The 288,358-nt window shown below is 41.1% G+C and overlaps 4 protein-coding genes, 1 long non-coding RNA gene and 5 pseudogenes across 6 annotated transcripts; 5 read left to right on the top strand and 5 right to left on the bottom strand.

Annotated features, from left to right (window-relative positions):
• Nucleotides 1-8,170: 8,170 nt before the first annotated feature.
• Nucleotides 8,171-59,503, top strand: LOC148091643 (uncharacterized). The gene is made up of 4 exons (XR_015715524.1): nt 8,171-8,369; nt 9,294-9,413; nt 46,814-46,976; nt 58,992-59,503. It is a non-coding gene; the product is annotated as an uncharacterized LOC148091643 (long non-coding RNA).
• On the bottom strand, nt 16,222-19,401 carry LOC107537902 (neuronal PAS domain-containing protein 2 pseudogene; annotated as a pseudogene).
• FAM161A (FAM161 centrosomal protein A) lies at nt 51,977-73,835 on the bottom strand. 2 transcript variants are annotated; one of them, XM_087823590.1, is made up of 7 exons: nt 73,662-73,835; nt 65,342-65,577; nt 62,689-63,840; nt 62,139-62,306; nt 60,176-60,275; nt 53,109-53,257; nt 51,977-52,651 (listed from the first exon to the last, which is right to left on the bottom strand). In XM_087823590.1, exons 1-7 carry the CDS (start codon nt 73,833-73,835, stop codon nt 52,513-52,515), a joined length of 2,118 nt encoding a protein of 705 aa, XP_087679716.1. In that variant the 3' UTR covers nt 51,977-52,512. The 2 variants fall into 2 exon arrangements, with proteins under 2 accessions (XP_087679716.1, XP_087679717.1); XM_087823591.1 differs by lacking the exon at nt 62,139-62,306.
• Nucleotides 73,836-76,622: 2,787 nt separating this feature from the next.
• On the bottom strand, nt 76,623-90,795 carry CCT4 (chaperonin containing TCP1 subunit 4). Its single transcript, XM_016214048.2, has 14 exons — nt 90,535-90,795; nt 86,799-86,851; nt 85,350-85,439; nt 84,551-84,659; nt 83,094-83,236; nt 81,981-82,102; nt 81,506-81,638; nt 80,828-80,967; nt 79,321-79,417; nt 79,126-79,236; nt 78,902-79,032; nt 78,325-78,559; nt 77,077-77,190; nt 76,623-76,830 (listed from the first exon to the last, which is right to left on the bottom strand). Exons 1-14 carry the CDS (start codon nt 90,659-90,661, stop codon nt 76,816-76,818), a joined length of 1,620 nt encoding a protein of 539 aa, XP_016069534.2. The 5' UTR covers nt 90,662-90,795; the 3' UTR covers nt 76,623-76,815.
• Nucleotides 90,796-94,047: 3,252 nt separating this feature from the next.
• LOC107537910 (large ribosomal subunit protein eL21 pseudogene) lies at nt 94,048-94,542 on the bottom strand (annotated as a pseudogene).
• Nucleotides 94,543-97,573: 3,031 nt separating this feature from the next.
• COMMD1 (copper metabolism domain containing 1) lies at nt 97,574-164,813 on the top strand. Its single transcript, XM_016214039.2, has 3 exons — nt 97,574-97,750; nt 111,969-112,250; nt 164,596-164,813. Exons 1-3 carry the CDS (start codon nt 97,574-97,576, stop codon nt 164,701-164,703), a joined length of 567 nt encoding a protein of 188 aa, XP_016069525.2. The 3' UTR covers nt 164,704-164,813.
• On the bottom strand, nt 109,075-109,543 carry LOC107537913 (nuclear transport factor 2 pseudogene; annotated as a pseudogene).
• LOC107537915 (large ribosomal subunit protein eL6 pseudogene) lies at nt 146,291-147,175 on the top strand (annotated as a pseudogene).
• A 28,098-nt stretch (nt 164,814-192,911) lies between the features above and the next one.
• LOC107537900 (phosphatidylinositol N-acetylglucosaminyltransferase subunit P pseudogene) lies at nt 192,912-193,325 on the top strand (annotated as a pseudogene).
• An 18,228-nt stretch (nt 193,326-211,553) lies between these two features.
• On the top strand, nt 211,554-239,764 carry B3GNT2 (UDP-GlcNAc:betaGal beta-1,3-N-acetylglucosaminyltransferase 2). The gene is made up of 2 exons (XM_087823842.1): nt 211,554-211,640; nt 237,233-239,764. Exon 2 carries the CDS (start codon nt 237,242-237,244, stop codon nt 238,433-238,435), a length of 1,194 nt encoding a protein of 397 aa, XP_087679968.1. The 5' UTR covers nt 211,554-211,640; nt 237,233-237,241; the 3' UTR covers nt 238,436-239,764.
• The last annotated feature ends 48,594 nt before the right edge of the window (nt 239,765-288,358 follow it).

Here is a 288,358-nt window from a genome sequence, read left to right on the forward strand (position 1 = left end):
GTGAAAAAAGACTGTGAGAAGTAGAAAGTCAGTCTTTCATAATTCCACAATCCTAGAGATAATCATAGTTAGGGTAAATGGGTATTACTAAAATTTTAACAAGTATTGCTAAACTGTCCTCCAAAAAGTTTGTATCTATTAATACTTTCAACAATAGTGAATGAGGTTGCCTGTTTTCCCTCATATTTGCCAACACTGGGTATTTTCATTCTTTTTAATCTTTGCCAAATCTAATAGGAGAAGAATAACATTTCATTTTTGAGCATCTTTTCATTTTGTTGTGGCCATCTCATTTCTTGATCCCTAATTTGAAATGTTTCCTTTATCAGAACTCATCCGTGCATCCTCAAGCACCTAGCACAAATGAGGCACTTACTAAATGAAGAAGTATAATAGATAGGAATGGATAATCGCTGCTCTTTTTGAAGAGGAAAATGGTATGATCATATCTGTGGGGGTTTTTGTTTTTTGAATATACCTTTATTGATTTCAGAGAGAGAAAGGGAGAGGGAGAGGTAGAAACATCAATGATGAGTCATTGATTGGCTGCCTCCTGCATGCCCCCTGTTGGAGACGAGCCTGAAACTCAGGCATGTGCCCTGACCAGGAATTGAACCGAGATCTCCTGGATCATAGGCTGGTGCTCAACTGCTGAGCCACTCCAGCCGGGCATACCTGTGTTTTAAGACCATAGTTCTGATGGCAGTGTGGAGAAAGGGCTGGGAGCAGAAAGCTACTAAGTTCAGAGTCTAGTCAAAAAATCATTATAGTATTCCAGGCAAGAAAATGACAAATGCCTTACCTAGAGTAGTAGCCAGTGGGGATGAAAGATGGGAATGGATATGGAGCATTACAGGGATGGAACTGAGAAACTTGATATCCATTTAAGCAGGCAAGAAGATGAAATATAAGGAGGTGCTAAAGAAGACTGGAGCTTCTAGCTTGGATGCTTGAATAAATTTTTATAGTTAGTGGAAATATGGAACCCATAATGAGGAATAATCTGTTCGCAGAGAGTTTGAATGAGTTTAGTTTATTCGTTATGTGCGACTTGCCTCCTCCTATTCTACTATTTATGGCCTTGTTCTCACTCCCTCTTGCTTCAATTTTGTAGTGTTCCATTAGTTTTCCTTATTTTGCATCTGATTTCCACTTTTCCATTTAAGTCCTCTGTCTAAAAGCAAGTTCAAGTTGCTCCTTTCGTTAAATACAATTATTCTAGTCTCTCCTTTATCACCCCTACTGCCTCTACTTTTTTTTTTTTAACCAGCATTTATCCATGTATTAAATTATTTAACTAATATTTATGGACACCTTTCAATATACCAGGCATGGTTCTATATGTTGGGGAACATCAGTAAGTAAAAATCCCTGCTGTCTTGGAGCTCACGTACTATTCTACTTATTCATTATTTTCATTTTATCTGCTTCCATCATTGTCCTGGAATTGTTCTTCTGAAATACTGACTTCAAGGTTGTTAAATCTAAGAGCCATTTCTTGGTTTCTTTGATTTCTCTGCAGCACTTGGCATTGTTGACAACTCTCTCTTCCCTTGGCTTAACTGTTATCCCCACTTCTTCTGCTTTTCTATTTCCTGGAATGCTTCATTTATGTTTCTCAGCCTTCCCTTCATTCTTTTCTCCAGTCCTTCCAACTCATATTTTAAGGATTTATTCTCAGTTATGACATTCTAACTTGCACTGCAATTACTTGGGTGTTTGTTTCATCTACACCACTGTTTCCTGAAGTGTGTTCCACGGAAGGGAAGTTCTTTGGGTTTTTAATAGATGTTATGTAAAGAAAGAGTTCTGTGGTCAAACACTTTTGGGAAAACACTGGGGTAAACACTGGGCTTCTCTATGGCAGAACATCTTAGAGCAATTAACATGCCAATGAGAATTATGAATCACCTACAGAAGGAATGATATACAATGTTTCCCTCATGTCTTTGACCATAGAACCTTATTTTTGAGTTACATCTTGCAGGACTTCTGAAAAACATATTTTAGGAAATATTATGCTAGACTATAAGCTCTTCAAAAGCCAAGACCTTATCTATCTGTCCATGTATTTCCTAAAGTACTCTGAGGAATGTTTTGATCCCAGTAGGTATTCAATACATTTCAATAGGTAGAGATTATGTCGAGGGCATTCCAAGTGCAAAATGGAAAGGACAGGAAAGTATGAGTCATGTTTAGGAGCATTTAGTTCCGTTTAAAGGAGTGATAAGATTACTATGAGCAATTGTACACCAACAAATTAGATAACTTAGATGAAATAGATAAATTCCTAGAAAGACACAAACTACCAAAACTAATTCGAGAAGAAATAGACTATTTGAATAGACTGAATTAGTAATTTAAAAAAACCAAAAAACTACCCACAAAGAAAAGCCCAGGCCTAGATGGCGTCACTACTGAATTACCAAACATAGGCACAATAGGCATAATCAAGCCTGGTGCTGGAGAAATTCAGGCTTTTCCCTATCAGTAATGAACTGCCAAAGGTTAGGAGAGTCGCATAACATGATAAGGGCAGGGTCAAATTCCTCTTTCCAAACAGAGATGCTGCTGAACCACCTGAGTCATCTACACTCCTAAACTGGCCTAAAGCCAGCTTGGCTCTGGATCTCTTGGGCACAGGTTCTATGACGTTTACTGCTTGATTGGACATTGAACATAAAGGTATCAAAAGCAGTCATAAATATTCTGAATCCAAGAACACCAGCAACAGGGCCTTAATACCATCCACCTGTCTAGAAACTAGCCTGAAAGTAGGTTATGATGGTATGAAGTGGGCAGCTTATTGTTGCCTCAGGAAACTGGTGTCCACTTTGGCTAACTCAGGCCAAACTTGCTTTCACAATCTTTTAGTAGAGAACTAAAACTACTCAGAAAAATGTGACCAAAGTTCATGCCCAACCACGACCAAAACCAATATCCAAAATTGTCTTACATATTATAAGCCCCAAAATGAGCTTTCTACCTGAGGGGGAGCAGAGTTTGCCACCCCTAAAGATGTTTTTTTGGGGGGTACTGATTATTTTAAGCTGGTTATTTTTAAGGAATGAAAGACTAGGAAAAACCTTTGACCTACCTAAAACAATTTAGACAGAGGACCTACTCCAGAAAGAGAGCTATCTGTATCTCATATGAATACAGATGCAAAAATCCTCAACAAAATACCAGCAAACTAAATTCCAAAACTTATAGGAAGAACTATACACTATCACCAAATGGGATTTATCCCAGGAGTGCAATGTTGGTTCAACATATAAAAATTAATTATTACATCATTTTAGTGGAATAAAAACCAAAAATCACATGGTCATTTCTGCTATGGACCCAATTAAGTCCAAGCCTCTCTCCCCACCCCCGCAAATTCATCCTTGAAGGCCTAACCCCAATGTGATGGTATTTGGAGATAGGGCCTGTAGGAGGTAATTTGGTTTAGATGTGGACCTCATGATGGGATTAGCACTCTTATTAGAAGAGACACCTGAGAATTTGGTCTCTCTCTTCCCCCATGTGAAGATACAGTGAGAAGGTAGGTGTCTGCAAGCCAGGAAGAGAGTTCTCACCAGAAACTACCTATGCTGGCACCCTGACCTCAGATTTCTAGCCTCTAGAACTATGATAAAATAAATTTCTGTTGTTAATGTCACTCAGTCTATGGCATTTTTTTATGACTGCCCAAGGAGACTAAGGCAATCTCAATAGACACAGAAAAAAACATTTGACAGAATCCAAAACCCTTTAATGATAAAAACACTCAACAAACTAAGAACAGAAGAGAACTTCATCAACTTGAAAAAGGGCATCTACAAAAAAATCCAGGGCCTACATCAGACTTTATGGCAAAAGACTGAGTGCTTTTCCCCAGTGATTAGGAATAAGACAAGGATATCCACTCTCACCACTTCTATTTAACATTGTACTAAAGATTCTGGCCAGGGCAATTAGTCAAGAAAAAGAAATAAAAGGCATCCAGATTAGAAAGGAAGAAATAAAACTATCTCTAGTCACAGATAATATCATCTTATATATAAAAACCCCAAGAAATCCACTAAAAAACTATTAGAACTAGAAGATAATTTTACAAGGTTATAGGTCACAAGATTGATATATAAAAATTAACTGTAGTTTTATATACTTGAAATGAACAATTAAAAAATGAAATTAAGAAAGTAATTCCATTAACAACAGCATCGAAAAGAAGAAAATACTTAGGAATAAAGTTATCAAAAGAAGGTCAAAATTTCTACTCTGAAAACTATAAAGCATTTTTGAAAGAAATTAAAGGAGATATAAGAAAATGGAAAAATCCATGTTGTTGGACCAAAAGACTTAACGTTATTAAGATGCACTACTCTTGCTCTAGCCAGGTAGCTCAGTTGGTTAGAGTGTTGTCTCCATATGCCAAGGCTGAGGGTTCAATCTCCAGTCAGGACACATACAAGAAGCAACCAATGAATGGAACAAGAAATCAATGTTTCTCTTCCTCTTTCTCTCTCTAAAATCAATAAATTTTATATATATATATATATATATATATATATATATATATATACACACTCTTGAAACTTACCTACAGATGCAACTCAGCCCCTATAGAACTGCCACTGACTGACTTCTTACAGATATTTACAAACTGATTCTGAAGTGTATATGGAATTGCAAGGGACCCAGAATAACCAAATTAATCCTGAAAAAGTTGAACAAAGTCACAAGACTCACAGTTCAAAACTTACTATAAAATAACAGTAATCAAAACAGAGTGGTACTGGCATAAGGACAGACATATAGATCAATAAGATAGAACTGAAAGTCCAGAAATAAACTCATACATCCATGATCAATTATTTTTGACAAGAGTGACAAGACTATTCATTGGGAAAGATATTCTTTCAACACTGGGAAGCCCTGCCCGGTGTGGCTCAGTTGTTGGAGCATCATCTGGCCCATGCACCAAAGGGTGGCAGGTTTGATTTTTGGTCAGGACACATGCCCAAGTTGTGGGTTTGATCCCTGGTCTGGGTGCATGCGGGAGGCAACTGATCAATGTTTCTCCCCCTCTTTTTCTCCCCCTCTCTTTCTCCCTTCCTCTCTCTAAGAAAAACAAAAACCAACAACAACAAGGAACACTAGGACATCTCGACCTCCACAGGTAAAAGAATGAAGTTGGACACTTACCTTCCACCATATATGAAAATTAGCTCAAAATGAAAGACCTAAATGTCAGAGTTAAAACTATAAAGCTCTTATAAAAAACATAGGAGTAAATCTTCATGATCTTGAATATAGCAAAGGGTTCTTAGAGATTATACCGAAAGAACAAGCAACAACAACAAAAAAAGATAAATTGGACTTTATCAAAATTAAAAACTTTAGTGCTTCAAAGGAGACCATACGAATTTTATTTAAAACTTCAGTTTTAGCTGTTTTCCTCTGACATTGCTCCAGCAGGAAGATGGGGGGTAAGGGAGTGGCCACCTCACTATTGCCAGTTGGGGGTAGAGGTCCAGTTGGGTACTGGACTCTCTCAGCCTCTGTTGACACCTAAATTGAGGGTACTTTTCATTACTTATAGGTAGAGATGGGAGTTTCAGCTCTTCACTAGGCCTCCACTGACACCTTCTTGGTAGGAAGGGATAGGAGAGCCTTAATGCTGCTCCTCACTGGACTCCACTGACACCACAGGGGTGGGGTGAGTGGCCTCTGGCCTCATGACTACCAGGTGGAAGTCTCCATTAGGCTTCCCCTGACACCACACTGGTGGTGGTGGTGGGATGGGGAGGGTTGGTGCACTTCATTCTAGCATGGCAAAAGTGGAAGTCTGAGCTTTCCACTTGGCCTCTACTGGTGTGGGTGGGGCTGGGGCCCCAGCTGTGTGTTTTTTTGTCATGTTTGGCTAGAGTACAGCGCTTATTGCCTAATGGTTTTCTGTCTTGCTAGGATGTGCTTTTCCAGGTCCTTTGGCTAAAGAGACTAGGCTTTTGTTGGGGCTTTCTTTTATTTGTGCTAGTTGCCAGCTTCTTCAGCAGCTATCAGTTTAAGCATTCAAAGATAGCCGGGTTTGGCACTTGTGAAAATAACTGAACTATTCTGTGCCCTGTTTCTACATATGTATGGGCAACCATGATTATTCAGAATACCCAATTCACAAAATGTTTAATTTATAAATTTTAATTAAAGCTTTAAATTCAAAATGTTCTTGAAACTGGTAAACTTCAAAATGGAACATCATAAAATGAGTCAATATATTCTCTTTAAAAACAAACACATACTTCAAACACAAAAGCACTAACAATTGGTGGCTTTCTTATTTTGACAAACTGTCCAAATAAATTTAAATTGAAAATAAAATCGTGTATGTTCTGCTGCACAGCTTATAATCACGCTTAGTAAAATACACACTTCATTATACACATAAAATGTGAATTTAACACATACCCCTCAGAAAAGTATCTAACTTTTTAATGCCTTGTACTTGTAACGTATTTTTGTTAGTTCTGGTATCATATTTCAGGTGTCTTTTCCAATTCTGTGTTCGCTTGGTTGATTTCCACTATACTACAGACTTGCATGTCCCTTACCATGGTAGCATCCTGGTTGATATTTCTATACATCTGTATCTGGTTTGGGAAAGTCATATAGGTGACTTTGATTATAGGGTTACCAGTCTTTCAATGTGATGTTACTAACATATTTATATCACCTCCATCTGTTTTTCTTCAGAAACTGTCATGTGTCAAATCATGCTATTTCTTTGATGAGTTTTATAATAAAAAGGTCATATTCATTCTGCATGATTTTTAAAATTTAACTTTACTGGGATATACTTCAGATAAAATGCACCCGTTGAAACAGTACATCGTGGTGCACTCATGGGGACCCGAGTTCAGTGCTACACTGGTCACTTACTAGCCATGTGACCTTGGGCAAGTTACCATAACTCTTCAGAGCCTGGATTCTTCTCTGTGAAATGAGAGGATAATAGTGATCTCAGAGTTGTGAAGGTTCAGTGAAATAATGAACAGCAAGTGTCCGGCATACAGCCTGTTCTCAATTCATCATTACTAGGTGGGATAAAATAATAAACTTTATATTTCTAAATTTTTACCTGGGGCCTCTCAAATAGAAATCTAGGAACTCATCATTTCTTTCTTTCATGATTTCATGCTTTTTTTTTTTTTAATTCCTCTCCAAAAGATATTTTTTCCAGTGCTTTAAAGAGTAGAAGGAAGAGAGAGGGGGTGGGGGGAGGCAGGGTGGGGGGAGGGAGACAGGGGGAGAGGGGGAGGAGGGGGAGAGAGGGAGATGGAGAGAGAGAGAAACATGGCTTGGTTGCATCCCGCACACGCCCCAACCAGGGCAGGGTGTCCAGCCTGCAACCGACATATGTCCTCTTGGCCAGAATGGAACCCGGGCCTTCAGGCCACAGGCCACGCTCTAACCACTGAGCAACCGGCCAGGGCGACTTTACACTTCTTGATGGTGAGATTCTCGCCATTGAACTGCCAGTGAACTTGCCTCTAGATGTTTTCCGTGCTCTCCTGTCCTTGCTCCCTGCTTTTCTCCGGCCAGGCACCTCCCGGTTCAGGAGCCTCCTCCTCTTTCCCGCAGTGCCTTTCCCCGGGCCCCTGCCCGTCACTCCCCCTCCGGCGCACCGCGAGGGCCTGGAGGAAGGACGCCCAGACGGACCCTCCGCGCGCCCGCGGACCGCGCCCCCGACGGAGAGGCCCTGGGGGAAGGGGCTCCGCTGGAGCGCCGTGTCCCCCAGCCCGCACGGGGGCCTAGGTAGAAGGCACCCGGGCTGTGCCGGGCCCGCTCTCCGACGAGTTTGTGGGACTCAGCGACCCTCGGCAGGGCGGGGAAAGAGCAGCAACGCGGGGAGCGGGAGCGCGTGAGGGGCGCGAGGAAAGAGGGCGGGGAGAGAACGCGCGCGGCGACGCTCCGCCCCGCGCCGCCCAGCTGAGCGGAGCCTCGGGGGCGCCGCGACCCCCCAGAGGGCGTGGCCTCCGGGGACGCCGACGGCGCAGGAACGGGGCGGGGCTTCAGGGGCCAAAGCGGCGCAGCGGGGCGGGGCCGCAGGGCCCCCCCAGGTGGGCGGTGGCGCTGTGCCAGCCGGCGGGGGACTGGAGAGGGGACCCTTGCCCCGGAGGAGAAGGCAGACTTTGAAGAGGGCCGTAGTCCGGGAACTCGCGGATCTTCCCGTCCCCGCACACTGCCTAAGTGACCCGTGCGAGTTGCCAACCCGAGAGGGGGCAATCAGGGCAGCTTCTTTTTCATTTTCACTTCCCTGCCCTGGCCACAGCCTTGGAGGGGTGCCAGCCCCGGTGTCATCGAGGCCGAGCCCAGGCGAGATGGTGAGGGCGCAGGAGCAGTGGTGGGGGGTTAGCTGGTCTGCGGGGCGGCACCATCCGAAACACTGCCCTATCCCCAGGTTTCCACCACTGAAGCAGCCCAGCTTAAGATGAGTTTCTCATTTCCTCCCAGATGTTAGTGCGTGACACGGCTCCACTCTCAACGCCTTGCAAATGATTCCGTTTTTCTAGTTTTGTGACAGCTTCTTAACTGAATTCCTCCACTTCTAGTTCAGCTTAAATCTCGATTGTATCATCTACCCCAATGCTAGACAAAGAATTAAAGGGCCAAAAGGCAGTAAGCCTTTTCAAGACAGAAAAAAAACTACACAACTGCCTATGCAAAGCATATTTCAGCTTCCGCAACTGCAAGATGTGTTTGACATAGCCAACCAAATTCTGTGCTAGGCCTTGAGAAAAGACATACATAAAACACACACTCCAAGAGAGAAGATGGAAAGATAGAAAACCAACTATAATTCAGTGTTACACACTTACTAATAAAATCACGTGCTAGGTAAAAAGTAGCATAACTGAAGGAGTAACTATTTCTAGGGTATATAAGGATGGAGGCATAAGAAAAGGTTTCACCCAGGAATGATGCCTGTCTGAGGGGTATTTGAAGTATAAGCAGGAATTAAAAACAAACTCATGAGGCAGATATTAAGAAATGACTACAAAATGCTGATTGACAGCACAGAGAAGGAAATAAAATATAAAAAGGCCCAGAATTCTATTAATTTTAAATTGTCAGCAAAGAGATTCGTTGAAAAAATGGGGTGAAGGGGTAGAGAATATATTTTACTCAAATATTGCAGAAATAAAATAACAGACCTCCATAATTCCCACTGTAGGAAAGACCAGTGTTGTTACATCGGTGCATATTCCTCCAGGTTATGTATTCATAATTGATACTGTTTTCTACAGAAACAGAAGCTGCATACACTGGAGGCAGTATAGGAAAATGGTTGAGTGTGCTGGCTTTGGAAGTCTGGTGTCACCTGGGCTGGAATGGAGGAACCACCACTTCTCAGTTCTATCATCTTGGTAAGTTATTTCTCTTTACCTTAGTTTCCCCCTCTGCAAAATAGGGCTATAACTGTCAACTGTCGGTTGAGATTTTAAATGTCAGAGGCAATTTTTGTGCATGGGAAGGAGCCCGTCAAGCTGTCTGTGTTTTAATTGATATTTAACTTATTAGGGTTGTAAATTTTAAGCCTAGCTGTTATTAAGTATTTGAACACACAAATCTCAATTCATTTATAAATCTATCAATTTTATGTTAAAAATAAAACTTTCACTTGTTTTTTAATCCTCAGTGAGCTTATTAATTTGATATATTTAATGTTCCATTTAAACACTATCTATAAATGTGATAGAATTTTCTTAAACATTACGTATTAAAGTCACAAAAGCATACAAATGTAACAAATCAAAATTTCTTACACATTTACACAGTTTATAAATTTCATTAAATATGTCAAATTCACACATTGCTGAATCTGATTGTCTCAGGTACTTTAAGCCCCTAACAAGGCATATTTATACTCTGCATATCATCTTGGCCTATTGTCTGCCCAGTTCTGAGTCCTTAAGAGTATTCCTGTAGGAGTCTTCCTGCACACTGAATGGGTATTGGTTAGGAGTGTGGGCTCCCAGCAAATTAATAGAATTCTGTACTAGTTGGCTGTATAACCTTGGTTAAGTTATGTAACTTTTTGTGCTTCTGTTTTGTCATCTGAAAGTGGGGGAAGCAATAGTATGCAACTCAGAGTTGTGAGCCTGACTTGAGTTGGTGCATGCAAAGCATTTAAAACAGTGCCTGGCAAGTAGTAAGCCCTCAACAAATGTTATGGTGTTAGTGTAAATCTAGTACATCAAATTCTCTTAGGCATCTGTGCAGCATGAAACTCAAACCTACACATTAAATAAAATTCACTTAAGTGTTTAAATATCTACTACAGCCCTAAATGGTCAAATCCTAAATATTTCAATTAAAAATTAGTCTAATTAGTCAGATTTTTTTCCAACTGTGAGATTCTTTAAAGCATTTCAGGTATCTTAAATACAGAGCATAATATGCAAGCAACATGAGTTAAGGTTTTTACTACATCTTGTAAATGTAAGGTGTCATTAAAATAATATTAATTTCTTTAACTTTTCTAAATAAAAACTGAGGGAAATAAAGGTATATGTATAAAAATAGTAATTTCTTCATCAGGTCTATGTTATTTTAGGTTGCAGTCACTAACCAATGACATCCAATGGAGGGGAACAGATTTATTTTAGCACTGTTAATCTGATGTTATGTCAGATTCAAGATTGTCAGTCAAAGGCTTGAGATTGGGATTATAATTTCAGGGTTATTGGTCAAAGATTCCATATGGAGGCCGGAGGATGGGGGAGGTAAGGGTTCATCTTTTGGGGGTTCCATGTAGTCTGTCAGTTAACAGGCTGAGTCCCTTGTAACAGATGGGACAGGGGACAAGCAAGCTGCCTTGCCATGTAGTGGGAACTCAAAGCATTTCAGATGGAATTTATTTTCACAACCTAGGGCATCACCTATCCCATAGGAATCTTACAAGCTTCACCTTTAGTTAATTTAAAAAATTTTTAAGTTGATTTTTAGAGAGAGAGAAAGGGAGAGGGGGAGAGAGAGAGACATTGATGTGAGAACACAACATCCATTGACTGCCTCCTGCACCCCCCCACTGGGGATCGAACCTGCAGTGGGCATGTGCCCTGAACGGGAATCAAACTGGCAACCCCCAGGTGCACAGGACAACACTCAACCAACTAAGCCATATTGGCCAAGGTGGCTTTTGTCTAATTTTTATGAAAACTACTTTTAACTTTTTCCTGCTTGATTTAAGAGGATAGAATTCTGCACTTCCCACTGGAAAGTTCAGCTAATCTCTTTGCTTATTAAAATTAATTAAATTCTTTATCTCCTTTATATTTAGTTTCTTGTATGTCTAATAAACAGATTAATGCCATAGTCCTACTTCATAGGATTGCTGTAAGCCTTAAATGAAATTTTGTAAATTACAATGTCTGGTATATTAAGTGCTCACTAAATGTTAACTATTATTATTATTATTATGGTTATGTGGTTACTTTTTCAGCTTAGTTTTTATTCTTTAAACATTTTCACATTCTTTAAATATTTGATTAAAACACTAAAAACAGTTGTCCTTCAGTCAAAACTCGAACTTGCACTGCTTTATGGTAAGACAGTGTGTTAATTTAGTATTGCTGCTATAGCAAATTAGCATAAACCCAGTGACTTATAAAAAACACAAATTATCTTACGGTTCTGGAGGTCAGAAATCTAAAATGGTCTCAAGGGACTAAGGTCAAAGTGACTGCAGCGGGCTGTATTCCTTTCTGGAGGCTCTCAGGAGAACCCATTTCCTTGCCTTTTCCAGCTTCTAAAGGCCTCCTGCATTCCTTGGCCCATGGTCTCTTCCTTCAGCAACAGTATCACTCTGACCTCTGCTTCTGTCAACATATCATCTCCCACTCTGACTCTCCTGCCTTCCTTTTTCACTTTTAAGGACTCTTGTAATTACATTGAACTCACCTGTATGGTCCAGGATAACCTCCTCATCTCAAGATTCTTAATCACATCTGCAAAGTCTCTTTTGCCATGTAAAGTAAGATATTCATAGATTTTAGGAATTAGGTCGTAGACATCTTTGGGCAGCCATTATTCTGCCTCCCACAGATACTATTCCTGACATTACTGATGACGAAACCAAAGGTGGCATTATATATCAGCAAAGGGATGGAAAAGGAGTCTTATTTCACTGTCCTTTAAATAGACCTTGGCCAAATGCTGACAGCATTGACTAATTGTTTGACCCTTTGACTATTTATTTCCTTAGAATTGGGCAAATTTTTAAATCCAAAGGGCTCTGAATACCTTCAGGCATTCAGCAATTTGATATTACATATAATATTTTATAAATATATATTTATATTTATATATAATATCAACTCATCTATCCAGAACATGGCAATATGTTCCTAAGCTGCTAAAATTAGGAAGTACAAATGCACACACACATGCATCCGCACACACACAAACTGTCCTGAGTGGCCGAAATAGCTGACAAAAAGGTAGTAAGACTCTTGTGTTTCACTTATATGAAAACTTTAGACTCACACTCAGATCCCACCACTTGACATATAGTTCTAATAAGCTTAGTTATTTAATATCCAATCCTTGGCTGATTTGAAGTAGAAAATCAGAAGGGCAAGAGGGAAAACTCTAGGCAGGTAACCTGACAGAACTAAGACAACTTGAGGAAACATATCTCAGGCAATAATATGCCTTGCTTATGAAGTAATCAAATTAAATAAAATTATACTAAATTTGTGCCTTCAAGTCAAGAAAGGAAGGTGAGCCCAGCCAGCGTGGCTCAGCAGTTGAGCATTGACCTAGGATCCAGGAGATCCTGGTCAGGGCACATGCCTGGGTTGCACTCTCAATCTCCAGTCGGGGGCGTGCAGGAGGTAGTGGATCAATGACTCTCTCATCATTGATGTTTCTATCTCTCTCTCTCCCTCTCCCTTCCTCTCTCTGAAATCAATAAAAAAGATATGATTTAAAACAAACAAACCAAAAAAAAAAAAAAGAAAAAAAGAAAGGAAGGTGAGAAATAAGAGATGTTTTAAGTAGAATCTATTACTTCCTAAACCTATGGTCAATTGCTACCTCTATAGCCTCCAGAACTGCGAGTGCTCAAAGGTATCTGTTCAAAGATACTTCCTTACCCATCATTTGTAATAGTAAAACACTGGAAATGATCTAAATGTCCATCAATAGAATGAGAGAGACCTGTATATACCAGCATGAAAAGATGCCCAAGATATAGTGTTAGATGGCAAAAGAAATTATAAGACAGTATTTTTGTTGCTGTATATGGATATAAGTAAATGCATAAAAATAGCTCATGGTTATACAGCAAAGTATTAAGGGGCAAGATTACCGAGATTCCCCCCCCCCCATTTTTTATCATGTTCACTTAAAAAACAATAAACACATCACACAAGAAAAACAAAGGTAAAACAAATAGAATAATACAAAACAAAAGGAAAGAAATAAAATAAGTTTTAGCAATATTTTCATGCGGAAGTATCGAAACTATTTAAAACATGTTTTCCAAGAATTTGGAATCGCTAAGTTGTTTCACCTGCAATTTTCTGAGTAGCTAAAAGCTGTGAACTTTCACTCAGTTACTCCTCTCTTCATCCTGGTTGGTTTTGAGCTTTCAGTAAAGCTCTTCACCTGAACTTGCTCTTTAAGAGAACTGGATTCCAAATATATGATAATAGCAAGCGCATGCATGCCAATTTGTTTACCGAGAGTCTCTCAGAGGAAATCATGTGCATCTGTCTGTTTACTTTTCCTTGGAATCTAGAAGGTCACCTCTAAAAATAATCTTGCTCAGTGTCAGAGCTTCTGTGACACAGAGGTACATGCCTCACATGCTCTCTGTAGTTAGTGCCCTATTCCAGGCGTATCCAGTTCCCCAAAGGACTCAGACCAGAGAAGTGAAGGAAGCAGCTGCCAGCTAAACTGTCCAGCTGTTGATTCATTTAATACTGGACACAAAGGAAGCCCTTTAAAAAATGGTACACACCTTTTCTCGTGGCTACCACTCTAGTAATGTTGAACTTTTAAATGTTTATTGGTTATTTGTATTTCTTCTTTTGTGAATTTCTAAAGGAAATATTAAAAGAATTTCTGAACTAGAGCCCATGCAATGGTTACTTGACTTGGTAATAGACATATTTGGGGTGCCTAACCAGCCTCTACCCTTTCTGGAAGGGCCCTGAAGCTCTTTCTGAATGAGTGGGCCTGAGGAACTATGCTTGTACCAGGGAAACACAGTCCATTTGCCCCTGTCCTTCACCTGACTCCTCCCTGGTTGAACCTTCCATTAACCCATGCTGGGCTGGGACCACATTGTGAAAGGTCTTCAAAGCCAGACTATGGATTTTGAACTGGGGAGTAAGCTGATGAGAACTCTGCTTTGAGAAGATTAACCTGGCATCAGTGTGAATGGGGAAAGTGAGGAGAAAGAGAGATCAGTTGGAAATCTGTTGTACAAGTCAGATATAATGAACGCCATGTACAGAAGAGAAAAGAACAGAAAGATGGTAATTGAAAAGATGGAATCTATGGAATTTTATAGATGATTGGACCCAGGGTGCAAAGGAGTTCCACATGTTCCAGAAGTTTCTAAGACTTGTGCTAGGAAATTGGTGGTGCCATTATGGAGGAGAACTCATCTTCTGCCTCTCCAAGGACCTCACGTCAACAACTGTTTTGTCATTTATCTTCAATTGTTTACTTTCATTGATTCCTTTCCATTTAAGCCTAATCAAGAATCTCCCACATTGCCCGGCTGGCCGTGGCTCAGTGGTTGAGTGTTGACCTGGGATCCAGGAGATTGGGGTTCGATTCCCGGTCAGGGCACATGCCCAGGTTGTGGGCCCATCAGTGACTCTCTCATCATTGGTGTTTCTATCTCTCTCTCTCCCTCCTCTCCTTTCCTCTCTCTGAAATCAATAAAGATATATTTAAAAAAAAAAAAAATCTCCCATATTTAAAAAACAAAAGAAAAACAAACCTTTCCCCTTGAGAGGTGATGGGAAGTGTAGGCTACTAACACCCTCCTCTTATATGTAGGCAGTCAAGAGATGCTATATGATTAATGGAATGAAAAGTGGAGCTTACATAGGTTTCAAAGGCAGTCAATGGAGAAACCGAGAATGGTGATACAACCTCTTTGGGTGAGAGAGAGGAAAGAGAGAGAGAGAGAGATGCAAACTAAATTCTCATTCAGCACATCAGGAAGTTAATAAAGTCTAGGCTGGGAGTCAGTTGCCAGCCAAAGATGACTGTGCCCACCCCCGCACGTTGAACCAAGGTTGCAGTAAACCTTAGCGGCTGAGGAAGACGGGATGGAGGAAGCACCGCAGCTGGGAAGGGAGCAAGAGGCTCAAGATAGAAAATCATGAACCAGTTGATACTGTCAAGGAAAACCACATTTTTTATATCATAACCAGAAAAATTAACCACATCTAATAATATGTAATCGATCACCTGTACCGTTTCAGTTCTGGATTTCTCTCCACTCCTCATCTAGGGGGCCACTACCTTAATTCGCACTGTCATCCTCTCTTATCTGGGCTATGGCAGTGGCCAGATCATTGGCCTCTCTGCTGTCCCATCTTTGGGCTCTTCTAAAATCCATTCTCTACATTGCAGCTAGAGTGAATCTTTCTCATATGAATATCTGAACCTGTCTCTCCTCTGCTGAAAGCATTTAATGGTTTCCTGTACTCTCCACTTAGATGCTAGCTGGCCTATGCTCACCTCTGTCTCATGCTGCTGCTCTGGCACCTGCCAGGCAGAACCGCTTGCAGCCTCCCCACTCTCTTTCCCTATTTTCAGGCATTTGCACTCACTGCTACCTCTGCCTGGCATCATCCTTCCTGCTCGGTTCTCTTCCTTTCTAATTCTGACTAGTCTTTCTTGATCCAGCCTTAACACAAGTGAAAGGGATGTCAGTAGATTTGGCTGCAGACCCACTTCTACATCACCTCCCACCGGTGGAACTCCCAGCCCGACCGAGTTCATCGTGTGCACACACTCAGTGGTCAGTGACGCAGTATTTTCTCTTTGATGGAGGCTTTTTAACCCCAAAGGCTGAGTTAAGTGCCCCTTCTGTGCATTCCCATAGGAACCCATCTTAGCACTTGCCACACCACTGTATTTACCTGTATTTTCTCTGTCTCCCTCACTAACCTGCAAACCTTTATGGGGTAGATGGTATACTAGTTATCCTGGCTGAGTGTCAATCCATTGAATGATATAGAAGGTGGTCCTAAGGATTGGAAAGAACATGAGTGGGGACTGGGTCTCTGGGGCTGACCTCTGCGAGAGCTGCTGTTAAGCATTGGGCTGCTGGGCACTGCTGAAGCTCAGCGATATAGTTGGCTGCTGCAGAAACATCTGGACATTGGAGTCCTGGACCAGTCAGAACTACCACTAGGTCTTTTGGAGCTCCTCCTGCTTCCACCGGATATTGGCTTGCAGGATCCATGCCCGCTGCTCCAGCTGGTCTTTGATGGCCTGGAATATACTGAACTGTGCTGGAAACTGTGTGAGTGGGGCAGATAGGTTCTGAAAAATGGTCTGAGGCAGGAGCTGCTGTGTGAAGTCACAGGAAGATGGAACAGGCAGGAGAGTCAGCATTGTGGCTGCCTGGCTGAGCCCTGGCACAGGGAGCTCTTGGGGCAGGGTGGCCAATCTTGGCACAGCCGTGGTGCTAGCCACTGCCGTCAGCCTGCTTGGAGTGGAGGTGGATTATGATATGGCCGTGTGCAGGGGTTTATGGGAACTTCTTAAGGTGAGTGACTTCTGATGGTGAGTGACTTGTGTTAAGGCCTGAGGTGCCCACCTCAAGTGCATTAAAGTGCTGCTGAAGCTCCAGGCTTGAACCCGTGTCCTTATAGTGCTGAAGGGTGGATTAAAGTGCTGCTGAAGCTCCAGGCTTGAACCCGTGTCCTTATAGTGCTGAAGGGTGGATGACCTTGGATGGTGGGTCTTGCAAAGCCATCTCCTGCCTCCTTTCCATCCGGACAGCTGCATAACTGACCACCGAGTGTGTGCATACGATGAACTCAGGCTGGGAGTTCCACCGGTGGGAGGTGATGTAGAATTGGGTCTGCAGCCAAATCTACTGCTGGCCTTTGGTCAGAAACCAGTAACAACATGACATCCCTTTGCCAAACTGCATCAGGTGCTGGTGGCACCTGGCCAGAAACTCTAGATCATCAATGTGGTAGTAGTTATAGCCTGAGGTTCCCAAAACTTCAAAAAGCAGGTATCCTATGGTTGGAGGGGCTCTGTGATTGAGAAATAAAAATCTTCATTCCAAGCTGTGCCTTGAAATGAATTCCTCTAAAGGTTCGTCAACTACGCATATTTCCTTTAAGAATTGTGGTGTTGCTAGGCAAACAGGAGTGATGAAGCAGACCTTTCCGAGTGGCACCCGGCAAGGCTTTGAAAGGGTGCTGTCAAAGTAATTAGAGGAGGGACTAGGCATATTATTGAAGGAGTGAGAATTCCCTACAAATGTTATGTATTCATAAGCTGGAAATTCCTTTGGGTTCAAACTGCCTCTGAGAAGATGGCAAGAAAACTCTAAATCGTTGTCAGATTTTAAGTATCTGGGGAGGGGGAATCGTCACAAGCATCTTATAAACTTCTGAATGTTCTTGTTCTGGAAGGAAATTTAACAAATGCTGATCCATGATATCTGACGGTAAGTGCCCGAGGAGAGGTGTGATACTGAGAATGCTGCCATCCTTCCTTATGGTGACGATGAAGCCATCTAATGCCTCCAAAGTCAGTTGTGTGAATTCTTCGTTAGTAAGGAAGGAAGGTTTCCAGTTCTGCTGAATAGCACAGATTTCCATTTGCTCTGTTTGTGTTTCTGCAAAAATCCAATGACCTTTTCCAGCACGGTAGTTTTGTCCATTTCCCATGTTGCCAGTAAGCATGGAGCAAGCTCTTTGATGAGAACATTGAACTGGTCCCGACGTTTCTTCTCAGACATGTTTCAAGAAGCTCTCTTTGCCCCGTCTTTCTCATCTTCATTAGATTTTCTATGCAGTTCCTTGGAGCGGGCCGGGGTGGCCGGCGCCCGGGTGCGAGCTGGGCTGGGCAGACAGGCCTCCCGCCGCCGCTGGGAGCCAGAGCCGGAGCCCGAGCGGGTGCAGGGAGCTGCTCTTGGGCCAGCGCCTGCACTGGCCCATGGGCTCCTGCGAGAGGCAGGCTGCTCTTGCTGCAGTCTGGATTCAGATAGACCTAGATTTTGGTTCCTTCCTCTTCTGAGTCTTTTTCCCCCCAGCTATAAAAATGCAGGTTGCAGTTCCTTCCTCACAGAGATGTCCTGAGAATTGAATGAGGTGACCAGCATAGGGTGTGGCACACAGGAGGCTGGGGTCAGTGTGTGTTCCCTTCTCCCACTCACAGCAACCAGAGAACCTGGGTTCCCCGGGAACCTGATTTGAGAGAGCAAGGATGAGTTCAGAGTTAGATCAAGCAGCAGAGGCCAGCAGGGGGTAATGAGTTGGGCCTGAATCCGAAGTGGGAGCTGCAGGTACAGGTTTAGAAGTCCTCAGGTTAGGGCCACTGATGGGGCCTGGGAATAAATGAGACTGTAGCTTGGGGAAAGCTCAGGCCTAGGACGCAGTAATGAGAAGGTTTGCCTTTGCAAAAACAGGAGGAATGGTCTGTGGGATCGATGTTAGAGAAGAACCAGGATATGGAGGGAGAAGCAACAGTGTTACACACTGCAGAGAGATGGAGGAGTCTGTGGGTTTGAACTTAATGAGGTCATAGATGTCCTTGGAAAGAATGTTGATGGTTGTTTTGTGAGGTTAATCATTTGTTCTAGTTCAGAGTAGAAAGAAGGGGCCATGTGGGACTTGGAGTTTCAGAGCAAAAGCCATCTGAACAGATAAGCAGGAAAGGGCTGATGATAACAGTAGCAGCAAAAACTGTTCACAAATTAAACACAGGGCTGAGCTGGGGCACTCCTTACAACAATTCTTTAAAATATTATAGATAATTAATGATTGAGAAAACTAAGGTTTAGAGAAGTTAACTGTTGCAAGTGAACTGGTAAGTGATGAGCTGAGATTAAAACTGGAATCTCTGACTGGAGGCCTTGCTCTTCCCTGGCCTGCTGGCATAGGAGTGGGCAGAATGGGAGAGGGGACCTGGAGAAGTCTTTGTTTGGGAGTCAAGGGAGGGGCACAGCAAGGCTTTTGAAAAGTTACGGAACCTGTTTTATGTACCTAACCCACTTCCCTGACTCTGCCGGGCCAAGTAGTGAATGAAGTTTACTGTACACCGAAGAACTATCTAGAGCTGCACAGTCCCATACCACATTCTGCACTCATGGAATGTTCTTTACCTGTGTTGTCTAATGTGGTAGCCACCAGCCATATATGGCTACTGAGCACTTGAAATGTGGCTACTGTGACCAAGAAACTGAATTTTTAATTTTACTTTATTTTAATTAGCTTAAATTTAAATTTAAAAACTGATATTTGATTCAGTTATTGGAAAAATTTAAGTGTATTTTGAACAACTTAGTATATGAAACTCCTTTTTTAATTTTAAATTTTGGGAAATCTAAATACAATTAGCATTGAGAATCCAAATTGATATTTGCTGTACATGTAATATACACTAGATTTCAAAAACTTACATGAAAGAAATGAATGTAAAATAGCTTATTAATTTTTGATTGACTACATGTTGAAATAATATTTTTGATACAGTTTAAATACATATGTTATTAAAATTAATTTCACCTGTTTTTAGAAAAAAACTGTGGCTACTAGAAAAATGTGAATGAAATGTGTGGTACATTTTATGTTTCTGTTGGATAGCTTTGCTCTAGAGGTAAGGTCCTGGTACCAACAGACGTCTCAGTTAAGTGGTGGGGTTGGAAGGCTTTTCCCCACTCGTTGCTCCTCCCGGCCTCTCCGTTATTCCTTCCCCTGCATCCGTTTTGCTCCTCTTACCCTGAGGTACAGAAGGCATTCTGCACTCAATTATACCTCTCCAGAGTGTTTAATTTTAAAAAACAGTAGAGGTTATGTGTATGCTCACATAAAAGGGTGACTCGTTGTCACTGGATTTCAGGCCTCAGTGAGTGAGGCACTTGGCCTTCCAGAAGTCTCTGTTGGACTTCCAGGATTGTCCCCATTTACATGTTCTGCCCATGTAAGTACTCATACTTGTCAAACCTTGAGTCCCAGTTTAAGGTTCTAAAATGTGTATATGTAGAAAATTATTAGTTTGCTTGTGTATATTGCTACTCTCCTTATTTCAAAGTGGGCCTTGCTAAGGTGTTAAAGGACACTTGCAGTAAAAAGCCTGTCTTGCTCAAGCCACAGATCTGAGCAGGCATCACTGGGCGAGAGACTAAAATGCTAAAGATTGCATATCTCAGATGTCTGCTCTCCAGAGCCTCTATTAAAAGGATTTGTGGTAGAATATCTTATTTTTTTTATTTAAAAATAAAGTATCCTTGTCCTGGCCAGTGTGGCTCAGTTGGTTGGATCGTTGTCCCATACACTAATGGTGGCAGGTTCAATTCCCCATCAGGGCACACACCCAGGTTGCAGGTTTGATCCCTGGTTGGAGCTTGTATGGGAGGCAACCGACAGATGTTTCTCCCTCTCTTCCTCTAACATCAAATAAATAAATAATAAATAAATAAATAAATAAATAAATAAATAAATAAATAAATAAATAAATAAATAAAGTACCCTTGGTTTCCTTATATGTAAATTGGGGAAAACAATAGAGAAAGGGCATTTGGGTTCTTCTAAATGTGTGACAGAACTTATGTGACATCTGACTTCTATTAGAATATTTATTGGAAGCATACTAGACTACCTTACTCAATAGAAGAAAAAGGTTGAAACAATCTCTGTACCCTAGAGAGCTGGGTACAGCTGACATCGAGAACTTGAATGGTGCAGGCACTCTCTCTTGTCTCTGTGCTTCTGTTTGTGTTAACTTCCTCACATGGCCAGAAAACAACAGCTCCCAATTCTAGTTTTTACACTTTCCTCTACTGGAGAGTCTCTTTTCAATTATAGATTAAAAAGAAAAAAATCCAAAGGAAGGACTATGAGTGGCCTAGCTTGGGTCAGGTACACATTCTTCTTCTTTTTTTTTTTAATGTTTTTATTGATTTTAGAGAGAGGAAAGGAGAGGGAGAGAGAGATGGAAACATCAATAACGAGAGAGAATCATCAATTGGCTGCTTCCTGCATGCCCCCTACTGGGGATTAAGCCCACAACCCAGGCATGTCCCCTGACTAGGACTCGAACGGTGACTACCTAGTCCATGGGTTGATACTCAACCACTGAGCCACACCAACCGGGCAGGCACCCATTCCTTAACCAATCAACCTTGGCTAAAGGAGCCAGGACATATAGGAGCATGACTGCTCATGTTGGAACCCCATAGTTAGAGTTTGGGTAGAGAAATTCCCAAACATAAGTGAGGGTGTTGGGCAGATCTTTGCCACGCTCAGCCATTGGCTGGGTACTGCTGGGGAAAAGCATGGCCTCAGCTCAAATACTGTAGCAGATCCTAAAGGCGCTGCAAATTGAAGCTGTCGGTTAACTGCTCCCTTTGCAGCTGATCAGTTCTTGGAAGGACATTTGAACAGCATGCCTGTCCACGGTTGCCACAGTCCATCCTTGTGCTGCACAGATTTGCCTCTCTGCATAGGTTCAGGGAGCAGCTCCTACCTGTTTCTCCATTCTGAGGGGTGTGAGCTTTTGTTAACCATACCTTTCTCAGGCTGGGACTACTACACTGTCCACTCAAGGTCACAGTTCAACACTAGAGTGCCAGAGGCACCCATGTGAGTTACCTGAGTTACACATATATTCCTCCCTGCCCCCTTGTGTAATAGGAGCCCTGCCTCCACTTGCTGATCAGGGACAAGGACCTCTGCCAAGATGGTGACTATTTATTTATTTATTTATTTATTTATTTATAAATCCTCGGACAAGAAAAAGCTAAAGGAGTTCATCATCCTCAAACCAGTACTACATGAAATGTTAAAAGGTCTTGTTTAAGAAGAAGAAAAAAGATAAAAAATATGAATAATAAAATGGCAATAAATACATATCAACAACTGAATCTAAAAAAACAAAATAAACAAACAAGCAAAATAAAAACAGACTCATAAGAGAACATTTTGATGGTTGCCAGATGGGAGGGGTTTGAGGGATGGTTGAAAAAGGGGAAGGGATTAAGAAGTACAAATTGGTAGTTACGGAATCGTGATGGGGATGCAGAGTACGGCACAGGGAATATAGTCAATAATATTGTAATAACTACCTATGGTGTCAGACGCGTACTAGATTGATCGGGATGATCACTTAGTAGGTTGTATAATGTATAATCACTGGGTTGTACACCTAAAGCTAATATAATATTGTATGTCAGCTGTAATTGAACAATTAAAAATTTTAAATTATTTAAAGTTAAAATACATTTTTTTTGGTATCTCCATGACCAGCTAAGTGCTTGACACATAGTAGGTATATATTCAATAAATACTGAATTAATTAATAAATACTATGTATTTAGCCAAAGGATGATTTCTTTGGGGAAGTGTAATGCTTGCTTAATTACAGAGCAACTTATTTGGGAAGAGATGAAAACTCCATTAATTCTGCTGGCCACATACCTGAGCAAACAGACCAGGCCTCAAGACAATTTAATCAAGCATATTTCTTATTGACCAGAATGGACCTGCTGTTGGAGAGGACACCTGTCTTCCTGAGGTCAGTGGCTCCAGCATTAGATTTATTAACTGTAACCAGATCTGGCTACAGATACTGCCAAAAACAGGGATATCCCAAGGTGTTGTTACTGGATGCTAATTTTGGATAAATACCTCCTGGAGGCTTTAAGTCTTTCAAAATGAAGACTGCATGCTGTAATAAGTCATAAATATTACTGGAGTTTCCAGTTCAGTGAATAGTTAAACTCATCACATTTTTTGTAGTTGGGACATGTAATGTACATGGCATTTAAATACTTACATTGAGTTCAAAAGTCAAATATTTTACAAGGTCCTAGGAACCTGTTTTCAAAGAAATGTGTTATGAAAAGTGACCCTGATTGCAATACGATCACTCCCTTTGGAGAACTTGCAAATAAATTTAGTTAGTAAAAGCTCCTGCCAGCATGATTCCAGCTCAGAGAATAACAAGGATATCTCCAGTTCCAGCTGCTCCTATCTGTTGCATCTCCTAATGCCTAATTTGGAAAAACTCCATTCTGCTGCAGGTTCTAGTCTCTGGGTTATCTTAGCCCTGGACTTTCTTCCAACTGTTTGATTCTCTGGAGCTTTCGAGGAAACTTGTGGTCCATGGTATAGTGACTTTCCCTCAAAATACAAAAGGGTAAGCTGGTTAAAATATCAATGGTCAAGACTTTGTAAGGCTTTTTTTTTTTTTTCTTGACAGGAAGAGTATTAATAGACCTTATTAGTTAAATGAGGAGATTAAGCCTTAATAACAACTTTGGCTAATCTTCCATCATTAAGCTGGAATGTGGCTAAATGTTTTCTACTATCATGCCAACATGAAATGGATTTTCTTGGTTCCAGTTTAACTAGCTATAAACTTCAACAAATAAAGCTTCAATCTTAAAATGAGATGGTTTTCTTTTGACCCTCTAGGGCAGAGAATGGAGAAATGAAAAGGAAGGGGGCCAATTTATTCATCCTGGTCACCAAGAGGCTTGGAGCTTTAGGGAAAGATTTCCTGAGATGATAGAATGTCATTTACAGTGCTCTAAAAAATTAATAAGGCAATTTGATTTTTAATGCTTCTTCAATCTTAGTGTAGTGGCTTTTTATAGCTCTGAGCTGTGTGTTTAAATGCACATCAAAATGTCAAAGAGGGCCTCTAATATCACCCCTTCTTGCTGTCTCCAAAGTGGCTTAATTATTTGCAGACTTACAACTTCATTTGAGAACAACTGGAAATGCCCCTAACTAGTTGTGGGTCACCTGGTGCCTTCAAAGGCAGTTAGGAGCAAATGCAGCCTGCCTGAGTTTGGTATCTAGGAATATTCGGGCGGGGAGTGGGGAGGGCGGAGTTGTCTAGTGGTAAAGAGCACCAGCTGTGGAATCTGATAAACTGGGTTTGAGTCCTGGGTCCACTACTCACTAATTATGAGACTTGTGCAAGTTACTTAAACTCTCATTGGTGAAAAGGAAACAATAATAGCAGCAGCTGAGCATAACACAGTGCCTGGCACAATAGCAAGGGCTTGGTAAATCTTATTAGCAAAGAAGAAAATAAGCATCATCATCAGCAAAACATTATACCCACAAGATTTTGTACTAGGTCCTGAAGATACAACAATGTGTAAAATATGGGTTCCATCCTTCCCAGGCTGATTGGAGAGAAGAGGTATGTATACATACATATGTTTATTAGACATGTACAATAAGCTGATGTGGCACAGCTAGGAGTGGGCAAGGAGCCAGGGAAGGTTTGCCAAGGAAGAAAGACAGGAGCTTGGCCTTGGAGGAAGGGCAGTCTCCAAATAAGCTGACTACAGGTTGAGGGCATTCTCAAGGCTGCCACAGTTGCATAAATGACTCTTCTTGTCGACCTGAGTGTCTCACTACCTCAATAACTAAGGAATCATGGAGCAGTGGGGTAAGGGGACGAAAAAGGTTACTGGCTGTTTTATTATTATTTTTAACTGAATGTTTTCAGTTTGGTCATTTGAAAACAAAGATTTGTTGCTAGTTTAAAAATATTTCTTTTCCTTAAGTAAATAAATACTTTGTCAAATGTAGAACGGAAATAATCCTCTGTCACAACAAAACAAAAAATTACTTATCACCCATCTGTGCCTAGCTTTGTTTGGAGATAGCATAACAGATATAATCCTTGGCCCTGAGATACAATCAAAGCCGAACCATACAAGTTTATATACATTTTAATAAATCATGCTTAAAGAAAGGCATGTAGCCTGGCCAGGCGTGGCTCAGCGATTCAGCCTCGACCTAGGATCCAGGGGATCATGGTTCGATTCCCGGTCAGGGCACATGCCCGGGTTATGGCCTTGATCCCTAGTTGGGGGCATGCAGGAGGCACCCAATATAAGTTTCTCTCTCATCTATGTTTCCATCTCTTTCCCATTCTCCCTTCCTCTCTCTCTAAAATCAATAAAAACACATTTTTTTAAAAAAGAGCTTGCTAAAGCTCCCTTTTGATATTCTAAAAAATAACATGAAGCTTCTATTTCCTCTATAATGTAGGAGGTGAGATTTGCTATTGTCAATGAGAGGGTATAAAGGAACGATCAGAGCTTTGAGAAGTTTGAGATGTTAAAGTTTGAAATAGCTGTTGTAGAACAAAACTGACTCAAGTATAAAGGGCACAAATAAAGTGCTATCAGGGAATGTTGTTCTCATTGCCTTTCCTGAGAAATATATTAGAGAATGTGCTTCAATCAAAATGACTAGAAAGGCATCAATATAAGGCCTAGTGTCGAGCATTAAATACACAGTTACTTACAGAACTACCACCTATGCCAATACCAGCTGTATATCCTCCCATCCCCATCATTAATATAAACATCATTTATTCAACAAATATTGAGTAAATATCCTCTACACACTAGATACTATGCATGTCATGTATCACACTAGACACTATGCTAGGTTTCAGGGTTGGGGATGGGTAGGAAATAGAGCCTGGGAGAAGAAAGCATTGGGAAAACAATTGTTAGAAAAGGTGGACCCTCTCTTTGCTGGGAAAATGCATAGAAATCTTAACATCCAGGCCCAGGGAGAGTGGCTAAACTCCACCCAGGCAATGGCATTCAACAGGTAGTCTGATCTTAGCAGTAAGATGGGGGTGGTCGCATCTGACTTTGGGAGCTCTGGGCAATTGTCATGGCACCAGGGGCAGACCTGGAGTCAGATCAATTAGAAGTTAGGGTGCCTGGAAGAGTAATCTAGCTGTGGAGATAGCACGTGCAAAGTTAGTGGGCAGAACATGTTTCAGGAGGCCTGCTTCCTACTTGGCTGATTCCTCAAAATGCCAGTCTCAAGAGGCTGCAGGAACCTGGATGTTAGATCCTCAAAAGTAAAGGACCCTGATAGGCTGACTCAAGGAAACTGCATCTGAATAATGCTGCCCGTGTCAAGAACTACGTTACCCTGCATACATGTCTATCTTAGAATGCCCACTGCAATCGAAAAATATTTCTATATTCAACTTCCCACTAGGAATATTTTTATATTCTACTTACCACTATAGAGAGAACACAACATACTCAGTGGGGCAGATGGCAATAATAACAACGACCATTCACTGCACATGCTACGTGCCAGACACTGTTATAGATACTTAATGAGCTGCAGTCTCATTTTATCCTTACAATAACCTCCTGAGTTAGCTATTATTGTTCCCATTTACAGAAGAGGAAATTGAGCCTGGTCTAGTAAGTTTAATTTGCCTGAGATCACATGGCTATAACTGGCCAAGCCAGGATTCTAGCACATGTATGACTCCAGACCTACCATTGTGCCATAACTGTTACATCACACTGTTCCAGTACAGTGTTGAACCCTAATGAGTGTCACTGAAATAATAATTGGTCTGCTTCTTTGGTAAACAAAACTGGGATCACAGCCCATTTCTTAGGATCTATTGCTAAAATGACAAGACCATGCTGCCCTCTATCAGCTTCAGTGGCATTGGCCCCTGGTAATTTTCAGAATGAATAAGAATATCTGACATTTGTATTGTGATATACACTTCCAAAAATATTTTACTTAAGCTTACAACTTACTCTAAGGTAATTATCATTTTATAGATTTAGACTTACTGAGCTGTATTTCAAGCTACTTAGTGAATTACTTGGTTCATTAATAGATGAATGGATAAAGAAGAAGTGTTACATGTATAGAATGGAGTATTACTCAGCTATAAAAAAGAATGAAATCTTGCCATCCTCAACAGCATGGGTGGGCCTGGAGGGTATTATGCTAAGTAAAGTAAGTCAGACAGAGAAATACAAATACCATATGATTTCACTTATATGTGGAATCTAAGAAACAAATGAACAAACAAAACAGAAAAAAATTCATAGGTACAGAGGACATTTTGATGGTTGCCAGGTAATAGGGGGGCTGGGAGGATGGGTAAAAAAGGGGAAGGAATTAAGAAGTACAAATTGATAGTTACAAAATAGTCATGGGGATGTAAAGTACAACAAAAGAATACAGTCAATAAAGTTGCAGTAGCTGTGTATGGTGTCAGATGGGTACCTGATTTATCAGGGAGATCACTCTGTAAGTTATATAAATGTCTAATCACTATGTTGTACACTTGAAACTAACATAATATTGTATGTCAACTGTAACCAAAAAATTAAAAATTATTTTAAAAATAAATAGAAAAAGAGATTCACTAATGAGAAGTTGGATATAGCATTTATTTATTTATTTATTTATTTATTTATTTATTTATTTATTTATTTATTTATTTATTATCGCAGTTACTGGCTAAGATTCTCATTTCCTTGCTGGCTGTGGGCCTGGGCTCACTCTTAGCTTCTAGGCATCTCCTGCATTCTTTGCCTAGTGGTCTCCATCCCCCAGTTTCAAAGTCAGCATTGGTGGTTGAGTCATTTTCACATTTCCAATCATTCTGACCTTCCCCTCCCCCTCCCTCTCCCTCTCCCCCTCCCTCTCCCTCTCCTCCTCCCTCTCCCTCCCCCTGTCCCTCTCTCCTCCCCATTCCTGTCCCTCTCCCTGTCCCTGTCCCTCTCCCGGATATAGCATTTTATTCTCATTATTCTACTTGGGTATTATTTAGTATAGCACTGCAGTACTGTTAATATAAAACTGTTTCATGGACTAAGCTTTCTGAAGACAAACAGTAATAGCAATGACTTCCTAAACCCATTGTATCATCCTTGCCTATTCCCACCCAATTGCCTGTAGGATCCCCCATAACTCGATGAGTACCAGTTCCAGTTTCCCCAGTGTTTATCTACTCACTTTCAACAGACTCTAGGCACATTCCCTCAAGCCTCTACTTCAAAACTAGCACTGAATAAAACCAACTACACTTGTAACTGTAGCTCAATGAACTTAAAAGTCAAAATCCTTGATCTTTCTCAAGGCCAGTGATATCTCTGCCCCAGCTTGACCCTTTGCAAGTCTGTCCATATCAGCTCCAGTTGGATTCCACCACAGGCCCAAACTCAGCTTGAATTGCCACCGAATGAGAGGTTTCCCAGGTTCCTGGGTCTTCAACCCATTTTATAGAGATCTCCAGGTCTCGAAAGGAAATAATTTTTATCCTGTCTGAAATCTGGCTGATCTTTTCCATTATCTGAAGTTCCCTTTGCAGAAAGAAGGAAGAAAACAGGGAAGTGAAAGAGAATTAGGTAGCATAGGTAAGTGACTCCAGGTGGTAGCACTCCAGCACTGGGTAGGGGCTGCTGACGTCCTTCCCTCATGCCAAGGAGATCTCACTGGGCTTAGACGGAGCTTGTACAGGGGAGGGAGTCCTGAAATTTAAGCCCCATTTGCCTCAAGTTAAATCTACCTGTCTAGAAGCTTTCTATTACATTTCCCCCCAATTATATGAAGGTACCAATCATTGGGTACTTACTTTATACCAGCCACATATATACTTATCACTTTTTCTCAAGAGTGTCAATATATTAGAATAACCTGGGAAGTTTTTAAAATATACCAACCTGGAACCAATTGACACCACATCTCTAGGGGTAGGGCTTGAGTAGCTATTGTTTTTAAAAGCCTCCTAAATGATTCTAATGTACGACCAGGGTTGAAACTCTTGGCACATTATGCTACTTTACAAAAGTTAACTTCTTAAATCCTTACACAAATCTGACGTAGGTTTTGTTATCCTTACATGTGAATAAACTAAAGGACAGAGAGGTTTAATATCATACTCAAGATCAAATCAGAGTTGCAATTCAAACCCAGATGGTATGACTTCACAGAACACTTTGCTATACCAGTTCTCATCTTTATATATCTCTATGAGGAAGAACTACCTTTAATTCAAACTTCTGCAATTGACAAAATGCAGAGATGAATAAAATATCATGTCATTATTTTCATAGCAAACATAGCCTCCTTAACTCTAATCCTGTAAGAATATAGTGAAGCCATATTCCAGGGTTTGGTTTTGAGTTGTTGGAAGAGTCCTTTATATACAACAAAATGTCTGATTATATTCATTGAAGACAAGCTTGTTGGTGATGAAAATCCTAAATACCATCTAGAATTGGGATGGGTCTGTGTGGTGTGGGCTTAAAGATCCTGGACACAAGGTAATTAGTAGTAACCTAGAATATACTGTACCTCAAGCCTACCCAGTTTTCCCTCACATTAGTTCCTAAATCCTACAACTTCCTTTCTCTTGGATTTATTGTTCACTTTGCTAGAACATCCCCAAACCATTACTTCATAAAGATCTAAAAGAGGAAATTTTTTGAATCTTTGCATATGCAAAAATAACTGCATTTCATACTCACTTGAAAGCTAATTTTTCTCAGTATCATTTTTTCTCTGATCTTTAAGATATTGCTCTGTTGTCTTCCAGCAGTGTTGTAAATAAGAAAACCGAGGCCACCTGATTCTCATTCCTTTAAGCTTAACCTGTTTATCCCTTTGGAAGCTTTTAGGATTTTATCTCTGGTGTTCTAAAATTTCACCATGACATGTTTAGGTGTTGATTCTGTTTCATTCATCTTGGTTAACATTTTTTATTTGAAGACTTGTATCTCTCTCAAACTTTGAGAAATCTTTTTATCATTTTCTCCTCTGCATTCTCCCCTTTCTTTCTAGTGCTGCTATTACATGGATATTGAAACTTCTAGATCTATTTACTTTCTTTGTCTTCTGAACTGCATTGGGGGAATTCCTCAGCTTCTATATTCTGCTAATTTATTATCCAGCTACCTCTCTTCTACTAATAGATCATCTACTGATTTTTCCAAAAATAAAAAATTTGGTTTCCAAGTTAACTCTTTAATGTGATTATGGAATCCTTTCATATCACACTGAAAAGATTAATTTTGTATATGTACTCAGAGTCCCTCTGTTTACTATATTAACTCTCTTTCCCTGAGTGTTTAGTTCTTCTGCTTGTTGAGTTCAGTGCTTTTCTTACATGGGGTTGGCTTTCCATAAAATTTTAATGATTCTTACATATATATATTTTTAAAATTTTATTGGTGCCCTGATAGGGAATCAAACCCACCACCTTTTGGTGTATGGGACGACACTCCAAACAACTGAGCCACACTGGCCAGGGCATGATTCTTATATTTTTATCACTGTATGTATTAATCCTTAGTTCCCTGCTCATTGAATTCAGTATATGTTACTATAGTTTGCCTTTTGTTAACTACAGGGAAGAGATACGCTACTGGGAAGAGTGTGTTAATGACTTCTTTCCTGAGGTGGGGTTTCCTGTCCATCCTGTTGGCCAGGAGCTGAGGCAGCATGAGCCTCTCTCTGGCTTCGGTTCGCACGTCCTCCTTTAGCCTATGAACACGCATTTCTGCTGCTTGTTATTGAGTAGAGGAGTGGGAGACAGGTTGGTGGTCATCCAGCATAGTCACTCCTTACATAGTCCCTTAATTAATAGCTTTGATGAATGTCCAGAGCTTGTTCCTCTCACTTGTTTTATCCATTGATTCTAGAGTTGGTATGACACTGAACTCCTATCTTTATAGCAAGTTTTTGGACTGCAGTTTCTTTCAGTTTTGTTCCTAGATATATCTGATCCTGTCTGCTCTCTCTCTGGAACTCATTTCTGATAAAGCTCTTCCTTGTTTTCCCAAGCTGTTGTAGTGTGTGTTGTAGTGTAGTGTAGCATGTAGAAATGTAAAACCAGAGTAGTAGTAGGTATCCAATAATACTGTATATTTTGAATGCATGAAATGAATCAGGTATGTGTTTTATACACATACACACACCTTTCTGGATTTTAGGTGAGAGGTAATGTAGATGTATATTCTTAGCCCACCACCTGTTATTGTGAATTACTTTTAGATTTGGGGAGCATGGAAAATAGGCAAATTATTTTTTGTTTGTTTAAAAGAAAAATGAGGATTTCCTATTGCTGTAGTTAGCCAAGATAAATATTCTAGACCAATTGGAAGTTATATTTTATTTATTATACATTTGTTTCATAATTAATTTTTGAGTCCTTATGTATAAGACATGGGCTTGGCACTGTGGACAGGTATAATTATATTATTCTCAGTGTCTTTGTCTTTTCATCTAGTCTACCTTGACTCCAAAAAACACAGTGGCCAAAATAAGGCTATTGTAGTCAGAAAGATCTGGATTAAAATCTGTCATTTATTAGTTACTGTGCACCTTTCAGTATATTTGGTTCTGTCCACAGAGATATTTGGTCCACATCAAATGTTCCTTGATATTTAGTCCTGTCAAAAAGGTCCATGCTTGGAAAACATCCCTGGGTTCAAACAGCCTATCACATTTATGCTTTTGGTTTACTATAGGATTAATACATAAAACATACTATTGTGTTTTAGTGCTTCAAAAATTGTGGACAGTCTCGACTCTAGAAAGGTTTAAAGGCAACATAATCTAGTGTCAGAAATATAGATTCTTCAACCAGACTATTTGGATATGAATCCCAGCATTACTACTTACTAGCTGTGTGACTTGAAGTAATTTAACCTACATGGACCTTACTAAAATGGAGATGTAATAGTAACTACCTCATAGTGTTGTTAAATGATAATTATATAAGTTAGTATTTATAAAGAAACTAAAGAATATTAAGTACTATAAAAGTACTTGAAAAATAAATATAATACTAAATGGATAAAAAGACCTGGAATGTGATGTCTACCTTAAGCTGCAGCTTAAGCTACTCCAGTACACAAAAAAGTTTAGAACTTACTTCAATTGTCTGCTCACATTTATAACTGACAAGCCAGCTTCTAAGCTGGTAGAGGGCAGGAACTGTACCTTATCTATCATTATATTTTTAATGTCTGGAACTTGGTAAACACAGAGACAGAAAGAACCTTGTTCATGGAATCCAAAAACTCGGATTTCGATCTTTGAATCCACTACCTACTATTTGTCTTAGAGCAATTTACTTAACTTCCTAGACCCTCAATTCAGCAACAGTAAAATGAGAGTAATACCTCTTTCAACCATTGTGAGGATTAAAGGAGGCAATAATTTAGGGAAGTATTTGGAATGTATGTGTTCAATCAATATGCTAAAGTTTATAAATATTTTTCAATATTATTTTTGTAAATATTTTTCAATATTATTTAAAGGAGTATCCATCAACTTAAGTATTCTATAATAATGCAGTTTTGCAGAGTTTATCTCTCAAGTGTAGGGGACAAGTTCTTTAAGAAAATACATAGAAAATAAATTTATGGACTTATTAAAGGAAATTAATTTGCTAACTCCTTGGCCAGGACTTTTAACTTTGAAATATAATCAGGTGAGATTTTTTTTTTAATTACTGGTTGATATCTGATTATAAATATCCCACATGGGACATATGGCAATAAATTCAAATTTATTCATTCATTTATACATTTAAAAACTATTCTGGCCCTGGCTGGTGTGGATCAGCTGGTTGAGCATCATTCCATGCACCAAGGGTCAAAGGGTTCGATCTACCCCTCCCCCCAGGAGTCAGGGCACATATCTAGGTTTCCAGTTCAATCCCTGATCAGGGTATGTATGGGAGGCAACCAATCTGTTTCTCTCTCACATTGATGTTTCTCTCTCTCTCTCTCCCTTCTCTCTCTAAAATCAATTTAAAATACATCTATATCTATATCCTTGGGTGGGGATTTAAAAACACAACGAAACTAACACAGATTGCTAGGGTCACATCTAGAGTTTTTGATTCAGTAAGCCTGGGCTAGGGCCTGAGAATCTGCATTTCTGATAAGTTTTCAGGTGATGTTGATGTTGCTGGTCCACGGACTACACTTTGAAAATCAGAACATTTTAAAATTTCTCTCCCCACTTCATCTGCCTAATTTCTTACTTAACTTTCAGTCCTTCCCTGATCATAGAACACAGTGTTCCATGGCACAGAATACTTAACCCTATCACATAACTTATCACATGATATTGTAATGTCCTACTTATGTATGCTTCTCTCCTACCAGACTATTATCCTCAGCATCAAACAGTCTGCCAAAGTAAGCACTCAGTGAACATGATGACTGAACAGGTTCCTTAATTTTGACACTTTAGAAGACTCAACTGAAACAGTATCTTTACAGTCACAGGATATTTAGAAGGAGGTGCTTCTATTGCTAGAAGTAAAAGATGAAAACATCAAGGATCCCTTTATTGATAGGTCGAAGGAAAAATATGGCAATTTTTTAATATTAACGTTTTCTAGGAAGTCTGTCTATTGCAATTCTTTTCAACCAAAACACCACACATTGAAAAAATGACTAACAACAAAGGTCAAGAATGCAAGTTAAGATACTTTATTACTCTTCCAATAATTACTTCAAAGTCTGTATTTTGTTCTAAAAACGCACTCTTTTCCCTTTAGACTAAACACTCAAAACCACAAGACTATCTAATATAGCCAGGCCTTCAAATAACTCTTTAATTGTTCCCAGAGCTGGCCAGATATTGAAATATCAACATAATTTGCTTTCACAGGTCTATAAACCAATCTAAAATTACAAAATCCAAAAAAGCTCTAGAAACATCAATTTTTCATAAGTTTAAGGCAAACTGGTTAGGCAGCAAAATCTGACCTGAACAGATATGTGCTTATTATGTAGGTTATATAATCTTTATTTATCCTAGTCAGTGTTAATACTCATGCATTTTTGTGGCATGCATATTAATATTATAAAATGCTGCTCCAGACCATGCTTAGGTTTGGTACATGCATATATTCCTGTCTAAAATTCCAACAACTCTGAATTCTGATACACATCTGACCCAAAGGATTTAAATAAAGGATTATGTGCCTATATTAAGAGTGAGCTATCAATTTCTCTTAATCTTTTTTTTTTGCCTACTGTATTGAAAATATTTATCCAAATAATGTCCTCTATTATTTTCTATCTGAAGAATTGGTCTTATTGAAAATAGTCTTCCTCATTTTACGGGTTTTTTTTTTAATGTTTTTACTGATTTTTTTTTTTTTAAGGGAGAGAAGGGAGAGGGATAGAGAGATGGAAACATTGGTGACAGAGAAACACTGATCTGCTGCCTCCTGCACGCCCCCTACCCCCACTGGGGATCAAGCCTGAAACCTGGGCATGTGCCCTGACCAGGAATCAAACCAGGAACCTCTTGGTTCATGGGTCAATGCTCAACCACTGAGCCACACAGGCAAGGCATCATTTTGTTTCAATATTAGCCAAATATTGTTGGAAACTCAATGTTTCTATTTATATATGAGACTTTCTTTTTAATCTAGGTTATAGGAAATTCTATGCTTCTTTGGGATCCTTGTGGCTCATTTCCATCAGATGAATTACCGTCATCCTCACATGAATTGTCACCAGAACTACTAAAGTTTAGAACTAAAAAATATATCTAGTGGAAAACATATTATTTTGAAACACATTTGAAAGACTAATGTCACATTTACAAGCCATTAATAGCAGTCTCAACTGATAAAAGTAGAATTTTTGTAAACTAAGATGTAAAGGGACAACAATAAACAGATGTTACCATTATAGAGAGCAAAAAACACCTAAAATGTATTTAGGAATGAACTGAACAAGAAATGTACAGAATCTATGTGAAGAAAATGCTACTGGGAAACTTGAAAACTTGGGAAAATAAAGGGTCACATGTTTGTAGATGATATATTTGGTTTCAAAGGGAAGACAAGTCATTCAGGTGAGCTTAAGCTGAGTTATCTGAAGGGAGGTATCTTCTTTATAGATCCCTAAGAGCAGAAAGGGTAGCAGGGCCTTAGTAAGGGCAAAGCAGAACCTGGAAAACCTCAGACGCCCAGGCAGCTACCCCACCACCCTCTTCTGGGGCCACAGAACTTCTTAGCTCTGCTTCTCTCTGTTAATCTGCCTCTCTCTGCAGGCCTGCTTTCTCCCTGGGTGAAATGTCTCTCCCTGCTTTACCTTTGTCTAATCACTTTGTAGGTCAAGAGACCATGTAAGACTATTTGCAAATTTCTAGGATAGTCCAGTTGGACCAGCCTGAATCAGTTTTCCACCTACTCCTAGCAATCAGCTATGGCAGGGGAGGGGAGAGTTAAGTAGGTATCTGCTCATTAACAAAGGACAAGGGTGCAGACTGAGAGTTGGGGGAGGCAAATTTAATCACATGTTCATTACAGATAAGCAGATGAGCAGATTCCATATTGTGGAAGGGCAATATAACATAGAGGTTAAGAGCAGAGGCTCTGGGGCTAAACTGCCTGAGTTTGACTTTTATTGATTTTTTTTTTAGAGAGGAAGGGAGAGAGAGAAGGAACAGGAGAGAGAGGCATACATTGTCCTGCAGGCCCCCTACTGGGGATCGAGCTTGAAACCTGAGCATGTGCCCTGACCTGAAATGGAACCTGTGACTTTTCGGTGCAGGTGGGTATGCTCAAACAGTGAGCCATACTTGCCAGGGCCTGAGTTTGACTTTTGACTTTTCCACTTATTAGTTGCTTGGCCTTCAACAAGTTATTCAATCTCTAATTCAGTTTCCTCATCTGTAAAATGAAGATGATAATAAAATAGTTGTGTGGATTAAATGAGTTAACACAAAAACTACATATTTATTATTTTTATAAAGCTACCCATTTTCTCTAAATTAATCTATAAAATTTATGCAATTCCAGCTAAAATCACAACTTTCAAAAAAAAATATATGTGTGGGTTTTTTTAAAAGAATTTTTAAAAATTGACTTTAGAGAGAGAGGAAGGGAGAGGGATAGAGAGATAAAAACATCAATGAGAGAGAAACATTGATCGCTGTCTCCTGCACACCCCTACTGGGGGCTGAGCCCACAACCCAGGCATGTGCCCTGACCAGGAATTCAACCAATGACCTCTTGGTTCATGGGTGGACACTCAACCACTCTTTTTTAATGTGACAAAATGTTAACAAAAAGTTACTATGGAAGAAATATCTATGAAGGTGGCAAGAACAGAACGGGAAGAACACACAGACTGATGTGATTTATTGGTAAGGTTCTAGATCTTAGGTTGGCAGTTTGTTTCATATTATGTTAAACAGGGATTTACCTTACCAGAAGTTTTAAAATAACTAAAAAGTGTTATTAAAACAATATTACTATCCAGTAACAAATAAATCAATGGGGCAGAAAATAAGGTACATATGGAAATTTAGTACTGTATAAAGTTACCATTTTGAATTTGTAGGGAAGACTGAGTATTCAATAAATGGTGTGGGGCAACCAGCAACTTGTTTAGGGAAAAAAAAAAAAAATTCAAGCTAGATTCTTCCTTTCCTCCTCATAAATAAATTTCAAATAGATTAAATGTGCAAATATTTTTAAAAGATGCCTATAAATGCTAGAAGAAAATACACACAGGTAAGCATGACATAAAACTAGAAACAAAGAAAAAGATTATAGATATGCCTACATAAAAATTAAAAAATTCACAATAACCCATAACCTTAAACTTCTACTGATTTGCACTTATTTACAGGTTCTGATTAATTCTATATAAATAGTTTTTATATAGTACAAAGCCATATAAGTAATTTTATGGTATACATTATATAACTTTTCCACATACTTTTTCTTGTACTTCTTATTGTCTATTTAGTCTACACATTATGTCAGGATAGTTCATTCTCCTCCGCTCTAATTCCCTCTCCCCTTTTTAAATAACTTTCATTGAAAGTTGACCATTTACTTTTTTTCCTCAAGTGAATTTTAGTATCCTTTTTTTTTAGATCTATAAAGTATCATTTTTTGCATTTTAATTGAAATTGAAAATATACAAATAACTTATAGATGAATTGTATTCTTTACTAATTTAGTCCATCTCACATCGTATGTTCTGCCTTTTTGCTTGACTTCCCTTTTTGCCCTCCAATAAAAGTTTTGCTGAGTGGAAGCCATAAAAAAGAAAAGCAAAGAAAAACTTCCTTCAGCAAATAAACACCATGGGCCATATTAAAAGATGAATTTAAAAATGGAAAAAACATGCCCAGCTGGGTGTGGCTCAGTGGTTGAGCACTGACCTAGGATCCAGGCGATCGGGGTTCGATTCCCGGTCAGGGCACATGCCCGGGTTGCGGGCTCGATCCCCAGTTGGGGGGTGCAGGAGGCAGCTGATCAATGACTCTCTCATCTTGATGTTTTTATCTCTCTCTTCCTCTCCTTTCCTCTCTCTGAAATCAATAAAGATATATTTTTTTTAAAAATGGAAAAAACATTTCTAACTGTATTTCAAAGCTTAATATTAGTAATATACAAAAAGCACCTGTAATTTCAGTTTTTAAATACACAGATATCATAAAGTGGCAATTCACAAAAACTGAGCCAATATGTGAAAGATGTAAATTAAAACAAGGGACAAGGCCTGGCCTGTTTGGTTCAGTGGTTAGAGCGTCGGCCCTCGGACTGAAGGGTTCTGGGTTCTATTCCAGCCAAAGGCACCTACCTGTTGCAGGCTCTTCCCTGCCCTGGTTGGAGGGGGGGCAACCAATTGATGTGTCTCTCAACCAATTGATCTGTCTCTCTCACATAGATCTCTTTTTCTCTCTCTCTCCCTCCTACTCTCTCTGACAGCAATGGGAAAAGTATCTTCGGGAGAGGATCAGAAAAACCCAAGAGGATAAAAACGATGAAAGAGTTTTTAAAGGTGATAAAGATCATAAAGATTGACAATACTCCAGATTAGCTGTTGTTTACATAATCTGTTGGTGGAAAAGTTGTACAGGGAAAAGTTGTACAGAAGTCCCCTCTTATCCATGGGGGATAGATTCAAGACTCACAGTACATGCTTGAAACTACAGATATTACTGAACACGATATATACTATGTTTTTCCTATATGTGCACACCTATGATAGAGTTTAGTTTATAAATTGGGCACAGTAAGAGATTAACAGCAGTAACTAATAGAACAATTATAACCATATACTATACTGCAAGAAAAGTTATGTGAATGTACTCTCTCTCTCCCTCAAAATATCTTATTGTACTAAGCATACAGCATGGAAACACTGGTCGAGGAGATGATTCACATCAGGGGCAAGACAGAGCCAGACACCAGAGACTTAATCACACTACTCAGAACAGCACCCGATTTAAAACTTATGAATTATTTCTGAAATTTTCCATTTAATATTTTTGGACCGCAGCTGACCCAAGTAACTGAAACTGTGGAAAGCAAAACTATGGGTAAGGGGGGACTACTGTAAATATATTTCAAGGGGGGAGTCTGGTAACATTATTGAGAATCTTACAAATATGTATTTCCCTTGACCCAGTAATCATATTTCTATGAATTTATTAGAAGTAATCACGTATATGTATACATTTCTGTATAAGAATAGTCATCTAGTATTGTTTGTACACATGAAAAACTGTAAGTGCCCTAAAGTCCAACCATTTGGGGGCTGGTTGAACATATTATATCTACTAAGTGTCATTACACCCTTTAAAAATGATTATGTACTCTATTTTAATTTTCCTGGAAAGAAATGAGACATTACTGGAGAACATAACATGCTCCCATTTTTTTATTTAAAAAAAACATCAAAAAAGTTCACGTGTACACACAGGAAGTCTCCAAGTTTACATAGCACTACTTTAAATTATTTCTGGATGGCGAGACTGGGGCTGAGTTTAACTTTCTTTTACATACATTTATGTACTTACTACTGTACAGTTCTGCTGGGAGCAGGCATTTTTAAAAAGCAGTCTTCTTACAATCAGAAAATACAAGGAAACTATGGGCATCCGGTGAGGATCCCGCCCACCCGCGGGGGCTGAGGGAAGGTGAAGGGGCTCAGCGCCCCAAACACGCCACGTGGGCCCTCGGGAATTCTGGGTAACGCACGAACGCCGCATTACCTCACGAAGAAACTTACCATTTATAAGAAAAATATATTTTGCCTTTAACGCATCAATTAATCTGAGCGCAGTCTAACGCCGTTTCTACCCTGATGAGGTAGAGCGGGAGGTCGGGAGAGTGAAGGTATTTGTCTTGAGAATGAAAAAGCCTTCCTCGCTCCTCCCCGCCCCCCGTGCCCGTCCCCCTGAAGGGTCTCCGCTCTCCCCTTGGAGGAGGCCGTTTCTAAGGGTGACCGTTTGCGGGAACGCGCGGAGGAGAACCTCGGCAAGCCGACTATTGTGTCCCAACGCCGCCCTGAAAGGAGGACGCAGGCGCGGCGCAGCCGGGGGCGTTCAGGCGAGGCACGCTCTGATTGGTCCACCGCTCCTCAGGCCCCGCGCGCCGCTGCCGGGCGGGGGCGGAGCCGCGCGCATGCGCAGAGGCGTATCTGTGCGGCGGCCCGTTCATCCCGGCGCCCTTGTAGGTGCTTGGTCACGGAACTGGGATGGGAGAGGGGCGTGGTTAACGCCTGTCCTGGAGAAGGGAGCGGCGTAAATGTCCTCGAACCCATAACTAGCAGGCTGCAGGAATGAAGCGAAGCTTTCCTCTAAGGTCTGGCCCACGGCGGGCGTGAGACTGAGGGAGAGGCGAGGCCCAGGCGGAAAGGTCATGTCTGGGGCTGGCCGCTGACCCGTAGCAAAGGGCTGGGGAGGCCTGTGCTGGGGGACAGCGGGAGAGGAGGGACCGGCTGCCCCCTATAACCTTTGCTAGAGACCTCAGGGGATACTGAAACCGCTAAAATAATCTTTGAGGAGCCAGAGAGGCCTCTCGTTACTCTGGAGGGTCAACTAACTAAGACCTGACTAAGCTTAAGCTTGTGTTTGGAGTGGAAGTTGATAACCAAATTTTGAATGACTATCATTCAAAATAAATGGTCGTTGAGTTTGAGGTATCAATAGGACATGTGGGTGGAAATGTTTACCTGAGGCCTTTTAAGGCACTCTGTGAATTACCTATAGAAAATGGATCCTTGATTTGTTACTTTAAGATATTAAAAACAATTAGTAAAGTGTTGTAAAATTAATTCTATTCTCTGGCTAGTTATCTAACTTTATGATGATTAATTTATAGCTTTGTTGTAATAGTCTAACATTTTGAGTCCCAGAGAGTGAAGAAGAATCAAAGTTTTGGAAGAGTAAAACTTCCACTGGAGGCCAGGAAACTGGGTGGGCTTCCAGATCGAAGATTTCCAGATCACATGGTAAATGATGTTCAAAGGAAAATTAGGAGTATGCTCATCTATGAAACTTCAGACTTAAGTCCCTGTTTGTCTTAAACACGAATTACATAATTAAGCGATGGAAACTTTAAGGTAGAATGTATTGATCCATTAACTACTAATTATAATTTAAAACATCTTAATTTGTAGGTATCAAGGAGCCGTTTACTATTTTATTCTTGGAATATTATTTTAAATGAAAAAATTTTATTTCAAAAAGAAAATGCAAAAAGGAGAGTTTGAATATAATTACACATTTTTAAGAAAGAGACACAAAGTTTAACATTGTAAGTAATTGGATGTTTATTTAGGCACATTAGAAAATATAGATAGCCTGTCCTGCGTGGCTCAGCAGTTGAGCATCGACCTAGGATCCAGGAGATTGGGGTTCGATTCCTGGTCAGGGCACATGCCCGGGTTGTGGGCTAGGCAGCCGATCAGTGACTCTCTCATCATTGATGTTTCTCTCTCTCTCTCTCTCCCCCTCCTTTCCTCTCTGAAATCAATAAAGATATGTTAAAAAAAAAAGAAAATACAGATAAAAAGGGCGAACTCTATTAATCGCACTATCCAGAGTTAACTGCTGTTAATATTTTAGTGTTATTTTTCTATTTTTTCCTATCATATATCTTAGAAATATAGAATCATTAAACAGTATATTCAATAGAGACCAACCTGTGACTTTATCTAGGGGTTAGACTATAAGAGACTTCACCTTTGTTAGATATTTCTGTATCATTAGGATTATCATCGTCAACTTCAGAAACGTCCAAACCTATAGCCAAACTGACGACAATTGCCAGGAAGCAAAATTACAACAGATTGAGAAAATGCTTCAGAGAATGGCAGTTTTGCAGCTTAATTTATACATTAGAATCAAAAGAGACATAAGGAGGGTTACATGAAATCCATTGGTGGTACAGATGATGTGGTTATCTATAAAGAAAACTCCAAGGAATCTAAAAATACAACAAACCTACAACTAATAAGTGAGTTTTGTTGCAGGATACAAGGATACAAGGTCAACACCCAAAAATTAATTGTATTTCTCTATAGTACTAATACATTGAAAAACAAAAGTTTAAAAATAATATTTATAATAGCTCCAAAAAATTAAATACTTAGGTGTACATTTATCAAAACATAGTATCTTTGCTCTAAAGTGGCAACTATTTTAATTTCTCTGAGATCCCCTATGTAAATAGTTTTAGGATTATTGAATATGTTTTTATTTATATTACATTTACATTTTTCATATACAGTACATTTTCTTTGTTTTGATAGTCATATTTATTATTTTAAGGGCTGCCCAATAGGCTATCATATTTATATATTAGTATAATATAGAGAGAACAAGTTTTTTAAACAAGCCTCCATTTAAATTCTAGTTCCCCAAAAACAAGCAGCGTGACTACAGGCAGTTAACCTTTCTCAGCCTTGGTCATCAATAAAATACCAAATAATCAGGTGCCCAACAAAGTAGCTGTTACTAATACCATAATTTTAACCTTTCTCCTCTTTTTGGACATTTAATATTGTTTCTTGTCAGAGTCTTTATGCTGGAGTCCAAGAATTGTTAGGATCCTGATTTTAGAATCTTGACCCCCAGGCTTTTAAATTCCTTTTTGTGATGTTTATCTACAGTGACTAAACCTTAGGGAATTGACTTACAAGTGCTGACTTAAAAATGCCAATTCATTAATAAACAGCAATACTTGTATTGGTTGCTCAGATGCATTGTTCTTAGTATTTTGCTAAAAGCACACGTACTGTTTCTTCCTTTCTTTCTGTCTATTTTGAACACTATTGTTCAGTTTGCATTGATCACGAGTAATATAATCTTGGCCATGAAGTATTCCAGAATCTTACTGGCAGAAGTCCATGTAGGAGTGTAGGAGGCATGATAGCTGGAGGAAAATTCACCCAATAGGCATAGCCTCCGAGAAAGGGCTATCAGTCCAAATAGAAAGCTCCAAGAGAATCATCCAATATGATTCCCATCTGAGGGACAGGGTAGTGTAACGGAAGGGATTTTGAGACAGTTTTTGGGTTCAGGATCAGGGCAAAAACAGTGACAAGGAGTTCCATTTTGGTGACATAGAAAGCAGCCAGCCACTGAAAGACAATGGGAAAAAGCAAATCTGCAGGGAAAGTATTGGCAAGACTTACAAGGCAAGTGTTCAAGGTCAGTCTCCAGTCCCAACTGGAAGCTGAATTTGAAAACCAAGAGTCAGGACTGAAGTTTAGTCAAACAGACTGGCCACACCTTGAGGGAAAGCTACAGACTCATTGTTTATAAATATACCCAGGGTTGATTGCCTGGATAGAAGGAAGGACTGTTCTCAATCCCTCTCTTGCAGAGACAGAAAGCAACTCACCTCAAGGATCAGCTCAGGGGCTTGGGAAGGTTTTAGTCATAAAATACGCCATGAACAAGGAAACATCTCCATAATATGAGTGTTATTTATAGTCAAATTGTAATGTAGAGCCCTGGCCCGTGTGGCTCAGTAGTTAGAGCATCAGCACACTTACCAAAGGGTCACGGATTCAATTCCCAATCAAGGGCATGTGCCTGGGTTGCAGGTTCAATCCCGGAGGAAGGCAACCAATCAATGTATCTCACATCAATGTTTCCCTCTCTCCTTTCTCTCTCTCTCCCTCTCCCTTCCACTCTAAAAATCAATGAAAAAAATATCCTCAGGCGAGGATTTTTAAAAAATTGTAGAATTATGTTTCTGAGATTTCTTGTTGAAAATCAGTACCATCTGATCAGTCAAGATTCAGGAAGCAGATGGTACCATCAAACTGGGTAATTAAGGATAGTTTAATAAAGAGATTATTTATAAAGACAAAGTTTAGAAAAAACAAGGGGGGATGTTGTAGTATCCCATGGCTAGTAACAGCAGGAAGCTATTTCCACCAGTAAGCTAGAAAGGGGAAGGAATGTTGGCTGAACCCTTGAGAGAGACCCATGTTATGAGGGCCACCTGACAGGATTGGTCATTTTAGCAGAGGGGAACAGCCAACCTATGGCTTCATGGCAGGGAGGGAGCCAGGGAAATAAACATCCCTTCCTCACTCTCTTACCAATTTCCTACCAATACCAGCCCCTCTCCACATTCTCTGAACACAGCTAGAAGTCAGAGTGCAAAGTGATGTGGTCCACATAGGTCAGCCTCTCTGGGCACAGAGTAAGCAAGAGAATGAATCTGAAGGGAAACATAGATTATCGATGGTGTATAGATTCTCATTACATCTAATCGAAGTGTCACTTTCTAGGCCTGAGTATTTTGGCTTTTTCATCATCCTTTTTTGCCTCTGTCATCACATCTTGGATATTAGGCTTACCTTTCTTTTGGGCATATGACCCTCTGTCCACTAAACTCACATCCCCTGTGGAAGAGTCAAAGTTTAATCACATCTGAGCCTCTGAGCTGTCACTTGCTTCAACCAAAGCCACAGCTGCCCCAGAAAAGGAAATTTGGTTCCTATAAGTGGGACAAAGTCTATAACTGGAGCTCCTCCTATTCACTTAAGCATGGCTGCCAGTAATTTGGTTGAAGGTATAGGCAGTCCTACAAGGGCCTGTAAGGAAACAAACATAGCTCCAGGAGGCGACCCTCCCCCAACTGGAGAAAGTGACTGAGCATGTAGCAAACCTATCTGAGGGGATGATTATCATTCAGCCTTATTCTTCCTAACTAGGTAGAGGCTTCATTCAAATTTCCACTGGAGCATAACTATCAGAGAATAATTAAAACTGGCCAAATGGAAGGGATACTCACTTCTCCACTGATAGCTTTCTGCTGCCCTTTTTTTTTTTTTTTAATTGATTTTAGAAAGATGGAGAGAGAGAAACACTGATTTGTCGTTCCACTTACTATGCATTCATTGGTTGTTTCTTGTATGTGCCCTGACCAGGGATTGAACCTGCAACCTTGGCATATTGGGACTACTCTCTAACCAACTGAGCTACCTGGCCAGGGCTCTGCTGCTTTTTTGACATTTACCTTCTTGCTTTTTCGGTTTTGCCCTTGGCAGAGTACGAGATGTGGTCCTTTTTTGCAAGATAAATTTTGGTTAGAGAGTTGGTCTACAAAGAATAAGCTGTGTTGCTAATACATTTAAATTGCCTTCTACCAATGCACTTTCATTAACATTAAAACCCAACAGGTGTTATGATTGTGGAACAAGTAATATGTGATTTAACTTCTTTATAGCCTATGTGCACATTTTCAACAAACAGGAGGTAGAGCTCTTATGATTATTTTTCTTTTTTCTGTGTTCTGTTGGTTCTATTTATTGAAATGTAAATGTAAAAGTCAACAGTTGATGTGGAATTTTAAGAAAATCCTGAGCTGTATCTGATACCCCTCGAATATGTTTAGTTGTAGGAATAGATTTCTAAGAATTTTGAGGTATAAAGATAGATTCATATTCCAAAGAAAGATTAGAAAAAAGATAATCTCCAAGAATACAGTATTTCTAGTGATTTTAAGTTCCTGGGTAGGTTTTCACAGTGCTTAGGAAAAGAATACATTTCTCAAATAATAAGGACAGTACTATTTATTGAGTAAAAATATTTTCATCTTTTAGTTTCTATACATGTATTTTAAACAAACTGTCCCTATTTGATTAGTCATATTTGGAATCAAAAGTGTTCAACAGCTCATTGCTAGACAACAAATTTAGAACCAGCAGGCTTGAAAAATAGTATATTTGAGGGACGCGGTGGGTTTAAAATATTTCCACAATTTTTTGAAGTTCTTTAGGAGGTGCAGACTAATTCTCCTCCTTTGAGTGTAGGCTGGATTTAGTGACTCACTTCTAGCAAATAGAATAAGGCAGAAGCGATGGCACACCACTTCTCCTAGCTAATAAAAGGCACTGGGACTTCCTTCTTCCTTGCCTTCTTGATTCACTTGCTCTGGGGGAACCCAGCTGCCATGTTGTTGCTAGACAATAAATTTAGACTAGAATGATACAATCGAAGGAATTATTTTATCTATAGACCAAAAAACAGCAACACTACCCTTTTCGTGTTGAGCATTTCATTTCTTTCCCTTTTCTGCACTAGCAAACAAGGAAATGGGTATTTGATTTGCCAATAGTAATGTACAATTCAAGAAATTTTAAAAATTTTTTATTTTCTCCCCATATTAATAAAAATCTTTAAAGCTGATAGCAGTTATTATCATTTTTCAAAAAGCATTAAATATTATGTCTTTACTTAGTTAATTTTTAAAAAAATATGTATCTTTATTGATTTCAGAGAGAGGAAGGGAGAGGGGGAGAGAGAGAAACCTCAATGATGAGAGAGTTGTCATTGATCGGCTGCCTCCTGCACGCCTCCCACTGGGGATGGAGCCCACAACCCCGGGCATGTGCCCTGACAGTGAATCGAACCTCAATCTCCTGGACCCTAGGTTGATGCTCAACTGCTGAGCCAAGCCCAGCCGGGCTACTTAGTTGATTTTAAATCATAGTTTCCCTGCGCACTCAAATATTTAGCACAAATAGCTCCATGGAGATGACAAAATGCAGTTCAAACACAAGTCAATTCCTTTCTTCTCCGGTGTGTGTGATCTGTTTCCATGGAAATTTCATGTTGACCGGAGACTGTAAAAATACTATATGCAAACATATCTCAGAAGCAAACCTTTTGGAGAATAATCACAATTTAATTTGAGTCACCTCATTAAAATTGTTCAAATAATAGGAAAAAAGACTGTATTCTTTTTTAGCAGAGACTATATTAGTCTAATAGAGTTAGAGATTATAGGGACTTTAATTTGCCTTTTGATGAAAGTAAAATTAAATCTTAATGATTTAGGTAAATTTATTCATTCAAAAAAAGATTAAGAACTTAGTATGTATGAGCAAGGTATTGTTGGAGTGCTGAAAGGAATACAAAGGTATACACCAACACAATAATGGTGTAAAACGGGATGATTACAGTGAAGTTCACAATGTGCTCTGGGAGTGCAGAGGAGAGGGGATGTTTCTGGTTGGGAAGATCAGGAAGTTTTCTTGGATGAAATGGCAATTGTACTGGGTCTTAAACCATGAGAAAGTGAGGAGGGGTCTTCCTGGTGAGGGAAATCATCTGAGCAAAGGCCCAGAGGTGGGAAGCAGAGGATGTGCTTGGGGAATAATGAGAAGTCTACCTGGATGAGATGTAAGGGAAAATGAGGGAGAGAAAAATGAGACGGTCGGCTGTGGCTAGGTTTTGTAGGGCTTTGAATCTCATGCTAATCTGAATGTTATGCTCCACAGCAGTAGTGTTCAGTTAGGTGATAATCATCTGGACTGTTGACAATTGAATATTGGGTAATGAGAAAGTAAGAGAAGAGAATAATTGAAAGGAGTAAGGAAGCAGAAAAGTAGCTTGAAGGACTAGCAGGCTTGAAAAATGGTATATTTGAGAGATGTGGTGGGTTTAAAACATGTCCACAAAATTTTGAAGTTCTTTTCTTTAAGAGGTGCAGATTAATTCAGCTGCCACATTGTGAGGAAACTCAAACTTGGAAGTGGATTCTGCAGCCCCAAGTTAAGCTCTGAATGACATCTTGATTGCAGCCTCATGGGAGACCCAGAGCCAGAACGACCATCAACTAAGCTGAACTTATATTCTACAGACACTGTGAGATACGTTTTTGTTGTTTTAATCTGCTATATTTTGCGGTACTTTGTTATTCAATAATAACTGATGCAGGAGGTGTGGGAATAGGGTCGTTGCAAACATGTTTGGGGTTGAGAAGAAGGAGCCAATGGAGACTGAGAGAGTGTAGATCCACAAGAGAGGGGAAATCATGGTTAGGTCAAATTGTGAAGGAAGTTTGTAGGGGAGAGGATCATCAGAAAGGGGTAGAGAAGTTCTTTTTGGAAAGGGAAGAGTGAGGATCAGAAAATAATTTCAGGTTGGAAGGATAAAAGGTGAAATCAGGCCTGATGCCCTTGATTCCTACAGCAAAGGAGGTCATGTCACAGGCTGATATCAGGAGTTCCAGGAGAGTAAAATTGGAAGATGTGAGATATCACATAGAGAATCAGGTAAAGCAAAGAACATAATTCCTCTCCAGCTATGCTTAGCACCCTGGGGAACAAACTGAGAAAGCAGACAGCAGAGTTTACTCAGGATTGAGGATTGATGAGGCAGATATGAAAGGCCGAGTGGGCAAAGGATTCTGAGATGCTGGTGTAATTACAGTGGCTGGGCATGAAGTCTAGACTGGGTACAAAGGCACATGAAACTATAAAAGAGTTAATGAACTGAGAATATGAAAGTGTGGGCCTTCTATGGCAACTATAATCTGTACCACACATTTCACATTTTATTCCAAACTACCTTTTTGGGGAGTATGCCTAGTTGCACTGGTCAGTTCATAAACTCAGGGTAGTGACCATGGTTTATATACGTTGTACTCCCTTAGGAACTAGCACATTGTTTCATAGGGATTCATTTATTTGTTGAATCAATGGGTAAAATCACTTTAGCATTGTGTGTTTTCTACAGAGTTTTTTTCTTCCTTCACAATAAGCATCTGATTGAGGCTAAAGAGCTGCTCCTTTAGATAGTGTGTTCCATCCTTGTCTCTAAAGAGCCAGGATTTCTGGATGCTTTTAAGAAGCATTATATAATTATGAAAAGAAGGACAATACCTGGTGGGCTAAAAATAATAAGCCTAATTATGCCTATGTGAAACAACCTTGAAATAAACCTTGGATGATTTCTCTTCAATCTGACAAAAATCAGAAAAAAAATAAAAAGGTTGAGAGTAAAAAAAAAGACTAGCATTCTCCTGGAAAATCAGGGGGAGCAGAGGCTCTCACCAAGCTTAGATCTGGAGTGAGAGCTCTGAGAGGAGTGTCTGGTTTTCCAAGATTACCAGTACAAATGGCTCCTTAGCCTAAGTGGACATTTACCTATTCTTTTCTTGGTATACTCTCCTTTCATTGTTTTCCTGGAAACAACAGGCTTACTCAAGTCTGGTAAAACTATTAAGAAAAAGTTGGCCTGGTCTGGCATGGCTCAGCAGTTAAGCATCGACCTAGGATCCAGGAGATCACTGGTTCGATTCCTGGTCAGGGCACATGCCTGGGTTGTGGGCTTGATCCTCAGTTGGGGGCGTGCAGGAGGCAGCCGATCAATGACTTTCTCATCATTGATGTCTCTACCTCTCTCTCTCCCTCTCCCTTCCTCTCTCTGAAATCAATAAAGGTATATTTTTTAAAAAATTGAAAATAGGCTTCTAAACCACTGAAGAGAGTCACTGATTGCAATGATATATAGGTGGTTCTTCAAATATTCACCATCTGCCATTCTATGTACTTTACAGTCAAACCCCCACCCACCTTTCCTTCAGTTCAGGTTTTTACATATCAGTTAATAAATGAATATTATGAAATATTATATGGTGATACAGCCAAGAGTTTCAGTTCAGTTTTTACACTTTGTTGATGAGTTTGTTTCTAACATTCTGCCCTTCTCATTAAAATGAAGGGAAACAAAAGTGAAAGTGCTGATCCCAGTAATAACAAGTTTAGGTCTCATACACTTAGTGCAATGAAGACAAATATGAAAGTCATTCAACCATCTAAAAGGACTTAGCCATAACCAGATGCTCATTGTAAAGGGAAAGAAGCCAATGAAAGAACACATGTGAAGTATTAGTACTAAATTACTGAAAATTGTGTCTGAAATTGAGGTGTAATTAGGGATTTTTATAATTCTTAAGTCTTATATCATGTTAGTTCTACTTTCAGTCAGTAATATATTTGAAAACATATTATGTTAGAAAGAGAGAAACTGCCTATATTGTATTGTGCTCCACAAGGCCACATGGGGTGCCACAGAGGCTATGGTCAGGGCCAGTGGTCAGAGGTGCAGGCCTCCCACCCCTGTATCAGCTTTCACCAAAATGAAGTTCCTTTCCTGCTTTACATTCTGGATTCTGAAAAGGATTTCTTTCAAGAAAGGGTTCCCATGTAACAAAAGTCTGAAAATCACTGCCTTACCCTGATACAGTGTTTATACAGGAATATATAATGGCTTAGCCTTTTGAAGGGACTGCTTGGCAATATCTGTTAAAATCTAAATATTTGCACTGTTTGCCTCAGCAGTTTTACCTCTAGCAACTGATCTTATACAAATAATCATTCAAGGGCACAAAGATATACGTACAGGATATTTATATAATAGCAGAAGACTGCAAACACCTATAAACATGGAATTGGTCAGCAGGGGGCGTTTAGCAAACTGATTTTTTTTTTTTTTAATACTCACCTGAGGATATTTTTTCTATTGCTTTTCAGAGGGAGTGGAAGGGAGAGAGAGAGAAATATCGATGTGAGAGAGACACATCAACTGGTTGCGTCCCACACGAGCCCCAACCAGGGCTGGGGATCAAGCCTGCAACCGAGGTACGTGCCCTTGGCTGGAATCGAACCCGGACCCTTCAGTCCACAGGCTGACACTCTAACCACTGAGCCAAACCAGCTAGGGCACAAACTGAATGTCTCTATAACCATGTGAGGCAGAAAATATCAGGGTAAATTTTACAAATCAATTAAACCAATAGTACCATAGATAAGAACAGATAAATGAAAATTACATATTTCTTAAGTCTCATACCAAATGAGACATTCCACTAGAATACATCATGGTTTTACTTCCCATCTTCTAATTAGGAAGGTTGCTGTCTTACACTATATATTGTTGATTCCCTGAGAGATTACAATGGTGAGGCCATGGAAAGCACAAGGAATGCTCATCATCTGGAAAGCAACTTAAGACATATGTTGTCATGCAAGAGAGCTCAGGAAAATTTACAATGTCACAGACGAAGGAACAGGCTTTGCTAGGAACTTATAAGCCAAGATTCTGCGAGAAGGCACAGGGGATACAGTGGGGCCAGGGTGCTCTGTTGGACATGTCATACGTGAGCATTCCAGCGAAGGGACATCCTCTCCCCTTTTGCTTTCTCTTCTTCAAGACCAAAGTGGTGAACATCCTTATCAGTGGGGTCCACAGAGACCACTTGGTATCAGGCTGTCTGGGTTTAAATGTCAACTGTCAGGAGTTATCTGAGAGAACCAGATGCCTGTATCTGGACTCCTTGGGTGTCTATGGGAAGTTGCAGCCCCTCCTGCCAAGAGGGAGAACGCCACTAGTGCCATGGGAAGTCAAATTTGGAAGAAACAGGGAGGCCATTGGTCACAGCTGGTTCATTGTTTAGGCAACCCAGAGTAATCTGCTGGGGTCATCTATAGACTATCCTGTCTATTTTACCACTTGCACTGGTCAATAGCATCATTTTTTATATATTTTTTTAAAAATTTATCTTTATTGTTGAAGATATTACGTGTGTGTGTGTGTGTGTGTGTGTGTGTGTCCCCCGCTGATCCCTTGCATCATCTTTTTTATATAAATTTTTGATATAACATTAAGGGTTCTGTTTCTATTAAAATTTTAAGATGCCTGCTTCTGCCATAATAATTTGCAATTCTTAGGACCTTTTGTGGGCCTTCCATTTTATGTCATTTAAACAAAATTTAAATACTTTAAAAGCTGGCATTTTATTAAGAATTTTAAATATTCAGCGCCATTCTGGCTTTGGCTAGACTAGTTCTCTTAGGAGTTACTCATTGCCACCTGCTGGGGAAGAGAAGAAGTGCAGTTGGACACTTCACTCAGGCAGCAGACCTGAGGATTACTCCTGAACCAGTCCCACACTCTCCCCATGAAGCTGGAATAGGAAGCAAGTCCTTGAAAGCAAGTCACGTAAAATATTACACTTTGTCGTTGTGTTTCACAGGTTCCCAATAAATTGGGAGGGAAATGTTTTTAATCCCATGTGTACTCGTTTTGAAGTAATTATAATTAAAAAACATATTCATCTACTTATCATTTAAACCTTTATTAAGTACCTACCATATGCACAATCCTGGGCAAAATATTAAATGAATACAAAGATGAATTTTAAAATGGTGCCAAGTCTCAAGGAGTTTACAATCTAATGATAGTGACAAGTACCTGAACACAAACTATAGGAAAGGAATTACAAATAAACATTTGCCCTTGATTGGAAAAAATCACTTTATTCCTTCATTTAAAGCATAAACTTCCAGTAGGAAAACACTGGTATTATATATACCTTTATAAGTTCATCCTCTTTAAAGGAAGTTGATTGTTTTTATAAAAGAAAATGTCTCACCCTGTCACATCTTTATGACTGGTTTGAGTTCTTATAACAAAAAATTTGCTTTAAGAGAAAAAAATGATAGATTCATAAAATCAAATTAATATGCGCAGAAAGACAAAGTGTATCTGCAATAATATGTAAAAAGTTGAGCACCACTGGGTCTAGTATTAAAGAGGCAAGTCAGAATTACTTTGGAGACTTGCCTTGGACAAGTTATTATGCACAATTTCATCACATTTAAAACAGGGTTGATATTTATTAAGATTATAACTCAGATACTATCATTATTTCCATCTGTCATAATACGCAAGGTTAAAAAATAGTATAAAAACTTTTCTAATAATTTATATATCAAAAATAATTTGAAATAAAGCTAGAGATAAAAAGTGGTGAATTTAATAGTATACTTTTGGTGCAGAAATAAATATAAATTTGAAAGTATTTTTTCTATATTTTATTGCTTTTTAGAAATGGTTCAGATAAGAAACTTTATAAAACAAGCTTGAGGATTCATTTTGTGAGATTACAGAGAAAAAGAATGTGCAAATAGTATAATTTAAAAATATGTATTGATTCATGCTTCCCAGAGAAATTTTTTCAAACAAAACACCAAAGGCCAGTACTTCTCTCAATGCTAAGCCATTTTTTTCTACCAAAAATAATGACGTAATGTATATTTTTATGACTAATCAGTTTGTGACAGCTGTGATTCTCAACCACTTTAAAAAAATACAAGATCAGAGTTGCAAACAGAACATGTGTAGCAATTTAAAAAACTGAACAGGCAAAGCCTTACTTCGACCAAATGACCAATCAGCAGGATTCGGCCTTTTCGGCTACAGATGACTTTGCTCAAGAGCTCTGCACACATCAGAGGGCTCCCATCCATATTCCTAACACAACAAGCAAGGCTGCTAACACTGGATGCTGCAAACCGCAGCTCAGGCACAGAGAGGAGGTCTTGCTGATTCTGTTTTATTCTTCAACAGATTTCTCTTCTCCACTCTCTTCATCGGATTCATCTTTTTCTTTGCAAGAATCCTGGCTGTTGATTTCAGTAAAATAATTTTCTTCCCCATTCTCTCCCTCTTCTACATTTTCTTCTTCATTAAAGCTAGAGGAAAAAATTTATCAGTCATTCAAAGGAAAATTGATTTGGTTTAAAGGTAAACAAACCCTTTGCAATGTATGTCATCATGATGTCAGTCTTCCTTAAGTGTATGAGCTCCAATTTACCAAGAAACTCTCTATATAAGTCCCAATTGGGAAAGTAAATGTGCCCCTGAGAACTTATTTCAAAACTTGGTTGACTCTTTAAACTTCACTTGAAAGCATGTTATTTTCATTATTTATGTCAGTCAGAAACTTACTCTACTTAAAAACAAGATATTTCATCACCATGTAATATTTTGGATTTGTCAAAAATATTAAAATATAAATGTTTGATAACAATTCACATGAATTTATTTAGGTAAAAGACCTTTGAAAAACATTATAGAACAGAATTTTTGCTTTCCTGCAGGTAAGAATTTTTTCAGAGGTATACCATTCAGACATCTTATATATGTTACCTTTCTTCAGTGAAACTTTTCATCTCTTGATTGCTGAAGGACTCGAATATTTTTCCACTTTTGCCTTTCTTTGAAACAAACTCATCAGATATCCCTAGTGCTTTTAGGGTGTTAGAATAATGCTTTTCTGCTGCCATTCTTGCATTTTTCTATAGGAAAAACAAACCTTTTTAGATGAGAGCAAAAGACTTTAACTTTCCATTAAAAAATGTATGGGTTAAAAGTTCCAGTGAATATTAAATTCAGTAATCAGTTGGTTGAAAATATGCATCCCCTCTGACCAGCAATTCCACTCCTAGGTATATACCCAGAGAAACTCCTACATGTGCCCCAGGAGACATGTATAAAAATGTTCAGGACAGTACTGTTTATAACAACCCCAATCTGGAAACAACCCAAATATCTATCAGTAGGATGGATAAATAAATTGTAGTCTATTCATACAATAGAGTAAAGTAATGAAAATGAATGAACTCTAGTTATACACCATAACATGGATGAACCTCACAAACATAATCCTGAGCAAAAGAAGCAAAACATAATAAATATATATAATTTCCATTTACAAAAAGCCCCCAAAGAGGCAAAACTAAACTATATTGTATAGAGATAAATCATAGGTGGTAAAACTGCAAAGAAAAACAAGGAAATACCTGTCTCAAAAGTTAGAATAGTGGTTACCTCTAGGGGAGAGGGAGAGGGTTTTGACCCGGGAAAGGTGCGCAGGGTGTAGGGTGCTGGCAACGCTCTATTTGTTAACCTGGGTGGTGGCCACATGAATTCTGATCTATAATTATTCTTTACACTGTGCCTGTTTTATATACTTTTATGACTGCTTAAGGATATCTGGAAAAACAGTAAGAAAATATTTCATGTGATAGTTGTCAGAGGGTTTTTTTATGTGCCTACTGTAATTTCTGCTTTTTATAAGCCATATCTCCACTCCACAGATAATACAATCATCAGTGTTGTTATCTTTACTCTGTGGAGGAAGCAAAAAGGTACAGCAAAAAGAACATGAACTTAGAACTGGGTTCAAATCTCCAGAAAGTTACTTCCTGGCTTTGGGGTCTGTGGGAGTTATGATGACCCTCTCATATCAGAAGCAAGTTGGAAGTTGTCACAGTTCCTGAGACCATAGGCTTTATGGAGCCACAAGATGACTGGGGTTCACACTAGGGCCTTGGCTTTAGTCCACTTTTAGCTCCCATGAGTGGATATGAACTAGTATAGGGCCAAGAGTTGCCACCTGGACCTCCAGCTAAAACAAAGTGACTAGGAATGGCCCAGTTCCCGTGGCACCCAGTCTCACCCCCAAATTTAAAAAATAAGGAAACCAAGATGTCCCCACCACCCTCACTGAGGTTAAACGGTTTGCTTAAGGTCACAAGAATGGTTAAGTGGTAGAAACAAGTCTCTTGACCCTTTCCTGGGTCTTTTCCACTGTACCACGCTGTTTTTATCTAAGTGGTAGCCTAAAGCCTGACTTCAGCAATGCAGTGGTCAAATATTTGCCCAATCCAGGTACTCCAGCATAATGAGGGGTCATGGAGTCTAGTATTTCATGGAAGAGATTAAAATAGCAAAGACTGATTACAATGGATTAAAACGATCAACAGTGCATTTTCTGACACTCTGGAAAACTGAAAAACAGCACTTTAGCTGCTGCTAAAATGCACCAACTGTGAATAACAACCGTTTTTTTTAAAAATCCTCACCTGAGGATGTTTTTTCCATTGCTTTTCAGAGCAATGCCCTTGGTGGCAATTGAACCTGAGACCCTTCAGTCTGTGGGCCAATGCTCTAACCACTGAGTAAAACCGGCTAGAGCAATAATACTTTTTAGAAAACAAAGCGAACAAGCATCCAGAGGCTATATTCATAGACTAGGCTTGGGGGAACTGAAAGGCATGGCAAAGTAAGATGAGAACTGTGCCCAAAGACTATAAAGCAGAATAAAGAAACCCCAAGTCTAACTCTGAATGCATTAAGAACAGTATATTCTGATTTAAGCAAATTAAATATAAAAGAGATTAAAATACTAATCAAAGTTAGTACTCATAAATGTTCATCTGAATTTGGTTTAAAATTCAATTTAACATGTACTCAGTTAACAAACCTTGTAATTTCCAAGAAACAGGACAACATGGTTTGTTCTGTACTGGATCACAGGCCTACTGGTAGTGGATAACTCAACAACAGCAAGACCACAGTTAACACTTACAAATGAGTAATGCATAAAGTTTGAGTGAATTTATTACAATAACAGCTTTTAATTAGCACCAATAGTCACAGCAAAACAGACTGCAAGAAAAATGTACTAATTTCTGTTAACAAAAGCAAAGCAGACTGATGAATTTCAGAGGGAAGGCAGGGGTAGGTGGGTGGGGAGAGATTAATGAAAGAACTTATATGCATATATGCATAACTCATGGACACTAACAATAGTGTGATGAAGGCCGGAGAGGGGGGTGCGGGGTGGAGGGGGTCATTGGGGGGAAAAAAGGGGACATCTGTAATACTTTCAACAATAAAGATAAAATTTTTAAAAAAGCAAAGCAATGGTGAGTCACTGCCAGTCATTCTGTATATAGAATTAATTACCTTTTAATATTTTATATCAAGTTGAATAGTGTGTAATTTTTCCTAATTGAAACAAACATTTCCCCCTTGCATTTCACCATGCAAAAGAATGATAAAGACTGCCCTAGCCGGTTTTGCTCAGTGGTTAGAGCATCGGCCCGCATACTGAAGGGTCCTGGGTTCGATTCCAGCCAAGGGCACGTACTTCTGTTGCAGGCCCAATCCCCAGCCCCTGGTCGGTTGCTTGTGGGAGGCAACCAATCAATGTGTCTCTCACGTTGATGTTTCTCTCTCTCCCCCTCTCTTCCACTCTCTGAAAAGCAATGAAAGAAAAACCTTTGGGTGAGGGTTAAAAAAAAAAAATTAAAGACTGAGCTAACCCTGGCTGGTGTGTCTCCGTGGCTAGAGTGCTGGCTCATGCGCCCAACGGTCTCGGGTTCAATTCCCAGTCGAGGGCACGCACCTGGGTTGCAGGTTTGATCCCCGGCCTGGGTCAGGATGCATGTGGTAGGCAACCAATCAATGTGTATCTCTCACATCAATGTTTCTCCCTCCCTCTCCCCCCCTTCCTCTCTTCCACGATCTAAAAAATAAATGAAAAAAATATCCTCAGGTGAGGATTAGCAACAATAAAAGACTGAGATAAAAAAAGGAACAGTTAAAATAACTAAGATTATTTTACTATCACACACTTTATTTAAAAAAAAAAAAAAAAGGCTGTTTCTTCAGGAAACCAAAATTAGCAAATGATAAGTTTGTCTACTATCAGCACCCTAGATTGAAGGGGAAAATATACTTATTTTTTATAACTATAAATTTAGTTTATAATAATTCATTTATTTAGTAATTGCTAAATACTTATTTTGTGAGTAGGGGGTATATAGGAAAAGTATGTGGGGCAAAGGGAACAGCATATGTGAGGGCCAAAAGTGGTAGAAGAAATATCAGCTATGAAACTAACCTGTTTTCTACATTTAAAATTTTTTTATGGGTTTAAATTCATACACACCGCTTGTTTTGCCACATTTTCTCTGGTGCTTAGAAACAGTGGGAATTCACAGCATGGCAAAACTGCTTGTTAATGCTGAGACTCATCACTAATTCGTCAGGGTAGTAGTCTCAGTCTGGGCTAATCCCAGAAAGAAAATGACAGCTCATTATCTGGCTAATTTGTTCATAACAGTTCAGTTTTGGTTCAACAGATGTTTATTAACATCTCCTCTGTGCCAGATGTTGTCCTAGGTGCTAGGTGCTGGAAGGGAAGAGAGATCATTAAGATAATTTCCACACAATGTGGTAGGAGCAAAGAGAGGTACGCAAAGGGCAATCAAAGATCAGAGCAAAGGGCACCAACCCCACCAGAGGAAACAATGTAAGAAGTGATTTTACACTGACTTGAAAGAGTGGGACAAAAGATAGGAAGAGGCCCTAAGGGTGTCCAGAAACAGCATGAATAAAGATTTCAAGTTTGAAACTAGTAGTCTAGTATGGTCTGAGAGTAAAGGGTATATAAAGTGTGACTTGGGGGGAGCACAGTGGCATGTGAACTAAAGAGGTTAACGGGTCAGATCATGGAGGATTCTGTATGACTTGTAGGGATATCTTCTGGGAGAAAGCAGGACAGCTCAGTGGTAAGTGTTTGGAAGCAGAGTGATTTGGGCTCCAATTCTTGTTACCTTATTTAACTATAAATCTTATGAATTACTTACCTTCTTTGAACTTCAGTTTCTTCCTCTGCAGTATAGGAATAACAACCTTGTAGAATTTTTTGGAGAAGTCAATGACAAGACCTCTTGATACCATTCATTGAAAACAAGAATGGTTCTGTGAATGCATGTTATCAAGGGTTATTAACTACCTACCCAGGGTTAACATTTTCACAAGGGAATGGGAATGGCAAAATAAAGATATGACCCATGGCTTTGCAAAGAACAGAACAGGAAAATCAGTCAAACAATTATATTAACTCAGATAGGAAATAATAGAGGTTTCACCTAGCATTTCACCATCAGGAGTGGAGAAAGGCAGATCCAAAAATTATTTAGGAGCAAAGAGAGGTATGCAAAGGATAATCAAAGTTCTCTCAGTGACAATTGAATGGGGAGAAGTGGTTCTGAGTCACCTAAATAGTGGCCCAACCAAAACAGGAAATCAAAGAGGAGGATCTAGTTTGGGGCAAGATGAATGTAAGATGCCAGTGGGAAATCTGGGTCGATATCCACCAGACAAGAGGACATAAAAACCTGCAGGTGTGAGCTACAGATAACTGCTTTGAGCCAAAGTCAATCTCTTTACACTGAGTCATATAAAACATCTTATGACTTTTCCCTCCTAAAGTTGAAACTGAGATGTTAAAAGAAACCCACCCCTTAAAATGACAAGCACTACATAAAATTATATCCAAATCAGTAAGTAAAAGGTTCCCATAACTTTGAGAGATTATAATATGTAGATTAACCCATAATACATGTCCCTAGTCCTCAATGAGTCATCGAAAGGACAGTCTTGTAATGACATCTGTCCCAGGCACATGCTGACAAAGCTCCAAATGTAACAGCCTGAAATTCACCTTAACCTCCAGTGATTCTGTCTATTGTTAAGCTAAGTCACCCATAGGAACCTTTCCCTTATGGATACTAAGGAAATTATCTGAAATTGACAAATCTCTCTTAAGGGAAAGATTGTAAAATTGAGTATAAATTTTGTTTTTCCAATAAAAAGGAAATCCTTTCAGTAATTGTAGATAACATTGAAAATTATAGACTCACTTAAAAAAACCTGATCAACTAAATGAAAAGGCAACCTGCTGAATGGGGGAAAATATTTGCAAATCATATATCTGATAAAGAGTTAATATCCCAACTATATAAAATACTCATACAAGTCAATAGCAAAAACAGACACCAATTTAAAAGGTGGCAAAGGATTGAATAGGCATTTTTCCAAAGGAGATATTCAAATGGCCAACAGGTCCATGAAAAGGTGCTCAACATAACTAATCATAGGGAAATGCAAATTATTTGGTGATATTTCACAATGGGGTAATATCTCACACTGGTTAAAATGCCTATTATAAAAAAGACAAGAGAGAAATGCTGATGTAGATGTGGAGAAAGGGAACCTTTGTGTACTGTTGGTAGGAATGTAAATAAGTACAGCCACTATGGTAAACAGTATCTAGGTTCCTCAAAAAATTAAAAATAGAATAACTATATGATCCAACAATCTGACTTCTAGATATATATCTAAAGAAAACAAAATCACTATCTTAAAGAGATATCTGCACCCCATTCATTGCAGCATTATTTACAATAGCCAAGAAAGGAAACCACCTCAGAGTGCATTGAAAGAGGACTGGACAAAGAAAATGTGGTGTATATACACAATGGAATGCTATGCATCCATAAAAAGAAGGAAATCCTGCCATTTGCAACAAAATGGGTGGACTTTGAAGACGTTATACTAAGTGAAATAAGTCGGACAGAAAGACTAATACTGTATGATCTCACGTATATGTGGAATCTAAAATTTTTAAAAACACCCAGCTGGGTGTGGCTCAGCGGTTGAGCATCGGCCTAGGATCCAGGAGATCGCGGTTGGATTCCCAGTTGGGGCACATGCCTGAGTTTCGGGCTCAATCCCCAGCAGGGGGTGGCTGATTCATAACTCCCTCATCATTGATGCTTCTGTCTCTCTCTCTTTCCCTCTCCCTTCCTTGCTCTGAAATCAATAAAGACATATTTTAAAATAATAATAAAATAAATTAAAAAAAACTCATAAGAAAAGAGATTAGATTTGTGGTTACCAGGAGGAACTGGATGAAGGTAGTCAAAAGGCACAAATTTCCAATTATAAGCTAAATAAGTCCTGGGGATGTAATATACATCATCATAACTATGTATTGGATATTTTCAAGTTGCTAAGAGAATAAATCCTAAAAGTTCTCACCACAAGGAAAAAAAATTGGGAGGGTAAGTATATGAAGTGATGGATGTTAGTTAAACTTATTGTGGTGATCATTTTGCAATTTATGTATGTGAAGTCATTATGCTGCACACCTTAAATTTATCCAGTGCTGTATGTCAGTTATATCTCAATAAAATAAAAAATAAATCTGATTCAAGTAGCCATTTTGTTTCATTTTTTAATTCTTCAAAGACCTCCAAATCATATCATGAAACCTTAACTTAATATTTGGCCAAGCTGTTACTGAAAAAAGACCAGCCATTAAAAACAGGTTGTGAAACTATTATTTTGAAAACGATTAGATTAGTAGCATGTTCTTCATCAAGCTTACGTGCCTCATCAACAAGATTCAATGCTCAGATTTCAGCAAACTTACTTACTTGACTGATTTGATGAAGCTGTCACAGAAACAATGTCTTAATACATTATATAGCACACAAGAAAATGGACTGTAAATTAAGAGCTGGAGATGTTTAAAAAAAACCTGACAATAGCTCTCAAATTCCAACAAACACAACCTGAGCAACTCTTTCAAACAGTAGCGGCCTGTATTTTAATTTTTCTTCTCTTTCTTCTAGTTCTCGTCGGTATTCTCTCATCCTTTCCTTTTCACTCTTTCTAAAACCAAATAAAAGGAATGGAATTTTAAAAAGAAGAACTTGCATATATACCATTTTAGCTTAGATGACAAATCAGAAATTATGAGCACAATTTACAGTTTACCACCATTTCTTTTCTAGACTGGTACATTTTTATGGAAGCAGAATAAAAATTCCAGGTTCTGAGAACAAACATTTTAAATCCTGGGAGCAATCTTTGTACTTTGCAGATTCTGAAATCTTCAAGACATAATGTTGTAAGGGCTTGAAAAAAATTACTGAATGCCCTCTTATCTCATATATAAGTGTATAAAAAAGAAAATTTGGTCCAAAATAGGTATCTTCTCTTTAAGGAATTTCTTCTGAAAATAAGACCTTGCTCTTCTTTATTCCCTTACATAAGATCTGCCCTAGGTTGGTGGCAAAGTTAATTATATTGGAACAGGTCAAGGGAGAAATAGGGAGTATGGGACTATAACAGAGGAATAGGAACCAAAATGCATAAATTCATAGTAAGTGTACTTATTATTTGGGCAAGATCCTATAATGAATCCTATGCTCTTTTTCTCTATGTAAAATATATGAATTCTACCAAGATAATAAGATTTCATGGATTAAAGAAAATAGTTATACTATAAAATTATAATTATGCTTAATTATATAAAGTTGGTATTATGAAAAATCTAATTTACTTTTAAGGATGAATAGCATATTTTTAAGGAATTTTTGCTCAAGCTCATCAAACTCCTTCTATCAATGAATTATATTTATAGACATTATAAGGAATATATATATATAACATACATTATAAAAGACCTCCAAATATAGGAATATAATTATATACAATATATATTAAAAGAAATACTTATAATTAAAAGGAAATATAGATTTGGGGGGATACTTATAGATCAGACTAAAAATTAATAAATCATATTACTTACCCAGCTTTGGGGGAGTTATTTTCCTACTTAAATGTGAACATTTTTATGTTTACTTGCAACATAAAAATGTTCCTTTGGAACACTGGTTTTCAAACTTTGTTCTGCAGAATTCCAGTGTTCTGTGAAGGGGTTCTGTGAATATTTTTATTTACTTATATTAAAACTGTGACAAAATGCAACACATATCACTAAACAACACACCTGTTAATTGACACTTCACATAATTGATGTTAATTAACACCAATGTGTTAATTTGTGCTATCAGATTTCGAGCAAACCTTAGAACAAAGCTCTTTTACATATCTGTATATTGAAGAATATGCTGAGATTAAATGGCAAACTGTTAAAAAGCTTTATCTAGCCAGGCCAGAGTGGCTTAGCAGTTGAGCATCGACCTTTGATCCAGGAGATCACAATTTGATTCCCTGTCAGGGAACATGCCTAGGTTGTGGGCTCGATCCCCAGAAGGGTCGTGCAGGAAGCAGCTGATCAATGACTGTCTAATCATTGATGTTTCTGTCTCTCTCTGTTTCCCTTCCTCTCTCTGAAATCAATAAAGATATATTTAAAAAAAAAGCTTTATCTATGTGACTCAAGATTTTTCTCAATATTATACTGTGCAATCAAAAAATAATATAAAGAAAAAGATTAAATGCTGACATAAGATTATATCATATTAACCATGGCCATAATATAAAACATTTCTGTTCATCAACATGGCTTCATGGTCCTCACCATCAGGTGAGTATACAGGTTGGTTCTTACCATAAGGTGAGTGAATGTGAGTGTGTGTGTTTTGAGTATAAGTAACTAATAGTAACTTGAATCCAGAAACTAAAATACTAACACTCTTCTTAATCTGCTCATATATTGGTATCCACTGATTTTGAAAAAACATTTGAAAACCAATGGTCTGGAGGTTCAAGGTTCTTTCATGATACCTGAGAGATTTTATTCTGGATTTAGACATCTGAGCTAAACTTTGATGTGAGTCATAAGCCTTAGTCCGGGTTTTCAGAAGTTTCTGCAATTCTTTCATTCTTTGCTTCTGTTTAGTTAGGATCCGATTTCTCTCTTCTTCCAACATTTTCGTTTCCTCAAGTGATCTCCTGAGGGCAACAAACTAATGCTTAATTCACTTTAAGCCAATGAGAATGTTGCTTAGCAAAGATTTAATACAGGTTAAATTCAACCTTTGAATTTAACACAGGGTAATTCAAAGGTTGAAAAAAGGCAACCTTTTGAGAACGACCTGACTTGTGAAATTGGAAATCAATAGCCTGACTATAACCTTTTCTATGCCCAAGGATTCATAAAATGGACAATACATTTCTTAGCACACCCTCTTACAAAATGTCCTCTATTATAGAGTAAAATATATTACCAGATACAATAACTTCTTCATATTTTCAAATTCACCAACATAAAACAGTGCCGCATATACTATTTTAGCAACCGTAAGTCAGTCAGTGCTGTGTCCTAGTTACTTACCTGATGGCTTGCTCTCTTCCTCTGGAAGAAACTGTGGGCATTGGAGGGTTGTAGTAACAAGGCACACGCTTTGCATTTGGACTTCTAACTGGTGACCTGTGCCTTTGAGACTGATAAGGAAAATGTGTTTCTTTTAAATTTTCTTCATATGCTTCTTTATCTGCCAAATTTTTCTCTCTTTTAGTGGATGCATGAAGATCAGGTTGTTTGTAGATTGTTAGGAGTTTTGGACCTTTCTGTTCCAAGAGGTGTTTCTGATTTGTCTCAGGAAGTTCTCCAAGATCAGCAGTCTGGTTCCTAGACTTGCCTTTATACTTCAACTTTTCAGCCTGTTCAGGGCCCTTGGGCTTCCTTGCAGCAAAACTTCTGTGAGCTGGTCTATAAGGCGGAGGGGATGAATTCGATAAAAATTCCTGGGCTGTCAGTTGTGTCTTAATGTTTTTGCAGAGCTCTTCTTGTAATCTGTCATTGGCAGCTGAACTATAAGTAGATCGAGGTATAGGTCTGGCTTTAAATAGATTTGTTGTCTTTTTAGACTTAAACAAGTCTCTCAGCTGCTTTTCCCGGATTGCTTGCTTTTGTTCCTCCCTTGCAATAAACTTAAATGGCTTTTGTGAGGCCAAGAGGGTTTCTTTGTTTTTCTCCTTCATAGTCCGCCTCCGTTCTTCGTTTTGCTTGACTATATCCTGATAAAGGGGGAGAAAGACAAATGCTGGAACTGGGTTGGCTCGGAATTTTTTCTTACACTCTGGATCTTCTTCTTCTTTTTTGAGCAGTTTGTGTACCATTTCAATATCTGATTTAGATTTCATGTTCTCTTGTCTTTTCTTCTGTTCTCTAATCATCATTTGAAAAGGCTCAGGTACTGTAATCTTTGGCACCCATTCTTTTGGTTTCTTCTTTGTTTTTTCAACTGCTAGGAAGTCAGCATCTTTACACTGAATGTAATCTTTAACAGAAAAGTTGGTCCACATGTTGTTGATGAGCTCCTTGGCATAGGTCAACATCCCATTTTTCTCAGGAAACTCTTTTTCTAAGTTGGGCAACTCATCTTCAGAGGAAGACACAATCAAGGAGGAAGAATGACATAAATCAGGTTCTGAAAGCGATGTGAATAAGGAGATAGGGTGACAGTTCTTTTCTGATACAGACCTAAGCGAGAAGAACAATTAGGTTACACTTTCAGTTGTATGTGACTAAATTAAAAATTAAGAATTATATATTTTCTTAGATCAAGGTATAATCAGTTAGAAGATAGGAGTTGGATGTGGCTTGTCAAAGTTATCACTTTTATTTAGAATAGAGCTGGAAAATGCCTATAAGTTATCTAATCTGATTTCCTCATTTTATAAGGGAGGAACATGAGATAGTCAAGGCTCCTTGTGTCTAACCTCTGAATTGAATTCTCCACACATTTTCCATAGTCACCATCTGAAAACATACATCTGATCATATCACTGTCTTGAAACTTTCCCATGATTTGTCACTGTTATGAAGTCAAGTATAGATTATAAAGCCCATTAATATTAGCCCATGCCTACCCTTCCAGTTTCACCTCTGACTTCTCCCTACCCCCATCGCCATTCTAAGTCACACCCAGTTGCGTGAAGTTCCTCACACACACCACCTCTCTTGCTGCCATGCCTTCGCACACATGGTTTCGGCTGCCTAGAAGGCCACTCCTGGCTTCCTGCATCTGCTGCAGCTACACCCCCCCCTTATGACTGAACTCAGGTATGACACTTCAGTAGAAAATTCCTGCCTGCGTCCCTCCAATGACACCCTGACATGATCAACTGCTTTTTCCTCTGTCTCCATAACACTGTTATATCACATTGTACTGCAAGTTTTGGTTCTGAGCTAGTCTTTGAGCTCCTTGAGGGCATCAGTGTCCAGGCAAGGTGTGGTACCCAGGAGATACGCAATCAGTACTGAACAACTAGATGAGTTAAGGGATTTGCCGCACATTTCAAAACAAGTGAGTTTATCACAGAAATAGTGAGTTTATCTTGAAATTAAAGACTATTTTGAAAACTTGAAGCAGATTTATGTCATAGTCCTAAACTCTTCATACTATATCTTTAATGAGCTCATGTTAATCCACATATTATAAAGGGCTTTTAAAATTTTAATATTCATCATCTAAAAATGGCCCAGACTAAATATTCTGATACATGTCTACAGTTGTATGAATGATAGGTCAGAGAGAAAAGACCAAATGGCCACCAAATGACTCTCAAAGCAAGAAGCCACCTAGTAGGTTGATAAACCGTTAAACATTTTGAATAAAATCTCACCTCTGTATACAATTAAAAATACAAAGGGAAATATGAGAGAAAATATTCTAAAATAATTTTGTTCTGTACTTTTTAAAAGATTTTTAAACTGATTTTTAGAAAGAGAGGAAGGGAGAGGAAGAAAGAGAGTGAAACATTGATGTGAGAGCGCAACATCGATTGGCTGCCTCCTGCACACCCCTCCGGCGATCTAGCCTGCAACTTGGGCATGTGCCCTGACCAGGAACCGAACCAGCAACCCTTCAGCACACAGGATGACGCCCAACCAACTGAGCCACACCAGCCAGGGCTTGTTCTGCACTTTTAAGTATACATTTTATTTTACAGTCCACAAACAACATTATGTACAAACTTACGTGGAAGAAACACTAGAAGATTCATCTCTGATGATCACTGGCTGAACTTTCTTTAAATTTAATTTATTCCGGTACATTTTCTCTAATTTTGACATAGTTTCCATGTGGGCAGCCTTCAGCTCTTCTAGTTTCCTGAAATATTCTTCATTAGAGTGGTAAATATCAGAAAAGTCCACAAAGTCCTCATAGTTTATAGATGTTTGTTTCTTCAACCCAGAAATGGTATTAAAATCAGTCTGATAAGAGGAAAAAAACCTGTTATATGGTGTTTGGAATTGAAAGACAAATGAAGTTGATATTGATTCCCAATACTGCTTCTTACTTGTGGGCTACATACATATATTAATGGATTATAAGTTATTTGTGAGCTATGTACATTTTCCCCTCACAACATTTTATTAAGAACAAGAGAGAGAGACCAAGTTGCCAGAAAACAAATGCTATTTGGTCCTTTTTATAAAGGATGGTTAGATTCATGGATCATGTATGAACCCATACACTGTAATAGAATAGAACAAAACTATCCTTTATCAAGATGCTCCTTCAGAGCTGTGATAATTGAGATGAAGAAGGAAGTTCCTCTTGCTGCAAACCAAGCAAACACAGCCCAACGCCCTCCCGGAGCTGGGCTCCTACAGTGTGGGCCACAGGGTGTGCCAGTGGAGAGAAGACAGGAGTGCAGGCAAAGGAGGGCAGGAGATAGAGGGGACACAGTTCTCACTGGCTCAACCAGAACCCGGGAAGAAACCCTCCTGGATGTGCAGGGGAGACCTCAGGAGGAGTAGGAGGGTGTGGAAGGCAGTGGGAGGTACCTTCAGAACAGCCGCTCCTGGGGGCATCAAGAGCAGTAGCTCTCCTGGGTGACAGGGACTTTGGGAGTGAGAAGAGAACAAGAGTCATACAGTATAGTATTGTAACCACACAGAGTGTAGTTATTCTATATATAGATCATGCCTGGGAGGGTCTCACTGATCTTTCCCCCAACTCCTTTCAAATACCTCTCATAGTTCTTTTAATTGAAGCAACTAGAGATGTAAAACCTCACTTTCTCCATATAGAAATTCAGTATCTTCTCAGTTGAGAAACAGTTGAAGTTATTCATGATACTGTGCATAAAGGGCTGCTGACCATGGTCTTCAATTTAGCCTACTGCCTGAAATATACTCATCATGAAAAAAGTGTATTTGCCTTAGAAAATTATAGAGCCAGTCTGATAAGACACTAGGAAATAAATCTGAGTAGCTTTTCCCAATGGGAAAATGCAGAAGAGTCACTTGTATACAGAAGTTATAGATACAGTGTTTTTAAAAATGGGCTAAAAACAATGTACAAGAGGCCAGTATTATACTACTTGGGCTAACTCAGAGAAAACAAATGAAGGAAAACAAATTTCCTTCAGCAGAACTGGTATGCAGAAATGTATTACCAACAAATCTATGACTCAGAGAACTGCTTTATGGTCATACAACTCAAGAGAATTTTCTGATATCTTCTACTGTTTCTATATGTGCTCCTCACCATTTTTAGCTATGGAAATGAGTACTTTGTTAACTTATTCATTAACTACTTAGGGACACCCAGCATTCATTCAGCAGGCTGCTTAAAGATACAAATCAGATAAAAACTCCGCTTCGAGAAGCTTCCAGCCAGTTTGGGGGAGGATGTGTACATAAACAGTGAGTAACAGACTTTGAGACACAACTCCTGATTCCTCCCAGCTGAGCACGAAGACAGATGAGTGACCATGTGTGTCACAATGTCAGTTACCGTGACAGTTCAGAGAAGGAAGGCCTTACTCTGACCAGGGGGAAAGACGAGGCAAGGGTGCGCCAGAGAGACATTATGTTAGATGAGGGAAAAGTCTGTCAGATTAGGGAAGCAGTGAAAAAGAAACCCGAGGCACAGTGCCAGAACATTCATCAGATGCTACCTCACGGTGATGCAGCTGGCAGGCACTCTGCTCTGGATAAGGAAACTGGGCTCAGAGGATGTAGGTGACCTGCTTGCAATCACAGCTAGTAAGCAGTAGAGCTGGGATTTCATCCAAATCCCAGTGTTAGGCTCCAAAGACACGCCACATTCCTCCCAAGGGCAGGAAGGGGTTGTCAGCCACGCGAGGAAGGAACAGGCATGGTGTGCTCAGGGAGAGGCAGACAGTGTGGGGGCTAGTGGAGAGCAGGGTATGGAGCACAGGGCAGGATGGGAAACAAGGTGAAAAGGCAAGTCAAGAGCCTCAACCAGGCAGCAGGAGCCTTGAAGGATGTGAGCAGACGAGTGACATGACCAATAATGCTCAGAAGGATTCTTCTGAAAGCAAATAGAGTGAAACAAAGGAAGAAAGGTTAGCAGCAGTTAATGAGCTACTGCAAAAGTCCAAGTCTGAGATATTAAGGGCAGAATTAAAGAAGCAGAACCAAGGCAGCTGCCTTTGTAGATTTCGGAGACTGAATCATCAACTCAATTATGGCCTGTATTGTGGGCAACAAATTCAAGATTTCTGATTGGAGTGCTGCCTGTCTGGGTAGATGCTGCTGCTGCCGTTCATCAGTACAGGGAGTACAGGAGAGGATAGTGCTTTAGGAAAAGAAAACTAATCTCTCTCTTAGACACACTGAGTTTAAGGGATGGTAGGGCAGCCCAACGTCCAGGAAACGGGGTAAATATACCTGGAGACCCGGTAAGGAGGCTGGGCTGGAGATGAAGGTATGGGAGCCACCAATGCGCACAGAAGTAGCAGGTGCAGCCTTGCATGTGGATGAGGCTGCCTGGGGAGAGCGTGGGCAATAAAACAAAAACCCAAGGATGGAAATGTTGGCAACACCACCATTTAAATAAGCAGTGAGCCCGGCCGGGGGTGGCTCAGCGGTTGAGAGTCGACCTAAGATCCAGGCCATCGGGGTTCGATTCCTGGTCAGGGCACATGCCCGGGTTGCGGTCTCATCCCCAGCAGGGGGCGTGCAGGAGGCAGCCGATCAATGACTCTCATATTTGATGTTTCTCTCCCCCTCTCCTTTCCTCTCTCTGAAATCAATAAAGATATATTTAAAAATAAATAAATAAATAAATAAATAAATAAATAAATAAATAAGCAGTGAGAGGACGACTAATAAGCAGTGAGAGGACTAATTGAAAGCAATCATGAGAAATACAAATACCAACTGATAAGGGTATTCAAGTGAAGGGAGCTTTTGTTTGGTTTCAGTTTGTAAGATAACTGAAAGACTTCCTGGAGGAGGTGATATTTAACCTGAGTCAAAGAATGGAAGAATTTGGAGGATCGAGAGAATACAGGGAGAAAGAGGGAAAAGGTACTGCAGACTAAGAAAATGACATTAACAAAAGTGCCAGGGGTGAGGGGCCCGGTGGAGAGCAAGGTGCACACAGCTGCAGGGTAAGAGGAGAGTAAAATGTATAAAGCAATTCTGGGAAGCAAGCCTGGAAAGGGAGGTTATGGCAAGAAAGAGGTGGTTTTCATTTCTTGTCTACTACTGGCTCCTAACTACTCACAGGTCACCTGGTCTCAGCCCCCCTTATTACCCTTCAAAGATAAAAGGGTTGGGTGGAAGCTAGTATCTTTTCCGTTTGGAGCACTCTTAAGGCTTGAGAGAAGGATTACAGATATGGTGTCAAATTCTTATTCAAGCCTAGGTTCTGCACTTCTTAGCTATGTGACATGGGCATTAACCTTCTGAACATCAACTTTACGATACATAAAGTAGGTATGCCGGGCATTAAACTATTATCTCTTGGCTCCAATGCCACCCTTCTATACCCTGCTAGGTGAGGCTGGGGATGGGACTCCATAAGCCATGTTTCTACCCTGCGAGTTGCTCCCAGGTCCACTCTGCCTAGAGGGAGACTGCAGGGCTGGGGGAGGAAGAAGACCGATTCCTTCCGGTTAGCTCTCTGTCTGCTTGTCTGCTTGAGTCACCCCTGCAGTGGTTCTTCCTCGAATCGGCAAAACCACCTCGGGGCCTTTATTCAAATGTCATCTCAACAAGGTCTTCACTGGCTACCCTATTTGAAATTGCAACCTCTCCACCCACTCACTGTCAGCTTCCCTTTTCTGCTTTATTTTTTCTCATAAGTACACACTACCAACGAACATTCTATATATCTTTATTTATTTGTGTATTGTATGCCTGCCTCTTCCACAAAGTCAGCGTCACAGAGACAAGGATTTGTTTGCTTTGTTCATGGTGGTGTCCCCCACATCTAGAAAAGTGGCAGATGCTCAATAAATATTTGCTGGACGAATGTACATCTAAAAAAATATTATTTCCACCAAGAGAAGAGGAGAGGTATTCCCTCACAAAGGACTGAATCATTCTAAGAAATACTGGCTACTCTAAAGAGTTATTCTAGGTATTAAGGAAAGGGCTTATTTAAAAAAAAACCAACTAACTAAAACGGGGAAGACATTCCAAAGAACCGTTTTTAGACAAAAGCATCCTGGTACTCTCCATTCATTCTTTTAGAAGAAGACCTTATAACAATCATTTTCCATTAAATGATAAAATTTATTTGGTCCTGAAAAAACTGAAAAAGATGCTGAAAGATGAGTAGCTTCTGAAGAGATGTGGCAGGTCTGATAATTTACACTTAGGCATTGGGTTTTAACAGTATCTGTTCCATTTCTGTTTAATACTCTTAACACTAGCCTGAACTTTTCAGATAAATTGATTCCACAGTGTTTTACCAGAAACAGATGAGTGGTTAATAAGGGAATTCTAACTCTAATTTCATCTTTGTCTTCACACAGAAGAAAACATTTTAGTACATCAAATAACCTAGACCAAGGACATTATTTTCTAAGGGCCTGAAATAGCACCCTTTTCCTTTAATTGTTTGGCTTTTTGTGGAATGTTGTACACACAGCCACTGGATTAGAGGATAATCTTCCCTAGATTGGCTTGACCCACTTAGAAGATGATTCCTTCCAGCACATGTACTTCATTAGTAATCAGCACTCATAATTATTTGTGGTATAATCTATCTAGTATCATCTGCAATTCTGGAATTTTTACTAAAATTTTCTCTGCATTGAAAAGAATTGTAAGGAATGAGGCAGAGCTACATGAACTAACATGGGTAAACCCCCCAATAAGTAATGAGTAAAAAGCAAGTTTCAAAACACGTATATGTAAAATGCTACCATATATTAAAATAATATGTACACAGGAGACAGGAAAAAGCCCAGAAGAATGCATACACATATCAGTTTCAAAACAGTTGCTACCAATGGGGAGGGAGAAGGGATCCAGACTTTCTTTTGGGAGGAGAGATAGTAAAAGGGCCTAAACCTTATTTGTAACATTTGAAATTTTAAAAGGAGAATGTGTTCATGTATCACTTCCATAATTAAAATATAACTTAAAAAAAAGAAAAAGAAAGTTTTGTGAGTATTAATATTAAATTAAAAACTGAACAATCTCTAATGACTACTTGATCTGTTTGGCACCCTCTCTCACGCTCCCCTAGCAACACTGCTTACCTTTCCCTTGCTCTTCTATCTGCTCCGACCCCCACTCCCCAACTGCCCATGAAAACTTATTTCTTTTTTAAAATATGTTTTTCTTGATTTTTTTTTTAGAGAGAGAGGAAGAAAGAGTGAGAGATAGAAACATCGATTGGCTTCCTCCTGCATACCCTATACTGGGAATGGAGCATGAAACCTGGACATGTGCCCTGACCAGGAATCAAACCAGTGACCTCTTGGTGCATGGGTCAACGCTCAACCACAGAGCCACACTGGCCGGGCTAATTCTTTTATTTCTTTTGGAAACCAGAAACCATCAGAGGAAAGTTCTCTCATCTTCCCATCTTAGGGCCTCTGCATATGCTTGTTCCCTCTGCCTGGAATTCTTTTCCCACACCCACTCTTCAAATGGCTACTCTTTTTTATCATCAGGCATCAGCTTAAATGTTAATTTAAATAGGTTCCCTCCTACTTCTTTTTAAATCATAGTAGCCTGTTCATTTCTTTCTCAACATTTCCCATCTTATGATCACTTGACTGTTTGTTTTTTTATTGTCTAACCTCCCCACTAGAGTGGAAGCTATGTCTACTTCATTCACCAATGACTAGTCAGTGACTAGTACTTAATAAATGCTCAATATTTATTGAAATATATTTCAATAAGAAAAAGAGAAAGCCACCCCATTAGGAAAGTCAGTGAAATTTTAATTGTGGATTATAGAATACTGCTTTACCCATGTCATCATCAACCACATAGCAAGGCCTATGAACGGTTATCTTCAACTAAGGCTAGATTCAAGGAACATGCTTCAGTCCTGCAAGGGATGTGGTGGTGGGGAGAGAGGCTTTGGCAAAGCAAAGGACTGACAGGAACCTACTGTGAAGTTGGTTCTCTAATTGATCTTGTGTGGTGGGTTAGGTATCTGAGTTTACTATATTTTACAGATGACAAAGTGCCATCAAATTAACCTTTAAGAATTGGGGTTGAAACCCAGGCCAGCCTGGTTTATACACTCTCTTTCTTTTTCAGTGATTTTTTCCCCATCAACAGTGTCCTCTGGATATCAGGCAGTGACAGCTCATCAGGCTTGCTTTTGGATTCTTCAAGTGTAGTGGTCTCAGAACAGTGTCAAATTTATAAGATTATCTCAGCTGGCGTGGCCTAGCGGTTAAGCATCAATCTATAATCCAGGACAACTAGGTTTGATTCTGGGTCAGGGCACATGCCCTGGTTTCGGGCTTGATCCCCAGCAGGGGACGTGCAGGAGACAGCCGATCAATGACTCATCATTGATGTTTCGCTCTCTCCCTCTCCCTTCCTCTCGGTGAAATCAATAAAATATATTTTTTTAAATTATAAGATTAGCTTCTTTTTTTCCCCTCTCTCTTTTTTCTTGGTAGGCTCCTGTCCCTTTGAAACTAGCTCATTAGATAAATTAATCTCTCCTAAAGTAATATGTTTCTAATACAAATTTGCAGTTTAACAAGGCATTCTGGAAGTATACTGCAACTACACAAATGACTGACTCCTCTACCACAGCAAGACAAAGTAGAATTTAATCTTTGGGCAGGTTGTTCAAATGACAGTCCCACTGGCAGTAGTTATTGTAATTACTAATTTATACAAACTGTTCTTTAAATATGACAAACATTTTCTCATTTGGTTCTCATAACATCTGAGTGAGACAAGAAAGAGAGACAGTTATTATAGCTCCTTTACAGACAGGGAAACCTCTTAATATCATCTAGCAAATCACAGAGAATGAATCATAATCCAGGACTCCAAAAACTTTTCCTCCATTCAAATCTTCTTCTTCCATCACTTTGTCTCCCTTGTTGGCTACTGAAACTTGTGTTGAGGGGAAGCTTTATCATGAATGAAACTGGTCCTGACTCTCACCCTGCTGCATGTTCAGGGTCTCCGTCTGCCTTCCTCTGGATAACCTCAAGTAGTTTACGTCTGTTGGTGAAATGCTGACCATAAAAGGTATTGCTACAGATTTTCTCATTAACAGTTTCAGCGTAAAGAGATTAGAATTCCAAAATATTCAGTGATTTCTATTAGCCCTAGACCATAATGTTTTTTCTTTATGTATCTGAGAGGCTTGGGAAAATGGTATTAAGAATCTTTAACGGAGGGTAAGGAGGTTTATATCTGCAGATTCAAGGTGTCTATCCTTTAAGGGAATAGAGCAGATGGCAGACTGGGCCCCTCTAACTGGTGGACAGGTGTTCAGGACACGTGACACTGAAAAGGCCATCTCACACCACCCTGAAGGGCCCTTTTGGAAATAACGGGTCCTCTGGATGCTTATCCATATCTGTCTCACCTATCCACTGAACTCTTGACGGTTTTAAACATCGCCTCTCATGTATCCTGCTAAAATGCACTAGTAACCGAGACCTTAAGACGACAACAAAACACACCTCTGACAGCACAGTCGATGCACCTGAATTTTATGGGCTGCGCTCCGTGCTGTGGGGGAGCAGATCAGTCCTCCCCAAGTTAAAGAGAAAAGGGAATACCTACTTCTGAGACGCTGGAGGATAGAGAGTGAGGTTCTGTACTTTGCACCCTCTAAACTAAATAAAGTAAATGTCCTCCAAGAAATTTTTACAACAATCTCTTTGGTGAAAATTAAGACCTGTTAACGCCTCGGTGTTGACTGTTTTCCATAGAGGCGGAGAGAAGGCGGAGGGCCCCGGGGCCCGGGTAGGGAGGGTCTGGCCCGGGCGCCCCGTTCGCCCGCCCGCGGCTCGGCCCGGCGGGGACGCGGACCCGCCCTCGGCCGGCGCCCAGCCCCAGCCCCAGCCCCAGCCCCGGTCCCGCCCCTACATTACCTGCGCCCGCACGCGCCGCATGGCCTTCGCTTCTTCTTCCTCTTCCTCCTCCTCCTCCAAATCCTCTAAGGAATCCCCCCGTCTGTACTGGGCGACCCGCGCTCCGGCTTTGGGATTTACCGGGGTTTGGAGACTGGCGGCCGCCAGCTTCGCCGCTCGGTGCGAGCCGGCCATGGCCGCGCCGCCGAGGCCTGAGCGCCCGCGCTGGCCCGGGGCGGGGAAGCTGGCGCGGCCTCCGGCTCCCCCGCCGCTCCCTGCTTGGCGCCGGTGGTTACTAGGGGCGCGGTAACTAGGGACGCTACAGGGGCCGCTAGGGGCCAAAAGTCACTCAAATCCTCACACGCTGCGGGAGACCCAAAGCGGGCGCTTCCTGTATAGTGGGAGTCAGTGCTGAATCTGCTGGTTTAGAGGGTTGGCGGGCGGAAAGAGGCACCTCTTCCCAGCTTCGCGCCTCACCACCTGAACTCAGACTTCTCACATTGTACTAATAAAACAAATGGTTTTGTTGGGGGGGAAAAAAGCGCATTTTTATTCACTGAAATATCATGTCAGAAGGAGACGGCGGTGGCCAAGGAAAGCAGGGGATGTATTTGTGTGGCAGACTCAGAACAGCGACAAGATTTTCATCCTGCTCTCTAACCTGGCTCCCCCCACCCCAGAGCCAGAGCATGGAAAGAGTGCGTACCATTCTACTCTAATTGACTAGGCAGCTGCAGAAATCGACCAATCAGAAGGAGGCTGCTAAGTACGCGTTTTTCTCGGTCTGATCAATAAAAGCCAGTGAGTGACAGTTCAGGTGTACGAACCCGGCGTGTGCTGCTTGGCTTCATCAACTTTACAGTGGTAGGGCTGGAGGGCAGGGGTGCCCAACAGTAACCAGACATACCCCATCTCCAACTTACCCCATCAACATTTCCACTCGAGATTTGGACGCTTCAAATAGCACCTTCTACACCACGTGGCTGTTAAGAAAGACCTAGTCTAAAAGTAGCAGGCGTGGTGCAATCAGCCACCTGCTATCTAAGCCCCGACTTCCTATCCTTCAGCCTCCTCTTGCTCCCCACCCTGCAACCGCCACTATCACCATAAAGTTAGGGCATGCGGCGCGCGCTGTCTGGAACCCATTTCTCAGGCCTGAGCCTTTCTTACCGAGCCTTTGTTAGCAGGTCTGGAGTGTGAGCATCTGCAACGTGCCCCACTCCGGTGTCTCCTTCAAGTTGCTCTTGGTTTAAACTGAGATTTGCTTCCCCACTGAACAAATACTGGCTGGATTCTGAGCAGAAGCCAGAGTTGGTAGCCAATGAGGTAGGGACGCCCCAAGGGACTTTTAGTTATTCACATGCAGCTGGTTCTGTGCCTCTCTTGAGATTTGGTATAAACTCAATCCCAAAACAGCAAGATAGGTCTACATGTTGAAGCACCGCAAAAGACTAGGACAGGACAGGACAGGACAGGACAGATGCGTGGGAGAGCTGAAAAATTTCCATTCACGAGCAATAGTCTAATTTTCAGATATCTAATAACATAGCCTCAAAGTACATAAAGCAGAAATGGATGAATCTATAAGAAAAAGGACATACTAAATAATCATAGAAAGAATTGTTTTTGCCCTTTAGTATTGAGATGTAACAGTGCTTATTCTTGGAGAGATTAGGATTATAGGATAGAGAGAGCCTTTCATATACCTTTGTATCTTTCCGTAAATTTTTCAAGCAGCATATAACTACTTTGACATTTTTATGTAAATGGGGATTTACCAGGGTGATGAGCATATTATACTGGGCCTTTTTTCTTAATTATTGTTTAAAAAACAACATTTATGATACATCTGATACGGGGTTAATTTCCAAAATATGTAAGGAACTCATACAACCTACAAAAGGACGGCAAACAATCCAATTAAAAAATGGGCAAAGGAACTAAATAGACACTTCTCTAAAGTGGATGGCCAAGAGACATGAAAAAATGCTCAAAGTCACCAATCATCAGAGATGCAAATTAAAAACACAATGAGGTATCACCTCACACCTGTCAGAATGGCTACCATGAACAAATCAGCAAGTGACAAGTGCTGGCGAGGGTGTGGAGAAAGGGGATCCCTAGTACACTGCTGGTGGGAATGCAGACTGGGGCAGCCACTATGGAAAACAGTATGATTTCCTCAAAAAATTAAAAATGGAGCTGCCATTTAACCCAGTGATCCCACTTCTATGAATATAGAAACCTAAAACACCAATCAGAAAGAATATATGCACCACTATGTTCATAGCAACACAATTTACAATAGCTAAGATCTGGAAACAGCCCAAGTGCCCATCAGTAGATGAGTGGATAAAAAAGCTGTGGGACATTTACACCATGGAATACTACGCAGCTGGGGACAAAAGGATCTCTCTTACCCTTTGAAATAGCATGGAGGGACGTGGAGAGTGTTAAGTGAAATATGCCAGTCAGAGAGACAAGTATCACATGATCTCACTGATATGTGGAATCTAATGAACAAAATAGATCTAGAGACATAAAAGCATGGAACAGACTGACCAATCTCAGAGGGAAAGTGGGGGAGAGATTAATCAAATAATTTATGCATAAGTTTATGCAAAAACAAAGCACTCAGGATTAAGATCCTAAGGAAGTCAACAAGTAAATGTGAATCCATTCCCCTCCTTTAAAAAAAAAAAAGTTTTATTATTTCAGAGAGAGGGAGAGGGAGAAACATCAATGATGAGAATCATTGATCGGCTGCCTCCTGCTTGCCCCCAGCTGGGGATTGAGCCCCAAACCCGAGCATGTGCCCTGACTGGGAACCGAGAAGGGATCTCCTGGATCCTAGGTCAATGCTCAACTGCTGAGCCACACCAGCCGGGCTCCCCTCCTTCTTATATAGGTTTTTCAAGTGTCTGAAATAACAGAATATTTGGGGGGGGGGGGGGGGACACAGATGGCAGCAATAAATTAACCTTTTTGAAACCAAATATTTAATATTTTTATTAAACTGTGTTAATACAATTTCAAGTAAATGCAAACTGGAAGACCAGGCCCAGGAATTCATAGAGGAAACAATATTCCAAACAAGAAACACCAGTGATCATCCTTCCACTCCAGCTGCACTATTAGTGGCCACGACCGTGCCAGTCAGCCAGTGTTATCCAGATTACCGAGTGTTTACCTGACAAGAGAAAAACTTGAGTTACAAAACCTGCAATAATTTTTAAGAATGGAAGACATTTAAGACAATTACCGAAATCACCTATTGTTATAAGTGAGAAAAGACTGCAAAAGTATGAACTGTTATCACCTTGATGACTAGCAAACTATTATTTACAGCCCTGACCCCACAATCTCTTAAAAAAAAAACCAAAACAAAAACATCCTTTTGACCTTGTAGGAAAATTCACAGTCTATACATACTTACCACATCATCAATTTTCAGGATGCTCCGGACAGTTTCAGTTGCTAGAGTCAGTGCACTAACTGAAACCAACAGAGGTTGGACAACCAGTTCCTCCAAAATGTTGGAAATACCACCCTGCAAATTACAGTACAATTTGCTTTTAGTGTTTGTTATTATACACACCACAAACTATACTCTTAACAATATGACTCAAGGCCTTTTCTAATGTAGTTTTCCCTTAGTCTAGTCAAGGATAATATACTCTCTAAGTCAGCTCTTCTCTACACTATGGGTTGTACTTCAAATCAAATTTGTAAACGATAAAATTCTTTCTATGTATCTTGCTCTGCCTTTACATCTCTCAAATCTCTTTTAAATTCTTGCCACTACCATAGTCCCATTCTCCTAAGAATTACTGCTGTTGGCCCTAAAAAGCAACCCCTTCTCTTGTGTTCCCACCTTAAAATACTCTCCATCATCTTAGCCTCTTGGTTTTTTCAGTAGTGGCTTCCAACTACTGGAATAAAAACCCCCATACCTGCCCCAATACTCAAGGGCCTCCTCACTTTAATTTTATCTGATCTTTCCAACCTTAAAGCCCACTGTATCACCAACATATAACCTCTGCTCTAGACAAAATTAGGAACTTCTTAGTCTCTCTCACTTGGAAACCATATTTGCTCCCTCTTCTGAAATTTCCTCATATCCTATCAATGAAAGCTGCATTTTCGTAATGTGCCCTCCTTTGGAATTCTGTTCTATTAAAAAAATATAACCTTAGATTGTCAGTTTTCCCCCCATTATTATTGGTCTTCCCAATAAAAAGGGACATTAAGAAAACATTAATACAAAAGGGGAAATTATTACATTCTATGTTTACCCTAGTAACTGATTACATTAGGTTGGTGGTGTTTACTCTATGCCTCGCGTCTTTGTAAGAGCTTTCTTGTCAGTAATACATTTAATCCTCACAACTGACCTATGAGGGAACTATTATTGTCTCTGTTTTTACAACTGAGAAAACTAAAGCACAGACTATGTAATTTGCCAAAAATCAGTTAATAAATTGGCAGAGCTAATGAACAAATAATACTTTTCACTTAAGGCATCATCCATCTTCATTCTCATTCAATGACATCCTGCGGGCCTCATACTTAAATCCAATTTTACTTTTAATTACAAAGCTTTTCATTCAACAAACAATTACAAAGCTTTAAAAAATTTATATTAATCAACATTTTCTACAATAATTAAAGATTAAATTATTACCTTTCGGACATTAATGCCTGTAGTTTTTTCTCCTTGTGCATGCCGGTTCCTTAGTTCTGTTACTGTAGAAATTGGATTCAGGCCAGCATTTTCAGCTAGTGTAGATGGAATGACTTCCATGGCATCTGCAAAAGCACGAACGCAGTAGGATTCCATACCACTCAATGTTCGTGAATATTCAGTTAACCGTAGTGCCAACTCTATTTCTGGAGCACCACCTCCTGCAATAAGAGCTCTGAAAATCACAAACATATTTTTAGTTTATTTTATTCAAGAGAAAGCCATTTAAAATAATCTACCATTTATACCATGGGCGGGGAACCATTTTTCTGCCAAGAGCCATTTGGATACTTATAACATCACTTGAAGGCCATACAAAATTATCAACTTAAAAATTAGCTATGAAAAAAGCTCCAAGATTTACTGAATTTCAAGTCCAGCCTGTGGTTGCCTTGGCAGGGCCAGATCAAATGATTTTGGCCCACAAGGCAGACGTTCTGCACCTGATCTATATCTTTAAAATAGTCAAAATACAGAAGCTTTAATGTCCTACATGTTACTTAACAATTTATATTACCTCTTTTTCACTAAACAGCGAATGACACACAGGGCATCATGAATGGAGCGCTCAGCTTCTTCAATAACCAATTTGTTAGATCCACGAACAACAATTGTAACAGTTTTTCCAGGGCTTGTACAGCCTGTAACCTTTAGTAAACAAATTCCAAATTAGATTATTTGGAATAAAGATGAAAATAAACAAAAGCCCAGGCAAATAAAGCTTAATTATAATATTGTTACCTTGAGCAGTTTGCCAGAACCATTTAAATTGACCTCCTCAGCTAACTCAGCTGATCCCAGCATGTCAGCAGTGAACTGGTCAATATGAGCAACTGGCTTGGTTCCAATCGTCTGGGAAAAACAGTCAAATCCACAAATTAAAACATTTGATTATTGGACATTTTCACACATACAGATGGCTAGGGAATATTTTACCTTACAAATGAATTCAATATCTTCTCTTTCAATATCCTTAACCACCATAATCTTCATTTTGTTCAGGAAATGTAATGCAAGATCACTTAGAGCATCTCTAAATAAAAGAATCAGTCATTATGTCAATGCTAGGTTAAAACAAACTTGCTGTTCAACCACTTTTTAAGGTTTTCACTATTTTATTGTTGTTTAAATGACTTAAATTATTTGCGTGGAGATAATTTCCAATGGATAATATTAAAATGTACCCCAATGACACTATTTGTAAAACACACGAGATAATTATGTCATTACCTATTTATTTATTTTTAAATATATCTTTATTGATTTCAGAGAGAGGAAAGGAGAGGGAGAGAGCTAGAAACATCAATGATGAGAGAGTCACTGATCGGCTGCAGCCCACAACCTGGGCATGTGCCCTGACCGGGAATTGAACCCTGATCGCCTGGATCCTAGGCTGACGTTTAACCACTGAGCCACACCCGACTGGGCATTATGTCATTATTTAAAAACAAAACAAAACTAAGTATACCTCTGATAATGAAAACTTTGATATTTCCTGATTTAGAATGAAGTATGATTAATTCAAGACCACAAATTTACACTTTCCCACAAAAATTACCTGGAATGATCTTGATGACCTTGTGATACCAGAGGAGGAATATTACCACCCCTGTTGTAGAACAATAAATCACTGCCCCCCCCATCAATCAATAAAAACTAATAAAATAAAAATCTGAATCTTTCAATCCCAAGACTTTGATTTTTTTTTTTTTTAAATAAAAAAGATTACTAGCTATTACATGACTTGGGATGAGAACCAGGTATTCCAACTCTTCAAGGTTTCTATATAAAATGAGCATCCACAGCACTTTCTGACATAACATATTAATAGAGTACATGGGAATGTGTCTACATATATTAGAACACTGAAAAACAAAACATTCCACTTACTTAACATTTAGGATACTGGTCTACAAAGATTATACATCCCACATTTAAATTATCACAATGGGAAGAAAATCCATTTTAGAGGATTCATCAGAATGGTCCAAAATGCAGATTCATTAGCTGTCTAGTGGTTTATCCACACCAAATGGTTCTTTAAAAATTGCTAGAGGGGCCCGGCTGGGCGTGGCTCAGTGGTTGAGCGTGGACCTAGGATCCAGGCGATTGGGGTTCGATTCCCCGCAGGGCATTTAAAAAAAAAAAATTGCTAGAGGGGATCCAAAATCAATTACTATTAGGAGGTGAACAGCCCGGCCAGGTGTGGCTCAGGGGTTGAGTGTCGACCTAGGATCCGGGTGATTGGGGTTCAAGTCCTGATCAGGGCACATGCCCGGGTTGTGGGCTTGATCCCCAGTCGGAGGCAGCCGCTCAATTACTCTTTCATCATTGATGTTTCTATCTCTTTCTCCCCCTCTCCTTTCCTCTCTCTGAAATCAATAAAAGACATATTAAAAAAAAAAAAAAAAAAAAGAGGTGAACAAAATAAATATTCTCACACCTTAGAATAGACTTCTGTATGAGAAGAACATTACATCCTGTTTTTTTAATTTGCTTCACTAAGTTTAGAATGTAGGCTCGTTCTTCTCGCAGGACTCGGTCCATCTGGACATAGTCAGAAACTACTATCTGATTATCCATCTGTTTAAAAAAGAAATAATGTATTAATAATTTGCATATAGGAGTTTTAAAGTAGATTTTTAACAAAAATATTATAGTATAAATTCAACCAAAATCATAGCAAATATATAAACATGCACAGAAAAGGTCTGGAAAGATGAATATACACCAACCTTAATGCAGGTCTTTTCGTAGATCTATACACCTTGCTGTGATATGAGTAATGAATATATATACACACACACATACACATACATATATATACATTTTGATCATAAAAAAATGTAAAATGATTATGTTATTTCCTGAACATGCCAATTCTCTTTATACATATACATTACTGAAATAGCTTCACTTACATCCTTGTTACTCTGTCATGTTTTGGCATTCAACAATTTCTACTTTCGTTTCAATTTTACTAATTCTTTTGAGATATATGCTTTTTATCACTAGTATACTGATACTAGTGATTTTCCATTTTTACAATAATGAATAAAAGCTGAGTTATTAGAAAGTTAAACACATAAATAAAGAACCAATTTTATTTGGTTCTACTTACATCTGTTTTGGGAGCAGATAAGCAAAACTGAATAAGCCCAATCTTAGCCTTTTCGACTCTGGTTATACCAGAATTTGCCACCTTTTGAGTGAGAACCAGCCCTTCCACCAACTCACAGTCATCAATTGTCCCACTAAGAGAAAAGGAAGCAAGGGGATATAGTTAACAGGGAGTAGAAATCTGTGAGTTTAGATTTCTAACAGATTTTAAAAAATCATCAATCCAATAAAATGTGTTTCAGCCTCACTCACATTTACTAGTGCCCCATTCCTGAACCTCTCTGATCACACTACTGTCCTGCCATCATAAGGGAATACAAACAAATTCTTGAGATTCCCAGATTAATACCAGTTCTCATGAAAATCAAAAAGAAGCTTTGTGACTTTCATCTAGATATTTTTCATTTATTTTTAGAAATAGCTTAAGTTTACTTTCAAACTTTTTGTTCATTAAAGTTATAAATAGGTATGCTTACCCGAGTTTCTTAACTATTTTAATATCTCTAAGATCTACACTAGTAGCTGTGGCTGGGTCAATCACTTTCATCACTGCATTTACACTCATTGGAGAAAGCAGACTTGAATACTGAGAGACAACCTAGAATTAAAATTAAAAAAAAAAAAAAAAAAGTCAGCTTCACAATAGAAATAGTTCTATTTCTTTATTGACAAATCACTTTTTTTTTGGATGGCAGGGAGGAGGGAAAGTGAGAATATATAAGAAAACATTCTACACAAACTGTCTTTTCAACTTAGGTCATCAGTCACCAAGGGCACAAAATAAAAAGATATACTAACAACTCTAGAGAAAAGCTAAAACAAAATTAATTTTATGTGGAGGTTTCCTATCTAAAATGAATTTGTGATCAGATGCTACATGTATGTAACCCTAATGCTGAGTAGGCTGGTAAATATAGTTAATGGCTAACATTTATTGAGCACTTATATGGAGCACTTATAAGAAACTGAAATACTCAAACAGCTTAGTTAAGTGGAGTCAGCACTGAACCCAAGCAGTCTAGACTCTATGATCAGTGCTTGTAATCATTATGCTATTTTGTCTGTATTACTTCTGGGAACATTCAACATTATTATCTAGCTCTTCACTTAACATTTGAAGAAAATGAATTGGGTATCAATATAATGCCAATGAAAAGAAAATGAAAGAATGTGTGTGACACAGGACATGACAGAAAACAGAAGGTAACATGATTTCCCAAGAAATTTAAAAGAACATCACTGCTTTAAATTTGATAACTAAGAAAAGCAGCATGGATATTAGGTAAAAGGACCATGGATGGGCCACCCCGTCCTGGTTCAAATCTCAGCACTACCCCTCATTAGTGGGTCTTAGATAAGATTTTTAACTTCACTAGATCTATTTTCCATCTGTAATATGGGGATACAATTTATCCGAAAATCTTGGAGTAAATTTTACTTGAATACAAATTGCTTTAGTTACCTACTCTTGGAGACTTAACATTTATGAACTGTATGCATAGCATCAAACAAAATCACAGCATAAGAGTTGCAGTTCTTAACAAACCTTAACCTGTAATTTTACAATGATCCCTTAGTGCTTGTCTCACCTTTGAGTTCAATGAAGTGGTCGCACTATTTAACAAAGTTTCTCTGTCACTCAGTTCCACAGGTCTAGACATGTCATTCAAGACTTCAATACCCTTTTCCAAAGCCTTCTGGAATGACTCCGAAATGATAGTTGGATGAATCCCTGTCATTTGTGAAAATCTAGTTACTTAATTGTAACAAATAAGCCACACATTTGACACACTTAAAAATATTCTATTCATTAAAATTTCAAAGCAGTCATAAAATTTAATTACTAACTATAGGTTATGCTTCAGTTATAAATATAATGGTTTGCATAACCTTAACTGTTAATGGCTAATAATTTATTTCCATTTAATCTGGAACAGATCACACACAATATTTAAAAGTGAAACCAAATTTTACACTTTTAAAAACATCACATATGACCGGGAGTGGCTCAGCGGTTGACCATTGACCTAGGATCCAGGAATCGGGGTTCGATTCTCGGTCAGGACACATGCCTGGGTTGCGGGCTAGGCAGCAGATCAATGACTCTCTCATCATTGATGTTTCTCTCTCTCTCTCTCTCCCCCCCCTTCCTTTCCTCTCTCTGAAATCAATAAAGATATGTTTAAAAAAACAACAACCAAAAAAACCCACATCACATATCTACATAAGTAGAATGAGTAGAGTCACAACTATATTAAGCACTATTTACTAGAGCAAGAACCCATACCTTCTCTCACAAATCACTATTCCCATCTAGAGCCTAACATTAGTAACACCACTACCACTTATTTTTGAAAAGCAAAATTTTACTAAGTTCCATCAAAAAGAAGCTTGGCTAGTTGGGGATGAGGGAGTGGGTGGGAAGAGATTAATCAAAGAATTTATATGTATATATGCATAACCCATGGACAGAGACAACAATATGGGGAAGGCCTGTATATTTGTGTGGGGTGGATGTGGGGTGGAGGGGATCAATGGGGGAAAAAAGGCGATATCTATAATACTTTCAACAATAAAGATTAAAAAAAGCTGGCTGGAGCAACATCCTGAACACAGAAGGTTGGTGGGTTCAATTCCTGGTTGGGGGCATTCCAGAGGCAACCAATCTATGTTTCTCTCTCTCTCCCTTCCTTTTTCTAAAAATCAATAAGGGGGGGGGGGAGCAGCTTGGCTAAAGAGGGTATAGGGGGACTAAACAGTGATGGAAGGAGACTTGACTTGGGGTGGTGAACACACAACACAATATACAGATGATGTATTATAGAACTGTACACCTGAAACCTATATAATTTTATTAACCAATGTCACCCCAATAAATCCAATAATAATTAAAAAACATTTCTAACTCATAAAATAAACAGCAAAATTTAATCTAGAAATTCCTAGTTTTTTTTAAAAAAGATTCCAAATTAAATCTTAAATCAGACATTACTTAGTAACTTTTTGCCTTTATTTAGTAATAAGGTATGTTCTATGTTCTACCTACCTTTCTGAAGAAGCTTGGTACAGGAATCTAAGAGCGAGCCAGCAATGATGACCACCGATGTGGTGCCATCTCCTGCTTCTATATCTTGTGCCTTAGACAACTCTACCAACTAAGTGAACAGAACATGTTAAGTTGTTCAATGAGAAATGTGAGAACTTAATAATATCTAATTCAAATATGAAACAAATGGCTTTCACATCAGTGTGACGATTTATTATCAACACTATAAGATTCAATATAGCTCATGACTTTTGATTTGTTGTCTACTGTGCGTTTCATTTTAAAATGAACCACATATGTGGCATACAAAATTCTACTTATATACTCTGTAAGAAACTATAGTATGACTTCTGGTCCAGACTGTGGATTGCAAATATTTGCTTCCCAGCTACTTAAGTTTGTCAGAAAGCATAATGTACCATAGGTACCCTGTAGCCTTGGAAGCTATGAAATGGGGAATTTCATATGAGAGCAGTGTCAGTTTGGAGTCCTTTGCCAAGTTTATCTAACTAACCCTGTATGAGCATAATCTGATTCACTTAAAAAGTCATCTTTACAAAATTAAAAGGGACTTTTTAAAAGAAATTTCTTTTTGCTAGCATGGTGATTTCTCACTTGACACTGGAACCATCATGATTCTTAGCTGAACTGGCAATTGTTTTAAATATGCCTATTTAGCCTAATGAGAAAAAATTTCATGATGCTTAAATTATACCATGTGATCAAATAAAGCAAATTTAACTTTACCAAATACCAAACCATACACTTAAAATAAACACCTATCTAAAATTATACTTACCATTCTCGCTGCTGGATGTAACACTTGCATTTGTTTCAGAATGGTGGCACCATCATTTGTAATGGTCACATCGCCTTTCCCATCTTGAATCTGGAAAGTTTGTGTTGGTTTTTTTTTTAAAAAAGCTGTGATTTCAAAAATTGTTCTCTTTACCCAGCATTAATGTGCCAACCTAAAAGCTCTATTAATTTAATACTTCTTTGCAGAGAAGTTAATTTGTTTCCATAGCTTACAATTGTGCTTAACTTCAAACTTTATACTAATATAAATCATTGTACTAATAGACTATGCATAATAGTCCAACTTTACACATCAAAAAGAGAAGGAATCTAGACACTGATACCATGAATGCCCCAAAATAGAGAACCATGAATGTGGTAAACACAATTCTTTATTTTCATTGAATATTAGCTATTATTTTTTTAATGTTTTTATAATTTTCAATTACAGATGACACACATAATTCTTATGGTCAACACATAACTTATTTTTTTTTTGTATCCCTGGGAAAGAACAAAAAGCATTACCATTAGGGACAGGTATTAAAATATTCAGAAGGAATAATGATCTGTGTATGACCCAGACAATCCTCTACGTTGGAAGTTAATTAGCACTAAATTTGAGGGTATATTACTTAAAAGTCATTGGAATCCACCTGCTTTATGCTGCCAGTCAACAAAACCAGAAGTAGAGTTGAAATCCGACCTATTTCAGGTCACAGAGCTACATCAATAAGGAACACTGAACTCAAGCCCTTACATCTAGCTTTACTATATTTTCTAACACAAAAGAGAAGGTAACTACTTTTGTGTATATACTTTCATTGTTTAAAAAGCATTAAACAAACAAAATATGAATTATAGTTAAGTCCTATTCCCCCACACTCCCCTCCCCCAAGTAATCTATCATTCTTCTGAACTCTCAAAGTGCCTTTCTAACACCTTTTACTTTTTAAACAACATATCTTAACCCTCTATCAAGATCTTGCAGTGTGAGACCCTGGTGGGTAGCTCAGTTCATTAAAACATCAGCCTGGCCTGGCCGGGCATGGCTCAGCAGTTGACCATTGACCTAGGATCCAGGCAATCTGGGTTCGATTCCCGGTCAGGGCACATGCCCAGGTTGCGGGCTCGATCAATGACTTTCTCATCATTGATGTTTCTATCTCTCTCTCTCCCTCTCCTTTCCTCTCTCTGAAATCAATAAAGATCTATTAAAAAAAACACACACCAAAAAACCCATCAGCCCGATATGCCAAGGTTTTGGGTTCAAGCTTCAGTTAGGGCACATATAAGAAGCAACAAATGAATGAATAAATAAGTGGAACAACAAACTGTTTCTCCCTTTCCCCTCCCCCATCTCTCTAAAAAGCAGTAAGTAAAAATTAAAAAATAAATCTTGCAGCATAGACAGTAGCATTCAGTACGTAATGAATGATTTCGTTTTTACCATTTTATCCATTCCTTTTGGTCCAAGGCTTGTTCTAATAGCATCAGCAACAGCTGCAAAGGAAGAAAAAGAAATCAACTCTTTAAAGAGCAAAGTAGCCCGGCTGGCATGGCTCAGCAGTTGAGCGTCGACCTGGGATCCAGGTGATCGGGGTTGAGTCCCAGTCAGGGCACATGCCCAGGTTGTGGGCTCGATCAATGACTCTCTCATCATTGATGTTTCTATCTCTCTCTCTCTCCCTCTCCTTTCCTCTCTCTGACATCAATAAAGATATATTAAAAAAAAGAAAAAAAAGAATATTGTGCAGAATAATTCACTGTTTCCACTAAAGAAAATTCACTGGCATGGCTCAGTGGCTGAGGCTCAACCTATGATCCAGGAGATTGTGCTTTTGGGTTTGATCCTCAGTAGGGGGAGTGCAGGAGGCAGCTGATCAATGGCTCATCACTGATGTTTCTCTCTCTCTCCCCTTTCCTCTCTCTGAAATCAATAAAAAATAATTTAAAAAAAATTCAGTTTCATAATAATTTACTGGAAACAGGATTAACTTTCCCCTTTAATTGTATGACATACACTGTATTTTGTTGTTCAAGTACATAATACTTATGCTCTGCCTATGGCAGAATAAATTTTGAGGATTTATTTAATCTTCCTTTAAATGTCAAAATGATACTATCTAGCTCTGAATGAGGACTGCATTCTTTTCTCTATTCTTTAAAATAAAACAAGCAGCAATAGGACAGGCTAGACCTTCTACCACCATAGTATGTAATTAACTTATTTGTTTGACACCCCCCCCCAAAATAAGCAACTCAAACATAGACTAAAAAAACAAAACTAAAATCACAACTCTCAGTCATTATCAGTATGTTATGAAACATCTCTGGATATAGTCTACCATACCAAAGTTACTTATTATTATCTGTTCATCAGAATGTTTCTATTTCATTAGTCCACTTACTATCTTCTAAGAGAAATTGCAATTGATGAACAATACATGAACCCGTTTCTTTGACAAAGTCCGGACAACTGATTAAATCTTCCCTTTTCTCACATACCATTTCACTCCACATACATAGGGTTGAGGTTGTGCACTAATAGTTTCTATGTACTTCACAACTAGCATAATGCTTCCCTCCACAGTAGTGTGTGAACAAGAATACATAACCTTAAAGAGATTAAGAGAAAATATTTGGTGTAATTTAAAAATTGTTTTCTTACCTAATTATTTCATAATTTGGGGCTGCTGTTCCTAATTACCTAGTCAATATTATTACCCTTCCAGGCAATTTCAGTGGACCCTCATAGCCATAATTCTACAAGCAGACCAATTCACTTTAAGAATGCCCTTAATTTGCCCTGGCTGGTGTGGCTCAGTTGGATGGTCAGCCCGGACACTAAAAGGTGGCAGTTTCAATTCCTGGTGAGGGCACATACCCAGGTTGCTGGTTCGATCCCGGTCAAGGTGCATGCAGAAGGCAACTGATTGATGTTTCTCTCTCACATGGATGCTTTTCTCTCTCTCTCAAATGAATTTTTAATAGAATGCCCTATTTCGTCTACTCGAAGACACTAGAAAGATATACACTATCCAAAGAATGGAAGATTTCAGACTGCTTACACCTCCCAAAGTGTCTGAAGTTTAACATATATCATGTGGCACACAGTACTGTCTTTTAAGTAACTCATACAGAATAGTACTGGAACTACTACTACTTGTGTGTGGTTTTTCACACACAATATCAAAATAAAAACTGGATCCCCGACTGGTTGCATCCTTTTGCTCTGAACTTTCCTCATATAATCTAGGTGGTCTCTCCTTCCTACATGCATACCTCCCTTGCCCAGTTTCAATCCTCCCTTGTCCAGCTTCAAAGGTCACCTAAGTAAACCTTCCATGCTGTATCTTCCTTGTTAAAAATCTATCATATTATATAGCTCTTTTGACCTTCCACATGGCCCCAGAACTTAACATCTTGTTTCTAACATAATATACCTAAGTTTCCACTATGCCTCCTAGACAACTATCTACCCCATCTTTATTTCCAGGTATATTCTCTCCTGTATTTCTAAATGACTCTCTAAATCTACTCATCTGGTCATTCTGACCTCTCCAACTGATTAGGCCCAAATTTGAACCTCTTCTCTCTTATTTCACCATTCTTCCTTCAGTGTACAGTAAGTTCCCACTTAATGTCATTGATAGGTTCTTGGAACTGTGGTCAAATGACCTATAATGAAACCAATTTTCCCACAGGCTAATTGATAAACACAAGAGTGAAGTTCATAGGGCATCTTATCAACAATATAAAGAAACCACGTTAAACAAAGACATCATTTAAGGACCCGCTGTACCTATTTCTTCAGTATCATCACACACCCTCAGCCACTCGAGAGGATGATGACCTCAAGTATTTTGTTTTTTAAATATATCTTTATTGATTTCAGAGAGAGGAAAGGAGAGGGATAGAGAGATACAAACATCAATGATGAGAGTCATTTATCAGCTGCCTCCTGCACGCCCCCGATTGGGGATCGAGCCCGCAACCCAGGCACGTGCCCTGACCGGGAATCGAACCCCGATCGCCTGGATCCTAGGTCGATGCTCAACCGCTGAGCCACACCTGGCCGCGCGACCTCAAATATTTGTAAGGCTGTATTTTATACACATGGCTCTTCATATACTTTCTTATTTATCCTTCACAGCAACCCTATAAGTTAGCTATTAACTCACTTTACTGAAAAATGACCTCTAGCCAGGGAAGTTGTGCCAAATCCTTTCCAGGACACCGGGCCCTTAAAGATTTGGCCCGGCCCTACCCTTCCAATCTCACCTTCATGCTCATTTTCTAACCCGAATGAAATACTCATTGTACTCACTACACACCACAGTCAAGATCTCTAAGCCTTTGTTCCCATCTTTCCTTCCAGAATCTATCTGAACTAGATTTCTCTTAATCCTCACAACTCTAAAAAAAGAACATTTTCCTCCTCAATTTTATAGGTAAGAAAACCTCGGCTACAGGTTGAAGGTTACAAAGCCACGAAGTAATGACAACAGAGAATGAAATTCAAGTCTGATTTCCACCACGCGCCAAAGTGTTCTACAACACACACACACACACAAATCCAACTCCAGCACACTGTCGGTGTTTCCTGATTTGCTTGCGTTTGGTTGCACATGCATGGAGAACATAAAAGCACAATGTAGCATTCCACAATTATTCTCAAACAAAACGTGTAAATCTGTTCCCCCCAGCCCAATATAAAGGGCCCCGCCCCAACTTAAGCATGAGGAGTTTACTCAATTCGTTTCAATAATTGTGAGAGGAAATCTTATTTAAATGGCATCTAAAAAAAGTAAGATCAAGATGTAAGGGTCGTGTGAACATTTTAGTAGTGGAGCCAATAAGCAGGTAAGCGACTGGGTTTAACTGTCAGAACCCAAGCGAGCGCCGCAGGCGGGCCTCGGTCTCTTTCTGAAGTGTGGTGAGCGACCAGATGAAACATTATGGGCGTCTGGGACCCAGGATTGGGCAAAACCAAAAGCCTCCATACTCGGGGTCGAGAATTATCGAAAGAAAACAGTAAGGATCCCTCCACAGAGCTGCTTCTGCTTAAGGACAAGAGGAGAATCATCTGAAAGAAGAGAAAATGAGCCATGCCCACCCAAGACCAGGGAGAGAACGCAGAGCTCGACCCCGCAGGGCCGCGGGCCAGGCCCGGGGAGCGATACCTTTGGCCGCGGAGATGTTGCTGAAGCGGATCTGGGCCGGCTTATCGCGGTCCTGATAGGCGCTTTTGTAGCGGCCGCCGGCAGCCCCTGCGGGCGCCCCGCTCCGGGGTGCCACGTTCTCGGGCATGGCGAGCTGGGTTGGGTCTGAGCGGGCTCGGGAAGAACGGATGGACACGGATTCCAGCCGGCTTCGGAGGAAGAGTGCGAGCCCAACGCCTTCACGAACCTTCCAGAATGCAGCGCCAGCTCCAGGAGGAGGCGGAGGCGAAGAAGAGGACCTGCCTGGCCGCGCGGCGCCTGCATGACGTAGCAGGCTGCCCGCCGCGCGCCTGGTGAAGGAACCGCGCCGGGGAACTCGGGGGTTGCAGGGGAGGTTGGCCCGCCACTCTGAGGGTCGGGGGTCCGGGCCGCGGGGGAGCGGACTCTTGCGAGGTAGAAAGGACAACTATGTAAGGCAGGCGTTGGGACACCCACATCTCCCACTTCCGGGTCCTTGGCCGTGAGGTCCCTGAACTTGAGGCGTGTTTCCGGGTTACGCCCTCCGGCTTTCGGCTGAGCCGGTTTTTTGTCCGGCTGTGTATTTTTGTATTTTATTCATTTTGAAAGGGAATCGGAAGAGAGAGATTTGGGCTTTGTGCCTGGTTTCCTTTGCTTGAAGTGTTGGGGTTGTCTCCTGTTGATGGATACTGAATGGTAGTTATTGATTTAAATACACCCACGTTAAATGCTAAAGAATCTTAGAAGTTTTGGACCAGTGATTGGCTGCCAAACCTGGACTGCTTCACAACGCCCTCGTTTTATACTAGTTTTTTCTACGTAACATAGCCACTGGCTCTCAGGGAGTCTAAGCATTTTAATAACGATCATTCAGTTCAGCCCAGTCATAAACGCTTTACATGTTTTAGCTCTTTTAATCCTCACAACAATCCTATGAAATAACTCTTCCTTTGTTCTGCCCTCTCTTACCTCATTCTAAATCTGCTAATTTTACCTTCTTTATATCAAGAATCTCATTTTCTCCGAAGTAAGTGCCACTGCCTTAGACCCACATCATCGTCTATTTTATTACTGTGATAGTCTAGCTTTGAGCTCTCCCGGCTCCTCCAGTGCGTTTTCCATACGGCTACCACAGACGAATCTTTTAAAAACTCAAATCTGACGTTATTACTCTCCTGCTTAAGACTTTCAGTAACTCGACCTGACTGGTGTGGCTCAGTTGGTTGGAGTGTCCCCTGCACTGCAAGGTTGCAGGCTTAGAAATCCAATTTATGTGCTATCTTCAGTCAAAGAGGACAGAAAGGTGTCAGGAAGGCCAGTGATGGGGGAGAGGACCAGGGAATGCAAGGTAAACATGAGTTAGGTTTGTTATGCAAATTTAAATTAGTGCCTTTTCCATTGATAAGGTTTTAAAGTTGTCTCCTGGGATTAACTTTGTTCTTGGTAGGCAGACCAGGTGGGACACCTTGGAAAATTTATGTCCTACTTTTGGGCAAATAAAAGGGCATGAAGCTTTTCTTGAATCTGCTTTTTCTCACTCACCTTCAGCTCAAAAATAATCCTACATCAGAGCGGCATATTTTAGGGTGGCATATTTGTTACCTTTCATTTACATATTATTTTCCCTTACCAGAATGTAAGATTTTTAGGGCAGACTGCCTTATGTGGTTCCATATCCCCTGGAGCCTAACAGAATGACTCTAAGCTCTCAATTTATACATCTGTTGAGCAGCTGGTTAAGTGGAGAATGAATGGTAATTGTTAGATGGGCCAGATACAGTCCGGGGTACAGAGACTTACCTGGGCAGAAAGCCCTAGATGCCTAGCAAGGGGCAAAACTGGGAAAACAAGAGCCTTGTCCCCAGGGTAACCTAGCCTCCCCTAGCATATCTCTAGTCATGCGCTTTAGACCCCCTGAACATTTCCTCCCTAAAAATGACATGTAGGCTTCAGTCGTATTTCAGCTCCAAGCCCAGAAAAGGACCAAAACCAGACAAGTGGTGCCAGGTCTGCCTCAGGACCAGCTACATTGACTATTGACCCCCTGCCCTGCCACGGACCAATTAGAGGAGACCAGGACCCTGAAAGCACACCTGGAAAACTGATGAATATTCTATTGAGTCACTCCAGAGACCTCAAGATTGCCACTTGCAAAAAAGCGATAAATAGCTCTGGACAGAGGACCCAGTGCGCACTCCCCATTAGGGGAGCAGAAAACCTGCGCTGTCTCCTTACCCCTTCTCCCCTCCGAGGGGACCCCAGGAGACTTGCAACCAGGGGAGCAATGGGCAGGGGTAGCTGGTCCCAGGCTTACCCCGTGAACCTGTCTCCAAGCCCCCCTTCTCTCTCTCTGACTTCTCAGTGAGCCAACACAGCCCAGCCTAGGTTCTCCTGTTACTTCTTCTATGCTCTTCCTTGTTTCACTGTCCCAAGTATATTTTTGCTGCCATCATGGACCCAAAACCCTTTGACTCAGTGCTGTGCAGCCCTTTGCTTTGGATACCCCCATCCTTCATCCCCTTTTCCTTAAGTAACTTCAATTTTTCTTTTTTCACTGTCTGAGATGGCTATTTAGCCTGCCCATGCACCACTGACCTTAACCTTTCAATAACTGGAGTAGAATTGGGCAGGGAGCAGGATGAGTTCATTGCAAAACTTTGGGGCCCCTGTGTTCGCACATTATTTCAGTCCACATTTAAAAATCTAACGTTTTCATAAGGAAAACCTTATGAAAAAAATACGTATTGCTGGCCTGGGACCAAACAGCCTGTGAGCCAATAAAAAGGTAATTGAATAGGAGAAGCTACCAGCTGTTCAATGGAACGTTTGGCAACAATGAAAGGGAAACCTGTTTACCAGGAGGGCTGCTATCAGGTGCTTGTAGTTTCTCTTTGCGCCAAGGCTTCAAGGTGTTTTTTTTCTTTGCTGTTGCCTCACCCTAAACAATTCTTTCAATAGGCCTGTGCTCAGATTTGTTGTCTGTGAAAGAGGTTTTGAGATTTAATAAAGCTTTGTGCTCAGATCCTCTTGTTTCAAAGGCATTTTTAGCTGTGGCCAAACTTGAACAGTTACATTGGCAAACAGCCCCTGGCGGCACAGGATGATTTTCTTTTATTGATCACTTTTGTGTTTTGGAACTTGCTGTAGTTTCAGACAAGCAGTGATATGTCCATGTATTACATGCATTGGAATAGGAGTTAAATGATGATAGTGATGTACAGGATTGCCCTCCTGCTTGTAAAGTCTATTTCCTGTGAAGACTAATTAGAACTGGGAGTTCTTAGGGCAAGTGGAAAACTAGGTGGTTTATGAAAAATAGGTAAATTAACCCTTAGATGTTGTAAGCTACATGTGGTATATATTTTCTTTCTTTCTTTTTTTTTTTTTTTTTAGGACACAAAGTTTTCTTTAACTATCTTTTGGGGGGAAGGGACACAACACTTCTACCCAATTAAGAGAAACATCTTTATCAGCACAGAGGGTTTTTTTGTTTGTTTGTTTGTTTTTAAACACTTATCATGCCATGAATTCATAGGAAATGGGTTCCAGCAGCTCAGGTTCCTTTCCACTGGCTCTCACAAAGTGTGCTTCTCTGGGTGGAGCAGGCTGATGTTTCAGTTGAGCCCTTGACTCTTCAGGTACCTTTCTCTTTGGCTTCCTTTTTTTTCTGATCATTTTCCTCCACACATTATTGGGAAGGCCATCTCGGCTCTTAGAGTGCTTAATATGCTCAATACGTATATTCATTCTCTTGGCAAGAATCTTGTCCTTAACTTGTTTGTTCACAACAATGCCCACCGCATGCTGGGTGACACTGTAGACTCTTCCAGTTTTGCCATGGTAACATTTGTGGGGCATTCCTTTTTGGACAGTGCCCATTTCCTTGATGTCTACAACATCACCTTTCTTGTAGATGCGCATGTATGTGGCCAAAGGAACAACTCCATGTTTTCTAAAAGGCCTAGAGAACACGTAGCGGGTGTCTCTCCTCTTTCCCTTTGTGTTGGTCATTTTGGCAGATTACCGGAAGATGGCGGTCCCAGCTGAGAGGAAGCTATATTTGCATTTTGAGGGGAAAGTATCTTAGGCTTCTATCAGATTCTGAAAGCATCTAATATTATCATAATGTTTAAGAAACACTATGTATGGTGCATAGTTTTTCTCAGTCATGTAGAACACATGTTCTTTTAAAGAGGTTCTTTTCATTAAAAGTTTGATTTTAGGATAACTACTTTTATGTCTCATTACATAACTTTATTACAATAGTATTACATGTACACTGTAGACGGTTAGAAAAATCAGATAACCAGCTCGGCCAGTGTTGCTCAGTTGGCTAAGTGTTGTGCTATGCACCAAGAGGTCACTGGTTCTGTTCCCTGTTAGCGCACACGCCCAGCTTGGGGCTGGATCCCCAGTAGGGGGCGTGCAGGAGGCAGCCAATCGATGTTTCTCCCTCATAGATGTTTCTATCTCTTTCTCTCTCTCCCTTCCTCTCTCTCTCAAATCAATAAAAACATATTTAAAAAAAGAAAGGAAAGAAAAAACAGACAGAAGAAAATATAAACCATCCTCAGTTACTTAGAGATGTATTCTATAACCACGTTGGTGAATAACCTTCCAAACTTTTTCTTTTTTTTTGTTAATTCTCACCTGAGGATATTTTTTCCATTGATTTTTAGAGAGAGTGGAAGGGAGGAAGGGACAGAAGGAGGAGAAGGAGGAGGAGGAGGCGTGAGAGAGAAAGAGGAACATCAATGTGATATGGAGAGACATATTGATTGGTTGCCTCTCACACAAGCCTGGGCCGGAGCAGGGATGGAGCCTGCAACCAAGGTACGTACCCTTGACAGGGAATCAAACCTGCAACCCTTTGGTGCATGGGTGGACGCTCTAACCCCTGAGCCACACCATCCAGGGCCTTTTTATACTTTTTCTATGCAGGTTAATAGATTAAACTATATGCACCCAAGGAAAATATTGAACTATAGGTGACAAACATTAATATTCCAAATATATAAAGAGCTCTTAGAGATTACTGAAGTGACAGAAACTCCCATAGAAAATTGTCAGGAAAATAGGAAGAAATTCAAGCAGTCAATAAATACATAAAATAGTCACTCTCAAAATTTAAGAAAAACAAATTAAAACAAGATGTTTCTCATGTATCAGATGGCAAAAATTATAAAGAATAATACTAGTCAGTGTTAGTAAGTTTTCTTGGAAATAAATAAATACAGCCTTTCTGTTGGATAATTTGGAAATCATGTGCTTAATAGTGCTGTTTCTTTCCATTCACAACCCTTTAATTTTTCCATTACGTTGCCCATTCTTTGAAACTCCTGTAGGCACACTAAACACAGTGTATAGTTTATCTTAGGCTTGCTTCTATTGGAGTCGTAAAAGCATCTCTGAATTTGCCCTTTAGAAAATTAATTCTTTTAGGGAAAGAAGTATCATATCTTTTCTATTATAAAGAATGCCTCTTGACTTCAGGCAAACACTGTATAAACATTAACTAAAGCAGTCTAGATCAGTGATTCTCAACAGTGAAACAAGGTGGCACTCATAATGAATGGGGAGGAATGGCTCTGGCTGGATAGGGGCCAGGGATCCTGCCATGCAGGGGATATCCATGTAGGTGAAAAATCTACCTGTTTGTTATTATCTGAGCCTGAAATCTAACTCCATCATAAATATAAATACGGTGTATTTTTAGCATGGCTTTAAAAGACACAGAACATTCCTGGTTTGCAATTACTGGGTAAAGTGAAGGAAGAATGTTTTTTGTTCTGAACTTTACCAACCATTGTTCACATTTCAGAACAACAAGTTACCAGTGGCAACCTCTCTTTCTTCTTTCTCTCTCTCTCTGTAGTCACCAATACAGCACACCTATACTTATATCTGTGGAAGTCACAGGTGGTTCAAGATAAAGATGCAGGTATCGGACTACTTCATATATCTCCTAGTTACCTAGTGTAGTTGTGCCCAAACACACATTGAAATACATATATTATAAATTACTTTCCTTTTATTTTTATCCTAAATTACAATTAGGTCATTACATTTATTTTTAAATTGAGATATAATTCACATAACTGTAAAATTCACACCTTAAAGTGTACGATTCAGTGGATTTTATTATATTCACAAAGTTGTGTAATCAAAACCACTACATAAAATTCTAGAACATTTTCATCAGCCCCCTCCCGCAAAGAAATCTGGTACGCATTAACTCCATTCTCCCTTTCTCCAGCCTCTGGCAACCATTCATCTACTTTCTGTCTGTCTGTATTTGCCTATTCTAGACATTTCATATAAATGAGATCATATAATAGCTGTCCTTTCGTGTCCATGTTTTAAAGGTTCTTCCATGTTATAGCATGTATCAGTACCACATTCCTTTTTATGGGTGAATAATATATTGAATTTTTGAAATTATATGGGTAGGCAGTTATATTATCTACGCATGTCATTTCAGGACAGTAAAGGTATTGACAAAGTATCTGTTATGGAAAGAAGCATTGGATCAGAGCCGCTGATCTAGCTGGGAACACTAGTAACATGTATATAAAAAGGCAACTAACGCTCCACGCAAACACAGTAAGTTATCAGGGGATAGTTAAATTTTCTTGGACAAAAGGTGGACAGGTAAGAATTAGGCAGAGATTAGATCTGAGCGATAGACCGTATTCCGTTAGAGGATTGGCCAGGTCTGGAATGAGACGCAGCAACCCAAAAATTAAACTGCCACTTTAGTAGGATGCTACCCCATCTCAAGCGTTCTTTCCTTTGAATGGGCCCTGGAGTGATGAAGGAAATCAGTGCAAGCAAAGTGACCCTTCTGGAACTGAACAGATAGCTCAGAGGTGGCCACCTAAGAGGCTGGGTTTTGCAGAGCAGAGCTGGCAGCCGCCAGCGGGAGCCCCTGCTGGAATCCGGCTGCCACGCTCCGCCCGCCGCGCCCTCGCGGCCCCGTCTCGTCCCGCCGGGGCCGCCGCGGCGCCTGCGCGCCGCACTGAGGGGCGGGGCCTCTGTGACCATGGCGGGCGAGCTCGAGAGCTGCAAGGCCCTGAGCGGGCTGCTGAGCGGCCTGGCCCAGAAAGCCTTCCACGGTCACCCGGGCATTACCGAGGAGCTGCTGCGGAGCCAGCTCTACCCGGAGGTGCCCCCCGAGGAGTTCCGGCCCTTTCTGGCGAAGATGAGGGGCATTCTTAAGGTACCGCCCCTCCCCGCAGCCTCCGCCTCAGAGCCCAGCCCCTCACCCGCCCCCTCACTCGTCTCCCGGAGAAGCTGAGAAGGCTTTCCTCCTCAGACCTCTTCTCCGTGGGCTCCACGCGACGCCCCTTCAGAATCGGGGCGCTCGCTCCGCCGTCTCTTCTCCCTTTCTTAAGGGTGACCCCTTGCTACTCAAGCTCCCAGCCCCTCCAAGCAGTGCCGACCCGCCCCCGCGGGAGGGGACGCCGGGTTTTTTCTTTAGATGCTTCTCTTTTGCGTAGGTAGCAATTTCGAGTTGCCTCGGCGGATCTGTGGGCTTCACGCTTTTAAAAATGAAGAACTAACAAGTCGTCAGAATTCCCTGTGTCGTGGAAGTAGGGAGCATTAAAGCGAGCCGGGATGTGGGGTGTATTGGCCGGGTCGAACCCCTATCCAGGAGTCCGCTATGGTTAGGAGAGCATATTGACCAGCTTGAGGTCAAAGGGCAAGCCTGCCTGTCCTGCAGAAATGTAACGAGAGTTAAATATATACTTAATAATTTTATAGTAGCCACATTAAAATAGTAAAAAAAAGATGAAGTTAATTTTAATATTTTATTTAACCCGGGATCTTCAAAGTATTATCTCTTTACATGTAATCAATGTACAGTATAAATAAGATATTACAAGCACCTGTCTATTTGGACTAGCCACATGTCAAATGCTTATTTATCACGAGCGGTAAGGGCCACCGTGTTGGGCGACACTGGCTTAGACTGAGAGCTAGTCATAGGAATGAGTCTAGTGCCAGAGTGTAGAGAGAAGGCTGTGAAAATGATTTCCGATTTTTGTGGGCCTCCTGTGTGTTAGAAATGTACTAGACGTTTTACATTTAATTTGTTTCTTGCAAAAACCATGTATGGTGGACATCCATTTTAAAGATTAGGAAATAGGCCCAGGGAGTCGCAAGCAGTTAGCCTAAAATCACACTCTGATTAGAGCCAATGTTAAAATTTCATCTGCTAATACTTTTGCACTTGTTATTTGTTTCAAAACTGCTTAGCCCTTGCCCGGTGGCTCTGTTGGAGTGTCCTGCCTACACCAGAAGGTGGCCGTTTGATGCCTGGTCAGGGCACATACCTAGGTTGCGGGTTCCATTCACGGGGTTGTGGAGCATAGGGGAGGCAACCTATGGATTTTTTTTCTCTTCAATATTTCTCCCTCCCCCTCCTCCCCGCCCCTCCCCCTCCCTTCTAAAAACATATTAAATATATCTCCTATTTTAGATGTCTAGAAATGCATGCATCAGTTTATGGATTGGCACAGCTACCAGTGATCCTTTTATCCCCCAGGTTTATATTGTCTTTATTCAAACATCTTAGCTTTCTGAATCTCTTTAGGGCCCTTGGAGTTGCTCTTCCATAAGCCTGCGATGCTCTTCCCCTAGATATTATATGCGTTATTTGCTTCATTCATTCTCTACTTAAAAATGATTTCCTGTTAGATCTCCCTGACCTAGCCAAAGAGCCTCACCTTTCCTTCCCCACCCTTTTTACTTTGCTTTCCTTTCCTTCATACTTAGCACTACTTGAAATTATATTATGTACTTATTAGCTTGTTTATTTGTTGACTTCCCTTTGGAATGTATGCGTTAAGAGGGCAGGACTTTATTATTATTATTATTTTCTTTATTCCTAACACCTAATACTGTTTCTGGCACGTAGTGGGCACTTAGTAAAAATCTGTAAAATAATTAAGTAAATGGATTGTGCTTAAGTGTGGAGATTGCTATTAAAGTAATAAGCAAGAGAGAAACCTACACTAATTTTATATGGGCAGAACTGGAAGGTATAATACTCTAAACCAGGGGTCAGCAAACTATGGCCCATGAAATGAATCTGGTCTGCTGCTCATTTTTATAAATACAGTTTTATTGGAACATGGCCATACACTTATTCATTTACATCTTGTCTATAGTTGCTTCCACCACTATAATAACAGAGTTGAGTGGTTGTGACAGAGACCCTGTAGCCTTCAAATCCTAAAATATTTACTTTACAGAAAAATATTTGCTGACTCCTGTCTCAAACTCAAAATCTGTTCTTAAACTAGTGGTGTTTAATATTTGGAAACAATATAATATACACATTATGTTTAGAAGTTGGCTACTTGGTAAAAACCTTAAAGGTGGAAATGGGGCCTGGCCAATGTGGCTCAGTGGTTAAGTGTCCACCCATGAACCTGGAGGTAACCGTTGGATTACAGGTCAGGGCACATGCCCAGGTTTCCGTCTTTACCCCCAGCAGGGGGCGTGCAGGAGGCAGCTAATCAATGACTCTTCATTGATGTTTCTCTCTCTCTCTCCCCCTCTTCCTCCCTCTTTCTGAAATCATTAAAAACATTGTTTTAAAAAGCAGTATTTGAATTTGGAATTTTTTCCACATCCAGAGGATATAAAATTTATGTGTTAGTTAATGTAGTATAAAATAATATAAAATTTAATATGAACCTGAGAATCAAATGAAAACTGGTTTAAACTTATATAAGAAAATAACTTATCAGTAACATAATATTAAGATTTATAATAATAAAAGACTATAAAATATTTGTATTTTAAACACCCGATTCTGTCTCTCCTCCTGAAGCCATAAAAATCTGTAATTAAAAAAAAAAAAAAATTAGATTGACCAGAAAGGAAAGACCTGTGGTAATATAGTTTTTGTATATCTTGTAATTGGGTTATGTCACCTGAAGGATGCTGGATTTAATTTTTTTGCATTCAACTACCCTGTATGCTTTCCCTTATTAATTTTTTATTTTTTAAAATATATATCTTTATTGATTTCAGAGAGAGGAAGGGAGAGGGAGAGAGAGAAACATCATCAGTGATGAGAGAATTGTCATTGATTGGCTGCCTCCTGCACGCCCCCGACTAGGTATGGAACCCAAAACCTGGGCATGTGCCCTGACTGGGAATCAAACTGCGGTCTCCTGGATCCTAGGTTGATACTCAGCTGCTGAGCCATGCCTGGCCAGGCTTTATTAATTTTTATTATAAGCTTTATTTAACTTCATTAAAGAAAGCATAGAAATTTGAGACATGTAAAAACACATAACACTGTCAGCTGACATAACCATTTAATATTTTTGTGCATTTACGTATCTTACAAATATTCTTAATAAATGCCATGCACTGTGCTGGGGATACAGCAGTAAATATCACAGCTATGTTCCCTGCCCTTGTGGATCATATAGTTACTGGAGAATATAGACATTAAACCAAGGTTACAGGTATTTTGAAAAGGCAGCCACAGAGTGCTTTGTGCCTACTTAAGTAAATTATAGGCAGTTTAGAGTATTTCCTATCTGACTACAACATGAGCAAAGAAAGAGAAAAGGGGTTGGGGGAAGACCTGCTTATTAGGTATAAGGAACTAAAAGGAAAACAGAAATAGCGCAGAACTAATTTTCCTTTCTCTAGTTGTATATCCCTGATCCAAGGTGGGGGTTTCTTATGAATATGGTTGATTGAAGTCATGATAATGTCTTTCCTGGATGAAGATTTGGCAACACTGGGACCTCGTTTTAAGCTTCTTGATCTTTGGGGCCAAACTGGCTGTTAAAGTATCACCTGAAGAGGCCCAGATGTGCATTGTGGTAGTTCCATAATCTCAGTGCGACTCAGCTTACTTACTCTGACTCTTCTGAGATCTTGAAGCATGTTCGCAAGTAGTTCTGCAAAAAAGAGGTAATTTTTTTCTTTTTAAGTCTTAATTGTAGTCTCACATTTAATTGCTAATTTGGCTGAAAATATATTTCTAGATTGTAAAATAATTGACTCACAGATTTGAAGGCATTGTTTCATTTAATGTGACTTTTTCCTTTCTTTGGAAATTTTTAGAATTTCCTCTTTATCCTTTATTTCCTTAAATATTCTTGATGCGTGTGTTGTTGTTTTTTTGTTTCATTTCAGGCCACTGTGGGCCTTTCAGTCTGCAGACACATGACTTTTAGTTCTGGGAAATGTATTACTATTTAGATTATTTTCTTACCTCTTTTTTCTCTATTCTCTTTCTAGTGCTCTGATATTTCAAATGTTAGACTTTCTAGACTGTATCCTCAGATTTTATTTTTTCTATTTTCCATTTCTTTGTTTTTTTCTTTTACTTTTTTAAAAAATACATTTTTATTGATTTCAGAGAGAGGAAGGGAGAGGGAGAGAGAGATAGAAACATCAATGATGAGTCATTGATTGGCTGCCCCTGCATGACCCCTACTGGGGATTCAGCCCTCAACCCCCCCCCCCCCCCCCCCCCCCCCCCCCCGCATGTGCCCTGACCAGGAATCTAACTTAGGCATCCTGGATCCTAGGTCCATGCTCAAGCGCTGAGCCACACCGGCCACACTGAACCACACCAGCTGGGCTTTTTCTTTTACTTTTTGATAGATTTACTCAACATTCTCTTCTAGCCTTTTAATTGAATTTTTCTCTTGATTATGTTAGTAATTTCCAAGAGTATTCTTTTGACACATAGCCAATGTAGGGGAAGAACAAAAGGTATTTCCTTGATCCTCCTTAGGACTTTTGGCCAGGTTAGAAAATTAAACTGGCGAAGACAGATTAACAGGAGAAAACATAAAATTTGTTTAAGCTTTATGTGACACAGGAGCCTTCCTAAAAAAATGAAGACCTATTTTATGCTACGTTTGATGAAGAGTAGACAGTTACAGAGGAATAGGGTAGGTTAAAAAGTATGAGGTAGTTGTAGTAAAGTAGGGGAAAATTATCAAGGCCTGTTTGTAGGGTTCTTCTTGGTGACCCCTTTGTCTTTGTCCATAAGGATGCTCCTTTCCTCTGGGTGTAGGAAGGACACCTCTCTCATGAAGGTTTTATGACCTGTTTCAGGGGGAAGGGTTGTTGGAGAGGGCAGAATGACCTTCCTGCTCTGCCTTTTTTCAAAGTCCTTAAGCTTAAAATACTCAGTATGCCAAAGTGCCGTATTTTGGGGTGGTATTTCCTGAACCCCATCACTAACAGTCTCCTCTCTTTTGTAAAACACAATGGGGAGCATACAATGCATAATATCCTACACTTGGCTTTTAAAATTTTATTCACTTTGACCTTGATTTTATTTATTTATTTAAAAAAAATATTGATTTTAGAGAGGAAGGGAGAAGGAGAGAGAGAGAGAAACATCAGTGATGAGGAGTGGTCATTGATTGGCTGCTTCCTGCAGGTCCCCAACTGGGGATCAAGCCCGCAACCCTGGCATGTGCCCTGACCCGGAATCGAACCACAATCTCCTGGATCCTAGGTCGATGCTCAACTGCTGAGCCACGCCTGGCCAGGCTTGACCCTGATTTTATATCCTGTTCTTCAGTATTAGGAATTTAGTACATTTGTACTAAGCACTGGTGCAGCCTTTTTTTAAGAGGCTTTTGATGAACGTATTGCTAAGGTGCTTTTGATGATGTAAGTATTGAAGAGGTTAAATTCTATGGAGGGATACCCCACTTAATCTTTTAAATATTCCAGTAGCTTAATGTTTTGCATTGGTATGTATTTATTATTGTAAAAGCAGAATTCGATTCTAGTTTCCAAATAACCTTGAAAATACTTCTGGAAAGTATTTACAGTAAACAGCAGAGGCTTAAAAGTGCATTTTGTATCATTTACAAAATGAGTTGACTGCCCATTAATGATGATTTTTTAAAAATTGTCAATGAATGGTATTAAAAAATGGTATTTTCAGCTTCTGTTTTGGGATTTGTTTTACAGAGTGTATCCAGTATGTTATTTTTGTGAAAAGGCCAGTTGTGAAAAAGCCAGAATGCTCTTTTTATTTTTAATTTTAATTTTTTCATCTTTATTGTTAAGAATATTACAGATGTACCCCCATTCTACTCCCTCATTGCAGAATGCTTTTTAATGTTGAACTTTCTTGTTTTTGTAGTAGAGCTTTTGCATTTATTATATAATGTAGAAATATTTTACATATGTAAGATACTTTTAAATCTATTATTGGTTTCTTACGAATGAAGAATGGTGTGTCCAGCAGTATCTTTTCAATTCTGAGACAATTTAAGAATGAACTTCACCCTTATACATTTTGGACAGCAAATATTAAGTAATAAGAAGTTAACCTTGATTATAAAGAATGAATACAAAATATCTGGTCTTAAAATGTTTAGATTAGGAGACATGAACAGAAGAAACTGAAAACAATTGACTTATTCTGTTATACTTTCAGGATTCGTTTGTCTTCTGTCTAGCATTTTCTTAACTATAAGCAGTAATTCTGTTTTTCTACTTTAGGTGGCAGTAGAATATTGGCTTGCAATACACTGATAAAATGCTGGAATGTTCTTTCTTTTGAATGTTCTAGTTCAGGAAACATAGTTGGCTATTCAATGATAAGAATTTCTTATCCAAAAGAAGTTTAAATATTTGGTTTGATAATTTGAATTTAGAAATACCATTTCTGCCTCTATAAACAGATCCCTTTCCTATAGTTCTCTAGTTTTTGTGTAACTAAATTTTGCTAATTTCATTGATCATTTTTGAGAATTTAGATAACTCATGAAATGCACTTCAATTTCTCTGAAGGATGATGTCACTTTTTTTTTTTCCCCCAGAGAGGAAGGAAGAGGGAGAGATAGAAACATCAGTGGTGAGAGAGAGTCACTGATCGACTGCCTCCTGCACCCCCCTACTGGGGATCAAGCCCACAACCCAGGTATGTGCCCTGACTGGGAATCAAACTGTGACCTCCTGGTTTATAGGTCGATGCTCAACCACTGAATCACATCAGGTGGGCTATTTTTTTAAATTTTAAAAAGTTAAAATTTTTTATTGAATTTATTGGGGTGACATTGATTAAATTATATAGGTTTCAAGAGTACAGTTCTATAGTACATTACTGAGGTACCTCGGTTGTCGAATGTAATCCGTTCCGGAAGACCGTTCGAGGTCAGAAACGTTAGAAAACCAGGGGATCAGCCACCAACAGCTAGGCCTCAGGATCTTGCACTGAGCAGAAGCCATGTGGCATGTTCGACTTCTGAGGCATTTTTGAAAACTGAAGCATTTACTTCCGGGTTTACAGCATTCGTAAACCGAAATGTTCGTCAATGGAGACATTAGAAAACCAAGGTACTGCTGTATCTGTACATTGTATTGTGTGCTTACCACCGCAGTACATAGCAATATTCTATGTACTGGGTGTTACCAGCATCCAGACCAAGAAACCAAACACTACCAGCACCCCAGAGCCCCCTTTATTACTCCACATTTGTTTATTTTGATCAAATTCAAGTTTCATTTAGGCAGAATGAATAGGCTCTAGAGATCTTGGGGGAGGTCCCGGGGGAGATCTCATTATAATATTCAGCAGTATTCCAGGTGCTTCCTTTCAGGGTTGTGGTCTCCACTGATTGATTGGTCGGTGCCAGGGTGGGGGGCGCTCATTATCCAATGTCACTTGTCCTGAGGTCAGCTGTGGGTGGTTTTGTTGCTCTTCTGGGCCTGGAGCTGAAATGCAACTGAGGCCTAGATGTTATCACTGGGAGAAAAGGCCAGGGGGTCCAAACCACATGACCAGTGATAAGCTAGGGGAGGAAAGACCACCCTGGAGGCAAGGTCCCACCCTACAATTGTCTGTTACTAGGCACCTGGGGCTTTCCACCCTGATGACCTTCTCTGCCTGGCCCATCATCCTTGCTCTGCGCATGTGCTCTGCTCTAACTGCTTATCATATCCTCCCCTCAAGGATCTTGGCTCTGAATTCTTTCAGAAAATGGGGCACAGGGTCTCTTCTGTAACTACTTCCTGCTGAAAGGGGGTGATGTTTTTCTTCAGAACCAAGAGATCCTTGCTGTCTGTTAGAGGGACGATGAGGCCTGGGCACTGAAGGAGGTGGTGATGGTGTCTAGAGGTGGTACTCCCTAAGTTCGAGTAGGGCTTGTAACCTGGTGGAGACAAACTTACAAATCTTAGTATTATTGGGGCAAAAGTTAGAACAGTAAGAATTACGACAAATGGTGTGGTAGAAGAAAAAAGTGTTTTAGTTCTCATTAATTTCAAGTCAAAGGATGGGAGAAAAATGAAACATTAGCTTGGAGGGTTGTAGCCAAATATTTAAGAAAATTAGATAAATTCAGGATTCAATTCCATTCATAGGTGAAAAATAACTTTGAAGACAATTAATTGAATTAGTATAATATTCACATTTGTGTTCTACAGTCTATTGAAACACATTTTCTCTCTAAAATCGCCCTCATTTTTATTAAAGAGCCAAATTAAAACCAATTTACTTACTGTATTAAGTCTAGTTTCAATTTGGTCTGAGCCACCAGAATCTTCTAGCTAATGAGTTTTGACATTTTTCAGATTCGAATAGTCAAAACCTGTGGAATGCTATTATTCTGAGGTCTACTAAATCCAAATTGTTTTTTTGCACAGAGAGAGCAAGCAGTAAACAGAACAGGAACTGAATGTGTATTTAAACTTTGGTGCTGATAACCAGAGTGTTCTGTAATAGAGGACTGGATAAAGAAGATGTACATGTACACAATGGAATACTACTCAGCCATAAGAAAGAATGAAATACTGCCATTTGCAACAACATGGACAAACCTTGAGAATATTATGCAAAGTGAAATAAGTCAGAAAAAGCTAAGAACCATATATGGGATGTAAAACTGAAACTTGTGGACACAAATAAGTGTGGTGGCTGCCAGAGGGAAGCGGGTGGCAGGTAAAGGGGGTTCTAATATATGGTGACAGGAGAAGGAGAAGATTTGACTTTGAGTGGTGGGGCACATAGTGCAATATTACAGATTTTGTAACATAGAAACCCACATCTGAAACCTGTATCTTCATATTCACCAATGTCACTCCAATAAATTACAACAAAACAAAACAAACTGTGGTGCTGGCTTGTTCCTGTCTTTTAACTTTCTAAAGAGGTAGGTAACAATGTCAGCTCCTGGAAAACAACTGTCTTCTGCTCCCTTTAAAAAATGTCTGAACATTTTCTTTTAATCATGTATGTCTCCTGATATGAAAACATTCATTCAATCTTCTTACTAAGATCATTGAAACACATTACAGTTACTTTAAAAAAAAAGTAAATGGACTTAATTTTCTAGAGTAGTTTTAGGTTCACAGCAAAACTGAACAGAAAAGTACAGAGTTCTCATACACTCCCTGTTCCCACATATGCACAGCCTCCCCCATTCTCAACATCCTGGTCCAGAGATACATTTGTTATAATAGATGAACCTACATTGACACATCTTTATCTCTCAGAGACCTTAGTTTACATTAGAGCTCACTCTTTGTTTTGTACGTACTGTGGGTTTTGAAAAATGTGCAATGACATTGTAGTATAATACAGAATGGGTTCACTGTCTTAAAAGTACCCTGTGTTTCATCTGTTTATCTCTCCCTCCCCCTTCTCCCTTGGCAACCACTGATCTTTTTATTGACTTTGTTTGTTTTTTCCAAAACGTTGTATAATTGGAATCATAGAGTATGTAGTCTTTTCAGATTAGCTTCTTTTACTTAGTAATATGCATTTAAGTTTCCTCCGTGTCTTCATGGCTTGATAACTCATTTCTTTTTAGTACAGAATAATATTCATTGTCTGGATGTACAACAGTTTATCCATTCACCAACTGAAGGACTTTTTGGTTGTTTCCAAGTTTTGGCAAATAATGAAACTACTATAAAACATTCACGTGCAGGTTTTTGTGTGGACATAAGTTTTCACCTTATTTGGGTAAATACCAAGGAGTGAAATTGCTGGATTGTATAGTAAGAGTATGTTTAGTTTGTGAGAAACCACTAAACTCTTCCAAAGAGGTGGTACTATTTTGCATTTCCACCAGCAGTGAGTGGAAGTACATATTACTACACATCCTTGCCAGCATTTGGTGTGTCGGTGTTCTGAGTTTTGTCCATTCTAATAGGTAGGTCCATTGCTGTTACTTTTTGATTTGATGATTTATTCCTGAAAGTCTTAGGGATTGCTTAGTTGTGTAAAAGTGTTATTATCTTTCAGAACATAGATAATATATTTACCCAGGACAGACTCTAATCGCAATTGCTAGCCTTGCTTTGTGTCCAAATGTTTATATTTCCTTTTTAAAAAAATGTGTTTTTATTGAATTTAGAGAGAAAGGAAGGGAGAGGGATAGAAACATCGATGAGAGAGAAACATTTATGGGCTGCTTCCTGCACACGCCTTACTGGGGATCAAGCCCACAACCCGGGCATGTGCTTTGACCGGAAATTAAACCAGTGACCTCTTGGTTCATGGGTCGACCCTCAACCACTGAACCACACTGTCTGGGCAAATGTTTATATTTCTTTAAAGTATATTTATATGATGAATAAAACTACTGTATGATCACAGCCCTAGCTGGTTTGGCTCAGTGGTTAGAATGTTCGCCTGCGGACTGAAGGGTCCTGGGTTCAGTTCCAGCCAGGGGCACGTACCTTGGTTGCAGGCTCGATCCCTAGCCCCAGATTGAGGCATATGCAGGAGGCAACCAATTCATGTTTGTCTCTCACATCGATGTTTCTCTCTCTCTCTCTCTCTCTCTCTCTCTCTCCCTTCCATTCTCTCTGAAAAGCAATGAAACAAATATCCTTGGGTGAGGATTAAAAAAAAAAATTGAAAAAAATAAAACTATGATCACAAATCATATATGCATATATACAAGAGCTAGAAGGGAATTTTAAAAAGTGATATGTTGACCTACCTTTTGTTTTCAGTAGAGTTACAATGTTTGTGTTAAGTCTGAATAGTTTATCTTTTAGGATGTGTTTTATTTATTTAAACTGTTAAGAAAATTTTTGTGGTTTTGTTTCATGAGCATTGAAACATCTGAACAAATCAATATCTGTGCTACGAGGCAGCTGCTTTCTCCTTCACTTTGTTGAGTTATTTGAGCAACCTGTCAGTAGATTAAAAAAAAGAAAAAAGACAACCTTTTTGCCCAGCCGGGCGTGGCTCAGGCGATCAGGGTTTGATTCCTGGTCAGGGCACATGCCCGGGTTGCGGGCTGCAGCCGATCAATGACTCTCTCATCATTGATGTTTCTCTCTCTCTCTCTCTCCCTCTCTCTCCCTCTCTCTCTCTCTCTCTCTCTCTCTCTCTCTCTCGCTCCCTTCCTTTCTCTGAAATCAATAAAGATAAAAAAAAAAAAAGACAACCTTTTGCATTACTTAAGTCTTTCCAAGGCATGCACTGGTACAACACAAACTTCTCCTGTCAAATGTAGTCTAGCATCCAGACACCATTCACACTGTGCACTGCGCCCACTCCTACCATTGCCCTGCTCATTTGTGTGTATTTGGAGCATCTAGAGGAGTGTGAATAGTATCCAGAAGAGTAGGAAACAGCATGAGTGCCTGGCTGGGAGGACGTCGGCTGAAGTTGTACAGGGCAAGCTTGAACAAGTCATTGGTGCAAACCCAAGCATCCTTGATGTTCTTTAGTTGGGACATCTGGTGGAACCCCGTGATGGTCTTCATGAGCCTTCAGCTGGCCCACAACCATGCTGATGATGCAGCTGTCTGGTGTGGGCTGATGGTCCTGCGCCCTGATGCTGTGCTGGATTTTCTGGAATGGATGGCTAGACAACTTCTCTACAATGGCAGCTTTCTCCTGGAATTGCTGTCCTTCCCACATAAGGCGTGACACATCAATGTAAATTGCACCTAGTTGGGTTCTTTTGCTATGAAATAACTGGTAGTAATGTTGAATGAAGCTAGATCCAATCTGCTCCCAAGTTGGCTTGTCTTCCATTATGGAGCATCACCTGGCCTTGTTGAGACCAGAGGGGCTGGCACAATGGCGGCAGTGGTGGCTGCAGCCCAGCCTGGTTTGCCAGGATGTGTTTTAAATATTTAATATTTGAGTTGATTTTAATTATAATCCAGGTCATTTGTGAAGTCTTTGTGACATTTGTTTTTGTTAGATACACATTTACAAAATCTTTTCTTAAACTTGGTCATTTTTTACTCTGTGTTTGATTATATTCCAGAAATATGGCGATTTGAAAAGAAATGGAATGTAGGCTACCATGGATTTTAATGACTTTGCATATTTAAGACATTAATGATGCCTAAATTACCATACCCATGGGTCTGTAATTTAGGTTGTTCAATGACTTCTCACCTTAAAATTTATTTATTTTTGTTAATCTTCACCTGAGGACATTTTTCCATTGAGTTTTTTAGAGAGAGTGGAGGGGGGTGTAGAGAGACACAGAGAGAGAGACATCAATTGGTTGCTTCCCAGATGCACCCTGACCAGGACTAGGGATTGAACCTGCAACCCAGGTATGTGCCCTTGACAGGGAATCAAACCCTTGACTTTTTGGTGCATGGGCAGGCACTTTAACCACTGAGCCAAACCCACCAGGGCTTTTAAATTCTTGTAGGTTCCTTTGAAATTTGGTGAAAATTGATGACTTTGAACTCAAACCAAAATCAATTCCTCATTTAATTTTTTATTATTTTTTATTATTCTTAATTTGGATGAGTTGACCCCAGTTTAAGATATCATTGACTGGAACCCAACCAAATGATATCTGTCACAAGTTAAGTTATATCAGAATGGATATTTTGGTATGATTTGAGGAAAAGAGTGATACAAATAACCCGAATTGTGTTATTGTGAAACAGTGCCAGGGGAGATAATTTGACTTAATTTATTTTACATTATATAAATTAATGTTTTTATTGAGTGGCATAGCCAGAGATTTTGGGTCCTCATACCTGCTAAATAGGCAGATATTCAATAAATGTTTATTGAATTGCAATATTAAATACTTTTAATAAAAAAGTCATATTTATTATAAAATTTCTATATATTAATGGAGGAATAAAAGGCACCATGTTTGTTTTTCAGCTCCAGTCCCACTTCCTCTACCTATAGTCTACCTGTACACTGTTTTTACGTTCCTCTGTTCTTACTGCTACTGCCCAAGTTTAGTCAGTACTTTTGGTTCCAAATAATAGGATTGCGGTTTAAACTGTCTTGAACAGTCAAAGCAATATTTTGGTGCCTATAGGTAGAAAGGATACAGAGATAATATACAGAATTGAAGGAAGTTTGCAGGAACCAGGGGATTATAAAACAGGGATATCACTCCATTGGAACTCACTTTCAATCAGGCCTTTGCCAAAAGATCAACGATGGCTGTCTGCAACCCCTTCTGGTACCATGACTCCAAGGGGCAAGACCATTTCACTTCCTGCTCTAAATTGGGAGATTTATTTGAGTCATTTATTATTCCCAAAGAAAGGAGGGTGCAGAGATTTGTCTGGTTTGGAGCTCATGCCAACTCCAGTGGCCAGGAAATGGTAAGGACATACCAAAGAAGAGGCAGGGGAGAGCTTGTCCTGAGACCAGATCATTAATTGTCACTGTCCTCTCCAAGGCTTTATTGCCTTAGCCCTCTAATGATTTTCTGCTTCAGTTTAGCTGCTTACTCCTTTGAGAACAGTAATGGCAATTAAGTTTTGAAATTTATGGGAAAGCATAAAGTATACAATTTCGGAGTAATATTGTGAATGAGCTATTTGGCTGAAGATAGACTACAGAGCTAAAAGAATGGATTCATTTAACAAAACTTCCAAGGCATCGCACAATTTTAATACGTTAGGTCAGATTTCATTAGAGAGCTAATTAATTTTATTATTTTATTTTTAAATTTTCATTTTATTACTTTATTATTTTCCCACCATAGTACTGGATATTTAAAAATTAGATTATAGTTATTGACATAGAATTTGAATGACATGGAATTTTTAGCAATAGTTTTCTGATATTTGATATTTGCAAAGGGAATATTTTTGTACTTATGAAGAGTTTATTCTCATTACTGTCACTTGGCGACCCTTTTGTGAAACTTATTCATTAATTATGAGTCACTCAAAATATGATCTGTAGTTAAGAAGCTACCTTTTACGCCTGGCCAGGTGTGGCTCAGCGGTTGAGCATCGACCTAGGATCCAGGAGATCGAGGTTCGATTCCCGGTCAGGGCACATGCTCGGGCTGTGGGCTCGATCCCCAATGACTCTCTCATCATTGATGTTTCTGTCTGTCTCTCTCTCCCTCTCCTTTCCTCTCTCTGAAATCAATAAAGATATATTTAAAAAAAAAAAAGCTACCTTTTACTAGTTATCTACCAAATTACATTTATTACTTTTTCTGTCATTATAGTCTATTGCATCTGCAGACATGGATTTCAACCAGTTGGAAGCATTTTTGACTGCTCAAACCAAAAAGCAAGGAGGGATCACATCTGATCAAGCTGCGGTCATTTCTAAATTCTGGAAGAGTCATAAGACAAAGATCCGAGAGAGCCTGATGAACCAGAGCCGCTGGGACAGTGGGCTTCGGGGCCTCAGCTGGAGAGTTGACGGCAAGTCACAGTCGAGGCACTCAGCTCAGATACACACCCCTGTTGCCATAATGGAGCTGGAAATAGGGAAAAGTGGACAGGTGAGTTCAACTTCAATCAGTTTCCCGTTGTAAATTATATTTTCCCTTACATATTAGCAATACATTCAAATCGATTTTATGTCACAGTCATCTTTGCAGAAGTAGTGAGAAAATAGGAAAAGACTCTTTTCCTTAGAATCCCACTTCAGAGATGGAATCATCTAAAAATTTAGAAACTGTGAATTGTGTATAGAGTCTGGAAACCAGCCTCAGGGTTATCTTAGCTATTGCAGAAGAACAAAATGGGGCAATAAGGTGATTGTACAGAAGCTCGCCACTACTACATTTTGATTAGATCTCAGAATTCTTGGCATTTGGTCACAATCTCCAAGACAATGATAGAGATGCAAAATAGAGACCAGAAATTGAGATTAAACAATGCAGAACAAAACTATCTCACCTAGTCATCTTTATAGGCAGTCAGGTACAGGAGACAGTGCATCTTAAGTACTGTAATGTATTGTTCCTAAGGACCCTAAGTGTGCTCTCTCTGTCCTTGAGCCCACAAGTAATTTTTAATTTGATCTTGATTATTTACAAAACACTGCTGCTTTTTCTTACAGCCATTATAGCAGATAATTTTAGCATATACATGGTTTCTGTTTTAAAAATATATATATTTTATTCACTTCAGAGAGAGGAAGGGAGAGGGAAAGAGAGAAATAGAAACATCAATGATGAGTCATTGATCGGCTGTCTTCTGCATGCCCCCTGCTGGGGATCAAGCCTGCAACCTGCGAATGTGCCCTGACTGGGAATCTAACCATGACCTCCTGCTGCATGGGACAAAGCTCAGCCAGCTGAGCCATACTTGCTGGTATATACAGTTTTGAAACCACCATTACAGTCAAGAAATGTGTCCATCAGCCCCTAAAAGTTTCCTTGTGTCCCTCTCTTCACTGTAATTCCTTGACAACCCCTAATCTACCTTTTGTTATCATAGATTAATTTTTTCTGCTTTATTCTTGATGTCATTTATTACTACCTAGCTTGCAATATACATTTGACCTTGAATAGCATAGATTTGAACTGTGTGGGTCCACTTACATGGATTTTTTTCAGTAGATATATAGTCAGCCCTCCATATCTCTGGGATTTGCATCCATGGTTGCGAATTCACAGATGTGAAGGGCTGTATACATTGTTCTACATCATTTATATAAGGTACTTCAGCACCCAAGGATTTTGGTATCTACTAGGGGCCCTGGTACCAATCCCCTGTGGATACTGAGGGACAGTAGTTAAATTTTTGACTGCCTGGAGGCTGACGCTTGGTGCTCTTAATACCTGCATTGTTCAAGGGTTACCTGTATTTTGTTTTACTTATTGATCTTGTCTGTGCTCCACATTAGCATATAAGGGGGGGGCAAGAATTTTTGCTCTTTTGTTCACTGCTGTATCCTTAAGGTCTGGGGTCTAGGATGCTCCCTGGTAAGTGGTGTTCAGTAAATATTTGTTGAATGAATAAATGAATCACATAAGTCACTATTTACTAAGCATCAATCATGTGTCAGGCACTGTATAGGTGTTGGGGATATATCAGTGAACAGTACAGACAAGTGCCTTATTTTATGGAGCTGACAGTAAAAGGAAAACAGCAATTAGTGTGAGAAAGCTTATCAGAGACTGAAGAGCCTTACCAAAGCTCAGCAGAGGGAATTTCTCTCTTTACCCAGGAAATTGAAGAAGGCAGTTCTGAGGAAGTAACGTTTATATTTGATTTCTCTGACAACTTCAACTCTCTTATTTTGAGCTGAGTGTCATGAACTAAGAACAATAAAAAAGTTGGTACAGCCTAGCCAGTGTGGCTCAGTGGTTGAGCATTGACCCATGATCCTAGAGATCGAGGTTAGATTTGAGGTCAGGGCACATTCCTGGCTTGTGGGTTCAGTCCCCAGTAAGGGGCGTGCAGGAGGCAGCTGATCAATGACTCTCTCATCTTTGATGTTTCTCTTTCTCTCCCTTACCCTTCTCTCTGAAATCAATAAAGACATATTTTTTAAAAAAGTTGGTACATGCAGTACAAATTCTCTGAAGTTTATAAACATAACTCTTGCATGTTACACATAGGTGTGACTTTGGCATTGGTTTAGTGTAGATTCCTGATGATTAGCCATTTCTTTTTATTTTACCACTTTCTATTGTTTTTTTTCAGTTTTTCAACCCACGGGCAATAAGAAGTATCAGGAAATAAATTGGCGGAAAAATTGTTGCAAGCAAAAGCAAGACTCATTTAGTGCAGTGGTTCTCAGCATCACTATATATCAGACTCACCTGAGAAGCTTTAAAAAATTATGGATGCTCAGACTCCACCTCAGAGTAAGGGGCTACCACTTTAGTTTGAGTGAGGAATGCTTCTTTGAGGCAGGCTGATCTGGGAGTATAAAATACAGGCAGAGGGAAGAACAAAGGCAAGAACTTGGCCTTGGTAAGAAATTTGGATTTTTATTCTAAGTATAATAGGAAACCATTGTAGGGTTTCAAATGGGATAATGCAGTGTGACTTATGTTTGGGTAGGATCGCTTTGATTCACATGTGAAGGATGGATTATAATATAGCCAAAAGTGAAGCCATGGTATTAAGATCCCAGGGAAAAATCACTAAGGTTGGAATAGTTTTTTGCACATTAAAAGCAACTCTCTTTTACTTCCAAATCTCTGTGTGATAGTAGTTAGGTAAAATGGGATCTCAAGATAAAAAACAAAAACTTCATCCTTCATTCTGTTAGCAAGGTTAGATATCCAGAATGAATAGAGCCTAAATTGACACTCCACTTCAAAATGGTGTTATGTTCAAAATGGGACTTTAGACAACCTCCATTCTACATTTCCACCTCTGTTTACAGTTATGAAAATTCCCTTTCTTTTTAAGTTTTGTTATAACTTGTTTCAAAATTTGTTTGCCAAGCCTAGGGATTACTAATAAAAGTCAGTATTGTGCCAAAAGAAAAAAAATGAAGCCAGGAGAACACTTAAAGGAAGTTATCGTAGTAGTTCAGGTGAAGTAATATTAACAAGGTAGATGGAGATAATTTTAGTAGTCAGAGTAGAGAGAAGTGAGCAGATAGAAGAAATGTTTTGAATGTAGATGAGTTACTTTGAGATGAATTGGAAGGGATGTGGAAAGTGAAAGAAAGCAAGGAATTGGCGATAACTGTTTTTTTGCATGAATTGCATGAATGTTAGTATAAATTGGTAATCCTAGTCTTTAACAGTTTTATTGCTAAGTTGGCCATCTACTATACAACTTGAGTTTTTTTTATTGCTATAATTAGCCCTTCCAGTAGGGAAAAAAATAAATAAAAAAATATTTAACATTTGGCAGTTAAGAAAATGCTGTTTGTGCTGAAATAATTTTATTTTTAAACTCCCAATTTATGAAGAGATGCATTTGAGATTATTGAGCTTAAATTTTCCCTAGTAGACTTAAAAAATCTTTTTTATGATATATACTTTTCTATATGTATTTTATACTTCAATAAAAAAGATTTAGCATGGCCAGTATTGCTCAGCGGTTGAGTGTCAACCTAGAAACCAAAGAGATCTTGCACAGTTTGATTCCTGGTCAGGGCACATGCCTGGGTTGTAGGCTCGATCTCCAGTAGGGGGTATGCAGGAGGCAGCTGATCGATGATGTTTCTCTCTCGTCAGTGTTTCTATCTCTCTGTCCCTCTCCCTTCGGCTCTGTCTAAAAAATTTTTTTTAAGAGGGAGAGAAAGATATGAGTGTCTTTGCAAACTTGTTGACTCTCTGAGAACAGGGCTTTGGCACTGTTGAATTCCTTAGCTTCTGACTAGTAACCTGCCAACAGGCAGCCCCTGGTTTTGGACTTCTTTCAAATTTTTGCTGTTCCGGCTCTCTAGTTCTATTCTTGTGGACAGATGGGGTGATTGAGAGGAAGCCAGGAAACCAAGCCTTAAGAGGACTTGGAAATGATTTTTGGATGTCATTGCTTTTTGCTAAACTCAGGGTAACAGTGTATCTTGCCCAGCAATGTTGAAACTGCTTGTGTTTGTCTAGTATTTGTGTACTGACTGGTTGGCTGTGGGCTTCATTCCATGCCATTGCTCCACTGCCAAGATGCACATAGAAGGCCTCTAGCCCAAGTCCATTCTTAGCGTTTGTTTCTTATTTGTAAAATATATATATCATAAAATTTACCATTTAATCATTTTTAAGTGTTCAGGTCAGTTGTATTAAGTACATTCACAAAGTACTTAATACATCATTAACATTAATACATCTGTAAACATCAGTCTCAGTTTTCAGAACTTTTTCATCATCCCAAACAGGAACTCTGCACTTATTAAACAATAACACCCCATTCCCACCTCTCTCTGACCCCTGGTAACTTCTGTCTACTCTATGTGTCTGTGAATTTGCCTATTCTAGGTACTCATGTAAGTAGAATCATACATTTGCCCTATTGTGTCTGGCTTATTTTGCGTAGCATAATGTCTTAGGGTTTACCGATGTTGTAGCATGTGTCAGAATTTCATTCCTTTTAAAGATTGAATTATATTCCATTGTACGTATGCACCACATTTTATTTATCCATTAATATGTGGATGGACATTTGAGTTGTTTCCACCTTTTGTACATATATCTGTTTGAGTACCTGCTTTTCATTCTTTTGCATGTATACCTATAAGTGTAATTGCTGGATCATATGTTAATTTTATCTTTAACTTTTTGAGAAACTGCCAAACTATTTTCCACAGAGTGTGCCCTTTTACAGTCTTTCTGACAATACATGGGGGTTCCAATTTCTGCACATTCTTATCAACATTTGTTATTTTCTGTATGTGCTTGTGTGTGTGTATAAATTGCCATCCTAATGGGTGTGAGGTGGTATCTCATTGTGGTTTTGAGTTACATTCCCTAATGATTAGTGATGTTGAGCAGCCTTTCATGTGCTTATTGGAGAAATGTCTGTTAAGTCCTTTGTCCATTTTTTTAAAAAAATATATCTTTATTGATTTCAGAGAGAGGAAGGGAGAGGGAGAGAGAGAGAAACATCAATGATGAGAAAGTCGTTGACTGGCTGCCTCCTGCACGCCTCCTACTGGATCAAGCCTGCAACCTGGGCAGGTACCCTGACCGGGAATTGAACCGTGATCTCCGGGGTCATAGCTCGATGCTCAACTGCTGAGCCACACTGGCCAGGCTGTCCATTTTTTAATCTGGTTGTTGTTTTCCATTGTTATTGTTGAGTTTTAGGAGTTTTTCATATATGCTGGATAGCAATCTCTTATTAGATATTCTCATTCTGTGGGTTTTCTTTTCACTCTCTAGATAATATCCTTTAATGCACAAAACTTTAAATTTTGATGTAGTTCAGTATATCTATTTTTTCTTTTGTTTCATGTGCTTTTGGTATCATACCCAAGAAATCATCGCAAATCCAGTCACGACATTTCCCCCCTATATATATATATATATATATTTTTTTTTTTTTTAAATATATCTTTATTGATTTCAGGGGGAGGAAAGGAGAGGGAGAGAGAGAGAGAGAAACATCAATGATGAGAGAGTCATCGATTGAGCCTGCAACCCAGGCATGTGCCCTGACTGGGAATCGAACCTCGATTGCCTGGATCCTAGGTCGACGCTCAACCTCTGAGCCACGCCCGGCCAGGCATCCCCCTATGTTTTCTTTTAAGAGTTTTATAGTGTTAGCTCTTACATTTAGGTCTTTAATCCATTTTGAGTTAATTTTTGTATGTGGTGTAAGACCATTCTTGGCACGTTTGTATGGATTTAAAAAAATATTTCTCAATTGGAGAAACAGAAAATGGGACTTTTGAACTTGGAAGCTAAGTTTCAGGTTTATAATGTTTCTAAACTTTCTAAATAGCTTTGTGTGTAATAAAGAGGGCTCAGTAGTATCACTCAAGATACAGATGGCAATAATGGTGAGTGGTAGTCACTAGGAACTAGCTCAGATTAACTGCCAAATAAGCTCAACTTCCTTTTTATTGCCAGGGTTATTAACCTCAGTAGATTAGATTAAGTATTTTAATAAATCATTTGTGGCCCGGCCGGCATGGCTCAGTGGTTGAGCATCTACCTATGATCTAGGAGATCTCAGTTTAATTCCCAGTAAGGGCACATGCCCGGGTTTTGGACTCGATCCCCAGTAGGGGGTGTGCAGGAAGCAGCCAATCAATGACTCTCTCATTGATGTTTCTATCTCTTTCTCTCCCTCTCCCTTCCTCTCTCTGAAACCAATAAAGATATATTTTTTTAAAAAGTCATTTGTAGACTTAGTAAGTCTTGTGGTTATAGTAGAGGAATATGAATGGAATTATGCTGATAAAGGTAGTGAGAGCCCTAGCCTGTTTTGCTCAGTGGTTAGAGCAATGGCCAGTGGACTGAAGGCTCCCTGGTTTGATTCCAGCCAAGGGCACGTACCTCGGTTGCAGGCTTGGCCCTGGTTGGGGAACATTCAGGAGGCAACCAATCGGTGTATCTCTCTCTCACATCGATGTTTTCCTCTCTCTCTCTCTCCCTCCCTCCCTCCCCCCTTCCTCTCTCCTCCTCTCTCTGAAAAGCATTGGAAAAAATATCCTCAGGTGAGGATTAAAAAATAAATAAATAAATAAACTAGTGAGAGTGGTGACATCTAAACAATATTGATCACAAATGAATTTTATCTGTCATCCTATGATACCTCCTCCTCACACACTCCTTTAATCTTGGGAAAACAGCCTAGCCTTCTAAGAATATAATTTAAGGCTTCTGTGCTCTGTCACCTGTTTATATTGTACAGTTCAACCAAGTGGGACCGTTCTTTTCATACATGCATATCCTTTCTTTTTGCTACTTCGAATGTCCTTTATTCATGCCCATTTTTAAAAAATTGATTTTAGAGAGGGAGGAAGGGAGAGAGGGAAAGAGAGAAACATCGATGTAAGAGAGATACATCAATTGGTTATCTCCTGCACGTGCCTGTGCCCTGGCTGGGGATCGAACCCACAACCTAGGTATGTGCCCTGACCAGGAATCGAACCTGAGACCTTCCATGCACAGGATGACACTCCAACCAACTGAGCCACACTGGCCAGGGCCATCCCCATTTTTTATCTGCTAAAATCCTCTCTTTTTCAGAGTCCATATTACTGCCATGAATTTCTCCCTATTTATCTCAGCTGGATCTGATAATCTAAATTCTCAGGATATTTTGAACTTTTCTTTAGCATTGGATACAACTTAGATTTAAAACAAAAAACAAAGCACCTGTATTAGTGTTTAACTTAATCAAAAAAGGAGGTTAGTAGGTTATTTACTCAGGAAGCCCAAATGTGGTTCCTGGTTTCAGATATCTCTTGGCTCTCTCTGGCTCTGTTTGTGTTATTCTGTAAACAAGCTTACTCCCTATGATGTAAGGTAATGGCTATCAGGCTCATACCAGTAGAAAGAGGTGCTTCTCTTTTACCAACTTTTGTGTATTGATTAAAGACTAATTCTTATTTTCCCTGATTAAGACACATGGCTACCCATGGAGAAGTCACTGTTTACAGGAAGTAGGGTAATTTAAGCTTGTGGTATTTGCCCGGCCTTTTCACCAGGGGCAAGGTAAGGTGTAGATTGACAGCTGATACCATAGGGAATAGGTGAGGAGTAGTTTCTCAAAGGAATTAGGTATATTGGACAAACAAAAGCAATATATGTCCACTACAGTGGCTTGTTAGTTTATGCCTTCAAGAAGCTTACAATTTATCATTATATTTGTATCTCTTAAAGCCTCAAAATATTAAAGCAGGTGTTTGATAAATTTTGAATGAATTAATAAGGGAGAGAATCCATATATTAGTTACTACTGCTACATAACAAATTTTTCAAAAAATTAGGGGCTAAAACAACAAACATTTATTATCTCACATAGGACTTAGAATATGAATTTGGGAGCAGCTTAACTAAGTGATTCTAGCTCAGGGTCCCTCAAGTTGTACTGGATGTCAACGAGGGCTACAGCCATCCCAAGACTTGACTGGGGCTGGAGGATCTTCTGCCTCCAGGCTCACCCATTGGCTGTTGGAAGAGGCCTCAGTTCGTTTCTGGTTGTTGACCGTAGAGGAACATAGCAGCTGGTTACTTCCATAGTGAGTGATCCAAGAGAGGAAAAGGAAGCAAGAAGCCTGATGCCTTAATATGACCTAGTCTCTGACTTGTACACCATTATTTCTACTTTTTTTTTTTTTAAAGTAAGTATATGTCACAGTTTATTTTTGTTGGGAAATAATACGGACTGGAGCAGTATAACAAATATGAAATTAATGAGGCTAGCTCTTGTTGGTTTGTTACCATGTTTTGTTTTGTTTTTAATATATCTTTATTGATTTCAGAGAGAGGAAAGGAGAGGGAGAGAGAGATAGAAACATCAATGATGAGAGAGTCATAGATCAAGCCCACAACCTGGGCATGTGCCCTGACTGGGAATCGAACTCGGATCGCCTGGATCCCAGGTCGACACTCAACCGCTGAGCCATGGCCGGCCGGGCTGTTACCATGTTTTAATTTTTATCTATTTAGCAAATATCTACTAGTGTTTAACATAAAATAATAGCTATTATTTATTATATCCTCACCATGTTCCAGGCACTGTTCTAAACATTTATGCATTAACTTGTTCTGTCCTCTTATAAACCCTCTGAAATAGGTATGATTTTTGATTTTTCTTTGCCATAGATTAACTTTATTTATGAATAATTTTAAATTTACACAGAAGTTGCAAAGATAGTAGGAGTTCTCTTATACTTCTCATCTAGTTTTCCCTGTTAACATCTTATATTACCATGGTATATTTGTAAAAATAAGAAACTAACATTAGTATATTGTTACTAACTAAACTACAGATTTTATTGGTATTTCACCAGTTTTTCCATTAATGTTCCCTTTCTATTCCAGGATCCAATCCAGGGTACCACTAAGTTGCTAACTAAACTAACTAAAATGCATTTAGTTGTCATATCCCCCAGTTTCCTTTGGTAATCTTTCCTTATTTTCCATGACTATAAATCTTGAAGAATACTGGCCCGATATCCTGTAGAATGTCCCTCAATCTGGGCTTATGTTGCTTTTCTCATGGTTAGACTGGGGTTATGGGCTTTGGGAAACAATACAACAGAGATGAAGTTCCTTTCTCCTCACACTGTATTAGCGGATAGATACAATCTACACGACATGACTGTTGATGTTAACCTTCATCACACATTAAGGTAGCATTTACCAGGTTTCTCCATTGTCAAGTTGTTGTTTTTCCCTTTACCTATGCTATTCTTTGGAAGTTACTTTTTTATTATTGCTAGAAAATAGTCACTAAGTCCAGCCCACACTCAAGAGGGGGCTAGACTCTCTTCCTTGAAGGAAGTGTCAGTGAATTTGTGAACATAGTTTGAATCACCACAGTACACTTTCTGGCCAAAATTATTGACATTGCTCTCAATGCAAAATACACTTACTCCCTCCCAATACTCTGCAAAAGTCTCTCCTTTTGAACATCAGCTTACAGTCCAGGATGTTCACATCTAAACCAAGGAAGACCTGTGAAATTTAAAGAGGCAACTTATCTGCTTCCCACACATTCAAAATACAATTGCTGTTCAGGAATAAGATGACTACTATAGGCACTCTTGTTCAAAAAGAGGGAAAATATTGGCATAAAAATGTAATTACTTCATACCACTTCTGAAATTCAGCTGGGCATGCAGATTGATAGTTTCTTGATTAGAATTCAAAGTCTGGGAATAATTTTCCATGGTTCTTAGCTCCATCTCCTGGGCTTTTGGTTCCATACTCTGAGTTATCTTTTCCTATGAAAGGTAGCCTATATTTGCAGTTGCATAGTTTCCTCTACCTAGTTCCTGCCTGTAGATGTTTGGTAGTCCGCAGAACTCTTCATTTTGTACTGTTTCTGTTCCTTTCAGTCCAAATGGGCAGGTTTTCTGCCTATATAATTCTCTTTAACTTTTTTTTTTTTTTAAAATATATCTTTATTGATTTCAGAGAGAGGAAAGGAGAGGGAAAGAGAGATAGAAACATCAATGATGAGAGAGTCATTGACTGGCTGCCTCCTGCACGCCCCCTACTGGGGATTGAGCCCGAAACCCAGGCATGTTCCCTGACCAGAAGTTGAACCGTGATCGCCTGGATCCTAGGTCGATGCTCAACCGCTGAGCCACGCCTGGCCGGGCTCTCTTTAACTTTTTATGAATCTCCTATAAATCTTATTTGGGCTCACTCCATTAGATAAAAACCACACTTCAAAAAATCTCTATTAAATAAGCCATTTTCTATCTTGGGATTCTGCTGAGGGACAGTGGCTTTTAGCTTGTTGAGCCTCTGGTGTTAGATGAAAAGGTTCTGTGAGTCATGCTTTTAAAATCTGGAAGGCCTTTGTCTAACTGAATAGTACTCAGAGGCACCACCTTAGTGCTTTCTGAGGTTTTACAAAGAATTTTATAGATACACTCTCAACCTCATCTTTTAGACCTTGTTTCCTTAGCCAGTGCCTTGGATTTGAACTTTCCTTAGAATCTGTTTCTTACTTTAATATTGTTTGCATCTGTAGAAACTGATAATCTTCAAAACCAACAAATTCTGGCTCCTTTTTGTTGAATTGTTCTTGAGATGTTTATTAGGAATTTGGAAATTTGGTTCTGGGCTTCAGTGGCAAAAAGAGAGGCTAAGAGTCATGAGCATTTGTTCATTGGTCATTGAGTCAAGATATTATTGAGGAGCAGAGGAAGGCCAAGAATGGAACTTTGAGAAATGTGAGCCTTTAGGGTCAAGTGAATAAAGACTGTGAGGGAGGCAAGGTTGGAGGGGATCAGTGAGGGATTAGAGAAACGGAGAGTACAGAAACAGAGAAGAATTGACAGTGAAACTGCCTCACTTACTTTGCATATTGGGTTTGGTGGAAGGTTTTTCAGTTTTCTCTTCAGATAAACTCTTTGAGTCAAGGACAATAATATCTTTTATATCATAAAGTTTATGACATTAGCCTTTGTATTAAGCTGAGGTATCAAAACACCACCATAGAAGCATAATTGAAGGATATATCTAATATCTATATAGCTTGCCCTCTGTGGCCATGAAGTGTTCAGTGCAGAAATAAATCCCATAGAAAAGAATGCTATATGCTTAAAGTCATGCATACTTCAAAAAAAAGTGGGTTGTTGGTGGGGGTGGGTGTTAGTAAAGCATAAAGGGTGTCAGATATATGGTGATGGAAGATTTGAGTTTGGGTTGTGGGCACACAATGCAATATACAGATGATGTGTCATAGAATTGTATACTTGAAACCTATATGATCGTTTAAAAAAATTTTATTGATTGATTTTAGAGAGAGTGAGGAAGTAGGGGTAGGGAGAGAGAGAAACAGCGATTTGTTGTTCCACTTATTTATGCATTCATTGGTTGCTTTTTGTATGTGCCCTGACTAGAGATGGAACCCACAACTTTGGCATATCAGGAGGACACTCTAACTAACTGAGCTACCTGGCAAGGGCCTGATGCTTTTTATAGATGTAGTCTCTTATTGTTTGGTAGTTTTCTTTATACTCTTAATCATCTCTACCCTTCTTCTCTTCCAAATTTAAGGTTTATTTTCAAAGGTAAATTAAATTTGAGGTTTGCTTTCTATTTGGCACTTGAGAATAATAAACTTGACCTGCTAGTTGATTACTGCTCAAACCTTGGGAAGTTTATGCTGGTGTGTTAAAAAATAAGACTTCTTTGTTTTATGAGCCTTGTGTATGCCTAAGCAATAGTCCTTTGGTTGAAGCACACAGAGTAGTGATATTATAATGGTTTACTCAGGTGGGTGTAGACAGGAAATTTATATTTTACTTTGCACTCAGTACATTTACTTATGCCTATAAATTAAGTGTTATTGCCTCTGTATCTGCTTTAGATGTCAATCCATCAATAGTGAATGCTATTCATCACTTACATTTCAGAAACTGCTCAGAAACCTTGAAATAATCTTTTACTTTTGCCAGCTGTTTCTCCATTTTAGTGTTCCTGGAGCCTTTGGCTGCTTTTGGGAGGTTTGACTTATTCTTCTCTTGGCACTGCCCCCACCCCCATCTATTTATCTAGAATAGCTGATAGGATGCCATCCATATAAGATTTTATTTAAATTTTATGTGAAGAAAGTTATCTATATTTAACTTTGGAAATAAATGGCTTAGCTAATTTTTTTATGTCAGAAATGTAAATGAGGAGTGGTATGGCCAAAGAAATGAAATACTTTCCCCTTCCTATCATATTACACGAGTGCATGGGAGTAGTGCATTAATGAGTAAATCCTTTATGGCCAAGATATTTGGAATGGTAAATATGGGATGTAACTTTTACTTCCATTAATATGTATTTGTGACTATTGAAGGGGTTCAGAACAGGCCTCCCCAAGATGTGCCACTTTGGTATGTGAATTATTTTGAGCTGAAAGCAGTCAAGACCCTGCAGGACAAGAAACCTTTACCTCTCTCTTAAAGAATTTAAATTGGGGGACTTGCCCATAATAAGGGTTATCACCAGAAATAGATTTTTATGACCTGTCTATAAAGTCTGGGAAACTTCTGAGTAATGAACATCTGATCTTTTGTCTTGAGGATTATCTTTCTACCCTCTGAAGCCCCAAGGTGCCTTACCTCATCCTTAGCTCAGAATGTCATATAGACCTCATTTTCCCTTCCTGTCTCTGACCCTCTCTTGTATGTGGGGTTTCTGACTCTCTTATTTATGTGGAGTTCCTCTATGTATGCATGTAATTAAATTTGGTTATTTTTTTCTTGTTAGTATCATCTGTCTGTGTAGTTTAATTATTAGACTAGCTGAAAGAACCTAGGGGAAAGTTTCTTCTTCCCCCACACTATAAAAATCTCAGATATGTTTGCTGTGAGAGGTGTTATTTTATTGGTTACTACTCTTATTCATATTTTGATTAGAATTTAACTTTAGGGATTTCCCATAGTGACTGATTCAGAGAGATGACCTTTGGTGGTAGTGTTTTACACTGTGTTCCTGGGAGTCATGATGATCCCCAGAAGTGCCTCAGAGTTTATCACAGCGCCTGGCTTGCAGGGCTCAGCGGTTGACCACCAACCTATGATCCAGGAGATAGCCGTTTGATTCACAGTCAGGGCACGTTCCTGGGTTTCAGGCTCGATCCCCAGCAGGGGGCGTGCTGGAGGCAGCTGATCAATGACTCATCATTGATATTTCTCTCTCCCCCTCTCTCTTCCTCTCTCTGAAATCAATAAAAATATGTTAAAAAACAAAAAAGTTTATCACGGGTTAGGGAGAAAGGTGGAACCTAGGTATTGAGGGTTCTGGCTTTAACATCTACTTCAGTCAGTGCAGCTACAATTTTATCTATTTAATTTGTGGGCTTCCACAAAAGATAAAGTTTGAAAGAGGATTCTGGGGCTAAAATTTGAAACAACCAGATTAGTAGAAAGACCTAGGAATTAGGAAACCTAGGATCTAGTTCTGGCTATCCCATTAACTAGTTTTGTAGCACTAGGCAAGTAATTTTAACATATCTTTCTCAGTTTTTCATATGTAAAATGTCTACCTCATAGAATTGTTTTTAGATAGTGGTTTTAAAAACTGATGAATCAAAAAGTATAATATAGATACTGTTAACAATAGCAGCAATTCCCAATAACAGAAATTCAAAATGGTTTTGAGTTTTGCTGTAGACTTTTTTTATAATAATAACTATGGGCTTTCCTTTTACAATTTTCTGTGATCTAGGGCATTGTTTTCTTTTTTCTTTTTAAAAAGATTTATTGGCAGACTTCGTTAAAACTTGATTTCTAATGGGAAATAATGACTATTTATAAACATATACATATATACACACATATATATACAAATGTATGTGTGTGTATCTTAAAAAATTTGTATTGATTTTTTTTCACAGTTTCTAAGAACATAAGTAGATAAGTGAAGCTTAGCTTGGAAAAAACTTTAGCTTTCCATGCATTCCCAAAATAAAAAGTCCATAGTGCTTGTATTTATTTTCAGTCTTTGAAGGGCCAGAAAATTGTGCTTGAAACTGTGTTAGTACATTTCTGAATCTGATGTTAAGTTACCCTGCTTAGTTGTGTTGATGTCATTTCCTTTCTTCTTTCCTTCAAGCAGAGAATACAAACTCCATATTTATTTAAATCCCACTGCCTGTGAAATCACAGGGACAAGCATAAAAAATAGATCTCATTCAAAAAAGGCTCAGTGATTGTGTTTAAGCCTTAAAGAGAAAAAGTCTAAGCTTTTCTCTTTTACTTACTGGAGGATTAGAATGGCTTCTCTTTAAGGAGTTGATTAACCAAGTTGACACAGAGAGGAAGTGAGTACTATAGGGTTAGGTGGTGCGCGCTAATTATCCAGTTCTTGCATAGCATATGCATTTTAAATATTAGGGGAATTAAGGTGCTCCTTGCATCACACCACCAGAGTTGGACAGCCCAAGTTACAGTTTCGAGCATAGCTGGTAGTTATGCACATATAGGGAAGCTCAGTCCTATCTCACAAATAATATACCTGCCTATGGAGTATTAAATGTGAGGAAGCCAAATGGGTAGTATTTCCTGTCTTCTGGAAGTTAACAAAATTAAATATTTGAAAAGAAATGTTCTTTTCCCCCCCTCTTTGTTAAAACTCTTCTACTGAACAAAAATGTTCTTAGAACCAGGAATTCCATAGGAATTAGGAACTTAATTGGTTAGATATTTTATGGCACAGTAACATATTTTATTGACCAAATTTTCCTCTTGGGAAAAATTTTATAATTCTATAGTAAGTATAACAATAGCTATTTATTGAGTATCTCTTATGTGCCAGTTCTTAAAATAATGTTTTAAGGTACGTAAATGAGGAGAAAGGTTCAGAGATGTTAAACACTGTTCTCAAGGTCATACAACTCACATAGGAGGGTTAGAGAGTTGAGCATAATTTCTCTGCTTGTAAAACTCGTTTTCTTTTCCTAACTATGCTATCTCAGTCAAGAATCATTAATGAAACATATCTTACTTTTCAGAGTATAGTTTCCCTTTATAATTTATGTCAAGTGGATCCTGCTTTACTTTTATTTTTCATGGTGAAATTAGACATAATATACCTAAAAATTAAAATCCAAAAGACTATGTTAGAATATTTCAGGAAGAAAGTTAAGGTTGGAATCTTTGTAATTCTGTATCACCAGCATTGATTTGCTTTGCTGAGGGTTTTAGTATACCCTTGCCAGCTTGTTTTCTGACTGTGTAATGTTCTTTAATACAGGATTTTTCCTTGACCATGGATCACCATTTTCCTCTTCTCACTGCTGTAATCTCTAAACCTAAGAGATTATGGGGATCTTTTTGGTCCACACCACCAGGAACTTTGTTCTTCCTCTAGATATCCATGACAAATGTAGGGCGCAGTATTACATTTAGTCAGTAGGTGCCATCATCTAACCTATGATATGCTTCAGCCTGAAACTTCTTTTATTCATGGCTTTCGTTTACTTTAAATGAATTCATTTTTATTCTCTAGATCAAAAATTTTGGATCCCTGATTTGTTTATAATGAAAACTACTTATAGTTTTCTTTGATAAATTACATTTGTAAAGTTGGTTGTGTTTTCTTCTGCCTGTCTTAATAATAAAAGAAGTTGAATACTAACTGAACTGTTTTTATGTATTTTATATGCTGGTGCTGGGGTAATGGTGCCAGTGGTGAAAACAACCCTTTGATGAATATGAGATAGCAGGTCAGTTAATGTTTTTTATCTCTCAGGGTATTTATGAGAAATCGAAATACCTCATTTTATTTTTAAGGCCAAGCAATTCTCTAAACGTATTTTTTCTGTGAAGATTTAGACACTTGAGAAGATTGTTTCAGTATCCGCTAAAGAACTTTGGTCTAAGGAACACTGAGTATACAGTCTTTTACCCACTAAAAACACACTGTTTTATTCAAAGAGGCTAAGCCCTATCATCATCTTCAGATCTGCCTTTGAAAATACCAGCTAAGCTAATGATACTGAGTATAGCTTTAGGCAAAGGGAATAGCTTGTATCAGTTACTGTTCACAGAAGATGCCTTTGCTTAATAATGGCTGGGGTTCTATTCAAATGCTCAGACTTGAGTTCACCACCTTATTTCATATTTCTTTGTTAGCTGCCCTCTTTGGTTCTTTATATTTTTTTAAAACCAGATCTCTTTGGAATCATTTTTTAATCACATAAGGAAAGGTTTTTAGATTTTTGTTGTTGTTTAGTAATATCCCATATGCAGATAGTATGACCGTATTTGCTCTGTCCTTACCTCTAAATTTGAGTTAACTTGAACTTTACTTCTGGAAGTTAGGTCCAATTAAGTCTACCTGCCACATGATTGGAAATAGTGGCAGAATAGACTTTTCTGTAGTGTTCTCTGTCCTGTTCATATACCAGCTATTCAGAATATCCTAAGGTCTGAAATACAATGAACCTGAAACAAACTTGGCAAACTGGTATAAGAGGGAAAGTGAAGGAATACTGTGTAATTCTTCATATGAATAGCAAGGAAGAAGCATAGGTACTTAACTTACCCTGGGAAACAACCTAATCAACTTTTCATCCTTTGTCTCAAATGTCCCTTGATTATGGAGATTTTTCCTTGACTTCCCTTTTATATTTCCCCTCTTATACTACTTTCCATATATACTTCTCCCTTTCCCTTTTTATAGTGCCTCTTCTGTTTGTAGTTGCTTGTCTATTGTCTACTGCCTGTCTCACCAGACTTTAAGGGCCAGCTAAAGTAGAAATTATGCTATTCTTATTTTTTTCTAATCCTCCCCCGAGGATATTTTTTCCATTGCTTTTCAGAGAGAGTGGAGGGAGGGGGAGAGAGAAACATTGATGTGAGAGAGACACATTGATTAGTTGTCTCCTGCACAAGCCTTGACTGGGGCTTATGATTTTTGTCTGTGCATTCATTGATTTGATTCTTAAAAGTGATTTCAGATATATAAGCTTTCACCATAGTACCTAGCAGGGTGTGTGTACATTTGTGTGGGTAGAGCCTGAAAGATGGGAAAGGAAATAAAATAGTTGAATGACCCTTTAAACCATGTCTTAAGTAATAAATGCTATTGTTCATAATAGCTCTGTATCACTCACTGTGGCATTTAGGAATATTTGCTATATCGTTTGTAGAATATTTTTGTTTCTCTGCGGGGGGCATCAAAACATTTCTACAGAAAAATTATGATCCTCAAATAGTAAAATTTTGTTCTTTGCTGTTTTTATGGCCTTCCTGCTGCTAAACTCTAGGTGTTCTTTTGCCTTTTGGCTTCCCTCTTGTTTGTATTAAATATAACAATAATTAAATTCCAAAACCTTTGCAAATTTTGGCAGCAGATTTGTAAGCCATTTGTTTATTCTTTTCCTTCATTATGAGTAACCAAGGCTAGATTTTAACTTACAGATTTACTTAAATTTGTGGCTTGTGTAACAAATCTTTATTCTGTCCAGTTCGTCTTTGTAACGTTAGGTAGAGGAGAGATGTCATTTTGAAGGGAGAGGGCTTTTATCTTAGTTTTGATTGCCTTCTAACCTATGGCTTGGTTGATCTCTTGCTTTTTGTTGATTTCAGATTTCAGTTTTTTGTGTTGATCCTCCACTGATTTCTATGTTGGCTTCATTTTTTAAAAGTACCAGTTTAAACTGGGTATTAGGCACAGAATTTAGAAATGTGAAAGCAGCTCTTTAAAATATTTTGTTTGCATTAGTGCCTTTCCTCCAGAGTACTTTCTGGTTTTATAAGTGTCTTATTTGTCTTCTTGGCATCTTTGCAAAATAGATTTAGAAAGACTGGAATTACTCTGTTTCTTTTTTTATATTCTTTTTTCTCAAAGGTTAAACCAAGCATTGTACTCCAGCAGCCAGTGTCAAAGAAAAGTGAAAAGAAATGACAAAACAGGACTTTAGAGACCAGAGTCCCATTCCTTCTCTCGTCACTTACCAAAGGAACAATCTGGCGAGAATGGGCTTCTGTTCGTTTGTATGTAGGCTCTCCAAGGGAGAATGACCTATTTTTTCCTGTATAAACTATTGGAGGCTTTCCATTGCCACGTTCACTTTAATTTGATCTGTGATACAGACATTGGGGAACTAGGATTATTAATACTGTTTTTAGAGAAGACAAAATTGAGTTCTGGGATAAGTTATATAACTTCATTCCATTTCAGCTATCTTTTAGTATGTGCTGAATGTGTGTAGCTAATTCTGTGCTATACAGACATGCGACCCAGAACTTGGTCTGGATTAAGGAAACAAGGCAGGCCCTGTGTGTACAGTTCTGACCAATAAAGTTTAAGATTGTGTGACCTGAAGGACTGTGCAAAATGCTAGGCAACTCAAAGCCAAGAGAAATGAAGTAATAAAAAAAAAAAAGTTCATGAAATGGTGACTTGAATTGGACTTAAAAAGAGGGTAGGATTTATCCAGGGCCCCTTGGTTTTTCACAGAACTGGGTTTGTTATTCATTGTGGAATTCATTTTATACTACCACTTTATGCCTGAAATTAAAATTAGTATGAAACTCATCATGAAACATTCGTTGAAGAAGTTCAGCAAAGAGAAGAGCTTGTGGATTCTTGTACCTATTATCTATTGGCTTGATTTTCCAAGCACATTTCATTTTCTTTGCAGTGAATCTTGACATGATTCAAAGAATTTTGTAAATGCCAGTTTTGAGGAAAGAAACTTGATGGTTTTCTTTTTTTCTCTCCCTCACTCCAATTCGTGATATACAAAGCTTTCTTCTTCTTTTTTAAAATGTTTTTATCTCTACCACCCCAAGGAAGTTGCTAATACTTTGTATATCTTCTTTCAGTTATTTTATCCTAAGGGCCTTTAAAAACATATCCTTAAACACAGTGTATGCATTATACAAATTTGTATCTGTTTTGTTGAAAAATAGGAAGAAAACATTCCCCTTTATTTTTTCTTTCACTTTTATTCTCCTCTCTACTACTGCATTTTGTTGTTCAGCTTTGAATAGTTCTGTTTGGGGGAAGAATTTACCACATAGGAAGTCTTGCTGAGAGGGATAAAGGATCACATGCCTTGCTGTAGAGACTTCATTTTGTAAGATGACTTATGTCATGTGGCAGTTAAAAATATATTTCTCATAATTGAGAAAAATGAAGCTGAGAAAAAATCAAATTAGATTTTTCTTTCTCCTTGGAGATACATAATGGATATTCTAGGACTTGACCTCATCAAGGAACACCATTGCTATTTGAAATTGAACTTTTATTTGTCTTAAGGAAATCATTTTTCTTCCTTATAATTAGAAGCTCAGTGACAAATGTAGGATTAAAGTACAAGTTCACTTTGATTATTCAGTTACTGAAAATCTGTGGGTGAGTTGAATATTTGTGACAGTGACTCTTCTTTTCCATTTGCTTATATTAATTGGTTCAGAAATGCCCTCTAATGTGATTGTAAGGAAATTTACAGGTTGTTAGAAAAAATTACCCTTTGCTCTATGCTTTTGGTGCAGCTTATTTGTTTTATTATCTATTCATCTTAGATAGGCTAAGTATATCTCCTAATATGCTTCTAGATTAGTTAACAAGCAATTAGTTTATACTCTAGAGTTTTTGATTATTTTAAAAGTATATTTAACTTAAACCATTTGAGGCCCCTGAAGTTTCAGTGAACCATATATACTTCTCTAATGTTAACTAATAGTTTGTAGAAAGCATCAAATTTTAAAAATAAGGGTTGAGTTATTTTATAGGGTTTTAAGAAATTTTATTGCTGTGCTGTGCTGAAAAGTGTAATAAGACACATGTATTGTGTCTTATTAATTGTCAATCTAATTCAGTGGTTTATACAAATTTTCTTTTTATCTTTGGTCTTTGTCTTCTGTAACATTGAAATCTTTCAAGCGTCTTGATACTTTCTTTAAATTGACAAATTTCTGACAGTGATACAGTGTATCCCATTGGTTATTTAGCCTTGTGATGCTGTTGTGAGTGAGTGTTTTACAGATTTTCTTAAGTTTCCTATAAGGTTATATCCCAGTTGGTACCATTTGAACCTCCTGGAGTTGATTGAGAGCCTCACTGTAAATAGTCCAAAGGTTTTTAAAGCCACATGTTCAATAACACACATTAATGGTTAGTAAACTCGTGTACTTTGTTAAGTCATCAACATGATTAAGCTTCATAGCAACTATCAGCATTCTGTGAATATGCCAGAGATTTAGTTCATTCACTCAGCTGAGTTCCCTCTTTAAAAAACCCTTATTTAGCGCAGCTGGGTACGGCTCAGCAGTTGAGTGTCGACCTGGGATCCAGGCGATCGGGGTTCGATTCCCGGTCAAGGCACATGCCCAGGTTGTGGTCTAGGGAGCCCCATCAATGACTCTCTCATCATTGATGTTTCTATCTCTCTCTCTCCCTTTCCTTTCCGCTCTCTGAAATCAATAAAGATATATTTAAAAACAAACAAACAAACAAAAACAATCAGTGACGTTTGATGTTTCTCTCTCTCTCCCCCTCTCCCTTCCTCTCTCTGAAATCAATAAAAACATAAAAAATTTAAAAATAAAAAATGCTTACTTATGCTATACAAATAACCCTTAGACCTGCCTTATTTTATTTCCTTTCTCAGAGAATATATCTCAGTCTCCTTTAGTGGGATGACTCTGCAGCTCACTCAAAAGGAAGCTTTTTACCATCCTATATTTCATTACTTATTTTATTAGTTGGGATTAAATTAAGTTCAGCTGCCAGTCACAGAGATTCAAATTAGCAAAGGCTTTAAAAAGATAGAAGTTTATTTCTCTTTTATGTGAAAGTCCAGAGATAGGCTCTGTTCCACACAGCTGTCAGAATCCCAGACTTTTCCATCAGACCACTCCATTGTCCCTTGGATGTGATCCTTGTCCTCATGGTCCAAGACGCCATTATATCTACATCTCAGGCAACAGGATGCAGGAAAGGGTCAAAGAAGAAAGGGGCAAAAGTTACATATCTCTTGTCTTTTAAGGAAGATTCTTTGAAGCTGCCACAACAATTTTTCCACTTATTCCCCATTGATTAGAAATTAGACACATGGCCATACTTAGCTATTAGGGAAGGAAGAACATGTTTTTATTCTGGATAGCTACATATACAATTTGCTATGGAAGAAGGGACAGTATATAAGAGGAACAGATGGCAATCTGTTATACCATGATTTCTATTTCTTATAGCCATTGAGTAGAATAAACTTCAACACAATTTTATCCTAATTTTAGCATAGTGTCTTTGGGATATTATTGATAAGAACTTAGGTGAGGGTAGACTAAGATTAGGAGAAATAAACAGTACTGACATGATCTATGTGTATTCACCTAGCTCTTTTTTGAATTTTCATGTATCAGTTCAGAGTTTATTTTCTCACTAGTCACTACAGTTTCTGCATCATGCCAAAGGGACAGCTGACTGGAGGTCATGGTTATGGAAGATCCTTCCAGTCTTCAAAAAACACCCTGGGTATCAGAAACCTAGATTGATGAAAAAGTATCATTCTTAACACCTTTTATAAGTCTGATGCCTACCTAACCACCTTAGAAAGGTATGTGCTCCTGAATGCATCAGAGTATTAAAATATGAGTCACAAAATAATGAGAGGATGAGTGTGGGAGCAGTTACAGGAAAAAAGTGACACAAATTTTGTTAAATAGAAAAGTTTTTCTAGTAATACAGGGCATTTAAAACAGGATACTATCCATAGAAACAGAATATGAAACCATGAGAAGTTGGGATCCCTAGAAAAGAAATGAACACCAAGACCAGCTATGGGATTAACAGGGTTTTGTATAATGAAAAGAAATGGGGTGATGCTTCCACCTTGCTATTCCAGTCGGTGGAGGAAGAATATTCTCAGCTCTTAATGATCCAAATTCATTTTTGAGGCTAATGAATTGAATCTAAGGTTGGAACTTTGAGGAAAAAGAATAGAAAGGACTAGTTCCTTCTTTTCAATTGTCCAAATGAGCTTATTGAATTGTGGGATTGACTTATTTCAGCAGTTGAATTTCAGGGATGACTGAAATAGTTGGCTTGGACATAATGCAGTCCAACAGGATAACTGGAAACACATTTGTCCCAATTCCAAGGAACAATGGGCATGTCCATGGATATCACATTGATGTCATGCCTTTTACTCCAGAGAAAGGAGTGTTTTGTGAGTGAGGTATTACAGTTGACATATTTTTTATGTACATAGAGTATATATACACACACATGCAGTGATGCAAGGTGACTGTATTAGTCAGGGTTCTCCAGAGAAACAGAGCCAATAGGACAGCATACAGATTAATAGATAAGAGGAGATGTATTGTAAGAATTGGTTCACATAGTTATGGAGGCTTAGAAATCCCATTATCTGCCATCTGCAAGCTGGAGAACTAGGAAAGCTGGTGTTAGAATTCAGTCTAAGTTAGAAGACCTGAGAACCAGGGGACCCAATGGGATAACTCTTAATCTGAGGCCAAAGACTTGAGAACAAAGAGCTCCCATGTCTGAGGGTCCAAGATGGCTATCCCAGCTCAAGAAGAGAGGGAGAGAGTCCACCCATCTTCCTCCTTTCGTACTGTTTGGGCCCTCAGTGGGTTGGATGATACCTGCCCACATTGTTGAAAGCACATCTTCACTTAGTCAACTGATTCAGATGCCCAGTCAAGTTGACACGTAAAATTAGTTATCATAGTGGTTTTTTTCTTCCTGTGCTTTATAAATTTTCATTGAGATCTCACATAATTTTTGTTATCTTCTCTCATGGAAAGTAGATTTTTGGTTTGTTCACTCTTTTGCTGAGGAAATTTTCAGCTTTATCCAGGAATCTCAGTTCCCTCCCTGCCTTGTATGGACCTAAGGCTTTGTCTTCTGTATTGTGTGATCATTAAAATCCATTGATTTTTCAGCTCCCTTTGTTTTTGACCCCCTTGCTTTTTTTGTGGACTTAGCTGTTTATTTAGAAGGCTATGTTTTATATTTATCCAACATTTCTAAATGTCTTTTAAGGGAAATTTTATGTCTTTTAAGGGAGATTGTCCTCCATGTTCTTAGAAACTCAAAGTTTCCAGTTACTTTAACTCGTACAGTATTATTAAAGTTATTCTGTACTAGATGGTTGCAAATATATAATTCAAAGGAATACAATCAGCCTTATTATATCAGTATTTGTCATTGTAAAAAGATATGCTATTTTTATGTGGTAAGTGGGTGATGAAGCTTGAAGTACTATCAGTAGGATGCAGAGATTCAAAATATATGAACCAAAACTAATTACAACTCCAGACTACCATGACCCAGAAAATTATAGTAGTGATCTTTTGTATGCACTTACTTTAAAAGGAAGCTGGAATTTAATTGTTATTTTCATTTCAGATGCTCTTTCAAGATTAATATCATCTAGATGATGATGACATGATACTTATTATACTTGTTAATTTGTTTTTAATAAAAGTCCTCTGAGTAAAACTTTTGATAGATTATAGCTCAAGGCAAAAATTGACCTAGATGTTTCTGTATAATTCAGAAGAGGAGGAACCATTTAACTGGAAAACTCTTTGTGATTATTTGAATTCTGTTATGCAGTTTAATTGTTAAATTAGAATTAGAAAAACTGTGAAAGAAAATGAGACTAAAAGGGAGAAGTAAGAATGGGAAATAGCTCATCACCATGGAAGGAGTATGTGACAAACCCAGTGGGGTGGTGCAGTGGTTGGGTCTTTTCATTTACCACTCTAGAAGTGCATCTGAATTAACAGTGCTATTTCCCAGTGTGGCTGGTTATAGGTAGTAAAACTGACGTTACTTGGACTTAATTAGAATTGATTAAGGATTCTTGTCCCCATTTTTAAAAAAAAGATAGAGTTGGAGAGGGGAGAACTAGATTCTTGAATTGTGTATTTCTGATTTCACAGTTGTTTACTGAAATGATCAACAGAAAAGAAACTCCTAACCTCACGTTTTTTTTCTTTACTAGTGTGCTTTAACTCTTAGGATGGTCTTATACTGTAGATTGAGGAGAAGAGGGGGAAACGTCGGCATGAGAGTGATTATGAAAATGCCTAAATTCCCAGGGGACACTGAGGGGAAGTTTTGACTGCAGCTGCTTCACTCCTGTAATGGCTGATCAGGGATGCAAATCACCACCAAATTTATACAAATTTGATGGCTGTTTGTTATTGCTGAAGTCCTAGGTTCAAATTTTAATATTCAGGTGTGGAGAAAAGGATGGCAGCTGGTGTTCATGAGCACTTAGACTCCTAAATGAAAAATTAGAAAAAGTATTTTATTCGTGTAACCCATTCAGGGCATTTTTCTATGTTTCCTCACTTGACCTTCAATAATCCCACATGGTAGGTGTCTTTGTCCCCAGGACACATGGAGGTATGTGACTTCAGTTAATTGGTGATAAGGCTTGTACTAGAATTACTTTCCATTGATTTTTAGCCCCATTTTCTATATAGAATGCTGATAACTGTCTCAATTCCCAATTAATAAAGAACATACTGATCACAGGGTAGCCACCAAATCAAAGTCATTTGGTTTATGGTCTCAGTTAACTGAAAAAGAACAAATACACAAATCGGTGCAGTAGAACACAAAGTCCAGAAGTAGACTCACCTATACATGGTCAATTGATTTCAACAAAGGTGCAAAGGTGATTCAGTGGAGGAAGGGCAGTCTTTTCAAGAAATGGGAGCAAAGAAACATTTGGAATTTAAAGTGACTCCCGGAAGTTACTGCAAAGATAAGTTACCTTTAAGGGGAAGATTAGAGAATGCAGGTGGGAAGAGGGATGCAGGGGCTTCAGAGATACTGATTTTGTTAATTCTTCAGCTGGGTGATTGGGCACCAAGTGTTTTTATTATTCTTTAAGCTCCACTATATGTTGCATATATTCTTAAATACATGACAAAGTTCATTAAGAAATACAAATAGAAGTTAATTAACTTTGAAAAGATACTAAAGACATTTTGAAAAATGAGAGTATCACTATCAAAACCAATTAGTCTCACCTTACTAAATAATTTTTGTCTAGAGCTGTAATATTTGGGATGTAGGTAAACATGACTTTGTAAAACAAAGAGCAGATATTTTATTTTTTAAGACACTCTCAAATATGAGTTTAAGGTTTTACATCGTGAGAGACAGATCTAATCACTTCCACTTTTACATGGGAGGAAGCTGAGATTCATGAAAATAAGTTACTAAAAGATTAGGAAGTGAACTCTTTTATCAGTAATAAAAGTCAATATTCTTTACACATCTCTTTCCATAGCTCTTGGAGTTCTAACTTAGCAGAAACTAAGCCCATTAATCCCACAGCCCAGTGGAAAAAAGGGTTCAGAAAGAAATCTTTGAAATATGTTCAAAAACCTAAACATAGTAAGGAAAATATCCTGTTTTGGATACTTGATCATAATTAAGTATTTTGGAGACTGACTTAGAAATGAAGAGAATTTTTCCTCTTTCACATTCAACCTTAACTGGAAAGCCTTCCGCACTCTTAAGGATTAAGTGTCTGAGCTCATTATCCTGAGTAAATGAAGGTCTGTAAATATCTCCTGCATAAGAATTTTTCATACCTTTTAAAGATTTCAACTGTTGAATGTCCATCTTTAAAACTAAGTTTGTCGCCCAGCCGGTGTGGCTCAGCGGTTGAGCATTGACCTAGGATCCAGGAGATCTTGGTTCGATTCCCGGTCAGGGCACATGCCCAGGTTGTGGGGCTCAATCCCCAGCAGGAGGTGTGCAGGAGGCAGCCGATCAATGACTCTCATCATTGATGTTTCCATCTCTCCCTCTCCCTTTCTCTCTCTGAAATCAATAAAGACATATTTAAAAAAATAAAATTAAGTTTGTCCAGTTTTCGCACCATGGGCTTACACAGAGGGATCATGGCAGATGGGTTATTCATTTTATCTCTGCTCTGCTTTTCGGTTTGTCTATGAGCTTCTCTAAAGGTCTTCATTTTTACTTGTTCACCACCTTCCATTTGGGATTGATCTGAATCATTTCCTTTTCATTTTCTTGGAAACTGTCACATGTGGGCTAAGAGAGCCAATAGCTGTGGGTTTTATCCATGGGCTCATGATTGGAAACCATGGAAGCAATGCACTGGTTGTTTTCTATCACTTTACCTCTTACCACAGCCTCCTCTTCTGCTGTCATCTCAAGAGCCACTGGGCTGGCTCCACAGCCCCAGGGCTGGCAGCATGGAGAGGTGCAGAGCCCTTGGACCTCCCCAGTGCCAGCCCAGGTGGTGACCCAGGAGAAGAGCAGTGGGGGTGGGGAGTGGGGATGAGGTGGGAGGGTTAGGGCACCTGTGGGCTCTGCCTGGTGCCACAGCAGCCAGCACCTACTCCCCTGCCTGTGGGTCTGACTTTATTTTTTACTTTTTCTGGTATTGACATCAAGTTTTAATATAATTTTAACCCTATGTGTTTTAGTATTCTGTACAACAAGGACAGAGGCAGATAAGGGAGATGTAAAGGTTTTCAGTGAGACAGCCAAAATAATTTAACAATCTGATAGTAAGTGATAATGAGAGGAAAACTCTCATTGATTAAGGCCAGACAACTTTATTTGACTTGAGGAAATAATTAGAGCTCAGGGAGTGGTGGGAGTAGAAACTCAGGTGGGAGGCCTGCCATGGAAGGGGAGGTGGGTTGGTGGGAGTGGAGGGAATGGCAAAGATTTAAAATTGAATGAAAATAAGTAATACATATTGTTGGCGCCTGAAGGACAAACCCTCACTGGTTATATTTCTGGCAGACTTGTGATGAGAAGTTTTTAAGGGAGAATAAATGTTAGTTTTCTATTTTGCTTTAAGAAAGGGATAACTTCCAGTTTAACTTTGTCTTCTCATTGTCACCTACTTTGCTAACATTACCACCTGTGACTGAAATGCAGGCTGTTGAGTTTAGGCAAATGGTTGACTCCTGATTACTCCTGAGATTAGGATTCTCTCTGGCACCAGCAATTTAGGTTTATTAAACTGTGTTAATAGTGTTAAACTTACACTTAAAGGATATGCTCTTGCAATACTGCAATATTCAATGCTGATGCTAACCACCAAGAGTTAGTGCAGACCTCACGGTTAAAGGCACAGTCCCGAACAGACTACCCTCACTTCAGACTGTGGTTGCAAGTTTTGGAGTCCCAGAACACCCACACTTCTAACCAACTGGTTACAAATATGGGGGTTCCCACCCTCAGGTTTGATAATTAGCTTTAACAATTCATAGAACTCAGGAGATCACTCTACTAATGACTACAGTTCAGTTATAAAGGATATAAATCAGGACCAGCCAAATGAAGAGGCACATAGGTTGAAGTCTTAAGAGGGTTCCAAACACAGCTTCCATGCTCTCTCCCCTTGGAATAAGAATGCGTCACCCTCCTCGAACATTAATGTGTTCATCAACCAGGAAGCTCCACTGAGCCTTGGTGTCCCTAGTTTTATTGGGATCGCATTACCTAGCCATGATTTAACTCAATCTCCAGCTCTTCTCCCCTTCCCAGAGGTTGGGCTGATATTAAGTGGCTCAAAGCCAACCCTCTGATCACATGGTTCGTCTTTCCTGCTTGCCCTGTCTCCATCCCGGATCATCTCTAGCATAAGCTATCTAGGGGCCCACAATCAGTCACCTCATTAGCACAAAATATCGGGGTCCACCAAGAATAACACTGGAGAAATCCCAAAGGTTTAGATGCTCTTTCCCTGGAAGCAGGTACTAAACCAGCCCAATTCTGTGTTATACAACACCATGGACCCAGAGGTAACGGTATTCAAGGTCTCCGCTTTCTTTGGCATTGTCTCTGAACAGCAGTATCTAAATTGTCTTCTCTATTTTGTCTGTTATCATTTTCCCAGCCCAGGGAAAACTAAAATAAAAAGTATCACTCTCCACTCTCCCCAAGCCTTTGAGGCTTCTAGCGAGGGAGCTGTATTTGCTGCTGCTTCCTTCCCTCTGAGCCATTAAAGAGTAGATTGCAAATTGATGACATACATTTTAGCTGGCAGATGTTTTATTTTGTGCACACTTTAAAAATGTTTTTAAGTTACATACCAGTGTTTTAAAAAACTGGTGCGTTTACATTAATGTGAACTTTCTGACTTGTCTTAAAATCAAAACATCCCTGGGCCTGTGTTTCAGTACTTGGCTGAAGTAGAATACTGGCCATCCCCTTTAAAAGGCAGTCCAGAAATCTTGACAGCTTTTCACAGTCCTTACCTCCCATCTCCCCATCCTCACCCCACAACTTGATCTTTAAGGAATCTCTGAGTTAAAAAGAAAAAAAAAAGACTATCTTTAATGTATCAGCCTCTGGCTAGAGCCCTTTATTTGCCATCTCAGTTAATTCTGGATATAATCAGGTAAGGTAAGTATTGTAGCTCACATTTTGTAGTTGAACAAAATAAAACCGGCTCATCGGATTTCCCCAGGCTTTGTAATACGTGGAGGAGTAAGGATTCAAATCCCATTTTTCTTGGTTATAGTTCTGCTCACCTGGACCTATACCTCTGGCTCCCAGCCCATTATTTTCTTTTGTTAATCCTCACCTGAGGATGGAGGGGGGGATGGGAAGAGAGAGGGAGGGGTTTAGAAACATCGATATGAGAGATACATCGATGGGTTGCCTCCCGCACATGCCCTGACCAGGGCCGGGGATCCAACAAGAATTGAACCCAAGATCCTTCGGCGTGTGGGCTGACATTCTAACCACTGAGCAACACTGGCCAGGGCTCCAGCCCATCCTTAAAGGCAGGTTACTCTTCTTTATATCCACATACACATTAGCCCAATGCCTACAAACAAGAGTGGGCTTTCCACAAATGCTTGTTAATTTCAATTAGATTTATTTGGGCAGAATTGAAATATTTGACAACTAGTTGGATATTAGCCACAGGGAAATGAAGACGTTAAAGGCGACCATGGGAATGAAAGGATGGTGACTGGAAGGGTAGTGATGCTCTTTGGAGAGAGAGAACAAAGGGTAAAGAGCAAATTTGAGAGAGAAGATGGCTAATATATGTATATTCAGTGATTTCTGTTTGCTCAGGTCTTTACATGCCTTATCGTATTGCTAAGGAACTACTGTTGCATTTTACAGAGAAGAAAACAGGTTCAGAGAATTTAAATAATTTACCCATTGTCTCACAGCTAGTAAATGGTGGAACTGGGATTTCAACCCAGGATTATGTAGCATTAGAGTTCATTTTGGGGGACATTGGGTTAAAGGCACTAGCAGAATGGCTTTGTGGCAATGTCCAGCATGAAGTTGATAATATAGAACTCTGCTCAGGAGATATGTCAGGGCAGAAATGATTAATCTGAAAGTAATCTGCAGAGAGTTGCCTGCCACAGTAATGAGTTGGTTCACATTGACCCAGGGAGGGAATAAGGAAGATAAGAGATTTAAAGCCAGAAAATTGAGGAACATCCGTTTACTGAGTGAGAGGGTGAAGTGAAGATTATTCTTACCTTGGAAGAATGGAAGTAAGTTTGCATGTATTATTTGTTAAGAATAATTCTTAAGAATAATTCTTTAGTTTTATGTTGATTAAACACTAGCGAGTGGTACATACCTAATTTCACTTAAGGTAGGGGAAAATATTACTCATCATTCCAATTTTGTAATAAAATTACAATATGAAATTTATTTCATTTTGTTAAGTATACTTGTTAGAGTTGATATTATAAAGGGAACAAATAGTGAATTTTAAACAGAAAGATGACTTCAGGATTAACCAAATAAATCCCCCCTTTTTATTTTGAGAAGTGACTGGTAGAAGGTAAAAAACCTCAACTGAAGATATTTATCTCTCAGAGGGAGATTTTCTGATACTTTTATTAATGGCAAACTAGAGTTGGCTCACCAAACAGAGCTGAGATTGCTGTTCATGTCACAGGTAACTTGCATAGCCTCCTGCACATACCCCTATCATTATACTTTACTTTTTGGATAGGATCTGTTGATGTGTCTGTCCTCTAGGAGAGTGCAAATTCTGGGAGGACAGAAACCTAGTCTTACTACGCTAGTGTTCCTCATGGCGAGCTATCACAGTGTGTGGGCATCATAGGTGCTCAGAAACAAACCATTTCCCCTTCAAACTATATTTCTGGAGCCCTCATTTAAGAAGACGTCTTTCCAAAGCAAAATTCTCTCTGCTTATGGCTTTGTCAGAAATCAACAGAAAAAACTGAATGAACTGGAAGTCACTGAGAATTGATACATAAGGCTTTTATGCAACATTTAAATGAATAGGGAGTGGTAGAATGTGAAGCATTAAAAAGTAATACCTGTCTGAATATAATCTTTCCAAAAGGTCTGAAGAAAGCACCCTAAACAGTTCTACTTCCTGGAAAATATAAGTAGTTGCGCACCTCAGATTCCTTCTTGCAGAAATGGATGGCGTTTTGTATTATTTGCTCTTGTATCTACTTGTCATATAAAGAATATGCTTCCAAAGAATGTCCTCAAAGAATACCAGGATGAAGGTGAGACCAGCACTGTCTGCTTTGCTCACTCTCCTGTCCCTAGAGTCCAGTAGAGTTTGCTGTACATAAGTGTGCTTTGATTACGTGAGTAACCTGTGCACTGGTGTGTGTTCATTGGTGCCTGAGATGTACATTTGGGTGACACTGCGGTCAGGAAAGAAGTTGGATACACAGCCCTGACAGCAGTATCAGTAGAAGTTATATGCAGCTGACTTCTAGCAGAGGAACAGGTTTATGGTCCCAACTCTCTTTAAACGGTCACTAAATGGGATAAAGAACTCCCTTCTCAAGTAAATTTTATTTATTAAGTTCCTTTTTAAGAATTACAAAAGAATATTTGCTCATAAAACTAGTAAAAAAAAAAAAAATATGTCTTTAATAAGATATCCCCCAGTTCTACCAATGGTCATATTCTTTTACATTGTCTTCCTTGCAAATACAAACATAATTATACTTATAAAGAGTGGCTGGATGTTTGTACCAGAATTGGACTATATGATACACATTACTCTGACAACTTGCTTTACCACTAAATAGATTATGGGAAGCTCTCCAGGTCAGTAGATACAGGCATAAATTATTCATTTTTTATTAAAGAGCTGCATAATACTCGCTCCACATCCTAATTAACTCTTCTATTTATTGTGCATTCAAGTTGTTTCCACTTTGTTTTTAATTGCTGTTTCTGCCACTCCAAACCAGCGATTTTCAACCAGTGTGCCACAAGAATTTTGAAACATGCAATATCTGACTATTTAGTCAGGGGCACTGACTTCTTTTTCCCCTTTGTCAAAAAAAAAAAAAAAAAAAAAGACAACAGCCAACACAACAGTAGCCGTCCAGTGTGAATGAATCAAAATTATACCTATTTTTTTGTGAGATCGGCAAAAAATACATTTTTTGGTGTGCTACAGAATTTTAGTAATTAGTTTATGTGTGCGGGAGGTAAAAAAGGCTGAAGATTGCTGCTCCAAACAATCTAGCAAAAAACACATCTCCTCCTATACTGGTGCCTTTGCTTCAATAAGAGAGCTCTAGAATGAGAGTTCCTGTTGCAAGGGGTATGCGTAGTTTAGCTCTGAATAGCTATTGCTGGGTCGCTTTTCAGAAGGTTGTAATATTTCACACTTCTGCCAGCAACACATCAAGTTGCTCCTTTGCCTACATCTTTACCTTCCCTGAATGTTATTCTTTTTCTCTTAACCTGGATTTTTAAAAATGACACCTTGTTGTTGCTTTCCTCTGCATTTCCTGGTCCACTGGTGAGGTTGAGGCTGTTGTCAGTGTGTCCATTAGCCGTTTATCTGGATTTCCTCTTGACTGCCTGTGCACATCCTGTGCCTGTTTCTTCTGTTGGATTGCTTACGATTTCTTTATCAACTTGTAGAAGTTTTTTGTATTATAGGAATTTAAAATCTATTATGTATTGCAGTTTATTGCTCTGTTTTACTTTGTTAATGATGATTTTTTTTTTCCAGAAAGATTTAAAATTTCTACATATTCAGATATGTCAATCTTTTTTTTTTTTTTTTAAAGTCTACTGATTTTAGAGAGAGGAAGGGAGAGGGGAGAGAGAGAGGTAGAAACATCAATGATGAGAGAATCATTGATTGGGTGCCTCCTGTGCTGCCCTCACTGGGGATTGAGCCTGCAACCTGGGCATGTGCCCTGACCCGGAGTTGAACCTCAATCTCCTGGATTAAAGGTTGATGCTCAACTACTGAGCCACTCCAGCCGGGCAGATATGTCAGTCTTCTTTATGCTTTTAGGATTCCTGATTTTTGTTAGAAGGAGTTTTAAAAGGAGTTCTAAAATACTTTTCTGTTTATCTTTTGTCATTGACATTAAATTTGTAACCCATTTGGGATCTATTTGTAGGATCTAATTTCCCTTTTCTAAAGTGTCATTTAAATATATACACTTATCATTGGACCTCCAAATTAACACTGTATCCAGTAATTTAATACAATTTATCATTGGGTGGAAGATTAAGAATTGGATATAGGATACACCCCAAATGACCAAATTTCAAAAGTTTGTTGCATAAATTTTTGATTTGCGATGCTAAATTTTTTCTCTTTGATGCCAAGGAACAGAACAAAGACATCCCCCCCCCCCCCCCCCGCAGTTCTGAATACATATATACTTTGCAATGACCTGAATCAGGGTCAAATAAATGTTCTCATATTGCATTGTTTTGCGTCCCTTTAATTTAGAGCAGGGTTAGCAACTTTTCTCTGTAAAGACTTGGAGAGTAAACATTTTAGGCTTTGTGAGCTGTATGGTCTCTCACAGCTATTCAACTCTGCCAGTATAGTGTGAAAGCAGCCATAGACAACATGAAGAATAATGAGCCTGTTTTCCAATAAAACTTTAATGAAAAACAAAACGAACCCAGGGGCTAGCTACATTTGGCCCATGGGCTATAAAGTGTGCTAATTTCTGATCTAGAGAGCGTTAACATCTTTTCTTTTGTGTTCTTTTCTTTGAAGAGTCCAAGCCAGTGTTCTTATAGGATATCTTACTTCCTGGATATCTTACTACTGTTGTTTCATGTGTCATTTAACTTGTACTTTTTGTTCCTGGGTTTTCTGTAAAATCAAAGTTAAGTCTAGAGACTTGATTAGATTCAGATTAAACATTTTTGACAAGTTCATAGGTGAAGTTTTAAACAGAAGTTTTGCTCAAAGAGGAGAAAGAAGAAACAATTTTTAGGGTATAGAGCTTTGTGTATGATACCCAGGCTCTTAAGGGATCCAGCATCTGAGAAGGTATGGCTGGAACAGAGGGAGTGACAGAAAATACTCCCAGGTACTGGAGACAAAGAGGCTTTTAGTCTTCATGAAGCCATTCCTGTGTATTGACCATTCATTAATGGACACACTGCACTCAAAGTATTCAGTCTAATTGGATACTGAAATTCTGGCTTTTAAAATTTGTAATTAAATATCCCTTTGTTTTCCTAAATCAATTAAACCTTTGTATGGTTTCTGGATTGGTTTTGTTTGATGTTTTTCTATATAGGATCAGCTCTAAACACAACTTCCATTATCAGGAGAGCACATGGCACATTCAATGGCTTTCTAATTCATTATTAAAATATTCAGGCTCTTTCCCATCTTGGAAGATGGCAGGTGAAAAAGCTGAGTAGCCTAACACTAAGGAGAAGAAAGCTTAAGCCAAGAAGTCCGATGTGACCTGGAGAGTATTATGCTAAGTGAAAATAGGCAGTCAGAGAAAGATAAGTACCATATGTGGAATCCAATGAAAAAAAAAACCAAAACAGTGGAGACAGACTTATGGATACAGAGAACAGACTGACACCTGTCAGAGGGGAGGAAGTTGGGGTCTGGGTGAGAAGGGTGAAGGGATTAAGCAAAGAAAAAAAAGAAAGACTTATGAACACAGACAACAATATGCTGAGGGAAGGGAGTTGGGGGAGGGAGAAGAGGATAAAGGGGGGATAAGTGGTGATGGAGGAAGACTTGGGTGGTAAACACACAGTACAATATACAAGTGATATATTGTAGAATTGTATATCTGAAACCTATATAATTTTATTAACCAATGTCACCCTAATAAATTTAATTAAAAAAAAAAAAAGAAGGCTAATGCTGGTGGCAAGATTAGGAAGGATAACCTCAAGACCAACATGCCTAAGGAGGGGAAGCCCCACTGCAGCTGAAACCCTGTTGTGGTCAGAGGAATTGGCAGGTATTCCTTATTGACTATGTATTCCCAAAAGGCCATGTACAAGAGGAAGTATTCAGCAGCTAAATCCAGGATTGAAAGAAAAAAGAAGGTTCTTGCTGTCACAAAACCAGTTTTTGGTGACAAGAATGGTGGTACCTAAGTGGTAAAATTTTGCAAAATGCCCAGATATTATCCTACTGAAGATGAGCCTCGAAAACTGTTGAGCCATGGGGAGAAACCCTTCAATCAGCATGTGAAGAAACTGGGGGGCTAGCATCACTCCTGGGACCATTCTGATCTTCCTCATGGGCACCACAGAGCAAGAGGGTGGTTTTCCTGAAGCAGCTGAGCAGTGGCCTGCTACTTGTGACTGGACCTCTGTCCCTCAATTGAGTTCCTCTGCTTAGAACACACCAGAAATTTGTCATCACCACCTCTACCAAAATTGATTATCAGTGATGTGAAAAATCCCCAAACATCTCACTGATGCTTACTTCAAGAAGCAGCAAGAAGGCCCTGGCCAGGTAGCTCAGTTGGTTAGAGCGTCATCCCCATATGCCAAGGTTGCAGGTTCCATCTCTGGTTGATACGAGAATCAGCCAATGAATGCATAAATAAGTGGAACAAGAAATCAATGTTTTTTTCTCTCCCCCTTTCTCTCTCTCTCAAATCAGTAAATTAAAATTTAAAAAAAGAAAAGAAAAAAAGAAGCAGCAGCTGTGCAAGCCTAGATACCAGGAGGGTGAGATCTCTAACACAGAGAGAGAAATTCAAACTTACAGTGCCCAATGGAAGTTTGATCAGAAAGCCATGGACTTGAAAATTCTGCCAAATATCAAACAGTTCCTCAGCTTCAGGGCTACCTCTGCTCTGTGTTTGCTCCTACAAGAGGGATTTATCGCCATAAACTGGTGTTCTAAGTTTCTTTCAAAGAACCTAATTAAATACTTGATCTGTTAAAAAAGTATATATATATTCAGTTGTATGACGTCTGAAAAAGCCTCATTTGATCTTTTTGTAGTTAGATGAAAATATGCCATCAGTATTTGTTTTCTGATTGATCTTCGATTCTTTAGATGGTAACCATTGTTTTTATACATGTCTTATCTTACTAGTATTCTTTAAAATGGCCTACATAGGCTCTGTGGTTGTTGTAACTGGCCTACATCTAGATTAGACAAGCCAAGATTTATATCTAAAATATTTTTAAATTTTATTTTGTGGTCTCTTCCAAGCAAAATTTTAGGTAAATCTGAGGTATGAAAAATAACATCAGAGTAATTCCATTTATCATTGATAATTAAGACCTTTTATCTGTACACTTCAGAGAGCTACAAGAACAGTATGTCATAATTCTCAAATGACTCTCTGAAGTGGGCAAGCAAATACTGTTATCCTAACTTACAAATGTAGTTTGTGGTCTTTAAAAGGTTAGAATGCTGCTTCACATAAGTTAAAAGCAAAAGTATGAATTTTAAAAACTGGTTTCTAATCTTTCTAGACCACGGTAAGTCTACAATTACTCTTTTTAGAACTGTAAGAATTATTATAATGTAATTTGAAATTCTTTTTAGATAAAAACCTGAAGTGGTAGTTTCAGTCTCTTCTGGTTAGTGTATTTTTTTGCTGATGGGTGCTTAATAAATAGTTAATGATAATGGTCCCTCTATAAAAAATATTTAAGAGTTTACAGAGAACAGTGGACACTATCTTTATTATTTATTACCTAAATGTCCTTAATGTGAGTAACATTTTGGTATTAAAGGTTCCCTAGGACTAGACAGTGTATCTAGCACTCAGAATTAATTCAGGATACAGATTATTAATCTTGTTAACTTTTGGATAGAGACATCTATACATGAATGTGTGTTATTCTTATTTCAAACATATTTCTTCCTCTCATTTCCTGTTTCAGTTAATGGCATCTTATAACCCAGACTGGAAATATCAGTGATCTTCATTACTTTTCTCTCCCTCACCTCTAATTCATTTGCTTACCTACTCCTGTATTTCTACAGTATTTTATGTGCCCATTCATTGATTCATTCCCATGGCCACTGCCCTAAATCAGGTCCTCTTCTCCTGGGTTTTCCTTTCTAGTGTTTCACTCTGCTTCCTGAAATTTACACCTGACTGTTGACCTCCTCTCAAATGGCTTCCATTACCTAAAGTCCTAATGCCTTATTATGAAGTCTCACCTTGATTGTATTTCATCCTAACTCTCCTTCCATTAGATTAGACTTTTAAACTTTATGCAAACAATCTCTGCACTACTTTTGTACTTCTCCTGTTCCCTGTATTCTGAAATATCCCTTCCTCTGTTTCTTCCTGTAAAAGTCTTAGAACAGATACCATTTTCTTCATGAATTTCTTTAATTCCTCCCCTCAGACTGAATATCTGCCTCGTATATACATTCACAATACCAGAACTAAACCGTTTCAATTCATCTTTGACATTTTATTTTGAATTGTCATTTATTGTGTATATACACCTCTTCTGTACTACCATGAGCTTATTGTGGGTAGAGAATGTATATAGAACACAGTCATACCCTAAAAACTGCATGTAGCAGACTTTGCTTTCAACTTTTACTTGAATTCTGTAATTCATTGAGCAGATCAATTGAGCAATTTTAAGAATTGATTCATCTTTGTACTACCCCTAAATAATGACTAGAAATAATAATTTTGTTTCACAGATGATAACAGCTCAGGAAAAAGTTGGTCTATGTACATGTTTCTTGAGATCAACCATGTAGATAGAAATGGAATCTTTTATTGTCCATAGTAGACCATTCTTAAATAATTAAAAATTTAAAATTGTATATATTCTACGTGTATATTTTTTTTATGAAATTGCTGTGGGACATTAATATAGGCTTATAGGATTCAAAACATCCCTTAGTTTGTTCCATTCTTATATCCTTCCTATCAGCCACTTATTCATCATTTAGAAGTACCTGCTATGTGCCAGGTACAATTTCAGGTGCTAGAGATACCACTGTAAACAAACATAGTTTGTCTTCTAGGTTCAGGAAACAGTCATATAAAGAAGGCAAATATAGCCTGGCCAGGCATGGCTCAGCAGTTGAGCTTCGACCTAGGATCCAGGCAATTGGGGCTTGATTCCCGGTCAGGGCACATGCCCGGGTTGCGGGCTCCATCCCCAGTTGGGGGCATGCAGGAGGCAGCCGATCAATGACTCTCTCATCATTGATGTTTTTCTCTCTCTCTCCCTCTCCCTTCCTGTCTCTGAAATCAATAAAGATATATATATTTTTTAAAAAGGCAAATATATACAATATAGTAGTAAATTTAGAGTTGTATAAAATGCTAAGAAAACACAGAAAATCTATTTCTATATGATTGTTAGAATCTGTGCTAAATTTCCTGCTTTGATTTTAAATTTCTATTTAAATTCTTGCTTGTGTATCACCTTTCTTGCCTATGCTAATTTTGTTTAGGGGTTTGTATTATGGGGTTCAGATTACACAAAGGTTTATAAATATTAAATCTAAGTAAAATTTATTAAACAAGTATAATTTTTTGAAGTAAATGTTTTTCATGCTAAATAATATATTCATTCTTAGAGAAATCATGTGAACATCAAATATTTTAAATTTTAATAAATTTTCAGCATTAGAGGATTATATGTACAAGACCAATGAAAAGCTTTAGAAAATGAACAATCATTTTTCACTTGTGTGAAACTAAGTCTTTGTATATGGTAGTTTGCTTGAATTAAGATGTGCACATATGCACATATATACCATTTTTAGTTGAATGAAGAATTTGTTTCCATTGGGTACCGGTTAATCTTACATGTTTGCTTATCTAAAATGGCCATCATGTCTACTTGGCTTTAAAAGTTCTCTTTGCTCTACCTAGGGTAGCTTATTTTCTGTTCTTCCTGAGCTATAGCAAGAGGACATACAGATAGCCAATAGACATATGAAAAGATGCTCAGCATCACTAATCATTAGAGAAATACAAATTAAGACCACAATGAGATATCACCTCACACCTTTCAGAATGGCTATCATCAATAAATCAACAAATAGCAAGTGTTGGTGAGAATGTGGAGAACAGGACACCCTTGTGCATTGTTGGTGGGATTGTAAATTAGTGTGGCCACTATGTAAAACAGAATGGAGATTCCTTAATAAAATTAAAAATAGAACTACCATATGACCCAGCAATTCCACTTCTGGGTATTTATCTGAAGAAATCCAAAAATACTAATTTGAAAAGATATATGCACCCCTATATTCATTGCAGCATTATTTACAATAGCCAAGATATGGAAGCAACTTAAGTGTTCATCAATAGATGAATGGATAAAGAAGATATGGTACATATATACACAACAGAATATAACTCAGCTATGAAAAAAATGAATTCTTACCATTTGTGACAACATGGATGGACCTAGAGGGTATTATGCTAAGTGAAATAAGTCAGACAGAGAAAGAAAATACCATATGATTTCACTTATATGTGGAATCTAAAAGACAAAATAAATGAAAAGACAAAAAACAGAAACAAACTCATAGATACAGAGAACAAATGATAGTTGCCAGATCGGAGGGGGGGTTGTGAGGATGGGTGAAAAAGGTGAAAGGAATTAAGAAGTATGAATTGCCAATTATAAAAATAGTCACAGGGATGAAAGTACAGTGTAGGGAATACAGCCAATAATATTGTAATAACTATGTGTGGTTTCAGATGGGTACTAGACTTTATCAGAGTGATCAGTGGTACACCTGAAACTAAATATGTCAACTGTAAATGAAAAATAAAAATTTTCAAAAGTCTGTCATAGTCTGCCCTGCCTTGCTAATCGACCTAAGAGAAGCTATTTTTCTGACTGGTCCAGCTATTTAGATCAGAGGGAACCCTGAACAAGGGTAGCCCATCAAAAGGCTAAATAGGTATTTGTCACATGGTTTGGTGTGACAGTCTCAGCTAAAGCAGAAATAATAATTTTAGGGTAAGATAGACTCTTAAGACTTTCAACTTTTTTTTTTTTTTTTTAATATATCTTTTTATTGATTTCAGAGAGAGGAAGGGAGAGGGAGAAAAAGAGAGAGAAACATCAATGATGAGAGAGTCATTGATCGGCTGCCTCCTGCACGCCCCCGACTTGGGATGGAGTCCTTAACCCCGGGCATGTGCCCCGACTGGGAGTCAAACCACTATCTCCTGGATCCTAGGTCAACGCTCAACCTCTGAGCCACGCCCGTCTGGGGAAGACTTTCAACTTTTTAATGTAGGGAAGCTGCCAAATGGTGGTGAGCACTGTAGCTGAGAGGCTAATAATTATTAGCCATCTGTTTATTGCAGAAGTTTTCTGGAAAGAGAATAGAACTGATAAGCATACGTAGAGGCACTGTGTTTGAGCTGTGCGTATGCGTGAGATAGTTTGTGCATATGTGAGGGTAACAACAGCTCCTGATAGTTTCCTCGGCCCTCGGACGTCCAGACTGGCCTCACTGTCCTACACACGTACCATGCTCATCCCCAACTCTGTGCATTGCTTAAGTTGGTCTCCCTACTTTTGGTCTTTCTCCCCTCTTCCAGCCATTCTGAATATTACCACCAGGTTAGTGTTAAAATCTGCTCTGATCATTTCATTTATTTGGCTAAAAATCTTTAATGAGTCCCTCACTGCCTTTGTAATAAAGTTTAAGTTCCTCAGAAATGTGTGCATGGCCTTTTCCAACTCTATTTCTGGAATGTTTTCTCTAAAAGAACAAAGTCCATTTAATTTGGTATTTTACTATCACAGATTATGATGAAAGTCACTAGCTCTATTCTCTTGGCTATTTGTTTCCAGAAATTTACCGAGAATATTAACTGAACTGGAAACCCCCAGAGTTGTATTTTGCAGAATAAAACAGAAATGACTCTGTGGCTTGTCTCTACCTGGTGAATGTGGATGGTGGTATGTTCTGGGGCTTGTGCCCCTAGTGGAAGACTTGAGGCCAGCCTCCTGCCATCCAGCTTCTTGCTAGCTGACAGGCAATTTAATGAGAGCCCTGTCTGATGATGAACCTGACAATGTGCCAAACTGTCCAGTAACCTTTTCTGGGTTTTAAATTCTAAATGTTTTTATTGATCAGAAAGAAGTAAGCCTTTGGAGATCATTTAATTTTTGCTTTGAAAGCCTTGACCACCACTGCCAACAAAGTTGACTTATAGTGTGATTGGTTAAACTGGCATTCATTTGGGAATTTTTTAGAACTTCAAATTTCTTGGGCTCACATTTGGCCTTATCCTCTATTTTGGAAAAAATAAAATGGGAAGAACAACATATAACTCTTGGCAAGATAGGAAATACAATGATCTCCCTCCTCTCCATTGTCTATAGACTATCTTTTAAAGGTTATCTATAAAAATCTTAACTCTTGCCCGGCCGGCATTGCTCAGTGGTTGAGTGTTGACCTACGATCCAGGAGATAGCGGTTTGATTCCCAGTCAGGGCACATGTCCTGGTTTCAGGCTCTATCCCAGCAGGGGGAGTGCAGGAGGCAGCTGATCAAAGATTCATCATTGATGTTTCTCTCTCTCTCTCCCTCTCCCTTCGTCTGAAATCAATAAAAATATATTTAAAAAAAATCTTAACTCTTTACTCTAGAATTCAATGTCTTTCACACTTTTTTCCCATCTGTGTCCCATTCCTTCTCTAAAAGAATTCTCTTTTTCAGCCAAACTGGTCTATTCATTCTTTTCCCTTCCCATAACATGCCAGGCCTACTTCTACCTCAGTGTCTTCGCACATGTTTGCGTAGCCTGAAATGTCCTCTCTCCTATGTCTAGCTTGTAGGCCCCCTTAATATTTATTTCCTCAAATCAGAATAATGATAAATTATATATCAGCATCAATAAATACTTTTTAAATAAATGACTTGCCTTTACACTGGGAGAAGAAATCTGCACTATGAATTTATAGTTGCCCCAGGTGACTGTGGGCATTTTGTAAATAAAATAAAATTTCAGAAGTTTCATACAAAAAAAATTGGTTTCTGGAATCTTTTGAAATAACAAAGATCCATCAACACAGAGCCCACTTTTCTACAAACAATAGGCGAGAGCTGATAAATGATTATTTCTTTGGATGATGCTTGTACTCACCACTTCAGCCCCACAACTCCTCACTCTCACCATATTTCCCCAGCCTGCTTTGGCTTTCTACTTGGCCCCCCTGCTCCATGGACAGTTGAATTTAAGATGATGGCTATAGAGATACCAAAGGAAAATGAAAGGATAGTCTTTGAAGGAGAAAAGAGAGAGATTATCACATCATGGTCCTTGATAATCCAGGTCTTAACAGCTAAGAGAGAGGACTTGATACATACTTCCTACCTCCTAATCGATAATAATCAGTGAGAATAACTCATAATGACATTTAATCATGGGGTAGGATACCAAGAAATGAAATACCTTTCAGAAAGTAACTTTCTGATCTTAGCTCAGAGTGGGGAGTAATCACTAAGAAGGTCTGTTCGAATCCTTACATCACTTTTTAGGATCCATTTTCTTCAAAGAGTTGAGCCCTTTGGGACAATAGAATAGAAGCAAAGTTTTAAAAACAGCTAATATACAAGAACAGGGATTCATTTTGTTCTTAAATATAGTTATTTCTGTCTCTCCCTATAAACATTTTGATTAGGCAATATGGTTGGTATTTGTCCAGTGTTTTAATTATTTTCCAGTTGTTTTATTGCTTCATTTAAGGTTTTCCTAAAAAACCCTACAAAGTGGGATGGAACAGATGAAATAAGTCAGGCTCTAGGAGTTTAAGTGAATTATCCAAGTTCACGTGAATATTAAATGAAAGAATTGGAAGTAGATCCTAGATCTTCAGATTTCTAGTCTTGTGCTCTGTAATTTTATACTATCTAGGTCTTCATTATCTTCCTATGAATGATCTCATCCTGCTTTTGTATGTGTTACCAAAGGACAGAGGCAATGACGCTCAGTTCATAGCAAGGAGACAATAATGTGAGAATTGAATTTTGGAACTGGGTCAGCCTCTATAATTTATTCAGTCTTCTTTACTCCTTTGAATAACTACCTGGGAGGCAGCTAGCAGTTTTCTCATAATGTCAGAAGCTTCAATCTACATGTCTAATATAGATAAAAAATAATGAGCTACTGAAATTGCCTAAATTAAAGTGTTTTAATTTATTGTCTTTTCCCCCCATTAGAATGTGAGCTCCTCAAGGGCACAGACTCTTTCTGTTTACAGCTGAATCCTCAGTGTCTAGAACTATACCTGTCTGGTATAAGGCATTCAATAAGTATTTGATGCCTAATTCACTGACTTAGCGTTTTATGATTATCACATTGAGAACACACTGCCCCAAATAGAATGTTGGTTGTTCTTCTGACAGCCACTTTTTCTTTTAGATCTGACAGGGTGGTCAGCCCTGTAGAGGCGTGTGGACATTGACCCAGAGCACCTTGAAGGGGAAACAGTTATGTTTGTGTGATAAAAGTGTCTTCTGTAAAATATTTAGATTGGGAGCCTTGCCCATAATGAGTTATTACCAGAAATAACTTTTTATAACCTATCTTTCAGGCAGGGCAAATTTCTAATTACTGAACATATGATCTTCAGATCATCCTCTGTATGACCTTCCTCCTCTGTGAAGCCTCTAGGTGCCTTATCTCACCCTCAGTTCAGGATTTTGTACATACCTCTTTTTCCCTTTCTGTCTCTGAATCTCTTCTGTATGTGGGGCCTCTAACTGTCATGTATAGGGTTCCCGTAGATATGTATGTAATTAAATTTAGTTATTGTCTTTCATTAATCTAATCTGTCTCATGTAGATTTAATTATTAGACTAGCTGAAAGAACCTAAGAGGGTAGAAGAAAGTTTCTTCCTCCTCACAACAGTATATTGTATAGTTGTTCTATTTTATTGTTATTGTTGTTAATCTCTTAATGTTACTAATTTATAAAGTAAACTTTATCATAAGTGTATATGTATAGGAAAAAACATAATATATATAGGGTTTGGTACTATCACAATATATATAGCATTTGGTTCTATCACAATATATATAGGGTTTGGTTTCAGGCATCCACTGGGGGTTTCTTGAATGTATCCCCCATGGGTAAGGGAGGACTATTGTATGACTTTCTGGAAATTTCCAATAGAGCCATTATGTCCTAAGGAACAGAGGCTAATAGTCACCTTCACAGTACAGCATCTTCATTGTCATCTATTTAGATTTAACCTCCAGTTGATAAGTCCCATTTCTAAAACAGTTCATTTCAGTCTACGTATTTCTTGGAAGAAGACCCAGACTTACGGCCTCTACCCTGTAAATGACAGAATTAATGAATGTCCTGTGTTAATATTCATGTTATAGTATTTTTATTCTTCATCGGTGAAGATGAAATAAAGGTGTTATTGGTGGGGTGTCCTCTGCGTCCCCACCTGTTGCTGGTGGAAATGGGCTTCTTAGGGTGCCCCAGGAATAAGAATTTCCTGAAGCACCCATGGGAGGATGAGATGTTATGGAAAGCTTTATTGATGAGGTAACAGTAAGTTCTCTTCCAAGGTCCCATATCCTTCTGTCCCACCATGGAAAAAGTCCCATTTTGTATTCAGCGGAGCTAAGATTAAAGCCACTGCCCAGATGATTCTGCTCCATATTAAGGTCCAGCCCAGCCCAGAATCTGGCTAGGTCAGCTTGTGTTCGCAGTGGCATTCCATTGCATGTGGGCTCCACAGAGCCACGGGCCATGTGGCTTCTAGGGCCCATGGCTATGGAGATGCATGACGAGTGTCTTTGCGGGTGATGCCTCTGTCATACTCGTCCACCCTCTGCACCGGCCAGTATCTGCGAGAGCGCCACAGGAAGGAGCGCGGTCACGGTGTCGCCTCTGGCGCTCTTTCCCCGGCCAGCCCTTGTGCACTTCTTGGGCTGGTGCGGGGGGCGGCAGGATACCTGGAGCCCCCAATAGGAGCATCTAGGAGGCTGGATGCTGCCGCCAGTCTCCAGCTGGTAATGAAGGATGTGGCCAGATTAGATTGCTAGAGGCAGCGTGTAATGTGAGTGAAGTATTTCTTTTTTTCCCTTTGGGAAAGTAAAAAGAGATGTTGCCTAACCAACTAATATTATTTTAATATTGCTGGGTATGAGATACTGTGGTTAAATCAAAAAGGTGTAAAATACATTTTTACCCACTCCCAAAAAACTGTGTTAAGTTGCTTTAGATACATTATCTCATTATATCTTCTCAGCAACCTTACCAGTTAAATCCGTTAAATCACTATTTCACAGATTAGGGAACTAAAACCTAGACAGTCTCACAGCTCAAAAGTGGTGGAGTTTTGATTTAGATTTGAATTTAAGTTGTCTGATTTCAAAGCCTGTGTTCACTAATCACTGGGGATAGGAACTAATAAATAGATTAAGCACGTGCACACACAAAGAATCTAATCATGAGGAAACGTCGGGCAAACTCAGATTGGCGTTCTATGAAGTAACTAGCTTGTATTGTTAAAAAAGGTCAAGATCAAGGAGCATAAGAAAGGCTAACTGAGAAACTTTTCCGGATTAAAGGTGACTAAAGATACATCTAAACGTAATCAATGTGTGATTGTGGATTTGATTTGGGAGCAGGAAAAAACTTTATACAGGACATTATGGGGGCATTTGATAAAATTTGGATAAAGACCATATTAGATGACATGACTGTGTAAGAGAATATCCTTGTCTTTAGGAAGTACACACTGAAGTTTTTAGGGATAAAAGAGCATGACACACCCTACTTACTCTCAAGTGGTTGTGTGATAGAATGACAAAGCAGATGTGGCAAAATTTGAACAATTGAACAAATGGTGAATCTGGAGAAAGTATGGGAAGAGTCATATTTTTGTCATATTTTTTTGTAGACTTGAAATGATGTAACAAAGGATTTTAAGTGCCTTAAATTCTACAAATTTGTTTAAAATTCTTCAGAAGCCAGCAAAACCCAGCTGAGGCATGGTTAAAACCCAGCTCAGCTAGGAGTTAAGGACTACATTCATTCTTCCTCCCTTGGCAAAGAATTTATCAAACCATGTCGAGGAGATAAACAGAGACTGCAGTTTCACAGAGGAAATATATATCATATTGTCACTATGTTTTTCTTATACCTCCATTAGGGAACATACAACACTTCCCTTCAAAACAGTTGTTTTTACTATTTTTGTCCCATTTCTTTTGATACCTCTAGATAATTTATATTTCTGGTTTATTGACATAATCTTGGATAGAGTGATAGAAGGGTAGACTACAAAGTAGAGTAAGCCTTATTTATTTTTACTAATTATTTGTTTGCTTATTTTTATTTTTAGCAGTGTTTATGCTGCCTGCGCTCTCTTTACATTTTTAGACAGACAGTTACATCCGACTGAACTGTGCTATTTTGGGCAGTATCAAGAGCTCTCTTGCCCGTCACTCCACCTATTCCTGTTTACCCTTGGCTTGGCCAGAGAATAGATGTGGGCCAAATATGAAGGATACTAAAGGTTTAAACTCACAATTTAGTGTATTTATCTTTATTACATCCCAAACGTTCCTATAAATGCAGGTGTGATTTTCCTCAAGTTGAATAATTTGGTGTTCTTGGGTTAGACAACAAGGTGGAATTGGGAATTACTTCTGATTATTGATGGAAAAAATCCCAGGTTTAAGCATGGTATGTTGGTTCTGCTGTGATTTGGGTTAATGGGAGAGTCTCATTCAGGGAGCGCCACACATTAGTCCACAGAAAAACAAGGTAAACTTTGCCTCCAACTCTTGGTGATGGGGATAGGTAGCTGTGTGTGTGTGTGTGTGTGTGTGTGTGTGTGTGTGTGTGTGTGTGTGTGTGTGTGTGTGTGTGTGTGTGTGTGTGTGTGTGTGTAGCTCTGTGTGTGTGTGTGTGTGTGTGTGTGTGTGTGTCACTGAATCCTCCCTGTGCCTCCCTTCTCCACCCTCAGCCCCCCAAAGAGGGAATAAAAGTCCATCTTGCCTCAGAATAAAAACTTAGCCTCTTTATGATATGCTTCTCTGCCTGGGTCACGTGCACATAATAGCGTAGCTGTGCTGTCACCCCATTACACTTAGAGCTGAAACTTTCTGTGCAACCGGGATGGACTTACTGCCTGTCCAGGTGTTTTTACAGGACACTTTAGATTGACTTTGGGTAATCATACTGTCAGCACTCAGCTTTCCTTTGAGTCTTTGTTAAGGTGAGCTGAATCCTAGAATAACTTTCACATGTGGGTATTTAGTGACTATTAATGATGTTTATGTTACATATGAATGGGGGTCAGGACTGTGAAATGGCTAAGGGCTCAGACTCTGAAGCCCGACAAGCCTGGTGAGCAATGACCTAGGATCCAGGAGATCGAGGTTAGATTCCCTGTCAGGACACATGCCCGGCTTGCGGGCTCCATCCCCAGTAGGGGGTGTGCAGGAGGCAGCCGATCAGTGACTCTCTCAGCATTGATGTTTCTCTCTCTCTCTCTCTCTCTCTCTCCCCTTCTCCCTTCCTCTCTCTGAAATCAGTAAAGATATATTTTAAAAAAACCAACAAAACAAAAACTGGCTCTGCCACTTACCACCTGTGTGCCCTTATACAAGTTGATCACCCTTCCTCACTTTCGTCATCTGTAAAATGGGATAAAATGATCCTCACCAACATGAAATAATGCATGTAAAGTACTTAGTGTAATGCCTGGCATATTTTATGTGTCCAGTAAATCTTAGCTATTGTTAATTATCATTGCTATTAATATTATTATTGTAACTTCTGTAAACCTCTGAATTTGCTTATGCCTTCAGATTTGTCACACTTTCCCCACAATCTCTCCTACTCTTGTCTTGCAGACTGACTCTTTTAAAATTAAAATTGTGGCATTTCATTTCCCCCCAGTGTCTAGAGATGATCCTTGCATCCCCCTCAAACTTTTCTATTCCCTCCACTGCTTCCAAACTCTACTGAATGAATGGTGGCCAAATAAGAAAGTCTGTTTCTTCTCCAGTTAGGAGAAGACTATCTACTCTGTCTTTTGCAAAGGACTGTCCTCTAGTTTCTAGATTTGTGGACTCTTTTCTTACATAAATTGGATCAGAAGTATATAAAACTCCACAAAATCCATTGCATTATTTGACAAGGTCTTCCTGCCGAATATAGCTAAAAAGATTTGCTTTGGGTCAAATTGACAAGGTGTCACTTCCACAGTTGTTCAAAGAAACTTATCCCTGACTTGGACTTTTTCTAGTTCACCGGGCTATTCTAAGGATCAGTTGAGGTCAATGCATGTGAGTGTTTTCTAAACTATGAAGCACCGGGTTAATGTGAGGGATGATTATTGCATGTGAACAAAGGCCCAGCAATTTAAGTGATATTAGAATTCAACTCTATATAATAAAGATGCAGTCTTCTCTCTTCTGCCACCTCCAGAAGTTTGAATAAGTTATTTGAGCTAGAGAGGCTAGTGACTAACTTCATGCAGCGACTACAGATCTTTTCTCCTTCCCCCATTCCTGTGTTCTATCACAGAATGGTGTGCCAGACAGACCCTGAGTCAGTTTTCATGGCTGGGCGTTGGGACATAGCATGGCAGGCTAGGTACATATAGGCTTTGGGAGAGAGGATTATGAGAGATTTCTTTTTAAACCATTTTCCAATCCCCTTCCTGGCAGCTTTTATCCTGGCAGCCCCCATAGATTAAATGACATTTCAAAATCAAGTTCAGCGAAGATGAGGCCAGATATGGCTTCTGTCAAACTGGGCTGGCAGACCTGAGCAATCCTCAGATAGTTTTTGTATATATGTTTTCTTGTCTTTGGACTATTAGAAATTCTTTTCTGTATGATATGAACAGCAAGCCTGGAATCATGTGTGAGATCATCATCATCATCATCATCATCATCATCATCTGCAAACACTTATCAAATGCTTGACAAACAGAGGATCCTCCAAGCTTTGGGCACTGTATGGACTGAATTGTGTCCCTTGCAAATTCATACATTAAAGACCCAACCGCTAGTAGTACCTCAGGATGTAACTATATTTGGAATTTGTTGGAAACCCAGCAAAACTAATCCCCTTTCCCCATAACCTCAGAAAAAAATCACCCCCTTCCCCCAAATTAGCACTTTTTGAATTTGAAAATCCTTTTACCCTTGGTCATTTCCACTTTGCCCTCTTTACCTATTTGCTTCTTCCAGAGCAAGGCCAAGGGAAATGCTGCTTTCTCACTCTGCCTGTTTCTGTTTAATCATGCTGTCATTAATGACTTAAAAGAAACCACTTTGAAAAAGCTGGGAACAAAGAGATGGTGCTGTTGACTGAGCAAGTTGGTGATCCCTCTAGTTGGAGAAGTCTGCAGTCCCAGAATTGGTTTGATTAATATGGCTTCTGTCTTCCTCCTCTGCCAAGGAGTTTGTCATTCATTGCCGCACTCCTGTCTTTTTATTGGATATATTAAGATGTTTCCCCCATCTTAATCTGTAGATTATCAAGAACCCCTTAGAAAGCAAGTGCCATTGCATACTTGGTTCCTGCCTAAACAAGCAACTCTGGATGAGGTTTTTTTGTTTTTGTTTTTAAAATATGTCTTTATTGATTTCAGAGAGAAAGGGAGAGGGAAAGAGAGAGAAACATCAATGATGAGAGTCATTGATCAGCTGCCTCCTGCGCACCCCCCACCGGGGATCGAGCCTGAAACCTTGGCCTGTGCCCTGACCAGGAATCCAACTGAGATCGCCTGGTTCATAGGTTAATGCCCAACCGCTGAGCCACGCCTGCTGGGCTGGATGAGTTTTGTTTTGTTTTTAATCTTTATTTCTGTCATGTAAATATATTTTAGTTTGTTTGTCAAACTTGTTTGCAAATGAGTTTGCTCTGGAATATACCTCATCAGGAATGAGGAGGGGCCCCAGTTTGAACTTCACACTAAAATTAGCAAAACACTTTTTTTAAAGTGCTAAAGAGTTTTGTCATTTGGTTTCTCTAAGATTTAAGTGAAATTTCTTCTTCCTTCAATGTCATTTGCCTTTTCAGCTGTTCAGCAGTTGTTCCTCTGATTCTTTGTCCATTTTCACTTGGGAACTAGTTCTATTTAGCCAAAAACTAGTATGATTTCCTGCAGATCCAACCAGAGCACCTAAAAATAGTTTTCTACCCAAATATTTTTTAGCCAAAGTTTTTCAAAATACAGAAAATCTTAATAAGTAAACATTAAATCCTGCCGAAAACAAAAAGTCATAAAATCAATTGGAGTACAATGTTTTGAAAAACAGAAACAGTCAGTGATCTAATTGTGTTGAGCTTTTTGTGTTTATATAACTTGACTCCATTTTATTTGCTTTTGTTGGGTGTTTCTAAAATATCTTTGTAAATGCTTAAGTCTTAGTATTTATGCAAATCAGCAAAAAATCAGGCATTTTCGATTAGTTCCCATTCTACTCTGTTACATGTACTACACAAATCATATTTGAGTGTCCAAACTCAGAAGCAAATGTGAGTAGTTAGCCAATGATAGGTTAAGTCAAAGAGCTGGGAATTCTGGGTTTGCATAATTGGGGCTAGTCTGTGGGTTTCTTTTGTTTTGTTTTTTTCTAGTGGCAAAATGAAGATTGATGGTACCTCTACCTCTCACTATTCACTGACCTGTAATGGGGATTGGAATATATGTCAAGCTGCTTTGAAATCTCTGGGGGAAAAGAATAGTGATAGTCTTGGTTTAGCAGTACATCATTCAGCCAGATATTTAAACACCAAAGTTTAGTCTTGTCATCTCTCATTATTATGATCAGTTAGGTCCAGATCAGAGTGCAGGACTTTGAAACAAAATGAAGTGCTTCAGATTGCTCTGTACCTTCTGCCTCTGGCTTAATAAGCATCACCTGCATTTCTAAAGATATTTTCAAATGCATTAGATGTACTTTCAGTGGGGTACTCCAGTCACACGTGAAGTTTGAAAAAAGCCCATGAGTTAAGCCCCAGGTTAAAGGCTCTTGAATTCCTGATAAGGTTGATAGCATAACTAGATGAAGCTAGGCATTGATAGTACAGTTTCAGGTACACCTTCTTTAAGAGCCACGTATGGTCACACGTGTCTTTCTAAGAGTGTTAGTGTGCATTGTTTCAAGGGGTGAGAGATGAAGGTTGGGAGAGGATAGAAAATATTTGTTTTACTTTTGACTTTCTTTATCTAGCCTGCTATTTCTCTTTAGTGTTTGGTTTCCTTTAAAAATGAACTGAGCTTCATTAATACTTAAGAGGGCTAATCAAAAATAATATGAGTACTAAAACCTACAATAAATTAATGACCCTGATCAGAAGAGACCCTGGCTACTTATTAACAAACTCTTCAAGGTATTCCTGCCTCTGTGATCATTGTCCTTGATAATCTCTTCCTGTGTAAATGGAAAACAAGGTGATCTATCACTGTAACGAACTTTCACTGAGGTGAAATAGAGATTACATCAATCTTTTTGCCAGCTTTCTAAATATATATGTTAGGCTCTGCTAATTATTAGTTTATAGACTATTGTTTCAAAAGCCAAATGTTAAAAAATATTTTAAAGTCAAGCTAAAGATCTCAGTAAAACTGAAGGAAGACTAGAGGCTTTCAAATCTGAGGCCTGTTCTTCATTTAGCCAACTAAACTGCCTAATTTGCTATAAAGTTGCTCCTCCTGAAGCTCAAACACAGCGAACTTCCTTCTTTTTTAAAAAATTGGTTTTTGCTTTCAACTAAATGAAAACCTGGCAGTTTCTAAGCTCACATATGAGACTCTACCCGTCTCCTATCCAAGTAGGTTTGAGGAGAAAGTTCCCTCTTGTCAGGGAAAGCTGTCTTTCCTCCCTTTGGGAGACTTTCGTCTGAGAGGCCCATTATTTTCATCTGCGTTTGTTTTTCCTGGGGAAATGTTCAGTGCATCAGTATAGACTCAGCACAGCAGCTTAGCAACAGCAAAGGTAGTTTTTCAAAATCAACTCCTGAAGATTCTTTCAGCTGATGACAGTGACTCCCTCCCTCTGAAGAGGCTTGTGGTCTTTTACCTGCCACTTTGGGGACAGGAGTGGGAAATGCCATAGTATTTACAAGAGGAAAATGTAGAGAAGAGCATTGATCTGGTGGCTCTGCCATCAACCGAGAGACGGACAGTAGGCATGTAATTTAAACATGCCCGGGGCCTTGATTTCATTATATGAAAAACAAAGAAGTTGGATTATATGATTCCTAATAATTCATACTGTTCTAAAATTACATGATTATTGTTATTAAGAGTCTTGAACATAGTTACTCTTGGAGAAACATAATTTGCCCTTGTCTCTCAAGACAGTGCACACCTAGGATTTGTTTAGTGCTTGTGGAATTTCTGTCACCATACTTCAGAGGCCTTTGCCTTTGATATCTACCTAATCTAGGGTTGAATGACTGATCTTAACAGTGATTAAAGGTGTACTTGATGGAAATCTTGGGAAAGCCAGCTTGCAGCAAGTAGAAAAGCCCTAGAAATATTTACAGCTGTTTCAAGATCTGGTTATTTTTCAATGATTGATGTTTCCCAAGCAGCTTGGTTACCACTTGTCACAATTTGTAGTATAACCACTAAATCCAAGTTAGCCCAATTCCCAGGGTAACACAGAGCCAATCCAAATCCTCCTTCCATTTTATACTACAGGGTGCTGTGGAGACAGCATGGCCTTTGGAGTTCACAATCGGACTCTGCCTTTTTCCGATTCTGTGATACAGGTTAACCCCTCTGTGCCCAGGGTCATCATCTATAAAACAGCAATATTTAAGTACTTACCTTAAAAAGTATTATGGGATCAAATGTGATGACACACGAGAAGAGCTCCTCATGTGCCTTATAATGAGAACACCTGACATCTGAACACCTCTTTACCATTTATGAAACACCTCAGAGAAGTGTTGGGGCATTGCGTTGGATTTGCTGTGCTGGGTAAAATATCATTTTGGGATATAGAGGCTTGAGTCAGGCTTGCTGGGTAAGGGTCACGCCAGATCCAGAGCCTTGGCTTGAAGGTCTCTTCTATCTAAAATACCCATTTATGTTTTCCAGGAATCTGAATTTCTGTGTTTGGAATTTGATGAGGCCAAGGTCAACCAAGTTCTGAAGACGCTCTCAGAGGTAGAAGAAAGTATCAGCACGCTGATGCAGCCAGCCTAGCTGAAGATGGGAGTTGTTGGAGCAAAAAGTGTTCATGATCCCTCCCCACTGACCTGTTTTTTAAAAAAATATTATTCACCCATTAGTATTAAATCCTCAAATTCAAATCTTGCCTGCCTCTGCTTGCTGGGACTTATTTCTTCTGTTTACTCTTATAGTTGTTCCTCTGCAAAGGTTCCCATACTTCAGCATGTAGAGGCACTTGTAATAGCATTTTTTTAAAAAAAGGAGGTATCCAGGAACCTATCCCCAGGGACTTGGATTCAGGTGGACTGCGCTGGGGTCGACTTGAGAAACCCTTGTTATGGTGGTTTGTTCCTGGGTAGGATTTTAGGAATATATACATGATAAATTATACAAGAATTAGAAAACATTTTACTTATACAAATACAAGCTGACCAAATACCATGTATCTTGAGCTGAGTCCTAGAGATTTGCTGACCCTTGTCAGTAAAACCAGAGATGCTTCTGGAACTGATTCAGGTGCTTGAAATAGTTCTGCCCAAATCTGGAAGGGTCTGGTTTGGCTTTTCTAGAACCTAGAAATAACCTGGCTCATCACAAAGGGACTCCCTCACTTACCTCGGGTCAGGATTGTGGGAAGAGAAAAATGTCTAAGGAGGTGATACGAGGTTTTTTACCTCAGAAAATTTTACTTGCATCATCAAATAAAACCTCTTCAAGAAAACTAGTGTAAAAACTAGATCTTAGTAGAGAAATTATACGAAACGCCAAGATTATCTAAGAGGAAGAAGCTGTCAACCAGTATGTTAAGGCAGTGGTCCTTGTTGAACAGGTTTTGTGATCTGATACTGATGAAACTTAGAAACCTCAGTTGCCTTTGGGATTAATGTGTTAAAAAAAAAAAGTTCTCTTAGTCTGTGGTTACATCATATATCAGTTCTAATGAGTTTATTCCAGGGCAGGAATATAAGTCCTCTTCTGTTAAGCATTTTCTACTAAATCATTTTGGAGACGTTTTAGGAGTTCTTCCAACACCCAAGCTGAAAATACTGGCTTCCTCCCTGATTAAAACCATCCCAGCAGTTAGCAAACAATAAGCAGAAGGTTTTAAATGTAGCCCCTGTGGACCCTTCAGAAAACATATTGAAATAGTAGGATAGTGTGGTTTGGCCAGAGAACTATTAAAACTTGCTCTCTGTTCCCAGGGCTACCGTCACGTGATACAAAAGAATTAGATCATGTCTCCGGCTGTAAAATGGAGATAACAGTATTTAGTATTTCATTAGATAGTGAGATTCCAGATGTCATTGGAAGGAAGAACTGTAGCTACCACATTAGCATTAACTTACATGGCAATGAAAGTTTGTGGAAGCCTAAAGGAACAGTCCATGGGCCCACAGTGAAAATCCTGTTTAGATCATCCTATGAAAGTAGAGGCCACAAAAGTGGACATGGGCTTTTTAATATATCTCCCAAACCATAGGTAGTTAGAAAAACTGTTAATGTACACTGAGTTTTTCATCCTCATCATAAAAGAAACTGGTTGTTGAAGGTTAACACTAAGCACTTCTGAATGCAAGTGGTTTTGGACAGGCTGTGTTTGCGTGTGTTTTATATTTACTGATTACCAAAGGAGTGTAGGTATATTGTAGTCTATTGTGAAAATACAGAACACTAAGAATAGGTAATGACTCGTCAACCTCATCTAGAGAGATAACAGAAAGAAGGCTAGAGCCGGGAGAAGAGTTGACTTTCCCTGAATGAATTCCTGGAAGTGGTATACACTGTTTTTAAGACTGAACACTGCCAAATTCTTTCCAGAAAGGTTATATCAGTTTATGTTCCCTCGAAGAAAGTATGAGAATAAAACGCTTCCCTTCTTGCCTAATTGAATATTATCTGTTTCTGTATTTTCTGGAACTAACTTGTTTTTGTAAATTTTTGCAAGGGACACTTACTTAAACTAGGACATCTCCCTGGGGAAAGGACCTGGGAAGGAGAAAACTGGCGTAAGGGTCCCAGAAGACCCCACTAGGTTTCCTACCTTTGTAATCCTACGTTAAAACCACTTTATTTTGAGTTCAGGAAATATAGGGCAAAGTAAAAATAGACCTTGTAGAAATTGTCCCTGCTTGAGCAATAAGCACTCTAACTTGTCTGTTTGGAAACAGTCCAGGCAAGCCAAAAGTTGCTTTCAGAATAAAGTCTGACAGAAACTCCAGACTTCAGTAGTTTCACGTTGATAAGAGCAAAGGATTGGCCTGACCCTCAGGGCTGGCTTTTCTTGGAAGCTCCAGTTCTCATCAGCTTCATCAGTGAAGGCTTAAATTCCACCATTATATATCCCCCCATTTCCTTTATATAACCTCTCTTCCTCCAGCTTTATTCCAATGATGATTCGAAAAGAATCTCAGCATTTTAAAATTTAGTTTAAGTTTTCCTCCCCCAAATGCAGGGCGGCGGTGAAAAGCCATGGATGACACTGAGTATCTGAAATCTTAAGTAGCTGCCATTGTGTCAAGCTATTAGTTACTGAAGTTCTTTTTTTAGACCTGAGTGAAATTTTGGAATACAGAATATAAGTAGACATTAAATGGAAAAGAAATGTTAAACAGAAAGTTAGAAAACAGCTTTTTCTGAAGTGCACAATAATATTTAGACTAGTAAAGGGACAAGGCTATAGGAGGAAGCCTTCTAGAGTCAGCTCGGAAATGAGAGGATATTTCCCTAAAAGAACAGGAGGGATGGGCCTTTTGGGGACAATTGCCACCTTATGATTCTTAGCTGTCTAACTTTCCAGTCAAGGTTTTCAAATATTTTAGACGGTGAATTAACCAGCAGAAGAGAAAACCCAAATAGAACATAATTAGCTTAATTCTAGTTGCAAAGTATATCGTTTTTACCTCAAATTTTGAGAAATAGCAATTTTTATCTAAGTGCAGTGAATTCCCCCTTATCTGAGGTTGGCCATATTGTCTCTCACAGCATCACAATCCTATGCAGGACTGAGCTGGCCTTTGTGACAAAGGAACCTGCCTGTGCCTGCTTCTTGTCAGATAATGGTGCCAACTGACATAAGTTACAAGTTCACTACATACCCTATCAGAATAAAAATACCAAACCTATACATGAGCAGATAGAAAAATAGGGGTATTTACATCATTTACTCACCAAGGACTATAATTGGGCCTTTTGTTTCTTTTTTACCTGCTCTTGGCTAGTCTTCTGTTTGCTGCTGGTGTTGGGGTTTCCAGTTTTATTGATTAACAGGATGCAGGCAGGGAGAAATGGAAAGGGGGATAATAAGGATTTGATAGCAGAAGGAGAATAACAGATTAAACTGTTAGTTTAAAAGAAACTTAGGCTGAAAGGTGAACGTAGTTAAAATCTTTAATGATGTTAATATATTCTTTTTATATTAAAAATAAATTTGGGGATTTTATGTGATTCATATTCTGGATATTTTTAGAACCATGTCAGAGATTTGGCACTGATCTCAGAATGACAGATTTGCAGGCTTCTGGCAGAAGCTATTTTATTATCTTGTCAAAATGGGGAAATATTTGGACAGGCAGGGCAGAGGACTTGCACAAGACCATGGTCAGAAAGAAACCTCAGGGGACTGTCTTCCAGCTCTATGTTCTACCTGCCAGACCCCCCACCCCCAAAGAATAATATGTGCTTGTAAAGAATATCTGTGTCCTTGCTTGTTGTGTTTAGATGATGACAGTTCCTACAGTGATGATTTTGTACACACATGTGACCTTGGGGGCAGTGAGGCCCATTTTTACTTGCAACCTGCATTCGTGTTAAACCTGCCTCTGTGCGGAGCTGCTGATGCTTTTTGTAGAGCCTGATGCTGTTCCTGATGGCCTCGACCTCACTGTCCATTCAGTGCCACCCACCTCCGGGTGCCATGTGCAAGATGAATCTGCTGTCATATAGGGCTTCCTTGCCATCCAGAGTTCTCAGGTAGGCAGCAGTTTATCATTATCCTAGCTGGACCCAAGCTTGCTAAATATAGCATAACTCTTGGCCATTAATTCATTGTAACAATGTTTATAGTAAAGTCTGCAGCAGCTCCTTCCTCACTATTATGGTTTTCTCAACATTGTCTACCCACAGGGCTATAAAACAGATCAGACTTTTTTTACATTTTAATTATAAAGTAATACATGCTCATTAAAAATTATTAATAATTATTTATTTTTTAAATCAGTACAGAATTGTATAGAGCAAAAATGAGTCTTCCTTGCCTTCTGCTTAAAAACAAATTCTCTCTTCAGAAGTAGTTACTGTTAACTACTGTTTGGTGTGTTTCCTTCCAGACTCTTTATAAGCATACAGAAATGTGTGTGTGTGTATTTATAGTTATGAATCATTTTAGAGGTTCTTAACTGTTGGATGACATTTTATGTCTTAAAGAATCCAGTAAAAGATATGGACTCTGTTTCCCAGAAAACGAAACAAAACAAAAACATGCACATATTCACTGAATTTTTCACTGTGTCAGGAGTTTCCAGAATTCCCAGAAAATAATCTGTGACCAACTCTACCCACTTCTTATGGAACCAAGGACAACCTAGGAAATAGCTACACTATAATGGATTTAGAGGGTGTTACTGTTCATAGCAGAAACCTAAGAGCCAGAGTATGCACGGTGCCCTTAGTTGAATTTTCTGGTCAACAGAGTTTATCACAAAATCTTTTTTATCACGAAACGTTTAGTTAAAAACTTTACAAAGAGCCCGGCCGGGCGTGGCTCAGTGGTTAAGCATCGACCTAGGATCCAGGCGATCAGGGTTCGATTCCTGGTCAGGGCACATGCCCAGGTTGCAGGCTACAGCCCGTCAATGACTCTCTCATCATTGATGTTTCTGTCTCTCTCTCTTCCTCTCCCCTCCTCTCTCTGAAATCAATAAAGATATATTTAAAAAAACTTTACAAAGAGTCTAAGTTCACTTTCCTATGTGACAATCCAGGGATTCTCAATACTCCAACCTCAGGTCTTTGTGCCTGTTGAACTTTCACAGATGCCATCACAGCACCTACATTTTGGTATAAGTACTTCCTTGCCTGCCATTTGTTTCCCCCAGAGCTGTGAACTCCTTAAGGGTAAGAGCCTTATCTCACACTCTTTGTATCCTTTCTCCTCCCCCTGCCTGCAAATGTCTCTACCCTTGTGCACGAGAGGAGCATCAGAGGTGTGATGATTGAGCTGAGTATTGATCAAATCCATGGTTTCCATTTAGTGGAGGAAAAAGAAAACTTTAGACCTAGATTCGTATCACAGCTCTCCACAGGGGCCTGGCTGTGTGACTTCAGGCAAGTTTAGTTTTCTCATTTGAAAACAGGAATGGTAAATCTAATTCACAGGGGCAGGTACTATGAAGTAAATAGGATTTAGGAGATGATCTAAAAGACATCTTTTAGAGACCTAAGGGCTCTTCAACTTGGGTTAAGTCCTGGCTCCTTTATTTACTAGTTATGCAACCTTGGGCAACTTATTTAACATCTCTGTGCCTCAGTTTCTTCAGCTGTTAAAAAAAAAAAAGTAATAATATAGTAGTACATACCTCAGTAGGATACTGAGGAAATGAAATGAGTTAACATGTGGGAAATAATATCCGCACGGAGTGAGCCATCATTAATGGTTGCTGCTGTGTCATCATCATTACTACTGTTAAGAACTGTCCCCTTTGGAAGCTGAAACCAGCAACCATGAAGCAGTTCACGAGCAATACAAATCACTGGCCAAACAGAGTGCTAAACTGAATGATGCCAGCTGCAACTGCTGTGAGAGTCTCAGCAAAGGGAAAGGTCAGAGGGGGCAGGAGTCAGCAGGAAAGGTTTTCAGCCAAAGCTGCTTTCTTCTTTTTTTTAGTCTAAAGAAATAATTTATTTTCCATTTACAGTTGACATATAATATTATACTAGTTTCAAGTGTACAGCCCAGTGATTAGACATTTATATACCTTAGGAAGTGATCACCCCGAGAAAGAAGTCTAGTACCTATCTGACACCATACATATTTATTACAATCTTTTAAGCCAAAGCTTAATTTATTTTTAAAATATGTTTTTAATGATTTTAGAGAGAAGAAGGGAGAGGGGGAGAGAGAGAGAAATATCAATGATGAGAGAGAGTCATTGATCCGCCGCCTCCTGCACGCCCCCCACTGGGGTTCACTGCTGCAGCCTGGGCACGTGCCCGGACTGGGAATCGACCCTGGACCTCCAGGCTCATGGGTTGACGCTCACCCACTGAGCCACGCTGGCCGGGCGAGCCAAAGCTTTTAAAATCAGGTGGACGTGTGAAGGATAGAGAGGTATGTCTTTGAATCTGTAGGTGGGAAGGGAACACACTTCCAGAAATGAGTGGGGACATACTTCATGGAAAGGGCCCCTCTTTTTGATGGCTGTTTACAAACCCAGACGATATCCAGCTCATCAGCCTGGGGCTCAAGTCCTTGGTGAATGAGTTGTTATGAATGGAAAGCTCAGGAAAGCTGTGTTCCCATGGAAGACAGTCAAACAAAGCTAAACATAGCTGGAGTAAGAGAGCCCGTGACTGCTAACAGACGTGGAACTGTGCCGCCGAACGAACCCCGCGGCTCCCTCCCTCCCTGGGGAGCTGAGGCAGAAGCAGTTTCTGTGGCTTCGCTGGCAGAGCCCTGGGCCCATTCTGGCTTGACCGGGACACGAAGGTGAGGTTTGCTGTTCTCTCCAGGGTCACTTGCCGGCCTCCTGAAGAGAATCCCAGGGGCTAGAGTCTGGAAAGGGAAGGGAAAGCGAGGAGAACGTATGGAGAGAACCTGTGGCCCTCGCCAGTTCGGCGCAGTGGTTAGAGCGCTGGCCCTGGGACGGAAGGGTACCGGGTTCTATTCCGGCCAAGGGCATGTACCTCCGGTACAGGCTCAACCCCGCCCGTGTGGGAGGCAGCCAGTCGATGCGCCTCTCTCACAGCGATGTTCCTCTCTCTCCCTTCCACTCTGAAAAGCAATGGAAAAAATATCCTGGAGTGAGGATTAAAAAAATAAAAATAAATAATAAAAAGAACCCTTGTCTTGTTAGCCCATGAAATTCATGTTCACATCCTCCCAACAGTTTGCAGAAAGGAATGAGGGCTCTTAAAAAAAAAAAAAATCCTCTCCTACTTTTTCTCAAAACAGAGCTCAGTGTGGAAGACTTAAAGGGAGGGAAGATGATTACTCTATGCACAACTAACCTTTGCCTAAAGGGTTTATATTAGCTATCAACCAATATCATATCAGCACAAGAAGGCAGGCGAGCCACATAACTTTTTAATCTTCCCTGGAGCCCCAGTCTGACCTGGATCGGCTGGCCAGGGTCGGGGCTAGAAGTAAGGCGCCAAATCCTCAGGGCACAGAGGGACCAGCTGACTTTGGACCACATAGACCAAGGAGGCGCCTTTTCCCAGATCCCCTTTGAGCTGGAAGAAAGCAGATCACTTCGGAAGTTACTGTTTGATCCATTAAACCGCAGCTGTAGCCATCTGATGGATAGTGTATACCCCCACTTCAAACACGGTCTGTAGGGAATTTAGAGACAAATCTTTTGCCCTACTATCAGGAAAAAAGTGAAGTAAAAAGATGAAGTAAGTAAATAATAACTAACCAGATAATCTGGGTCCAGGAGCATCTCGTGGGAGACTTAACAGACCCACCCAATTCCCTTGCTGAGACAGGTGGAAAGAGCCGATCCATCTCTTCATCAAAGGTTATGCTTGTAATTTAACAAATGGGCAAGGATAATGCAACAGTTTAACAAACAGCTCCTTTCCCTCTCCCTGTGCACATAGGGAGCAGTTATTAAAAGGCTAAGGGAATTTGATTCGGAGGGTCCCTAAGGAGCTGGAGAAATCTCCTCGCTGGGGACCCGACCCTGGGAGAATCAACTTGCAGCCCCCTGGGGCCAGCAGCGGGGAACCGCTGCGGGAGGGGCGAGGCCCAGCAGGTCCCTGCGGCCTTGCGTGAGCTCAGGAAGCGGCGGTTGCTGAGTAACCACCGAGCCAAAGTTTGTAGATCAAGGGCCACACCTAGTTTTGCACCTGGAAGTTTAGCCAATTAACTGTGTGCATGGCTTGTTAAGGAGCTGGTTTGAGGAGACAAGTAGTGATTAAAGTCTTGTCCTTCCCTTTCATTCTTTTATCTTACCCTTGTCTTGGAGGGCTGTGAAGATTGCTGATGATTTGTTCCATTTTTCATCCTGTGTTGCCAGGTGCTAAATTACCCAGTTAGCTAGAATTAAGCCCATGCTTCCAGCTAAGCCAAAGTTTTTTGGAACGTTCAAATATCAAAAGTATCATCATAGTCATAGGAAAAAAATCAGAACGTTGTAGAATTTTTTTGCTTTCATAGTATTTTTATTTTGAATGATAAATGCAGCTGAAGGGGGAGAATCATCTTTTCATGCTTTTCAGGGGCTGTTAAGGGTTTTAATCAGGCCTGATACCCCGCAGAGTTCCCAGAGTGCCCTGCGAGTGAAGGGCAGGGCTGCCCAGAGGCCCGGGCCCCTGGAGGAGGGATTGTATTCCAGGAGTAGGAGGGTGTCTTCCCTTCTGGGAGCTCAGGACACTGGCCTAGGCATTTTGGGTGGAAGCTTTTGGACATTTCTGTCTTCAAGAGGTTGTTTTGGTTCGGTTTTAACTTTACAAATAATAGATGGATACATTGTCCTGGAGAAGCACATAAGCCTTACAGTTAAGGCTAAAGTCCCCTGTTACTAACACTGCCCATCCTGGTTTTCGCCACTCCTCCCCCAGTAGTAACCTCTGTGATCACTTCTTTGTGTGTACCTCCTTCCAGGCTTTTAAATAATTTTTACCAACTTGCATATATGCCATATTTACCCTATTGTTTTAAGTATTCCTGTAGCATATGTACAAGGATACTGTATTGTCCTGCAAATTGCTTTTTCCCTTAACAATGTCTTGAGATTTTTCCAAATTAGTACTGCAGAGACGGACAACCCACCAAACCGTATAGAGAATATTTTAAAGTGGAAATATCTGCGCTGTAGAAGATACTGAAAGGAATCTCATCTGAACTTCCCTCATCTGACCAGAACAGAGCTTTACAAGTCAGTGGCTGGCACGCTCTCGCCTCACATCTGACCCTAGGCATTGGGACATTCCAAAATAATTGTGGAAGCAAGAATCACTAGAATCTTCCATCCTATGGTTTCCCAATCCCCCCCCACCACCACCACCTTATTATAGGGTGGTTCTGCATGCGCAAAATTTTTTCTCCTGTTAATCTGTTCATTGTCAGTTCCTATGCAGCTCCTTCCCCTAGTCTGACCTAAGTTGGTAAAGACGTCTTTCTTCCAACAGTTATAAATATGTGCTTCATTTCTTTCAACTGCTGCGTGGTGTTCCACAGACACACAATTTTGACGTTTTTCAAAAAGTCCCTATCTGGATTTTTGGGTTGTTTCCAACTTTTCCTCATTGCAAACAATGCTGCAGCAAACATCCTTGCACATGGCTCCCTGCGTACATGTGCAAATATATCTTGGAAGACAGGAATTGCTCTATCATGGGTTATGTGCTTTTTAGATTCGAGGCCTTGGCAAATAGAGAGTGTGATAAATGTTTAATAACCAGTCTTCAAAGAAAGGGGGTAGGGGCTGATTTGTAGCATCTGTCCATTTCCATTGTGAGTTCTCTCACCATGGCCAATTTCAAACTAGTAATGTGACTTTACTAAAATAAACTTGGAGTTGAGAAGAGATACACACAACTGGCTCTTGAAAGCTGATAGGAACTGGCTCCAGCACAGAGCCCAGAATCCCTTAAACTCAGGATGCAAATAGATATTGGCAAATAGCCCTCTAAGGTGGCCCAGCCAACTTATCCTTTCACAAGCTGTGTATGAAAGGATCTTGAAAATATCACATTTTTTGGCTAATACAATGAGTCAAAAATGGTATTTCCTTTTGCCTGGCATTTTCCCAGTCATCAGTGAAGTTGAGCATCTTTTCATGTCTCTGATATATATATTTAATCCTCACCTGAGGATATTTTTTTCCAGAAAGAGTGGAAGAGAAAGGAGAGAGAGAGAGAGAGAGAAAGAGGGAGAGAGAGAAACATCGATGTGAGAGCGACACATCGATTGGATGCCTCCCTGCTGTTTTTATTCCCTCTTCTGTGAAATGGTCCATAGCCTTTGTGTGTTTTTTCTTAGGAGTTACTTGTCCTTTTCTTATTGATTTGTAGGAGGCCTTGATGTAGTCTGGAAACATATTGTCCATCAAAGAGTTTTTAATCTTTTCTAGGGAATGAAATTGGAGGATTATTCCTAAATTTTATTGAGCACCTGCTATATGAACATATCCATCGAGGACTGGGACTGAGAGAGAAAAGTACACATTATGTACATCAAACTCTATGTGAAGTTGTTTAACATTGTGGTAGGGTCCGTGCAACACACATGCATACCAGCAATGCTGCAAAAAGGTAATTATTGTGGAAAAAATAAATTGTATTTTGGCTCAATCAGCCTTTTTGTCATTTTTTTCACAAGCATCTTTTTTTTTTTTGGTGCCATGGCTCGGATACGAACAAGCATCTTCTTGATCCTCACTTCTGTTGGGGTTACTTAGGTCACTGGAATTTTTTTTTGAGGGAATTCATACACCAGCCCTTCCTAGTCTCACTGAATTCTCTTGTGAGTTTTTTGTGAGGCCCCATCCATCACCTGCTTCTCCCTGTGGCCCTGATCTAAAGGTAGAGTGCTTTTCTCTCCAGGCTTTTTTCCCCTAAAAATGACTGGCTGCTACCAGCTTGCTGTCCTCTGGGGTGAATTAGGAATTCACAGTTTTTCTCTGGGGTGGACTCATCCCAGAATCCCTCCAATGCACATGGCATGTTCTTGCAAAGGCAGGGCTGCGTAGGAGGAAACATAACAGGGATGTCATCTTAGGTGGGAGCGGGTCGCTGGAATTTTGACTGCTTTCAATATGCTGCTCAGAGATTCATACTCGAACCAGACATCAAGTGTTTTTAATGGATGCTGAAATAGCATCAGGTGGTAATACAGATGTCAGGGAGGGCACCAGCTGAATCCCCCAGTTCCCTGGCATTCTTATCCTTCCTTCCACCTCCATGCCCAGTACTGGTTTGACTATATTCTGAAAGAGTATCTTGATTCTCTGAGTTTGCACCAAACTGGAAACAGTAGCTTTGACAATGTTAGAGCAGCAAGTGGTTCTTGGACAGGGATGGACATCAGAATCCCCGGGGAGTGTCTATTAAACATGGGAAGCCTGCCGGGTCAGGGCCTGGGAGGAGGGCAGGCACGCACCTGCACAAGCTCCGGAGCGATTCTGCTATGTCTTCACGAGCAGGCGCCGCCACTCTAGTGCGTCTGCGACAAGACTGGTACAGAAATTCAGAGTAAACGTTGAGAAACGTTTGCGGCAATTTCAGAGCATATGTCTGTAGAATGTAATAAGTTTGGGCTTGTATTGTACATATCTTATTTGGTATCTTCCAAAATTATGTATGTTACAAAATTATCGAGCTATGATAGATTGGAAATTTAAAAAACAAGTTCTTCCTCAGTTTTAGAAGCACTGTCCTAGGGGAGTTTAGCTGTGTCCAAGTCAGACAAGCACAATTAAAAATTCTCTGGTTTTGTAGCTTTGTGATCCCAGGTGACTCAGTCTCAACGACCTTTTCTGCTGGGCCGTTGAGAGATTAGAGATAAGGAATGTATCTAAAGCACCTAGCACAGTGCCTGATGCTAATATAAGTGATTGGAAGCCCATCAAGGAGCAGTTTCTAACAAAACAATCTTCTATTTTGTTGTTGACCACACAGAATCATGGAACATGGGGAGGGAGTCTCTTTATTCAGGCTCATGCATAATATTCTAACCAACCTACAGTGCATGGCGTGACAGAGATCTGAGTGGCCTCTGTAAGCTGTTCAACCATAAATAAGGGGGCTTAGTGACCACGCCACTTACAGGGCCAACCTCTGGCTAGTAGACCTCCCCTCAACCTCCCCCTCCTGCCTCCTCTTTCATCGTCTCCTTTCTCCATAGTCCTAGTCTCTAATGCTTCCCCCAAAGATCCCAACTGCTTTTTATTTCTTGAAAGCATAGTCATTTTCTATTCCTGGTAAGGAGGGTAGGGGATGAAAGTTTCTGCCTGTAGTCTGGGATCCTCTTCAAACATTAAAAATGACCATGCACTCCTATGTTCATTGCAGCGTTATTTACAATAGCTAAAATCTGGAAGCAGCCAAGTGCCCATCAATAGATGAGTGGGTAAAAAAGCTGTGGGACACTTACACCATGGAATATTACTCGGCCATAAAAAAGAAAGAAATCTTACCCTTTGGGACAGCATGGATCGACCTGGAGAGCATTATGCTAAGTGAAATAAGCCAGGCAGAGAAAGACAAATATCACATGATTTCACTCATATGTGGAATCTAATGAAGAAAATAAACTAATAAACAAAATAGACTCATATATATAGAAAACAGACTGACAGCTGTCAGAGGGGAGGGGGGTTGGGAGGCTGGGTGAAAGAAGTGAAGGGATTAAGCAGAAAGAAAACCCCCCAAACCCTCATAGACACAGACAGCAATACGGTGATTACCAGAGGAAAAGGGGGTTGGGGGAGGTAGGAGAGGGTAAAGGGGAGATAAATGGTGATGGAAGGAGGCTTGACTCGGGGTGGTGAACACAATGCAATGTACAGGTGATGTATTATAGAATTGTACACCTGAAACCTATATAATTTTATTAACCAATGTCACCCCAATAAATTCAATTTAAAAACAAACAAACAACAGACCATTCACACTGGGCCAATTAGCCTCCTGCTTGCATCACTCCTGTGTCCCTGTTGTGCTGAGAATCTGCCCCTTCCTCTTGGCTTCGCCTTAGAAGTTACCATTATCATTATTCCTGGGGGCAGTGCTGTGTGATAGTTAAAAACAGGAACTCTGGAGCCTGCAACTGTGGGCTGAATTCTGACTCTGCTACTTTTTAGTGGTGTGGTTTAGGAAAAATGAAATTTTTAAAAGGTATCATAATTACTATTAGGAGCAACAAGAGCAGGACTATTTATTCTAGTGGATAATGGATTTGAGCCTTTGGCCTAACCCGAATTTTCAGAAAAGCTGAATAGAGTAAAAGGCTTTAACAATTCAGCTTTTCTTCCAGGAACCACAGTTTTTTTTGGATGACAAAACAGACCACTGGTTTGGTCTGACTATAATGCTGAACTTCTCTGGTTAGGGTTTGAAAATTCAAGACAATGTGATTTTAAAATCCTCTGTCCCCAGTATTTCCTGTAAATCAGAAGTCAGAACTAGAGTCTTGATTAATTAAGATTAAAAATTTTGACAAGAATACTTCATAGTTTTCCTGAAGCTAAATCCTTACACAGATTTAATTCTAGTCACTAACTAGGTAGCTATTTACCTCTCCCTGTTTCCTCTGTTTATCTCCACTGACTTGTTCACCCTTCAGGCCTCAGCTGCCCTGACTGTCCACATCCAGCGCATGGGCTCCTTTCAGGGCTTCATCAGAGAGGATTGTAGTTGCCTGTTTGCGTATCGGGGTCCCCCACCCATCACTGAGCTGCTTGCAGCCCACCTCCCTTTGCTCCATCTCCCCCTGCCGCTCTTCTGCTTGATATCTGCCCACCCTTCAGTCCTCAGCGCAGAGCACGCCCTCTAAGTCAGCTTTCCCCATTATACAGAGCCATATTCTCCTGAGCTTTTCTTTCATAGCACTTATTATGTTATTTCTGGATTTTATTTTTCATGACTATCTCATTTATTAGACTACAAACTCCTTGGAGGTAGGGTCCATCTTGGCATGTGCTGAGTGCTGTATCCCCAGCACCTACCATGGGACTTGGCTCTTTGTGGCAGTTACTAAATATTTTGATTATTGATGTTTGTGGCTTCAGGATGTAGTGGGTACACCAGACCCTCCACAAGATTTTGTTGCACAGGTATGTACATAAGTCCTTCATGGCCTGAGAAAGAAAGGCAGGAAAATAGATGTGCAAGGGGGCCAGCAGATGGAAAAATAGGTCTCTATCACTTGTGAACTATTCTTGCCAAAAGTGTTTAACCTGAATCTAATCAAGCCTCTAAACCTAACTTCCAGTTTACAGGAAGTAAAGAGATAGAAGAATATTTCATAACACCAATCAGTGAGCTGCATGCAGCCCAACTCCCCTTGGAAGCAATCAAACACAGAAATTGCAAAACATTCTGTAAGACAACGGGTCTAAACAAAAGGTCATGAAAAGAAAATTGATCAGAAGATTATTCTAGATTCAGAGACTGAAGAGAGGTAACATCAAAATGCGTTATATGATCCTTGATTGAATCATGGTAGAACAGAGGCAATTACAGAAGACATTTTGAGCACTATTAGAGAAGCTGGGAAGTGGACTGTATATTAGATGACACTTTGTATACAGATGGTCACTGTATGGAGTATTTTGTTTATGGTTTTTGGATGGTGGCTGGGTCAGTTTTATTGAGATATAATTACATAAAATTTAAAAAATTTTAAATTTACGCAGTATATGATTGAGGAACACATGCAGTTGTGTACCTCTCATCACAATCAAGATCTAGAATATTTCTATCACCCTCAAAATTCTCCCAAGTCTCTGTAGTCAGCCCCTCATCCTATTTCCAATCCCTGGCATCACAGATCTGTTCTCCATCCCTATAATTTTGCTTTTTCCAGAATATCATATAAATGCCTTTTGAGTCTGGCTTCTTTAACTTTGTGTGTAGTTTCTTAGGGTTGCCATAACAAAGTACCATAACTAGGTGGCTTACACAACAGAAATTTATTATTTCACAGCTCTGGATGCCAGAAGTCCAAAATCAAGTTGTCAGAAGGGCCATGCTCTCTGGATGGCTCTAGGGGAGAATCTGTCCATGCCTTTATCTCAGCGTCTGGCATTACCAGCAATCCTTGGCTCTCCATATTTTACAGCTACACAACTCCAACCCCTGCCTCGGTCATCGCATAGCATTCTCCCAGCATGTTGCCTCTGTCATTGATGGGTTCTCCCTGTGTGTGTCTTACAAGGACACACCACTCATCATATTCCAGTATGACCTCATTTTAACTAATTACACTTGCAATGACCCCATTTCTTTCTTTTTTTAAATAGTGAAATCACTAGCAATTTATTCAGTGCTTATAATGTGTCAGGCACTTAAGCTATTTCTTTTATTTTGTACAATGACCAAGTTAAGTAAATATTATTATTATCTCCATTTTATACATGAGGAAACTGAGGCTTGGAGAAGTTAGTGGCAGCCCATGGACATGCAGCTAGGAGCCCTAGAATTGGGCAATCGGTTCCCTGCGGCTGTCATGGCCTGGGGCACCGCGTGTTCATAAAGGATGGGCCCTGTCCCTTTCCTTACCAGCAATGGCCCTATTTCTAAATAAGGTCACATTTTGAGGTGTTAGGGGGTTAGTACTTTTTTTTTTTGGCTGGGGGAGGCATAATTGACCCATGACGCGTAATGCACTTGAGATTCATCTTTTTCAAAACGTTTGTATTGATTTTTTCGAGAGAGAGGAGGGAGAGGGAGAGAGAGAAACATCACCCAGTTACCTCCCCACCCTGCTGTGGACGGAGCCCGCAGCCGGCCATGCGGCCTGGCCTGGCCGGGGGTGCAACTGGCGACCCTCAGCCAACTGAGCCGCACCCGGCAGGGCTCACGTGCGTTTCTGCTGCTCTCAGCGGTTTGGTCCTTTTTATTGCTGTGTCTTCCACTGTGTGGATGTGCCGCATTTTATTTGTCCATTTGTCAGTGGAAGGACATTTGGGCTGTTTACAGTCTTAGGCAGTTATGAATAAAGCTACGAGAAACATTGCATATGGAACTTTGTGTGAACACAAATTTTCCCTCCTCTTGGGTAGATACTGAGGAGGGGCATATTTAATTCTGTAAGAAACTGTGAAGCTTTTCCAAAGTAGTGATACCATTTTCCATTCCTGTCGGCAATATATGAACGTTCTAATCCTCTACATTTTCACCACCATTTGCCGTTGTCCGTGTTTCTGGTGATAGTCTTTTTAATGCATGTGTAGTGGCATCTCATTGCGATCTTCACTTGCATTCCCCTAATGACTTACATTCTGCATCCTTCCGCATGCTGATTTGGTATCTGTATAGTTTCAGATTATTTGTTTTCTTATTATTGAGGTTTGTGAGTTCTTTGTATATTCTGGATACAAGTCCTTTATCAGATGTATTTTAAAAATATTTTCTCACAGTGTGTGGCTTGTCTTTCATTTTTCTTAACAGTGCCTTTCAAGGAGCAGAAGGTTGTAACTGTGATGAAATCCAGTTTATTTTTATGGATTGACTTTCAGAATAGCAGAGTAAGGAGCTCAGCAGACCTCGGCAAACAACTTGGTGACAATTATTTTTTAGACGTCTGTGGGAATAAGGGCCTACTGAAAATGAAGAAACATTCATTCAAGAAAGTCTACCTTATCTCTAGAAGACAGGGCTCCTCCCCAGTTTCCCAGTCTGGGGTCACGGTTCCGCCCCAGGAGGGGCGGGCTGCCGGCTCCCCCCCAGCTTTCCTGGCAGAAGGTCCCCAGCAGGCGAGCGGGGCGGGGGCCCAGCCTCCCTTCTTCCCTTCGGCCTTCGTTCGTAGGAACCGATTACTCGCACGCTGCTGGAGCAAATGGAAAATGGTGCAGCCATTTGGGAATCAGCTCGGCAGTTTCTTAAAAACCTAAACATACAACTACCATACAACCCAGCAATTGCAATCCTGGGCATTTATCCCAGAGAAATGAAGACATATGTTTAAACCAAAACCTGAACACATATGTTTATAGCAGCTTGTAATAGCTCAAGGCTGGAAACAACCCAAATGTCCTTCAATAGGTGAATGTTTAAACAAACTGGTACATCCATATGATGGAATACTCCTCAGGAGTAAAAAGAAACCAACCAAACTATTAATCATGCCAACAACCTGGCTGAATCTTGAGAATTATGCTAAGTGGGGGAAAAACAACCCAACTAACCCCAAAAGGTTAGATGCTATATTATTTCATTCATATAACATTCTTGAAATGACAAAATTGCAGAAGTGAAGAACAGATTAGTGGTTGCCAGGGGCAAGGATGGGTGGGGGCAGAGGGAAATGGCTATAAACAGGCACTGGAGGGATCCTTGTGGTGACGGAGAAGTTCTGTATCTTCACTGTATCAACGTCAGTATCCTGGCTGTGATATTGGACTATAGTTTTGCAAGATGTTGCCATGGAGAACACTGAGTAAAGCATATATAGACGTTCTCTATATTATTTCTTACAGCTATATGTAAAAAGCTTTAATTTTAAAAAAAAATTGGAAAGGATTTGTCCAAATAAGATATACAGATAGCTAATAAACACATGAAAATATGCTTAACATCGTGAGTCATCAGGGAAATGCAAGTCAAAACCACAGTGAGGCAGGACAGCTATAACCCAAAGCCAGACAAGAACAAGAGCTGGGAGGACACAGATAAATTGGAACCTTCCACATTGCTGGTGGGAATTAAAATAGTGCAGTTGGTTTCAAAGATAGTTTGGCAGTTCTTCAAAATTGTAAACAGAGTTACCACATGACCTAGTAATTCTATTCCTAGGTATATACCCAAGATAAATGAAAATATACGTTCACCAAAAAATATTTTTCAGCAATAAAAAGGAATAACTAATACATACCACAGCATGCATGAACCTAGAAAACTTTCTAAGTAAAAGAAGCCAGTCACAAAAGACCACACATTACATTTACAATTACATTTGTATGAAATGTCTGGAATAGGCAAATCTCAAGACAAAGCAGATTGGTAGTTACTTGAGGGCAACCTGTGTGACTGCTGATGGGTATAGGATTTCTTTCAGAGAGAATGAAGGTGTCTAAAATTAAATGGTGGTGATGGTCGCACAACCCTGTGAATTTACTAAAGAACACAGACTTTTACCCTTTATGTGGGTAAATGGTATGGTATCTGAATTATATCTCAATAAATATATTTTTAAAAGAGAGCGAGCCAAGCTTGAATCCAAGCTGTCTTGTTCTTTTGTACTTTTAAAAAATTTTATTTGGAAAAAAATTCAAGTAAAGCTTACGGAAAGTTGCAAGATTCCCAATGACTGACATTCTGGCCTGTTTTTAAGGTTAAATTCCATCAGCTTTGGTCTGATGTATTCATTGGCTTTTCTGTAGGTCTGAGTTTCAGGTTGTATCGCCTTCTCTCCCACAGTGGCTCTCAGTCGGGGTATCTGGCAGTGTTTGGAGGCCTTGGGGAGTGGCCGCTACTGGCGCCCGGCGAGCAGAAGCCTGGGCTGCTGCTCAACATTCCGCGTGCACGGGGCAGCAAACCCAGCAGGAGCTCACCTGGCCCAGAGCGCTGATCGCGCCAAGGCTGAGAAACCTGCTGGGCTCTGTTAGTGCATTTATCAAAAAAGAGAAATGCCATAGTCCGGTTAAACAGGATGGGGATTTTACTCTCAAATTAGGGTTTGGGAGCATGGAGTGTGTGTATCGCACACGGTTTATTTATTAGTTGGTCTTGCAGTTGGTTCTCCCACCCTAAACATTTGCCTGTTGCCTGAGAGGGCAGGAGCCAGAAATAAAGTGCTAGAGCCTCTCAGCTGCACTATAAACTAATGGGCACTTAGTATTTGGAAACAAGGACAGGGCAGCAGCTGGGAAGTCAGGTGGCAACATTACCATAGCCCAGGGGGGCATAAAGCCTGTGGCTTGGGAGACCTGGTCCCAGTTTGAGGCGGCCCTGTCTTGGCACTGAGATAGACCACAATCACAGAACTTAAAGCATCCGATAGGTTATTTCACATGTGACTTCTTGCTAGTGTGTTTTCCCCATGAATTGGTAGCACTGTGGCCATTCCTGGAGGCTGAGTGGTTGAAGGAGTGACTACATGCTAGGATATCTCTTTTTATTTAAAAAAAGCTTTTTATTTAATTTATTGGGATGACATTGGTTAATAAAATTATATAGGTTTCAGGTGTACAATTCTATAATACATCATCTGTATATTGCATTATGTGTTCACCACCCGAAGTCAAGTCTCCTTCCATTACCATTGACTCCTACCTCCCTGCCCCCCCACCCCGCGTGTAAGCACCACACTGCTGTCTGGGTCAATGAGGCGTTTTTTTCTTTCTTCATCCCTTCACCTTTTTCACCCAGCCTCCCAACGCCCCTCCCCCCTGACAGCTGGCAGTCTGTTTTCCGTATCTATGAGTCTGTTTCTATTTTGTTTGCTAGTTTATCTTGTTCATTAGATTCCACATATGAGTGAAATCATATGGTACTTGTCTTTCTCTGACTGGCTTATTCCGTTTCACTTAACATGATAGTCCAGGTCCATCCATGCTGTTGCAAAAGGTAAGATTTCTTCCTTTTTTATGGCTGAGTAGCATTCTTTTTTGTAAATGTACCACAGTTTTTTTATCCACTCATCTACTATTGGGCACTTGGGCTGCTTCCAAATCTTGGCTATTGTTAATAATACTGCAGTGAACATAGGGGTGCATGTATTCTTTCAAATTAGTGTTTGGGGGTTTTCAGATATAGTTCCAGAAGGGGAATTTCTGGGTCATAAGGCAGCTCCATTTTTAATTTTTTGAGGTAACTCCATACTGTTTTCCACAGTGGTTGCACCAATCAGCATTCCCACCAGCAGTGTACTAGAGCTTCCTTCATTCCACATCCTCACCAATGCTTGTTTGTTGCTTTATTGCTCATAGTCATTCTGATAGGTGTGAGGTGGTGTCTCATTATGGTTTTAATTTGCATCTCTCTGATGATTAGTGACTTTGAGTATCTTTTCATATGTCTATTGGCCATCTGTATGTCCACTTTGGAGAACTGTCTATTCAGGCCCTTTGCCTATTTTTAAATTGGATTGCTTGAGGTCTTTTTGGTGTTCAGTTGTAAAAGTTCTTTATTAATTTTGGATATTAACCCCTTATTAGATGTACAATTGGTGAATATGATCTCCCATTCTGTGTCTTTTCATTTTGTTGATGGTTCCATTTGCTGTGCTTAAACTTTTTAGTTTGATGTAGTCCCATTGTGTATTTTTGTTTGTTTCTCTCGCCTGGGGAGACATCAGAAAAAATATTGCAACAAGAAATGTCTGAGATTTTACTACCTATTTTTCTTCTAAGATTATGGTTTTTGGTCTTACATTTAAGTCTTTAACCTATTTTGAGTTTATTCTTGTGTATGGTGTGAGGTGGTCTAATTTCATTTTTTCACATGCATCTGTCTAATTGTCCCGACACCATTTATTGAATGAACTATTTTTACCCCATTGTATGTTCTTGCCTTTTTTGTTGAATATTAATTAATGATAAAGGCATGGGTTTATTTCTGGGCTTTCTATTCTGTTCTATTTATCTATATGTCAGTTTTTATGCCGTAACTATGCTGTTTTGATTACTATAGCCTTGTAGTTTAGTTGGATATCAGGTAGCGTGATTCCTCCAACTTTGTTCTTCTTTCTCAAGGTTGGTATGGCTATTTGGGATCTTTTGTGGTTCCATATACATTTTTGGAATTTTGTTCTAGTTCTTGAAATACACCATTGGTATCTTTATAGGAATTGCATTGAATCTCTAGATTGCTTTGGGAAGTATGGACATTTTAATGATGTTAATTCTTGCCCTGGCCAGTGTGGCTCAGTTGGTTGGAGCATTGTCATGTGCAATGAAAGGTTGTAGGTTCAATCCCTGGTCAGGGCAGATTTGGGACCCTGGTCAGGGCAGATTTGGGAGGCAACTGATCAATGCTTCTCTCTCACATTGATATTTCTCTCTCTCCCTCCCTCTCTCCCTCACTCTAAAATCAGTGGAAACATATCCTTGGGTGAGGATTTAAAAAGTACTAATAATGTTAATTCTTCCTATTCACCAACACAGTATATGCTTCCATTTATTTGTATCTCTTCAGTTTTTTTCTTCAGTGTCTTATAATTTGCCGAGTACAGATCTTTTACATCCTTGGTTAAATTTATTCCAAGGTATTTTAATTTCTTAATGTCCTCCTTTGTCTCTTGTATGGCCTTTCTTTTTGTGTCTATTTTGTCTGATATAAGCATTGCTACCCCAGCTTTTTTTCCCCATTTGCATTTGCATAAAATATATTTTTCCATCCCTTTACTTTTAGTCTGTGCGTGTCTTTCATTCTGAGGTGGGCATCTTGTAGACAGCATATGTATGAGTCTTGTTTTCTTATCCATTATACTACCCTATATCTTTTTATTGGAACATTTAAGCCATTTATACTTAAAGTGATTATTGATAGGTATGTATGTATTGCCATTTCATTTTTTATAACTATGTTCCTCTGTTTTCTGTTTGTTTTTGTTTCTTTTTCTTTTTCTTCTTAAAGAAGACCCTTTTCTCATAATACTGGTTTGGTGGTAACAAAACCCTTTAGCATTTTTTTGTCTGGGAAGCTTTTTATTTTTCCTTCAATTTTAAATGATAACCTTGCTGGGTAAATAGTCTTGGTTGTAGGTTCTTGCTTATTATCACTGAATATTTCATGCTAATTCCTTCTGTCCTGAAATGTTTCTGTTGAGAAATCAGCTGACAGTCTTATGGGAGCTCCCTTGTAGGTAACTATCTTTCTTTTGCTGCTTTTAAGATTCTCTTTGTCTTTAACCTTTGCGATTTTAATTATGATGTATTTTGGTGCGGGCCTCTTTGGGTTCATCTTGTTTGCGACTTCTGAGCTTCCTGGACTTGTGTGTCTTTTTCTTTCACCAGGTTAGGGAAGTTTTCAGTCATTATTTCTTCAAATAGGTTCTCAATTCCTTGCTGTCTGTCTTCTCGTTCTGGTTCCCCTATGATGCAGATGCTCTTATGCTTCATGTTGTCCCAAAGGTCCCTTAAGCTATCCTCTTTTTTATTTTGCTGCTCTGATTGGGTGTTTTCTGCCACTCTGTCTTCCAAATCACTGATTCGATCCTCTCCTTCATCCAGCCTATTGTTTATTCCTTCTAGTGTATTCTTCATTTTAGATATTGTATTCTTAATTTTTGACTGGTCCTTTTTGTTGTTTATGGATTATTTTTTAATGCTTGCTACCTCCTTGTTTAAGGTCTCCTCAAGCTCCTTGAGCATCCTTATAACCCTCTTTTTGAACTCTATATCTGATAAATTGCTTGCCTCCATTTCATTTAGCTCTTTTTTTTTGGGAGATTTCTCCTGTTCTTTCATTTGGGGCATGTTTATCTCCCCTTTTTGGCTGCCTCTTTGTGTTTGTTTCTATGAATTAGGTAGATCTGCTATGACACCCAGTCTTGGTAGGGTGGCTTTATGTAGTAGGTGTCCTGTGGGACCCAGTGGTGCAGTCTCCTTGATCACCTGATCTGGGTGCTCCAGGCATATCCCTTGTGTGGGTTATGTGGGCCCTCCTGTTGTAATTGAGTCTTGATTGTTATTGGTCCACTTGTGCACGGAGCCAACTCTCAGGCTGGGTGACTATGAGGATCAATCCCTACCATAGTATATGAACTGTGCACGTGCTGAACTACATAAAGAAGAATTTGCCTCAGGGTCTGGTGCTTGCCAAGATTTCCCTTTGAATATGCTGCTTGTGAAGCCAATGGATCCTGCTCTCATGTTGTCTGAAGCTGGACACTGGGTGTGTTGGTTTTGGGGCCTCTTGGGAGGGACTCTGGTGCAGGCCAATGTCAGATGCTGCCTGTGACTGGCCCTGGGTAACCTATTTGGAGTTACAAAGCGATCCACAGTTTGTGGCTGTCTCTGCTGGGCCTAAGTGTGCATAGGAAGGACCAAGCTATGCATCAAGGCCCGTTTTTACCAGCACCGGGCCGGGGGGTTGGTCAGCAAAAGCCCCAAGACACCCTGAGATCCACCTTGGCTGCCACCACTTGCTGGCTGCCTGATAGGCTCATTTACTGAAAGAGCCTCTGGTGGGACTTGAGTTACATGAGGTAGGTTTTCAGTAAGTCACCAGGTAGGAGCAAGTGGTGTTCACCAGATTGATATAGGTTCAAACTCAGTGCTAGTGGGTCTGAGGTAACTCAGCAAATGTCCCAGGGTATACCAAGTCTAGCTACCACCCGTCAGGTGCTGGCACACCTTTGTGGTGGGGCAGGGTCTCAGGGAGTTATCAGAGTGAGGCCAGAAGTGTTTATCAGGCCCCAAAAGATCAAGATTTGGCTGTGTGAAGGGAAGGCTCTGCACCTGTCTGTGTGAGGGAAAAATGGCCCTCATCCTAGAGCCACACAACTTAGTCTGTCCAAGATTCTGCCAGGAGCCCTAGCTCAACAGGGTGGGGCCACAAGGATATCTCTACACGCAATTAGCCAAGGCTTTTCAGTGGATGTATCCCTCGCAGTTCACATGGTGGGCCTGTGTAGGATTCTATGGCCTCCAGAGAAGATGGGAACCACAAAGGGGATCTTGGCTCTTCTGAAAGACCTTTGCATAGGAGTTGAAGCTTTCACCCACCATTAGTTATATGTGCTATGATGGGTCTTAGTAGATGTGGGATGCTGATGATGAACTCCTGAATCTTTTCTTTCTGCATATTACCAGGATGTTTGAAGAAAGTATCCTGCTCAGAGAGGGCACTCAGCAATTTCAGTAAATAGTTGAATCTGTATTATATCCCAGGCACTGTATGAGGCATATTAGTGGACAAGAGGGACAAGGTCCCTAGCCTCTGGTAGCATATATTAACAGGCATACCCTAATATATATTTATTCATCAGTTGATGTTTCTCTCTGAGAAAACAGCCTTGTCACATCTTTGTTCGTTATCATCAGAAAGCTTTCAACATCAATAACGTTTGTCCATGGGAGCTACAGAGGGGCCAAATGTTGAATTTTCTAGAAGGGTTAATAGCCATCAGCTGGAGTCTTAGACTATTAGAAAATCTTTCTTAAGATGCTTACTTAAGTGGATAAGCCACTAAATGCTCAGAAATTGAACAAAATAGTGAAATAGAAAATATGTAAAAGTTGAATTGTATATGTACAATTGAACACACATTGAACATAAAACTTTGATGACATCATTTGGGAAATTCAGATGATGGCTTCCTAAAAGAGTAGTTGCATTTGAGTATTAAAAGCTAAGAATGTTCTTAAAAGTAAAATATAATGATTGTGGATGATTAATACTAATTTGGGTACACCTATTTTCCTGCCACTTTTTTTTTTTTAAAAAATTTATCGTTATTGATTTCAGAGAGAGGAAAGGAGAGGGAGAGAGAGAGACAGAAACATCAATGATGAGAGGGTCATTGATCGAGCCCGCAACCCCGGCACGTGCCCTGACCGGGAACCGAACCCCGATCGCCTGGATCCCAGGTCGACGCTCAACCGCCGAGCCATGCCCAGCCGGGCTTTTCCTGCCACTTTTAAATAATTTTAATTTTATTTCTTTTTGTTGTTCTATTCTATGTAGGAAAATATTTTAATTTTTAAATTTCTTCAAATCTTTTTTTTGGAGTAGGGTGGGGTGTAAATAAATACTTTTTTTTTGGAAACATAAGACCAGAGTATAGACAATAGGTGTCCCCTGTGGTGAAGGTCAGAAAGGGCAGGGGTGGAGAAAGTATGCCAGGAAGGACAGAAAGTCCCATGAGAGCACTGTGCCTCTGCGAATTCCTGAACACAGTGTTCTGTCGCTCCAGACAAAACTGACCTTTGTCTAAAGAGTTATTTCTTTAAAGCCAAGTATTTTTGGTCCATCAAGCCCCCCCCCCCCCACTCCTTAGATAACTGAGATCCAATTGAGCTATATAATAACATGGTTTTACCTATATTCACAACTGTCAGTGAATGGGACTTAATGTCCTGGACTGCATACAATAGAAATTGAGAAAAGTGAGAGAACAGAACTTGGATACTAATCTAGGAATCTACTTTGACAGAATTCACTAGAAAGGGATAGGGTACCCTCTCAGCTTGAAGATCAGTCCCGTGTTGCCGCAGGGGGTGTGTGCTTTGTTAGCTTTGTCCTGTTTCTTTGCAAAACACAGGCAGAATCTGAGCCCCTTTTTGGAGACCCAGAGAGTAAATGCCAATTCTTTTATCTGGAGTTTCAAATAGCCGACCTAGAGCCTCTGCTGGATCCAGGCAATGATTTCCTTCCCTAAGCCTTCCACAGAGTTTTGTTTTGTTTGCCCCCCTCTGGGTGCCACAGAGATTTCCATGACACAGGTTCCTGTTAGGGGCCAGGGTTCATTACTGGTCAGTCTGCAGGGTTTGCAGTGATGCCTTTGGAGGAGTGGGCTTCCCCACATGCCCTCGTCCTGCTTCTTCAGTCTCTTGCATGCAGGACCTTGGTCTCCTCCGCCCTCGAAGAGCCTAACTTGGAGCCAGGCATACAAAATGTTTATGTTATATAAATTGAATCATACAGGTTCAGGAAGAAAGTATGTACACATCTATCAGCTAAATTAGTGATAACACCAAATGCTGCAAGGATGCAGGAAAACAGAATCACTTATACATTGCTGGTGAGGATGGAAACTGGTACAGCCACTCTGGAAAAGAGTTTGGCAGTTTCTTACAAACCTAAACACTCACTTACCACATGGCCCAGCAATTGCACTCCTTGGATATTTATCCTAGAGTAATAAAAACCTATGTTCACACACAAAAAACTTGTACAAGAATGTTTATAGCAGTTTTATTCATAATAGCTAAAAAGCAGAAATAACCCAGATGCCCTTCAACAGGTGAGTGGTCAAATGAACTTTGGTGCTTCTACACCATGGAACACTATCGAAAGGAATGAGCTATTGATACACAGAACAACTTGGATGGAACTCAAATTATGCTGAGTCAGAAAAAACCCCCATCCCATCCAAAAAGATACACAGTGTGTGCTTTAATTTATATAACATTCTTAAAATAACAAAATTCTAGAAATGAAAAATGGATTGGTGGATACCAGGAACTAGGGATGGGGGAAGAAGGGGCAGGTGTGTGGCTATGAAAGGCAATGAGAGATCCTTGTGGTTATGTAACTGTTCTGCAACTTAACTGTGGTAGTGGATATTACTAAGGGAAAGAAACCAGTCTGAAAAAAAACACAACATACTGTATGAGTCCAATTATTGTGACATTCTGGAAAAGGCAAAACTATAAAGATGGTAAATAGAGTCGTGGCTGCCAGGGTTTCAGGGTGGGAGAGGCTTGAAAAGATGAAACATGGGGGATTTTTTTAGGGCAATGAAATTATTCTGTATGATGCTGTAATGGTGAATACAAGGACATTAAGTATTTTTTCAAAATCCACAGTGCTTTGCATCACAAGGAGTAAATCTTGATGTATGCAAATTAAAAAAAAAATCATTTATTAGTTTAGAGATCCCACGATGGAATATAGAATGTGACCAAAGAATATAAATAAATTCCAAATGTACGAAACAACCTCACTAAAGGGGGTAGGGAAATAAGGTACTGACCTAAGTGATTTTGGAAATGAGAGGAGTTTGTGAGACTAAAAGCAAAAGGAATTGTATATAAGTACCATTTCCCATGGGGGTATTGGTTAGAGATTCTGAAACTGCTACACATGCACTTTACTGGAATTGAAGAACTAAATAAATGAATGATGGGTGATGGGAGCCAGGTAGTTGCTGGAGTGGGAGGTTACAGATAAGCAAGGGGAAGATGCTAGAATTATCCATATTGTAATGGGTTAGAGTTGGAAATATCAGTATGAACTCATGTTTAGCTTAATATAAGTACTGTGGTTACATTAGGTACAAGATAGAAATATATGGATTAGTATACACACCTATATTTATTTTCTCTGCCAACTGGGAGGGCCTAAAAGGAATGAGACCCCAGTAGCAATAAACACACCTAGAGCCCAGTTCTTGGTTTCTAAAACCATTCTCCAATAAAAGGAACCAGGGCTTCAGGGAGAAAAGGCTGATTCCAGGAACAGGACAGAAAGATACAGTTTTAGCCTAGAGCATTTTCTAGTGCCAGGAAGTAAAAAAATGCTAAAAAACAACAACCCCAAATATTAAAAACCCCACAATGATGGTCATATGTCAAAGGGATATAGGAGCCAAATGGAAGAGCTCCTAATGACCAAAGCTGGAACAATTTGAGCAATAAGATGAATAAAGTAGTATGGTATTGCTTCCCGAAGTACAAAATAAATATTCATGAGTCCATACTGATATAAATAAATGATTGAATAAGTAAATAAATTGGGGAGTTCAGATATATCTCCCATGTAGAAGAACTGCAAATAATTGGTGTCAACATTCTGCTCTTAAGAGGGTGGGACATAATTCCCCACTCCTTAAATGTGGGCTGTGCATGGTGACTTTCTTCCCAAGAGCACAGTATAGAAAGAGAAAAAAAAAAGCAGTAACTGTACAGTAGGGAAACCTGACAAACAGTGTCTTAGCCACATGATCAAGGGCGACATCTGCAGTGATAAATCAAATTGATAGTATGTTCCCTTGATGTGAGGAGCATGGGACTTCACATCTCTGCTTTTCCTCCCCCAAACACATTATCCCAGTATAACCACGAGGAAGACATCAGACAGATCAGAATCGAAAGACGTCTACAAAATATCAGACCAAGACTCCTCAAAATTCTTAAGGGCCATCGGAGAACAAAGAAAGTCCGAGAAACAGCTGCAGCCAAGAGGAGCCTGCGGAGATACAACTACCCACATAGTATGGTATCCTGGATGGAACCCTGACACCGAGAAGGGGCAGGAGCAGAAAACTGAGGAAAGCTCAAGTATGAACTGTAGTTAATAAGAACGTATCAAAATGTGTACATTAATTGTGTCTAACGTACCATACTAATGTGAAACGCTAATGACAGGGGAAACAGGATACGGGGTGTATGAGCACTCTGTGCTCTCTTCACAAGAATTTTGTTAATCCAAAACTGTTCTAAAAGTAAAATTTTATTTTAAAATAAAAGGGATGGGCGTTGTCCCTCCACAGCCTTGGAGGGGATCCCGTTGCACCTGCGCCCAGAATGGGGGCACCCTTGCGCCTTGGCCTTTCCCTCAACATTTTCTTCTCCACCCCACCCAGAGGACTCAGTGCTGCGATTGTCTAAAGCCACTGGGAAGACGGTGGGATATTCACTGTCGTCTGTCAGGAACAGCAATTTCTGTCTTTGTTCTTAAGCTCTTAATTTGGCTTCACGCTATATCTCCTGGGGGCCTTTATTCCTGAATCTTGATTGAACTCTTCAGGCTTAAACTTTTGGCCTCAAAAATATCAGGCAGTTGCAGTACCTGTGTACCTCCTTATTTCTATAGTAATTGCTTACAGTAACCAGCTGTGTACTCTTATTTGGAGTTAACACGATGAGTGCCACGCCGTTCAGCTCCATCCAGAGTCAGTCACAGGTAACTATGCTAAACGGCCACAGCGGAGGAAAGACCAAGGGAGGCCATCCCAGCACTGAGACATATTCCTGTTAGTGAAGTAAACCAGATGCTTTCTTTCATCCAAAGAGCTTAACACTAAAATCTGAGTTATATGTAGACATACTGACACAAAGTGTTTATGTATAAGTTTTTGAAATAATAATTTTGACTATAATTATTTTGATTATCTCTCTTATTAATACCGAGTATTGAGAGGTAAAAAAAGAAAAAGTTGAACTTCTCTTAGATTAAATCCTATTTATATTATAAATGTTCTTAAATATTAGTTATTAATAGACAGAATAAATAAAATACTGCATTACCAAGTAAATAAATAGATAAATAGATAGATAGATAAATAAATAAATAAATGGAATGAACTATTGGTTCATACAGCTTATATGGATCTCAAGGAAATTATGCTGAGTGAAAAAAGCCAAACTCAAAAGGTTACGTTTATACAACATTTTCTATAACATATAACAATTTATATTAAAATTTCAAAATAGCACATTTATAGAGATGGGGAACAGATTAGTGGTTGCCGGGGTTTAGGGATGAAGGGAGAGGGAGGGCATGAGGGGGCAGGAGGGATCCGTGTGCTGATGAAACAGCTCTGTATCTGGACTGTGGTGGTGGTTACACAAATATACACATGTGTTAACATTGCACAGAACTGCACGTCCCCCCCACACTCACGGGTGCATGTAAAGCTGGTAAAATTGGGATAAGCTTTATGGATTGTACTAATGTCCTTTTCGTGGTTGTGATGTGGTACTCTAGTTACGGAAGATGTTACTATTGGGGGAAATAATCAAAGGGTAAATGGAATCTCATGTTACATTTCCGAAGCCACTAGCTGTTGCTTTTATGCTTTCCTTTTTCTTACGGACATATAGTTTATATACCCTAAAATTCACCCTTTAAAGCATAAAATCAGTGATTTTTAGTATTGTGACAGTTATGCAACTATCACCACTAATTTCAGAACACTTTCATTGCCCCAAAAGAAACCCCATATGCATTGTAATCACCCCCATCCTCCCCTCCCTTGTCCTCTAGAAACTGCTACTCTGCTTTCTGTCTCTGCTGAGTTGCCTATTCTCCGTGTTTCATATAAGTGGAATCACACTGTGTGTGCTCTTTTGTGCCCGGCGTCGTTCACCTAGCATGTTTTCAAGATTCATTCATAGTGTAGCATGTACCAGTACCTCATTCCTTTCTGTGAATGAATAATATCCCATCATATAGGGATGCCACATTTTCCCAAGGTGCTGTACCATTTTACACTCGCACCATCAGAGTATGAAAGCTCTGATTCCACCACATCTTAGCACATGTTACTTACAGTCTGTCTTTTCAGTTACAGCCATCCAAGTGGGTGGGTGAAGTGATATCTCATTGTGGTTTTGATCTTCTATTTCTTATTGACTCGGTTTCAGTGGCTGCTGTCTTTCAGAATTTTTTCCATTTCATCTTTGGCACCTAATCTTTTGGCATACGATTCTTCATACTTTTCTCTTATAGTCTTTTTTAAAATTTTTGTAAGGTTGATAGTAATTTGAATCCTCTCTTCTTTTATCTTTGTCTGTGTATCTGAACGCTAGTCAATTTTGTTGATCTTTTCAAAGAAACAATGCTTGGCCTTATTGATTTTCTCTATTGTTTTTTCAATTCTCTATTTCACTTATTTCCTCTCTAATCCTGCCCCTCCCCCCTTCCCTTCCACTTGCTTTGGATTTAGTTGCTCTTTTTTTTCCTAGTTACTTCAGGCAAAAAGTTAGGTTATTGATTTAAGATTTTCCTTCTTTTAAAATATAAGCATTTATACCTTCTTGTATATTTTTTTCAACTTTATGTGAATCTATAATTATTCCAAAATAAAAACTTAAGAAGAAGGTATGTCTATGCTATGGCAGGAAGCTGTGTATGTCTATGACTCAGCCATTGTATCTACCCTCAAGGAGCTTAGTCTCGTGGAGAAATACAAATAGAGTGATTCAGAGCATGAGGAGATGGCTGCCTGCTGCAGAGATGAGAAAAACACTGAGGGTTGTCCAGAAAAACCAGGACGGCATCACTGAGGGCTTACACGCATCAAAGAATGATGCCTTCATTATGGGAATTCCATACTCCGAGAGGCCAGTCCCTAAGGAGCCTGTCACTTATTTCTTCTCAGATCTTTAGGGAGTACAGCTGAAGCCATTTGGAACATGGATGGAACACAGTCTGACTCAGGCTAATGGTCCTAGCTGAGGGCTTTTCTCTGCAGCTCAAAATGCTCAAAGATGCCCCCATCTCATACCAAGTCACTCAAAATGTTCAAAATGTGCAGATTGACTTCCTTCAGTAAAGATAGCAAGGATGATATTAAACAGGAAGGAAAGCCAAAAATTTTGTTGGAGTTGCTAATACTGAAAACATTTCTTTTAACTTTAATTTTGGAATAATTGCAGACTCACCAAAAAAGTTACAAAAACAGTACAGTGAATTCCCATATACTCTTTCCCAACTTTCTCAACACTCCCAAGCATTAACAACTAGCACTGAGTTTCCAGCACTTGTTTAATGTTTATTTTTAAAATTTGTTGTTTTCTTTTACTAGGTAACATTATAAAGCAAAATAATATAAAGAGCTACGCAGGTGAAAAATCTTGTTCTCACCTCTGCCCTTTCTACTCCCTTTCTCTCACTCGCAAACACTCACAGGTGGCCACCCGGATTTTTTTTCATGCAAACATAAACAAAATATTTTCATTCCTTCCCCTCTTCTCTCTCTCCCCACCCCTGCCACAAAGCTAGCATCCTATGCATACTGTTCTAGACCTTGCATTTTTTGTTTAACAATATAGCTTAGAAAAATTTCCAAATCAGAACATAGTTAAATTTTTTTTTAAGGGACATCAGTATTTATCCCATCTCAGCCCCATTGCCTTCAGCATCACCTCAGACACTGCTCATCCTCTCTCTCTTTCCTGTCTAACCTCGATGGTTTGAATCCGAAATTCCCCAAGCATAGTTCATTCTCTGTGATGACAAGCTCAGGGCTTATACAGACCCCAGATAGCATGACTGGAGCAAAGCCACCAATCCCCTGTGCTATCAGGACCACAGGGACACATTCAGAAGTGATAACAACAGTGTGATGATTGCCTTAGCATGAGCACACCCCGAAGAGATCACTCTGGGCCAAGGAGAAGACATGATCTGGAACAGGGCCTTGTTGCCAAGCAACCCCAGAGGGGATGAAATTAACACAGTCTGTTTTTCATGTAACTGCATCTCAAATGAAAGCTGAGGCCCGAGTTGATCCCATGCAAAATTAATAATTACCGTATGACTCTTTCTTTTACATGCCTGTTGCTGAAAGACTGGGGACTAAAGAAGCCAGTCTATCCTTTCCTTAAAGGGCTGAGGGCAGGGTCTGAGGCGGGGAGAAGAAAACAAATAAATTCAGATCCTGTGTTTTTACATTTAAGCCTTAGGGAGGAAATAAGGCATTTCTATCTCAGGCTGCTGTTGAATCTGCCCAGGGGGAAACCTGCTTTAAAAGCCAGCTCCCAAGCAGACATGCTAATATGCACCAAAGAGCGGAGGGAGGATATTTTTCTTAGAGATGAGAGACAGTTTTGGATCATTCGAGTCTCTTTTAGTCTCCTATTTAGAACATTTACAATGTAATTTTCCCCATTAGTGGGTTCAGAGAGGCTCAATTGTCATAAAAACAAAAATAGCCCTACTGCCTCCAGCCTACCTTCTCTCCCTGACCTCGCACTAAAGGCTGAAAGAGGAGCACAGCTTGATATGCTCAGTAACCTTTGCTTTTCGAGAGCTTATCAATATTTAAAAGGCAAAAATAACATAGAAAATAAGATTCCACCTCTACCCTGCTTCAACTGCATTAATTTGGGTAAATTAACTGTGTGGTTAGAGCAGAGCCATGGCCTTCTCACTAAGAGAACCCTTTTGATTATTACTTTGGAGTTGTGCAATAAAATCTAATTCAAAACAAAGCATTTTAAGCTAAAGAAGCTGATTTGATCCGAGAAGGAAAACTTTCCTGCCCAGTGGAAGGTTGGACCCAGACTTCACCCTGGGGAAGGTAGTTATCAGGTTGTCTCTCTCACTTAGCACTCTTGCAACGTATTCACTGGCACTGAGGCAGGACACTCCCTTGCTCCCCTTCTGCCACCTTCCCCTTGCACTAGGCCAGTTTGAGTACATGTCCTCCTGGCCGATCTGTCTCTGTGAAGCAATGAGTGTTTGCTGATAGAGCTGAGCAGAATGTACTAGCACAGAGAGAAAAACCAGATAGCCAAGAGTGCACGCTTGAGCTTTGTAAACCTCTATCAGTCAGGGTCTTGGCAGGGAACAGATGGTACATTCACACTGGGTGCTTTGAGGACTGTTTAATAAAGGGATTATTTACAAAGGTTGGTGGGGAAACCACAAAGGGTTGGTGTTACTTCGGGCTGGTAACATTGGGTTGGGAGTCATTACCAGGTCTAGGCCTGAAGAAGTGAGAGAATCGGGAGGTGGGGGTGACATGGAGAGGGACGCCTTATAAGAATGTAGCCTTCAGTGGAGGTGTGAATATCCCAATATCACTTGCCTCTTTCTTTCTGATCTCTGGCTAGGGTTCCCCACTTGGCTGAACCCCACTACAAATCAGAGGACAAGGAAATCCCTGGAGGCAGTAACCATAGGTCAGCCCCTCAGGGCATGGAGCACCCCCTAGCCTATGGGGGGTGACCCTGGAGTTAGCCCCCTGGTCCTGGCCCACTCAGTGGCCAATCCTGGACATGGGACAGCTTGAGCAGGGAACTCTAAGTGGGGCAGGTTCCCCTCTCTAGGAGAAAATTGGTATGGCAGAGTCCATAGCTGATATTTCTCAAGCCCCTGACTACTAGATGACAAGCTCCTGGAGGTCAGGGACCAGGGTCTTACGTTGGTTTTCCAGTAGCACGTGGCATCATTTCTTTTAAGTCAGCCACCAGTTGGTACTTACTGAATTAGACTGGGTAAAATAACCCTATGCAACAATGATCTGCCTCAGCCACATCCGTTCTTGGGCATCTTTTAAAATCCAAAGACATTTGACATTTGTTGAGAAGGACTTTGTTGATCCATAGGCCAAGTAGCCAACCTGTGTTGGGCTGATGAAGAGACATGCTGGCAATGTGTGCATCCTGATGGGGACAATGGCTCTCTTTTTCCTGAAATGCCTCCCAGCTGTATGTAGCCAAGCTGGGGCCAGGCTTAGTTCCCTGCACTAGGAAACCTCTCACAGTAGCAAGAGAGCAAGCGAGGCACCGTCTTCCTGCCACGGTAACCCTCCTATTCCGTTTCAGAGATACGAGCTTCTTGACATTGGGGAGAGACTGACACCGCCGATACTTCCCAGAGCAAAGCTGGCCTGTCTAATGTTAGGCGTAGAGCTCCATGCTGTGTATGTTAGATGTTTCCTTCCTGCGTGGATCTGAAGGGTAAAATTCCTTTGGCTAAAACCTGGGGGTATGAGCTATAGTAAAAGCAGCCAGCAGAGCCACCTGTGGGCTCTTCAGCACTCTGGCCTGGGATCTCTGAGGCAAAAAGCAACGTTTTCCCTTGCAAGGACAGCCGGCACTTTCGACGTGACACATCTTTTCAGACCAAATTGTCAAGTCCTTGGGAGACTCATTCATCCGGAGACTCAGCCGGACAACAACTTGAAGGCTATTTGTGAACAGCAGGGTTAGACCTGTGGGGCAGGGGAGGGTTTTAATGAACTTCACCTGAGAAGTTATCAAGGCCTTTCCAGCTGTTTTGGAATGTTCTGTTCCACAACGTAGAGATGAAAACTTCCCCTTTCTGGGGAAAACGGTTCCCCCAAAGTCACCTGGCTTTACCCACTCTCCAGTGTCCATTGTCTCTCTCGTTTTCTCCTTTAGCTGATCTCCCATCTCACCAAGTCAAGTACAATGCAGTCATTGTCTTCCCTGTGCAAGGTGCTGCCTTGCACAGAATTCACCTTTAAACCAAACCAGCAACCTACAAACCAAACTCAAAGAGGACAAGAGGGAAAGGAAAGTAGAATCGGTTTCCCTTGAGCCCTGCCTGGTTTTCATCTGGCACAACCTGAGTCTAAGTGGTTGCTGGTCACTGGCAAAAAGCCTGGTTCACTTTAACTCCTCCCACCCGTCTACTCTTTCATTAAAAAACATTTTTACATGTATGTTTTCTGATTATAAAAATAATAAATACCCTTTGGAAAAAAGAATACACTCTTTCCACCCCTGCTTTATTTTAAAAATGATTTTCCAGGGTGAATTTCTGAAGCCATGCTTGACTGCCCTCCCAGGGGTTTTCAGAGGAGGTAGATGGGTAAAACCCTTCATCTCTGACTCTTGATTTTCCATCATGGTACCCGATGCCCAGTGAGAGTCCCTCGGCCCCAGTGCCTTTGATTTCACACAGAGGATCACAGCTGCCTAGATGTTCATTTTAACCAGATTTCACTGATAAAAAGTATAGAGGGACAGTCAGGAAATAGCATTGGACTGCTATCCCATTATAAACATTTTGAGTCCAGGCTTTGCCAGAAACTAGCTGTTACCTTATGAGAGTCTCTCAGCCTCTCTGTGTGTTTATTTTATCATCTATGAAATATTATTTGATTTGATTATCTCTAAGGTTCTATAAATTGCCCTGAGCCATAGTTAAGAACAAAATGTTTGATGAACCTGCTTTCTCTCTCCACCACGGTTCTTACCCTTTCCACCTGAATTTTACTGTGTTCTCATTACCCAGCCCCACCGCTCTTCCACGCAGGAAGGTGTGAAATGTTCCCCTTTCCAGCTGTTCCTGCCAGTGAGCAAAGGCGTCTCCCTTCTTAGTCACTTTTCTTGTTCTTTCTCTCTGCTCTTCCTACTGTCTTCCCGGTCTTTTATCCCAAATGAGGCCTTGCAAAAGCAGGCTTGCCTCTCTGATCTATGGCTTTAACTGACATATTCAATTAATCAGCAAGTCTTTATTTGGCACCTACAATGAACAGAGCACAGCTCAGCGCTGTTCAGAAGGTAAAATAGCTTTGAGGCATGTTCTCAGTCTTCCAGGATGCAAGGCCCTTGAGGCTGCACATCCAGCGCCGACCTCCCCAGAGCCAACGCCGGTAACCAGCCCTCTTTCCCGGGCTCTGCGTCTCCACACCTGGTTTTCTTCCTTCCTCTCTCACTTCCTCCTGGCTTCCTTTTGCTGGGTCCTCCCTCGGGTCCCTTGACTAAGATTTGGTCTTCAGGAGCTCCGTCCTAGTCTCTTTTCATCCCCTGGACCATTTCAACCATTCCCATAACTTCAGTTGCCGTCTATATGCTGATAATTGCCCCAGGCCAATGCCTCCTTTCAGGTGCACTGCAATGTCTGCAGCAGGACCCGTGATCGAGTTAACATGCTTGTTAACTTGGGGCCGACCCTCTCGTGGGCTCCAGTCAGATTTTGCTGCCAAGTCAGTTTTAGCACCACCTAATGGGAAAACTTTCATTTTTCAGAGCTTGATGAACTCCAGGATTGCAGAGATTATGGACCTGTATGAGGAGGGGTGGCCTTTGTCAATCCAGAAAAAAAGGTGAAAAAGAGGAACCTGCTCTGCATTTCCGTTTCTGCAGAGTGACCAGTATTCACAAGACTTGAGGTGTCTCTCTGGCTCCCCACTGCAACAGCGGCAGTTCCAGATTCCAGCACCTCACTCTACCTGGGATTCGTTTCTCACTTAGCTGAAATGTTTGGGCTTTCCGTAACACATAGTCTATACTTCCTGAATACACACAAACGTTCACGTGTATGGCTTTAATTCTGGGGTGTTTGAATAGGTATATAACAATGAACGAATGACTTCCCAGCTCTTTTCAGTGATGACTTCTTTCATACCCCAGCATAACACTTCCTAGAAATTGGCCCTACAGCCAGATTAGCAACAGAGCTAGAGAATATTCAAGGGGCTGGGGGTGTGGGCACAGGGCAGCATCATGGAGACGCTGGATAAAATGCTGTTTTAGTATTTTCTCCCCCCCCCCTTTTAGTTTTATAAAAACTTTCTTTGCTCAAATCTCAATTTTGGATTAGACCCTTTGTTGACTATATCTGTTTAAGTCCTAAATAAAGGTTTATTTGTTTCACCTGCCACATCAGTAATTGCTCATTTTGATTTCCTATTGTGTAGACTGTTCTAGGAAGCTTGGCAAGAAGCACACTATGAAAATGTGGAACTGAACAGCTTAATGTGTGTAATTTAGGAAGTCCAGCAGATGCCAGGGCTTAGCAGGCTCCCAGCTTGTTCAAGACTAATCCTGTGCATTTTCATGTTTGTGGGCAACATGCTCCTTAAGTCTGAGGGCTCGGGTCCCACCAAACTCAGTCCACACAGCCATCTCCCAGCTGTCCCACTCTTAAAAACCAGAATAGTAGCTGACACTTGGAAGTTCTGTCACCTCTTTCTAAGGAAGTAGAAGAGTAGTGAGATAATTGGGTTCCAGAGATGGTTCTGGTAAAGGCTGACATGTTTGCTCGAGACATGTTGGTTTCTAGGAGACTTGAATTGAACTAGGGATTGCCCATACAACATCCATCTTCCCTATAATGGATGACATGTCTTGCCATCCAGATCCCCCCTCCAAGACCAAAGCACTCATTTCCCAGTCTACTGGGAATGTTAACAGCAGCAACTGTCAGCTGAGTCCCTCTCTGAGGTTTCTCCTGTTCTGAAAACAGCCACTTTGCTAATGGTCATGCTCCCTTCCAAAGGGCAACCCACATCTAATGTCTGGCTGATGTAAGACCCAGCTCTCTCACACCGATTTAGGACAACTCTGAGCTATCCTAGTGCCAGAGCCCTCTGAAAGATCAGCTAAGGCCCTCAATGCGGCTGCATTGCAGTTCAACTTCTCTGCCCGTTCCTGCTTACTGCACTTCCCCCAGGCTTTGACGCTGAGTGTACCCCCCAATAAAATTCCTACATGGAAGCCTCTGTCTCGGGGTGGGGAAACCCTACCTGCAACATCCCTTTATCCTGGTTGGTACTGCACCCACTGCGTTTGGGGGGCCATACCTCCTCCATGTGATGGGTGGCTCAGGAGTAAGCCATTACTGGCCTAGGCTAGTCAGGCCGTCTCATTCATTTAGCCAGCGTTTGGCTTAGGAAGAGTCATGTGACCTCATCCCAGCCGAGGACGTGGGAAGGGAAATCTAGTAGGAACTGTGGGAAAAGTTTCCTGCATCATAAAAAGAGACAAGGGGAAAAGAAAGTCCTTTTTCTGCTGATGTTGGCCTTGAATGAGATCCCTGAAATAGCTGTAAAAAGGGCCAGAGAGGTGGGAAGAAGATGGAACAGAGAATAGCAGAGAAATCAAACTGAAGCAGAGCCCACCTTGCCTATTACCTTTTTGTCATCAGCAATAAGGTCGGTCAATTAAACTTTGCTCCCTTTTTCTATGGCATTATGGGCACGGAGTGTGTAGAGTTAATGTTATGTAACAATGTGGAGGGAGTGTGACTCCTAATGGATGCTGACTCTGGAAAACCATGTCCTGGGGATGGTTTTAGATAAGAAAAGAAAGAAATGGTGTTGAAAAGGCTTTCAAATTGTAGAGGAACAAGGGCTTGAACTTAGTGTTTGGCCCAGAATAGGATACTTATTTTTAGAAAAATGCACTCTCCCCTATCTGTAGTTTATTTTGAAATGTCAGCTCATAGCTGCCCCAGAGTCTGGTGCAGAAGAAATTGCCTGGCGCGGTAGGAGAACTGATGGTGGGGAGCCTACTTCTTTCTTCCGTTTGCCAGTACTCCCCTCCGTCTACAGACTGTTGCTTCCTAATTTATAAACAATAAAATGTACAAATCCAAAGTACACAGTGTGATAAGTTTTGACAATGGTATGCTCTTATGTAACCATCATTCTAGGCAACAGATGGAACATTTCTCTCATCTCAGAAAGTTCCTTCATGCATCTTTCCAGTTAATTCTTTCCTAATCCTCAAAGCAACTAGTGTTCTGACTTCTGTAACCATAGACTAGTTTTAACCTGTTCTTGAACTTCATATTTTTTTGTGTTTGACTTATTTCACTCAGCATGTTTTAAGATTCATCCATGTTATTACACGTATCCTGCTTCCCTTTAAAGACTATCATGGGGTCCACCGCTCTCTGACCTCTTTGACTGTCACGTCAAAATAAGGAGGCCCTGCCCCTCCTGGTGATGGTTTTGCTGCGAGAGGACTTGAGATAACTTGCCAAATGAGTGTCCTAAGTCCCTGGGTCCTAAAGACCAAGTGAGTGGCTGCTCTGAGGGACAGCCAGTAGATCTTTCCATTCTACATGGTGATGATGATGATGATGTTGAACTCTTTGGAATGAGAATAGAATAACAATTCCTCCTGTGAACTCCCAGGACAAATCCCCAGAATTCTATGCCAAGATACCACCTGTACTTCATCCCAGCGAGGACTTGGTCCCACTGCCACGGCCAAGGGAGAAACAAATATTTATTAAGCACCAAGTGTCTATAGGCACTTAGTCATAAATGACCTAATTTCCCCTTCCTGGAAACTCTTCGAGGTAGGTGTTACTATACCCATGAGGACACACAGGGCTTTTTCCCAGAGTGGGATTTGAACCTGGGTTTGTAGACTTCCATGCCATGATTTTTCACCAGCAGCAGCCAAGACCTAGGCCTCTGTGTCCGTCTGAGGTGGCTCACGTATTTCTCTAGGTGATCATTAGACTTCACAGTCATAACTGTTACTGGATTGCTGCAGGGCTAGAGAGGACTTGGAGCTATAGGTACTTTCTTTCTCAATAAGAGCTAACTAGTTGGCAAGTAAGTCTTAATTTTTCGGAAATAGTCTCTTCTCCTTAGCTGGAAAGCTTTGACCTTTGGTAAAGGCCAGCAGATCTTTGTTATGTCCCTTGGAAATTACTGTTTTTAAATGGTGTGTTTACAACTGAGATGGTTTCCAGACCCAGGGAAGCTTTGCAAAGGATGATGCTAGCAAAGAGGCATTAGGTTCTCTAATAGGCTTATGCCCTGATAATCATATTAATGGCATTGTCTCATGCTTGATGCTGCAATTATGGCCCTCTCCTCTTGAATGTAATTTTGCAGTTTAATAATAATTAGGAGTATGATTTTTGCATTTCTCCTTAATGAAAGTTCCATTCTCCTAACAATATGATGACCCTAACAGAGATGACTGTTCCCTTCAAATTGCTGACCTTATACCCCCACCACAATGTCATATGCAAGCTGGACTTCACTAACCTAGAAATTCTGAATCCTTCCAGCATCAAGACTCTGTGGGATATGGAGCAGATGCCCTCAGAATCATGATACTGACTTCTATTGTCATCATCTGATAATAAAGTTTTCTGTTTTTCTACTGTTGCAAAGTCAAAGTAATCTTGGGGGAAGGGAGGGTGGGGCGGGGAAGGATTTGCCAGTTAATTTTTAACCTGTACCTCAATTGTTCAACATTCATGATATTATCTCTAGTATCAGGTGTTTGGCCTCCAGAAAACTACTTTTGGGGCCTTCTTTTTTTCATTTGCAGGTTCCAAAGGATTTGGATTGGAATTCTAAGAATTCTAAGAATTCCAGTGCCAAGGTTCCACCTTTCCATTAGTAACTGATATTTTTACCATTGACAGAGGTGGCTGTTTTTTCATTGCCCCACCTGGGACTGATTAATAGTCTAACAAAACACTGGTATCCTAATGGAGTAACGTAAGCCTATAGCATATATGAGATTTGGGGATTTGCGCTGCTGATGCTACCCAGGTGCACTTGGCCCAGTGGCATGCTGGGAGATTTTCCAGGCTTGTGGTAAAGGGAGAAGGGAGGTATAGGGCTGAGGCACCAAGCCATGGGGCTAGCCACTGAGGAAGAAGGCCTTCATTCTGAAGCATGTCCAAAGGCCTCTAGGACGTGGCTCCAACACAGCCAAGGAGGTGGAAATCAGCTCTTGGGCTCTGGTGTGGCAGCTCCATGGGTTCTGTATCTAAATGGAGGGTTGGTGAGTGCTCCTGGGCAGTGAGGCAGAAGCAGTAAAAAGCAAAAGAGGCAGGCTTGAGGGCTGGCTCAGGGCTTTGGCTCTGTGGACATGCAGCTGGCCATGTGCAGTAAGGCAAACAGAAGAAGGAGGACCCTGTAGGACTGGCTGGGTAAAAATACCAGGTATGTGCTGGCACCAAAGAGGGCACAGAAAACTTGCTGAAGGTCAACCTCTGTTTCTTCACCAGGAAAATGGGTGACAAAGAAAGACCAAAACAGGAGAGGCCCACGGCACAGAATATAGGATTCATTGTGTAGCTCAAGCTGCCCAACCAACCAGGATATGGGGTGTGTCTGTGTGTGTGTGTGGGGGGGTGTATGGAATTGAGAGGTGGCAGAGTTTATAGGAGTGACCACAGGCTGGGAAGCAGGGGTACCAAGAGAGAAATTTGTGACCTAAAAACTTTTTGTAGACATATAGCAGATTGTCAGATCAAGTCTCTGCAGCCACAAAGGAATGGGCATCTTTACAAATATTATCCTTAGGATAAGTGAGCAGTCTGGGTACCTTCCACCCTACCATCTCCAGGAAACCTCCCAGACTTTCCCAGCTCCAACTTATTGTTCCCTTTTCTGATCTCAGAGCCCTTATTTTCTGCACCTTACAATTTAGCACTTAATCAGACGCAGCTGTGCATTCCTCTCTAATTGTTTTGGGTGTGTTTGTCCTGTCTCCGGGGCAAGAGTACAGCTTCCTCTGGAGCAGGGACTCAGAAGCTTTTTGGGAGGGTTTCTGGGAGAGATGTGGGTGTATGTGGTGGGGTTCTGAACAAGGGAAACCACTCACATTCCTATAGCACTTTACAGTTTAGGAAGTGCTTTTACTTAAGTTATCTTCATTTCTCCCCTACTCCTTATAATTGCTCTGAGAGGTGGTGTAGTTTAGAATCCTCATTTTACAGACACTGAAACTGACTCAAGAGAGGTCACCAATCTGTCTGAGGAAGAGAGAAGGTGAGTGTAGTAGAGGTGAGATAAGCTTGGGATTCCTGATTCATAACCATGGTCCCATAGAGTCTCATTTGGACAACCAAGTCCTCAATGGAGAAGAGGGGGGTAGAAGGGGAGGCTTCCACATGCCTTTCCCTGATGAAAATCTTGGGGAGAAGGGTGTGAGGGATGTGTGGCCCTGGTTTACAGAGTTACTGGGTCAGGCTTCATAAAGACACAACTGGGGCAAAAGCAACTGTGCCACTCATTTCTACTTCCACTGTCATCCCCTAACAGATCCTCTGTCCTGCCATCATATCACAATGCTCTGAATCTTTCTGGCACCGGACCTCCCCTTCATTTCTTACTCCTCCCATCCAAATCTTATCTACGGGCCTCTAGGACTGCAGACTTCAACAAGCAAAGAGAACCAAAGGGCGGTTCATCATTGCATGCTCCTGTCCATCCATCCATCCATCCATCCATCCATCCATCCATCCATCCATCCATCCATCCTTAAGGTCTACTTAGAATGAGATGAGGCTGCTCACTCTTTCACCTCTGTGTCCTCCTGGATCCCAAGGTAGGATGAGTCCTCTTTTCTGATAATTTTTCTTCTACCTCTTGCAAACACCCTGTTCCTTTGAGTGGGCTGCCACCTAGCCATATCCCCTCTCCCTTTGCTGGTGGTTCCCATCTTCTCACCTCCTGGTCACTCCCTCTTTCTTACTCTCTTATGACTTTAGTTCACAGTTCTCTGACCTTCACACCATGACCTCAATTCCTGCCCACATCCTGCTTCACTGTCCACACAGATGACCCACCCAGTACCCTGCCTCTAAATCCCTTGGTCTCACATTCCCCAATGATGTTCTCCTCTACCCTTCCCCATCACATCCTGCCTTTGTCATGTCCCTAAACTTTATCTCCTGAACCACTTTTTATTTTTTTTAAGTAATGAAAAGGGTAGAATTTAATCTTTATTTATAGGACTGAACCACTCATTTAAGCATCCAGATCTCTGACCCAACTCCCTCTTTTCAGCATGACTGAGCCTTGACCCTGTTGACCCCTTCAACCCATTGACTTCTGTCCTTTCTCTCTGAATATGTGAATATGATGAGAACCTCACTTTAGCAAGGTATCCAATTTGCTCCTCCTCCCTAGCAATTCCCTCACCAGAGCCTGCGTTAGAGCAGACAGCTAAGCTCTGTGAACGAAACCACAAAGGAGGGCCAATGGGCACCTTACGAGTTCAAGCCACTAATCCATCGGGTTGCCATGCTGCCTGCCATCTGGCCTGTTCTCTGGTCATCTCAACCCTCCCATCTGCTGCAATGACTGTGTCAAGCCTCCACTCTCTTCAAATCTCTCATTTCTCCTTGCCCCACCTCCAGCCTCTTGTATGTCAGAGAGTAGGAGGAAGTTCTCACGTGGAAGGGTTCAACAATCCACACCAAACCTACTTGGCTCGGTCCTCCACCTCCCCCCTCCTGTTCTAATAGAGCAGGTGGTCTCCTGCACGATGCTAGTCTTTCCACCCATACTCTGCTTCCATTCCCTCCCAGGGTCACAGGAACCTTTATTGTCCACAGTCCTCTTTCTGCTGTACCTTCATCTTTCTCTTCTCTATAGGATTCTCTCCATCTGCATTTAAACACGCTCAGTTATTCCATCCTAAAGAAATAATAAAAAATATATAAACTAAAATAAACCCACAGCTGACAGCTCCCTCTCTCTCTGACCCTTCACAGTCAAACCTTTTAGGAGTTGCTGTACTCACTGCCTTTCTTCATTTCGTCACTCTCACTCACTCCTTAATGCTCCCCAGTCTATCTACCACCCCTTCACTCCACCAGTCACTGTTCTGTAACAGCCCCCGTGACACCAAGGTCACTCAGTCCAGTGGAGGTTATTCAGTCATTTTCCTTGGGTCTCGCAGCCATTCTGAAGGTTGTTGACTACTTCCTCATAACAAGCTCCTTCCCTGCACTCTGTGGCCATACCTGTCTAAGCTCCTAGTTTTCTTCCTGCCTCTCTGGCTGCTCCTCCACCCTCTGTCAGAAAGTTTACCTCTGTCTAGCCTTTAGATAAAGGTTCCTCAAGTCTCAGTCCTAGGCCCTGTTCTGGTTGAACTCTATACTCTCCTAGGAGACCACTGGTTTCATAGCCACCTCTACACCCACTGCTCCAGCCCCAGCCTCTCCTCAGAGCACCAGACCCTATAACCAACCACCTAGTGAACATCTCCACTTGAACATCTCACAGGCACTTCGAACCCACCTTGTCCAAATGTGAACCTCAGGAAGGTTTTCTCAATGCTCCACCCTGAGGGTTCCCCAAATCAGAAAATTGCACCACCATTCATCTGGCTGAAGAAGCAGAAACCTGGGAGTTTGCCTTGATTCCTCCCTCTCTAAGCAGCTGCCAACACTTGTTGGTGTCTACTTCTCTCCATTAGCTCTTCTCCTTAGACAAACAACCCTTTTAACTTATATTATTGCAACAGTCCCTCCATCCTGCTCTCCCCCTCCCCGGTTCCTTCTTCACATTGCAGTCAGAGTGATCTCACTGAAAATGGTATACTAAGCCCGTCATGGTCTAGCCTGTGCCTCTCTTTCCAACTTCTCCCTCAACCACATCCCCCTTTGTAGCCTGAAATAGCCAGAAACTCTGTTCCACTTTCCTCTTTGCCTGAATAAATCTTGCTCATCCTTCAGAGCTCAACACAAATGCCACCTCCTCTTGGACTCTCCAGACAAATGGGACCTTATACTCTCTTTGGCCCATATCACAACTGTAATTATATAATTGGTAGTGCATTTAATTGTTAAGCCTTTCTCTCTCCAGCTAGACTGTTAGCTCCAAGAAGGAAGAGTTTGCCTGCCATCTTCATTACTCCAGTGCCTAGCCCTGTGCTGTGCACCTAGTAGATGGTCAACACATATTTGTTAAATATATGAATAATAGATCTTTATCTAATGATGATGGACTTAGGCCCCAACCCAAGAGTAGAGACTATAGCCAAGTGGTTGTGGAATTTAGTCCCCAAACACAGTGTAACTGTTACAGATACACTCCCAGCTGCATTAATTAATAGCTGGATGGAGAGAATGCCCTTATTTTTTAAATTTCAGGGCCTACTCAGCTTTTGGCAGCTGCCAAGGACACAAGCTAATTTCCTTGTTGGCTGCCAGCTGACATTGTAGCAGTTCCTTAACTAAAAACTCCTTGGCTAGCAATTCCTGAAAGTATGTCTGTGGCTAGTGGGAGTGCATTTAAAGGGAAGATAAATACACATAGAAACAATATACCAATCTGACAGCACAGGAAAATCTTCAGATGTTAGTGTTGTCAAACTGCAGCAATTAAAGAACAACAGCTTAAAGATACTTTATTTAAACCAAAGAACATGGACTCAGGATTAATTATTTTGACACAAAATGAAAGACATAGGCTTCATCTGTTTATTAATTTATACTTTCTGTAGAGTTCTTAAAGATTTTCTAATTTCTACATTTCTTTACAATGTTTATTAGCTTCCTAAATGATGAAAGTTAATATAACTGGAAAAATTCGAATTCAGTAAGGGTATAAAATTCATTTCCCCCTCTTTCAACACCCCTGTCCCACACGCTGTGGTTAACAGCGTGCATCCTTCCAGATGTTTTTCTATGAATATGCAAAAATCTAGCTTGTTTCCTGGACATTATGTTGTACTCTTAGGAGTATCGTGCGATCAACATAAAAACAAAAACGTCTGAAGACTGCAAATTAAAACTTTCCTAGATCTGACTGAGAGTTCTTGTTTCCAGTGGACCCACATGGCTCAGTGCATCTAGCGGCACCCTGTTCTTTGGAGCTGAGCTTAAGACTAGGTGGGCTGAGCTCAAAGGTGCCTGAAATTCCTACAGTAATATTTTGAGCTAATTCCGCTACAGAAAGGCTTCTAAAAAATGCAAATAGTTAAGGGTGGAGTGTCCTTAATTCCTCAGTCTGATTACCTAAAAGGGGAACACTGCTTTCCTCCGGGAGAGATTAGGAACAAAGGAGGTGAGTCCGCTTTCGGTTGCGCCTGGGGCCCGCCTGCCTCCCCGCAGAGCGCACGGGTGACAACCTGGCTGCGCCCGGCCTTTCAGACCCGGGCAACCTCTCCTTCTGGTCGCCCCCAGCTTACCTGGGGCCCCTAGGTTGCGTCAGCAGCGGCTCGGGCTGCTTTAGAGTGCAGTGCCCTGGCGAGCTCGCGGGGGCGCTGGGAAAGAGGGGGCGACTGTGGTCCCCGGAGTTCTGGCCCGTGGGTGTCGTTGGCGCCAACCCCCCCCCCCCAGCCCCGGGGAGCCGGTGATGTGCGTCCGTTAGAGTTCAACCCTTTTAGGTTGCACTAGGTACACGCCCTGCCCCTTGGCCCGGCACGGGTTTGAGGCCCAGGCTCTGGGAACTTCGCGTTTCCGATTTCCCGACACATCGGTGGAACCTCGAGGAAACTTGCAGGTCACCGCAAAAACTAGAACTTCCCCCTCACCATGTCCTAGGCAGCTTCATAAATCTGAAGATGGAGTGGCAGTGGCAAACCGGGCACCGCCCTAGGCCTTGGGCTCTAGGGCATCATTTGGGCACCTAAGAAGTGGTAGCAGGTACTAGGTGGGCAGAGAGCATTGGTCTGCTCAAGTCCCGTTCTGGCCCTGGTTCCCCCCCCCCCCCCCCGCACCTTCCACGGTGGAACCTCGGGTTTTGCCGGGACGCCCCCGCCCAAGCGCTCGAGGTGGGGCGGGGTCCAGTGCAGGTCCAGTCACAAACTGGCTCCAGCCCGGAAAGGTCACTGGAGTCCTCACGAGGCCCTGCGCTTAGTCCCCCAACATCAGAGGCGCTGCCGGAGGGGCGACCTGCAGCTGGAGGCATTTAGGGTGGACCGGAAATGGAATATAGTTCTCTTGAACTTCAAGCTGCCCCATTTTCCCGGAGGGTCTACCTCCCGGGCTCGCCTGCCTCCAGCTTAACCTTCTGCTTTCCAGGGGTGGGCCTGGGGGCGCAGGGGTCCCGGGAAGCCAGCGGGAGCGCGAGCCCGGGTGGGTCCCCGGCGCGGACTCGCTGACAGGCGGCAGCCGGGCCTTCTCCAAACTTGGGGCGCGGGGCGGCGGGCGGGGCCGGGCGGTGACGTGAGGGGCGGCACCCGGCCTGATAGGCTCGCAGGGCGAGGGCGGGGCGCGCCCGGGCGCCCAGGGCGGTGACTGGGCGCGGAGCTGGAACCCGGAGCGAGGCGCAGCTGCCGCGGCTGCAACAAGTGCGGGAGCCGAGCGGAGCGGAGCGGAGCGGAGCGGACCTGTCCCCGCCGCCGACACCGCCGGGCCGCCAGTGGCGGGCGCAGCGCATGGAGCGTGAGCGGCGGCGGTCGCGGGGCTGAGCCGCGCCGAGCGGCCGGGACGTGGATGTGGCCGCGATCTCCCGCCCCCGCCCCGCCGAGCAGGAGCTGCTCCCGGACAAGGTAGGGCCGGGCGGGCGCGCACCGCGCCGCTTCCCCTCTCCCACCACTTCCCCACGTCAGCTCTGCTCCCCACAGCCCGTCTGCTCCCTGTACCCCACGCCCCCCTCCCCCCGCCCCCGGCCTCCCTCTTCTCCACCCCAGCCTCGCTCCTCGCCGGCTCCGGCTCGGTCCCGGCGTCTCCAGGCGGCTCCTGCCGCATTCGGCGTCCCCCCGCCCCCGCCCCCGCCCCGCTCCCACCCGCGCCGCGCCGCCGTCCTTTCCTTAGAGGGACCTGGTAATGAAATCCCACGGCAGCGTGTCTTTGGAGCTTGTTTCCCCATTCCACCCCCAGCCCGGGGATCGGGGACTCCCCCCCCGTCCCGCTGCACCCCAACTTCCGGGAGAGCCCGCGCCGGGGTGCTGCGGGCCATGTGCAGGGGCGTGCGGGGCCGGCGTCCTCGGGGTGGCTCCGGCGTTTCGGGGAGGAGGGCGGCGCGTGAACTCGCACCCGCGCCCCGCGCCCCGCGCCCGCCGCGCCGGCCTCCCTTGCCGCAGGGGGAGGTCAGGTGTTCCCGGAGCCAGAGCGACGCCGCGGCCTCTCCCCACCCCCACTGCCAGCCGCTGCCACCTCCGGATCCCCGAAGACTGGCTTATGCGAAACTTAGGGAGAGCTTTTCGCTTTGACCTCTAAAAAAATATTCCCCAGCGCCCGCGTTGAATGATTAACCAGGCTGAGACCCGGGAGGGGAAGGGGTGGGTGCGGGGAGCGCGGGCTGGCGGCCTCTGCCCAGCACCTCCCGGAGGGTGGGAGGGTGGGCGCGGGGTGGGCGCCCCGCGGGGCCGGGGGCGCAGGTTCTGGCGGCGACCCGGGCACGGCAGGCGGCCCCTTCTGGAGGCAGTAAAACAAGTTACCTTAATTTACATTCAGAGCTGGGGAACCCCACTCCCCACCAACTCCCCACAAGTGGCACAGCGCGGAAGCTCTCCTGTGAAAATAACATGTACGTTTTAAACCCGGGTGGTGATCCAGGAGGCGCCCTCTTTCCGGCCTGAAACGTGGGGGTGGTATATTTGTCTTTGCTCCCCATGGCCTCCTGAGCCTCTGCATCTTCGTAGAACGATAGTTTAGAACAATTATATCATATTTTCCTGCCCCTCCCTTGTTGGAGGCTTGCTTTAGATTTCGGATTGCCAAGCCAGTTGGTGAAAATGGGCTTCTACTTGTTATAACAAAAATTTCCAGTGTAATTGTGCCTCGGGAGGCGAGGGGCTGGTTAACCATGAGGCCAACTGGGCCAGGCCTGGGACTGGAAAGGCGGGGGCCCAGGTGATCCCGGCCCAAGGGCTCCCCAGCCATCTCGTGGTCGCACCCATGCAGAGCTTGACAGCTGACCCAAGGGCCCGGTGGTCACTTCCCACTGCCCTAGTTCCCACTTCTGTTTCTTGTGAATAGAGGTTATTAAGCCTGGTGGAATTTGGGAGAGTGTTACACAGAGCCTCTGTACTCTTAATCAGATTAGATTTTGAGACCGGGCTGAGTAAACCTTTCCCCGCTGCCCAGCCTTTACAGATGTCTTCATCTTTAGATCTTTCTGAAGTTCCTTTGTCGGACTGGAATATTGCTTCTTCCCTCAGGAATCTCCCTGCAGCAGGTGTTCAGAGTTCCCAGCCTCGCTGTTCACTAATCTTGATGCTGCCAGGCCGTGTTCAGTGACCCTGGGCAAGTTTAGCATCCCAGCCTTATTTTCCATATCCAGTTTTGCGGATGGTAACGTCTGCTCTACCAGATTGTTTTTGAGGACAAATAGTTTGCCAAATGCCTAAGCTTTGTATGGTGGCAGTTAAGAAGTGCTTAATGAGTGGTGGACATTGTGCCATCAGTATAGAAGTTCCTTCATGTGTCAACTTCCCCTTAAACGGAAAAACAGTAACCGTTTTGGAAATGGTTTGGATTTATCTGAGGCTGAAACCAGCCAAATTTGGCAGGTGCAGATAGTTTTTAAAGTCCAATGTATAAGGTAGCCTTTTGAAGAAAATAAACACAATATGCGTGTAAAATTCATTAATTGATTTTTTTCTGGGTTTTTGATGGAGAGCTGACTATACAGATGGCCTATACTTTTGAAGATGTCCTTGTTTTTTTTTAAAAAAAATCACAATTTAGATTTCTCTAATTCTAAGATACTAAAGTTGCTAAAAATAGGGAAGTAAAACTGATAATTTATGGTTGATTTTTCCCTGTACAGTTTGTTCAAATGGGTGGCTTTTTAAAAAAAAAATAATAAAAGAATTACATTAGGATATTAATGAGAATCCAAAAAATTATTAATCATTTTGCTTTACACGATGCATTATTGGTATAAAGCCAAGATGTTCTTGATAGAAACGTGTGGAACTTCTTCAGCTGGTTCAGGATACGAGAAAAGGTGGCGAATCTTTTGTTTCTCAAAGAAACTTTGAAACTTTAAGTTTTAGTTTTCTAGTAATGCTGGTTTTTTAAAAAGCAAAAAGAAAAAAACACATAATTTAGGGATGCTGACCCAGAGCTGTGAAAGTGCCTGAAGCACACGTTGTTCTTAACATACTGGGTCAGTGCTTTTAATTCTTTCTAATTTGCTTAATAGCTACAATATTTGACTCTACTTAGTTTTTTTTTTGACACTTTTATTGGGCATTTTATTAAAGACTAAAAATTAATAAATGCAAATGGGTAATTTTATAAACATTGAGATTCTTGCATCTAGGATAATATTTGGTTATGTAATCTATTGCAACATACCAGTGGTGGTGTATAAATTACTAGTACTGAAAAATTTTCACAAGAGGCCTTTTGATCTTATATCTGCAGATGCCAAGGGGAAACTAAAATCTTTTCAGTCAATTGCCTGGCATTTCTAGTGTGTACAGAAGGCTAAAGTGTGAATTAAACTGGACTCTGACAATTTGAAAGTTGGGTTTCCTGGCTTGCGTAACTGAAAGCACCTAGTAAAGACCACAGCACACATAAACTCAACAGGTGTGGATCCAGCTGCTTTCTCCCTGCCCCCCAAGGGCGAATAACTGTTACTAGGTACTTGCCAAATATGTCTCTATATTGTAGGATGAATAAATTTCTCTCTCTGGAGAGGCAATTACTATTTGAATGAGAGTGTGTGTATGTGTGGGATAGAGTTTTGAGAGAACTGATGTAATGATTTCATCATCAAAGGCTGGTGATGAGGCTTTGCTAGTCTGAACAAAGCTTCTGTGGGAAGAACTTGTTACTTGATGAAGAATTTGTTATTAGGGAACATGTGGCACAGTTTACTGCTGGAAAAAGTTATTTGTATGAGTTTTCTGTTTGTTACAATTCTGAGTTGAGCTTTTGTACTCACTGTGCGTTGCCCCTACTATGAGTTTTATCCCTTTGCCCATTAGCTCTGTCTTCTTGTCTTCTCTTAATTTTTGTAACAAAATTCAAACTTCTTTTGAGAGTTAGCATTGTTGATAAAGTTGTATCGTATGTCTTAAAATATTTGGTGTAATTTTAGGTTTAGGTAGTTATACAGGTAGCTCTAAGAATTTGCTGCAAGTTATTTTCTCTGCATCTATGAACATTCCCTTGGAGTAGGGTTTAAAATTGTTTTTATTCTGATGTTCCATTTTGCAACTTACTGTGTGACTGTAGTTACTGTCTAGTGACTAAGTTACTTAACTTCTATGAACCTCAGTTTCTCATTTGTGATATGGGGGAGTTAAAGCCCTATTGTAGATTTGCTAAGAAAATTAATGTGATGAAACACCTAAAATAACTAGCACTGTATCTGACATGCAGTTTCCTCGTTCCCCTTTTATTTCTTTAAAAAGGTGATAACAAAAGCAACTATATAATATGTGTTTTGATTTGCTATTTTATTATAAAGTTATAAAAGTTTCTTATTGAAACTTAGAGGCCAAATATTGATTCAACACTTTGTTGATGTAGCATTTAGTGTAATTAAGACATATTATTTCTTGATAGTTGATCCCCTGTTATTTTTAATTGACATTTCCTCTGTAAGCCATGAGATGACAGTCATTGAAATGTCCCATTCAGAGCTGATTGGTCACCTGTGTGATATGACCTGGTGTGCAGAAGGGTGCAGTGATGACAGCTAATTTACACTCTAAGGCCCATGGAAGAGTTTAATTTCAATAAGAGTCATCAGTAATTGCCCAGGAAGCCCAGAACAACATTCACAACTTTACATTTTGTGAAATAATTATTTCAGAAGTGAAAGCACAGGGCCAGTTGTTAATTGCATGCTTCAGACAAGCCATTTAAAACATTTTCAACTTTTATTTTATTTAAAAAGTTTATTTTATCCTCACCTGACGCTAATTTTTCCATTGCTTTTATAGTCTTATCCTATAAGTGGTATATATTCAATGGCCTCATGTACCCAGTGTTTTGGTGGTTTTATTGGATACTGTTTTGGGAGTCATTTAAAAAATTTTTTTACTGAATTTATTGGGGTGACATTGGTTAATAAAATTATATAGGTTTTTCAGGTGTACAGTTCTGTAAGACATCATCCGTATATTGTATTGTGTGTTCACCACCCCAAGCCAAGTCTCTTTCTGTCATCACTTATCCCCTCTTTACCCTCTTCTACCTCCCCCACCTCCTTTCCCTCTTGGTTATTGTAAATAACGTTGCAGTGAACGTAGGGGTGCATATATTCTTTCAAATCAGTGTTTCAGGTTTCTTCCAATATATTCCCAGAAGTGGAATCTCTGGGACATACGGCAGTTCCATTTTTAAATTTTTGACGAAACACCATAATGTTTTCCACAGTGACTGCACCAATCTGCATTCCCACAAACAGCACACAAGGGTTCCCTTTCCTCCACACCCTCACCAACACTTATTGTTTGTTTATTTATTGATGACAGCCACTCTGACAGGTGTGAGGTGATACCTCATTGTGGTTGGTTTTAATTTGCATTTCTCAGATGATTAGTGATGTTGAGCATCTCTTCATATGTCTATTGGCCATCTGTATGTCCTCTTTGGAGAAGTGCCTATTCAGGTCCTATGCCCATTTTTAAATTGGATTGCTTGTGTTTTTTTTTTTTTTGGTGTTGAGTTGTATAAGTTTTTATAAATTTTGGATGTTAACCCCTTATCAGATTTATCATTGGCGAATATGTTCTCCCATCAGTAGGTTGTCTTTTCATTTTGTAAATGGTTTCCTTTGGTGTGCAAAAACTTTTTAGTTTGAGGTAGTCCCATTTGTTTATTTTTTGTGTGTTTCTCTTGCCCAAGGAGACATCAGAAAAAATAATGCTACAAGAAATGTCTGAGATTTTACTGCCTATTTTAAAAAAATTTATCTTTATTGTTGAAAGTATTACAGATGTTGCCCCCCCATTGATCCTCTTGACCTTTACTACCTATTTTTCTTCGAGGATTTTTGTGGTTTTGATTCTTACCCTTAAGTCTTTAATCCATTTTGAATTTATTCTTGTGTATGGTGTAAGAAGGTGGTCTAATTTCATTTTTTTCCCATATATTTGTCCAATTTTCCCAGCACCATTTATTGAATGAACTATCTTTATCTCATTGTATGTTCTTGCCTCCTTTGTTGAATATTAATTGCCCATAAAAGCATGGGTTTATTTCTGGGCTCTTTATTTTGTTTCATTGATCTATGTCTGTTTCTATGTCAGCACCATGCTGTTTTGATAACTAGGGCCTCGTAGTATATTTTGATACTAGGTAGCATGATTCCTCCAACTTTTTCTTTTTCAAGATTGCTGTGGCTATTTGGGGTCTTTTGTGGTTCCATATACGTTTTTGGAATATTTGTTCTATTTCTGTGAAATATGCCGTTGGTATCTTGGTAGGAATTGTGTTGAATCTATGGATTGCTCTGGGAAGTATGGAATCTTTAAGATGTTGACTTTTCCTGCCCATGAACATGGTATATGCTTCCACTTATTTGTATCTCCTTCAGTGTCTTATAATTTTCCTAGTACAGGTCTTTTACATCCTTGGTAAATTTATTCTGAGGTATTTTAATTTTTTAAAATGCAGTTGTAAATGGGATTGTTTTCTAAGTTTCCCTTTCTGGTAGTTCATTATTGGTGTATAAAACTGCAACTGATTTCTGGATATTTATTTTGTATCCTGCTACTTTACTGAATACATTTATCAGTTCTAGTAGATTTTTGGTGGAATCTTTAGGGTTCTCTATATACATAATCACGTCATCTGCAAATAATGACAGTTTTGTTTCCTCCTTTCCAGTTTGGGTGCCTTTTATATTTTCTTCTTGTCTGATCGCTGTGGCTAGGACTTCCAGTAGAATCAGAGTAGTGGAAGTGGACACCCCTATCTTATTCCTGATCTTAAGGGAAATGCTTTTAATTTTTACCCATTGAGTATGATGTTGGCTGTTTGTCATATATGGCCTTTATTATATTGAGATATGTTCCCTCTATTTCCACTTTGCTGAGAGTTTTTATTATAAATGGGTACTGCATTTTAACAGATGCTTTTTCTGTATCTATGGATATGATCATGTGGTTTTTATACTTCATTTTGTTTATGTGATGTATCACATCTATTGATTTGTGGATATTGTCCCAACCTTGCATCCCCAGAATAAATCCCACTTGGTCATAGTGTATAATCTTTTTTAAAAAAATCTTTTTTTTATTGATTTTTAGAGAGAGAGGATGGGAAAGGGGGAGAGAGGGAGAAACATCAATGTGAGAGTGAAACATGGATCAGCTGTCTCCTGCATGCCCCCCACCAAAGATTGAGACCACAACCTAGGCATGTGCCCTGACAGAATTGAACTGGCAACCTTTTGGTGCACGGGATGATGCCCAACCAACTGAGCCATGGTGGCCAGGGCTATATGATCTTTTTAATGTATTGCTAGATGCGGTGTGTTAGTATTTTGTTTAGGAGTTTAGCATCTGCCCAGACCTCTGCATCTGAGCCTGGACAGCTGAATCCTCAGTGGGACATGAGGTTCCCAGGGTGGGGTGACAAGGAATCCTGAGGGTGGGGCTATTGCATTCCCCCAGGCCAGCAATTTTCAGCTGGTGTGCTACAAGAATTTTTAATACATGTAATACCTGACAAGTCAGGGGCTCTGACCTCTTTTCCTTTAGATTGTCAAATAATAAAATGACAACAGTCAACACAACCGTAGCAGCCCAGTGTGAATGAATCAGAATCGTATCTAATTTTTTGGTCAGATCAACAAAAAATGTAATATATTTTTGGTGTGCCGCAGAATTTTAGTAATTAGTTTATGTGTGCCATGAGATGAAAATTGCTGTCCCAGGTTGGTAATTTGCATTCTTTCTAAAAGACTCCCCCCCCCCCATTAAGATGTTTATTTAGGGAAACAAATCAAGATAAAGTAGAGGAAAATAAAATTCCATCATCTCTTAACATTTAACTACTTGTTAACTGGGTTTGGATCCTTCTAGGTGCTTTCCTCTGCATCTGTACACTTCTTGAATGAGCTTAGGAAAAACACATTGCCACCACTTTAGACAAATTTAAAACAGATGGTTTGGCCCTGTGTAGAGACACCTGGCAGAGAGGGCAGGAGGCTTTGATGGCGTAGGTTCAGGTCTATCCCCACTCTGGCTCCTACTTGTAGCTGTACCATTGTCAGGAGTGATGGGCCGCATTCCCATCAGAGGGACGCCTGGCCTCCAGATTGCAGTAGCCGAGAGGGAACCCACTGCCCCATAAGACCTCAAGCTGATATATAATGAAATGGGCAATTTGTTCACTTAGAGCATGCATTGATTGAGTACTTAGTTTATGCTTAGCACTGTGCTTGGCCCCATGTGTATTCCTAGATGGGTCAGGTGCAGTTTTTGCCCTCGAGGAATTATCAGTCTGGTGGAAATTCTAACCAGGAACTGATGAAATAGTGCTTCCTAGTAGAGGTGTAAGCAGAATGTAGTGTTGGGGCAGCCATGAAAGGCTTCCTGAGGAAGTGGTGTTTGGGCTTAGCCTTCATAGGCTGAATAACTTCAGGGGCAGAGAAAGGATGGTGGGGCAGTTGGGATGGGGGGTTTGTGGCAATGTTTCTGGGGAAAACAGCAGATGTGATCCCCTGGGTTTGGAGGACAGGGTGCTTAGGAAGGGGTAACAGGACACAGTGTAGCATCGATCACCATGCAAAGAAGTGGCACTTGATGGTTATGGAGGTCATGGTGAGCTCTGGAAGGTTCTCATGGAGAGAATGTGGTGACATGTCATGGTCGGGCTTGTGTTTAGGAAGGTGAGCTTGAGCCAGAGAGGTAAATGAGAAGGTGTGATCATGGGTCTGGGCCATTTTATGGCCTCCTAATGGGGCTCCCTGCTTCCTATTTGCCCCACAAGAGTATATTCTCAGAAGTTGGAGGAATCTTTAAAAAGTGAGATTACTTAATACATTTCTCTACTCAGAATCCTCCAGTGGTTCCTCATCCCCCTCTGAGTAAAACGAAAGTTCTACCAGGCCCTTGGCTCAATTCACTGCCGCCGTACTGGTGTCCGAGCTAGCTGCCTCTGGCCTTTACAATGGCTGTTCCCTCTCCCTGGAATTGTCCCCTCGCCTGCACCCATCTCCTCTATGAGAAGAGAGGCTTCCTCTGACCATTCTTATCCCCTGTACTCTGCTTTGTATTTTGTCTAAGCACTTGTCAACCTTATGAAAATCGACCACATAACTTTATTCTTCATTGTCTGTTTTACACACTGCTCCATTTAATTAGGTGCTTGATAACCACTGAATCAAGTCACTTCATCAGTCTTGCTGGGGGGAAAACTTAGGGCTCAAACCAGGTCAGGGATGCAGAGATGATACAGGATTCAAGTGTGAGTGTGTGTGTGTGTGTGTGTGTGTGGGAGAGAGAGAGAGAGATTTATTTGAAAGGGAGTGAGACATAAAAAGACTCTCATGGTGGTGGGGTGTGGAAACCGATTCAGGGAGGTGTGGAGGAGGTGAGCCGCAGATGCAGGTAGGTTGGGGCACTGTGCAACACTGTGGAGCACTTCAGTGGTGTCTGAGAGGGCCCAGGGACAGGAGTGTGGGGCTAGGGAAACCCAGCAATAGGCTTGAGCCCAGAACTGTGGAGAGCGCCTGTTTTGGGGGCATGAGGCCGGGAACAAAGGTACAAGAGAACCGGGAAGAGGAGAAGCCGGATTATGCCTTGAACTTGGGGTCGGGGTAGAGGCGGAGGCCAGCAGTGTTGAGTGCCCTGGGAAGTCAGGAGAGGCCAAGGACTGTGAGGACTGTAGAGGGTGGAGGGGACCGGGAGAGTCAAGGCACAGCACAGGGACGTGACAGCTTCAGGAAGCTGGCAGAGAGGGAAGAGGAGCCTGTGCCCGAGCCGCTGGAGAGGGAGAGCTGTGAGGTGGGGAGAAAGTGGAGATGGCCACTGATACAGGACCCAGGGAGCAGCAAGCGGGGCGTGACTCACTGAGAAGGTGACTGGTCCAAGTGGAGAACTTGAAGTAGATTTTGGTCCCAGAGCTGACCTCAAATAGCTTTGTGACCATGGCAACCACTCAGTGGCTTCTGTTCCCTCCCCCCCCCCCGAAGAAAAAGCCTGCGCTGCCAACCTCACATATTGATCGTTTGAAACCAGTGCTGTCGTGACTGTGAACGTATTAGCCCCCCAGTAAGGTTATTTCTATGGACTGTAAACTTGCTGGGGCTTAAAATTCATGCTTCGGAATTCTGTTGTTTATTTTCTTTAAAAAGCATTTAACATTCACACGCTTCTCTGATCAGGGAGTAACACAGTTGTGTTTTAAAAAAATAAAACCAAACCCTTCAAGTCTGGCTCTAGATTGTTCAGTGGGAAGCCTGGTGATGTTTGCAGAATCAAATGTATTTGTCTAGCGTTGAAACGGTCAAAGTAGGTTTGTTACAAATACCATCCTTCCTAAATATTTAACATTTGGAACAAATGACATATATTTTATGTGTATTATTTTTATGGTTGAATTCGATGCTTGTTTATAAGGAACTTATGTAGCTTTTATTCTTTAAGTAAATAAGATGCAGCCTTTTAATCTTTCTGATTCCTTCACCACATAAGGAATTATTTTCTTCAAGTGAACTTAAAATACCTCTCATGAATACTCCTATTTTTAACTGAATGTTTCTCTTTTGAAATTCCCCCCCCCTCAAGATTCTGATGGATCCTCTTTTAAAGAAATCTCTTAATAATGAAAAATTTCAAACAAGTACAGACACAGAGGGTGATATAATGAAGCCTTAGGTGGCCATCACTGGTTTCAGCATGATGGCCTCTTTTTTTGTCCCTACCCCACACATGACTAGGAGGTTTTGTAGGCACCTTCCAGAGTGGGAGAGCAAGTCCATGCTGGACTCCAGGTGTGGGAGTCATCAGTGTAGAGATAGTAGAAGTTATGGGAGTGACTGGACCAGGGGAGAGTGGGCAGACGGTGGAAACTCAATACGAGGAGATGCAAGTATTATTACCTCTGTGATATGTGAAGGTGACATTCACAGACATACTTAAAATTGGGTGACTTAAACTGCACTTGGTAAAAGAGGCCCGATTTCTAAGCTGCTCAGTAGCGTGTCCATATATTGAGCAAACAACATGTTCTCTTTTATCTTGACAAGTAAATTTTTCTTGGCAGGTGACCGCAGAAGGCAATGTTACTATTTAATCTCTTCTTTAAATATGTAGTCATAAGTCTTGATTGAACAAATCCCCTCCACCCCCCTTAATAGAACATTTGGATAAAAGGCCAAAATGTTTTGAGGGATATGTATTTTAAGTCCATATGATTTATTTTGATATTTTAAAAAACAACTGTTGTCAAGCACCTATCAGTTGAAATTTAACAACACTTGAGAAGGGGGGAAAAGGGCAGGAAAGGAACCTGGGACCTGGGAAGAGGGGTCACCATTGTGCTTGTTTGGTGCCTCGTTCTGAAGTTGCCACCCCAGGGCCACTTGTCAGTAGAAAGGTTGTCTTCTGGGAGGAGGATGAGCCCTGACTCTGGAGCAGGGGTGGCTTCCCAGGGGAGCCCAATTTAATTGGGTACTCAGTGTGTGTGGGGAGCAGTGCCTGCGCTCACCTCATGGTTACGGCCCACGCAGGGTAGGCCGCCTCGGTTCTGTGTCCCTCAGGGCTGAGGAGAGCGGATCTTGGCTCGCCTGAAACCGGTTAGGCTGGGAAGCATTGACGGGGCTGGGGGTGGGTTCTAGGTAATGAGCTCTTGGCATTCATTTTTGAGAGGCTTCAGTTTGGGGGTGATGGGAGTGCCAGGAGGGAGAATTAAATACAATACACCAAGGCGATTGATGGGGAGGCAGTAGGATTTGAACCTGGACCTTCGAGGATGGGGGTGGGATTAAGAAGCAGGAAATGGACATTTTAGGCTGGAAGAAGCCACATGAGCAAAGGTGTAGGTGGGGAGGACCGCAGTTCATAAGGGGTGCTTGTGCCCAAGAGGCCTCACGGAGGAGATTTTGAGGGTGGCATACCTGGATCTCGGATCAGGTCTTTGAGAGAACACTTAATGAAGACGGGGTTGCTGACCTACCCTCTACCCTGGCGATGCCAACCGTGCAGTCCATGCCGGTCTTCAAGCCTGACAGCAGCTGGGATGGACCTGATGGCTGGAGTGGCCTGTCTGGGTCCCAGTCCCTGTCCCCTCCCTCCACTCTCTGTCTTGGGAACCTCAGACAAGTTTTTGGAAGCAGTTCATTTATCTGTAAAATGAAGATACCTCAGTAACCACTTCACAGAACCGTGTATCCAGTTGGGTCCTTGACATGTTTTCTGGCACATGGACGAGCCCTCTGTGGATGGGTGGGGGCTGGTGTGGGTGCCATTGTTAATTTGTTTTTTTATAAAAACTGCTCCATCCCATTTCTTGATTTCTTGTCCTTTTTTTCTTCCTCCCCCAAGGATTAAACCTGTTGATTCCTTTTAGCTTAATACAACATTTTAAAAATCTCTGCACATGCAAGTTCTGCACAACGTTCTGTGATTTTCATGCATGGTTTTAAGGAGTGAGTCAGGTAGTCATCTCAAGACTGCTCCTCCGAGGGACTCCCAAGTGGTCAGGCAGGAGTACTGGAGCCTAATGCTCCTTAGTGTCCCCTTCATTGTAACCAAACGCAAGTGCTCTTTAAGAAAACATGTTACTGGAAGCCTTCATTATAACAGTCAAGAAATTGAGACTTCCCAAGGCAATTTATTAAATTATGTAAAATAAACAATGAATGTCATTGGTAGTAATTTAAGTATTTATTGAAGTTATAAAAGAAGGCTAATTTTAATGTGCTATATGTATTCCCAACTTGCAGCTTGTTTTCTGATCTTGGGAGGTTATATTTTTTATTTTGGAAGGAAGACAATGTGAACTTTTATTTTGCAGGAAATTGATGGAGATGCTCTCAAACTTGACATTTGATAGGGACAAGCACTATCAAATGTAATTTAATAGAATTAGGCTGGTCAGTGATTACTTTGAGAGAGTTTGTAGGATTCCTGTTGGTATAGAGATCCTTTCTTAATTGGTTTCACACAGTAGCCCACATAGCGGGCACCGGATTACCTCTTCCCCTCCCCATCTCTGCACCAAGATTGCCAAACCATGGCTGATGGCCTACCTATTTCCAGAAGCATTTATACAAGGTTACTTTGATAATTTGTTTTGTGTAATGGGATTCTCTTTTTAGACCAGTACTATAATTTATGCTTGTGGATTTTAATTTTTAAAAAATTTTTACTAATTTTTAACTGCCTTCCTCTTCCCCTCCACCACTCCTTGGGCCCGTGTTTGTTTACAGATTTGTTCAATTGTATGAGACTGTTCCTTAGGTGCTGTACAGCATTGAGATGACCCCATGTACTGCTCTCCTTGTGGGTAAGGGCTGAGGCATTGAAGGGAAAGCACAAGAATTGCAAAACACTGATGACCCTTATGAAGAGGGGTGGCCTGGACTGACAACTATACAGCCAGGGATCAGGGAGAATGCTCTGGCCTGGAAATGCAGGGCCTGTGTGTGAAATTATTCAACAATGATTTGTCTAGAGCAGTATAAAAGACCCCTGATCAAAAAGATCAAAGAATAGCCCAGCCAGGCGTAGCTCAACGGTTGAGCATCGACCGAGGATCCAGGAGATCAAGGTTCGATTCCCGGTCAGGGCACATGCCTGGATTGTGGGCTCAATCCCCAGTAGGGGTTGTGCAGGAGGCAGCTGATCAGTGACAATTCTCTCATCATTGACGTTTCTCTCTCTCCCTTCCTCTCTCTGAAATCAATAAAAGGTATATTAAAAAAGAATAAAAGTTGGTTTTTCTTCCTTTACTGCCCCACCCGTTTTATGTCCTTAGTGTTCTCAAATTTAGTGCCTGATAAATTGTCCTAAGAGGCAGACACCAGAGATACAGAAATAAACTTGGCCCAGCCCCCGCCCTTGAGACCCACGCTCCCTGCTGGTGTGTCAGGCTTGTTAACTAGGTGCGATAAGCCAGGTGAGTGTGAGTGTGAGGTGGAACAGCAGAGTGGAAGCAATAAAAACACACCCACCTGGTGGGAGGAATCAGGGAAGGGGCCATGGGTGGTGGTGCTAGGGCAGTTGACCTTTTTGGACTTTTTTTGTTTTGTTGCTGGTGGCTTAGAATTGAAGCTGTAGACAATGACAAAAAGATTTTGTCACTAATAATAATTCTCACCGCCCTGGTTCTCCTCCCTATGGTTGACCTCAGGTGAGGCTCTGGGCCTCCCTGAGCCTTGTTTCCTCTTCTGTAAATGAAGTATTTGGAGCAGATGAGCTAGAAGAAGCTTATCTACTGGTAAAGATGTTCTTGTAGCTTCTTTCTGGTCATGAAACTGGGTTATGGTCTGTTTGTGGAATGTATGTGCATGTTACAGAGAAAGCAAAGGGTGAGATGGTGCAGTCTGTGGCCAACACTTGTTTTTTCCATCACCTTTTCTGACATAGGCGGTGACCTTTCCTCTCAGAGTCAGGAGAGCTGGGCTCTAGACCACCTCTGCACTAGCCTGCAGCAGTCCTGGGGCTGTGCTGGGTGCCCTTCACTTCAGACTGCGGTGCTGGAAGGGAGAGGAATGAAAAGGCAGTATTTTCTCTGACTAAACCACTCTGACAAATGGATTCGCCTGGACTTACTTGTGGTTAGGCCAGTTTAAGCCCCTGCCAGTCTCTCATTCTTGAGTGTGGATAAACACCTAACACCTCTGCAGGGACTCCACCCACAGTAAGGAAGGTGCCTGCATTACCAGGCCAGGACCTCTGGGCCCCTGAAAGCAGTGAACAGTTCTCAGCCTGCAATTTTATCTACATTTTTCCTTTGATGTGCTGTTTGCGCCTTGGAGTTGTCTGTATCTTCTGGGTATCCACAAATGTTGTGATTTTAGCTCCTAAATTATTTTTCTAAAGTGCAGCTGTATTTAGGAATTCTTGCAATCTTTTTTGAGCAACAGTGTTGAGAGGTAGAAAGAGTAACAGCTTAGACTTGGGGTCAGGGTCCAGGGTCCCAAGTGCTGGCTCCGCCAGGTTCGCTCTGTGACCTCAGACTAATTGCTTCACATTTTTCAGCTTGTGAAGATTAAATGAGATGAGAACATCCCGACATAGAAAAAGGAGCAAACGGCATGGGGAGTAGGAAAATCAGGAAGGAAGCCTATGAAAAGACGCTGCAAACTGAAAGAGGGAGGAGGTGCCTTGTAAAGATTACAAAGGGCAGTGTCCACAGTCAGTGTGGACAGCTCCATGCTCGAGTGTGTACAGTGAGAGGGTAAATCAGTCCAGCCTTTTTGCTGGGGGGATGGAAGAGGAGGGGGGAGGAATTATTTGATTTTATTCTAAGTGACTTAAAAATTTATGTTCTCTTTAATTTTTCCAGAGGAAATATAAGACCATGGAAAAAGACACACATGTGAGGTGGTTCGTCAGGTGTTTTTTTTCCAATGATAGGGAAAATCAGAAATAGTTCGAGTTAGTGATCGGTAAACCAGACCAAAATACCTGTATTCTGTTAGAGGTGCATTAGAGATCTGATGATAGAAGACAACCTACCCGGATGATGTTCTTTTCCCCCTGTGAACTGAATCTGCTTTACAGAAATTAAGCCTCAGTGAACACAAAAGCCAAATACATTTACAATCAAGATGGACATCCGATTTGGAGTTCTTAATTTTTTTCCTTGTTATGTATAGATGTGCAATATAGTCAGTTTTCTTTCTTCCTTGAGGGGCTGTGGGAGAAAACACACCCCTACAGTCCTCCAGCAGCGGCATTTATTAGTGAGGCGGAGGCATGGCTCGTCCTTGGAGAGGCCCTGGGCCCACCAGTGCTGACCTACTCTTTCCAGGGTGGCACCAGAACCCATCTGCCCACAGAGTAGCTGTGTTAGTCTTTACCTGTGGACACCCTGTGCCTGCCTGGTTTCTCCCCACATTTCTGAAATCTACCCTGTTTCCAGCCCCACTCAGGTCCTGCCTCGTCCCCTGTTTTCGGATAATAAACTGTCATGTATTTGACTATTTGCCATTTCAGTGTAAATGACCCATGTTTTAGGTCTTTTCTCCTAACTCCAGACTCAAATAAAAATGTTTGTGGTTGGAGATGACTTTGAGTTGGTGATACAGAGATTTACAACTTGTGCCAGCTTTTCTGACTGTTGCCTCTCAGCTCCAAATCCACCCTTTGTTGCCTGACCTGTGGAAAGGGATCGGAACTCTCAAATACGTTTCCCTTGCCTTCTGTAAGTTGAGGGCTCTGAAGAGGGTGTTGCAGGAGGAAGGGATTTTCCTTCCTGATTCCTGGTGTATTGAGTATGTGTCTTCAGGCTACTGCTTTTCCTGCACTTGTAGGTGCCTGCTGGGCACAGCTTTTTCTAGCATTTGGCTGCTCCGTGCTTGCTCCAGCTCTGGCAGCTGCGGTGGAATGGGGATCCTGTGCCCAGCCCAGGTCACTGCTACTCTGCACCCTCTCCTCAGCCCCACATGTTTGCACATTGTAGACTCCATGGTCCTGGCCATCTAGTGAGCTGGCCACCCAATATTTGTCCTGAGCAGTGGCCCTGAGCTGCTCGTGGCGAAGCCATACATTGACATGCTGAGCTCCTGCACAGGGAAGCCTGTCCAGTTCCCAGTAGCACCCTGACTCCCTCTGTGTGCATGACTCCCTCTGCACCTTCAGTCTCTCTGCACCCCCACCCAGCAGTCTAGGCTCACCCGCATCCCCAAGGTTTGTTTTCTGTAGCCCTACAATGGGGATGCTGTGTTCCAGGTTTTGTGCTTGCATCCCAGAGGGCTGGCCCTGCTCTCCTGGTTACTAAACCATCTCTGGCCTGTGCACTTGGGGGCTTTTCTGCCACCCATATCTACTTCAGCAAGCTCTCAACGCCCCTTCCACATTTGTCCTTTTTTGTGTACTTTCCATCTTCTGGGAACCCGTTAGAGTTCTAGTGCATCTTTACAGTTACTCAGCTATCATGTTCTTTATACTAAACTTCCCCTGCTTAAACTACTGTGTGTTTTTTTGTCTCCTGGTTGGACCCAGACTGAAATACATCCCATGTAACCCAACTGAGCAAACAGAAGAATGAATCAGAGAGAAATCTTCTGGGCAATGATTTTCAACTGGTGTGCAGCAAGAATTTTTAAAACATGCAATACCTGACTAGTCAGGGGCTCTGACCTCTTTTCCCTTACGTTGTCAAATAAAAAAGTGACAACAGCCAACACAACAATAGCCATCCAGTGCAAATGAATCAGAATTACACCTCGTTTTTTGGTCAGATCGGCAAAAAATTAATATACTTTTTGGTGTGCCACAGAATTTTATTAATTAGTTTATATGTGCCATGAAATGAAAAAGGTTGAAAATCGCTATTCTAGGGATTTCTCTGAGGGCTTGTTGAGGGCCTGGCAGACTACACTTGTTTATATATCAGTCCTGGAGCTTGGAGTAGAAACATTTACCAAGCCATAACCAGGAAGTGACTACCTGCATTGCAACATTTCTTTTTAAAAAGGATTTCCCACCTTAGGCAAGTAGATGTCCCCAAGTTTTACGTCTGTACTGGGGGCCTGCCTGCCTTCCTTTAGGCATGCTCACCCTGTCCCACACTGTCATGGCCCTGGTGAGGATAACAATTGCTGGAGGTCCTCCCATCACAGAAAGGAGATCTGGAGGCCCCTATTTTGGGATATGGTGGAGGAATGGTTGGCTTGGATCTGCTGCAGGAACATGGATGGAGCCCTCATCTGGAAGCACTGCTGAATCCCACACACCCCATTCCCACACACAGGGTGTGCTTAGTCAGGACGCATCCATGTGTGTTCCCTTTGGTGGGTCTGGGGCTGACTGTGGGGAATGAGGGGCTGGGCTGTACTTACCACCCCAGTTTGCCTCTTTAAATCTTGCCCCCACCCTCTTAGTCTCATATGGACGCCCTACTTCTGAAACTCTTATCTTCTTTAACTCTACAAAATTCTTTAAAATTTTTTCTATGGTACTTTAAAAAGTGAGACAGATTTTTATAAATATATGTGTGTCATTTTCCAGCACACATGTAAGTGATTTTCCAGTGTCATTTGTTTGGAGAAAGGTGTGTATATTTAATCCATTTTCTACTGAAAACTTTACTATACTATATTCCAGGGGTGGGGAATGTTCAGCCCACGGACTGTATACGGCCCTCAAAATCATTTGGTCGGCCCTGCCAAGGCAACCCGCAGGCAGAAATCGAAATTCAATAAATTCAATTAAATGTTTGACCAAATATAGAAGGCTAATTTTTAAGTTGATAATTTTTTATGGCCCTCGAATGATGTTATAAATATCCAGATGGCCCAGGAAGAAGTTTCCCCATCCCTGCTGTATTCAATGAACTTGACCAGATCACCAAAATGTTTGTTCAGCAAATGCAGAATGAGTCTCAGGTGCCATGTGCTGGGGTAACGGTGGTACAGTATGGAAGATGCCCAGGTGTAGGCCACCATGACTGGGAGTAGATGCCCTAACTCCTGGGAGGTGGGTGCTTCAGCCAGGGGTGACATGAACTAATCTGGAAGAATTGGCAGCTCTCCAGGAAGGCACAGCAGAAGGCAGAGGGAAGCTGGGATTTTCTGGAACAGAAACATGTTTGCTCTGGTTAGAGTTTAAAGTGTATATAGTGTATACGGCGTGGAGATGGGAGACACTGGCAGGAGGTGACCTGAAGGGAAGCACAGATCATCATAAAGGGCCCTGGCTGGGGCCACATGGGCATATGAGAGAAAATTGGAGGAATGAAGCTGGTGTTCCGACTGCGGCATATCCCTGGGCAGGAGATCTCTTGTTGGGGAAGAGGGGTGAGGCTCTGAGCTCGAGCCCTGGGAGTGGAAAAGGAGAGTGGAGTTCTAGAAGTCAACACACGCTTCCAGGTAGGCGTTGAGGGAACCCCGCTGTTTGGTGGTCTGATCAGACTGGGGGAGCGGCGTGAGCAGGGACCGTACATACAGACACCTGAGACTGAGCGGTTGGGGAGTAACAGGGTGCATTTGGGAGCATGGTGGGAAATGAGGCGTTGGGCTGCTGCCGTGTCGCCGGTAGCAGAGCCTGGATGGACTGGAGGAGAAGGGAGGAGGGGTACGAGTGACCTTATGGAGGTAGGGACACAGGATTTTGTTCCTGGCTGTCTGTGGAGAGCCCGGAGAGGAAGCAGATCAAGGTCATACTGGGGTGTGTACCCAGGTGCCTGGGAAGCTGATGCATTGCAGATGGGGGTCTGGGAAGAGGGTCTCCACAAAGCATTTAGAAGCTAGTATCTAGAGTTGGCTGGATCAACTTGTAAGCCTCCTTTTGGAGGTGATGCTTAAAGCAGTGGATATATGGGTTCCTACAAAGAATAAATTTATAAAAGAGGCAGTGAACGACAAAACTTTAGAAACGTGCTTTCATTTAGTATTTGGTAGGGGAGTCAAACTTCGGAAGGAGAACTATTGAGTGCCCTTCGCATGGCAGACAACAGACTGCTGTGGTGGGTTATATCATCCCCATTTTACAGATGAGGAAACTGAGGCTCAGAGAGGTCAAATTGCCTAAGGTCTCAGAGCTAGTGGGTGGCATAACCAGAATTTAACTTTGGGCTGTCGAACTCCAGATACCAGGCTGACTTTCCAAAGTGAAAATGGATCCGGGATTATAATCTTTACACTGAAGATCTAAAGCTCTTGTTAGTTTTACTAAAGGCAGGGGCAAGATGGCCTCTGGTAGGGTTAATTCTCTGTTGTTAGCTCAATTTTCTTCTCCTTTTCTGAAATTTCTATATGTGCTTAATGATTGATTTTATTTTAAATGATGACTATCATTTGAGAAAAATCAGCCATGCTGGGCTTTGGGGGAATTTAATCAATAGGGACTGGAGCATTTCCTGCCAGACTCTTTGATGTATAATGTTGCCTGTGGGGCTGTGTAGGTGAATAGATTCATTGTATGTACTTTTCCCTTTTAATTTTGAACATGAAAGGGTACTACAAACCAAATTCCTTGAATTCAGCTGGTTCCAAGACTTGCAGACCAGAAAGCAGAGTCAAGACACATGTTCTTGCTTCAGGCCAGTCTCTAGGTGAGGTTGTGAGGGCAATCTTGGGGCTCCCTTGCCCCAGGCCTGGCAAGAACCAAGACCAGGCTTCTTGTTCCTATTAAGAAACAAGCTCTAGGCATGGCTCTCTGATCCAGCTGAGTTGCTTCATTCTAACCTTTTCATCCGCTGTCTGCCTTGCATGCTAGAAGCTGTTTTCTCCCCCAGAACCACTTAGCTGCAAACTGTCCCTGTCTCTGTTCATCTGAGCAGAACCTGGAAAGGGCTGGCAAGGGCCAGGCAGCAGATGGGAGCAGCGTGGGAGGAAAGGATTTAGGAAAAGCCACTCTGGCCGGGCTCCAGGAGGGTGGGGGAGAGCATGGGGCAGGCAGAATGCTGGTCAGGCTCTCCAAAGAGTAAACATGTTTCCCCCGTCCCCATGCTACGGCAGCGGGCGTGGGCTCTTTCTCTGAGGATTTGTGTGTCAGGTTTGTGCAAGAGAGTGATTAGGAAGCGGCCCCCGTGGACATGGAAGCTGCTAGCTCAGTCTCCTGTGGTCGAATTGGCTTGGATACTCAGCTTCCTGGTCTCAGCCTGGCTGGATGGGGGTGGCTGGTCATTTTATTTCTTGATTACAAGAAGGCCCTGCCTTTCTCTAATCTTATCCTTGTTACTTGAGGGTCTGGGTGTGGTTGCTGGCCCTGTCCCTGACTAGCTCTTGGTGGCCACCTACCTTACTTGCTGGAGCCCCTGGGGGTGGGGTCTGTCAATTGCTGACTCAGAGTTTTGTAAGAATGAGTCCTTGTGACTGTTCATGGCTACATTAAAGTGTCTTCTGGCCAGCACTTGTCTTCAGTGATTATAGGGCTTTCAGAAATGGAGGGAACCTTGTAGGATCATCTTCTCCAGTGCTTCCCAGTGTAGAAGTGTCCATGATGAAACACTGGGGTTGTTTGGACTGCAAATTGAGAGACAAATGAGGTATGTGAGGTGTTTTGCCCAGAGCTTGGCCTGTAGAGTAATCATTCAATAAATGTTACTTATGGTACCACTCTGCCTCTCCCATATCTTACTTTGATTCATGATAGTTTTGTGAGTTAAAATGTATAAAGCTTTCAAATATTTAGTACTTTTAAAGTACATCAACCATTGAAAATAAGACTTGCATCCGTTTAGTTCCTTTAGTCATAATCCTGTGCGGCAGCATTTGCTTGCATCATGGTGTAAAACTCGGACTCCGGAGTGGAACTGCTTGGGTTTCAGTCCTGGCTCTGCCATTTACCAGATGTGTGACCTTGGCAAGTGAAATCACTTCTGTGTGACTGTCTGCCTCATAGGATTGCCAGTGCCTGGCAGGTACCTGAGTATTGATTAAAACAGAGCAGATGATCATATTTCACTATTATGTTTAGGAACCCTTTCTAACAGAGGGCTACAGGCAAACAGCACAGGCCCAAGGACAGGTGTGCCGGTGGTCTAGGGAAGGGTGACAGAGCCTCTGTTGAACATGGCAGGTCCACACAGTGGTGGAGTGTCTGGCACTGTGAGGCCGTGACACAGGCTAGTGATGTGGGCTGCAGGAATGAGAGCCCAGCGTCAGGGATTTTGTGTGATGTGCTCCCACACCCACCCCAGGCTGCCTGGATGTGTGTGGCGGAGGCCATTCGAGGGGAGAGATGGTGTGGCGGAGGTGAAGAATGAAAATAGCCTGTAATCCTAGCACCCTGATTAACCCAGTCTTGTTTTCGTCTGGTGTTTTATGTGGATTTTCACATAGCCTGTACTATTTTGTAATCAATTTTCAGCTAACAAATATGTTTTTCTGCCCCTACCTTGTTTTTCTAAATATTTTCATTACAAAATAAAGGAGGAAGTGGTTTTTCATTAAACAAATAAAATCAACTGTTGTGTTTTAGAAATTTCAAAACTGTTGGGTCCTTGTTTATGCCCAAGCACAAGGTGAAAAGCTGAGCTTGTTCTTTGTTTGTACATGGGATTTTCTCCTGTTTCTGTTACTCACAGTAAAAATTCCTTGTTTCACAGTGAGGGTTGTATAACATCTCCCCAGTGTTGGGGTAAGTTTTCGTACTCAAATTCTTCTTAAGCAATGTAACTTCCTGCTCAAAAAAGGACACGGAATTGGTTTTATGTCTGCAATGGGAATATGTAGTCAGCTAGTCAGAGAGCTTTTTCCCACAGATATTTTTATGGGGGTCACTGCTTTATCTTCCTTTCCATGAACTTCAGTTTGCTGTAAGAGTCTTTGCCAAAAGCAGAGTTCTCATGCGAGGGACTGACTGTGCCCAGTTCACAGATGAAAGATGACATTTAAGCTTGATGGATATGTACAATTGAGAATCTCAGTTTCCTACTCTTCCTTCTCAGGTTGGTTGGGAAGAAGTGCCCTCTAGCAAGTATTGGTAAGAGTTAGCCCCTGCTGCACGATTGGAAATTTGGACAAGGAAGGCTGGCCCATTCTCAGAAGCTGGGCTGGGAGCTTCTAGATGGTTTCATTTCCCTTTCTTTGGAGAGTCTTGGTAACAGCAAATGTACCGTGCATGGTCTTGGATCTTTTCAGTCCTGAGCCAGCCCTTGAGACTTCACTGTTGACCTAGACCAGTGCCTTCACTATTGACCTGGATGTGCCTAGTAGCAAAAGGAGGAGATCCAAAGAACCCTAGATTGGGAGCCAGGAGGCCGAGCCATCTCAGCCTTGTTATTTAGCTCTTCTGTAACATATAGGCAGCTCAATGAACTCCCTCTCTGAGCCTCCATTTTTCTCACTGGTAAAGTGCTTTCCTCTCGCCTTCCTTCAGGGGTTGCAAATGAGAAGTGGGCAGGAAAATACCCTGTAGATTGGAACCCTTGAACAAACAGAAGGTAAGGATGGTGTTCCTTTGAGAGCTACAAAGGCCCATCTTAGCTGAGGTGATGGGAGGCCCTGGCTGGGTCTTGGTCATGGAAATAAAAGCCTGAATTGCAGTGGATGAAGTTGGAAATACTGGCCAGGGTCAGCGAGCCCAATGTACTCCTCAAAGTATTCCCAAAAGAAGGATCTGTGCTTTCCGTGATAGAAACTTCAGACCATCTCTTCAGATGGTTCTGGCTGGATCCAGATACCCATGCCCTGCCCCATAACCTGGATGCACAGCTGGCTCATTTATCTAGAATCGTTTCACATATTATTTACCCTGAATCTTTTCCTAGGAAAATGAACTCCATAAAGTACTCTGCGTCCCTTTTGCCCCGTAAGCAGTCCTTTTTTAACTCTAGAATTTCAGGAATAGTCTACTGATACTCATACTCCTTTTCCGAGTTGAAATTTCTGCCAAACAGCTGTTCATTGTGCGTGCTGTTTTTTCCTGAGTACCTTCCAAATCTTTTCCCTCATTGTGGTCTTTCTCCATTTACCCTTATACCTTTCCTTGTTGTCCTTTTTTCAGCCTCTTCACACAAAGGGCCTAAGACCTAGAGATTGAAGATACTGGGTCAAGTGCTACTTTTAGCATTAGGAGATTTATCCCAATTTAGAGATAATTGTTTGTTTAGTCTCAAATCTGGAACCAAAAATTAAAAAAGCTTATAACTACCAATGATTCATTTTCTGAAGAGATGACTAATGCTTTTAACTATAAGAAGTACTCATGCACATACATTCTAAGTGTTCATTCGAGCTCTCTTGTCCTTGCGAGTAAGGCCCACAGCAAAGAGATGTAGGTTGCCAGAGGTGGGCTGGACTCGGACCTTCAGTTTGCTCATAAGGGTTTGCCCAGAAGCGCCTCTGAAAGGAACTGACCTACCTACCAAGGGTGTGGACCCAGACTCAGGTGTGGACACTTCGAATTATTCAGGTTGCGCGTGACTTGGGGTCCTTTAAAACTGTAATTAAGGAGTAAGAAATGTCTTGTGTTTGTTTACTGCCTTCTTTGGAGGAAGTTTAAGAAGGCCCTTTTTTGGTAGCTCAGTGGTGGGATCTTGAAGAGTGGAGAAGGGTAGTGGTAGAGAAGTGACGGGAGGCCGAGGGCACCCACCTTACTTTATCATCTGCCGTGCTCGTGAGATCTGCAAAGGCTTTGGGGGAGTAGAGGCATGAGTAGGGGCTCATTTTTTAAGAACACCTTTTACTTATATGGTCATAAGCGAAGCTATTTAGCAGTCGTAAATACAAGCCATAAAATAAGGATCTACTAAACAGATTTAAAGAGACACAAACTAGCTTGGGAATTCCGATTGATTAATCTGGGCTGTCCAACATGTAATAACTTCAAGGCACTCTAAGCACAACAAATACTTCACCTACCTTGGGACTGTTTGTTAGAACCCAGTGAACTTAAAAATCCTCTTACATTAAAAAAAAAAAAAAGTAAACACTATCCTTGATTAAAAAGTAATCACACGGTTTTGTTCTGGAGGTTGGAGAAGAGGGGTTACCATTTGACATGGTGGCCTTGGTACCCCGTTGCTTTGGCTGGAATTCCAGCTCTGCCCTTAACACAGTTACCTCTTTAAATCTGTTTCCTCAGGTATAAAATGTGAATAAAAGTAACAGACTTACTCCTGAGGCTTGCTGTATCAAGCAAGATAATGCACAGTGCTTGGGTTGCAATACTGCTTTGGGATTCTTATTTAAGGATGAAGTCCCAGTCATAGAGTTCACCTGAAAAGAAATTTTATTTACACTGTATTGCCATTGCACTTCTTTGGGCTGTCTTTTAATGTCAAGCTTATTTAAATGGTTGCTCTTGGGTAGGTCATCCGTCTCAACAGTGTTGGAACTCTGGAGTTACATCCCCCGCAGACTGTGCCGTCACTTTGTTCTTCTGTTGCCCACAGACTGAAATCTGTTCTTGGCTTTTGATAATTTACTAAAATGTCATTTTCATTTCTCTTTTCCTTTTTGCTATAAAACGCAGAGATCTTAAGTTTACACTTTGAGTTTTGACAAATGTGTACAATTCTCATTCCGATCAAGGTATACATAGTACATTTCTATAGTCTAGAATGTTCCCTCCTGCCCCTCCCCAGACAAAACCTCTACCCCTGTCACCTTCAGATATCTAGGACCTAGATTAATTTTGCCTTCTTGAACATAACATAAATGGAATTTGAGGTCTGTCTTTCACTCATACTGTATTCTTGTTGCTTGTAGTAAGTTTCCTTTTATTGCTGGGGGTTATTCCATTATATGAATATATTGCAATTTGATAATCTATTTTCCTATTGATGGTATTTGGGTGGTTCTCAGTTTTTGGATATTAGGATGAAGCTGGTATGACTATTCATTTCATTTCCCTGAGCACTCAGTGTGGTTAGTGGCTCTTTCACTTCCTAGCCCTTCAACCCTGGCCAGGGGTCTTAATCTCTCTGCCTTTGTTTTCTAATCTGTGAAATGGTGGGTTGGCAAACCATTCAGGGTTGGGACCACCATTTTTTAAAAAATGAAGTAGAATAAAATAAAAACTTGGAGTGAATTACATGAAACTACACATATGGCAACACATATAAATAAGTACCTGTACAATTATATGTGTATGCATATGTGTGTACTGGATCACAGTATAAAATGTATTTGTGACTATGAATTGTGGGTAAATCAGTTTGCAGCACATTGATTTGTATGAGTCCTTGTAAGCAGAGAAGTCGAACACCTGTGAGGTTATTTAGTAAATGCATATTTCTGCCCCCCAGTGTCTAAAACAGCCACAGCATTAACGGCCATTTATATACTGCTTGCTATGGGCCAGCCACTGTTTTAAAAGCTTTACATATAAAATCATGTAGCCCTCACACCCATGCTATGAGGTAGGTTATTATCTCCATTTTATAGATGGAGAAGCTGGGACATCAGTTTCACCACTTGCCCGAGGTCACACAGCTAGAATGGGAGGGTCATGATTTGAACCTAGGCCATGCAAGTCTAGAATCTGTGCTCTAAACCACTCTTCTAGGGGAGGTAAAGACGAAGAGGCAAGTGACATATGTGAGCAAATGCAGATTAATAATTATTCAATTAATACAATGCTCCTCCCTTTTGTTCCAGATATGAGAAATGAGTGTTGGACGTCGAAGAATAAAGTTGTTGGGTATCCTGATGATGGTAAATGTCTTCATTTATTTGATTGTGGAAGTCTCCAAAAGCAGTAATCAAGGAAAAAATGGAAAGGGGGAAGTAATAATACCCAAAGAAAAGTTCTGGAAGATATCTAACCCTCCCGTGGCATATTGGAACCGAGAACAAGAAAAGCTGAACAGGCGGTACAATCCCATTTTGAGCATGTTGGTAAACCAGACAGGGGACGCGTATGGGTTTTCCAATATAAGCCATCTGAATTATTGTGAACCTGACCTGAGGGTCACTTCTGTAGTTTCAGGCTTTAACAATTTGCCGGACAGGTTTAAAGACTTTCTGCTCTATTTGAGATGTCGAAATTATTCGCTGCTTATAGATCAACCGGAGAAGTGTGCAAAGAAACCCTTCTTACTGCTGGCCATTAAGTCCCTCACCCCACATTTCGCCAGAAGGCAAGCAATTCGGGAATCGTGGGGCAGAGAGACCCGCGTGGGGAACCAGACAGTGGTGCGCGTGTTCTTACTGGGCCAGACCCCCGCGGAGGACAACCATCCGGATCTTTCAGACATGCTGAAGTTCGAGAGCGAGAAGCACCAAGACATTCTCATGTGGAGCTACAGGGACACTTTCTTCAACTTGTCCCTGAAAGAAGTGCTCTTTCTCAGGTGGGTGAGCACGTCCTGCCCAAATGCCGAGTTCGTTTTCAAGGGCGATGACGATGTTTTTGTGAATACCCATCATATCCTGAATTACTTGAATAGCTTATCCAAGAACAAAGCCAAAGATTTGTTTATAGGTGATGTGATCCACAACGCTGGACCTCATCGGGATAAGAAACTGAAGTACTACATCCCAGAAGTTGTTTACACTGGTGTCTACCCGCCTTACGCTGGGGGAGGGGGATTCCTCTACTCCGGCCGCCTGGCTCTGCGGCTGTACAATGTAACCGACCAGGTCCTTCTCTACCCCATTGATGACGTTTATACTGGGATGTGCCTTCAGAAACTCGGCCTCGTTCCAGAGAAACACAAAGGCTTCAAGACATTTGATATAGAAGAGAAAAAAAGGAATAACATTTGTTCCTATCTAGATTTGATGTTAGTACACAGTAGGAAACCTCAAGAGATGATTGATATTTGGTCTCGGTTGCAAAATGCTCATTTAAGTTGCTAAAATATATACAAACTAAATTTTGCATAGAAAGAAGACATATCTTGGGTAGTTTCCATGTTGTATTTTCTCATTAGGGGTAATTGCTCTGTTAAACCATCAAAATTGCCTTCATAAGTAGTATCTATTTGAGGGCCTCTAAACCCTTTAATGTATTTTCTGAAGAGGGAAAGCAGAAGATTATAATTTTTAAAGGAAGATATTGCAGGATGATTGGTTCTGATTCTTCCTACTGGCTAGTGGTCATTATTTTCTAATTTTCTCCCCTTGTCTGAAATAATGTTTTTGGAATTTGACTATATTTTAAGCTATTTTTGTTTTGACCTAATACGGTAATATTCCTACTTTCTATTATAATGAGTGAATTGTCTGCAATGTAGGTGTTTAAAACTATTGGCTACAAATGATTTGTTACATATGACTCAATGGTTTTTATGAAATGGAATTTAATTTGTTTTCATGAAATCTGGATGAATTTTTAAAAATTGTCTAGAAAAATTGACCTCTGTCAAAATTTCCTGCCACCCCAACAGTATTTTCTTGTGTTAATATAATGTTAATTTTGGAAAATGAAGATCACTGTGTGACCCAGTTTAGCTTGTTATGGTCTTATGGTCATAATAAGGAGATTATGATACAAGGACGTAATATCTGTTCTTATATTTGGTTTCCTGGGTAGTATCATAATAATTTTCTATTTTTAGTATTTGAAAATAACGAGTATGATTCCATAATGGGCAACTAAAGATTGAATTGACCCTGGCAGTCATATTATGTTTATGATTTTTAAATGTGGACCAGGAAAACATATGTAACTTTTGAACTTTAAGTGAAAAGATTGAAGTTGCAGACCTTTTCATGACTGTTTGTCAGTTTAAAACTCCAGGATTCTATTCTTGCCATATTTTCACATGTTGCTTATACACAGTTATTCTGAGTAGTGAGTGACTGCTTCCCTGTCTCAGTGTAGAAGTGCCTGTGTTTTTATTTATTGTTCAGATCAATGACCAAAACATTTTCTTAAATATATTTTGTGTAATATTTGTATACAGTGTTGTTGATGAAATATTTAACTAGAGCATGATATTTTAAATGTAAGATGTAACATATGTAAAATAAAGCTGTTATTTTTCAATTTTAAAGTTCATTTTTTTGGAGAGCTGTGAATTGCTTGAGTTGACAAAATTCTGCCAAACTGTTGCTTATATAAACCATCTTGTAACATGCTTTCTTGAAAATTTTTTTGTGTTTATAGAGATGAGGATTCTTACCAGATGTGATACTGGCAACTGTAAGAAGATATAAATAAAGTCATTGTATTTTTAATTGTCATGTGTAATGTGTAATGATCTATGATCTTTTTGTTGTCTGTATTTGATTACATTTTCCCCAAAGAGGCCATTTTTCTTCCCAGAAACTATTATAGTGATATTGAACTATAACTTTTTCTCTGTATCAGTGGGTTATCTACCTTCATGTTCAAAATTCTTTTTCTTTTTAAAAATATATCTTTATTGATTTCAGAGAGAGGAAGGGAGAGGGAAAGAGAGAGAGAGAAACATCAGTGATGAGAGAGTCATCGATCTGCTGCCTCCTGCATGCCCCCTACTGGGGATAGAACCCGCAACCCTGGCATGTGCCCTGACAGGGAATTGAACCCCGATCTCCTGGGTCATAGGTTGATGCTCAACCGCTGAGCCACTCTGGCCGGGCCACATTCAGAATTCTTAAAAGTGTTTTCCTACTTTGAGTCTTTAAAGAGGTGTATGAATATTTATCTATGCTCCCATTTTCAGTGAGTATAAAGAACTTAATGGTGCAGCATTTTAAAAAAACTTTATTGTCCTAAGCCATGTCCATTCTGGGGCTTGTACCCACAGTGATGAAATCTAGAGGCAGCCTTTACCACTGAAGTTTCCTACCTAGACTCATGTTGAAAAGAAATTGCTAAAGGTCAATTAAGAACAAATAGACATTTGATGAAGCTCAAAAAACAGAAGGGATCAGTGTTGTGAGAACATTTAGCAGACTGTCCTCTCCTACTGGGAATTTTGAGGCCATATGTGAGCAGTTACGAGGACACAGATACTTAATGTGGGTTTGAAGACCATTGTAAGCTTGGTCCTGACCTCTCTGCTGCAGTGGTTGCTAGCAACCTAGAGAGCAGCGTTATCACATTAGAGTAGAGAAGAATTGAGCTCTCAGAACATTCACTGGTGATTGGTTCACAATTTGCTTGCGTCTGTATAACTTGACCATGCATTTCCAAAATATGTTTAGAGGGCTACTGAGGGTCTTTTGTGAGCTCCCAGTTGACACGTGCTGTTGTTTGAACGTAAGTCCTTGGTGTTGGTGATGTTTGGTGGGTGAGATGATCTCTGGCCCTTCTTTATTTGGCAGAAATTCTCGTGTAGTGGTTGCCTGAGCCCACAACACTGGTCATCGATCGCACAGGCTTTTCAGCAAAGGGATACGTAGGTTTTGGAGCTCTACTCATGCCTGGGCTCAGTTGTGGTACTGATTGATTCTTAAATCGATGAAGCCTTCTCTTGGTGCCCACGAGATGGATTCTGCCCTGAGTTTCCATCTCATGAATGTAAGCATCACCGTTCATTCATTCTTTCAGAACTGCTCAATAATTGAGGCCTCAGTGAAACTGGCATTTGGGTTTTTTTTTCATGGCTACTACCACGTCATCTTGATTTTGAGTTTGAAGGCCAAAAAGGCTGAATAAACATTGCCAGGGCTTGGACTTTCCATAAACCCAACCAGGCCTCAAGAGGAAAAGGATGAAAGAGACCAGAGTGGCTCATTTCTGTCTTTGACCCTGTTTATACCCATATCTACTCTTGAGTTGGATGAGGGAGATGGGTCTAGAATGAAAGGCATCCAGAGTGTGACCATCTCCTACTTTATACCCCTGATTGATAACGGTTTGTAATATTTGATGTTCTAGGTTGTCTTGGCCCCCTCATGCAGAAAGGGAGAATGCATTTATTAAGGCAAAGGATGACTTAGTTTCACTTCCAGAAAAGCTGAAAAGAAGGAAGCCTTTACTTGGGCCAAAAGTTAACTTCTTTGTGATTTACCTTCTTATGAAAAATGTCAGGTGAAGTGACGTTTCCCATTCTTATTGGGAATGGGAAAACAAGTACTTCATGTGCTGAGCTGTTAAGATTACTGGATAAATTAAGTTTTTCCTTCATGTTAATTCTATATTGATTTTATTCTTTAAGTGCTAGGAACATCTGCCAAATAATTTTGATGAACTTTATTAGCATTAACAACAAATCTGAAAAAAAATTAAACTATTATCCTGATTTATTCAAGTCTCAAAGTAATGCACTAGAAATGTTTTTTTTTTACCCATGGTATCATATCTTGAAAGATAGAGGCCATGAATGAGGCACTTGTGTCTTTAGGGAGCCCCCAAAATCTTGTCATTGCATATGAATTACCATATTTATTAAGATGCAATCCTTTTCATATACCTCAAAAAACCTGCGAATTCAATATGATTTATATCAACTGTATGATGTGCCTCAATTGCAGAGATGTTAAAATGTGAAAGGTTATATGTTAGAATAACTGAAATACAGCATTAGTGTGTATATATACGCGATAGTACACTAACTGTATTTCAGTTATACACACCCATAGACACACATACACCCTTAAATTGAAAGATGGAGTCCCATTTAGGCGTATTTCCTGCTTCTCTTACTTTCCTTTCCTCTCACTTTCTGTGTTTAGCAGTTTTCACCCAAGCAGCTATGGGGGCTTTGAGCTTTGGCAGTTGCTTTCTTCCTGTCTCCTGTGCATTGTAAGAGGGGATGCATTGATTGCACTGCAATAGCAAAGTTTTTTGGTTTTTCTTGCCAAGTAAAGTTTTTAATTTGATTGTATTACAAGGGCTTATTTCTAAGTCGGGGCCTGGCAGTGGAACAAAGGTGCTTGCAGCTTCTCGACAGCTGCCCAGCATCGGGGGTGCTTTCATCCTCAAGCAGTAACCCACATGAGCTTAGCAAGGGCTCACTCATTGCCCTGGACACCTACTCTCCTGTGACTAGTACTTTCCTAGCTTGTCTTCAGCTACCATTTTCCTGCTCATTACCTAAGTCCTGTCCACACTGCCCTCTGTGCAGACCTCAGTAGCCAGGGAGGTAGCCTTGGGAAGGGGGCTTGGGCACATTTACAGGCACCCAATGCTGCCCAGGCAGCACCCTTTCAGCTGCCAAAATATTCCTAGGGGGGTGGGAAGTGGCCAGGCCTTCCCAGCCTCAGTCAGGCCCACCCGAGATCTCCCTGTACTTTAGAGAAAAGTCCAGCTCTCACCTTTGAATCAGTGGCCCTCTGGGCTCATCCTCTTGTTCGAGGGTCCAAGGCATTGGGCCTAGAAGGTCTTTTTCCACTTACCCTACCTCATTGCAAAACGTGCACAGTCTTGAGGTGTTAACTAATCACTGGAGAATTTATTTTCCAGTGTGTGGGGTGGAGAGAAGAAAATGAAAACAGAACTTTGTTGGAACAGGACAAAGACAGCCGAGGGACAGGTTGCAGGGGCCTAGCCAGCGGGAAAACTAACCGTGCAGACACCCAGGAGGCTGCCGGCGGATACCCAGGTCCAGCACACTAACAAGGCACATGCCCTGCCTGCTCCGCTCTTTGGGACCTTCAGAGAGGAACATGCTTCCTCCCGGTGCTGCACATTCCGTAGCCTCTCATCAGCTGTTACCCTGGCTGGTGAGATGGGACAAGCTCAGAGAAGCATAAAGGGAGAAAAACAAAGTAATCAAATGTGGGCAAAATAGCAATAATTTCACATTTATATTTCCTCTTGTGGGATATGAGAAATGAGTGGTGGACACTGAGGGATAAAGTTGAAGGGCTTCAAGTTGGTGGGAAATGCCTTTATTTGGTTGCAAAAGCCTCCCAAAGTGAGTCATCCTGGAAGGAATGTAAAAGGAGGAGTTGTGATGCACTGTCAAGAAAGCTGGACAATGATCTAACTTGCCAAGTCCTCCTGGATCGAAGAACAGGACAGACAGAAGATGCAGAACAATCCACCTGAGAACCTGCAGCCCCAGGAGGCTGGTGAGGAGCCTGTCTTGTCAGCATCGCCTCCAGAAATTGCAGAGGTGCTGATTGAAAGGAGTGCTGGCACCTTCCCTGCAGCTCAGTTACCTGCTCAACAAATAAGGGCAATGTTAGCAATAAAAAACCCCAGCTGTGGCAGACTTAATAATATGACAATTGAAAATATTTTCTGCTTTATCCAAAGTCTGGATATGTTTCATTGCTGGTAGACCAACCCAATAAATTACTCTTCGAGATGGGATTGATTTGTTTGGAGAATCTTGCACTTAGAAAACAAATTTTAAAATAATTTGAAATTTTAAAATTTGAATTTTTGACTTAGAGAAAATTATAGGACAGAGTCCCTGTATACCTCTACCTAACTTTCCTACGTTAACATTTCACAAAACCGTATTACAATGTGCAGAGTCAACACTGGACCAACCAACAACAGGGAATCAACATTTCTATAATTCTATTACCTACACTAAGACCTTATTTGAATTTTACCTTTTTTTTTTCTTTCACTAATGACCATTTTCTGTCCCAGGATCCTGTACCAGGTCCCACATAGTATTTAGTTCCTTTTGCTTGGTCTTCTCCAATTTGTTGCAGTTTTCAACCTTGCCGTGCCTTTCTTGACTTTAATACTTTTGAAGAGCAGTGGCTCTTGTAGAAAGTTCTTCAGTTTGGGCTGTCTGATGTTTTCCTCACGATTAGAAGGGAGTTATGTATTTTTGGCAAGAACACAGAAGTGATGTTGTAGCCCCAGTGCATCACATCGGGGGGTCATGATGTCACCACGTCCTATTCCTGGCACTTTTCACCTTGTTCACTGGGTTTCTCCTCTGTAAGGTGTTATCTTTCTCTTTGTAGTTAAGAAATGCTGTGGGGGACATTTGTACATTTTAAAGTTTGTACATTTAAACTGTACAATAATTAAATGATTGAATGCATGGAAAGTGCTTATAGCCTGGCATGTAGTAAGTGTTCAATGAGTGGTAGCTGTGGCTTTTTTTCATCATTATTGCTGCCTCTGTCTCAGTTCTGTCCTTGGTTTTCCTTCTCTGGTGTTGGCTACTTTTACTGCTCCTTCATTATTCTCTGCATCCCATGCTGACCCGCTCCTGACCGGCCACTTCCTCACATTGGGGTTAGTGCTCTCATTCAAAATATCTGTGGCTTTAAGAAGGGCACAGAAGAGCCCAATGCTTCTCAGCACATGGGGGTTTGGGCGGGCAAGAGCCTACTGAAACTCCAGGACAAGGGCAAAGCCATACAGGAGGAAGGGTTCCTCTGTCTTTGCAGGATGTGTTTGCTTCAGAGGTGACCTTGGTTGGCAGACAGGGCCCCAGCCGGCCTGTATCCCTCGAGGTGGAATCTGGACCAGAACCCAAGGACCCAGAGTCACTCTCCTCTTGGACCTGGAGGGGCTGGATGAAGGAAAGCCCACCTGGCTGAGGCCTTGAAGCAGGACTGACCAGAGGTGGATCTCCTCCTGTGGAAGGTAGAGTTTTTTCCAACAAGGGGTGGGGTTGCTGTACTGAGCAACCTTCAGGAGTCACAGCAGAAAAGGAGTCAGGTCAGGGGTAGAGGAAGCATTGAGATTTGATGTGGTAGAGCCCCCCCTTCACTGGGCAGATGCCCAAGTTAAAGCAATCTTGGTTCCCTCTAGATGAGAGCAGAGAGCAGTGATCAGGGACAGCCTGCTATGAATTGCTTTCTAGGAGATTCCTTGTCCTACTCGAGCACACAGAGCTTTATTTACAGAATGGCTGTTCTTGGCAGTTTTCTCAGCCTCCCAGACTCTTCCCCTACTTTAGAGGATTTGGGCTCTATTTTTACTCACAGATGAGAAGTTGCCCATGTTTGAAAATAGCTGCCATGTAGATGACTGTTGAAGTTACTACTTTTGCCTGCTTAGGATGCTTTTAGGAGAAAGTCAAAGTTTTAATACATGTGCATGGGAATTCACATAGGCATGAATATTCTAAAAACAGTGAGGCAACATTTAGTATACATGACAAAGGAGAAGGAGGGTTGGGGGTATAGATTTCAGAAGTGAGAATGGGCGATTTGCAGGTAGTTAAAGAGAGGAACATACCTGGCAGGCATATTCTTGCTAGGTGACTCAGAAACATTGGGACATGGGGTATTTGGCTAACAGGCCCCTGCCTGAAGCCCTCTTGTTTACCATACTTAATTTAAATTGGGCTAGGATGACATCTTAAACTCTCCTTCCTGAAGCAGATTTCTCTGTCTGAATCTCTTGGGCAGGAAAGGGGGGGAGAGTCAAATGTTCTTTCTGAGTCTTTTGTTTCTTAATAAATAGCTTAAAATCAATATCCTGAAGAGTAGCTTCAGCGCTGTGTGAGTCTGATGATCAGGGAGGGAAAGCCTGGGGGCAGCTCCTGGCAGCTACAGTGGGGTAATAAATAGCCTGGCCCAGCTGTGAAGGGGAAGGAAGACCTACGCTCCAAAGAAAGTTCTGTGCTCCAAGCGGTGCAGGATTCTCCTGGGCCAGAGCAAGCTGGGGCCCAGCAGCACACAGCTGCTGAGGTGGGAAGAGCCGACTGACATTTTCCTGCTTTCATAATCAATGTGATGATCATTCCTGAAAACGTGCTTGGTGTTGGTATCAAGGGGAGATGAGACCCCAGTGCCTCACTGGGGGAATGTCAAGGGTCTGGCTATGTGGCAAGCGCTCTGGCCCCAGGGAGAGATGTCCAGTGTGCCTGTCATCCACCAAGCCCAGCCAGTCCTGGTTTCTTCCTTCAGTTTACAGATCGAGAAAGTGAGGCTTAAAAAGTTACATTGACTCAAGTTCACAGAAAGAGGAAATGGGGAGCCAGAATTTATACTTGAGGTCTCTGACTCCAAAGCCCTAAGGGCTTTATCCTGATGAGGGCCTGGCTCTCTGGGGCTTCCAGAGGAGGTCCATGAGAGGTCATCATGGTTCAAGGAAGTGCCAGTGCTGTGTCATCTCTGCCAAAGTTCACAGCCATGAACTTGGACTTACCCTTTGGCCTTTGATCCAGCTGTCTAGAAATTTTTGCCTCTATCAGCTGCCTCACTCAGACTTTGTCATCCCAGAATTTGACTTAAGTCCCACCCTGCCTCACTGTGCAAAGTCTGGTGTTTTACTCAAACCTATGACAGTTTTTTTTTTTTAAAACATATCTTTATTGATTTCAGAGAGAGGAAAGGAGGGGGAGAGGGAGAGATAGAAACATCAATGATGAGAGAGTCATTGATTGAGCCCGCAACCCGGGCATGTGCCCTGACCGGGAATTGAACCCCGATCTCCTGGATCCTAGGTCGATGCTCAATTGTTGAGCCTCGCTCGGCTGGGCTATGCCAAAGTTTGTTACTGAAGGTGTGTGGCCACTGAGAAGACCATGTTATTTGGTGAGAAAACTGAGACTCATAGAGGGTATGACCTTTTAATTTCACATAGGCAATGTTAGTAATTGCCTAGGACTTGGAGGTGATGGTGGAGGGAAATGGGGAGTGACTATTAAGGGGTAAGCAAGTTCTTTTTGTGATGATAAAAATGCTCTAAAACTCATTGTGGCAATGGTTGCACAACTCTGAATACTAAAAACCATTAAATTATACAGTTTAAATAGGTGAATTATATGGTATGTGAGTTATATCTCAATAAAGTTTCTATGAAAAATAAAATTTCACTGAATTTAAGAAAAAGGAAAAGGTAAGGCAGGGCCTCAATTCCAAGTCTTGCACAAAACAGATCAAATCAATTGATTCAGGCTGTTCCCTCAATGCTAGTAATAGACAGAACCTTTACATTAGGCTCTGCTTGGTTTACTGCCCACTGAAGTAATGCTTTCCCCCCAAAATGGGAGCTTTCCCTGGAAGAAGTTGTCCATACACTCCTTCCCAGCCCCAGAGACAGTAAAGGCCTAAGTCCTGTTCTGATGCTGAAATTCTTTAATTCTGATTCTGTGATGCCACGAGACCCCTGGCTGTCTGTGAGCTGGTTGTTTCGAAGGAGGGGTGTAGTCCGGGCAAAGGGCTGTAAGTCACTGGGTACAGTCACTTCTCTGCCTTGCCGTCTGTTGTCCTAATAGACTAGGCGTTCACGCAGGGTAGAGGCTGGTTCTGTCTTGTTCATCCCGAGTCCCTAGTGCCTGCCATTCGATTCCTCCACTTACTGTCTTCACATTACTGGTTTCTTTGTTTGCATATTGGCTCCCACCCACTAAAATAAAAGTTTCACAGGGCAAAGGTCTATGTGTCCTGTTCACCTGTGTGCCTGCCCGTGACAGGTACTTATGAGGTAGTTGTTGAGTGAATGAATAAATGAACATAGTAATATTTGTTAAAGAAAGAAGTATATGAGTGAATAAATAGTTTCAGACTTCCAACGTGTTTTTCCTAAGATTCTGAACTTACTAGATTGAGTGATTTAATTTAAATTTAATCTTTGTTTTCATGCGAAAGTAGGTGAGAGTAGGTGAGAAGTTCCATAAAGGTAGGTATTCATTGTGTTTATTTCCATATCTTGTCCATAATAGAGGTTCAATAGAGGGTTTAATGAATGAATAGATGAGCATGGTAATATCTGTTGAAAAAGGAAAAGTCAGTGACACTCAGAAGGTCTCCAGAGAGGAGAGGAAGGAAGAGCAGAGAAGTGTTCGTTCCACACAGTCACTAACTCTTTATTATGTGCTTTTATCTGTCCTGTCCTGGCCTCTTACATGGACCCAAACTGCCTCTGCAGAGAGAACCTGAGGCTACAGCAGCCACAGGTGTCATCCACTTACTTCAAGGACTACCTGAATCTCTTGTCCGGTCTTCCAACTTCCATTTGCTTCTGCTCTTAGCATTGATATCTGTCCTTGTATCTGTCCTTTGTTATCAGTCTCGCATTTGATGACTCATTGTGAGACCTGAATCTCAGCATGAGCCCTTGGACTGGAGTCAGGCATTTGATCTCCAGCCCTGCCTATGGCCACAGTGGGTAAGAGATGCTCCTACTTCCTGCTCCTGGGGCCTAACCAGCCAGATGGTGTCTTACCCAGTGTCCCTGACAGTAGAGGGAGACTGAAATTGTTTTACAGACCATCTTGCTTCTTAGAACCTCCAAGGGTCTAAACTTAGTGACTTGCTTCTAACCAGCAGAATACAGCCGATAATGAGAAGTCATTTCCATGGTTAGGTTATAAATGTGACTTCTGTCTTGTTAGCAAAGTCGCCCTTTTGCTAGTTTTAATGAAGCAGGCTGCCACCTTGGAGAGGCTATGTGGCAAAGGAACTGAGGGTGGCCTCTGGCCATCTGCCAACTAGGATGTGAAGTCTTTAGTCTAATAGTTTTCAAGGAACTGAATCCTGCCACAGTCACATGAATGAGCTTAGCAGCCACTCCTTCCCCAGTTGAGCCTTCAGTTGGCCAACACTAGGCCAACGCACCTTGACTGCAGCCTTGTGAGGCGATGAAGCAGAGGACCCAACTAAGCTGTGCGTACATTCCTGACCCTTAGAAACTGTGAGATAATAAATGTATGTGTTTTGAAAGCACTACATTTTGGTATAATTTGCTACTCAACAGGAGATAATGCATCATATATGTGTTTTGCTTTTAACTCATAGAGATGAATTTACTATGAAGCTAGCGAAACTTAAGTTTCTGGGCCCTTCACTTGCATAAGCCCCTTGCCTGGCCCTGGGAGAGTCCCTAGCAATGTGTTCACATAGTCATGTTTTTGTAAAATTTACAGAAATTATTTCGACTGCAGTTAGGGCTGGTGCCTCTTATACTTTAGCTTCCCCTCCTTCATACTTCCTCTTGTGTCTGGTGGTGTGGGAATGGATGGGGTATTTTGAGGATTTGGGTCAGGGGAAGTTGATTAGGAAATACATTTACTGGGATTTAGGAGAAATACGTCATGTGGCTTGCAGTCATTTCTGTGTAGAGTCATGTTGTTGCTAGAGAAGTTTCACAGCCTAGTAGTTGGCAGAATTAGGATTCAAGCGAAGGTTCATCTCATAGATTTAATACTGGACTAGACTGGCTTTCATATGTCCATGATCCATCCGAGACTTTGATTCCTAACTTAAAGGCATGAGCGTCTATCCTCAGATATTTGCCACATTTGACACTATTTTCCCCCTTCCTGCTTGGTCTAACATCCTTACCACTCATTGCTACCAGCCCTGTACCTTTTGCTTGGCCCATGGAACTCCTGTCTTTGCCAGGCCTGCTTCTGCTCTGCCTGAAATGGCATCTCCCAAGTACATCAATATAGATTCTTACCGAGTTTTTGCTGTCTTGATGTGAAATGTTGACATAACATAAAACTTACCATAAGCCACTATGAGGATATGAATGGATGATGAATGTAGTCAGTTCAAAGAACACAATGAGTCACTGCATAAACACATTTGAAAGTCCCTATAATTCTATATCGCTCCTGTGTGAAAAGAACTTGAGAGTTCTACCCAAATTTGGTAAAAATTATAACACTATACAGGACATTTACAAACAATCCTCTGTGAGGCTGAAAAGAGACTTTTCTAAACTGTCAGTGAAAAGCAAGTTTTGATCAAACATGACAGGAAAGACTGAATTATCCTTCTGTTTTCTCTGTAAAAAATTATTTCACAGAATTGTTGTTATCTGAAGTAGTGATCAGAGAGTGTACAGACCAAAAAGAAGGTTTTATAGAGGTGTGCCAGGTAGTTTATGAAAATACGTAATTTTTCTGGGTTTTATGGTTCTTGTATTTCTAAGCTTTATACAATTTTTAATTTGTTGTGATTTTCTTCCTTATTTTTAAAAAATATTTTTATTGATTTTAGAGAGAGAGGAAGGGAGAGGGAGAGAGAGATAGAAACATCGATGAGAGAGAGACATTGATCCCCTGCCTCCTGCACGCCCCCTACTGGGGATCGAGCCCACAACCCAGGCATGTGCCCTGACCGGGAATCAATCCGGTGACCTCTTGGTTCATGGGAAGATGCTCAACCACTGAGCCACATTGGCTGGGCTCTTATTTTAAGAAAAAAAATATTTGTGTGTCTGGAGTTTTGTGTTCTTTCTCAAAAGACGGCAACCAAGTAGCATTAGCTTCCTAGTCCAAAGCTGGGATCTCCTCCAGTTTCTGTCAAGCAGAAGAGAATATTCCTTGATTGAGGTTCTTTCTTTCTACTTTTCCACCTCTAAGTCCAGCTGTGTGTCACATAGCTTTAGGAGGGCTCAATAATTATTTTTTTAAATTGAATAAACTGAAAATGCTTTGGTTTTGAGGAGAGGAAACAAAAGGAACATGTGACCAAAAGTGCCTCTGTCTGTAAGACGGTCAGGTGGAGAGGGAAGTAGGGAAGTCCTGTGTAAACTGAGAAGATGACAGAATCAGAACCTTGGGTGGAAGTTATATTTAGAGATACTTCAGTTAATTGAGAGAAACACCTTAAAAAAAAATTTTTTTAAAAAAAATTGATTTCAGAGAGAAGAGGGAGAGGGATAGAAACATCAACGATGAGGGAGTCATTGACCAGCTGCCTCCTGCACGCCCCCGACTCTGGATCGAGCCTGCAACTCGGGCATGTGCCCTGACCAGGAATCGAACCGTGATCTCCTAGGTCGATGCTCAACCGCCGAACCATGCCAGGCTGGGCGAGAAACACCTTTTTAATAGTTGACCATCCGTCAAGCACCCAGCCTGGACAAGCAGATGGATTCCATGACATCTGAAGTCTCCTCTTTTGACATTTGGATGCTGAGGATAGCATTTCAGGCCTGACCAGAGTGGCTGGTACCTGTAGATTGGACCTGAAATTGGGGGAAAGGGTGGACCCTAGAGGCAGCCCTAGTGTAAGTCTAGCTCAGCAGGCATACCCTGGGCCCATGAAGGATGTCATGCAGACCTTGTTAAGAGTAGTAGAGGGGTATTTGGAGCTTTGGAAAGGAATCAGTTGTGGGAAATATGGGGAGAGCTGAACAGGTCCGTATAACAGATTTGGGGCTCCAGGCAAGACAGAAGGCCAGACTAGAGGAAGGGTAGTGCTGAAGAAAGCAAAGTCAAATGCCAGACTCTGGGGGAACCAGATGGAATCCCCCTGGTTTAAGACCAACTTACAGGCCTGGCTTACGGTTTTGCTGGCAATACAAGTCCTGCCTGTACTTAAGAGGCTTTCCAGCTGTTTGCCTCCTGTCAGCTATATGAGTGAGTAATCACAGTCAAATATCTCATTTAAACATTGTTCAACATTCTGAAATCTCTGCTAGTTGCTCTGCTCAGCAGTTCTGCCTTCCTTAACATAAGGGCGGCTACTTGAGGCCGTCAGAAACAGTAGGCTTAAGGAGAAGGTGGTATTTTTAATCTGATCTTTGTCATTGTGCTGGCTGTCATGCTTCCTGTTCCGGCTGAGAAAGATTCATAGGAAGCTCTTGAGAAAGGCTTGGGGCCTCAGTCATTTTCTGACTCTCAGTCTCCATTTAGATTGCAGATCACAGGCGGAGAAAGCCTGTCTTAGCTGGGCTAAAAATACAAGGCTGCATTCCTTAACATCTCAAAAGATAATTGACTGTTTAAACAAAAATAATCACAATGTACTGTAGGGCTTATGACACATGTAAAAGTAAAATGCATGAAAACAATAGCATAAAGGCTAGAAGGGGAGAAGTGGAAGTATATTATTGTAAAGTTTGTATATGATATGTAAAATGGTGTAATATCACTTGAAAGTAGATTGTGATAAGTTAAAGATACATATTATATACCCTAAAGCAACTATTAAAGAAACAAGAGTTATAGCTAATAAGCCAATAAAGGAGACAAAATAGAATAATAAAATATGGTCAGTTAATCTACAAGTAGGCAGAAAAAGAAGTGAAAGGCAACAAAGGACATATAGAACCAATAGAAAACAAATAACTGGATGATAGACTTAAAACCTAATTTATGACAATAATTATATTAAATGAAAATGATCTAAATACCTTCAACCAAAAGATAATGTCAGATAGGTTATGAAAACAAGACTGAACTATGTGCTGCCTACATGAAACACACATAAATATAAAGATACATAGAGTAAAAGTAAAAGGATGGCCAAAGATACACATGCAAACACTAGTCAAAAGAAAGTAGGATGACTATTATCATTAGACAAAGTTGATTCATAGGGATAAAGAAAGTCATTTCGTAATGAAAATAGGGCCAATTCATTGAGAAGATATAAAAATCCTAAATGTTTATGTACTTACCAGGTCTTCTGAACACATAAAGCAAAAACTGATAGAACAGCAAGGAGAAATAAATCCACAATTATGGTTGGAACTTTCAATACCGTTTATTCAAGAATTGATAGGCATGAAGGCAGAACATCATTAAAGATATAGAAGATTTAAACAACATTATTGGCCAACTTGACCCAAAATATTCTACCCCACGAGAGCAAAATATACATTTTCAAGTGGGCATGGGAGATTTACCAAGATAGACCACATTTTGAACCATAAAACAAGTCTCAATAAATTTTATAAGATTAAAATTATACTAAGTATTTTCTGTGGCCATATGAATTAAATTGGAAATCAGTAACAGACCTCTGGAAAAATCTCCAAATACTTATAAATGAAATAACACACTTCTAAATAAGCCATGGATAACAGAAGAAATAAAAAAGGACATTAGAAAGTCTTCTTTGAATGGAATGAAAATGAAAACACAACATAGAATTTGTGGGATGTTGTGAAAGCAGTGTTTAGGGGAAATTTGTAGCACCAAATTTTTATATTAGGAAAAAAGAGAGATCTCAAATCAGGGCCTCAACTTTTACCTTAAGAAACTAAAAAAAAAAGCCCAGCCGGGCATGGCTCAGTGGTTGAGCATTGACCTAGGATCCAGGAGATCGGGGTTTGATTCCCGGTCAGGGCACATGCCTAGGTTGCGGGCTGCAGCCGATCAATGACTCTCTCATCATTGATGTTTCTATATCTCTCTCTCCATCTCCTTTCCTCTCTCTGAAATCAATAAAAATATATTTTTTTTTTTTAAAAAAGAGAGACCAAATTAAACTAAAGTAAGCAAAAGAAAGGAAATAATGAAGATCAATGCAGACATCAATGAAACGGAAAACAAAACAATAGAGAAAATAAAAAAAACAAAAAGCTGGTTATTTGAGAAAATCAATAAAATTGATAAGCCTCCTGCCAGACCATTAGGAAAATAAGAGAAGACACAAATTACCAATGAGGAATGAAAGAGGTGAATCACTACAGATTCTACAGATATTAGCAGGAATATAGAGAATATTCTGAAAAACTTTATGCCAACAAGCTCAAAATACAGAAGAAAAAGACAAATTCCTTCAAGGACACAAACTACCAAAGTTCTCTCACGAAAAAAATAGATTTGCCTTAATAGCTCTGTATCTATTAAAGAAATTGAATTTGTAGCTAAAAACCTTCCCACAAAGATAGATCCAGGTCCAGATGGCTTTACTGGTGAATTATACTAAACACTTAAGGAAGAAATAGTACCAATTCCATATGAACTCTTCAAGAAAATCAAAGAGGAAGGCACATTTCCCAACTCATTTTATGCGACCTGTATTATTCATACATCAAAACTGGGCAAAAACAGTACAAAAATGATAGACTAATATTCATCATGATTATAGGTGCCAAAATTCTAAACAAAATTTTAACAAATTAAATCCAATAGTATCTAAAATGGATAATCATAATCACGTAGGGCTTAATCCTAGATTGTAAGATTGGTTGAACATTCAAAACAATTGTGAGTCACCATATTAAATTGAAACAGAAAAACACTATGATTATTTTAATAGATAATCTCTCAAGACAAAAACATTTAAAGGCAATTTTTATTTTTATTTTTACATATCTTTATTGATTTCAGAGAGAGGAAAGGAGAGGGAGATAAAAACACCGATGATGAGAGAGTCACTGGAGATGGGGCCCTCAACCCGGGCACGTGCCCTGACCTGCAGTCGAACCTCGATCTCCTGGATCCTGGGTTGATGCTCAACGCTGAGCCATGCCCGGCCGGGCACAAGACAAAAACATTTAACAAAGATGACAAGAGAGACAACACTTTGAGGTCTTGGGACCTGTATAGAATCTCTCCCAGCTCTGCCTAAGATCTTTCACAGGATGAATCCTTAGAGTGCATTGTCTGGCCCTGGGGACTTGGGAGGGGGCTTCTCGTAGAGCTTGGTGAACTGTTCCCCAAATTTTATTGCTAAGAGGTTTAAGGTATTGAGGGATTCTAGGAATCAAGAAACTTTGGATGATGCATTCATCCCGGTGAAGAGATCCACTCTAATGTGGCCAAATTCGACCCATTAATAATGTGTCAAGGTCAGCAGGCGACAGAACTGCTGTTTACCTAACACTGACCAACTTAAATGACAAGGCATAGATGGGCACCCTGGAAGCCTGGCTGAAGGAGACGGTCTTTGTTTTAAATGTGAAAGGACCTGTTGCCAACAGGTGCCCTCTTGTACTCTCCCAGAGCTGCCAGTGATGGTGGGTGGGCTCTTTCTGTATCTTTTACCTCTGTGTCCACTCCTTCTACGTCTACACGGCTTTCTCAGAGCAGGAGTTGTATGTATGCGTGCTGGTGAAAGAGCATTTTGTATGCTACATCAAACTGGTATGATGAGGTCGCATTTTATTTTCATAGCCAGATAAGATAACTTTAAGCTACTTCTCGGATGTCCTCTAGGTGTGACTGGGAATGTCCAGGGTCCAGTCTCAGGTTGCTCAGGAGCCAGTCTGTTCACATTCCTCCCCTCAGTTTAAAGGAGCCTCTGTAGACGGTGACTTTGTGGTAACAGCGAGGACTACATACAGATCATTACAGATCATTTCTTGGGGGGCCCTTCTACCCATCTCTGCCAGAACCGGCAACAATTTTCTTTCTTTTTAAAAATTTTTATTGAATTTATTGGGGTGACATTGGTTAATAAAATTATATAGGTTTCAGGCATACGATTCTATAATACACCAACTGTATAATGTATTGTGGGTTGACCACCCTAAGTCAAGTCTCCTTCCGTCACCATTTATCCTGCATTTACCCTCTTCTGCTTCCCCATCCCCTTTTCCCCTGGTAATCACCATATTGTTTGTCTGTCTATGAGCTGTTTTCTGTTTTGCTTAATCCCTTCACCTTTTTCACCCAGCCCACCTCTGAGAGCTGTCACTCTGTTCTCTGTATCTGTGAGTCTGTTTCTATTTTGTTTGTTTTGCTCATTAGATTCCACATATAAATCATATGGTATTTGTCTTTCTCTGACTGGCTTATTTCACTTAGCATAATACTCTCAAGGTCCATCCAGGCTGTGGCAAAAAGTAAGATGTCCATTTCCTTTTTTTTACAGCCAAGCAGTATTCCATTGTATAAATGTACTACCGTTTCTATTTACTCATCCACTAGTGGGCACTTGGGATGCTTCCAAATCTTGGGTATTGTAAAAAACGCTGCAATGAACATAGGGCTGCATATATTCTTTCGACTCAATGTTTCAGTTTTCTTCAGATATATTCCTAGAAGTGGAATTTCTGGGTCATAAGGCAGCTCCATTTTTAATTTTCTGAGGACCCTCCACACTGTTTCCCACAGTGGCCGCACCCGTCTGCGTTCCCACCAGCAGTGCACCAGGCTTCCCCTTCTCCACACCCTCGCCAGCACTTGTTGCTGGAGCCATTCTGACAGGTGTGCGTGCTACCTCATTGTGGTTTTAATTCGACCTCTCTGATGATGAGCATTTTCTCATGTCCCTTGGCCACCTGGGTGTCCTCTTTGGAGAAGTGTCTATTCAGCTCCTGTGCCCATTTTTAAATTGGATTGCTTGGGTTTTCTTGGTGCTGAGTTGTAGAAGTTCTTTATAAATTTTGGATGTTAACCCCTTATCAGATCTGTCATTGCTGAACAGGTTCTCATTGTCTTTTCACGTTGTCCAGTCATACACTGCTTAAGGACAGGGGCACAGTCTCGGGAACGTGTAGTTAGGTGATTGTTGTGTGAACGTCATAGAATCCGCTTACATAAGCCTGCAGGGTGTAGCCAACTGCACAGCCGGGTTACATGGTATACCACTGTCATATATGTGCTATATCATATATGTGCTATATCATAGCCTGAAACATTGTTATGTGGCGTGTGACTCATTTCCTTCTTTCTTCCCTTCTTTCCTTTTTTCCATATTTTTCTTCGTTCCCCTTTTTCCTCCTTCCCTCCTCCTTCCTTCCTTTCTTCCCTCCTTCATTCTGTTCCTCCTTTCTTTCTTTCTGGGACATAAAAATACTGATGTATTCTGCAATGATTGTATCTTATAGTCAGTGGTTTTTTAGATGAAATGAAATACTGTTTTCCTGGAGCTTTGAAAGGAGTAAGTTATACTTCATCGACCAGAACTTTGAAAATCCTCTCCAGGTGTCCTGCTCTTTCCCCAAACCCCCTTCCCCTCCGGAGTGACACATTCCTCTTCCTTTGTAGCCCCTCCTGTAGCCAGGCCTTGCCAGGCAGCTCCTAGCTCCTCTCCCCCCTCACTTTCTCCTTGGTCCCCCTTCATCCCTGAATCCCTGAATCCCTCCAGGCCGCAGGGCCGCCGTCTCTTTACTCCCCTTAGGCCCTCTCTCGAGGCTTCTCCATTTCCCGTCCCCAGCAGCACCCCACAAAGGAAAATAGAGTCCTCCAAGAAGCCTACCTGCTTAGACAGTAAGAGCGGGGAGGCAATTATACATACTTAACGGCTAGTTTTTGTGGGTGGTTTCATGGGTGAAATAATATCTACCCCAAGAGCCTTCTGAGAAGATTAAAAGAGACGGGGAATGTAAACACTTGGCAAGTTGCTGGCACAAGTTGAGAATCCAATCAGTGTCAGCTGTCATTCTTTACCATTGTTTATAAAAGACTGTACAATCAACATTGTAACAACACAGGAAGGGAAAAAAACCAAAGCAAAAAGACTCACCCACAGTCTTGACACTATGTATTTTCCTGGTAGTAACCATAAATATGCCATGAAGAAATTGGATTTTTATACTTTTTCAGTGACAGAGCATTCTTATGAATCAAAGTCCGTAAATGGGGATATAAAAGGCTGGAAAGAAAGTCATTGTGCATTTTTAATGTGTTTGAACTGGTAGCAGTCTGAGATATTTTTAGATCACCACAGAGAGGAACTTACCACCCTCTGCTTCCGGTATCTAGGATGAATTTCTTTTTCTCCAAAGAAAGGCCATTTGGCAGGTGCCTTTTGAAATTCAAAGTAATGCTGCTACCTACTATTTTAATGAAGTATCTGAAGAGGACTGTAAGAAAAGTTTTAAAACTGGGGTAATAATTTTTAAATGGTTTCCTATTCCTAGTCCTAGAAAATAAGTGGGAAACTTGGCAGAGTTTAAAATGCAGCCTGTGGTCTTGGTTGTCATTTCACACCCCATAACTGAGAATTGGAGAGGCTGCCCCGAAGGCTGAGACCCTGCTATGGACTGAAGCATGTCCTCCCCAAGTGTGATGATGGCGTTTGGAGATGGGGCCTTTGGAAATGGAGGTTAGATTAGGGCTAGATGAGGTCATGAGGGTGGGCTGCTCATGATGAAATTAGTGCCCTCACAAGAAGAAGCACCAGAAAGCTGTCCCTCTCTCCCTATGCCCGGGGCGGGGGTGGGGGGGTGGGGGGTGCACAGCTGTCTACAAGCCAAGAGAAGGAGCCTCAGAATGAAACCTACCTTGCCAGCACCTGGAATTTCCAGTCTGTTGGGAAGTCCAAATTTCTATTGTTTAAACCGCCAAGTCTGTGGTATTCTGTTATGGCAGCTGAGTAGACTAATACAGCCTGGTATCCTCCCATATTCAAAGTTAGCAAGAAGGGTCACACTGAGCCTTCTTAGGCCAGTCTCTTCATGCAAAGGGAAGTCTCCTAAAAGTGTGTGAAAGTTGAGGCAATGTAAGAAGTAAAGAACATATGCCTCATATTGCAAAACCGAATGAAGTCTTAGAAATTCAAAATTAGGAAGTTTTACTTGAAGAAATCACAATGTGCAGTTTAACTGTCCTTCCATTTCTTTGCTGGCCGAAGTGTGGAGAGTATGAGTTGGTAACCAGTGCAGGACTATTTTGCTATCTCAGGGTTTCATGCTGTTGGTTTGGTATTGCCCAAATGGTACTGTTCCGTTTGTGGAACAGCTAAGAGCCTTTAGACTACATGCCTGGACCAGGACACAAATGATCTGTGCCCCCCAAATTTTCTTTGCCTTAAAGAAAACTGGGTGTGTCCCTAAAGGGAAATTATTAATCCAATACTTTTTTTGAAGCTCTAAGAAAGATAATATAAATACAGCAAATTTAGGGATCCATGTGACAAAAACTGCCCTCTTCCTTACCTCCATGTTGCTATGTATTTATTTTATCCCTTCATGTGTGGTGGGAGAAGAAATTTTTCCTTTGTAAAACAAGAACCGGTTGTGATCAGCTTCCCATTCTAGAGAAATGTCTTATTTTGTATGAGGGGAAATGACTCTTAGTCTAGGAGGATACCTTTGTGGGGGAGGAAGAAGCTTTCCTCTACTCTCTTGGTTTTTTTAGCTGGTCTAATAATTAAATCTACACGAGACAGATTAGATTAACAAGAGAAGATAGCAAAATTTAATTACATATGTACATAAGGGGACCCCACGTCCATGAGCAAGTAAGAGACGTGAGAGGCTCAGAGACAGCAAGGGGAAATGTGGTTTGTATGACACTGTGAGCTGAGGATGAGGGGAGGCACTTTGGGCTTCAGATGAGGGGGGAAGATAATTTTCAGGATGATTGGAAGAGCAGATGTCCAGTAATTAGAAGTTTGCCCTGCCCTGTAGATAGGCCATTAAAGTGATTTCTGGTGATAATTTTTATTATGGGCTAGGCCCCCAAGTTAAATTCTTTAAGGGAGGGATAAAAGTTTTTCTTGGGCCTGCAGGATCTTGATTACAATCAGCTCAAAATAATGCACATGACAAAGTGGGTTCTAATAGTAAATATGAAAATGGCGGTATCTTCTCTCAAATCTTTATAAGGTCTGCTGCACGCAGCTGCTCTGGGAAACCTGGAGGGAGCTGGGTTCCAGGGGTGGGACCAAAAGAAGGAAACAGCCAGGGTGCATGACACAGGCATGCAGTGGGAATTGGATGGCCTGGAGGGAAGGGTAACCCAGGAATGCCCATACCCCAAGTCATTTAGATGCAAAAGTTAAGGGACAGGGCAACTCCCTGAGCCTGAGGACTTCCCAGGTCACATCTGAGTCATGCACCGTAAGGGTGCAGTTACACTGTTGGGTGCAGGAAAAGCCCAAATCCCATCCAACTGGTGGTGGGAAAGGGGGGTCCAGAGGAGGGAGGATACAACCATGACGAGTCTCTACAGTCCTGCTCACTATCTAGGGAAAAGTCAAGCTTCAAATCACAAAACAAGGTCCAAATCTGAGTCCTAGATTTTGAACCTTCCGTAGTCTAACTTTGGAGGTGCCAGAGGGTCTGGAGTTGGCAGGGCCTGGATGGCACTCTGTGTGAATGTTGAAGAGCTGGGAAAGTCAGAAGGGGCACTGTGGCCTCCTGCAGCAGCCACTTGTTATATTTGTGGACAAGGTATGAAGTAGATAACAGTTTAACTGTGATGGGATCAGAAGCCAGATTTTTATACTTTTTCAATTCCTTCTCTTTATTTCCTTTCTTTCATAATTGGCAAAGTCATTTAGAAAGCCCGCTAGAGCTAAGAGTGTCAAAGAATAATTTTCAAAAAGTTAAAACATAGCTCGCATGCAAACATACAGTGAACCCTTGTCATTTATTTAGCTCACCAGGGAGAGAACAAGCATAATGACAAAGCCAGTTCAAGGACAATACACTGAAGCATATATAGGCAGTGAAAAGAGGAATGTCGAAATAAGATGTCTGAGTTAGAGACAGAACAAGTTCATGTCCTTGGCAATCTCAACCTTCAGGCTTGTCTTTTCTACCAGGCAGAAAGTCATTGGCAAAATGTATCACCCTTTTATACATTAAATGTAGCTTTCCAGAGCCGGGCCTAATCAATTGTAAATAGGAGGTCAACAAAGTTACATCCCTTAGAAAATCAGATGACTTGTCTGCAGGTTGTTACCCAGATTCAGTCTTGTAACCTTTTTGCTGAATTTCCAATTGGGCATAATTTTTCTTAACAAACGAAGGGAAACGAGGGACTAGACCATTGTCCTCACTTAGGTCAGAGAACTGGAGGATCCACAGTCTTGAAGCCACTGCAATGGGGTTGAATCCTGTTGGGAAAGGAAGCGTGGAGGTGATAACAGACTCCAGGAAGACAAGGGAATGTCTGCTCAGCCCTCCCCTCCTGGGGATTCTTCTTTAACTTCTGAAACCAGACCTTTCTGTTGCTGATCTTAGAAAGGTACTCTGGTCTCTCATGCCCACCGAGATCCTCTGTGCCACCTCTTGGTCTAGCACTGGGCTCAAGCACTGCCCTGTGCACTGGGGCTGGGAGAATTAAATGCTGAAGCCTCTTTGAGGACAATTGGGCAATATCTGTCAATATTTTTTATTGCGATAATCTACATAACTTAAAATTTACCACTTTAACCGTTTTAAGGGTACGGTTCAGTGATATTAAGCTCATTCACACTGTGCAACCATCACTACTATCCATCTCCAGAACTTTTAATCTTCCCAAACTGAAATTTAAAAAAAAAATTTTAATTTATTTTAATTTTTAATTTTTAAATTTTTGTTTAAAATATCACAGATGTCCCTTTTTCTCCCCGATGACCCGTTCCACCCCGTCCCCTCCCCCTCCCCAGTCCCTCTCCCCACCGTTGTCCGTGTCCTTGGGTTGTGCGTATATGCACATAAATTCTTCGGTTACTCTCTCCCCCTCCACCCTCCCGCCCTTCTCCATCCCTCTGACATTCATCAGTCTCATCTATGCTTCCATGTCATTGAATCTATTCTGTTCATCAGTTTATTAAGTTCTTTAGATTCCACGTATAAGCGAGATCATATGATGTTTGTCTTTCGCTGCCTGGCTTATCTCACTCAGCATAATATTCCCCAGGTCCCTCCATGCTGTCCCAAAGGGTACGCGATCCTTCTTCTTTACAGCTGCGTAGTATTCCATGGTGTATATGTCCCACAACTCAACATTTTAAATGAACGAACTTTTTTAACCCAACAAGCCTATTGCAGGGACTTTGTTCTATGAATACACTTGCATATGGTGTGCAGATGGATATACAAGGGTGTTAGTGAAAGACCCTCTTGCTTGCTACCCAATAGACATTTCGCTCTTTCTTCTTGCCAGTAGGACCTTGAGTTGGTTCAAGTATCAGGATGCACTGTGCTCAGGGAAATCCTGTTCCTCCCCAGTCCTGGGAGATGCACCTCGATTCGTATAAACCAATAATAGTAATTCTATTCCTGTTTGCCAGAGATTGTCTATGGATGGGAATGTTCTGGCCAATGATGTATGAAGGGAAATCTGCAGCAGGGCTTCCGGGAGAAGCTTTCCTCCCAGAGGGAAGGAGGGGCGTAAGGAGAGGTGGACTTCTCTTTGAACAGAGTTGGATGAAGATAGGAGGTCTGGAACTGTGGCAGACACCTTACTTCCAAACCCTGAGCAAAAAATCCAACACTCCGAGGATGGCAGGAGCAAGAGGGAAAGCACCTGGTCCCTTAACGACATTGTTGGGCCTCTGAAGCAACCCACCCCTGGCCCCACCCAGCTTAGATCTCTTATTATGTAAGACAGTGAGTCTTTATGGTTTAAACTACTTTTACTTGGGTATTCTGTTATTTTCTTTCTAAAACACTCTAAATCGATAGTGTTTATTACAGTATTGTTTGTCTTAGCAAGCACCTTAAATGTTATTCAACAGAGGTTTCATTGCATAAATTATGAAACATGCATACAATGGAATGCTACACAGTTGTAAAAAAGAAAGAAATATATTCATATGCAGATACAGAGCAGCTCTAAGAAATGGTGGGAATAACAAAGTGTATACATATGTGCGAGTAGGCTCTGTGTTAAAAAGATATATAAGTACATACATAGATATGTTTGTGTAATTTATGAAATGTATGCAAAATTATTAATAGTGCACCTAGGGGTACCAGGGAATCGAACCCCGATCGCCTGGATCCTAGGTCGACCCTCAACTGCTGAGCCACGTCCGGCCGGGCTCTCTCTTGTTTTTAACCAAAGAGTAAAATCTTCCCTAAAATCCACCAGTGGACTTCCAACGTGTTTTATTGGCCAGAACCCGGCCATGTACTTACCCTTCGATTGATTACTGACAAAGAGGAAGAGCTTTGAGCCAATTATAATTAATCTTCTTCAGTTGGGCCTAGCCCCTGAATAAAATCAGCTTAGCAAGAAAGAAGAGGAAACGGCAGCTAAGTAATCGGCTCTAACAGCCACTCGTAGCTCTTCGGCTGGTGTTCTTTATCAGAATCCTGTCAATAGTCTGATTCTCCTTTTTCTTGACTGAAAATAATGTCTATGTGTTTTTTTATTATAAAAGCAATATATGCTGCTTGCTCAATGGGTAGAATATAGAATATATACCAAAAAAAAATCAATACGTGTGTGTTACATAAAGTTGAGACTGTTATGTATAATTTAGCTTAGTAGCCTATCTATTTTCACTTAACATTTTATGATGAACTTGCTCTTCCCCTCTTCCACCCAGCTCCTCTTCACACACGTCCAAAGGAAAGAGAAAGAAGCACAGAACACATCATGGTCTCCATGAAGTGATTAATGAGATGAAACTTACTTTGATTTGGGAAGACCCTGACCTCCTACCTCCCAACGGTTCTCTGCTTCGGGTACATCATCTTATCACTGTCCTCTGAGGAGTCCCCTGAGACTCCCAGGACGCCAGGACACCTCAGCTGAGAGTCAGGGGTGGGGGGTGGGGAGAGAATATGAACGAATGCCCCCTTCTCCAGACTTGACACTGGGAGTGACCTCACCCTCTAGGAGAGTCACAGCCTCACTCAGGCCTCAACGGGACGCTTATATCTCTATAGGACCTGATAGCACCAACTGTTGTGCAAGTAATAAACACACCTGGTGTTGGTGAGAGGGAGTGATCTCTGTCTGCACAGAGCAGTGCTTATACCTTTATCATGCGTGTCACTAGGTTGGCGATAGGGAGGTGTGCACAGACTTTCTCCTGCTGAGCAGGACCTTTGGGAGCTCCAGATGGGGAGCCATTTGTTCTTAACAAATGTTTTTTATTAGTCAATGTGTTCACAGTGCATTGTTACCTCAGGCAGCCTTACTTTAGCAAAAGCATTGTCTACAATGGTGCTATGGAGTATGTTATTGTTATTTGTAACTTTGGTCATGGTGTAGGCAGAGAAGAATGCCTATTGTCAACAGGACTTAGAGCTACTATCTGAGGACAGTTGGCTCCCAAGCTCAGAGTGAAAGGAAAAATAGATAACAGAGGGTCCTTTCTCCCAATTCTATCCATCCAGGCCATGAACTTGAATGAGGACCCACCTGGCAGCATATGGCAGATTGTATTTTCCAAAGATGTCCACAGTCTCTCTTATCCCACATGCTCTCTGAAATGTCACCTTGCCAGGCCTTCATCAAGAAGGGGGTCTAAATCTCCTCTGGAATCTGGCTGGCTTTGGTGACTCCCATGTAACATTGCCAGGTTGAGCAAAAAAAATGCAAGATGTCCAGTTAAATCTGAATTTCAGATAAATAATGAAGGATTTTTAAAATATAAATATATTCCATAAAATATTTGCATGTTATTGGTCAACCTTACTCTCACGTACCCAATAGGGTGTGACAGAAGAGATATATGTGACTTCCAAGGCTAGGCTAGAGGAAGCCTTGCAGCTTCCACATTGGCCTCTTACAATACTTGCTCTGCTGACACTGCCCCTCAGGACACACCCTCTAGGAAACTAGTAGCTGTGCTGTGAGAAGCCCAAGCCTCACGTAGCTGCTCCACTCAGAGATCCCGGGCCAGGCACCATGCATGTGTGTGAAGAGGCCTCAGAGCAGGCTTCCCCACAGAACTTTCTATGATGATGGAAATGCTCTCTATCTGGACTGTCCATTACAGAAGCCACTAGTTACGTATGGCCGTTGAGTCTTTTTTTTTTTTTTTTTTAATATATCTTTATTGATTTCAGAGAGAGGAAAGGAGACGGAGAGAGAGACGAAACATCAATGATGAGAGAGTCATTGATCAAGCCCACAACTAGGCATGTGCCCTGACCGGGAATCGAACCCTGATCGCCTGGATCCCAGGTTGACGCTCAACTGCTGAGCCACGCCCGGCCGGGCTGGCCGTTGAGTCTTAAAATGTGGCTAGTGCCACCAAGTAACTGAATTCTTAATTTTATTTAATGTTCTTTAATTTAAATGAACATTTAAATGGCCACGTGTGGCTACCGTATTGAACACTGCAGTTCTAGATGATTTTAGCACCCAGCCCTTGGAGTCGCCCCCATCTGTTCGAGTCTTCTTAGCTGAGGCCCCAGGCATTATGATGCGGAGAAAAGGCACCCCAACAGGGCCCTATCCAAACCCTAACCCACAGAATCCGGAAGCGTAATAAAGGTGGTTTTCTGTTGATACATGTGGAGTGGTTTGTTAAGCTGCAAGAAGAGACTGTTGAGAGAAGGGTTCTAAACCCAAAGACCCAGTGCCAGGAAGGAAGTCAGTGAAGGGAACTGCTTCAGAGGACAGCAGTCAAGGCCCATGAGAAGGGCAGAGGGCCAGCAATCTTCCGTTAGTGTCCTCAGTTCCCGGTGCCCCAGGAAGGACTCAGGCCTGGCGAGTGAAGATCGGCTGCTGTCCAGGCTCTACCTCTCATCAGCAGTGACATCTCAAGTCACTCTTTACTTTGAGCCTCAGTTTCTTAACTTGTAAAGTGGGACTAAAGTGATCTACCCTGACTGGCTGGGCGTGCTGCCGGGGGATCGGGGAGCCTGTGGAATGAGGCACACTGTTTGCTCCTCACAGCAGAGGCCATTCCCTTCTGCCTGCTCAGTTCTCGGCTCCGCAAACAGCTTTGCAAACTGACTGCAGCAGCTCTCATTGCACTTTCGGGAACTGTTTTGTCTTAAGAGCCAAACTCTTATTAAACACTCACTGGTCTTGAATTGAGTTGCTCTGGAAAATTGCCAGCTGCCCCAGAAAAAACATTTTGGAGCACAACTTAGAAGACACCTCACTGTTCAAAGAAACCTCATTGTTTTTCTAGGTACCCTGTGGGGCTCAGTTCCTGTGGGGGCCTTTAGCTCTGAGTTGCACACTTTGCTGAAGCTGATTTCCAATGGTGATCATCCAGGTAGGCTTGGCGTGTAAGGCCCCACCCGCCTGGATGGACTGGCCTCAGGGCCTGGGCACCCGAGAGAGGGATCTCAATGCTGTCTCAGATGTAGGGGCCGTCAAGGGAATTGTTGCTTGAATTCTGGCCAAGGAGCAGGTTTATACATGATATCTAGGGAAGAGTGTGTCACAGGTGTATAGTCAGTGTGCCCTAGGCCTTAGGAAGGGAGATTTCAAAAAAGTTTAGGAGAAGGGTGGGCCTGATCCCAGGTCCTGAGTGGAAACAGCCGTGGTTTTGAATCCTGGCTCTGCCACTTAAGGATCAATGATCTCTGAGACTCAGTTATTTTATCTCTGAGGGGGTGTAATACCTACCTCCCAGGGCGTGGTGGAGAGTAAACTGGGACACAACAAAACAGACATTTAGTCAATATTAAAATTAATATAAAAATATTCAATAAATAATAAAATAAATCGAATGGGGTTGGGGGCTCTAGAAAATGAAATGTGACAACTTAGCAGCAAATTGTCTGGAGCTAAAGGAAAGGCAGGCAGCAGAGGTGGTTAGAAATCTAGCAGGATTGGGGTACCACTCTTCCACCCGCTTAGATGAAAATGTGTAAAGTGCGTAGTGTTGAAGGTGTCAGGGCTTGGGTTCCCTCGCCTTTCTGGATGGGCAGGGAAATCACACAAACTTCTGGATGGCAAGTTACCAATATTTTTGAGACATTCTCAATATCTTAAAAATCTAGCAGTCTTCCTTCTTAAATGTATTTAAGGGAATAATTAGAAGTGTAAATTGAGAGGTATATTCAAGAGCACTGTTGGTAAATAATAAAAAACTGGCAACAGCCTAAATATCTGACAGTAAGAGACTGGCTGAATAATTGTTGCAACCATATGAGAGCATATATGTAGCCATAAAAGTAGACAATGTAAATCTATATTTATTGACATGGACAGATATTCAGGAAATGTTATGTGACAAGTACAGGTTATCAAATAATGTAAATATTGTGGTGTCTTTTTAAAAAGTACATATATATGTAATATAGACCTGGAACGCTTATAGTTGATAGGATGTGCTTTTTTTTTTTTTTTAAAGTGCATATACTGCTTTTATTAGAATGTGCTTTTGATTGAGATATAATTCACAGATCATAAACTTTACCATTCACTTAAAAAATACTAGTCAGTGGATTTTAGTATATTCACAGAGTTGTGTAACTCTCGCCACTACCTAATTCCAGAACACTTTTGTATTTATTAGCATTCACTCTTCTCCCCAGCCCCCAGCAACCACTAATCGTTTCTGTCTCTATGGATTTGCCTGTTCTGGACATTTTATATAAATGGAATCATACAATATGTGGCCTTTTGTGTCTGGCTTCTTTTAGCATGACATCTTCAAGGTTCAGCTACATTGTAGCATGTGTAAGTACTTCATTCCATTTTAATTGAATAATATTATGTTATAGTGTGGATATGCCACATTAGGTTTATCCATTCATCAGTTGATGGACATTTGTGTTGTTTTCACTTTTAGGTTACCATAAATAATGATGCTATGAGTCTTCAAGTACAATTTTTGTATGAACATATATTTTCAATTCTTTTAAGTGTGTACTTAGGAGTGGAATTGCTGGATCATATGGTAATTCTGTATTTAACTTATAACCGCCAAACTGTTTTCCACAGCAGTTTCACCATTTCATATTCCCACCAGCAGCATATGAGATTTCTAATTTCCCCACATTTTCACCAACACTTATTTCCTATCTTTTTATTTTGTTTTGTTTGTTTTTTGTTAATAACCATTCTAATGGGTGTGAAGTAGTATTTCATTGTGGCTTTGAACTGTACTTCCCTAATGGCCAATGACATCAAACACCTTTCCATGTGCTTATTGGTTACTTATATATCTTCTTTGGAGGAATTTCTGTTCAAATCCTTTGCTGTTTGGTGGAATTTTGGTGGTTCTCTTTTTGTTCTTGCACACTTCTGATTTGTGTGCAATGAGAAGGGTTGCTTGTGTAATAATGACTGAAAGAGTCAGGATAAAGGCTGGATGTGGCTGCACAGTGGACACTTCCGGAGCCCCTCAAAGGCAGAGTCACTAACCTGGGCCTTGGCTGAGGAGCATATTACAGGAAGAAAAGACTATAATTGGAGGTGAGTCCTAATTATAGAGAGAAGGTTCAGTCTGACGGAGGGTTCTGGTGGCAGGTGGGACAGAGTCAGGTGTGGGAGCGTCTTAGTGGCTGGGCTTGGGCCACTAGGATAGGAAAGACAGTATGTCATTTGTCAGGGTTCCCTCCTTCCCTGGCTCCATCTCCCTCCCTCAGGCTCCCACCCGGCTGTGGGCATGCGCAGGAGGCCCAGGCTTGCACGGGCTTGGGAAGCGCTTCCATCCGCAGTCGAGTATGAACTGTTCCTCCTACTGCCCTATGTCCACTGCCCTCATGAACTCTCCCAGGCTCATGGCCCCTCTTCTAAGTTAGGATGCAGCTTTGTGGAGGTTCTCAGGCCACCACCCCTGGTGCCACTGTCTCTTACCTGCAAGGCACCACCACTCCTGGGTGCAGATCCGTGTGCCATGGATACACGAGAGTGGACGGCCCATTCCCCCTTCCTTTCCTGCACTTTGGCAGGCGTCCTCGGTAGCTACCCGCCATACTCACCCAGCAGCTCTTTATCTACTTGATAAACATCAAGGCTAACCTCTCTGGGCGAGGGACTCAAGCCCTGGCTATCCATCAGGAGAAAGGGGAATACTTTGTGTTTCATTATGAGCCTACAGCCCAGGAAACAAGGGACAGTGAGTTTCTCAGCCCCGTTGTTCTATCTCACTGCTGCGGGGGCTTTGTTCTAAAAAAAGAGATAGGGGGAGGTGCTAAATGTCCGGTAGGAGTGAGGGTGGTCGGTGCGCGTCCGCTGAGCATGGTGACCTCGTGAGGGTGGGGCCTGTGGCTGGCAGCCATGAGTTCCGGAAACAGACAATACCTCAGTGTCCTGGTACTGTGCCCAGCGTCTGAGGCCAGCATCTTGCCGGCTGAAATGTGTGCGGTTACAGGAGAAAGGGAACTGGGTTGGGTGACAGAGCCAGTGGTTTCAGTAGGTGTGAGCCCAAAGAAATCCTAGCTTTGGGGCATTAGAGGGAGGTGGCAGTAGCAGAGAATCAGAGAGTTGGTCCGTAATTCAGAATTAAGAGGGAAGGCACCAAACCCCACCCAACCTCTGGCCACAATTGATTGTAAAAAGGAAGTCGGTCTGTTTCTTGTTCTGTGTAGTCTGCCCCCGCCCACCCCACCCCAAGATCTCTAAGAAATGCTTGGTCTATATTTCTTGGTCCTCCTGGGAGCCAGATGTATAACAGGGCTACATTTTTAACTTGAAAATGCAAAAACATCCTTCCAGCTGCATTCTTCTTTTCCTTTCAGGGTCAGAATAATGCAAGGGGAGAGCTTGGTTCTGAAATAAAATAGAAAGAGCTTTTGTTTCTGAAGATTGGGAAAAAGTTGTCAAAGAGCCAAGACCTCATCTCGAAAAAGAAAATGTGAAATGGGCTACGAGGCCTGATTAATAATTAAGGGACCAAACTGAGCCAACAAGAAGCTGGAGAGAATTATCAGATATACCTACACCCTTCTCTTTTTATCAGCTTGCAAATGTCCTGGTTGGCACCTGGTTGGAGAGAAGCGGTTAGTGACAAATGGAACTAAGCCATTTATTCATTCACTCACTCATTCAATAAAATTTTCATGATTGCTTACCATGTACCAGGTGAACATGGCTGGGAGCTGAAGATATGCACCAGAACAAGGCTCCCTGCCCCTGGGCCATGGAATCTCTGCCACAGTTCTCAAACTTTAATGTCCATTGGACTCACCTGGATGGCTTGTTAAAACACAGATTGCTGGGCCCCATCCCCAGAATTTCCAATTCAGTAGGCCTAGGTAGCTGGAGAAACTGCATTCCTATCAAGTTCCCATGTGAAGCTGCTGCTGCTGATCCTGGGATTGCCTTTTGAGAACCACTGAGCTAGGAAATATCACCCAAACATTTTTACCTCTTGGCACAACATGGCTCACTCGGGTAAACTGGAGGAAATTTGGAGCCCTGGACCAGGTTGCTAACAGCCTGAGGTTACCTGCGCAAGAGCTATGGCTATCCCAGACCCCACCCAGGAAAGGGAATCAATCTATTAAGGCACACTGACCTCTAGGAGACAATTCAAGGGCCTTGGCACTAACCTGAGATAGGAAGGGGTGCAGCTTTCAGAGATCTTATGTTGACTTCTCTTTGAACATTTAGGCTTCATTTTACCACCAGTCTAATGCAAGCTTATAGCTCTGGGTGCCCAAGTCTGGGGTGGGTTATAAGGTGGCCTTCCAGAGTTTTGTGCTCCCTGCACCTGGAGCCTCTACTGATCTCTTCCTGTCATGTTCTTGATATAGCTCCACTCCTTCCATGTTCAAGGGCTTTGCAGGCAGGTGAGATGTCAGTTGGGCCCTTGTAGCCTTTCCATCTGAGTGGGCACAGAAGCATCAGATGGAGCTTCCTGGGGCCCTGCTGCAGTGTGACTGCTGCAAGTAAGGGCAGGGAGGGGGAGGGTGGTGACAATAACCCTTTGCACAAGGAGCTTTTACAATGCATTTGAGGAGGGTGTGCTGGGCAGAGGAATAGTTGACTTGAGGCTGGATTCAGAGCCCATAGGCCAAGTGATGAATCATCTTGTGAGTCAAAATCTATCAAAATTGTTTTTTTCCTAACAATTTTATTGAGATATTACTTACATACCATACAATTCACCCACCTGAAGTGTACAATTCAGTGGTTTTTAGTATTTCACAGAGTTGTGCAACCATCTTCACAATCAACTTTGGAACATTCTCATCACTCCGAAAAGGAACCTGGTACCTTTTAGGCTCCCACCTTTCCCAACCCTGCACCAGCCCTAGGCCACTACCAATCTACTTTCTGTCTCTAGATGTGTCTATTTTGGACATTTCATATAAATGAAATTGCACTATATGTGGTCTTTTGTGACAGGTTTCAAAATTACTTTTAACAGGGAAATGTGACAACCTGCACTTGGGTCCAAAGCGTGATTGGTAGAAGCCCAAGGTGAAGACAGTTCATTAAGGAATAGTTGCTTAACGTTGGAGCTTCCATTATCTCAGGGTGCTAATTTCCACCTCACAAGGCTACAGCGAGGATGTAAAGGGCCAGCCCAGGCCTGGAACCCAGCCGCTCAGGGTAGGGGAGCCTCTCTAGTGAGAAGGAGGCCCAGTGATAAGAACACCAGCTGTGGAGCAGCCTCAGATCAAAGCAACGTTATTATGAATCAGTGGCATCCTGTGGCTTTTAAAAAGTTCAACTGTGAGTGAACTAAGGTTGTATAAGAGGTATTTTCCTTGCCTCTCCTCCAGGAGGTCTGTCCGGGTGCCAAAGTCAGCAAAGCCGAGCTCTAGGCTCTTTCTTACCAGAGAGGTACAGACACGTTCAGCCCCGTTGAGGTGGCTCCTGCTGTCCAAGAGAGAGGAGACTTTCTGGGGTACTCTGAATTCCCAGGTTCCTCCTCCCCTGATGTCTCTGAAGGCCGTGCCAGGACCTCTGCTGGTGACTACAGGTGGCAAGGCAAAGGCTTCTTACCTGTTCCATGTGAGCCGGTTGTTTTTGTTGCTACAACAACAACAACCTCATTTCTGCTCCCTGTGAAAAGTCCCACTACCAGAAATCCTCTCCTTCTGCTCCATTCACACCCCTTCTCATCCCCAGTATGGCACCTTGGGAGGCCCAGAACCAGGTCAGCAACTGACCTCTGCCCCAGCCTGTGAGTGGGGTGGGGGCTCTTTTGGTGGCTCCTTTTCCTGACTCAGGACAGTGCCAGGAATGCCAGGAACCAGGCCCTCCCTTTGCCCTTCCCAGAGGAAACGAGGTCCCACAGGATCCTTCTTTTCTCTTCAGGTCACAGAACCATCACACCCCTCGCCCCCTCCATCGCATCTGTGGTCTGGGGGTTTTCTTGACAGTTGCAGAACAGACTCTGGGGTCTTGAGGGAGGGGCGGGGCTAGAGCTCTGCGTCTGCCATGCAGGTCCCCCCATTTAGCAGTGAGCTCAGGTCTGGGGATGGAGGCGGCTGGGATTAAGGCTGGGTGGGGGGAGTGAGGGGAGGAGGAGCTGAAGAGAAGGGCCTAGAGGAGGGAGGGTAATGAGAACTTTCCTTCCTTGAACTGTGTCCAGTGAGGTGTGAATCCAGCATCCCAAGGGCGGGCTTGAGTGGCTGCCAGAGAACAGTAACCAGAGATATGGGGCAGCACCGGCCCTTCCCGTCCCTGTTTCCCTGGCGGGCGCCCGCTGTCTGAAACGGAGCTGAAGGTTCCTCAGCTCTAGCTGGGCTGGTGGGGGAGCTAAGAGGATCTTTTCATTGTTGGCCTAAAACCTGTTCCCCCCCACCCCCGCAAGCTGAGAGTATGGGTTGGCACCTGGAGAAACAGAAACCGCGCCTCAGCTGCAGGCCTGGGGCCCACGGGCTTGAGAAGCCTGAATTATTAAGCCCTGGGAGAGAGGCTGGCTGGCACCAATGCCAAGGGGAAACCAATCGCCTGTCAGGTGCTGACTTCACAATCACCCCAGGGGTGAAGAATTCAGCTGCTCCCAGTGTCAGCGGGAGTGGGGGGCGGGGGCAGTGTGACCAGAACTGTAAACAGGGCATCTGACTGGCCTTGGAGGGGCCCGGCCTAAGCTGTCCCTGCCTCCCCGCCCGGATTTCTCGGATTTCTCAGGCCCTTTGTTTGTTTACAGGCTGCTGCTTACCCCTCCCTGGGCCCTGAGCTCCCTGTCACACACATTTTCTACATTCCTCTTCCTGCAGAGCAGCTTTGCTTCTCCCCTTCTCCACAAAGGGAGACCTTGCAGCAACCCAGGGGCCGTAGTTTCCAGAGCCTCCAGTTTCATGGGGCCTGTCATGGGGTGGTGGGGTGGGGGTGGTGGTGGGGTGGTGGGGTGGTGGTGGGGTGGTGGGGTGGTGGTGGGGTGGGGGGGGTGGGGGGGGTGGGGGGGTGGCACCTGTCTGTTGTCAGCCTGTGGCTGGCCAGCTAGACACCCCTCCCATTCAGATGGAGGTGTCCAGGGGAGGCCAAACCCACCTCACGTCTGCTTGGACCTTACTCTGGGGGTCCCCTCTGAGCAGATAGTGTGTCCCATAAGGTCCCATTTCTAGTGCCTGGAAAAGAAAGACAAAGGGACCCACCTGAAGTCATGGAGGTCAGAATGGTGCCTGTTAAACCTGGGGGTACAGAAGCCAGGCCCATGCTGGCACCTTTCTGCAGTGGGTCTAAAATCCTGGGGCAAGAATGAGACTGGTGGGCCCAAGGGCGATCCTGGTGGTTTGTGGAGCCAGGAACCCCCTCCTGGTTTTTCTTTCTTGCAGTCCTTTCTCCAAATGCCAGTGTTCCTGAAAACTCCTGATATCCTACTAACCTGAGGACCAGCTAGCTTCCTCAGCACAAGAGGCACCCTGGGCCCTTCACTTGTGTGGCAGCGCCCCTTGCTATTTCTTCCCGGGCACAGCACTGGGCCTCACATCCCCCTGCTTCCCTTCATCTGGACAGTTAAGAAAAGCTGTCCAAGACTTGGAACCCGGGGCAGAGGGACTCCTGCAAGCCCTTGAGTCATGCTGGGCTGGGGCGTTGCCCTAAGGAATTACCTGCTTTTCTAGGGGTATGTACTCTTTACTATTAATTAGGAGATTTTACAACTTTATAAAGGTTTAGAAAACGGATAGCAATGCAGGATTGATGTATAGTGATGCAAATATAAATATAGTCAGAACGCTAAAGTTTTATATGATATAATTTAGCAATTATTTCAATCCTCTCTTTTTCAGTTATTTAAAATACTTAAGTATCTCCTGAACTTTTTTGAACTAGTTTTACCATCCTGCTGGTTCTCTCATGAGTTAATTAAATATATTTTTTATATACATGCAGTATATATTTGTATGAAAGCCATGTTTTTTAAATTTAAATTTTAAAAATGAACATATAGCATAATGGACTATGTTTCATGTACAGTTCTATGAATTTTAACCCTTATAAAGAGTTGTGCAACTACTAGCACAATCAGGATATAGAACAGTTTCATCACCCCCAAACTCTCCCTTGTGGCATACCTGCAGAATCATGTTTTTTACTTTGTGTGTGTTAAAAGCACACACATTATAAAATTTACCAGGTTAACCATTTTTAAGGTACAGTTCAGTAATGTTAAAAATATTTACATTGGCCCAGCTGGTGTGGCTCAGTAGTTGAGCATTAACCCATGAACCAGAAGGTCACGGTTTGATTCCCGGTCAGGGCACATGCCTGGGGTTTCAGGCTCGATCCCCAGTAGGCAGAGTGCAGGAGGCAGCCAGTTTATGATTCTCTCTGATCATTGATGTTTCTGTCTCTCTCTCCTTCTCCCTTCTTTTCCCTGAAATCAATAAAAACATTTAAAAAATTAAAAAAATTTTTTTACATTGTTGCAAAACAGATCTCCAGGACTTGTTCATCTTGCAGAACTGAAACTGTAAACCCATTAAACAACAACTCCCCTTTGACATCCCTCCCGCAGCACCTGGTAACCACCGTTCTAACTTTCTATATCTATGAATATGACTACTTTAGATATATCACATAGGTGGAATCATACAGTATTTTTCTTTTTGTGACTGCCTTAGCATAATGCCCTCAAGCTTCATCCATATTGTAGCATGTCTTTGACTTTTTGAAAATTATTCTTCGCATGAGGCTATGGAAGTATTTCAGGTGCTCCTGGCCTGCCTGTCTTTACTAGTCCTCTAGCCTGTGGGGGATTCCCTATCTGTCCCCTTCTGTCAAGCCCAGGGAAAGGCTTGAGGTCTCAGAATTAATCAGCAGGTGCTTTTAGGACATCTCAGGGTGTGGGGTTAACCCCAAGAAGTGTAAATAATTGAGCACCCAAGCCAGATGTCCTATTAGCTCCCTACTTCAGACAAAGGGAATAAAAGAGCCTTCAACTTTTGCCTTTGCACAGGGATCTCCTCAACACTGAGCATTGGAAACGTGGCCTGTAGAAAGAGCTCTGTACACCTGAGAGTGCGTAGAAACAGCAGGGCCAGCCACGGGGGCTGGGGGTTCCCAGACAAAACCCCTAAAAAATTTAACTGGGTCTCTAAAATGCAGTCAGACATATTCTCTCCTACCCACTCACATCTCTCTCTCTCTCTCTCTCTCTCTCTCTCTCTCTCTATCTATCTATCTATCTATCTATCTATCTATCATCATCATCTATCATCTTTCTCTCTCACATGCTGATCCTGAGCTATTTTTCACTCTGCATTCAGAACCTGTGGTATGTGTAGCTGCCAGGTAGTCTTCATGGTTTTAAAATCCACAATTGCTGTGTCTACCCATGAACATTTCTTTCCCTGTTCAGAAGCCTCATTTTCCCTGCCAGGAGAGGTGTGCGACGGGGCTGGGAAGGAAAGGAGACTTAGATACCGGTTCCTGCCACTCCCAGTAGCCCTCGTGGTCTTGGGAAGGCACGTAAACACCTGGAGAGTCGGTTTCCCCTCTAAGAAACTTTGTGACAGTTCTTTACCCAACAGTGTGTCCCACCCCGGATTTTTAAGTTCTCTTTCATATGCCTTATCTCTGTGGTGACTGTTTAACTTTTATGGTCTCCAAACCATGACATTTTTTAAGAGTGAAAGGGATACAAATACTAATTACAGTGGGGCAATATGTGTAAACTGGGACCATGGCAAGCACACAGCAAATATGGCCACTCTTATCTTCCAGACTAAACCGAAGATTTCTTCTAGGAAGAAGCCTCGTCTGTCCACCTCGGAGCCTCTCTCTGTATCTATCCTGGATCTTTGTTCATGGAGATGCTCGGTGAACACTGGCTGGTGCCTGCTACTTTAAGATGCTCTTTTCCCAAGAAATCTAACCCAGTGCAGATTTAGAGGGAGAAACTTCTTGGTTTAATTCAAAAGCCTTATTGTAGGTTGAGTTGGCTTTGGTTGTTAAATAGCACCCACTGTGAATATGCACCGAGAGACAGCAGGTGACTTGCGTTAGGAGGTGAGCCCTTTCAGAGCAGGCCAGGACTGGGCCTCCAAGGGGAGGGTACATCTGACAAGTCACAGTCCTGTGGCAGGGGCTCCTGAGACCACGGTGGCATGCATGGGAAGGCATATGTGTTGGCATGCACAAGTGGAATTTCAGGTATCTGCTTTGCATGAGAACCTGCTGGGACTATTGGAAGAAATGAGAAGAACTTTAAGGATTAATTGCTGGATCCTAGGAGAGCAGGTTTACAGCTCTAGGGGGGGAAAAAGACAAAGGTGACCTTGACCCCTGAAGAGTATGCACCTGGATGGACAAAATGTTCACTTCAATACAGAAGGTTGTGGTTTGAAATTGTGAGAAGGAGTCTCTTGAATGCTCCCCTGAGAGGTTGATGGTAGTTGATGGTTGATGACTTCTGACCCAGCCTGGGGGTAAAGAAAGCAAAATGTCGAAAGTAATTACCATCTGCCTCAGAAGAGAACTGTCTGGTACCTACAGGCTTCCAGCTGGCAGGGGCCACTTCAGCCCCTACCAACAGCAATCTCTAGGCCCACTGACTCCACGGAGAGAGGAAGAAGTTTGTCTCTCCCCCAGCCTAAGGCACTCTTCCTTGCCTGTCACAGGATGACTGACAGTGAGGACATCCCTTTCTGTTAGGAACGGTCACCCAGTCCCCACCCACCTACCAAAATGTGTGGCCTGATCCTCTTGATTCAGACAAGTTAACCATGATAGTCTCCTGTCTGGATTTTTCAGTCTCAGAGCCACGGTCCAGTCTTAATAGCACTGTTCTTTGCTGAGTGCATTATCACAGCCTCCCTCCCAGACTGGGGTAGAGAAAGGGTCAGATCTGCCATCACCTGTCACGGCATCTCCCATGATCAAATGTTGGGCAACCCAATATCCACATCTCCCAAGAGACAATGATTATTTTCAGCCTCAAGGCAGCCTCAAACCTGTTTTAAGAGAACACCTAATACATGTGTCTAACTTATTTGTGGGCAGCTCTGCCCTGTACACTCAATTAATGTTCCCAAATGGAACCCAACACTTCTTGGATCAGAAGCATCATATCTGGGTTTCTTCAAGAAAGATGCTGGCTGCTTAACTCACATCTGGTTGATTGCAAGTGCTAGTCGATGTGGGTAAAAACTTGGAAACACCAAGAGAGTATCCTAATGTAAACTATGGACTTCTGGTAATTATGATGCGTCGATGTAGGTTCATCAGTTGTAACAAACATACCGGTCTGATAGGAGATGTTGATAATGGGGGAGGCTATGCATGAATGAGGGCAGGGGGTAAATGGGAACTCTCTGTACCTTCCCTTCATTTGTTCTGTGAATATAACACTGCTCTAAACAATTGTCTTAATTAAAAAAAAGAAACTTTTTTGCCCGGCCGGGCGTGGCTCAGCGGTTTGAGCGTCGACCTAGGATCCAGGCGATCAGGGTTCGATTCCCAGTCAGGGCACATGCCCGGGTTGTGGGCTTGATCAATGACTCTCTCATCATTGATGTTTCTATCTCTCTCTCCCTCTCCCTTCCTCTCTCTGAAACCAATAAAGATATATTTAAAAAAAACAAAACAAAAACAAAAAACTTTTTTAAGTGCCCCGGTACCAAGCTCGACAGGAAAAGGTTTCAGAGGCTATGGCCGAGATAAGGCTGACTTCTGGAGGCCTCTCTGCAGATAGGTCCGAATGCCAGCCAGCCCCATGGCCCATTGGATAATAAGACTCAAGCTCATTTTATCCACTCAAGAAAGGCAGGAATAATGGGTGATTCAAGGCCAATTAAAGTTTCGGTCCAGCTCCCTACCACCTTATGTGTTACCATCTCCATAATTATCACCTGCTGGGACAGAGGTGGCAGAGGGGCCTTGGCTAGGAGGATTATTTTCTGTTACTGACTCAAGAGAGGTCTTTTTGTTTTGGGCAGAGAAGGGAGCCAAACACGTGAGCCAAGTCTAAATGCAATGACCAGGTAAGGGCTTCAGGCCACCTCCGGGCTCTGAATGTGGAATCAAGAGGCAGAATCTATGAGGTTGGGATTGGAAACATTTCTTCCTAGCCAGAAAAATTGCCACTCCGGAGGGAGACCGGCAATCCTCTTTGGGCCTGAGCCTCTCCCTGTTCCTGCCTTTCTTCCATGGTTGGAATATTCTACAGCACAGACCTCAGGCAGGTGAGAAAAGTCGCTGTCCAGTCAGACACAGAGCTTGAAACAGCCGGACAGGGAGTGAGGGTGGTGGGACCCGCCCTGCCTGCAGAGGGGCCTTCGGAAGTCAGCTCATCTGGGCACAGCCTCTGAAGCCCTGTCCTGTGAGCGAGGCACCGGTGTACTCACATTTCAACAAACAGCATGACCTTTACTTAATAAAGGCCTGGGGGAAAGCCAGGGCAAGTGTTCCCACTTTGAAGTACTTCATAAACGATGTGGCATCTTCCGTACACGAGGATGACATGAGTTGCCCACTGTCACCTGAGTCATTTTTTCCAGGTGTGGTGAGGTGGAAGGCAACCAGCCAGTGTCATGGAAAAAGCCCGGGATTTGAGTCTCCCTCAGAGGTTGGCTAACCGCACAGACTGCTGCTCTTGGCAGCGCCACCTCCGCGTGCCACCGTTTCTCACCTGTGATGTGGGGGTGGAGAGGGGAGTGATCCACGTCTGGTGCTTCTCGCCCAGAATGCATGCCCTCATAGATGCGAGAGCATTTGAAAAAAACTATGTGCCATTGATTTGACAGGCAGGCTGTGTGGGGGAATGTACGCTGGACTCAGTGCTTAAGAACTCAGAGTAGATCTGAGCTACTTCTTAGTCATGTCAATTTAGGCAGGTTACTTAATGTCTCAAGGCCTCAGTTTCCTCACCTCTGAAAATGGGTATAATCACCCTGTACCTAACTCCTTCAAGTGTAGATTAAATGAGATGGGAGTGCATAAGAAGTGCTGTAATTTGATAGTACCCAAGGTAAAGGCCTCTTATTTGGGTTAATAGGTCTGGACACATCTGGCCTCCACAAAGGCCATCCTCTCTGGTTGCCCTGACAACCTGGACCAAGGCTGCCACCTTCCTGCGGGGGCTTTCCTGCCTGTGTACAGTTTCAATTTCCCCTCTCAACCTTAGCCCAAGGCTGGAAGTGTGGTGGTGGTGGTGGGGTGCCTGGGTTTCTCAAGCAGGGGCCCTCTGGCATTGTTTGCCCCGCCTCTCCCTGCTTTGTAAAACAGAGAGGAGAGACTGGTTACACATCTCACTTATTTTTCTGCTTTCTTTTCATGACTCATTTTTGCATTTCAGTTGCCTGGGCTGTCTTCAGCCAGGACCTGAGGCAGTCTGGGCGTCTCTGTAACAGTGGAATTCATTCACTGGGTGTCCTTTGTGAAGGGTGGAGGCCACCTGTCTCCCCTCTGCCTTTCCTTACAGGCAACTGTCACTGGCTAAAATTTCTCCATTGGTGAAATGTGTCTGGGTCTCATGTTCAATGCAAAAGTCCTGGTTGTTGCCACAGCCTTCAGGAGTAAATTCAGGAACCAGCCTGGGAGGATTTTGTAACTTCCCCAGGATTGCTATTTTTACCATGCGTGCTTTCTATAATCATTAGTTGTGAAACTCATAAAACAAAAATGGCCTGTGTGCTTATCTGTGGGGCAACTAAAAAAGAGAAGATCTTGAACCCGAGTCCCCTCCATAGATGCAGATTTCCTAGAGGGGTGGGAGGTGGGGTGGCTGATGAAAAGGAGGCAGACCTAACCCTTGGGCTGCAAAGAGGCAAGAAGGCCTGGAGACCTGATGGGGGGCCAGAGGGCTCTCTCAGACTGGCCAGCCAGGGACTTATAAAGGGCAGAGAGCTGTTGCCATGATTATGTAGTTCTTGTAGGAGTGGTCCCCGAGGTTGAGAGACCGTTTATCTAGTGATCGGAGCACTATCAAAACTGACTCCTCACATTAAGTCTGGGAGGTGGTGCTGTTCTGTCATCCCCATTTTACAGGTAGAGAAACCAAGGAGCAATAACTTGGGTTAGGAATCTCAGGTTCAAGTGGCTTTTAAAAACATTTGAAGTGTAACTGACATACAATATTATATTGATTTCAGATGTACAACATCATAATTTAACATTTGTGTACATTGCGTAATGATCACCACAAGTCCAGTCGCCTTCTGTCACCATCCATGTTTTCTGTGGCTAAATAGCCAATGAAAGTTAGTGTATTATTGACTATAGTTCAAGTGGCTTTTATTAAAGTGTGCTGCATGCCCGGTGCCCTGCCAGGTGCTTTCCCAAGGACTGTCTCCTCTAATCCTCACAAGAGCTCAGTGGGGTAGGCTTTGGCATCTCCATTTTACAGGAGAGGCCCGTGAGGTCCTGTGATATTGTGATTGATAGTAATAAATATAGATTTGATCTTCCTCTCAGTTTCTGGCACAGAGCTCCTAAAACCTTTGGAATTTCCTGTGAGGAGACCCATGAAGGTGTCTGTTTGGACCACACCTGAGGATGGGGGCTGGTTGCCAGGAGAAGAACCAGATGATTAGAGGGTTGAAACTCTCAGTCCCATTCTGATGTCTCAAGGCCTCAGTTTCTTCACCTGTGAAAATGGGTATAAGCGCCCTCTCCAAACACACCACTTTCCCTGAATTTCCACATGTTCACCAACCCTGAAGCTCTCTGAACCCCATGCCTTTGGTTTTTTATGGAGTTTTCATTACATAGGCAGGATTGATTAAAGCATTGTCTATTTGGCCATTGATTCAACCTCCAGCCCCTCTCCCCTTCCCAGTGGTGTAAGAACCACAAGGCTTTTTTCCCTTTTTCTGAAGACATCTTAGGAGTCAGGGCTGTTCTGAGGGTGCAGACTAGTTGTAGCGTTGGTGGTCAGTTTTTAGGTGCTGCCCTGAGACTCCTGGCCTCTTTAGTTCTGAGTGAGGCACAGTGCAATCATAGCTCTTTGAACTCGATCATTTAACTAGTGCTTGCTAGCCTCAGTCTTATCATCTAAATCAGCGCTCTGCTCACAGGGTTGCTGTGAGGAGGAGAGAAGATATGCCTGTCATGCACCTAGCACTTAGCAGGACCTGGCGGGCAGAAAACAGCTGGTGAGGCAGTATAGCACATGGAGCCCCAGCTCCACGAGCGGGCAAAGATGCAGCCGAGAGACCATGAAACCAAAAGTAATTTAAAAGTAACTCAAATCTTTCACTTGCATTTCTCATACGCCACTATCAGCAATACTTCTTTTGATTCCTCCCAGTTGGCAGTGTGAGATTCACAGCATTTCTTATACTTCCCTCTGCCTTCCACCACAGGTGCTCCCACCGTCCTCCCCACTCTCAGATCATCCTGCCCCTGGCCGTTTCCATTCCCTCCTCTAGTCCCCTGATTTTATCTCAAGAATGGTTTGCAGAGCAGGGCTCCTTTCCGTGGAGGATGGGGTCCAGGAGAGACTGAGGAGAGTGGATCCAGGACCCTCTCAGGGACAGGAAAAGCTGGGAACTATCAGTAATTTTTATCCCTTCACACTAACCCTTGCTATTGTTTGGGAAAGGAGAAGGTGCATGTGTTAGTTTTGTAGGGCTGCCCCCCCAAAATACCACATACTGGGTGGGTGGCTCGAAATAATAAAAGTGTATTCCCTTATAGTTCTGGAGGCTAGAAGGCAGAAATCAAGGTGGTAGCAGGGCCCCGGCCCTCTCTGAAGGCTCTATGGGAGCGTCCTTTCTTGCCTCTTCCCAGCTTCTCGTGGTTGCTGGCAATCTTTGGCATTTCTTGGCTTGTAGATGCATCACTCTAACCTCTAACTCTATCTTCAAGTGGCCTTCTCCCTTATGTGTCTTGCTCAAATTTCCCTCTTCTTATAAGGACAGCAGTCATTGGATTAGGATCCACCCTTATCCAGTATGACCTCATCATAACTTGATTGCATCTGCAAAGACCTATTTCCAAATAAGGTCACATGCCCAGATTCAGAGGCTAGGACATATATTCTGTAGGAACACAATTCAACCAAACCCATAACACTGACCTTTTGTCCAAGTTGATTCTAAACTAGCTCATCCCCAGACTTGCATCCTCAGACTCGGCCCTTGAACGTGTCTCTGACTTCAGTGCGGTGAACCCGGGAGCTCCCTGCTCACCAGCAGCAGGGCCTCCCGCTGGCTGCGGCCCCCGGTGAGCCGGTCAGGTGCTTGCCTGGTCTGGGAGGGACTCGGCGGGGGACGGGACCAAAGCAGAGCAGGGGAATACTTCTTCCAGAAGTGATAACTTTCCAGCAGCTTTTAAAAAGATAATATGTTGAAATAATGTTTTAACAGTAATATGTCAACATAATGTTCTATGAGTGAAAACTGTTTTTCTTCTTTGAAGAATCAGTGTGAAATACAATGTTAATAACTATGTCATATCAGTGGGGAAAAGAGGAACAATTCAATAACTGGAGCTAGAAAAACATCTATATGCATAAAAGTGAAACAGGATCCGTATCTAACACACAGGAAACCAACTCTGAATGGATTAAGGATGGTGTCAAAGCATGTTTTCGTGTGTTTATCTTGGTAGAAAAGATAGATGACTATCTTTCTTGCGCTAGAGAAAGATTTTTCTTTAATAAATTTTTCTTTATTAAAGTTCAATAAAGCACCAACCAAAAAGAGAAAAGATTGATAAATTTGACCATATTGACTGTATTATAAAATTGAATATTCACATTCTCCATGATTTGGCGTGTATATCAGGATACACATATAAGAATATTCTTAGCAGCTCCATACATAATAACAAAATAAACAAATGAAAAACAAACCCAGAAATATCCAAAATGCTCAGACAGGTAAATGGATAGTCACACAGTGGGATTTAATACAACGAAAACTATGAACTAAAACTGCATGCAACATGGTTCCAACAATATAATTCTATTATGTGTGCTGAGTAATATAAATGGTCTGTAACTAGTACCTTTTCTATAAAGTTTAAAAACAGCTAAAACTAAACATTAATTAAACATTACATTCATTAAATATAATTTAACACTAATTAAACCGTAATTAAATATAGCATCAAACTACTTTTAAAAAGGAAGGAAATTATATACAAAATGAAACTAAAGAGGTGGGGAAAACATATAGGTAAATGTCAGTTACTCATATTTTAGATCTCGAGTTAAGAGATATTTTCACACATGCTCGTATATATATATAATTTTGAAATGAATTAATGAATTATGATAAGAGATAGCCATGTGAAACAAGAAAAGAAAATATCAATGGTCAAGCAGTGAGGCTCTATGACACAAAGAACAGTTAAGCAAAGGGAAGCACCATTTAAAATGTGCTCTATCGCCCACCAGCCAGTTGTGCCAACTTCATCCCTGGTCCAGTCCTTCCCTATACAGCTCCTGTGGGATAATCCAGCTGTGTGCTCCTTTAGCTCTGTCATCTAGGAGTCCCCTTTTGGTTGAGGAGCTGCGAGGGCATGGTGTGTTTTTGTGGCTTGAGGATTGGAGCACATCGTTTGAAGGAGAAACTCCCTCTTCTAGAGAGATCAGCTAGGCAGCATCTATATTGAACACAATGGCAGGGTCTGAGAAGATGTCACAGCCATTGTCATTAAGGAGCCCCTCCTTTTCAATTAAAGGATTAGTGATGGGCCAGCAGAGAAACACTTGCCAGGTACCTACTCATTTCTACTTGATCTTACATAAGTAAGGCTTTCCTGCAACACACATGCCACTGAGCCATGGTAGAAGGTGACAGGAAGGAGGCCCCCTGAGTATTGTGATCACGGGGGCAGCCTGCACCTGCTACCACACCCACACACAGATTCCCCGATGTGTGGAGCGAGCAGGGTGGTTAAGAGACATGAGAACAGAGAAATACTATTATCTCCAAATTTCCCTGCCCCCTTATTAGATCTGCAAGTGACTATGGGGCCTATTTCCCTTCACCGCATTCTACTCCCAGCCCTAATTTTCTTAACAAGATGAGTGACGGTGGTTCTTTACAGTTTGCAAAATGCTCTGCATTATATCATCACATTGGGTCCTTCTAAAAAAACACTGTGAGGGGGTCGTGATTGGTACTTTTATTTTACAGATGGGGAAACAGAGGCTCACAGTGGCTTGGTGACTGGTTAGAGGTGACAGACTTAGTCGCAGAGCTGGGAATAAGACTTCTGACTCCCTCTGTCCAGTGTTCTTACTCCATGCTGGTTAGTTTTCACTAAGATCTTGGCAGCTTCCAGAGTGCTAGGAAAACATGTCATCTCAGCAGGGAACAGTCACCTACCCCCTGGGCTGGCACCAACCAAGGCCAAATGAGAACAAAGGAACAAGGGCCACATCCTGGCCCTCCCCAGCTGGGGGAAGTGGTGGCTCTGAAAGGAAATATCCAGAGAGTAGCCATCCTGCCATTTGAGCCAGGGCAGAGGGGCTGTGTCCTAGAACAGCGAAGATCTCCATTTTTGTGCGAACTTTCTGCATAGTATCCCCTGGTGCCCCTGAATATGATGTTTGCTCTGGTGAGTCTAGAAATGGTGCTCTTGGGAACTGTTGCACTGTCATTTAGAAGAGCTGTTTAAAAGAAATGCTTCAAAGTTTGGTGTTCTAGTTGTTTTTATCAAGTAATGTTTGCTCATTGTAAAAATAATTTGGGAAAATACAGTCAAATAAAAAGTAGATAATTACTTGTCCACCACCAGCTTACCCCTTGGCAGGTTATCCCTTACAGATTTATAGCCAAACACATCATTCTTACCTCTCTTTGAGCTCCCCAATAGATTCTAACATGAAGAGCTCTGTTTCTACTTAGGATGGAGAAAGCTACAAGAGAATAAAGAACATAGCTCCCATCTAAACAATGAGAAAAAGACAGATATAGGCCTACCGTAGAGATATTGCAGGTTCGGTTCCAGACCACCGCAATAAAGCAAGTATTACAATAAAGTGAACTGTGATCTCTTTTGCTGGTGAAGGGTCTTGCCTTCAATTTGTAAAAATGACAACATCTGTGAAGTGCAATAAAGTGAAGTGCAATTAAATGAGCTATTCCTGGAGTCTGCAAATCTTAAACAGGACAGAGGAACTATTTCACCTTTGGCCAGGACTGGCTGTGTAATCCATGGGACCCAGTAAAAATGAAAACGCAGGAACATTTTGAGTGTGTGGCTCTGTTTGAATGCACAGCTCAAGTGCCTTGAAGTGGGCCCTGTCTTTGCATAGAACATGAGCAAGAAGTGGTTGCCATCAATGTGGGTAAAAAGAAAGGAACAAACATTTGCTGCATCCCTAAGGGCTGAGTGTGGTTTACCGTATCAGTTTAGAAGAACTGGGAGCAGCAGATAGATGTTTGTAATCATGTCCAAGCCCTTTCTCATGGCTGCCACTAAGTGCTTACAAGAAAGACTGGGGACAGGCAAGAGACCAAGAGTACCATTCTTTTTTTGTTGTTAATCCTTACCTGAGGATATTTTTCCATTACTTTTCAGAGAGAGTGGAAGGGGGGTTGGGGGAGAAAGAGAAGGAGAGAGAAGCAGAGAGAAATATTGATGTGAGAAAGACACATCAACTTGTTGCCTCTCAGCTGGGCAGCCCAACTGGGGGCAGGGAGTGAACCTGCAACCCAAGTATGTGCCCTTAACTGGGAATCAAACCACGACACTTTGGTACACAGGCTGATGCTTTAACCACTGAGCCACACCAGCCAGAGCTCTTGATGGAGCAAGCATTCAAGATGATACAGGTAGCCTGGCCCTGGGGCATAGGCAAGAAACCCCACTCACTTACAAATACCCCTTTATCATCACATATAAGCCTTAGCCAACTAGAGAAAGAATAGTAAACATTTTCAAGCCCAGAGTCACTGGGGGAGGTATAGAAGCAGAATCTGGCTGCCTTTGGGGAACAAGTAGGAACTTCTCACTCCTGAAAACAGGCAAAGATCCACTGCGTCTGTGGTAAGAATCAAAGCAAAAGCCATCTTCCCCTGAGGAAGGCAGAGATAGGAAAACCTCTTGGGCTGAAGATCTTGCAACAATATATAGCAGAGTTCTGCTAAGACTTGGGGAGGAACACTTTTACACCCAAACCTGGGGGTGGGGGTAGAAACTTTCCTCTACATTTCCAAGTTCTTTCCATTGGTTTAATAATTAAAACTACCTAAACCCAGCTGGTGTGGCTCAGTGGTTGAGCATCAACCTATGAACCGGGAGGTCCCAATTTGATTCTGGGTCAGGGCACATGCCCAGGTTTCGGGCTCTGTCCCCAGTAGGAGGAGTGCAGGAGGCAGCTGATCGATGATTCTCTGTCATCATTGATGTTTCTATCTCTCTCTCCTTCTCCCTTCCTCTCTCTGAAATTAATAAAAACATATTAAAAACAACCAAAAAAACTACCTGAGACAAATTAACATGAAAAGTAAACAAATTTAATTACATATGTACATATGGGAACTCCACATACATGAGAGAGCCAGAGACCCCCACATACATGATAGGTTTAGAGATGGAAAGTTAAAATGAGATATACATGGCATTCTGAGCTCAAGAATGAATTACGGCACCTTGGGGCTTCAGAGGGGAAGAAGTTATTCAAAGAACAAGAAGAACAGATGTTCAGTAATTAGACATTTGCCCTGCCCTGGGTCATAAAGGGTTATTTCTGGTGATAACTCTTATTACGGGCAAGGCCCCAAATTTAAATTCTTTAAGGGAAAGGTAAAAGTTTCTCATGAGCCCACAGAGTCTCAGTTGCCTTCAGCTCAAAATAATTCACATGCCAAAGTGGTACATCTTGGGAAGGCCTGTTCTGAATCCCTTCACCTGCCAGATACAAGGCAGAATTTGACTGTCATGGTGAGAGGGGAAGAATAGAAACTCTGAGAAGGCCCCACCCCCAAGGCTCAGGCTCACAGGCTCTGCCTAAGACTGAGATGGGGTCAGGAGAACCAAGAATGCTCTCAGACCCAGCCATGAGCCTAACACCAAATAACAAAACAACGGCAGTCTCCATTGGGCTACGAGCAAGGGCATGGAGAGAGATCTCTGTAGAGCAGGTGTTCAAAGCTTGGGAATACTGAGAAAGCATTTTAATACCTCCAGCACCTCAGCTCCCACACTAAGCACAAAGCTACAGCAGCCTGCCTCTGAATGAATCAGAAACTTGTGGTACACTGAGGAAATAACAGCAACAGCAAAACCTCAACTCAGATCACTTTCGACCAGATTGACTTTACCTCCCTCCTGACTTCATCCCAATAATGGCTTGACAGAAGAAGAGGTATGCCTATTTTGGGGGGTAAGTTATATATACTGTTTTTCTACACATGATCTTTATCATTCATCAGAAATTAGGAGACATTAAAAAAAAAAAAAAAAAAAAAAGGAGACCCATTGTAAAGAGATAAAGCAATGAACAGAACAAGATTCAGTTATGACCTAGATGTTGAAACTATCAGACAGGTACGTTAAATAATTAAGATTAGTATGTTCAAAGATCTAGTGAAAAGGTGAACAACATATATAAACATATGAGGCTTTTAGTGGTGATGTGGAAGCTATCAAAAAGAGTCCAAAAGAAGTGCTAGAATAAAACAATATCAGAGATAAAGAATTTATTTGACAGCGTTATCAGTAGACTGTACACAACTGAGAACAAAAAAAAGTAAACTGGAAAATAGGTCAGATTATCCAAAATGAAACACAAAGAGAATAAAGAGTGAAAAAAACAGTAAGAGTTGTAGAACAATATCAGACAGTTTAATATATGCAAATAATTGGAATCCAGAGGCAAGGAGATCGTGGTACCAGACTTTGGGAGTGGCTTTGGGAGACCTACTGCTCTCAGGGCCCCAGCAAGTTAAATGGGAGAGCTGATTTCTCCTTACCTGTGAGGCTGGGAGAGCACTAGCCTTTGCAGTCGAAAAGAACAGGGATATAAAATCTATCTCTTAGTGCCTGAACCTGGTGCCTGGACTGGGGGCTACAATGTGCTAGTGGGTATCTTACTAGCTTATGGGGGAGACTGTGGGTCTGCCACCACCTAAGGAAACTAGCTGACTGGACCTGAGCGCTAAAGGTAACTAGAGCCATGTAAGCAAATGAAAATAATGCACACAGGGAGACTCAGTAACTAGGCAGAAGGAAAACTAGGAGAACACTCAGAACAAGTGGCTCTGAGTCAAGCATAACTGCTGGAGGATACATGCAACAATTTGAACCAAAAATTACTATTAACTACATTAGTAGGCTTTTGCTAGATGATGCTGTGATAACAACCTACCCCAGGATTTCAATAGCTTACGAAAACACAGGTTTACGTATCAGTCATATTGTGTCTCCTTCATGAGTTGGCTTTGGCCCTGCCCCATGCCTTTTCTATTTTGGACTCAAGCTAAAGGAATAGCCCTTTCTCTGGAATGTT

This window comes from Miniopterus natalensis, chromosome 13 (assembly GCF_054644295.1).
Source record: "Miniopterus natalensis isolate mMinNat1 chromosome 13, mMinNat1.hap1, whole genome shotgun sequence".
Classification (NCBI taxonomy): Eukaryota; Metazoa; Chordata; class Mammalia; order Chiroptera; family Miniopteridae; genus Miniopterus; species Miniopterus natalensis.

Bases quoted from the DNA above. Each gene is read 5' to 3' on its own strand.
- FAM161A (XM_087823590.1), bottom strand. From the start codon at position 73,835: ATGGCCGGCTCGCACCGAGCGGCGAAGCTGGCGGCCGCCAGTCTCCAA. The intron at 63,841-65,341 runs GTAAGTTTGTAC...CTTCTCGCTTAG, and splicing joins TCTTCTAGTGTTTCTTCCAC to GTCTGTATCAGAAAAGAACT. The intron at 60,276-62,138 runs GTATCATGAAAG...ATTTGGTTTTAG, and splicing joins TCCAGAATAAAATCTCTCAG to AAAGAGTGAAAAGGAAAGGA.
- CCT4 (XM_016214048.2), bottom strand. From the start codon at position 90,661: ATGCCCGAGAACGTGGCACCCCGGAGCGGGGCGCCCGCAGGGGCTGCC. The intron at 86,852-90,534 runs GTATCGCTCCCC...CTTCCTTTGCAG, and splicing joins CAACATCTCCGCGGCCAAAG to CTGTTGCTGATGCTATTAGA. The intron at 77,191-78,324 runs GTAATAATTTAA...TGTAATTTGCAG, and splicing joins CAGGCATTAATGTCCGAAAG to GGTGGTATTTCCAACATTTT.
- COMMD1 (XM_016214039.2), top strand. From the start codon at position 97,574: ATGGCGGGCGAGCTCGAGAGCTGCAAGGCCCTGAGCGGGCTGCTGAGC. The intron at 97,751-111,968 runs GTACCGCCCCTC...CTGTCATTATAG, and splicing joins AGATGAGGGGCATTCTTAAG to TCTATTGCATCTGCAGACAT. The intron at 112,251-164,595 runs GTGAGTTCAACT...TATGTTTTCCAG, and splicing joins AAATAGGGAAAAGTGGACAG to GAATCTGAATTTCTGTGTTT.
- B3GNT2 (XM_087823842.1), top strand. From the start codon at position 237,242: ATGAGTGTTGGACGTCGAAGAATAAAGTTGTTGGGTATCCTGATGATG.